Source organism: Bos taurus, chromosome 29 (genome assembly GCF_002263795.3).
Source record: "Bos taurus isolate L1 Dominette 01449 registration number 42190680 breed Hereford chromosome 29, ARS-UCD2.0, whole genome shotgun sequence".
Classification (NCBI taxonomy): domain Eukaryota; kingdom Metazoa; phylum Chordata; class Mammalia; order Artiodactyla; family Bovidae; genus Bos; species Bos taurus.
In genome coordinates this window covers 6,072,585-6,317,752 of record NC_037356.1, presented here as the reverse complement: position 1 = coordinate 6,317,752, position 245,168 = coordinate 6,072,585, and the positions used below count along the sequence as shown (strand labels likewise).

The 245,168-nt window shown below is 38.6% G+C and overlaps 1 protein-coding gene across 2 annotated transcripts; it reads right to left on the bottom strand.

The window, feature by feature from the left end:
• Positions 1-8,884: 8,884 nt before the first annotated feature.
• On the bottom strand, positions 8,885-197,238 carry NOX4 (NADPH oxidase 4). 2 transcript variants are annotated; one of them, NM_001304775.1, is given in 18 exon segments: positions 14,749-16,897; positions 34,554-34,654; positions 36,058-36,126; positions 40,283-40,391; positions 41,909-42,028; positions 69,304-69,385; positions 97,384-97,444; positions 118,603-118,665; positions 118,782-118,946; positions 121,485-121,701; positions 140,413-140,493; positions 142,581-142,653; positions 150,522-150,549; positions 155,508-155,605; positions 160,870-160,954; positions 162,763-162,873; positions 196,281-196,376; positions 197,085-197,238. In NM_001304775.1, coding segments are annotated over 18 exon segments (1,737 nt in total). In that variant the 5' UTR covers positions 197,142-197,238; the 3' UTR covers positions 14,749-16,776.
• Positions 197,239-245,168: the final 47,930 nt, after the last annotated feature.

Below are 245,168 nucleotides of genomic sequence, written 5' to 3'. Positions count from 1 at the left end.
TGATAAAAGGTTTCTTAAAAAATGGCCCACATAACAGAGCTCACATTAGTGGAGGTAAGATTTTAACGTAAGCAGTAAGAATCTAAAATTCAGGGGGTTTGTCTCAAAAGGAATTCTAACTTCATAGTGCATTATATGGCCAATGCTGGGATTCTGTAGGTCCAGAAAGACATCTATCTATGAAGTCAGCTGAAACAAATCATCAGCCTTCCTCTTGACAAGAACCTAAAGGCTCCTTGGTAAGGTATAATACCAAAAATACAACATCTGATAAGCAAGTAAAACAGAATCACTGTGTTGTGTAATGACTAAAACTACTGTCTCAGGTATAGTGAATCTTCTGTGTTGAAATAAATCAAATATTGGTGGGAAAACTGGTAAGTAGTGGTTTTCAGAAGTGCAATAAAGAGTGGCTAATGGGGTAGAGCTTGTTTTTCTTGGGAATGTAACCTCTTCTGTAGGTCACAGTTGGAATTAAGAGATCTGACTTAATCTTAAATCAAAAAGAGATTTGACTTAATCACTTAAAGTGATGGGCTGGAGAATACAGGGAAGATAACAAAGAGAAAAAGGACTATCTTAGAGAACAGCTAATTCTATCAACACAGATTACATTCACCACAATCCACTCAAAGGAAACATGGAAATAAATAGGTTGAAGAAGAGAATGAAAAGAAAAAGGAGGGAAACAGAAAAGGGGTATTAGTGCTTTGGTGAGTATTTTAATAATTTTCAAAGGAGATCAAAAAATGGTTGGAATCCTGCATTGCCTCTGCTTTGCATCCCTTATTTTTGCATGTCAGTTTTTGTTCAGTTCAGTTCAGTTCAATTGCTCAGTCGTGTCCGACTCTTTGGGACCCCATGGACTGCAGCATGCTAGGCCTCCCTGTCCATCACCAACTCCCAGAGTTTACTCAAACTCATGTCCATTCAGTTGGTGATGCCATCCAACATCTCATCCTCTGTTGTCCCCTTCTCCTCCCACCTTCAACCTTTCCCAGCATCAGGGTCTTTTCCAATGAGTCAGCTCTTTGCATAAGGTGGCCAAAATATTGGAGTTTCAGCTTCAACATCAGTCCTTTAGGATTGAACTGGTTGGATCTCCTTGCAGTCCAAGGGACTCTCAAGAGTCTTCTCCAACACCACAGTTCAAAAGCATCAGTTCTTCGGTGCTCAGCTTTCTTTATAGTCCAACTCTCACATCCATACATGACTACTGGAAAAAACATAGCTTTGACTAGATGGACCTTTGTTGGCAAAGTAATGTCTCCGCTTTTTAATATGTGAGGTTGGTCATAGCTTTCCTTCCAAGGTATAAGAGGTCTATACAGTACACAACATTAGAAGAGGAGAGAAAGTGACATTAGTAACTGGGCCAGTGTCTAATTCCAACTGGAGTTTACTGGTAAATCTCAGTTGGTGCATGAGGCTTAAGGAAGTCCCAAATGGAGGCTTCAACTGTTAGTAAAGGATGAGTCCAAATATGGGCACTTACTGCTCTTAATCTGTCAATGGAAAAAAAGAAAGTAAACAGAGAAAAGAGATACAACAAAGAAGACAGCAAGGGGGTCGCTCTATGAATGGAAGGGAGACCTGAGGGTAGGGGAAAGGTCCTAATCCACTTCCCTCTCAGGCACAAGAACAGAGAGAATACAAGGCATAGTGGTCTCAGTGTGCATGGGAGATTGATTCCAAGTCCCCATGGGCACCAAAACCTGCAGATGCTCAAGCTCCTTGTGTACAATGTGGCACAGCAACACAGTCGGCCCTCCAAATCCATGGGATTCACACCCACAATTTCAGCGTAACTTGTGTCAAAGTAATCTGGTTAGTTAACTCCTCAGGTACAAAACCAGTGTACACCCCCTGTACTAAGAGTCATGCAGGTTGTGGCCGAGGAGCCCAGTGAGACTTAGGTTTCATGATTCTTATTTAAAACTCACAAGCCTCGGCATGTAATTGCACTCACAGCTAAAAATCATTACAGCAAAAGGAGGCAGAGCAAAATCAGCCAAGGGAAAAGGTGTGTAAGGTGAAGTCCAGAGGAAACCAGGCAATTGCTACCAAGAGTCGTCTCCCAGCAAGATCATATAAGACACACAGAAGTTGTCCAGCAATAAGTTGTGACAAACTTTGTGAAGTGTTATGAGCCAGTGAAGGTCATTAGAGAGTGTCCAAGGTGTTGTGGGGGGTTGATCACATAAGACCTCTGCCCAGCACTTGCCAAAATTCCAGGCCCTCAGAAGGAAAGCAGATGTTCAGTACAAACCTCATAGTTGGCACAAAAGTTTAGTTACACTGAGTCCCTCTTAGCAGTTAGGGTGGTGGGAATGCTCCTGAAATTTAGGTTTCCAGATGGCCAATCCTGCCAGAAGGACTTCATAAGAAAAACAGCAGCCTCAGGCCTGCCATGTTAACCTTTGCTGAACACAAGTGTTTGCACACTTTTTACACATATTAACATATCTATTGGGGTCACGAAGAGTTGGACATGACTGAGCAACTGCACTGAACTAATAATAAATGAGGCCTAATAAAACCTTCATAATCTATCCATGATGTGCCTTCTGAAGAACATACATGTGTTAGACAACCTTCATTCAGGCATGAGTTATAGTGCTGCTGGCTGTGAATTCAACACTAATGAACTGACGATATATATTAAATAAAGTGTCTTTAACCAGAAACACACAAACATACAGGTCATGTATTGAATGGTTGATAAAAATATTGGGATCAGATGCTCACAAGAACTAAATTGGGAGCAAAAGTTCAGTATTCATGAATTCAGCATGTGTGCTTGTGTGATCTTTATAGAACAGAACTACCAGCAAAAAAAGACTCAACTGTACTTGCAGCATCACTTCCTATGTAAATAAGCTACTGAACAGCCTGCCATAGAGACATCTGATTCTGTAGCACACTGGTATGTGACGGGCACTTACTGCAACCAGGGGCTCAGGGGGGCTGTTGCTGAGCAGAGCCAGTGCACGGATGATTTTCCCAAGCCCAGAGGGAAAGGAAAACTTGGAACCAAGGAAAATAGGCTAACTCAGAAGATGACTGGAGAACATACAGAAGCAGAGCCTGGACCCAGGTGGTGCAGTGGTAAAGAATCTGCCAGCAGTGCAGGAGACATAAGAGATGTGGGTTCAATCCCTGGGTCAGGAAGATCCCCTGGAGTAGGAAATGACAATCCTGTCCAGTATCCTTGCCTGGAGAATCCCATGGAGAGAGGAGCCTGGCGGGCTACAGTCCAAGTGGCCACAAAGAGTCAGACACGACTGGGTGACTGAGACTACACGGCACGTACTGAGTATAGCATAGAATATCAAGGTTCTAAAGTCTATAGCTGAGCTGAGGAACCAACAAGAAAAAATAAATGAAGCATTCTCTTTTTAACTTTTTATAAATTTATGTATTAACTGAAGGATAATTGCTTCACAGAATTTTGTTGTTTTCTGTGAAGACCTCAACATCAATCAGCCATACGTATGCATACACCCCCTCCCTTTTGAACCTCCCTCCCGTCTCCCTCCCCACCCCACCCCTCTAGGTTGATACAAAGCCCCTGTTCGAGTTCCCTGAGACATACAGCAAATTCCCATAGGCTATCTATTTTACATATGGTAATATAAGTTTCCATGTTACTCTCTCCATACATCTCACCCTCTCCTCCTCTCTCCCTGTGTCTGTAAGTCTGTTCTTTATATCTTTTTCTCCGCTGCTGACTTGCAAAAAAATTCATCAGTACCATCTTTCTAGATTCCAAATATATGCATTATATACAATATTTATTTTTCTCTTTCTGACTTGTGGCTCAGCTGGTAAAGAATCAGCCTGCAATATGGGAGACCTAGGTTCGATCCCTGGGTCGGGAGGATCCTCTAGAAAAGGAAATGTCAACTCTCTCCAGTTTTGTGGCCTGGAGAACTCCATGGACTGTATATTCCATGGGGTCACAGAGTTGGACACAACTGAGTGACTTTCACTTTCACTTTTTCACTCTATTTTCATCCACCTCATTAGAACTGACTCAAATGCATTCCTTTTATGGCTGAGTAATATTCCGTTGTGTATAGGTACCACAACTTCTTTATCCATTCAGTTGTTGATGGACAACTTCCATGGATTAATGGAATTTGTTGATGGATTCCTTCCAATAGGTTGCTTCCATGTTCTAGCTATTGTAAATAGTGCTGCAATGAACATTGGGATACATGTGTCTTTTTCAATTTTGGTTTCCTCAGGGTATATGCCTAGGAGTGGGATTGCTGGGTCATATGGTGGTTTTATTCCTAGTTTTTTTAAGGAATCTCCATACGGTCTTCCATAGTGGCTGTATCAATTTACATTCCCACCAACAGTGCAAGAGGGTTCCCTTTCTCCACACCTTCTCCAGCATTTATTTTTTGTAGACTTTTTGATGATGGTCATTCTGATCAGTGTGAGGTGATATCTTTGTAGTTCTGATTTGCATTTCTTTAATAATGAGCGATGCTGAGCATCCTTTCATATGTTTGTTAGCCATCTATATGTCTTCTTTGGAGAAATGTCTGTTTAGATCTTTTTCCCATTTTTTGATTGGATTGTTTGTTTTTCTGATATTGAGTTGTATGAGCTGCTTGTATATTTTGGAAATTAGTCCTTTGTCAGTTGTTTTATTTGCTATTATTTTCTCCCATTCTGAGGGTTGTCTTTCACCTTGCTTACAGTTTCCTTTGCTGTGCAAAAGCTTTGAAATTTAATGTTTCAGGCTAAAGCTGGATTCAATGAAATAGGTGAGGAATGGACTTTATATTAGACAAATGAGAAGAGAAACTGTAGTCACAGTTCAACATCAGAGTGTGGTCATGGCTCCCAGGGCTTGTCTGCAAGCTTATCTAATTTGGGATACACTTCCTGTTACTAGCAGATAAGGGTTAAAGGTACAACAACTACTCCAAAGGCAAAGCTTAACAGAAGCAACACAGTTGTAGAACATTGCTAGAAATGTTATTTCCATCTGCTTTGGAAGACGAAAATGTATTTTTCCCCAAGTATCCTATTACAGATGTAAATAAATAACTAACCATTTCTCCCCACCACCATAAAAGAAACCCAGAAGTGAAAGTGTTAGTCGTTCATTGGTGTCTGACTCTTGGGGACCCCATGGATTATAGCCTGCCAGGCTCCTCTGTCCATGAATTCTCCAAGCAAGAATGCTGGAATGGATTGCCATGCCTTTCTCCAGGGGATTTCCCTGACTCAGAGATTGACTCCACCTGCACTGCAGGCAGATTCTTTACCATCTGAGCCACCAGGGAATCAAAAGAAACCCAAGGCAGAGAACTATTCTAAAAACTTGAAGTCCAAATTTGCCTACTAATCAATACCTCCTACAGAAGTCTTTTGTCAGCACAAACCTGGAATTAAATTTCAAAATCATCTTGTCAAAATGTATATCAGGTGACTTGGGAATCTGTCACAATTAACAGTCATTGTAAGTAAAAAAATATTATTTATACAATACCATGGGGTCTATATCTGAGATGCAAAAACAGGTTTGGATATTGGCTTATATCTCCCAGTAGATGACATATTTACCACCAAGCTGCAAACAGGGTCTCTGCAACACAAGCCACTTCAAAAGATTTGTACATTTCATTGCCTAATAAAACGCCTGATGAGAAACTTTTATTGTCATACATTTTCATATTTTTGAGCTCTGGCAAACACTTTCCTGACAGCAAGGTAATCAATATGAATAAGGAAAGCCATTTTAAAGGAACTTTTAATCTTCCGAATTGAGGTTTGCATCAAAGTCTCCTTGATTTGCACACCCTCCCAAAGCATTTTTTCCCAATTATCTTTTGTGTTCTTTCTGGCCACTGCTGATGAGTAATTTTACAACACGAATGCTATTAAAATATGCACTCATGACCCCATTGTGATACAAAGCAAATAATGCACATGGGGAATGCAAGCACATACCTGCTAATCTTGCTTTTTAAATGCGTCTAAACTTGACCTATTGGAATGCTCATTATAGAATGCTTGACCGCTTAGCAAAACACAGGATGCAAGGTACCATCTCAGGAAGGCAGCTACCCTGAAAATAAAGCCCTTGAAGGATTGTAACATGGTAGGAATTGATTGAGAAAAATGCAGTTACATGTAGTGAAGAGTAATCTGCTTAAACCCTACAAACAAGTCACTACTCCTTTTTTTTTTTAAGTCACTACTCCTAAAAGCTCTATAAATGAGGGCACTGTGGCAGCTGATTTGATCGATGAATGACTTTTAGATGAAAGAAAACAATGAATAACAATGGAACATCAAGAGCGTACATTTAGAGATGCAGACAGCATAATGTCTTTTGTTGTTGTCATTGTTGTTTAGTTGCTAAGTCATGTCCCACTCTTTGGGACCCCATGGACTGTAGCCCACCAGGCTCCTCTGTCCATGGGATTTTCCAGGCAAGAATACTGGAGTGGGTGGCCATTTCCTTCTCCAGGACATCTTCCTGACCCAGGGATTGAACTCTTGTCTCCTGCAAGGACAAGCAGATTCTTTACCACTGAGCCACCAAAAAGTCCTTTACTCTGAAGCAAATATTTTTTATCCTGATGCAAGAAGGTTTTCCAATTTTGCATGCTTTAGAACCTAAACGTGACCGTAATCATGTATACTGAAGCATTTTTACTCATTCTGTCCACTCTAAAATGACAGGTTCACAGCCAGCACAGAAACACAAGATGGAATAAATCTTAGAGAAAATTCTGGTCTGCATTTTTCTGATGGGGAAATCACACAGCTAGTTTTCAAATGATACTGGAACACAGGTGTCTGCAACAAAGCAGACCGCTCATATTCCACCTATTTAAATGTCAGACATACCTGTGAGCCATTATCCTATTATTCTTTATTTCGTGTAATGCATAAATTTCAAAAAACGGAGATGATGACATATTGGGGAAAATAAACCAAATTCTTCAAGCAGGACTTTCTGTACGGGTGTAAATATTTACAGTATAGTCAATGTTTGAGTGAGTGAGTGAAGTCGCTCAGTCATGTCCAACTCTTTGTGACCCCATAGACTGTAGCCTACCAGGCTCCTCTGTCCATGGGATTTTCCAGGCAAGAGTACTGGAGTGGGTTGCCATTTCCTTCACCAGAGGATCTTCCCGACCTGCCGACCTTGTTATAGCCCACCACACCTTTGCGCTGTAGGAATGCAACTTTATCTAATGCTTTTGGAGGGTGGCTCCTGACCAATCACCTTTAGGGAAAAATAAGTTTTCTGAAGAAAAGGTCTTAAAATGTTCACAGGCCTCCGGGCCAGAAGATAATGCAAATCACCTAAGCTTTTGCATATGATAAGTTTGCAGGAAGAAAGCCTGGTTTGCTGCAAGACTCTACCCCTTCCCCCATTATCCTCTGTGCATAACTTAAGGTATAAAAACTACTTTGAAAAATAAAGTGCGGGCCTTGTTCACCGAAACTTGGTCTCACCATGTCGTTCTTTCTCTTACCTTCTGGCTGAATTATTCAGCCTCTTTTCTCCACTGAATTTCCTCACTGAGCTATCCTTATTTCAGCCTCTTTTCTCCACTGAATTTCCTCACTGAGCTATCCTTATTTCAGCCTCTTTTCTTCACTGAATTTTCCTACTGAGCTATCCTCATTCTATTACTCTTTATATCCTTAATTAACGTTTAATTAAGCAATTGTTTCCTGATCTTCGCCGACGCCGTCTCTCCTTCGAATACCCTGGTTCAGCCGGGGCTGGTCCCCGGCACCGACCCAGGGATCGAACCCGGGTCTCCTGCACTGAAGGCAGACGCTTTACTGTCTGAGCCGCCAGGGAAGCCCTACAGAAACTAAAGGTAACAGAAATTCTCAATGAAGCTGAGGTGAGTGGAGGAGGAACAGAACATCTTACAATAAGACTTATCCAGTCAGGCTTCTTTACTAAAAGTGGTTCCTGTGCTTTAGAAAATACGATTTGCCCTGCAGTATGTTTAAATCTTGTTATAACAACCAAACATTTTGTATTACATGCAGACAGGGATATTAGAAAGCCATGGCTCGTTAACACCACCTGAATATTACTCTCGGTAAAATAACCACACATCCTGGTTTTGCTTTTGGCACATTTCTGAAAATATGGAATAAAACTTTGTGCTGCTTGGTACCCTGCTATAATTCAGGTTGGTGTGGAACCCTCCAGGGACCTCAAATCCCAGCACCTGCTCCTCCACCTCAAGTAAATCAGATGTTGCCATTACTGCTATGATTTATTCCAGGCCTGAGTGCCTTATTCTCCTCTTCTTATATAGTGGAAAGTTTCTTGGCTGACAGGACCTGTTTCCTCACCAGAAATTGAACCTAGGCCATGACAGTGAGAGCTCAGAATCCTAACCATTCACTAGGCCACCAGGGAACTCCCGGGCGAGCCTGATCTGAAGGGAAGTGTCGGAAACCTCACTTATTAGTCTCTGTGAGGGAGTTTGCTGTGCTGAATCCCTCCTGTGACTGTGGGCAGCAGAGGACTGTCTATTCCACATGGTGAGGTCATCCATGTATGTATGGTTGTGGCGCAGGAAGGGGTATGCTGATTCTAAGCAATAAACAACATCTTTCAAACTTTCAATATAAATTTCCAAAGACTCACGTGGCCTACGGAAAAGGAAAAAACTGGAGTCTGGAATGGCTTTTTCTTAGGAACGGTTGACCTTTGAGGACATGGCCATTGAATTCCCTCAGGAGTGGGAATGCCTGGACTCTGCTTAGAGGGCCTTGTACAGGGGTGTGATGGCAGAGACCTGTAGGAACCTGATCTCTGTGGAGATCTTCTGATGGCAAATAGAAATTGTCAATAATCAAATATGAAAACTCATCATTAGAATTCATAATGAACATATTATATTTTATTAATTTTTCTGAAGAAGAAATATACATAGTTTCGACATCTTAAAATTATATAAATATTTCAGTGTTTTAATGAGCATAATTATGAGCTTGGAGAATAATGCCAAAACACAAAGAAACCAAAAATAAAATCCAAACCCCAAACCCAGCATAGTAAGTTTAGAGGCTAGAATTCCATAATTCCCAATTATACATCCTGCTGAACTGAAAGTTACAAGAGTGGTGAGAAGCTTGGAATTATACTACATTCAAAATCTTTCAAAGAACATTTCTTAAATATCACTCGTTTCATATCTTCACAAGTAATACTACTAGTGTGATCATTTGGTCTTTCATAGGATGAAAAAAGACTAATATATTCAAAATCCTGGAAAAAAATTCTTGATTATTACTGCCAAAGGCATGAAATTCATTTATAATGAAAGGAATTTTAGGAATATTTACCCAACCTTTATTTGTTTACCAAAACAATGAAGGTTTTCTACAATGTACCATAATTCTACAACAATAAACTTACATATATAAATAAGTGTATTTTTTCCCAATTCTTTAAGTATTGAATCTGACATAGTGCTTCTTCTCCAGCACTGTATAAAATCACACTTCCATTTAGCTCAACAAGAACCAAGTGCCTAGAATTCTGAGCATCTCACATTGTGATAAGTGAACTATGTTTTCTCCAATTGTGAACCTGCCACTACTGAATGCTTATTAATGAAAGTTGAAAAGTATCATTACACATTATTGTAGAATGTCATTTCATATAGGCAATTTTTCCTTAAATCCATCATAAAAATATTCTCTCACATACATATGCATATACATAATTTAAATACAAATATCTACAAAGCTTTGATGAAAATATATAATACGGTGTCTTTGTTAAGAGTAAGAAAAAAGATAATTTTATTTCCATCCAGGAAAAAATAGCTACAATGCAGGTGCTTTGTATAATTATTGCTACAAAGCTTTTTTAGAATTATTTCTAGTTCTAAGATTAAGGCCTTGTTTTAATTCACTAGGATGTCTCAAAAGCACCTGATTTTTCTCCATCAAACCTTAAATAAGCAGGTAACTTGTATCACCCTTCAACAATTCCTAGTTCAACTCTCATAAATACAGCTATCTCCAGCCACATTGTGCCTGATCTAAAATACTCAAGAGGAATTCAGAAGGCAGTTATACAGGACAAAAAGGTGGCTTTTTTTATAGAAATCCCAGGAGAGAGAGATAGTGGTGCCGATTTGCTTGTGGGTACTTCTCTACTTGCCCAGAAAATATAAATTCTTTTAGTTAACAATGGCTGTGACTCAGAAAAGCCTGTGTTTTTACATAGAGAAGTGTTTTGATTGTACTATCAAAACACCTATTAAGGAAGATTTGCCCGGAATGTATCCTTCTTCACCACCCTCTCCTCCTCTCCTCCGCATGCTTGCCATAGTACATCCTTGTGCGTTTAGTAGAGGTAGATATCATTTCTATTTTTATGCACGTGGTCGAATACTTTTCAGGGCTAAAGGCTACAAGTATTCTGATTTCTAACCCAGGATCCTGTTCACTCTACACACTGGAGGTGGCTGAATAAAATGATAAAATTAGCACACTCTCAGGGAAGAACAGAACTGCTGCCAATTATTCCCACTTTTTAAAGTGATGTTTACTTTTCCCAACTCTGAACTTAAATTTTAATGAAAAGAACAAGACCATAAAGACACTTTTCTCCTAATGCCATCAGGTGAGCAAATATCGGCTACCTTTAAATAAGAATATAACTGTACCTAGTGGGTACCCAGGTATGTGAGTCACGATGCCAAGCTGACTCAAGAGCTGCTATTTTCTTGAACTGGATAGTCTCTGGGGGGGTTGCAGCTTAAACTGTGTAGCACATCTAATCACTGAACCTGGCGTTCAACCCAGGTCAGGTTCCAGCCCGCGTGTCATAAGGGATTTTGCATACCTGAAGGCTCAGCTTCCCAGGTGTTGCTAGTGGTAAAGAACCCACCTGCCGATGCCGGAGACTTAAGAAACACAGGTTAGATCCCAGAGTCAGGAAGATCCCCCAGAAGAGGGCATGGCAATCCACTTTAGTATTCTTGACTGGCGAATCCTCATGCACAGAAGGGCCTTGTGGGCTCCTGTCCATGGGGTCACAAAGAGTCAGACACAACTGAAGCAACTTAGCACGCAAGGCTCAGCTGGAGAGCTGAGTATATATAGCAGCCAATCCATTGGCTAAGGAGAAAGTGGTTAAATATTCCAAGGTATCCACTCCAGCTGAGCCCTATATACATACACACACACACACACACACACATATATGGGCTTCCTGGTGGCTCAGATGGTAGACTCCGCCGGCAGTGCCAGAGACCTGGGTTTGATCCCTGGGTTGGGGAGATCCCCTGGAGAAGGGCATGGCAACCCACTCCAGTGTTCCTGCCTGGAGAATCCCCATGGAGAGAGGAGCCTGGCAGGCTACAGTCTATGGGATCACAAAGAGTCGGACACGACTGAGAGAATTGTGCATATATATACATATACACACACACACTGTGCTGTATATATACAGTAGGCAAGCTTGCCTCCCATATTATTCCTTGGGGATATTTCTCACCACTAAAATGAATTTTATAGTTATCCTAAAATGATAACTATCTTTAGATGAATGTGCTGATGTAGGTGAACAGATACACCGTTGATAAAGCAGAACGTCTTTCTCAGCATCTGCCTTTTTAGGAAGATGTCACTCTCTGGGTAGAAGGAGAAGTGCTGGGAAATATGACCTTGCAGTGACAGAATGTCAATGCGCAGCACGGGCAGCTGAAGCAGAGTGTGGCAGCCTCCCTTTATTGCCACATTTACTAAAGCATTTATGTGGTGCTGGTCCTCATCAAAATATCGGGGTTGTCTCCAGGTCAACTGGCAGCTCATCAAAGCTCTAATTCTTATAGAAGTCAAATAGAAATCTGATCAAAAGTAAAGTGTCTACAAAAATTCAAGTAACAATGATAATGAGAAGATTCCTAAAGAGGAACCAAAGACAATATTCTTTACATTTTTCCAAACCAGAGTAATAGCTAGTTTTGTCACACATTTGAGCATCTATGCTATGAAAAAAAAAAAAAAAAGCATTAATGTGTTCTGATCTGTTAAACAGCTTTTCTTTCTTTGATTCCCCTTTTCTCCCTTCCAGTTTTGCTCCTATGAGGCATTTCCTGCCCTTACCAATTCTTAAATTACCGTATTAAGACTCTGCATTAAGACTACTGGGTATTTTGCACCAGTGTAAAATACAATAAAAATCTATTTTTAGATTCTATAAACAAGAACATCAAACTTTTGTATAGGAGAAAATAAAAATTCTGTGTATTAGCTTCAGAAACATTATTGGTGTCTGTTCTAAAACAATGCTGCTTAACTCTGCTAATTTTAAATGATTCACATGACCTTTTTTTCTCTTTTCCCTTATTGGACACTTCTTTGCTAAGTATTGGAAGTCTGCTTTTTTTCTTTGGAAAACCTCATCTAGCTAGCTTTTGCAACTCTGTCCTTTGAGAATACTACGGAATGAAATAAAGAAGTTGGGGTAATGGAGGGGAGATTTAGACAAGGAAAAAGAGTTTTCATTGTTCTGTGGTAGTAGAACTAAATGTCCATCTTACTATGCTTGATTTTCATTTATTTCCTGTCTCAGGAGTTTACAAAAAACTGACTGTCTTCTCCTGAACAAGAAGTGTGTTACGGTCATGTGAATAGAGAACCAAAGTCATTTGTTTTAATATCAACATTTACCTGGGTGGTTAGAAAGCTGTTGAAGTTATGACTTTGGTCTATGACTCTAAATTTAAAATTACAATATTAGCATTTCTTAGAAACTATACTGCTACATATTTCTCCATAAACTCCTGGAAAACATAATCTCTTTACCACCACTGACACATTTTAAAACTGCTATCTGGAAATAGGTTCTAATCAGCAAAACATATAAGACTGAGTAAGAAATTACAAAGACATAGGGGGAAAGACTGATTTTCTTTATCTGAATGTGGAATTAACACTCATACATTATTTTCCACCTAGCACTAGAGTTTACGGGGAGGTTCAAGCCAACAGATGTGACTTATTAGATGTATTTGTCACACGGAGGGGGAAAGCCCCTTTCAGTAGCAGAGATGACTAAAGTTTAGTCTGTGACAAACTCAATGGATGACTTGAAGCAAGTTTTCATCTCCCTGTGGCCTCAGATTCTTCAACTGCACAATCAGAGTAGTTCCAGCTTCAGCACTTTGGTGTTCAGTTGCTCAGTCGTGTCTGACTTTTTGTGACCCCATGAACTGCAGCACGCCAGGCTTTCCTGTCCTTCACTCTCTCCCAGAGTTTGCTCAAACTCATGTCCATTGAGTCAGTGATGCCATCCAACCATCTCATCACTTTATGTTTCTACTATTAAAGTATCCTGTATAACACAAGAAAAGGAATCTGCTTATCGGAGAAGCACTTTAAAATGTGTCTCATGGGGTGTTTAGAAAAATTACTCTTCCACTGAGTTTACCATCCTTAAAGAAAAGAAACACATCTTTTTTACTTAAATTTTTTTCTTATTAGTATAATATTCTTTATCACCAACTTGATCTATTGATGACAATCCTGGCCCATTTGCTTCCAGCAAGCCTCTTTAATGATGACTTATAATTTAAATCCATTACGTGATGTTAATGCTTCAAACAAACTCTGATTTGGGGGTTATGAGTAACATGGATACATTGACTAAATCAATTCAGCCTATGCTTTGTTTACACTGCTTTATTTCTTTGTTTTAAATGTTTATACCATCACAATGCCTGAGTGGTGTTTAAAGTCACTAAATTAAAAAAAAAATAACACTATCAATCATCTAAACTTTAACTTGAATTAAAAAAAACAAAGACAAAATGAAAAAACACCCCAAAAGACAAAAACAGCAAGCTCTAAATGTATGTGAGTGGGGTCTGTGTGTATGTGTGTGACTCTGAGTTTACTATTATAAAATTGATACGTAAAAATCACAAAATCCCTTACACAAAACAGGAGATCCAAAAAAGATTAAAAACTGAATGGTAAATTCCACTGGATTCTTGGTCTTTCCTTTCCTTTGTCTACATAGTTCATTTCTTAGAGCAATCCTATAAAAAAATTGAGTTTCCTCCAAAAAAATCAGAGAACTGAAAGGTATAGGTTAAAAACAATTAACAATTATAAAGATGATCCTCTGTTTGTGTGTGTGCTCAGTAGCTGAGTCACGTCCAACTTATTGCTACCCTGGGGACTGCAGCCCGCCAGGCTGCTCTTTCATGGCCTTCTCCAGCTGGGAATACCGGACTGGGTTGCCGTGATCTCCTCCAGGGGATCTTCCTGACCCAGGGATCAAAGTCGTGTCTTCTGTGTCTCCTGTGTCCCCTGCATTGCAGGTGGATTCTTAACCCACTGAACCCCGTAAAACGCTTATTTTGTTCAGAGGTTCTCAAAAAGGAGCCACTGCTTTTGGAGATTGTGGGCCTGCCAAAATTAAATGTAATATTTTGTAAGTGTGTCACAATATTCATTTTAATCAAGTTCTCAAAAATATACATTACTAAAAAGACTAATAACTACAGGTCTGGTCCAAATGAGACATCTTCATCCCAGAGTGAAGAGCAATTTTCCGTAGTCACACCATTAGCCAGGGACATTAACAGCCCCAGGACTGAAATGCCTATGGTTACACCGCTGCACACTCAACTTTGTGCCATCTCGTGAAAAAACTGCCTGCTTTATCTTTTGCCAACCTGAAGTAAGCTTACAGAGATTTTAAGGATACCATTTCAATTTTAACATTTATTGTCATTAAAATTACTTTTTAAAGATCAGTCTGATAAGAATTAGCCCCAGAAAAAGAATTCCTCAAAACAAAACAAAGCTCTCATACACACAGGACGAAGTCCTAGCTTCATTCCTACTTACAGAAGCAAAAATTACCTATGTCTAACACTCAGCGTTTGAACATCCACTGGAATAAATAAAATAGGCAAAGAGTTTCATCTAGTATAGCAGACCTACTTGGAAAGATCATTCTTCTTCCGCCAGTTTTACTGGAATGAGATTTATTAACATAATCACATAAATAAATTATAATTAGTAAAGAATGTTGCATGTAAGCAACTCTTTGCATGTTGCATGTAAGCCTGTACTAACTCTTTTCTTTTTACCAGTTTTCTCCTGTTATGTGTTTTTATGAAAATTATTTTTATTTGAGAAAGTATTGCCAAGATGTACTGGTTATTAAATATGCCTTCAGAGCTAAATCTGCAGGAACATTGCACATTTCCCATATCTTTTTCTGACTCACTTTCCTTCCAGAGAGAACAAGAAAGAGTTCCAAGGAGAGGAAGAAATAGCTGTAATATGTTTATGGGCATTTAACGCTCGGTGGTTTAGCATGCTTGATCGCTATTGGTGAGTCAGAGCAAAAAGATGACAGTAGAATCTATCATGTTATGTTATCTCACGGAAAATTTTAACAAAGGCAAGACAAGCTATGTTGCTGATTTCAGCAATGTGCTATATTTCATAGCAAGTCTACAAAAGAAAACTACTAAATTGTAAAAATGCCTTAATTCTTAAGGTAGTGAAATATATTTTCTGAGCTGAGAATATAATGGGCAGGGAGCATAAGCTGATAGGATCACACAGCACAGTCCCTACAGTGACTTTAAACTCAGTAATTCTGTATCAAGACCCAGAATGCCAGACAGTGCAACACTAATATTCTTGATTCAGAACTTAAATTTCCATAGCTGATTAAGTATTTCCTCTTGTATAAAGAGTAAAATACAGGTTTCCTATTCAAGGAAGTGACCACACTTTGTCTCCATTATAAACCAATGTGTGAAAAAAAGAGAAAAATTTATATCTCAGTGACCACTGGCAACACAATACCCTTTGGTCTTCAAAATGCAGACTAAGAGACTAAAACCTAAAGATAAACTACACTGGGGAAAAAAGGAAATAATAATGGAGGTCAAAATGCTGAAAAAGGAAAAAAAATTATCAGTCTGTAAGTCCCTTTATAATTTACATTAATGACATTTCCTCATTAAAATGCAATAGTATAGATTAAATAAATTGGGAATGGAAAGGAGTGATTAAATCATCGTGTCTAACACATGCCAAGGGAGGGCAGGAACAAAGATGAAAGAAAAATATTAAAAAAATCAATAGATATTATATCAATAGATACTATATCAGCATCTGCAAAAGGTTCATTGAGCATAAAGCCTACAGATATCAAGTATTAGCATCAGTAGTGAGCAAGCGGCACAGAGTACCCGTATCAACTCAGAATCCTGTGCTGTATTTTCAGACACCTAGTATGTTGGCCTGGAGCTGTTCTAAATCAATGCTTCTCTGTTTATACTCATGTAGAAAATGTAATCTGAGTTTCAATGCATTTTTAATTTTGTTCAATCTTGCATTTGTTCAACCAAAAACAATTTAAAAGAGAACCAAGGCTATCAGCCTCACAATGAGCAAGTGCAACTCCTCACTAGGGAGTTCTTGAATCTGCCATAAAAATCAACAGTGTGCACCTAATAGTTTTCTTTTAATCTGAGCAGTGAAAAGTGAATAATCACATCAGATATCCTTCAGGGCCTCTTTGGTTTCCAGATTAAATGTGTAATGTGACCTGTCATCCTGCCACATTCTCTCTGCATTTCCATTTTAAATAATCATAAATAAGAAAACCTTGCTACTGTTTGGCATGACACAGCTGTTTGATTCAGCTGCATTTCAAAGCTTTAGAAATTGCACTCATTCCTTCTTTAGAGTCCTTGTTCATCTCAGAGGTTTTCAACTGAAAGATTCTTTATTGTACTCAAATCTTGTCCCATAGGAATTGTTTCGATTACTCAGCTTATGAAGAGTCTTAGAAATCGAATTGGGTCCACAGCAAAAAACACCAACTGTTTTCCTGGAAAGACAAAGAGAGAAAATGGAAAATCAGATGGAAAATCAGGCAGAACGTGACAAGTATGTTTCAGTAGTGTGTTTAAAGTGTTAATAAAGTTAATTTCTTGATGTATACATCTTTGTATTCAAATAATTTTCCAACCACTGTATTACCAAATTTAAGAGAAGATATTTTATTTACCTCATGCTTTCTATGCTAGAAATCAAGATAATTCAAAAAATATAACACATATTTGTTAATTATCAGAGAGACTGAGCAGTCTGCATGTCACTGATGAGAGCAGAAATCAAGTCAAGAGCAGCAACTGATAGATGTCAACTGCCTCACATGTGACATATGAACAGATTCCCATCCACCCTGGACCATATCAGTTCTTCTCATACTTGATGCTTTGCAGACAATTTTCTTCTCTAAAGATCTCATGGATTTTTACCAGACGTGGTGAATAAGACAAACGACAAGGAAGCTATTACCCATTTGGAAGAATAATTTTAAGTGACTAATTTATGTCCACATTAAAACAAAAAGAATATTAATCTGGATACATTTTCTTTTATTTATGTTCCACAATAATTGTAACAAATGCCAAGCAGGTTTTATTATTCACCAATATTTCAGTAGACAAATTATACATATTCCTAACAAATAGAATAAATACATTCTATGAAATGACTACTATTTCACATTGATTTTCTTCAAAGTTTGTTGATCTGTATTGAATTCTTCCTAAGATATCAGAATGATTAATGATTCTAATCACAGCTTGGACAAATACAGTATGTATTCATTATCTGAGAATAATTGTTGCTGAACAGAAAAATAATCCATTTAAATGGGTACCTAAATTTATAATAAATACTGAAAATATAGGCTTATTGAAAACTTTTAACCTTGAAAAATGAAACAAAGAACCACAAAATAAATTTCTACCTGAACCCATGATGGAGTAATAGGGACTAGATTTACCCTCTTCCATTTAAAAAATAGGACAAAACAAAGAATATATAAAACTATTATTTCCAGATACGGGCCAACAGGCAGCACAGAACTGTTCATCCCTAAGAAAAATGAAAAAAATAAGGTGAGCACAAAAATTGTCTCTACTTGTTGCCTGAAGGTGATTTAAAAGATGAAGCACAAGAGGGGTGGAAGGCGGGGAGCTCAAGACGGAGAGGATATATACATAATTATGACTGATTTGCACTGATGTACAGCAGATACCACCACAACATTGTAAAGCAATTATCCTCCAATTAAAAAAAATTAAAAATAATGTAACAAATGATTTAAAAAAGAAGCTGAAGCTCATAAGAGGGAAACCCATGCAGAGACTGGTGGTCTTACTGAGTTAAAGAGAAAGGAATGGAGTTCATGAAGACTAAAGCAGCTATATGGAAAGTGAGGTGATATCAAAAGAAAGAAGCTCTGGAGATCTGCAGGGAAGTATCTTGAAGTCTTTGGCTGAGTGCTAAGCTCCTTGTGAAGCTGGGCAAAGAACTACTAGGAAGAAGCCGGCCAAAAAATTCTGAGTTTATATAAGGTTATCAACAATTCATATTACCACAAGCTAAAATGGAAATACCTACATATAATATATTGGCAATGGATAGGAGACTTTAAAAGGTATTACCTTATTTGCAAAGGGTAGGCAGGATTTGCTAAAATTAGCCTTAGACTGGGCTTCCCTGGTGGCTCAGAGGGTAAACTGTCTGCCTGCAATGTGGGAGACCTGGGTTTGATCCCTGGGTTGGGAAGATCCCCTGCAGAAGGAAATGGCAAGCCATTGCAATGTTCTTGCCTGGAGAATCCCATGGACGGAGCAGCCTGGTAGGCTACAGTCCATGACTGAGCGACTTCACCTACTCACCTTACTTTCAGCCTTAGACTGCAGGGCGCTCTGGCCTCATACTGTGTGTGCAAGTGTGCTCAGTTGCATCCAACTCTGCAACCCGGTGGACTGTAGTCCACGATGCTCCTCTGTCCATTGGATTTACCAGGCAAGAGTACTGGAGTGGGTTGCCATTTCCTCCTCCAGGGGATCTTCCTGACATTACTAACATAGCTTAAAAGCCAGCTCTGGAAAGATCAAACTAAACCCAAGTAACAAAACTGTATGCCAGAAACAAGTGCAACAGTATTGAAAAGAATAAATAAATTTTGGCATTAGACATCTAAAAGTACAAAATTGTTGTTGTTGAGTCACTCACTTTTGTCCTGCTCTTTGTGACCCCATTAACTGCAGCATACCAGGCTTCCCTATCCTTCACTATCTCACAGAGTTTGTTCAAACTCATGTCCATTGAGTCAGTGATGACATCAAACCATCTCATCCACTGTTGCCCCCTTCTCTTTGCCTCAATCTTTCCTAGCATCAATGTCTTTTCCAGTGAGCTGGCTCTTCGCATCATGTGGCCAAAGTTTTGGAGCTTCAACTTCAGCAAGTCCTTCCAATGACTATTTAGGGTTGGTTTCCTTTAGGACTGAGTGGTTTGATTCCTTGCTAGTCAAGGGACTCTCAAGAGTCTTCTCCAGCATCACAGTTTGAGCATAAATTCTTCAGTGCTCAGCTATTTTTATTATTCAGATCTCACATCCATACATGACTACTGGAAAAAACATAGCTTTGACTGTACAGACCTTTGTAGGCAAAGTAATGTCTCTGCTTTTTAATACACAGTTTAGGCTTGCCATTGCTTTTCTTCTAAGGAGCAAGTGTCTTTTAATTTCTTGGCTGCAGTCACCAACTGTGGTGATTCTGGAGCCCAAGAAAATAAAATCTGTTATTGTCTAGTTTTCCCCCACCTATTTGCCATTAAGGGATGGGACTGGAGGCCATGATCTTCGTTTTTTGAATGTTGAGTTTTATCCAGCTCTTTCACTCTCCTCTTTCACACTCATCAAGAGGCTGTTTAGCTCCTCTTTGCTGTCTGCCATTAGAGTGATATCATCTGCATATCTGAGGTTGTTGATATTTCTCCCTGCAATCCTGATTCCAGTTTGTGAGTCATTCCGCCCAAATCAAAAAATTACCAGAAATGTATGTAACAAGAAATTATGAATTGTAACTAAGTGTTAGGGGTTGAATCTTGCCCCTCCCCCAAATTCACAGGTTGAAACTCTAACCTTCAGTACCCCAGAATGTGGCTATATTGGGATGTAGGGCCTTTAAAGACATAATTAAGCTAGAATGATGTTATTAGGGTGAACCTTATTGCAATCTGAGTAGGGTCCTTATGAGAGAAGGCATTAAAGATACACTAGAGATGCACATACACAGATAAAAGAATGGCCATGTGAAGAGACAGGAGGAGGGTGGTCCTCTGCAACGCAAGGAGGGTCTCAGAGGAAATCAACCCTTGTTTTTGTTGTTCAGTTGCTTAGTCATGTCTGACTCTTTGGGATTCCATGTACTGCAGCACGCCAGGCCTCCCTGTCCCTCACCATCTCCTGGAGCCTGCCGAAACTCATGTCCATTGAGTCAATGATGCCATCAAACCATCTCATCCTCCATCGTCCCCTTCTCCTTCTGCCTTCAATCTTTCCCAGCATCAGGGTCTTTTCCAACGAGTCAGCTCTTCGCATTGGGAGGCCAAAGTATTGAAGCTTCAGCTTCAGCATCAGTCCTTCCAATGAACATTCAGGCCTGATTTCCTTTACAATTGACTGGTTTGATCTCCTTGCAGTCCAAGGGACTCTCAACAGTCTTCTCCAACACCACAATTCAAAAGCAGCAATTCTTTGGTGTTCAGCCTTCTTTATGGTCCAGCTCTCACATCCATACACGACTACTGGAAAAACCATAGCTTTGACTACACGGACCTTTGTTGGCAAAGCAATGTCTCTGTTTTTTAATATGCTATGTTTCTCACAGCTTTTCTTTCAAGGAGCAAGCGTCTTTTAATTTCTTGTCTGCAGGAACCATCTGCAGTGATTTTGGAGCCCCCCAAAATAAAGTCTGTCACTGTTTCCTGCTATTACCTTAAATTTCAGTTCCCAGAATGGTGAGAACGTAAACTTATTTAATCCATCAACCCTGTGGAATTTTACTATGGAAGGCCTAGCAAACTAATAAAGAAGAAAAGATCAGTCAAAAATGATCAGGACAAAAATGACAGAAATGATGGAATTACCAGATATGGTCATTGAAACAGTGATGAGAAACATGCTTCATATGTTTAAGGTTAAGCATCAGCTTGATGAGAAAGGAAAAAGATTTTTTAAAGGCCTAAATGGAAATTCTAGAGATAAAATGTAAATTTAAAATGATAAATATACTATGGGTTACCTAATGGGTTAACAGAAGAATATGCACTGAAGAAGAAAAGATAAGCAAACCTGAAGATATAGCAGCAGAATCTATCCAAATGGATGCACAGAAAGAACAAAAATGAGCAGAAAAGTACATGGAGCCTCAAGGTCAAAAGGGACAATAGCAGGCAATCTTTCATATGTTATCAGAGTCTCAAGACAAGTAAGACAGAAAGGAAAGGAAAAAATGAAGAAATAATTGCCAACATTTTTGCAAATTTGATAAAACAAACAAATCCAATGATCTAATGAACCCTAAGGAGAGACATTACTTTGCCAACAAAGGTCCGTCTAGTCAAGGCTATGGTTTTTCCAGTAGTCATGTATGGATGTGAGAGTTGGACTGTGAAGAAAGCTGAGCGCCGAAGAATTGGTGCTTTTGAACTGTGGTGTTGGAGAAGACTCTTGAGAGTCCCTTGGACTGCAAGGAGATCCAACCAGTCCATTCTAAAGGTCAGTCCTGGGGGTTCTTTGGAAAGACTGATGCTAAAGCTGAAACTCCAGTACTTTGGCCACGTCATGTGAAGAGCTGACTCATTGGAAAAGACTCTGATGCTGGGAGGGATTGGGGGCAAGAGGAGAAGGGGACGACAGAGGATGAGATGGCTGGATGGCATCACTGACTCAATGGACGTGAGTTTGAATGAACTCCGGGAGTTGGTGATGGACAGGGAGGCCTGGCATGGTGTGATTCATGGGGTCGCAAAGAGTCGGACACAACTGAGCAACTGAACTGAACTGAACTGAAGGAGGATATCCACATACACACAACATTATAGGCAACAAATGAAACTCTGAAAATCAGTTACAAAGAGAACAACATGAAAGCAGCTGGCAGAGGTAGGGGTGGAGACACATTTACAAATAATAAGTAGAAGGTGAAGGAGATGAAGGATAGACTTCTTGTCACAAACTGTGTTAAGTCAGAGGCAATGAAGTGAAATCTTCAAAGTGTTAAAAGACCAAATAAGGTCAACTATTCTATCTCAAGCAAATTCTATACCAAACAAAAATATTGTAATTTTCAAGATTAAAGACATACAAACTTTTCTAACAGAAGGTAAGGGAATTTATCACCAGTGAATTAGCCCTTTAAGGTATATAAATGGAATTCATCAGAAATCATATAGAAATGTAAATCTATAGCAGAAAGAAACACAAGATTGTAAATCAACTACACTCCAATAAAAATAAATTTAAAAACTGAAATGTAATCAAAAACCATTGTAGGTATGACATTTTAGAGTAAATATATTATGAAATAAAATAATTTGTATGCAGCTAGAAAAAAAAGAAATGTAAATCTACCCAAAGCTATGAAGGACACCATAAATGGTGAATCTGTAAATAAGTATACTGAATATTTTGTCTAATTTTTAATCTCTTTAAAATATAATTGATATTTAAAGCAAAAGTAGTAATAAATTGTGGCATTTATAGTACATGTAGAAGAAAGATAAATAAGAACAAAAGCCAAAGAGATGTAGGGGGATGGAAGTGCATGAGGTGGGATAATATTGTTTGAAATACACTATGATAAGCTAATGCTATACAATATAAAGCTATAGAAATGCTTCTCCAATATCAACTTCATTAGCATCACCTAAGATAATTCACAGACCACAGATAGCAAGGCCCTATTCCTAGATGCTCTGATTCAGCAGATCTTGGATACAGCTCTAATAATTTGTTTTCCCAACAAGTTTCCAAGTTATGTTGTTCAAGGATTACAACTTGGGAAAAAATTCCTTAGGAAAGTAACTAAAGTCAAACAGAGAAGTAAGGCTAGTGTGCCACTACAGGAGAAAAAAATGGAATCATAAAAAAGTACTAAATTGAAAAGAAAGTAAAGAAAGGAGGAAAGAACAAATGAGATAAATAGAAAGCAAAGGTAAACTGCTGGAAAGTCAAAGTTGCTCACTCATGTCCCACTCTTTGCAACCCCATACAGTCCATGGAATTCTCCAGGCCAGAATACTGGAATGGGTAGCCATGCCCTTCTCCAGGGGATCTTCCCAACCTAGGAATTGAAGCCGGGTCTCCTGCATTGCAGGTGAATTCTTTACCAGCTGAGCTACCTGGGAAGCCCTGACTATAACTCAATTCATGGAAGCCAGCATACTCAAAGAGGAAAAGACAGTCTCTTCAATACACAGTGTTGGGAAGACTGGATACTCACATGTAAAAGAATGGAATTGCACCCTATTTCATACTACCCCAAAAGTTAACTCTCAAGAAATCAAAGACTTGACTCCAGGACCTTCAGTTCAATCACTCAGTCGTGTCCGACTCTCCAACCCCATGGACTGCAGCACGCCAGGCCTCCCTGTCCATCACCAACTCCCGGAGCCTACACAAACTCAGGTCCATCGTGTCGGTGATGCCATCCAAGCACCTCATCCTCTGTCATTCCCTTGTCCTCCTGCCTTTAATCTTTCCCAGCATCAGGATCTTTACCAATGAGTCAGCTCTTTGGAGCTGACCAGGTGGCCAAAGTATTGGAGTTTCAACCTCAGCATCAGTCCTTCCAATGAATATTCAGGACTGATTTCCTTTAGGATTGACAGGTTGGATCTCCTTGCAGTCCAAGGGACTCTCAAGAGTCTTCTCCAACACCACAGTTCAAAAGTATCAATTCTTTGGTGCTCAGCTTTCTTTATAGTCGAACTTTCACATCCATACATGACTACTGGAAAAAGCATAGCTTTGACTAGATGGACCTTTGTTGGCAAAGTGATGTCTCTGCTTTTTAATATGCTGTTTAGGTTGGTCATAGCTTTTCTTTCAAGGAACATGTGTCTTTTAATTTCATGGCTGCAGTCACCATCTGCAGTGATTCTGGAGCACCCCAAAATAAAGCCTCTCACTGTTTCCATTGTTTCCCCATCTATTTGCCATTAAGTGATGGGACTGGATGCCATGATCTTAGTTTTCTGAATGTTGAGTTTTAAGCCAAGTTTTTCACTCTCTTCTTTCACTTTCATCAAGACCTTAAACTATTAGATGTTTGAAGGAACACAGGGGAAAAACTCATTGACAGGGGTATTGGCAATAATTTCTGATACCAAATAATTTCTGGTGAAACTGACAACAAAAATACAAGCAACAAAGCCAAAAATAAACAAGCAGGATTACATTAAATTAAAAAGCTTCTGCACAGTAAAACAAATGACCAACAAAATAAAAAGGCAAGGTAGGGAATGGGAGAACATATTTACAAACTACATGTCTGAAATATATAAAATATAGAAGAAATTCATATAATTTACTAGCAAAAATAAATAATAATAATCATAATCCAATAAGAGGAAATGCTTTGAGCTTTTCACCACTGAGTAAGATATTAGCTGCAGGCTTATCATATAGGGTTAGTATGTTAAATTATGTTCCCTCTTTATCCACTGAAGAGATTTTATCTTTTGAAGAGTATGTTGAATGCTACTGAATTCACTGAATGATGCTGAATTTTGTCAAAAGGTTTTTCTGCATCTATTGAGATGATATGATTTTTATTCTTCAATTTTTTAATGTAGTTTCATGTTGGTTTATGATATACCAACCATACAAGATATAAAGTTACTAAACCATACTTGTATCTCTCAGATAAATCCCACTTGGTGATGGGGTATACTCCTTTTAATGTATTGCTGAATTTGTTTGTGGTGTTTGGAAAACTGTTCAGTTACATGTAAAAAGAATGAAATTAGAGCCACTTCTCAAACCACACACAAAAATCATCTCAGATGAAAGACCTAAATATAAGACTGGAAACCATAAAACTCCTAGAAAAAATACTCAGTACATTCTTTGATATAAATCACAGTAACATGTTTTTGCACGTGAGTCTGAGTGAACTCTGGGAGTTGGTGATGGACAGGGAGGCCTGGCACGCTGTGATTCATGGGGTCACAAAGAGTCGGACACGCCTGAGTGACTGAACTGAACTGAACATGTTTTTGGATCTGTATCCTAAGGCAAAGGAAACAAGAGTAAAAATAAATGGGGCCATATACTAACAAACACATGAAAAGATCTTCAACGTCACTCATTATCAGAGAAATGCAAATCAAATCCACAATGAGGTACCATCTCACGCCGGTCAGAATGGCTGCTATCAAAAAGTCTACAAAAAATAAATGCTGGAGAGGGTGTGGAGAAAAGGGAACCCTCTTACACTGTTGGTGAGAATGGAAACTAGTACAGCCACTATGGAGAACAGTGTGGAGATTCCTTAAAAAACTGGAAATAGAACTGCCTTATGACCCAGCAATCCCACTGCTGGGCATACACACTGAGGAAACCAGAATAAAAAGAGACACATGTACCCCAATATTCACTGCAGCACTGTTTACAAAAGCTAGGACATGGAAGCAACCTAGATGTCCACTGGCAGACGAATGGATAAGAAAGCTGTGGTACAGATACACAATGGACTATTACTCAGCTATTAAAAAGAATGCATTTGAATCAGTGCTAATGAGGTGGATGAAACTGGAGCCTATTACACAGACTGAAGTAAGTCAGAAAGGAAAACACCAAATACAGTATATTAACGCATATATATGCAATTTAGAAAGACGGTAATGATGACCCTATATGCAAGACAGCAAAAGAGACACAGATGTAAAGAACAGGCTTTTGGACACTGTGGGAGAAGGCGAGGGTGGGATGATTTGAGAGAATACCATTGAAACACGTATGTTACCATAGGTGAAACAGATCGCCAGGTCAGGTTCCATGCAGGAGACAGCAGGGCTGGTACACTGGGACCCTGAGGGGTGGGATGGGGAGGGAGGTGGGTGGAGGGTTCGGGACGGGGGACACTTGTACACCCATGGCTGATTCATGTCAATGTATGGCAAAAACCACTACAATGTTGTAAAGTAATTACTCTACAATCAAAAGAAATTAATTAATTAAAAAAATAAATGGGGCCATATAAAGTTACATGCTCCTGCCCAGCAAAGGATACTGTTGACAAAATGAAAAGACAGCCTACTGAATGGGAGAAAATGACTGCAAATGATGTGACTGATAAAAGGTCAATATTTAAAATATATTAACAGCTCATAAAATGTCAAAAAACAAATAACACAATTAAAAAATAGGTAGAAAAACTGAATAGACATTTTTACAAAAGGCAAATGTTGGCCTGGATGTGGAGAAAAGGAAATCTTTGTACACTTCTGAGAATGTAAATTGATATAACCCATATGGAAAATCATTTGGCGGTTTCTCAAAAAAAATTAAAAATAAAACTGTCATGTGATACAACAATCCCTCTACTGTGCATATATTCATAGAAAAGGAAATCACTTGCATTGAAGTGTTATCTGCATCCCTATGTTTATGGCAGTATTATCTAGAACAGTCAAGACACGGAGACAACCTTAGTATCCACAGATGGATGAATGGGCAAAGAAAACTGTGATGTGAGGCGATACACACACACACTGAAATAAAATTCAGCTATAAAAAATAAGAAAATCTTACTATTTGCAACAGTATGGATGAAACTTGAGGGCATCATGATGAGTAAAATAAATCAGACAAAGAAAGACAAATACTGTATGATCTCACTCATCTGCGGAATCTAAAAACCCCAAACTGATAGAAAGTGAGTTGGAGGTTGCCAGGGGCAGGTAGGGGAGGTCGGGGGTGAGTGAAGACAGACAAAGGGTTACAAACTTATCGCTACAAGAGGAGTAGGTTCTAGATGTAAGGGGCAGCATGGTGACTATAGTTAGTAATACTACACTGTATGTTTGAAAGCTAGGAAGATAGTAGATCTTTACAAGTTCTCGCCACACAAACTTTGTAATTATGTGAGGTGATATGTTAACTAACTTTATTTTGATAGTCATTTTGCAACAGAGAGATATCCAGTTGTTACACTGTACACAACTGTATGTCAATTATTTCTCAATAAAGCTGGACAAATGAACAATATTTTAATCCAGAGCCAGAACTACTGAGCTTACATGTTGAAATGACTGAAGCCTGAGCACGCTAGAGCCCATGCTTATAACAAGAGAAGCCACCGCAAAGAGAAACCCACACACGGCTACTGGAGAAAAGCCCACACACAGCCGAAAATGAACAAACAAATGCAGGTTTTAAAAATAAATAACCAGCGGGATAGAATGAAATCACATGAAAAATTTAGAAAAATTTTGATGTATGTAAAGATAAAAATAAGACACATCAAAATTTGTGGTATGTAGCTACAGTGATGTTTAGAGGGAAATTTATAGTACTAAACATTTTTATTATAAAAAGACAAAGATCTAAATCAGTGAGCTATGGTTCCATCTTAAAGTGACTAGTAAAAGAAGAGCTAATTAAACCCAAAGGAGCAGAAGAAAGAAAATAATAAAAAAAAAAAGTATGAAAATAAATTATTACATTGGTAAAATGTAGGTTACCATTAAAACCAGGGCTAGACACAATGGCTTACTTAAAATGAATAAAACTGTACTACCGAAAAAATATAATCACCAAAAAAACAGTAATAGTATAGTTGTCATTAAGATGAAAAGGGAATAAGACATTTTGTCTCATTTTTGACAGTCTCTGTTTGTATACAATTTGTATATAGTCTCTGTCAACACTGCATTATGACGAGAAGATACCATTTGCTTTCTTGGCTTTCATAGGCAAATGTAGATTTAGATTTTCAAATTTTGCAGATTTCCTAAAGGCGTATCTTAAATACTTCACAACAGAAACATTATTTTTAAAGCACCATATATGATTTTTTAAAAAATTTTGTCATCCAATTGTTAAGTATTTAACTCTAGGAGATCTTTGTGTTATTTGGAGGCTTTTCCCATGTCACTTTCACTAACAGTGACATCCGACACCTTTTCAAGATCTACACCTCATCTGTGTAATTCATTTGCACAAATTTTCAATAGGTTACTGCAATCCAACAACCATCTAGAGATTTGCCTACAAAAACTTTGTAGAGATGAGTAGAGACAAACTTAGCTGCCAGCAGACAATGTTGTTTGGGGACAGATGTTGGCAACTAATTCCATAAGTGTTCAATATATTTGTGAATATTTTCCTATCGTACCGACACTTTAAAGCGTATGATCTCATATAATGAAAGTTTATTTACTCCTAGAGATTATTCACTCCTTGTATTACAGATTCAGAAAGTTTGAGTGACATGACTCAGGGACACAGGAGCAAATGTCAGAGACCAAACCTAGGTACACTTAATTTGTTTTATTTTCAAAATACCATTAAGTAGTAAACTATAGATACATCTCAGACATTTCATCCAATCACAGAAGAGTTTTCTCTACTCCAAAGCTCACATAAAGTTAATTATTTATCTCCCCCTTTGCATGATGTATACATGCAACTAAGTTAAGAAATGACATACATATTTATTATAAACAATAGGAAACTGAATCTCAGGTGTAACAAATTATTTTTAGAAAGACATACAAGGAAGAGACCACTCTCAAACATTTGTGCAAATTTCTATGCCTCTCTTCTCTATTTTTACTTCTTTATATTCTCTCAGGAATTCATGTCAATGAATTAAACCAAAATTTTACATCTAAAATGCAGACTTCTATTTAAATAGTGCCTTTTTCCAGTTAATGAGCCCTTAAGATGTTGATCCATTCTTGTCCTAGTAATGCTACACAAAAATCTTTAAAAAAATAATGCGTTTTAAGTGCCTGTCCCAAGCAAAAACACAAAGTTAAAGGGTTGCATTAATACTGTTGCATCAACAGTACGTGGTACACACTTGCTCTTCTCAAACCAGCTTTGTTTTTTTAAGAAAATGAACAAACAAAGGAACAAACATACAAAATCCCTTGCAATATGAATACCATAACAAAGCAGAACTCTGCAGAACTAACCAAAGAAACCAAAAATCCCAGTGTAATTTCTTGCAAATCACCCTCTACTGTTTTGGGGTTTGGTTTTAGATTTGAGCTGAACGAGCAAAACAAGGAAACAAACTATCCAGGTTTTCAGCACTAGACTATGAAAATAAAGGAATGCTTGTCTGAAGGTGTACATTAAGGCTGTATATTGTCACCCTGCTTATTTAACTTATAGGCAGAGTGCTGCTGCTGCTGCTGCTAAGTCACTTCAGTTGTGTCCGACTCTGTGCAACCCCATAGATGGCAGCCCGCCAGGCTTACCCATCCCTGGGATTCTCTAAGGGAGAATACCGGAGTGGGTTACCATTTCCTTTTTACAATGTGTGAAAGTGAAAAGTGAAAGTGAAGCCATTCAGTCATGTCCAACTCTTTTGCGATCCCATGGACTGCAGACTAGCAGGCTTCTCCATCCATGGGATTTTCTAGGCAAGAGTACTGGAGTGCACAGTACATCTTTTGAAATGCCAGGCTGGATGAAGCATGAGCTGGAATCAAGATTGCTGGGGGAAATATCAATAACCTCAGATATGCAGATGACACCACCTTATGGCAGAAAGTGAAGAGGACCTAAAAAGCATCTGGATTAAAGTGAAAGAGGAGAGTGAAAGACCTGGCTTAAAACTCAACATTCTAAAAAACAAAGATCATGGCATCTAGCCCCATCTCTTCATGGCAAATAGATGGGGAAACAATGGAAACAGTGACAGACTTTCTTTTCTTGGGCTCCAAAATCACTGCAGATGGTGACTGCAGCCATGAAATTAAAAGACATTTGCTCCTTGAAAGCAAAGCTATGACCAACCTAGACAGAATATTAAAAAGCAGAGACAACACTTTGCTGACAAGGCCCGTCTAATCAAAGTTATGGTTTTTCCAGTAGTCATGCATGCATGTGAGTTGGACCATAAAGAAAGCTGAGCACCAAAGAATTGCTGCTTTTCAACTGTGGTGTTGGAGAAGACTCTTGAGAGTCCCTTGGACAGCAAGGAGATCAAAGCAATCAGTTGTAAAGGAAATCAGTCCTGAATATTCATTGGAAGGACTGATGCTGAAGCTGCAACTCCAATACTTTGGCCACCTGATGCGAAGAGCTGACTCATTAGAAAAGACCCTGATGCTGGGAAAGATTGAAGGCAGGAGGAGAAGGGGATGACAGAGAATGAGATGGTTGGATGGCATCACCAACTCAATAGACATGAGTTTAAGCAATCTCTGGGAGTTGGTGATGGACAGGGAAGCTTGGTATGCTGCAGTCCATTGGGCCGCAAAGAGTTGGACACGACTAAGCAATTAAAGTGAACTGAACTGAAATGTCATTAGGGAAGGAGTCTGTGGTACATGGGAAGACTCAGGTGAGTATGAGAAGATTACCTCATCTAAGGTGAGTGATTTTGAGGAAAGAATGGAAAGAATATTACCAAAATGAGTTGACTTTTTTCTTTATCCGATACCTCACCTTTAACTAGAACCCTGTGTATTACAAAGGACCTCTGCTTTCTAAAAAATGCTTTCATCATTCAGTTCAGTTCAGTTCAGTCGCTCAGTGTATCTGTCTCTTTGCGACCCCATGAATCGCAGCACGTCAGGCCTCCCTGTTCATCACCAACACCCAGAGTTCACTCAGACTCATGTCCATCGAGTCAGCGATGCCATCCAGCCATCTCATCTTCTGTCGCCCCCTTCTCCTCCCGCCCCCAATCCCTCCCAGCATCAGAGTCTTTTCCAATGAGTCAACTCTTCAAATGAGGTGGCCAAAGTACTGGAGTTTCAGCTTTAGTATCATTCCTTCCAAAGAAATCCCAGGGCTGATCTCCTTCAGAATGGACTGGTTGGATCTCCTTGCAGTCCAAGGCACTCTCAAGAGTCTTCTCCAACACCACAGTTCAAAAGCATCAATTCTTCAGCACTCAGCCTCCTTCACAGTCCAACTCTCACATCCACACATGATCACTGGAAAAACCATAGCCTTGACTAGATGGACCTTAGTTGGCAAAGTAATGTCTCTGATTTTCAATATGCTATCTAGGTTGGTCATAACTTTTCGTCCACGGAGTAAGCATCTTTTAATTTCATGGCTGCAGTCACCATCTGCAGTGATTTTGGAAACCCCCCAGAAAAAGTCTGACACTGTTTCCAATGTTTCCCCATCTATTTCCCATGAAGTGATGGGACCAGATGCCATAATCTTCATTTTCTGAATGTTGAGCTTTAAGCCAACTTTTTCACTCTCCACTTTCACTTTCATCAAGAGGCTTTTCAGTTCCTCTTCACTTTCTGCCAAAGGGTGGTGTCATCTGCAAATCTGAGGTTATTGATATTTCTCCCGGAAATCTTGATTCCAGCTTGTGCTTCTTCCACTCCAGTGTTTCTCATGATGTACTCTGCATAGAAGTTAAATAAACAGGGTGACAATATACAGCCTTGATGTACTCCTTTGCCTATTTGGAACCATTCTGTATTCCATGTCCAGTTCTAACTGTTGCTTCCTGACCTGCATACAGATTTCTCAAGAGGCAGATCAGGTGGTCTGGTATTCCCATCTCTTTCAGAATTTTCCACAGTTTATTGTGATCCACACAGTCAAAGGCTTTGGCATAGTCAAAAGCAGAAATAGATGTTTTTCTGGAACTCTCTTGCTTTTTCAATGATCCAGCAGATGTTGGCCATTTTTTCTCTGGTTCCTCTGCCTTTTCTAAAACCAGCTTGAACATCTGGAAGTTCACAGTTCACGTGTTGCTGAAGCCTGGCTAGGAGAATTTTGAGCATTACTTTACTAGCGTGTGAGATGAGTGCAATTGTGTGGTAGTTTGAGCATTCTTTGGCATTGCCTTTCTTTGGGATTGGAATGAAAACTGACTTTTTCCAGTCCTGTGGCCACTGCTGAGTTTTCCAATTTTGCTGGCATATTGAGTGCAGCACTTTCACAGCATCATCTGTCAGGATTTGAAATAGCTCAACTGGAATTCCATCACCTCCACTAGCTTTGTTCGTAGTGATGCTTTCTAAGGCCCACTTGACTTCACATCCCAAGATGTCTGGCTCTAGGTCAGTGATCACACCATCGTGATTATCTGGGTCATGAAGATCTTTTTTGTACAGTTCTGTGTATTCTTGACACCTCTTCTTAATATCTTCTGCTTCTCTTAGGCCCATACCATTTCTGTCCTTTATCAAGCCCATCTTTGCTTTCATCTTTAACCCACAGTTATTTCACAAAGGGAAGGAAATGCAGAAGTGCTTTCAAACACGGATGCAGTCTGAATTACATGGGTCACTGTTTTCCTTTTTAGATTTTGCTTAAGGGGTTTCAAACCATGATTCCAAAACAAAGTCTCTGAAGGTGTCACCAAAACACCATGACGAATCAGAGATTATTTCAATACATTATATTCAACCATAAATTTGTAAACTGTAGTTTTAAAAAAAAAACTTGTCATCTAACAGGCTGCCTCATTCAATTAAAATCAAACATCCTTTTATATTTATCAAATACACCTTTAAAATTATGAATTAATCAACTATATATTAATAATTATAAAAAATGATCACTGATTCCTTAGAGTCACAGGAAATTTTAAAAATTAAATCTTCAATTTATATACATTCTTATTGCATAAGTATGTTTAGCTTACCAGTAAAAGTATGATTCGTTAAAGTGCAAAATTATACTGAATTTGGTAAAATTCTGCAGGTTAGACAGGATAGAAGTTTTAGTTCCAGTAGACAAAAGAGTGATATAAAATTTCTAACTGACCATGAAAGTTACAAAAGGCACAAATATATGAGGTTGGTATAGAGAAACTATGATATTTAGATTCCAGCAGATATGTTAAAAGTTTTATTAATTTTAAAATGTCAATATCTGCAATATGTTAGAAACTGCAGCCTTTGGAACTATTTAAAGTTCTGATAAAACTTTTTCAATGCCAACTTTAAAATGTGTGAATGTGTATATGGTTTTCAAAATGCTTTTAGAATTTGTATAGATCATTGCCCTGTACATCATGAGAAACGCTGGACTGGAAGAAACACAAGCTGGAATCAAGATTACCTTGAGAAATATCAATAACCTCAGATATGCAGATGACACCACCCTTATGGCAGAAAGTGAAGATGAACAAAAAAGCCTCTTGATGAAAGTGAAAGTGGAGAATGAAAAAGTTGGCTTAAAGCTCAACATTCAGAAAATGAAGATCATGGCATCCGGTCCCATCACTTCATGAGAAATAGATGGGGAAACAGTGGAAACAGTGTCAGACTTTATTTTTCTGGGCTCCAAAATCACTGCAGATGGTGACTGCAGCCATGAAATTAAAAGACACTTATTCCTTGGAAGGAAAGTTATGACCAACCTAGATAGCATATTCAAAAGCAGAGACATTACTTTGCCAACAAAGGTTCATCTAGTCAAGGCTATGGTTTTTCCTGTGGTCATGTATGGATGTGAGAGTTGGACTGTGAAGAAGGCTGAGCGCTGAAGAATTGATGCTTTTGAACTGTGGTGTTGGAGAAGACTCTTGAGAGTCCCTTGGACTCCAAGGAGATCCAACCAGTCCATTCTGAAGGAGATTTCTTTGGAAGGAACGATGCTAAAGCTGAAACTCCAGTACTTTGGCCACCTCCTTTGAAGAGTTGACTCATTGGAAAAGACTCTGATGCTGGAAGGGATTGGGGGCAGGAGGATAAGGGGACGACAGAGGATGAGATGGCTGGATGGCATCACTGACTCGACGGACGTAAGTCTGAGTGAACTCCGGGAGTTGGTGATGGACAGGGAGGCCTGGCGTGCTGTGATTCATGGGGTCGCAATCAGTCAGACACGACTGAGTGACTGATCTGATCTGATGGTAATTTACAGATTACCAAACAGGGTCCCTAGTCTATACCCCAAAATGAATGCTTTCTTTCAACTGTAATCTCTTCAGATCATAAACAGATAGCCCATAACTCTAAGATTTTTTTATAGAATTATAGCTTACAAGAAAAAATATGTTTGGAAATATTTCTGATTTAGAGAAATATTAAAATCTCTAAGAGTTTTAAAAACTAAGTTTTTAAAAAAAGTATTCATTCTGGTAAAAATATACCAAAAATCTAATTTTTAAATGCATCAAAACTATTTGAAGAGCTCCCTTGTTTGCTAATGTGATTTACAAAAACTTTCCCAGTGATGACCTAAATTGTGCTATGGGATCTATGCAAATTTAAAAGTAGGTATGACAGTTTGGTTCATAAATACTTTATAGACTGTTTTTAAGCCAAATTTTAATTATTTGGCATTACAGATACTTGAGGTGGTTCTTGCTTTGCTTCCATCTTCAGTAGTGATAGTTGAGTATTTAAGTGACTCTGTAATTTTCAAACCGATTAGTAAGTAATCTTTAATATTTTAATTTGATCATTAGCCACATGTCAAATTTTTTGAGGAAGGTCCTTACCCTCTGTTACATTTTGCTATTTCATCAAACAGAAGTTTCCACCGCGGACGTCCAATAAAAAGTCTTGAATTCAGTGCTTGATATTTTTCTCCAATTATCTTCTGCCAAAAAGAAAGCACTATGCTTTATATGACACAGAATTGGGCAAATAATTCATTTCTATAACATCATCTTTCCTGGTTCTGTGGCTTCCTACCAAATTGCTGTGACATAAAGAATATAAGTGTCAAATGGCAACCTATTAAGTATAATCATTTAGAAGCACCATTTCCTCCCTCTTTCCCTTTAAAATCCATTATCTTCTTGAAAACCATTAGTACAAATGACTGACTTTCCTAGACTGACTTTCCTAGACTTCAGTCAGTTGCTTCATTATGAAGCAACTGCAGCATTAAAGAATGCATTCTAATTGCCTCATCTCAAAGAGGGCGCAACACATAAGCTTTGTTGAAGCATTTTTGTACTGCAAAGTTGTCATATTTGGCTCATTATATGAGTAAGATACTGCAAATTATCATCATAAATTTGGGGAAATGATCCTGAACATGACAGTCTAATACAGCAGAGCTGCAAATTTGGGATCTATCAAAACAACTTCTAATGGACTGCTGTTTGCAATTAACAAGAGTATTAGATCTGAATTGATGGTAAAGAGAGTCAAGTGAGAAAGAGAAGTGTCCGAGTCCCAGAGAGACAAACTGAGAACCAGATGTAATTTATGCTTCATATCTTAATCACTGCAAAACCATGAGGCATAATGATTCTGATTTGCTTCATGACAGTATAAAATAAAATGTTTTTACGTACCAAGTAGGGTAGAAATCTGACTAAAAAAATAGGCGTAAATTAGTTTTGAAGTAACAGACAAGCATTCATATTTTGCATTCAAAGAATTACAGAAAATATATGATGGAAAATACAACAATAAAACTTGTGAAAGCATTCACGCCCGGGTTTACATGGCTATCCATCTCTTCAGTGTTGTCTATATAGCGTTTCCTCACCTATGATATGGGGATCACAATATCATTTACCTCTTGAATCTGTTGGAATCACATGAGAAAATATGTATGAGATGCTCAATACAGCGTCTAGCAGTGAAGTAAATAATGCATGATGGATGTTTCGTTTTTTAGTTTCCCTTTAAGAGAAACAAGCTTAATTGTGTATGACCTTATCTTCTCTTGCCACATAAAACCACCCCTCGATGAACACAATCACAAAACTATTCACTTGTGTTCTCATCTCTAGGTGAGGTGACAGTGAAAAGGAGAGAGATGAGCTCCAAGGTCCACTTCAGTCCCAGGTGAGGACAGATGAAAGGCAGAAAACGGTTGACTTCAAGGATGAGCCGTGAGTTTGCTGGATACATTCCAAAAGTGGCTTTCCTCTGGGAATCGTCTCTTCAAACCACCTGCAGAAATTTTCTTCCAGCACAGCCCCTACAGTAAATCATCTGTTCTCAAGAGACTTGTTTAATTTACAATAACATCCAGTCACATACCTGTATCCCATCTGTCTGACTGAGGTACAGCTGAATGTTGACATAATCAGGTCTGTTCTCTTGCCAAAACTGAGAGGACATAAAAGTAAATAGACATTAAACTGTGTTCTGTATTCACAGATTCTCTCCTAACCTAACATATGTGATTCTGCAATCTGTTAAGATGTATCTGGTCTTACCACAGCCAACATCTACGAGCAAATGTGTATAATACACACATATATGTGTACCACATACATGGCATTCTAACATTAATAACCTGTCCCTGACAGATTTAATTAGTTATGATGAAGGAAATGGATGGGATTAGTTCTGCTATCTTCATAGACACAAAATCAAATATGCTAAATACTATAGTAATATTCCTTTAAATCCTCTCACTTATTTATTTTATTTGCTGAGTCTCTAAATTTTACTCACGATTTCACTCAGACAGAACATGATTTTCTTTTCAAAAAAGTCAAAAGTGATACACAAAATGCATGCTAGGCATCACAGAAACCAAAACAAATGAAAACAAATGAGGTAGGAATGGAATGGAATCATTCCTACCTCCTTCCTATGCAGCAGTGATTCCCCTTATATAAAAATGTATGAGGCAGGGAGTGTATGTGCCAAAATAAAAGTGTCTGGGAAAGCTCTCAAACACTTTGATATCTTGAAAAATAAATGGACCAAGAAAAATATCCAAAGAAAAGTGAATTCAACAAAGGGCGTAAAAGGGTTTTGACCCAGATGCTTCTTTCATCCAGAAGGCAAAACGAATCTGCTCACGACCCTGGCCTTGCCCTGGCTGAATCCTGAGTTGTGAAATCTACATTTAAAAAAATGTTATTCTTCTTAGGGCCTCCTTTCACCTCCCTAAAACAAAGAAATGCTAAAGAGAAGGGAAAGAAATCAAAATCAGGAGAAGGAAGGAACACAACAACCATGGTACATTCTGGAGAACAGAGATGAGTATCTGATGTGTCGAATCTGAGGAAAGGCCCAGAAGAGACCAGCACTTCTGCAGCAGCCAAACTATCACTGAGCGTCAGTGTGCACAGTAGGCTTGCTGGAGAGGGTACAGTTTTGCTGGATCTTATTGCAGCAAAGGAACCAACTGATTCCAAGTCCTGTTGCTATTATTCATTGGAAAGACTGTTGCTGAAGCTCCAATACTTTGGCCACCTGTGTGAAGAGGCAACTCATTGGAAAAGACACTGATGCTGGGAAAGATTGAGGGCAAGAGGAGAAGAGGGCAAGAGAGGGTGAGATGGTTGGATGTCATCACTGACTCAACACGAATTTGAGCAAACTCCAGGAAATAGTGGAGGACAGAGGTTGCAAAGAGTTGGACGTGACTTAGTAACTCAACAACAACTGTTTTTATAGAGCGTGAAAATAATGATTTTTAAGGGATATATTGGGACTCAAGCTCAAAGTTTTAGGAATGAAAAAAGTTATTTTGCAAATACAGAGTGACTAAGTGAGGTTATAGAACCCCTCTGGCACCCTTTACAGTAGTAAGGGCACCTGGCAGGTGACCAAGAGACGTGTTTCTATTGCTATCACTGTCTGACCTTGAGACTTCTAGAGAGGCACTCAACTTACACAGGCCCCAGTTTCCTCATTAGGACAATGACCTCATCTCACAGATTTCCTCCAGAACTAAAACTACACATTCTCTGATAGGTGGCAATGCTAAATTATAAAATCCCAATAAAAACCTATTTTATTTTGAAAGTGATAAGTGATGATTCTCAGAACCCATAATATTCTTAAAATATAATAATTATATTCCATGCCACAGATGCCTCAAGTTATATCCAAACAGTAAAGTCATTTTAAAGCCCTTTATGAATTGAATCAGGATGCACGAATCTTAACTGTGAAGGAATGGAGGAATTTCCAAGTGCCAGTAATGGACAGCCCCTCACAAAACACATGACTTGCACTGATTTTTGTCTTAAATGTCTCCCGGGATGCTGCTCTGAGATCACGCCAATAACTGCTGCATCAATAATGTGTTCGGTGCCCACAGGCTCCAGAGAGAAGAATGCAGATTTAAATAACGCATTTTAAACATCAATGTCTCCATTTTAGCTTATCCCTCATTGTAGACAAAAAACAGTATTTACTAAAACACACACACACACACACACACATGCTGAATTTGGTAACTCATTTGCAAATGCAGAAAATAAAAGTCTTTTCCTTTTAACATCACCCTCAGAGGGTCAAAGGACCCATGTCCATCCCCAGCTCTTGATGTGAAAAATCAAAACAGGTGTGCAGAGGTGTGTGTAGAAGATAATCAACACCCCATTGTTTACACTAGTTTTAAGCATTTATATTATTTATTCCATGGATTCCTAAGTATTAAACATATCCACCAAAAAACTTGAGAAGAAATTTTAAGATTCAACTACTTTGAATATCCAGCCATTTATATATTTTTTATTTCCTTTATTCCTTTCCTGCTCTGCTACTTGCCCTATAAAGCATCTATTATTTAAATGTGCTCTTGGATGCAATTATAAGTTCTATATCTTTTCAAGAAAGAAAATTTTAATCTAGAAAAACAGGCAAAGGTAGAAATGGGAACTCCCAAGAAATACAAGTGGTTGATAAGCAGAGGAAGAGAGGTTCAATCTCATTTGTTTCAAGGAAAAATACAGTGAGATCCCCTTGTTTAAGAAATGACTAGAAATGTAAAAGATTGGTAATATAATGTTTGGAATAAATTTCTCTTATATCCTTTGGTGGAAATGTAAATTGTTTTAGCATCTTTGGGGGACATTCTGTCAGTACCTATTACAAATTTAAATTCATTCCTAAAGTCCTCACAGCCTCCAACTCAGGAAGTCCAGTTTTAGACATTAATCTAGAGAAAACACACACTTGAAAGCGGTGATGATGTTCTTCTTGAAGGATTCTCCTCTCTTAACCTTAAGTACAGAACTACTACCTCTTGGTTTCCTACCGCCTCACTGGCCACTCTGATTAATCTCCTTTCCTGACTTATTACCCATTTTCTGCTCCTCTGGAAGCTGCAGTACTCCGAGAATTGTATTTTCACATATACTCTCAAGATGACCTACAATCATATCGGTCTACTCAAATCCTTTCAGTGGCTTCTCATCTGTCTGTTTTTTTCCTCCTGATTTAGCAGGCCCTTGGTGAGTCCCAGGAATTTGCACTTTTTTTTTTATTGTGGTAAAATACACATAGCATAAGATTGATCATTTTAGCTGTTTTTAAGTATACAGTTGATTAGCATTAAATATATTCATATGGTTGTGCAACCATCATCACCAATCCATTTCCAGAATTTTTTCATCTTCCCAAACTGAAACTCTATACCCATTAAACAGTAACGCCCCATTTCCCTCTGGGAAACCTCTGGCAACCACCATTCTATTGTCTGTCTCTATGAATTAGACTACTCCAGGTCCCTTATATGAAAGGAATCACACAATATTTGCCCTTTTGTGTCTGGTTAGATAGAAATACACTTTAAAAAAGCAATTTGCGGAACAATACAAATAGTATGTTAGAATTTTCAGAATGCTCATGAGTAACATCTGGTTATGTGGATTAGATGGTGATGTTACTTCATGTAGATTACAAAAATCTGTAGCAATGATGCATATATGTATTACCTGAATAACTTAAAAATAGATATATTAATAAACAAGTAAAAGTTACAGGTAAGATAGATGAAAATGCCTGCTTTCATCTCTGGAAGGAATACAGCTTAGAATTCGGGATTTTTGAAATTCTGTACACTGGGCCAGAAGTTGGCTGATGATCCACTTGGAATGTTGAAGTTGGAGATACGAACTATGAGAATAAAGGCTGAAAAGTGTTACAGTAATTGTCTGCAGATGTTTTCTTCCATCTGTCCTCAGTCACAATCCCATTTGCATTCATATTTGCATAATATGTTTTCGATATGCATGTATTACCAACCATATGCATTCATTTCCATGTTAAAATATTCTGTTAAAACATGTCCTAGATATACAAATTCACAGATACCAATATCTGAAAAGATGTACACCAAATTATTAAAAGATTCTATCTCTGTTTTTTTTTTTTTAAGCTTAAGGGATATTTTTCCTCCTCACTACTCCTCTGCATATTATTCTATAATGAGCACCTATTACTTTTATAATTTGAAATAAAATGGCTACTTTTAAAATTTAAAAGACTGCAAAAGTAAAAAGAAACCTAATTTTACCTTGTTATACAACACACAGAGTAAGTCTGCAAACCAGCGGAAGGACTGGATATCTCTGCATACCCAAATAAAATACAATCTTCTAAGCTTGTATGGTTTCCAGTCATCCCTTTAAAAATGAAATAACACAGGACTGATTATGATGGCAAAAGAATTAAGAATCCCTATATCCTTGAAATTTTGCTTCTCATTAGTAGGTAATCTACAGAGAAAACAGTCATCTACATTCTAGTATCTGATACACCACTTACTCTAATTCTCAATTTAAAATGCAATATACTGAGTCAGAGATACAATATAATCCATGAATTAAAGTGTTCGTGTTTGTGGATACTATATGCATATTACCCATTCCACTTGGCAATAAACTAAACTCCTGGATCATCTCTGCATCTCAGGAAAAAAGTTTTCTTATTTTTCTGTTAATTCTATCACTCAGAAGGGCGCCAATGGTCATCTTGCCCTGGGTTCCAGGCAAAATGAGCCAAAACCATTCCGGAAAGCTGGTTGTTTATCCCCTTCTTAATAATCATTAAAGAAAGAGATTTCACAACCACCTACTATGTAATGCATTCCAGCAATTCACAATTCCAAGTCTGGATTCCTCCTTATAATTATGAAGTAAGCTTGAGGTTAACAAAATATTACTCCCTTGTTTAAACTTTAGGTGTCCAAATAACTTGCAATATGTTTTCAGAAACAACTAATTTCTGGCTTGGAATATAGTTATTTTTTTAAGAACCTCTCAAAAGGTCCCAAATTTATATCAAGGTTTTAGAATCAAAATATCATTCAAACACATCACTTCAAATTATTATTTCTTTTTTCGTACTTCATAAAACAGACTTTTAATGAAAATTGTGTTTTCTTGAAAAGTGAATGGAATAGATTTTGTTTGTGGTTTCATGAGAATCCCTGTCAATTAATTTTTGCTTGTAAGCCAAAACTAAAATAACTGAATAAGTATATCCTGCTTAAGCAATCTTACTTCTGAAATTTCTATTCTTCAGTCTGTTATAAATCTGCTGAGTAACAGACCCAGGAATGATGTGCTCATTTGTCATCTCCTCAGAGAGGATTTCCTGATGATACCTCTACAATAACCCTGACCCTTTATTTCTATATCCCATTAATCTTTCTTCTCTTCACCACACTTCTAATATTTTCTGAAATGATGTTATTTGTGAATTTTTCACTGGTTTATATTTTGCCTGCCCTATTTGAAAGTAAACTTTTCAAGGGCAGAGACACTACTCAGTCATTGCTATATTACCAGTAACTGTAATGTGAATCGCACATAAATGGTCAAAAATATTTGTTGACTAAATGAATTTGTAATGCCACTTACCCCTGATGAGAAAGCAGAGAAATAGGGGCCAGTGGAATGACTTTAATAGAGGAAAAGGACAGAGTAAGGCATAATTGTGATAAGGATGTTATTTTACAAGAGAACATGCTGAAAACCATAGACCACATGTTGAGAAGCACTCATTTATCCCCCTTATCAATCGGTAAATAAGAGTGTTTTGAACAAGTAGAAGAATTCTGTAAGGAATTACTTCTTACTATAAGAGATGTCTGAAATAGACAGCTCTCTATGTGGACTAATGGATCAAAATGACGTACAGCAGAGTGTTGAGGATTGACGCAAACGGAGTTACTCCAATGCCTCCAGCCACGCAGAGGCTAACCTCATAGTTCAGTGATTCTTCAAATGGACTTCCAAAGGGACCATCAATATATAGCCTGTGGAGGAGGCAGACAAGGGTGGAAAAAAAATGAAAGTGAGTTAAATTAAGTTTCTATAATATGTGGCAAGTATGCTAAATCTAGTGTCTAAGCTTTGTAATAGCCCAGGCCTCATTTCATTGTTTCCCTTAGCAATAAGTCTAAAGGAACAAAAAGTGTTGTTTATGAACTACGAATATAAAAACAAGTACATCGGTTTCAATGCATTCCTATTTTGAGGGAAATATTACTTAACGTGAAGGGAAATGTAGATAGGACCAGGATGGTGAGCCAAGGACTAGTTAAAGCTTTGATTTATTTTATTACTATATACTGGACTAAATTAAAATATCTTGTTTGATTGTGTGTAAATTCAATAATGCTATTCTCCATGGTAAAGTCAGTAGCAAAAATATTTCTTGAAACCTTTACCATGTAAACAGAAAAGAAGCTGACCCTGTTCCTCTTCTTGCTCTGGCCAGGTTTATTAGTATAGAGCCTACAACAATCTCAAAGGAATCTCTCATTACTTTGTATATTCAAATATGTGTGTGTGTGTGTGTGTGTGCGCATGTGTATGTCTCTGTGTATGAAATCCCGCTTAACTACAATGAAACTTGTTAACTGCTCACTCAATATTCATCCTTCCATTCTCTTATTTTTTTAAATTGACATATAGTTGATTTACAATGCTCTGTTAGTTTGTGTGTTTGTGTGTATAGCAGTGATTCAGTTATACATATACACATATCTATACTTTTTTGGATTATTTCCCTTTATAGGTTATTGTACATATTGTACAATACTGATTAGAGTTCCCTGGGCTATATAGTATAGGTTCTTGTTCATTATCTATTTTATATACAGCAGTGTGTATGTATTATTCTAAATTCCTAATCTGTACTTCCTCCCCCGTCTTTGGTAATCATAAGTTTGTTTTTTATGTCTGTGAGTCTGTTTCTGTTTTGTAAATAAGTACATTTGTATCATTTTTTTTAGACTCCACATATAAGCATTATTATATAATATTTGTCTTTCTCATTTTGCTTTAGCGTGATAATCTCTAGGTCCATACACATTGCTGGAAATGGCATGATTTCATTCTTTTATGGCTGAGTAACATTCCATTGTATGTGTATATGCTGCTGCTGCTAAGTCGACTCTGTGCGACCGCATAGACGGCAGCCCAACAGGCTCCTCTGTCCCTGGGATTCTCCAGGCAAGAACACTGGAGTGGGTTGCCATTTCCTTCTCCAATGCATGAAAGTGAAAAGTGAAAAGTGAAAGTGAAGTCGCTCAGTCGTGTCCGACTCTTAGCGACCCCGTGGACTGCAGCCTACCAGGCTCTTCCGTCCATGGGATTCTCCAGGCAAAGTACTGGAGTGGGGTGTCATTGATATTACATATATATATACCACTTCTTCTTTATCCATTTATCTGTTGATGGACATTTAGGTGTTATTATTGCTTAATAACAAAACATACATGTTATTCAGGGAAGCAAAGTGCTCAGCTAAAATATTACACATCCAAGACTGACTTGCATCAATTCTGGCTGCGTGACTATGTTCAGCCTAATGTGATTTAAATGTAAGTGCAATTAGAAAACCCGCAGCACTGTTTACAGTAGCCAAGACATGGAAGCAATCTAAATGTCCACTGACAGAGGAATGGATAAAGAAGACACAGTACATACAGACAATGGGGTATTACTCAGCCATTAAAAATAAGGAAATGCCATTTGCAGCAACACAGACAGACCCAGAGATTGTCATACTGAGTGAAGTAAGTCAGACAGAGAAGGAAAAATATTGTACAGCATCCCTATACCTGGAATCTAAAAAGAAATGATACAAATGAACTTATTTATAAAACAGACTTAAAGAATGAGCTTATGGTTGCCAGGGGGGAAGAACAGCGGGAAGGGATACTTAGGGAGTTTGAAAACAACATGTACACACTGCTACATTTAAAATGGATAACAAACAAGGACCAGTGAACTCCGCTCAGTGTTATGTGGCAGCCTGGATGGGAGCGGGGTTTGGGAGAGAGCGGATACATCTACATGCATGGCTGAGTTCCTTTGCTGTCCACCTTAAACTATCACAAGATTGTTAATCAGCTATACTCCAATAAAAAATAAAAAGTTAAAAAAATACCAATCACTCCATCCCTTCTTTTTTTTTTTTTTCCTATTGAAATGTCCAGGTGGCAATTTCAATTTCAATAAAATAACTGCTGTGTTCCTATAACCTCGTAACTAAGACCTATAAACCAGTTAACCAAAATTTCTATAAATGGATTTTAGTGTAACGATAAAAAGAGGTATTTGCAGATGCAAAACAAAGAAAAATTGGAAGGCTCCTTGAAGGAAGCTGTCTTGCTGGAAAGTTGCATCTCTTTATCTCTGTCCCTTTCTTTCCTCCTTCTTGGTACCTGAATACGTGTTGACTTGATGACCTAAATTTATCTTTGATGACTGTAAAATTGCCATACTATGGACTGCTTAGTTCTAGATACCTTTATGTTTAAAAAACCACATATATATAAAACACTGCCATTTTAAAGCTTCTTTCTTAGTAAAAATAAATTTCTTAAAAAATAATAATTGTCCAAAAAAGCAAATTTGTGTAGTCAGCCTAATGATATAAATATCTTTATTGTTAATACTGTTAATCTCTCTCATTACTGTGGGGGGTTTCAGCCAAGAACCTAGATAGGTAAAGAAAAATTACTTTTCATTCTCAACACTTCTTAAAAGGTATAACAAAGGACATTTTATTTGACTAACAAAGAACAGAGTAAGGAATCATGAAGTTACCTCTTTCCTACTTATCTGCTTTCCAGCCCACACACACACCCTCCCCGCACCCTAAATAACTACTCTCTGATATTCTGAAATAACTTTGGGCAAGAAGACAAGAACGTGGGGTTCTAGTCATTCACTAGCATTGGTATCCCAGGCAAGTTACTTATCCTACCTCTGATTTCCTTCATCCAAAAAAAAAAAAAGAAAAGAAACAAGTACCAATTAGATGTGACATGGAAAAAGCCTACTAAGAATTGTACAGGGCCGCAAATATCAGACATGCTTTAATTTAATGGCATCAGCGAGTGCCTCCAGAATACCATCAAGCCCTTGGAGAGTCCAGCATCAACACAAGAAATGAACTAAGTTCAGTGTGAGATGAGAGATGCATGTAGGAATTTGATCTGAAGGAGATTAAATAAATGGGGGGAAATTAATGTGCTCTTATGTAATTCAACATATAATAAAGGAAGGTTTACTCTGAGTAAGGCACAGGTACTATCTGCTGCAGCAAAAAAAAGAAATTAAAAAAAAGGAGAAAAAACAGAAAGAGATTAGGAACTGAGTAATCACAACTTCAGTCTTTAAAAAGGTTATAAAGAGGGAAGTGGTTAAGACAAAAACATACACAAGAAGGAAATACAACACAATTTTAGAAGCGTGTTATATAGCCATATTGCATACATTCAATGCTTTGTATTTTTCACTATAATGCTATACCTGTAACATTTTGTGATGTGAGTACAGTATTATCATCTCCATTCAATAAATGAGGCACTTGAGACCACAAGGGGCCATGACCAGTCTGAAGTTTCATGCCTCCTAGATGGAATATTTGGATGGGGATGGGGGATAGGGTGTGAGGGAGATGAAAAAGTGAAGAAAGATGGGCCGTATCTAGTTTGTAAAGAGAACCTGTTAGGTTGTGCAACTCAGATCTAAATACAACTTTCCACTTGGAAATAAGAGGTACTTCAGTGACAGTCATGGGTCATACGAGAGCATTTTCTGGAACTAACCCTGCCTGTGTCCAAGGAGAAATGGAGGTGTACCACTGCCACCCAGCTGCTTTGTTTGAGCAGCCTGTGCTCCATCAGGCAGGGGCTAAACGTGAAAAAACAAACAGACACTCTCTCAATGAGTGTGTGAAACAAAGGGTGTCACCCAGCATCCAGTTCTCCAAGAACCAAGCCATTAGCCACTGCAGCTGCTGACGATGGTACACCCTGAAAGGAGCTCGGGGTCAAGAAAAGATGACGTGCACTGCGCTCTGGGAAAACAGGCAAAAAGAAAAAAAAATCTTTCATATATAGGTATAAATATTTCAGGAGAAATTTTTATGAACCTGGATTCTTGCATCTTCTACACTAGAAAAATCACTAAAATCATTCATTGGTATATCTGTTCCTCAGACCTAATGGCAAGCTTCTACTGAGATGTGTGCTCGATTACACCAACCTCTTCATCAAAATCACGTGTATGCTGGTCTCCACCCCTAGCTCTTTGAAATCGTTTCTCAAAGCTACCTTAAAGGCTCTTTGCTGGGCTGCTTTCCTCACTAAGGTACTGAATTAAGTCAATTCCCAGCTCTTATGTTGTACGATTTCTGTTTTTTTCCCCAGTTGACACCAGCCTTTGCAGGGATATGAAAAAGAGTCTGTTTTTCTCAGCAAAAGTGATCTGGGGTCGAATTTTGGAATTGTTCAGGGGTGTTTAAGTTTTATAGCCATGCACTTACAAGTTAAAAAAAAAAAAAAACTATTATTATGGAAATTCCAGCAAGGGATGAGGATGGGGCGGGGAGGCTGAATAGTTTTGTTGTTATGATTCTGAAATGCGCTGTCCCCAGTTTCTCTGTGAACATAAAATTACTGTTTAATTGCACATTTTGAAATGTGCAAGTTTCTTAGTAACTAAAATTTCACATTAGAGAATAGATTGAATATTGGAAATATATTCAATAAAGATATTTTATGTGATGTGCTAGCCTAAAACATAAAAGACCTTGTGACTATTAGCTGTGCCCAAAGAAAGAGAAGGCTGAGAGGACAGTATATAAGGGTAAAAGTAAATATATATTTTTTCTTAATAGGCATTAGGTAGATGATAACACTGAACAACTTTATAGCACCTTGAAGGTTATGAAACACATCTCTATCAAGCTCCGGTTTGATCTCAGATCAATCCTGAGTTTGGCAAAAATGGGCATTCCTCCATATATTCTCTTTCGGTTGTTGTCAAAGGAAATGTTATTTTTTAATGAAATTTCAGAGTATAACAAGGCTCTGGGACAGTGAGGTTTCTATAAGAGAATAGCTATATTTGAAGTCACCCTGAGTATTTAACTTATATGCAGAGTACATTATGAGAAACGCTGGACTGGAAGAAACACAAGCTGGAATCAAGATTGCCGGGAGAAATATCAATAACTTCAGATATGCAGATGACACTACCCTTATGGCAGAAAGTGAAGAGGAACTAAAAAGCCTCTTGATGAAAGTGAAAGAGGAGAGTGTAAAAGTTGGCTTAAAGCTCAGCATTCAGAAAACGAAGATCATGGCATCTGGTCCCATCACTTCATGGGAAATAGATGGGGAAACAGTGGAAACGGTGTCAGACTTTATTTTTTGGGGCTCCAAAATCACTGCAGATGGTGACTGTAGCCATGAAATTAAAAGACACTTATTCCTTGGAAGGAAAGTTATGACCAACCTAGATAGCATATTCAAAAGCAGAGAGATTACTTTACCAACAAAGGTCCATCTAGTCAAGGCTATGGTTTTTCCTGTGGTCATGTATGGATGTGAGAGTTGGACTGTGAAGAAAGCTGAGCACTGAAGAATTGATGCTTTTGAACTGTGGTGTTGGAGAAGACTCTTGAGAGTCCCCTGGACTGCAAGGAGATTCAACCAGTCTATCCTAAAGGAGACCAATTCTGGGTGTTCTTTGGAAGGACTGCAAGGAGATCCAACCAGTCCATCCTAAAGGAGACCAGTCCTTGGTTCTTTGGAAGGACTCCAATACTTTGGCCACCTCATGTGAAGAGTTGACTCACTGGAAAAGACTCTGATGCTGGGAGGGATTGGGGGCAGGAGGAGAAGGGGACGACAGAGGATGAGATGGCTGGATGGCGTCACCGACTCGATGGACAAGAGTTTGGGTGAACTCCAGGAGTTGGTGATGGACAGGGAGGCCTGGTGTGCTGCGATTCATGGGGTCGCAAAGAGTCAGACACAACTGAGTGACTGAACCGAACTGAACTGATCTTTGAAGTAAATTAGACATCCCAAGGCTTATTCTTCTAACCAAAATAAATGTATAGGCCTGATCTTTCTGCTTATGTAAAGATGCTGCAGTGTAAAACCAACACCCTTTTCCTTGACTTTTCTGATATCAGTAAAGCTATGTAACTGGCACAGAGCTGCCTGTGTTAGATGAATTATTTGTCATTATTATATAGGAGTTAAATGGTATTATTCTATTTCACTGAGTAGGAAGCTGAGGTTCTAGAAGTTTAAATATTTCCTCAAGGATACACACTTAATAAGCGGTTTACATCTACCACCAGAATAAACTCCATCTCTGTTTATGAAATCCAACAAACTATACTATCTTCCTAAAAGGGACTTTATTCTAATTCTTTCAACCACAGAAATAATCAACTGAACTTTTTTCTATAGATATTAGCTCTCTTTATGCCTGAAAACATTTTTACCTTAAAGTCTACTATATCTGAAACATCATTTCTTTGGTTAGAATGTCTCTGCTGTATTCTTTACCTTCTTCAGCTTTTCAGCCTGTCTTTATCTTCATGTTCTGAGTGGAGCTCTTGCAAACAGCTTATCAGCCCCTTTCATTTTCTCATTTCAGTCTGACGGTCTCTCCCTTTGAACTGTTGAATTTAATTCAACAATGTTGAATTACCCGCCACACTACTGCCTTGAACTGTTTGTCTAACTTTTGGTTTCTTCTCCTCTCTTTTCTTTCCTTGATTACTTTTATGTTAAGTGTTGGCCTCTGCTTTTACTTTTCTGTAAGTAAATAATGACTTTTCCTAGAGTGAATTTATTTTTATTTTGTTGCTTGGGATTTATTGATAGCCCCAAATTTGAACTAACATTTCTTAAAATATTACATCTCCTTTCACTATCTCTTTTTTTATCTTTTAAACCTCTAATGTAAGGTGAACTTCTCACTCCATCTCCCACATCTCAACCTTTCTTTCATATTCCCCATATATTTGTCTCTGTGTGCTGCATTATGGATAATTATTTCAGTTCTATTTGCCAATTCTCCATGGCTGTAATAAACTGCTCAAGTTTGTGATATTGTTATCTCTCACTTCTAGAAGTTCTATTGGCTCTTTTTCAAAAATGTCTTGAGAAATTTGATTGTCCTTTGTCTCAATCATTAGTTTATTTTTTATGGAGGAGAAAGAAAGAGTGGCTTTATTACTTTCCCAGGCAAAGGCGGAACACAGTAGGTTAGTGCAGGAAGAACTGTGCCCCTCAATTATTCTTTGAATACTCTTTTATTCTTTAGACATATTAAACATTTGCTTCATACTTTTTAAATAGACAACTTTACTAACAACTACTCATGCTGATTCGTTTCCACATCTTCTAAAAATATGAGCTCCTTGGTGCCTCATGTATAGGAATCCTTTGAAGATTAAAACGTATCCCCCCAAAAGAGGATTTTCATTTTCCTCTTCCTGAATCTGGAATCAGTTTAAACTAAATTTTTGTCTGTTTTCATTGGGCTATGCACATATTATGAACTCACTGTTCTAACCCAAGTGAGATGGAGCTCGTGTTTATTAAGTATCAGGGGAGATTTATTTTCCAGTTCCTCTCAGAATCAAGGACAAAATAAGTCAATTGTCTTCACTACCTCTTTCTGCAGAGCCAACTATCTAACCTCTACTTTATTCACTGAACATATTTTACTTGAGGAGTCTGGACCATTTGCAGGAATCTCTGACCTGCCCTCCAACCCGATTCAGAACCCACACATTAGCTCTTGTCTACCACATGCATGGCCTAACCTTTGAGGGATAAGCTATGAGTTACAGCATTCACTTCACTTATTCATCTAGATAGGATATTCTTTGTGGCTTATTACCACAAGCAATTATTTTTATCTCCTACAATATCAAACATGTATTAAAGTTATTAATGTGTTGTGTGCTTAGATTTGTAGGCTTTCTATATACTGGTCAGATTATTATTGAGCATAAAGTATGTTATATAATGTTTATTTTTTACTCTTAAATTCACACATACATATACATAAGGAGCCTCCCAGGTGGCGCTGGTGGTCAAGAACACGCCTGCCAATGCAGGAGACATAAGAGATGTGGGTTGGATCCCTGGGTCACGAAGATCCCCTGGAGAAGGAAATGGCAACCCACTCCAGTACTCTTGCCTGGAGAATGCTATGAACAGAGGAATCTGGGAGGCTACAGTCCATGGGGTTACAAAGAGTCACACAGGCCTGAAGTGACTTAGCATGCATGCATATACATAAACGTATAGCTGGATCCCTGCTGATAGACTTAGTTCTTGTAGAAAGTTAAGGAGAATTTTTTTTTGCTCTTTGTTTTTTGTACTGGCTAATGTAGCCTTGATCTGCTAATATGTGACTTGAAATGCTTATTAATATGAGGAAATTAGTTTCAATAATATAAAATAAAAGCTGCCAAACTCTTCAAACTGTCCACATACTAGGCAGTTACCTGGAAGCATGAATTATGAGCTGACAGTTCCTAGAGAATTTTGAAGTAAAGCACCTAACCAAATTTCACACCCCAGTCCAATGTATCTTTAAACCCAGCTGCAAGCCATATTAAAATAAAATTACTTCTGAAAGCTGTTGGAAAGAATACATTCAGCTAAAATCAACACTTTAAGATTGAATTTAGATCTTTAGACTTGAATACTACATCAGCCTTTCCAACAAAGAGTGCTATTTTAAAATTTATATTTAATATGAACTGTTATTTATTAAGATGATAGTGAATCTTTTTCCTTTTCTGTCCACTTACATGCCTTTAGGCTTAAATATTTTGCAATTTCTTTTTCTCAAACAAATCATCCCATCCTTTTTCTAGCTCTCCTCTTTTTTTCCATATGGCAACTTTATCTTTCTGCTGAAAGCAAGGTGTACAGCAGGTCTTTATCTTAATTGCTGGCTAATTTTAGTTTGAATAAACTTTTAAACCTCAAATTTATTTGTGCTGTATTTTGCTTTGCCACTTCTTTTCTATTAGTGTAGAAAGCTCAATCCAGTTAAGAAGTAGACCATGATTTCGATCATTATTATACATGTTGTCTTCACAGCCAAAAAAAAAAAAAAAAATGAGAGTGGAACAGAAAATATGGGACAGATAATCATTATAAAATAATTGTATAAACTGTAATTCAAAGTAAATTAACTAAAATCTCAAGTTCAGTAAATTACTGTTGGTCTAGAATAAGACAATAAAATAGAGTAAAGGATCTTTCAAGAGATTCACATAAAACATAAGGGTACAAAAAATTGAAAGTTAAAGAAGAAAGACATAAGAGGGAAATGTATTCAAAAGCAAAATATTTGTAGTTAACATTTAGTTCAGATGAAACAGACTTTAAGGAAAAAAACCATTGCAGATATGGTGTTATTAATCACTGATAACTCAGCTGGGTGGAGAGGGCCTTCACATTTTCTTTTGCTATCAAAGACAGGTGACCACGAGGAGAGAGGCTTCCTTATTCTCCTCTCTTCCTTTCTGTTCAGTAAGCAGAGCACTTCTCTCTTCCCTGGTCACAGCTATGATAAAATTCGATCTTGAAAGGAATGAAAAGCCCTTCTTTAGCCTTTGACTAATACGTGGTATGTTTCCATTAAAAGTGTGGGTCTTGGGCCAAAAGTATCAATTCTACATGAGACCTTGGTAGAAATAGACTCAGATCCAACTTTGGACTTGCTGAATCAGAATCTGTGTTTTATTAGGGCTCCCGGGTGGTTTGTAAGCACATTAAGGTCTGAGATGCATTGCTGTTATGCTTCCCTGGCGGCTCAGATGATAAAGAATCTGCCCACAATGCAGAAGACATGGGTTTGATCCCTGGGATGGGAAGGGAATGGATACCAACTCCAGTATTCTGCTTGGAGAATTCCATAGACAGAGGAGCCTGACAGGCTACAGTACGTGGGGTCACAAGAGCCAAACGCGACTGAGTGACTAAGCACACACAGTGCATCTTTCCAGAGAACCCCATTAATGTTGATAATAAAGTGGGATTTTTCCATCTAATTTTCTTTTGTATTCTGTGAATCTTCTTTGAGACTTTGTAGAAAGTGATGAATTCGTTCTTTCAAGACCTGGAGAGTAATGTCTGCTATCTGAATGTGAATCTTCCCCAAAATTGAATGGTTAATAGAGAATACAAATAAAATCCAACATAATTCACATTAGCATTACCAGGAGCAGAGAATAACTGTTCTAGAAAAATAAGCACTAAATACCAACAGAAAAAAATGTGGGTGAAAAGGAAGATAGGCAAATAGCGTTACATATATATCACTGTAGACTCTGAAACGAAACCAAAACAAAACGATGAACATAGAACTATGTTTAAAAATAAAATCCAAGAAAGAAGTCAGAAATACCATCAATAAAGTCTCAGCCTATAAAGTTAGACAGCCTTTGGGAATTAAGTGTAATATCATCATATTTTGTGAGTATATGGATTTTAATGTTTGGCTCATCTTCCTCTGCCATCATTTTTCTCTTCCTTAGATGATCTGGAATACAGAATCCCAAAATGTAAAATTTCAGTGGGGGACCCAATTTACCAGCTGCAACATTTTTCAGACAGAAAAAAAAAATAATCACTGTCCCATAAGTTTCTTTTTTTTTTTTTTCCATGTTTACATACAGATGTAAAGCTGTTTTCTTATTTTGTCATTGATTTTTTTTTTTTGTGGTCTTTTTTTTTTTTTTTTTGAGACATGCTGTATGCTTTTATTTTTCTATCACTCTATTTTCTATGTTTACTCTTTGATTGTAGAAGCTTTCAATAAACAGGAGGAAAATTTTATTGGGTTGGCCAAAATGTTTGGGGTTTTTCATAGGCTGTTACAGAAAAACCTGAACAAAATTTTGGCTAACCCAATATAAGTAGGATAAATAGGTATAACAAAGTACTGTGCACAAAAGTGCTTTGAAAACAACAAAACACCACAAAATAAAACATATTTTTATAAATATAGCTAGCCTTATTGTCTAGGAATCAGCATGCTTCCTCCTTGGGTTTTACTACTAACTCAAAAACCCAGGAAAACCAGGATGCTACAAAATTTTGGCTAACCCAATATAAGTAGGATAAATAGGTATAACAAAGTACTGTGCACAAAAGTGCTTTGAAAACAACAAAACACCACAAAATAAAACATATTTTTATAAATATAGCTAGCCTTATTGTCTAGGAATCAGCATGTTTCCTCCTTGGGTTTTACTACTAACTCAAAAACCCAGGAAAAGCAGGATGCTGTGTTAAAATAGTTTATTTAGCTCAGTTGTTATCTCCAGTTGCTGGCGTACAATAGGCACCAACAATTTTTGGTTGAAAGAAGTACTGAAAGAACAACACATGCTCCACATGGTTACTTGCCTTTAACTTTAGAGCCTTAATACACTTGCGACCCCTTCACTAGAAGGGAGAATGCTTACCGCAGGGTAAAATTCTCTGTTCTCAAAACTTTCACAGCAATTTCTTTCAGTACAGAGATTTCAACAGCAAAAATTAGTCTTTTAAAATCTGAGTAGGAGGGAAAATGCAGCCTAAAAGACTTATTAAAAAAAACTTAAGGAAGTGAATAAAACTTGTTTAATATATAGCATTATAGTAAATTAGAATGTAGGCGCTAAATCAAGTTTAAATCATAGCTACACCAGCTAGTGGCTGCAACCTTCAGCAAGTCACCTATCACTTGGTAACTCAGTTACACTCTTTGTAAACAGAAGGTGATGTGAATAATACATGCCTCACTGATTATTATAAGGCTTAAATGGGGTAATTCAGGTAAGGTAAAGACCATTGCTTGTCTGCCCTTTATCCGTTTTCCTGTCCTCATTCCCAATTTTTGGTGGTGTTACTGTAATGCATCCACTTAAGACAAAAATGACTATATTAATAATTCCCACCTTTTCTTACAAAGACATAGGATCCACTTTAGGCTAATAGGATGTAACATGTTTGAGGCTGGGGTCCTGAAAAGTTCCTTGGAAAGGAGGACACTGACTCAACTTGCCTATATTTTTCATGCTTTTCTTTCTCTGTCTGGAAAGAGAATATGATGGCGGAAGCTGAATGAAGCATCTTACAATCAAGAGAAGGAAAGGGGACAGGAGTTGCAGACACCTGAGATGTAATATGCTGACTCAATCAATATAAGCCACCACTTATCTTTTTTTCTCAGTTTTTTTGTTTCTTTTCTGGCCTCACCGCTCAGCTTGTGGGATTTTAGTTCCCCAACCAGGGACTGAAACTGGGCCCTCAGCAGGGAGAATGTGGAGTCCTAACCACTGGACCATGAGGGATTTCCCTAAGCCACCAGTTATCTTGGTACATGTTGTCACATGAGAAAAATAAGCCCCCATCATTTTAGCTATATTTTTATTTTATGTAGTTGAATGTAAATATACTTGACAAAAGTTTTAACATGGTGCCTGGACATAGTAAGCATGTGATAAATATTACATATTATCATTAATAATAAAAATCTATAATTTATATCCATTTAATGCTGATGCAAATGTACATTTTGGAAAATAATTTTCCTTTTTATCTTCATCTGATTAGCTTTTACTTTAAAAGTTATTCTAATTTAGAAAAAGTCAATAACTATCTGAGACCCTTACTTCTTGAAACCTAAAATAAGGTATCATAATAATAGATACTCCTCATTGAACATTTATTTGGAATTTTGCAGGCCAGAATACCAGAGTGGGTAGCCTTTCCCTTCTGCAGGGGATCTTCCCAACCCAGGGATCGAATCCAGGTCTCCCACATTGCAGGCGGGTTCTTTACCAGCTTAGCCACAAGAGAAGCCCAAGAATACTGGAGTGGGTAGCCTATTCCATCTCTAGCGGATCTTCCTGACCCAGGAATTGAACCAGGGTCTCCTGTATTGCAGGCAGATTCTTTACCAACTGAGCTATGAGGGAAGCCCTTCCTTTAATTCAGGGCCTATCTAAATGTTCTATATATACCTTCACTCCTAATCCACATCACAACTTTCACAGGAAGGTATAATCTCCCTTTTACTAGACAGGGAACCAAAACTCAAAAATCTTGAGCAATTTCCTCAAGCCCACACATCTATTAAAAAGAAAGATTGTCACTCAATCTCACTCCTGAGCATATACGTGGAAAAAGACATAGTCTGAAAGGATACATGCTCCCTAGTGTTCATTCATTCTTCACAATAGCCAAGACATGGAAGCAACCTAAATGTCCATCAACAGAGGAATGGATAAAGAATACGTGGTACATGTATAAATGGAATACTACTCAGCCACTAAAAAGAAACTAATAATGCCACTTGCAGCAACATGAATGGACCTGGAGATTGTCATACTGTGTGAAATAAGTCAGACAGAGAAAGAGAAATATCATATGACATCCCTTATATGTGGAATCTAAGCAAGAAACAATCGAACTTATTTACAAAACAGAAACAGAATCAAGACTTAGAGAATGAATATATGGTTGCTGAGGCTAAGGGATAATTAGGGAGTTTGGGATGGACATGTACACACTGCTATATTTAAAATAAATAACCAACAAGGACATATTGTGTAGCACTGAGAATTCTACTCAATGTTATGTGGCCGCCTGGATGCGAGGGGAGTTTGTAGATGTACAGCTGAGTCCATTTGTTGGCCACCTGAAACTCTCACAGCATTGTTAATCTGCTATACTCTAATATAGAATAATAAGTTTTAATTAGAAACTTAAAAAATTATCTATCAACATTTTTCTTAATAACATTTTTAAACAAAAAAAAGGAAGATTATTATTAAATTTCTGGTAAGACTGCCTCCAAAGCTCATCTTCTTAATGATTGCATATTAATGATTACAATCAATTTTAAATTATTTTGATTAGGGAGAAGACATAAAGTGTTAGTCGCTTGGTCGTGTTTGATTCTTTGAGACCCCCTGGACTGTGGCCCAGGCTCCTCAGTCCATGGAATTCTCCAGGCAAGTATACTGGATTGGGTTACCATTCCCTTCTCCAGGGAATCTTCCTGACCCAGGGAACATAAAAGCAAAATAAAATATGAAAAGGGCACATTGTGTCGAGGAACTCCTGGAAAATCCTGCTTTGCGGGATAGAAGAGTTTGGAGCCATCCCTCCTATGACCATTTTTTTTCTGGGGAAATGATGAATGTGATTAACTACTTCCCTAAAGAGGATAGGTGTCGATTTAGAGCATTCATTCCCAGGAAGTAATCGTATCAATAAAAACAACAAGAAGTGGGAGGGAGGGAGTTAAAAAATTTGAGAAGGTCCTTGGAATCTTTCTATCTTTCTCTAATGGTCCTCAAATGTTAGTTTGCATCAGAAATTTTTGAAGGGCTTGCTAAAATAGAGTGCTGGACTCCACACCCAGATTTCCTGGGTCAATAAGTCTGGGGTGAAATCTGAGAATCTGTATTTCTAACAATAGCCCAGGTTACATTGATGGTGCTAGTAAAGCAGGTAAGGATACAGAGTGAGCTGGTGCAGGTGGGAATTTTAAATATGGTGACCTGGGCAGACCCTTAACATTTAAGTGAAGGCTTGGTAGGAGGTGGTGGGTGGTCACCCACGTTGTTCAGACATTAGGAACAGCTTAAGGAAGAAAATTTCACCAGTAGGTGAAAGAAATCACCAGAGGGCTAAGGAATCTCTGTAACTAATGAGTGATGAATACTAATGCAATCTCATACATAAATAAAAGCAACATTTTTTGAAAAACTGCTTTGATTGATATGTTTCTTGGAGTTCTGAATTATACAAGCAAGGTTTTCCAAACAGAAAAATTAATTAATTTAACGGATCCAAGGAGAAAAATTCTTTGGCAAGGAATTCCCATAAAACAAGCATATTATCAAAATTATATGACTATAAACATTAAGAATTGATTAAATTTTTAACTGCTTTTAAACTATTCATTTACACTGTAGGTTCATAAGGAAAAAAGGAGAAGTGGGCAGCAGAGGATGAGATAGTTAGATAGCATCATTGACTCAACGAACATGAATTTGAGCAAACTCCAGTTTGGGACAGGGAATGCTGGAGTGCTGCAGTCTGTGGAGTTAAAAAGAGTCGGACACAACTCAGAGACTGAACAACAACAAATAGGTCATAAACTGGTCTTAAAATCATGGTTTAACTCTGATAACTCTGCCAATACTGTTGAGGAGTTACATATACATCACCTTATGCAAAAAGGACTTTCCTGTTGGCTCAGATGGTAAAGAATCTGCCTGCACTGCAGGAGACCCAGGTTCGATTCCTAGGTCAGGAAGATCCCCTGGAGAAGGAAATGGCAACCCACTCCAGTATTCTTGCCTGGAGAATCCCATGGACAAAGGAGCCTGGTGGGCTACCATCCTTGGAGTCGCAATGAGTGGGACACGACTGAGCAGCTGATACTTTCACTGCATGCAAAAGGGAGGCTGTTTCTATCCAAGGGTATTAAGATAGGATTCTAAGATTTTTAACAAAGGAAGAACTTCAGGCCACTTTCTCTCTCAACTGATAGACAATTTCTGCGTAAAACAGGAACAGGGCTTCCCAGGTGGCGCAGTGGTAAAGAATCCGCCTGCGAATGCAGGAGATGCAGCAGACAAGGGTTTGCTCCCTGGTCTGGGAAGATCCCACACACTGTGAAGCAACGAGGCCCTGAGCCAGAGCACCGCAACTACGGAGCCCAGGCTCCAGGGCCCCTGCTTGGCAAGAAGACAGCGTCACCAAGAGGAGCCAGCGCACCGCAAGTGGAGCACAACCCCCGCTCCTACAACCGGAGAAAAGCCAGAGCAGCAACGAAGGCCCAGCACAACCACAAACAAACAGATGCACAAACTATTAAAAACAAACAAAAACCTGAAAACAACTGAAGCCTGAGGAGACGTCTGACAGCTGAGAATGCAGAATGAGGCAGAACAAAGAAAGCAAAGAACCCTCACAGGCACGAGAAGGAGACTCCAGGGTACTTCATCTCCCAGAAAGTGTTTACTTCCTCAGCCTGCTCAAGATTTCAGCTGCCTGACGTCCCAGCGACAGCTGATCTTGGCTCTGTCCTTGAACCAGTCTGACTGTAGTCTAGAATGAGTTCCTCTCACTCAACACTGAGGCATCCTTATTCCTGTCCATTTGTCTTGCATGAATAGAGTTCCTTGACTTATCAAATGTCTGAGTGGAGTCTTTACAATTGCAGCAGTGCCTCACTTCCTGTAGAATTTTTTTTTTTTTGAGGTCCACGTGTTTTTGCAGTCTTGATGGCAACGTTTTTACTTGTGAATTCTTGCCCAGGGGCTGGGATCTACTATCTAGGGATAGCTTATGTCCAACAATGTGCTTACCTAGATTTAAAAATATTCAAGAATTAAGAATCCTTATTGCTGCATTCTAGAAATATCAATAACTTCAGATATGCAGATGACACCACCCTTATGGCAGAAAGTGAAGAGGAACTAAAAAGCCTCTTGATGAAAGTGAAAGAGGAGAGTGAAAAAGTTGGCTTAAAGCTCAACATTCAGAAAACGAAGACCATGGCATCTGGTCCCATCACCATGAGAAATAGATGGGGAAACAATGGAAACAGTGTCAGACTTTATTTTGGGGGGCTCCAAAATCACTGCAGATGGTGATTGCAGCCATGAAATTAAAAGACGCTTACTCCTTGGAAGGAAAGTTATGACCAACCTAGATAGCATATTCAAAAGCAGAGACATTGCTTTGCCAACAAAGGTCCGTCTAGTCAAGGCTATGGTTTTTCCAGTGGTCATGTATGGATGTAAGAGTTGGACTGTGAAGAAAGCTAAGCACTGAAGAATTGATGGTTTTGAACTGTGGTGTTGGAGAAGACTCTTGAGAGTCCCTTGGACTGCAAGGAGATCCAACCAGTCCATTCTAAAGGAGATCAGTCCTGGGTGTCCATTGGAAGGACTGATGCTAAAGCTGAAACTCCAATACTTTGGCCACCTGATGCGAAGAGTTGACTCATTGGAAAAGACTCTGATGCTGGGAGGGATTGGGGGCAGGAGGAGAAGGGGACGACAGAGGATGAGATGGCTGGATGGCATCACCGACTCCATGGACATGAGTTTGAGTAAACTCCAGGAGTTGGTGATGGAGAGGGAGGCCTGGCGTGCTGCGATTCATGGGGCTGCTGAGTGGGACATGACTGAGCAACTGAACTGAACTGAATTCTAGCTAGAATATCACTTTTTTGTTTTTTTTTACATCCTCTGCCAGTCAGGTGTTGTAATATCATTTCTATATAAAAGAAAAAAACTAAGTTTAAAGATGAAAAAATGAAAGACAATAATTCTTTAACATTATGGATATTATGAAGAATATTATGAATAGATGTGATATAGTCTTCCTTTTTAATCACTCTATAAACAGTTCTCATCACCCAGAACCAACATTGTTGGGCAAAGCAGGTCAGTTCTGGCAGGATCTAGACTGGAATGAAGACAATAAAGCAGACCATGGGGTAGAACCTCTTCCCTCTGCCCTGAGGTGAGGCATAGATTTGGGAAAAGGTAGAGTAGAGCTGGGAATGAGGATAGTGGGAATTCACATTTGAAAAAGGTCAGGTATTTTATGTCCTTTTATTGAACAAAGTTTTACAAAGTAGGATTACACTAAGTGCTGTGCATTCCTCAAAGCAACATTAGAAGGAAGTACTTAAGTATCTGTATCAATATCTCCATATAAATCTATCTATATATTAATAAACACCTACCCATCTAACCCGAGTTCCTGACACAGAGCTCCTAAAACTCGTGTACTTCTGGATACCAGGAGAATCTTTTATCCTAGAACCTCGTCTTTAACTCTAATTCTTGACACAGGGCTCCTAAGACCTTTGTAATTTCCTCAATGATAGGTGCATCTGACACAGAGTTCCTATGTCCTGGCTCTATTTCCTGCTTCTAGGAATGTCTCTGGTTCTCAGGAGACAACTCTTGGTAGCCTCCAGGATGTGGCTGGTCACCAGAAACACCAGGCCAGGATTAGAAACTTAAAACTTCCAGCTCCACCCCGCTATTCTCTGGAGAGTGGAGAGGAGCTGGGAGTGAACTTACTAGCTGATTGTGCCTCTGTGACAACATCTCCACAAAGAGGGCTTTAGAGAGTGCCCAGCTTGGTGAACACATCTCCATGCCAAGGGGGCATGCATCCCAACTCTATGGGAGCAGAATCTCTATACTCAGGATACTCCCAGACCTCACTCACTTGCTGCTTATATCCATCTGGCTTTTTCACCTGCTTTTTCATATCCTTTATTACACAATAAATCCATACATCTTTCCCTAAGTTCTGTGAGCAAAGGACCCCCAAGGAGGGGGTCATGGGAACCCTGATTTACAGCTAATTTGGGGAGAAGATGCAAGTAACCTGGGGACTTATTACTTGTGACTGGCATTTGAAATGGGGGTGAGCAATCTTACTGGACTGAGCCCTTAATCGGTAGGCTCTGCAACCAACTCTGGTTAGTGTCAGAAATGAATTGAATTGCCAGGCACCAGGCTGATACGGAAGAACTGGTTGGTGTGGGAAAAAGTCGCAGACATCTGGTGTCAGAAGGATTGTGTGTGAGAGTAAAAGAGAAACAGTTTTTCCTACAGTGACAGTATTGTATGAGAAGGAGAGGGGAAAAGTCATGCTCAGAGAGACCTGCCACTTGTCATTAGTCAAAGGGACAGTAAGACAGGACGTGGTGCAAGAGAAAAAGCTTGAATTCCTTCCCTGAAGTCCTTCTTCCCTCACCTCCCTCACTCTTTCCATCTTCTTCCCACCTCTTCTTTGTATCCCAGTCTGCTGACTGTGCCTGCTCAATTCTCAGACATCTATCGGCTTTTCTCCATTACTATACGACACCACTGATCCTTTATCACCTCCCTACTGAATTTGAAATATCATCTCTCAACGAACCACCCACTTTCATGGTTCCATATGCTGTTATGCTCTTTGTTCAAGCCAAAAAGCCTCTTCATCTGGTTTCCATAGCACTTCTTGAGATTTCACTCAAAGGGAAAATTAAACTTTACATGAATTATCTAGACAGGAAAGTACTTTATCTTCTCTCATTGAATTTTGTGTACTTCTCTATCATTTATAGGACTTAATATATTGCTATCATTAATTTCTCCACTAAACTCTGATTCTGCTTTTCCTCCCACTGGACTCCAGGTTCCTCAGAACTATTTACTACATCCTAATCACTTTTGTGTTTTCAGTAATTCTGAGTGCTTCTGATGCACGTAATTTTTCAATAAATATTTGAAGAATGGAGACATGAACTGTTGAATAAATGAGAGGCAGTATAACACAACTAGTTATAATTAGGGGGGCAGGCAGACCTGGGTTTGAGATCCAGCTTTGCTGTGTGACTTTGGGGCAAATCACTTAACCCCTATAAGTTTTAGTCCCTTAAGCTGTAAACTCTGTATAATTGGGGAAATGATCCCACTTACCTCACAGGGGGATGGTAAAGATTAAATGAAATAATGCATATAAAACTCATAACACAATCTTGGCAAGTAGAAAGCATTAAATGTTGTTATTTTTATTATGAATGAGCATAACTTAGTTCAGGTGACAAAAATATTACAGATGTGCAGACTGAACAAAAATTACTCAAGAGGGAGAGAGGGTCTCTGGAAGAAGAGGAAGTCAAAACTTCCTTTGGGAAGAAAAAGGAAGGCAACTTGGAGAATAGATGACATCCAGAAAGGTCATCTGAAGCTCTGCAATTTAGCTATATTACTCAATATCACCATTTTAAGCCATTTATAAGCAGCCCATTGGAAATGACATTCGGTTAGGAGATTGCTTTCATTGTCCAAATAATCAAAGTTGTCCTTTGGTGGCAAACCATGCCAAAAAGAAAGAGCTTTGAATTTTGTCGTAAATAATATTCCCCTCTCTAAGCACTTATGACATTAAGCAATCCAGAGGATTTGATATTTATGAGAACCAAACAGAGATATGCAATATTTAATTCCTATTTTTTCACCATATTTTTATATATATTATGATTAAAGTTTCAGAGCCATTGAAATATGTTTTGCTAGCCTAACTGTCAAAATGGCTGCAGGTCATTTACGAATAAAATTCTGCCTAATGTCCTCAACCATTCTACATGCTCAGCTGCATTTGCAAGGACAAGAATATTTATAGCTATCCTCTATTCTAAATATATTATAAACCTAGATCCGTAAAGTTAATAACAGTGATGCCAGCTAAGAAATGTGCAACCAAACTTAAGCTTCATTATCTTCATTTCTTCCCTCTAAACTATGAATCAACATTTATTTTGAGTATGCATTCATTTCCTTCTTGTCACTCGTCTATGTCTGACACATCTATCCTACTCTGAGAATTTTCATGGTGCAATGTCTTCTCTGACATTCTGAAGAGAATGGATGTGTCTAGCTTTGGCAATGAGTCAAATTCGAGTTCATGAACGTAAGAACGTGATCAATTAGCATTGTTATATTTTAGAACAATGGTCTCCAGCATCATTGTAGGTAATGTGTGTTTTTTTTTTAAGTGACTTTCCCTTAGAAAACACATGTATACAGACATTTCAAGAACTAGTTAGTTCTCTCCATGATTTTTTTTTCTCTTAAATAAAGGACACCCTTTTCCATGTTTTATTATCCATTAGGTGTCTCTTGACAAGATGTTTAAATTACAGGGCCATTATACTCACTAGAGACCCATCCCCCCAATCCAAACTACACAGTCCCTTTATCAGTCTATATTAACCAATGCAAAGTGAGTCTCACTCAAAGTAGTCAGCTACATTATCCTCTGTAAATATCTCTCTGTGACTCCACATAATATAAGGCAAGCAGGTAACTTCTTAACCCATATTTTAGCTCTTAAAACGTATCTCTCACTAATGGAGTCTATATGCAATGAGTCAGTAAAAGAATCAAAAAAATCATACTGTAAATAGGTATACTTCACTGTGAATAAAAGCAAGAAATACTAATGGTTTGATTAAACTTACAGCATTCGAGAAATTTTTCTTTGACACAAAATTACAAACTCCTTGATTTTAGTTATCTTCAATAATGAATAATGAGAGCATATTTGAGAGTGAGCATAAATGAGAGAACAAATGACAGTATTAAAAACCAAGAATAATGCAAAATTAGTTTAAATTAGGCCTAGACATACACAGATTCCCTGCCCACTTGTATTTACTAACTGGCTCTTACCACAACTTTCTCATCTTCTACCCCAACATTCTTCATACTTTTTAAAAAGTCTTTATTACATTTCTTTCAATTTTGCTTCTGCTTTATTTACATTTAGGTTTTTTGGCCACGAAGCACGTAGGATCTTAGTTCCCCAAACAGGGATCAAACCTGCACCCGCCGCGTTGGAAGGTGAATTCTTAACCACTGGACCGCTAGGGAAGTCCACATCCCACCTCCTTTACATGGGTATTGCTCACATGTCCAGAGTTTTCGTTCCTATGCCCTTGTCTGGACCAACTCTAAACACCCTAGGACAGCACAAACTGAATCATATTGTTCCTTCTGTGTCCTCCAGCACTTGCTAGGATTCGGCCAAAGGAGACATTAAATCTGATCACCTATGGGAAGATGAAAATGCTTAATATTCTGTAACTTAAAATAAATGAATTGTATTTAATACAAATTTTTATATGTTTATTATTCAGGTGCAGAAACCTCTTATTAGCAGGTTTTCATTGATAGTTCAGAAAAAAGAAACTCATAAAGACATTAAGTGGTCAGCTAAGCAGTATCTCAACTGGAATTCCATCGCCTCCACTAGCTTTGTTTGTAGAGACGCTTCCTAAAGTCCACTTGACTTTGCATTCCAGGATGTCTGGCTCTAGGTGAATAATCACACTATCGTGGTTATCTGGGTCATGAAGATTTTTTTTTGTATAGTTCTTCTGTGTATTCTCGCCACCTCTTCTTAATATCTTCTGTTTTTATTAGGTCCATACCATTTCTGTCCTTTATTGTGCCCATCTTTGTACGAAATGTTCCCTTGGGATCTCTAATTTTCTTGAAGAGATCTCTAGTCTTTCCCATTACATTGTTTTCCTCTATTTCTTTCCACTGATCACTGAGGAAGGTTTTCTTATCTCTCCTTGTTATTATAATGGAACTCTGCATTCAAATGGATATATCTTTTCTTTTCTCCTTTGCCTTTTGCTTCTCTTCTTTCCTCAGCTATTTGTAAGACCTCCTCAGACAACCATTTTGCCTTTTTGCATTTCATCTTCTTAGGGATGGTCTTGATCCCTGACTCCTGTACAATGTCACAAACCTCCACCCATAGTTCTTCAGGCACTCTGTCTACCAGATCTAATCCCTTAAATCTATTTGTTACTTCCAAGGTTTAATAGAAAGGGATTTGATTTAGGTTATAACTGAACGGTCTACTGGTTTTCCCTACTTTCTTCAATTTAAGTCTGAAATTGGCAATAAGGAATTCATGATCTGAGCCACAGTCAGCTCCTGGTCTTCTTTTTGCTGACTGTATAAAGCTTCTGAATCTTTGACTGCAAATAATATAATCAATCTGATTTCAGTATTGACCATCTGGTGATGTCCATGTGAAGATGTCTCTTGTGTTGTTGGAAAGAGAGTGTTTGCTATGATCAGTGCGTTCTCTTGGCAAAACTCTGTTAGCCTTTGACCTGCTTTGTTTTGTATTCCAAGGACAAATTTGCCTGTTACTCCAGGTATCTCTTGACTTCTTACTTTTGCATTCCAGTCCCCTACAATGAAAAGGACATCTTTTTGGGGTGTTAATTCCAGAAGGTCTTGTAGGTCTTCATAGAACCATTCAACTTCAGCTTCTTCAGCATTACTGTTGGGGCACAGACGTGGATTATGGTGATATTGTTGGGAAGATCCCCTGGAGAAGGGAAAGGCTACCACTCCAGTACTGTGGCCTAGAGAATTTCATGGGCTGTATATAGTCCATGGGGCGCAAAGAGTTGGACACAAGTGAGCGAATTTCACTTTCACTTTCACTGTGATATTGAATGGTTTGCCTTGGAAATGAACAGAGATCATCCTGTCATTTTTGAGATTGCATCCAACTACTGCATTTTGGACTCTTTTGTTGACTATGATGGCTACTTCACAAAGCTAGTGGAGGTGATGGAATTCCAGTGGAGCTATTTCAAATCCTAAAACATGATGCTGTGAAAGTGCTGCACTCAATATGCCAGCAAATCTGGAAGAATCAGCAGTGGCCACAGGACTGGAAAAGGTCAATTTTCATTCCGGTCAATTTTTATTCCAATCCCAAACAAAGGCAATGCCAAAGAATGCTCAAACTACTGCACAATTGCACTCATCTCACACGCGAGTAAAGTAATGCTCAAAATTCTCCAAGTCAGGCTTCAACAGTACGTGAACCATGAACTTCCAGATGTTCTAGTTGGTTTTAGAAAAGGCAGAGAAACCAGAGATCAAATTGCCAACATCCGTTGGATCATAGAAAAAGCAAGAGAGTTCCAGAAAAATATCTATTTCTGCTTTATTGACTATGCCAAAGTCTTTGACTGTGTGGATCACAACAAAGTGTGAAAAATTCTGAAAGAGATGGGAATACCAGACCACTTGACCTGCCTCCTGAGAAATCTGTATGCAGGTCAAGAAGCAACAGTTAAAACTGGACATGGAAGAACAGACTGGTTCCAAATCTGGAAAGGAGTACATCAGAGCTGTATATTGTCACCCTGCTTATTTAACTTATATGCAGAATCCATCATGAGAAGCTCTGGGCTGGATGAAGCACAAGCTGGAATCAAGATTGCTGGGAGAAATATCAATAACCTCAGATATGCAGATGACACCATCCTTATGGAAGAAAGCAAAGAAGAACTAAACAGCCACTTGATGAAAGTGAAAGAGGAGAGTGAAAAAGTTGGCTTAAACTCAACTTTCAGAAAACTAAGATCATGGCATCTGGTCCCATCACTTCATGGCAAATAGATGGGGAAACAATGGAAACAGTGACAGACTTTTTTGGGGGGGGCTCCAAAATCACTGCAGATGGTGACTGCAGCCATGAGACTGAAAGATGCTTGCTCCTTGGAAGAAAAGGTATGACCAAACTAGACAGCATATTAAAAAGCAGAGATATTATTTTGCTGACAAAGGTAGTTTAGTCAAACCTATGGTTTTTCCACTAGTTGGACTATAAAAAAAGCTGAGCACTGAAGAACTGATGCTTTTGAACTTGGTGTTAGAGAAGACTCTTGAGAGTCCCTTGGACTGCAAAGATATCCAACCAGTCCATCCGAAAGGAAATCAGTCCTGAATATTCATTGGAAGGACTGATGTTGAAGCTAAAACACCAATAATTTGGCCACCTGATGCAAAGAAGTGACTCACTGGAAAAGACCCTGACGTTGGGAAAGATTGAAGGCGGGAAGAGAGGGGGGACAACAGAGGAGGAGATGGTTGGTTGCAATCACCGACTCGTTGGACATGAGTTTGTAGGACCCGAGAGTTGGTGATGGGCAGGAAGCCTGGCATGCTGCAGTCCACTGGGTCGCAAAGAGTTGGACATGTCTGAACTACTGAACTGAACTGAAGAAGTACCTCACATCAGCATCTAGCAGTAATTTAGAAATCCTGACCAAATTGTACTTCTCTAAATATTAATGAGGCTGGGTTGATGAAAGCATCTTGACATCAAAGCTATCCTGGAAAACAAATGAACAATCTATTTCCTACAGTATTTGAAAACATATAAATCTAGGTAATTTTATATGCAATTTTAAACAACTGCAGCTAATTTGCAGTATTTACTATGTGTCAAGCTCAGTTCAAAATATTTTTTCATTACTTCATTTGATCTTTGTACCATGCTTGAATGGTAAATATGTTTATGTTCCTCCTTTCACATAGGTGGAACTGAGGCACAGAGATACAGGTCACCCAGGCCACCAAGTTGGCAGGTAAAGCACTCTGAGTCTGCATGCTTAAATGCTGTAATATGGTGTGTGTGGCATCAATGGATGATTTTATTCTTTTAATCTACAGATTTCACAAAGAATATCTACTCCAAGGGTGAGACACTGATAAAGGACTGTCTCATGATATCTGTTAAACAGTAGCCTGGATCACATCACTGTCAGAAAAGTAATCTAAGAACAAGCAAGATGCATGTAAAATGATACAGCTGAGGACACCTACGGAAACAGCTGCAGTCAGATTACCCGCTGAGAACACACTGTGAGCCCCCTCTTTAAACAATGGCATCAGGCAGACAGTAAGCCTAAGAGGCAGCAAAACAAGCATCACTGGTCTTTGCAAATGGTAGCTGTGGGCAAAAATAGGGATGGACGTGCGTGGACCTCCTCGGGTGCCTCCATGCTCCCTGCCAACATGAACATGAAGAGAAGTGTGCCCATGCAAGGTCTGTCCAGGCACATGTATGTCCTGTGGGCACTGGGAGGAGATTGGAAGATTATTCCTAGAGATTAAACCTGACTTAATATCTGAAACAATGAAGCGGTAATTCAGATTCTACATTTATTTTGTGATCAGAATTAAGTAAATATTATCATATCTAAGCAAATGGGGAAAAATTATCCTAAAGGTAAAGTTCAGTAAATTCTTGAATAAACTGCTAAGCTGATCAAAGAATGAATCACTTAGCATCATTATGCTGCTGCTGCTGCTGCTGCTAAGTTGCTTCAGTCGTGTCCAACTCTGTGCGACCCCATAGACGGCAGCCAACCAGGCTCCCGCTTCCCTGGGATTCTCAAGGCAAGAACACTGGAGTGGGTTGCCATTTCCTTCTCCAATGCATGAAAGTGAAAAGTGAAAGTGAAGTTGCTCAGTCGTGTCCAACTTTTGATTAAATATGTGTAAACCAAGCTCTAATTCTTAGCCTATGGCATACTAGCTAGTAAAGACAGTCAGATTATTCAAAAAGTAGAGGGTACTTCAAGCTTCTGCAGGAAGGATCAAGATGCCAGCACACATCAGCTTTTAGGGAGAATACAAAATAAAAACCTGGTACTTCTTTATTCTCTGGGAAGATGAGGCACATTAAGAAAGTCTGGCCCATTTAAGAAAGAATTATGAAGATGGCAAAGAATATATAAAAATTTTTAAAATCATATCTAGCATGTTTCATTTTAAAAACCACTTCAGTTCAGTTCAGTTCAGTCACTCAGTCGTGTCCAACTCTTTGCGATCCCATGAACCACAGCACACCAGGCCTCCCTGTCCATCGCCATCTCCCGGAGTTCACTCAAACTCATGTCCATCGAGTCAGTGATGCCATCCAGCCATCTCATCCTCTGTCGTCCCCTGCTCCTCCTGCCCCCAATCCCTCCCTGCATCAGAGTCTTTACCAATTAGTCAACTCTTCGCATGAGGTGGCCAAAGTATTGGAGTTTCAGCTTTAGCATCATTCCTTCCAAAGAACACCCAGGGCTGATCTCCTTTAGAATGGACTGGTTGGATCTCCTTGCGGACCAAGGGACTCTCAAGAGTCTTCTCCAACACCACAGTTCAGAAGCATTAATTCTTCTGCACTCAGCTTTCTTCACTGCCCAACTCTCACATCCATACATGACCACTGGAAATACCATAGCCTTGACTAGATGGACCTTTATTGGCAAAGTATTGTCTCTGCTTTTCAATATGCTATCTAGGTTGGTCATAATTTTTCTTCCAAGAAGTAAGCGTGTTTTAATTTCATGGCTGCAGTCACCATCTGCAGTGATTTTGGAGCTCCCCAAAATAAAAACCACTTATTAAATATAAATAAATCATTACATTAATGGATAGAAAACAGGAAACTGATGAGGGACTATCCACAAAGGACTTGACTCTGTTGATGCAGAAATCAGATGAGGGATCATTCACAAACTATCTGACTCTGTTGACACAGCATCAAGCAAAAAGAAACACAACCAGACACTGATGCAGATACCTTGTGCCTTGCACTTGGCAACAGCTCCCAACCACAGCTGGGATACATGTGCAGCAAGCTTTTTTCTCTGACCCACCTGTGAAGAACTTGAGCCATTACAGTGCTGGAGAATGCCCTAGTTAGTTAGGTTAGGTTATTCAGGCTTTTTCAGAAATCCTAAAAAACGGAAACATTTTGTTTTTGCCCTCCCAAAGCTTGACCATCATTATACCCATTCCCTTAATGGTATCTAGGGAGCTCTTATTGCTTACTTGGGATAATTTCTAGATTGAATGAAGGGCAGAATCTCGGAGTCTTGACTAGATGGAGGAAGTAGTAAGTCTCGAAATCGTTCTGTCAAAAGAAAAATAAACAAGTTATGAAAAAATCATAAAATAATTTCAAAATAAAATTACTTCCTATTCTTTAAATTTGCCATTCTGATTTCATTTCTTGTACTAGAAATTTACTTACCATTTTATGTATTAAAATAGGTCTTTATTTCACTTTAATGACATAACAACTATGCATATAAATATAGCAAGTATTCACTAGTATAAACTAATACTAAAATTTTATAATTGAAAGGTTAGAGGAAACATATGACCAATAAATACACAAAGATATGTACAAATTCATTAGTAACCTGGGATATGAGAATTAAACCACATACTGTAAGACAGCATTCACATTATGTGGCATTCAACTGATAGGAATTAATCTCATGGACCAAATGTTAGGACTGTATCAACATAAACTCATATATTTTGGGTAGAAATGCAAGTTGATGCAATAGTTTTGGAAAACAAATTGGTATTATCTTTTAAGCTTAAATTTTGCATAACCTATTCGCCTGGCATATATTCTGCAGAAACTTTCAAATATGTCTCAGACAGCAAGAAAAAGAACATTCTTGGTAGCTCTGTTCAGAACACCATAAATGGAAACAACTCAATTGTCTACGAACAGGAAAAAGGATAATTTGTAGCATATTCACACAATGGAATATTCTTTGAAGTAAGACAATGAATTCAGTTACAAATAAAAACACAGTAAATCATATTAGTAGGATCTTGAGTGAAAACTAATATAAGCAGATTACACATCAGTTCAGTTCAGTTCAGTTCAGTTCAGTCGCTTAGTCGTGTCTGACTCTCTGCGACCCCATGAATTGCAGCACGGCAGGCCTCCCTGATCATCACTAACTCCCGGAGTTCATCCAGACTCAGGTCCATCGAGTCGGTGATGCCATCCAGCCATCTCATCCTCTGTCGTCCCCTTCTCCTCCTACCCCCAATCCTTCCCAGCATCAGAGTCTTTTTCCAATGAGTCAACTCTTCACATGAGGTGGCCAAAGTACTGGAGTTTCAGCTTTAGCATCAGTCTTTCAAAGAACACCCAGGACTGATCTCCTTTAGGATGGACTGGTTGGATCTCCTTGCAGTCCAAGGAACTCTCAAGAGTCTTCTCCAACACCACAGTTCAAAAGCATCAATTCTGCGGTGCCCAGCTTTCTTCACAGTCCAACTCTCACATCCATACATGACTACTGGAAAAACCATAGCCTTGACTAGACGTACCTTTGTTGGCAAAGTAATGTCTCTGCTTTTGAACATGCTATCTAGGTTGGTCATAACTTTTCTTCCAAGGAGTAAGCGTCTTTTAATTTCATGGCTGCAGTCACCATCTGCGGTGATTTTGGAGCCCCCAAAAATAAAGTCTGAACACTGTTTCCACTGTTTCCCCATCTATTTCCCATGAAGGGACCGGATGCCATGATCTTCGTTTTCTGAGTGTTGAGCTTTAAGTCAACTTTTTCATCTCCTCTTTCACTGTCATCAAGAGGCTTTTTAATTACACATAGAAGAATATTATTTTTTTGAGTTAAAATAACTAAACAATGTGTTGTTTGGGTATGTTACCCAACACAGCAAACCTGGCAAATCTGGGCAAAAAGGTATATAATATATACAATTTGGGATAATGATTACATTTTAGGAGGAGTAAGGGGAAGAAATAAGAGAAAGCAAAAAGGTAAGTGTATGCAATTGTTAATAATGCCATATGTATTTGTTATAGCATCATAAATCAGTGATTGAATGAATGAGAGCCAGGAATTATCCAATGATGACACTGGGTCCTGAACCAAGAATGTGATTAATATAGTTTTGTGCTCATGAATTCATAATAAAGGAAAGAGGGAGAGAGGGAGGAAAAGAAAGAGGAAGAGAACGAGACAAGTAGAGAAAGTACGACAGGAAACAGAAAAGAAGAGAAGGAAATAAAAGAGTGCAGAGAAAAGAAGATTCTTCAGTTCCATCTTAAACAGTTACAACAAAAAGCTATCTGTATGATAGAGTAACCTATCACTCTAATACTGATCCCAAATTTCTAGGATTAGATGGTCATTATCTCCAGAGTCATCCCTAGGGAAGGCTTCCTTGACCCCTCCTCTTTCTTTCTCTCTTTCTGCCAAATCTGGAATAGATGGCCCTACTGGGTACTCATAGGACACTCTGTGCTTACATGCTCATGAAATCTATCACATTACATTTTTATTAGTATGTATATTTGTCTATCCACCCTTGAAATTAAAAGACACTTCCTCTGGAAGAAAAGCTATGACCAACCTAGACAGCATATTAAAAAGCAGAGACACTTCTTTGCCAACAAATGTTCATCTACTCAAAGCTATGATTTTTCCAATAGTCATGTATGGATGTGAGAGTTGGACCATAAAGAAAGCTGAGTGGCTAAGAATTGATGCTTTTGAACTGTGATGTTGGAGAAGACTCTTGAGAGTCCCTTGGTCTGCAAGAAAATCAAACCAGTCAATTATAAAGGGAATCAGTCCTGAATATTCATTGGAAGGACGCATGCTGAAGCTGAAACTCCAATGCTTTGGCCACCTGATGCGAAGAACTGACTCATTTGAAAAGACCCTGATACTGGGAAAGATTGAAGGCAGGAGGAGAAGGGGATGACAAAGAAAGAGATGGTTGGATTGTGTCACCGACTCGATGGACATGAGTTTGAGCAAGGTCCAGGAGCTGGTGATGGACTGGAAAGCCTGGCATGCTGCAGCCCATGGGGTTGCAAAGAGTTAGACACGAGTGAGCGACTGAGGTGACTGATTGATCACCCCCCTCCTAGTAGATGGGTATTGTACCACCAGGATACAGAACATTACTTAATATATATTAAGTTGCTGGATATATATTAGTTGGAAGGCTATTTCCAATTTCCATTTTTACTGGATACATGAAATTGTTTGTTCATGTTAATCATAATGTTTTTTAGAAGAGCTCCATTGGTCATCATCGATCAACCATAAAAAGCCAGGGGACCTGTCCCCTAGCCTTGACAGAGTCACATCATCAGGCTGAGACAGTACAAAGCTGAAACTCCACACTGTAGTAAATCCACCACTAACTGAAGGTGAGTGATTTCAACAAAGTGCTTAAAATCGACAATTGATGACAGTCAATGTTTCCAGGCTACTGAATAACAAGATGGTAAACATTTGTGAGCAATGAATAAACATTTGTAAACATCATGAGCAGTGGTTACCAAGTATGGCTGAGAAGCAGGATGTGGATTATATCTTCATATTTATTAAAATATATGGACTCAGATATGGCTTCTACTCTGCATTTTGTTTCCATTGCTCTGACAATTCTTATAATACACTTGGGGAGGAGCTAAGAAAATTCAAACAGAGGCGGCTGTAACTCTATAGACTACAGATCCAAGAAAGCATACTTTATTTTTCTCCTGCAGGTACACTTACTCTTTGAGTTTATAGTTTTTAAAATCAAATTCTATCATTAACTGATATATACATCTTTATCAACAAAAGCAGTGTTTATTTCAATGAAATGACTACTAAATTTTTTTGATGACATGACCCTTGCTTTTCAGACTACTACCCAATTTATGTAGCATCCCACTTAATGAATGATTTGCAGTGTTTTTTGCCCTCCAATTATGCCTTTTCTAAAATAGGTCTTGCAAAATAAAACCAAAACCCAATAGCAGACATGAACTTTACACATCAAGTGAAGAATTGTTCAATCAAACAACAATATTAAGTATGACATATTCTTGGGTGCTAAAAATTAATATAAGTTAAAGTTTACTGAGTGATTCCCCAGCTGATTTAAATGCAAAGAAAAAACATAATTAATACAAAACAAGCATAATATAATACAGCTATAGATTATCCTTGTTTACATGAGCACAAAGCCCATTTGATTATAAATCTGGAAGAACATGTCTGGAGATGACATTATATTAATAGAATGAAAAAAACAAAAACCCAACCACCCTAGATATACAACAAAAGTAGCATATAAGAGATCATTTATAAAGCTATCCCAATTATGGAGTCTATAGTTAATATCCTATATCTGAAGCATCGTTTAATCTGAGTATCATAAATGTAAAGGATATCAAATGAACATGCAGACCCTTGAGTACTTAGGTCAAAAAAATTCACATACACACAAATAGAAAATATACACAGTACCTGAAAATTATCCTTTTAAAACTTCTATTTTTATCACTATATGTATAAATTCTAAATGTGAATAAACAACTTTTTCCCATAAAAGTATGGTGACAATTTTTCTTTATGAGAATAAAAATAAATGATAGTTGTCCTCAGAAAAGTCCAAGTATATGAAAAATTGTTTCTAATGCTTACACTGATGCTTCTTTAGTCTCCTAGATTTCAACTGTTCAATTAGTATTCCATCATTTATCTAATGCTAAGGAAAAGGCAAAAATAAACTAATGTTGCCTTGCTTAAATAGCAAAAATTTTAAAATAATACTTCTTCCCTTGGAGCAAAATATCATACCAGCTGAACTACTTTCTCAGTAGGCCCAGAGTCTATTTCTTAAGAAAATGGCAATTATCCAAAAACTAGAGCTTAGTTCCTTCACAGGGCTTCTTAGAACAATTTCATTAAAGCCACTGAAAAGAACTGGAGGATTTTCTGCAAAGTGGTATTTTGATGAGCTGACTAATGATGTGATAATGTCTGACCATGATTTTCTACCAGTGGGGGACATATCTTAATTAACAAAGCTTTCGTAGCCTTTCACCCACTCTTTCTTTCCCTCATTCAATCAACAAAGGAATTCTGAGGAGACCAGGCTTGGAAGACAGGCTGCACACAGCTACAGTAATTTGGGTTCCCTGGACGACCAATCGTGAGACAATGTACATATTTACTCATAAACAAAGACGAGAAAAAATAATCTTTCCAATTCTGATTTCAATTTTTTTGTACACTTACTGTGACTCAAATTCTTCATTTTCCTTTTGGTGGAAAATAAGCAATCTGCAATCCTCCCCAACATGCAAAGAGGAACAAATGTGACAAAATTTTGCACAACAACAAAACAGTATGCAAATATATCCCTGGAATGAGGGGAAAAAAAAGAAAAAGTCTTCTCCCTATCACTGCAAAAAACAAAAAGAAAGGAAAAAAAAAAAAGAAAAAAACAGAGTCAGCTGGTAGTCACCAGCTCTCAGTTACATCCGAGTCAGCTCCAGGTACAAAGGAAATGCTTTTTACAAGACACTCGGAGCCAAGAAGGCTGCGGTGGCTGAGCTGTACACAGGCAACTCTGATGGGTAGTATTCACTGCAGACCTTCCCACCACTCTGGCTGAGAGTTTGTAGAGACTACATGGTGTTCGGTTTCTTTCTCCACCCAATCCCACCCGTCTTCTTTCTTTCACAGGTGTTGATCCCTAATAAGCATGTTACTTCACAAATTGCTTCTCCGAGTCTGTTCCTGGTGAACCCAACCTGCACCAGGTGGGCTTGACAGTCTTCCACGTTGTACACAGTGTTAGTTGCTCAGCTGTGTCTGACTCTTTCCAACTCCAGGGACGGTAGCCCTCCAGGCTGCTCTGTCCATGGAATTCTCCAAGCAAGAGTATGGAGTGGGTTGCCATTCCTTTCTCTGGGGTATCTCCCTGACCCAGGGATGGAACCAGCATCTCCTGCATTTCCCGCATTGCAGGTGGATTGTTTACTTCTGAGCCACCAAGGAAGTCCCTTGTACTTAGAGCCTCTGCCATGCTCTTGGCTACTACTGGGTGAGATGGATGTATGTACAGCTACGTCAAAGTAAGTCATTTCCTTTCCAGAGGTAATGAAACTAATGCAAACTTCATTGCAATACAGGTGCTCATTGTTAAGAAGAAATGCTGTCAGATATGCCCTCAAACACACATATCCTGTGACAAGTGATACCAAGTAATCTGATGGTGGGAGAAATAAACAAGTGGCCTATCAGGTCACATGGTATACTAGCCAGTTGCACCATGCCCCATGCTGTAGTCCCTAAGATGCACATAACCATCAAGCATTCACGTGCCAGTGGGAAATGAAGAAAATTATAATTAGACTGATACGAAAAAGGTATAGGAAATAGAAATTAAACACTCTAATATAGACAGTAGCCGGAACACTTTTTTTTAAAGATTTTTTTCATGTGGACCAGTTTTTAAGGCTTTATTGAAATTGTTACAATATTGCTTCTGTTTTATATTCATCTTTTGGCCGTGAGGCATGTGCTAGGTTAGGTCGGCTCCCTGACCAGGGATTGAACCCACAACCCCTGCACTGGAAGATGAAGTCTTAAGCACTGGATCACCAGGGAAGTCTCTGAACACTCTTACAGAGTGGTTTTGTCCTTTATCATGAAACGTAGCAACTCACGTGGCTTTGTCCTTTATCATGAAACGTAGCAACTCAGAGTGGTTTTGTCCTTTATCATGAAACGTAGCAACTCAGAGTGGTTTTGTCCTTTGTCATGAAACGTAGCAACTCAGAGTGGTTTTGTCCTTTATCATGAAACGTAGCAACTCACGTTTCATGATAAAGGACAAAACCACTCTGTAAGAGTGTTCAGGGACTTCCCTGGTGATCTTCATTTCAACAGTAATAAGCTAAGAAAAGATAATGATTAATTTTAAAGTATATATTAAATTTTTTTTTCAAGAAAGTTGGCGATGAACATGTAACTAGAACAAAACGTTTATATTTTACTATCCATCCTGAAAGCCATAATGATTTCACTGAATACATGAAAACACTCAAGTTTCTGGATGAATCAACATCTAATTCTGAAGTTATTTATTATTTGTGTCCAATGATAATTTAACACAGAAATATGTAGAAAATACAGTAGGTGATCAGTGTCAAGAAAAAAAAGTGACTTTATAATAACTGGGATCCAGGTGGTCTGGTCTTTGTGCTCTGTGTCAAGCTATTCATCAACAGATAATAAGGCTATTCTAGTTTTACAGAATTGCTCAAAAACTAACCATGAATCCATGAGGTGAAGAAGACTGAGAAGGTGCATTCTGAGTGTCCCCAAACATTGTACATCCTTCCACTGTCTATCTCATTCTCTACTGTAAGGCAAAGTTTATCTCCCAAGAGTCCCTAGCTTGCATTCTCCTATTAGGAAGACTAGGTACTTGTTTCACTTCCCCCAGACTCTCCTATCTTTCCTTTTCTACACTCAACTCCCTGTTGCTGCTTCTTCCTTTTGCTCGTGTTTTAAAAATGAAACTCAATCCCTCCCCATGAAAATTCTTATCTCTCACTTGTCTAGTCATTTTTTACTCACCCCCTCTACTACATCACAAAAATCCAGGAATAGTTCCCAAAGACATCCTTCTCTTTAGAAAGGAAATTATACAGAGAGAAGTAAGCTGGTCAAGTCCTTGTTCTGGTTAATGAGGTTAGGACTTGGGGTGAGGTCTTCAAGCACACACACACTTTAACAATTTTTATGCAAATACAAAAATAATGGGGTCTGCCTGTTAAAGAAGAAACAATGGCATGAATGAAGAGGTAAATTTAACACTAAGATACGAGAAATGTCCATTTTTTATGTAAAAGTACAAAACACCAAGAGCAAATTAAGAAAAAATAACACAAAAAGGGGGAAAATATTGTTAATATATGGATAAGAAGATTCTGACAGTGGCTAAGTATATTTATTTAATTCACGCATTCTGAAATTAGCTTGGATTCAAAGACCCACTGGCCTATGGTGACAGAGACTAAAGCCAAAACCCTATTAACTTCCTATAAGACCTTACTGGTTTACTGTACTAAGGTTTTTGGTTCCTCAGAAAATGGGGTCACCTTAGAGTTAACATTTAGTTCCCCCAAAGATGAATATTTCTCTTTCACACACGCACAGTCAACCTGTCAAATGGTTATGGGGTAAGAGGATCATTTTACAGTTTAATTTTTGACATGTAGAAGGCTGTTTTTTTTCCTCAAAGGAACTTGACCATCACTTTATCAAGGGTTTCAGAATCTATGAACAGACTGAGATCTAGGAAATGGACGAAGGGTTGTGAGTCCCTCTGCAGATGACTCAGGTTATACCTTTGTTTGCAAATCCTTGAGTTTTCATTCATACAAACCAAGTACGACTTTCTAGGCTGCCCACTTATTTGAGTCCTATGAGTACCATGGTCAGTTAGTCAGCTCCAAGGGTCTCACCAAGTGAGTCCGTTCTGACCATGGTTCCAGACAAGCTGCCCATAATGGTAACCACACCCATCCTGACTCCATCAGTTAACTGCTGTCTCCTAACCCCTGCCTCTCTGGGACCTCACCATCTCCACCAATCTCAAGAGCACACTTTAATGGCAGCCTCTCTTGCTTGTCATTCTTGGCCTGCAAACTGTCACCGCAGACACTATCAAGGGTTATAGAACGCCTGTCACCAGTGTATTTCTCAAAGCTGTAGTAAAGTAATCCTTCATGGAATGTCATTAAGGAGTTGATAGTCAACATATAATATGTTCTCTCCAGTTTTCCAGTCTCTCCAAGGTGTCAGATAACTTCATTTACAATATACCTAGGAAGTCTAGAAGCATATATACCAAAGAATCAAGGATAAATATGGCTAACGATTGGAGATGGAAGTTGAAAAAGGCATTAACTTTTATTTTATCTATATCTGGTTTGTATTTTAAAGAGAATTTATATATGAATAATGCTTTTTTTAAAAGATAGATGTGTATACTATCACATACACATACCTCCAAGGATATTTGTCATTCACACTCCCTGCGTTACAGCTTTTGTAACACTCTCCACTCCTCTACCTCCTGAGGAAGACGTAACACTGACGCAGAAGCAGCACAGATGCATGCACACACACACACACATACACCTGCTTCTTAAAAGAGAAGATACAAGTTAATTTTCCCACAATATTCAAGAAAAGGCAGAGGAACCAGAGATCAAATAGCCAACATCTGCTGGATCATGGAAAAAGTGAGAGAGTTCCAGAAAAACATCTGTTTCTGCTTTATTGACTATGCCAAAGCCTTTGACTGTGTGGATCACAATAAACTGTGGAAAATTCTGAAAGAAATGGGAATACCAGACCACATGACCTGCCTCTTGAGAAACCTATATGCAGGTCAGGAAGCAACAGTTAGAACTGGACATGGAACAACAGACTGGTTCTAAATAGGAAAAGGAGTCCGTCAAGGCTGTATATTGTCACCCTGCTTATTTAACTTCTATGCAGAGCACATCATGAGAAATGCTGGGCTGGATGAAGCACAAGCTGGAATGAAGACTGCCGGGAGAAATATCAATAACCTCAGATATGCAGATGACACCACCCTTATGGCAGAAAGTGAAGAGGAACTAAAAAGCCTCTTGATGAAAGTGAAAGAGGAGAGTGAAAAAGTTGGCTTAAAGCTCAACATTCAGAAAACGAAGATCATGGCATCCGGTCCCATCACTTCATGGGAAATAGATGGGGAAACAGTGGAAACAGTGTCAGACTTTATTTTGGGGGCTCCAAAATCACTGCAGATGGTGACTGCAACCATGAAATTAAAAGACGCTTACTCCTTGGAAAAAAAGTTATGACCAACCTAGATAGCATATTGAAAAGCAGAGACATTACTTTGCCAATAAAGGTCCATCTGGGGCTATGGTTTTTCCAGTGGTCATGTATGGATGTGAGAGTTGGCCTGTGAAGAAAACTGAGCGCTGAAAGAATTGATGCTTTTGTGTTGGTGAAGACTCTTGAGAGTTCCTTGGACTGCAAGGAGATCCAACCAGTCCATTCTAAAGGAGACCAGCCCTGGGTGTTCTTTGGAAGGAATGATGCTAAAGCTGAAACTCCAATAGTTTGGCCACCTCATGTGAAGAGTTGACTCATTGGCAAAGACTCTGATGCTGGGAGGGATTGGGGGCAGGAGGAGAAGGGGACAGCAAAGGATGAGATGGCTGGATGGCATCACCGACTCAATGGACATGAGTTTGAGTGAACTCCGGGAGTTGGTGATGGACAGGGAGGCCTGGCGTGCTGCAATTCATGGGGTCGCAGAGTCGGACATGACTGACCGACTGAACTGAACTGAATATTTAAGAAGGACTATTTAAATACACAAGCAAAATCTGCATATCTAAAATTATTTTTTCAGCAAACATTTATGATTATGTAGTAAATATCAGGCATCACGTTACATCCTCAATATACTAAAGGTCTAGTAAGGAAGATATATATCTTACCAAAAAGATGTACATTGCAAACAAGTGAGTGACAAATATGTACTCTAATGGTCTAGAAGAACAGAACCACCAACTTTGCCCAGATACACTGGGAATAAAAAGCAAAAGAGGCAGGGAAGTTTTATAAAAAAGTGAAATAAGCCAGAAAGAAGTCCTTCTTATTTATATTAGATGAAGTGAATAATTTTGCTAGCATTTTTTCTGTCTTACATATAATCAGTTAAAGCATCCTTTATTCATTTATTCATTGACTCAATAAACTTCCATTAAGTACCTATTATTTGTCACACACACAGGGGAAAAAAAAAAAAAAAACAAATTCTACTTCTCAAGGGCAGCCTTGTTTTTTCACAAGGAAATGCCAGGACAACAAAAGAACCTCAAGGCAATTACAGCCACAATGGGGCTCAGGGCAGGCCAACCCAGAATGTGCCACTTAGGCATGGGGATTATTTCAAACCAGAAGAATCAAGGATGAACAGACTCAGGAAGCGCTTTTCACCTCCCCCTTAACTACATAAAAGAATTTAGATAAGGGGCCTTACCAGGAAGAGAGGTATTACCAGAGATAACCTCTTATATGTGACAGTCATCTGCATGGCATGGAAATCATTTATTTACCAAACATTTGTTCTTCCCATCTTCCTGTGAATTTTCTTCCTCCCCTTTGAAGATGCTACACTTCTCTTTAGCTCAGCATGGAATATAAAACTCAATTTCTAACTGCCAGGGAGCTTCATCTCTTTAGGAGCTGAGTTTCATTCTTTCTTTCATACATATAAAATAAAAAAATTCTTCCTCATTAATCTGGCTTATGTTAATTTAAATATTCAGCCAGCCAAAGAATCTAGAAGGGGAGTAAGAAAAAGTTTTCCTCTCCCTATCTGCTTGAAAAAGAATTTAGAATATAATTACAAAATTACTTAATGAGGGCAAGAAAAAAGCTGTTCTCCTAGGGATTCAAAGAAATTAATGGTTTGTTAAAATTTGGTGTTTTATTTTCTTAGGAAAAGAAATATGCACACTAATCTTAGAAGAAACAAATTACTTCAAAAAATGAGAATTAAAGGGCAAATTCAGAAGTACATTCAAACTAACTAGAAAGATACAGAGTATACATTTCCTTTTTTGAAAAGTTTAAATCAAGTGAATGTTCTTTATTACCATGGTAACTCAGTATTGAATAACAATAGTTGCTATTTAAAATATTGCTTTCAAAGCAACATCAAAGGCATCAAATTAATACTATTTTAGATAAATTAGAAAATCTACTTGCAGAGCAAGAATATTTTTCTATTAAAGATATGGACGAATTTTCTATTGATAAAAGACTCAAATTAAAATGGACTGCAATTCTAGAAGTAAAAAATAATTAGCTGCATGCTCTGGTTATATAAAACTACCTTCTTCACAAATATTAAGGCCAATGTCAAAGGAACACACAAAAAAACAGAATCTATACTTGTGTTACCCGAGGAGGGAAAAAAGCAAGTCTACACTTGTAACCTCAGAAGATAAGAACACAGGGCTAAGTACATATAACTAGAGCTAATAAATGAATAAATACCCTAATAGGAGCTATAAAGAAAACAAACATAAAACTCCCATACTTGGCATTTATTCTCCACAATACTCCCTGTGAGATTTTTCTCAACTAAATCTCAATGAATCTGTTATCATTTTTACTCTATGTAGAATTTTATCTGCATTTTAGAATATATTTCTCTGCAAAGAATTATACAGCTTTATATCAGCCATGAGCTGGGAAATTAGAAAATTATATCAATGCAACACATTCAAGGTGAGCAACCGGAAAACCAGACTGGTGACTAACTGGCCCAGGGCCAAATGGCTAGCAAAAGACAGAGAGATTTAAAAAACAGAAACAAAAGCAAACCTTAAAAACTCACAGTCAAGTGTTCTTTCTACCGTATCCCTCTGCCTCATTCTCCACAGAGAAAATACTGCACTCCCTTTCTGCCCCCACCTCCCCTGTTTTCTTCTTGCCTGAGGATTACATAAGAGAAAAATGCAGCAGGGTCATACATACAATCTGTGTGTCTACACATCTGGTACTTTCAGCACTGTAAGGTCTGAAGGTAGGCAATGAACACAAAGAAAAACTATTTAATGGACACTTATTTTCAGAGCAAGCCCAGTGATAAAAGTCTAGTCCTTTAACGTTCATTATTCTAGCTCCTACTTGTTAAACATACTATTAAAAGAAAAAATCAAAAGCAGCTTTTGAAAGAACTGCAAACAGACTTGCCGGCCTCTAAATACATCAATGAAGCCATGTCTATTACTGGCTTTCTTACAGAATATATATTCTCTTCTATTGCCACTGAGGCTAAACTACAAAAATTGACAGGGTGGGAAAAAAAAGAACGGAGGTTCAAGGAAAGTGAAAGCAAGTAACAGAGGCATTTTCTGATGCACAGATTATTGCCACTAAGCTTTCCACAATCTTCGTCTCAAGAAAAATGTTTTCTTTTCATTTGTCACAGCAAATGCACTTTTTTGACAATGTTGGCATTCAACAAAAGAAACACCTCAAAGTGATCAAGGCTCAGCTTGATACTAATTCAGTCCTTGCTTTCTGCACAAACTCAATACCCCCTGGGTACATATTCAAAAAGGAATAGGCAATTTTACCCAAGATCCAAAGAAACTGGCGGTTTTTTTTTTTTTTTTTTATGTTTTTTATGAAGTTCTAACCTAAAACCTAGGGCACACAAAATTAATGGTGTGAAATATATGGGCCTTTGAAACCTATTAAAACCAACTGTGCAATGGTAGCTTTCTCTGTTCTTAAACACAGGATCTCCTGGTCAAAGGACAAGCCTATGAAATGATGGGTTAGGGAAGAGCAACAAGCAAATATATAAATTCACTTCCTTCATTAGGCTGTTTCCTTGGACAAATTTGGGATTCCCCCTATCTCCCTGTTTTGTTTTTCTCCTCCTGTATTCCCGATACCAGGACTTCTCCTTCCTTTAACCAAACCCTGATCAAGATTTCAGGGCCAATTTGGATTCCTATCCCTTGAAGAAGCCTTCACAAAATATGCCTACCAGTAAAAAACTTTGTTTTTATTTTTATTTTCAGCATAATAAGGTTAGGTACTGAAGCAGGCAGGCTAGAGCCCAGGGGTTGCAAAGAGTCGGACACGACTGAGTGACTAGGCACACGCGCACTTAACATATCTGGAAGTAATTTTTGGTCATCGGAGAAGAAGATTTAATTTTTTAAAATGCTTTAATTGTTTACAAGCTAACACTTTGCATTGATTTATGTAGCTTCTTTTATCATATGATATGTATTTCCACGGATTAAAGGATCTGTTCTAGATTACTTTCCTTTCTTAATGTATTTCTTGTCTCTTTTGCTCTAGTGCCACAATGCTTAAACTAATTGAACTATATTGGACACAGTGTAGTAAATTATAAAAAGCACATTCTTTAGCATAATATGAGCCTGAGTTAAAATCTCAGCTCATCCACTTCACAGCTTCAAGTTCCTAGACATATGAGGCATCCCTGGTGGCTCAATTGGTAAAGAACCTACCTGCAATGCAGGAGACCGGGGTTTGATCCCTTTGCCAGGAAGATCCCCTGAAGTAGGAAATGGCAACCCACTCCAGTCTTCTCGCCTGGAGAATTATATGGAGAGAGGAGCCTGATGGGGTTCAGTCCACAGGATCATAAAGAGTCAGACACTACTGAGCCACTAACACTTTCACTTTCCTAAGCATATGATTTAGCTTTGTAAATTCCTAACTTGTTTCTAAAATCGATTTCACTTTATAACATGTTTTAATAGAGCCAGTCCTATACTGCTACTCAAATTTTTCTAGACTTTCTTGTTACTCATTTTTAATTGTTTTTGTGGGTTTTCTTCAAATAATTAAATTATTTTTTTATCTTGAGTTCTCATTTTAAATGAAATTATATTAAGGTTGTAAATTATTTGGGGAAGAATTAAGAGTTTTAAATATCTTGCCTTTAAAAAAACTACATGTCCCTTTCAACTATTTTATTCTTCTAAAAGTCTTTAATTTTCTTTACGTCACTTGATTCTCAATTCTCATTGAAGTTATATCAGTTTTTTCCTCTCGATTTCCTTTTAATATGAAAAAACAGTGAACACAAAATGGCTGCCTTCAAGAGACTCAGGAGATTCTTTTGTTGGAAGTTTACATAAAAAAGGCCAACTCCTCTAGCTACATAAACAATTAATACAATATGTAATAAATGCAGTTAAGAATTTCTTTTTAAAGGATAACTGAAAACTGTTGCCTCTGTTTCTGCTCTATGGAAGAAGCAAGGAGTATCTATTCATATAAAGGGATTCCTAGGCCTAAAAAAGGGAAATAGGTACTTTTCATTTCCTTTCAGTTTGCCTCTTAACCCTGGTTGTCTTTTCTACTATGCTCTCTGCCAACTCTGAAAGTGTACACGGTTGGGTACTACATCTTGACACAATATACCGAACCAGCACGGAAAGGTCCATCATTCCAGCAGCAACAAAAGCTTTTCACGGTCATTGTGCAAGCGTAATGTCAGACGAATAGATCGCAAAGGAGGGAAAGGAGCTGGGGGAGAAAGGGTGACAGGTCAGGTGACTATTCCCGAAGGACAATCTAACTCTTAAAACGTATTTCCTTATTTGCTCCAGTCAGCAGCACAACTCTCAGAGAAGGCAGTGGCACCCCACTCCAATGCTCTTGCCTGGAGGATCCCATGGATGGAGGAGCCTGGTGGGCTGCAGTCCATGGGGTTGCTGAGAGTCGGATACGACTGAGCAACTTCGCTTTCACTTTTCACTTCCACGCACTGGAGAAGGAAATGGCAACCCACCCCAATGTTCTTACCTGGAGAATCCCAGGGACGGGGGAGCCTGGTGGGCTGCCGTCTATGGGGTCGCACAGAGTCGGACATGATTGAAGCGACTTAGCAGCAGCAGGTAATGTCTAGGACATACAAACTTTTCTGCATGGACTTTCTAGCCTTTCCCTTCCTTCTAATTATTTGGTAGCTCTATCTCAAGACATTTTATTAGTTTCTTAACACAGTGCCAACAAAAAATAAGCTCGCCTCCTCTTTTTCAGTACTCTGTGACAGATCTTATTTTAACTCTTCTTCCCTAACTCTATTACCTACTCAAACTACATTTCTTGGTATTCCTTAGCATTCCATGTCCATAATTTGTCACCCCCAAATTGTCTCAAAATCTCATTTCATGGAAGTATTTAGTTTTTCCATTCTGTTTATATATTTATGAAATCCCACCTTCCTCCTTTGTTAAAGTTCAAAAATCATAATAAGAGCAATAGTATTTTTACTAGACTCTATTCCCAAAGTTCCCCGACTCGACTGCCTTTGAATCACTGGAAGATAAGTATCTTCCTTTGGCATTAACATACTTGATGTCTTAGGTGTGTTCATTTGGATGACCTTAAAGAACACTGCCTGCATGATTATAATCCATTAAGTTACAGTTTTGCTTTAAAAATTACCATTTTACAAATAGGAAACAGGAACCATATTCATTTAGCATCCTTTATAAAGTGCTTAGCAATTACATCAAACAAACGAGTACTTAAAAATGTTCCTCAAGATAATGAAAATGTAACAAAATGTTTGTCTTTTTGGCTTTGAAATTATTTAGTTCATTACCACCAGACTAGCTTGGCAAAATGACATATTCTCTCTTGACCACCCAGGACATTATTGTCATATTTTTGACATTGCTTAAGAAATTATGTTACCAAGAAAATTTCTCATTACTCTTTTTTTTGGCTGTGCTGTATAGCATGCCGGATCCTAATTCCCCGACCTGGGATCCAACTGTGCCCCCTTAGTGGAGCACAGTCTTAAACATTAGACTCTGGGAAAGCCCATTACTATTCTTATTTTCCTTAATACTATATAGTAAAATCAAGCAGAAAATAGTAGATAAAAGAGAAGCCAAACTTAGGAACAAAACAATTCATAATAAAAACATAACAATCCATGCAAACAAACCACTTTGCTATAATAACTCTATTTCCAGGTCCAGGAATTGAATAATTCACTTATTTTCAAAAATAAAAAGTAATATTTTTATTGGATTAAAAAAGCAAAAATTTTGTATTTTTCCCAACTTTGGAGTTGTAAAGTAACTGAACTAGAATGGAACTTAATGAGTAGTGAATTCCAGTCATTTACTAAGCAATCTCTATATTTTCTGTGGCATTATAAGTGAGCTGTCATCTACTGAAAAATGACAGCATAAATTTCATGTTCATAAACTGAGAAACCAAGGGGAAAACAATTTATCCTCTCTCCTGAGAACAGATGGGCATTTAAATGGTAATACAAATTTCTCATTTCCCTGACAGAAAAATTTCCTTGAATTCTCAGACTATGAAATATGGGATTTAAGTGCAGCTCATATTTACTGAATGATTTCCTATATTGTGATAGCAAATGAGTTATGTTAAATTATATCATATTAACTAATTGTTCTCAATGATTTCCACATAGATTCACATGAGGCTAGAGTTACAATGTGTTTCATTATACAAATAATACATACTTCAGGACACAGTTTGTCAAAACCTTGCTCACATTTACCCAGACAGATAGATATACAAGTAATTGCCTATGGATTTGCTACTCATCACCCACCACTAACAAAAGGCCAGACCAGTATAAATTCAATCCCTCTCAGACTTCTGAGGCAATTTAGAAATAGGCCCATTTGCTTTGTGCTTCTCTTTGAACACGGATTCTCTCTACTTACTGGCCTCCACTTTATTGAGTAGTTCACAGCAATTTCTACCACCCCCAAACTTCTCTGCATTTTCTCCCAAAGATGATTTTTATAAGGTTAACAATAATGCCCTCCTACAGTTACTGTTCAGTCCGACTTCTTTGGTCACAAAACAGCATTCTTATCTCCTCGTTTTGCTTGACGGGCTTCCCAAGTTCTTTACTTCCCAGCAGTAAAGAACCTGCCTGCCATTGCAGGAGACAAAAGAAACATGAGCTTGATCCCTGGATCAGAAAGATGCCCTGAGGGAGGGCATGGCAACCCACTCCAGTATTCTTGCCTGGAGAATCTCATGGACAGAGAAGCCTGGTGGCCTTCAGACCACAGAGTCACAAAGAACAGGCCAAGCTGAGGTGACTTACCATGCACGCACAGCTTGCTTGACACCATGACTGATCTTGGTATCTTTGCTTCTGACCTAGTCTTTCTCCTTTCCAATCTGTATAATACCAGTAGGGTGACACTTATAAGTACAAATCTGATTTCAGTTCCTGTTTTAAACCCTTCCATTTTTCACCAACATCTTTAGAAAAAAAAGCCACACGTTTTAGTAATTCCTACAAGCTCCTCCATCACATGACCTCTGGATACCATTCCAGCCTGCCTTCCAACAGCATGATATATATTGTTCTGGATTTTCATGGTAATTCACCCCTCTGAACTATCATTCAAGCTGTTTCTCCCTCTGGAACAATCTCTCACTCTGGACAAGTCCTGCTTTTTCCATTACACTCATTTTGGTGCCGAAAGCCTCCCAAATCTCCCTCCTAAGGCACCTTATTGTTGTTATTCGGTCACTAAGTTGTGTCCAAGTCTTTGCGATCCCATGAGCCGCAGCACACCAAACTTCCCTGTCCTTCAGTATCTCCATTGCTCACACTCACATCCATGGAGTCAGTGATGCCATCTCATCCTCTGCCACCCCTTCTCCTTTGCCTCCTTCATTTGGGTGCCCACAGTATTACCTTTATATATCTGACTACTGCCCCACCGGTGGTGATTTTTCAGGAAGCAAAGGATACACCTTTCCGCTTGCTTACCTGCTTTCTCACCTCCCTTCCTCCTCCCTCCCTTCCCCTCTTTTTCTTCCTTCCTTCCTCCTTCTCTCTCCCTCCTTTCCTTCCACCTTCCTCCTCCCTTCCTCTCTTCCCTTATCAAATATTCGCATTTATTTAAAACAATCATTTTAATGGGTCCTTGAGTACAACAGTGAACAAAAAGAGACACAGGTCCCTACTATGTACTATGATAATGCTTTTAGTATACTGGAGAAAACTTGTTATACCAACGATCACACTTTGAATATACAGTTACCAGTGGAGATAAGCGCTCTCAAGAAATACAGTTGACAGCAGCATATAAGAAACAAGAAACTGAAACGTCTAGAAGGCTTCGGAGAGGAAGTGCCTCCTGAGCTATGATTTAAAGATACTAGGTGCCTATGTGCGTAGGGGTGGGAGAGGGTGGTGGAGAGTACTGTGGCCATGTGGATCAGGATTACATAAGTGGGGGAGGCGGCAAGGGAAGCAAGAGGGACAGAAAAGCCGAGGGTACTGTTGTGCAGAGGAGAAAAAAACTCAATCAAGAGGAAAGGTAGGTCAGGGACTGTGCAAGGAGTCCTTTCCAGGCCATTGGAAGGATTTTTTTTTTTTTTTTTTGCTTTATCCTAAGAGCAAGGGAAGCTATTACTGTGTTTAAAGCAAAAGCAGGGATTTAATTGGATTCATGCTTTGAAGTTTCTATGGTTACAGTGCAGAGAATGGATTGGAGGTGACAGCTATAGTGAATTTAATCAGGAATGGACCAATGCTGGTGAAATCCAACTCCCCACCTGCTCAATAGCTAATCTGAAGAAGTGGACCATGCCTGGAAAAAACTCACAATTATTCTGACTTGTCTCACTTTAAATTTTGAACCACATATCTCAGTAGGCTGCTCAGAAAGGCCATCATGCTTCACTCACTGATTTACTACTTCAAATGACACATTATACTTTCTTCCTTCTCCGCAAAATTCAAAGTATTCCCTACTTCCTCATTCTCAGAAACAACCTTACTATTTATTTCACCAAGAACACGGAAGGAGTCAGAAGAGAAATCCCATTCCACTCACTTCAATCAGAAGAGATGCTCTAAACCATCTTCTCTGTCTTTCTGTAAAGCATGAGCTTGCCCAGCTGCCTTGTCAGACGTCAGCTCTTCCACTTGTACACTGGAACCCAGTTCTCTTAGAATCCATCAGGAGACCCTTATGGACTTTGCTCCTGTAACTATACCCTCTAACTCTCCAGCACTATCAATATTTACATCTCTCAGTTCAGTTCAGTTCAGTAGCTTAGTTGAGCCCAACTCTGCAACCACAAGGAGCACGCCAGGCTTCCCTGTCCATCACCAACTCCCAGAGCTTGCTCAAACTCATGTTCTTCGAGTTGGTGATGCCATCTAACCATCTCACCCTCTGTCATCCCCTTCTCTTCCTGCCTTCAATCTTTCCCAGCATCAGGGTCTTTTCAGCCCTTCGCATCAGGTAGCCAAAGTATTGCAGCTTCAGCATCAGTACTTCCAATAAATATTCCGGGTTGATTTCCTTTAGGATTGACTGGTTTGATCTCCTTACAGTCCAATGGACTCTCAAGAGTCTTCTCCAATACCGCAGTTCAAAAGCATCAATCAGGAAGCTTCCACAAGTCTCTTATCCTTATATTTCCATCTCTACTTCAATCTTATTTTTCACATTGTCCTCAGGCATATATAAATATAATTGTTCACATTCAATATATGTACATATTATATATATATATATATATATATATATATATATATATAAATTGGGTTTCCCAGGTGGTGCTATTGTAAAAGAAACTGCCTTTCAATGCAGGAGACATAAGAGATGTGGGTTCAATTCCTGGGTCAGGAAGATCCCTTGGAGAAGGAACGGCAACCCATTGCAGTATTCTTGCCTGGAAATTCCCATGAACAGAGGAGACTGGCGGTCTACAACCCATAGGGTCACAAAGAGTTGCACACAACTGAAGCGACTTAGCATGCATATACATAAACAGATAAAAATGCATACATTTATTTTATACTCACTCTAAACTTACATCTGCCTTCTCCCTATGTCTTCCCCCCATTCAACTATTGCCCTATTTCTTTACTTCATTTTTGCATTCAAACTCCTTAGAATTTGTCCAGTGATATGCTAACAAATATTTAATAGCCAGGTCTTAAATTTTTTTCTAACCCCTACTTTATGGGGTTTGTCGATTTCTATGGAGTGAATAGTCACATTGTGGATGACTTAAAGCTATGAAACTTGACTTCACTGAATGCAGAGTTGGAAAAGAAGCACGCAATAACCCAATGAGCTCATACGAGCTGACTCCAACACACCAGATTTGTCTCTACTTATCTCCAATTTTTCTTTCTATTATTATCTTCTCTTTCCAGCACTCCATTAAATCACGATTCCTAAGGGCATTAGATCAGCCCTCATTTTACTCCACTCTTCAGCAGCATTTGTCCCAACTGGTTCTTTTTTCAAACACTGTCCTGTGGTATCCAGGACTCAGACTTGCCTCAGGTTCCTCTTTTTCTTCAGTGATCACTTTTTCTTAATCACCTTTGCTGAGCTCAATATGTTGATATATCTCAAGGCTTAGTTAGATTTCTTCTCCATCTATACACATTTCTTAAACTAGTTGCTCCTGATCAAGAATACCACCTCTTACGGGCAGTTTTGAGAGCTCATGGAGGCAACTTGGCTTTCACAGTTATATATTAGTGACATTTACAGAGTAGAGGTCAGAAACTGCAAACTCCCGCAATTTGTGGAGAATACTGCGCAACAAGAAATGGTCACACTCTCATATGCTTTTCAAATGACTTTCTGGACTTTCATGTAAATGAAAAACTCATTTATAATTATAAAAAATGCAAAGATTTTACATGATTTAAACATACACTGGAATTTCTAGCATTGTAACCACACTAAAAACTAAAGTAATATTGTACTCTATTGTGCTTAGAACTTCACCAAAAGATGTTTACCATTTTGAAAGCATACCACATAAAGAAACTGGGCCTCGACAGTATTTGGCATTGGGAGCCTGCATTTGGAACTTATTCATACTCATTTTGTATGTGGCTATAAGTCACCTATTTCATTTTGACTTCCAGTGCAGTCATGCCTAAAAATTTAAATACTGAATATAAATTATTTACACAGCTCTAACTAAGGTTAGAACATTTTATTGATTTTTTATAAATCATTTGTGTATATAATATCTGTGCATTTAATTTTAAGAATGAAAAGTGGAATATAAAATGTTATAAAACATGATGCTGGATTGTACATAATTGAGAATTACTGCCCTAGGTGATCCTGACCAGCGTCAAGGATTTAAATCCATGAAGGTACTAATGGTTCCCAAGTTTAGATCTCTAGCTTAGAGCTCTCAAATTTAAAATGTATGGAACTGAACTTTCAATGTCCACTCTTATCCTCCTAATATGCCACAGTGTTCTTTATCTTAATAAGCAGCAACACAATCCACTTAACTTAAGGAAAGTGAAAACCTTGGCGTTATATACATTCCATAGCTTTTTTTATAACCCACCTCCAAAGGATCCACAAAACTTGAAAGATACACCTTCAAGATCCATCCACTTCTCAAGCTCCAGTCTCTGTCACCCTGTGTGTAACTAGCACTCCATTTGTCTAGACGTCAGCAAGAGTTTCTGTCTTATCTCCTGACTTCCACTCTTGCCCACCCCATCATATTCTTCTTCACCACTTTAAAATATGAGTCATACCCTAATCAAAATCGTCAAATGAGTCTCCATAACATTTATAATAAAAACTGAATCCTACAAATGCCTATCATATCCAGTCTATGGGCATTTCTCAGACTTTATTCCCTAAAACATTTCCACTTAGTTCCAGCAAACCTGCACTTCTTACTGGTCCTTGGACACGAACGTTTGACTGCTTAAGGACGTTTTCAGTCCCTCTTCTCTCTCCCGTGTATCACTCCTCTCAGTGATTCAGTGCTCTGTTCAGAGAGGATCTGCTGACCTTCTGTGATAGTGCGGGTCCAGCCCAATCCAGAAAGGGTTCTGTATCATTTAAGTGGAAGGAATCTGAGAGAGGGAACTAGTGACTCAGATAAATAAGAACTGGGAAGCCATATTAAAGTTAGGGGAAAAATACAAAGGGTAACAGGAAGCTGCTGCTGCTACTAAGTTGCTTCAGTCGTGTCCGACTCCGCGCGACCCCATAGTCGGCAGCCCACCAGGCTCCCCGTCCCTGGGATTCTCCAGGCAATAACACTGGAGTGGGCTGCCATTTCCTTCTCCAATGCACGAAAGTGAAAAGTGAAAGTGAAGTCACTCAGTCGTGTCCGACTCTTCACGACCCCATGGTCTGCAGTGCACCAGGCTCCTCCGTCCATGGGATTTTCCAGGCAAGAGTACTGGAGTGGGGTGCCATTGCCTTCTCTACTACCATCCATATACGAGCTGGTGGGAAACACAGTGGGCAGGTGAGGCTACTGGAGCCCATAAACCAGGGCCATGTGGCAAGAGATAGAATCTCCACTGAGGCATCTCAAAATGATGTTACACCTCCTCCTCCATCAAAAAAGTTTGACCTGTTTTCTCTTTTTTCAAGCTGTTTTCTATGCTCAGAGGTATCACCATTTGCTTTTTCCTCCCTAAACTCAAGTCTTTTTTTTTTTTTGAAAACAGAAAATTTTTTGGCTTGCCAAACACTAGGTAATGTGACTAGAACAAAATAATCATTCAGATGTAGACTTCAAAATCATGCTTTTAATTCAATCAGATTAAAATCCAAGTCCTTCCGTAGCCCATAGAGTCTGACCACCCCCCACTCTCCTCTCTGATCTCATTTCTCACCGCCATCATTCACTGACTATATTCCAGCCCCACTGGGATCCTTGCCTTCCCTGGATATCCAAAGTTACCCCCACCTCAGGGACTTTGCACTTACTGTTTCCTTTGTCTAAATGTACTTTTCCCTGAAATCCACCTGATGTATTCCCTTATCTACTTGTCTGTCTATTCAGAAAGTCCGTATCTAAAATAGTTCTACCCCTATCTAAAATAGCAATACCACCCTTCACCATTCTTACTCCCTTACCTTTACTTTTCTCATAGCACTTATCACTACCTAACACACTACATATTGATTTGCTTTTTTGTTTCTGGGAGGTCTTTATTGACTAGAACACAGTCTCTATGAGAGCAGGGACCTTGTCTATTTTGGGCAATGTTGTATCTATAGAACCTAGTGCAGCATCTGGCATAAACCAAATGTTTAATAAATATTTATTAGCCAAAACTTACAAATAATTAAATGCTGTCTTCCACAAATGACTAACCATTATAATTTGCTAGTCATAGAAACAACAAAAGTATATTTCTTGTCACTATAGATCACTTCTTTTGGCATGTCCTTCAACAGGAGTACTTTTATTGTTTTGCATTTTGCAACAACCAAAGCTATTCACAGATATATTTAGGGTAGGGTAGATGTCATAATTTTTCCAGAACATGTCATTATAAAATAATAACATTATTATAATTTAGAGTAGTCATAATCTGACAAGAGGCTCCCCTAAATGGAAAAAAAAATACTTAGAATATATTATACATATTCTGTTTTAATCTTTTCAAAAGCAATCATCTAGATGAAGAAGTATAAAACATGCCTGGCTGATATGAGTAGAAGAAACCAGAGACAGACAGTTATCCCCTCTTTCTTGGACCAGTCTCTAACGAGACCACTACCTAAGATCACGGTAGTGTAAGTGTCCGTGTGTTCTGTGAACAAGGCAAATCCAAAACGGTACATGGCCCTGTTTTCCCACTTTCAATTCTCAAGTTAATCATATCTTTAGATCGCAGCAAGATTTACAAATAGGATGGGAACTGATAACCAAGATTCAAGGAAAAACCATTATGTGATACACACAACTGGCCTTTTGTTGGATGTCCATCCAATTATCATGAATCCATTAGTTACTGAGTGGAAAAATGACAAGATTTTCAGATTAATTACATGTGGATATTAGGTATATGATGTTTTATAGTAAAAGTCACATCTCTCTAGAGTAACCTGCTACTTAAACCATTAAAATAACCAATGGTGAGACATTATCCAGTAGTAATGATACCTAACGAAGAAAGTAAAAAAATATTTGGGACTATGAGAATGATAATCAGGCCAATTGGCAATCAAAATGTAACCATACATTTGAAATTGGGAAGCAGGACTGATTCGAGAAAAGCAATAGGTATTAATTCATTTCAAAGAGAAATCTCCTCAGATAATTCACTCCACCCCTCTATCATCATCATTTCAAGAAAAAACCTGAATTGCAGAATTAAAGAGGTTTGAAGAGTCTTCTAAACTTAATGAGTCTTTCACATACTTAGGAGATGCAACTAGCGTGAATGCTTAGTCACTTCAGTCCTGTCTGATTCTTTGCGACTCCATGGACTGTAGCCCACCAGGCTCCTCTGTCCATGGGATTCTCCAAGCAAGAATACTGGAGTGGGTTGCCATGCCATCCTCCACAGGATCTTCCCAACCCAGGGATTGAACCTGCCTCTCTGTGTCTCCTCCACTGCAAGCGGATTCCTTACCACTGAGCCACTGGGGAAGCCCCAAAAGGTTGTTGCCTCCTTGTCCTGTGCTATATAGCTGGTTTATTTACTTCTTGGGTACTCTTACAGCTGGGTGTGGCGGATTAGACTTAGACCCGTGAGGTGGTACTAAACCTGTTCTTTAGAACTGCCTAGGCAGAACATATCGGGCTTTCCTGGTAGTTCAGTTGGTAAAGAATCTATCTGCAATGCAGGAGACCCTGGTTCTATTCCTGGATCAGGAATATCTGCTGGAGAAGGGACAGGATACCCACTCCAGTATTCTTGGGCTTCCCTTGTGGCTCAGCAGGCAGGACTAGTCACAGTAAAACATTTCTCAGTCAGTTTAAAAAGTAAACCTCTGTTATTCAACTTCTTAAGCATCTCTTTGGTATATTTTCTATACCTACTGCTTTTAATATGGAGTAATACATAATGTCAATTCTTTTAGAATAAAAATCAATAATCCTTGATTTCAGCAATGCTATTCCCATTTTTCCTTCCATAATTATTTATATAAGACAGCCAAAACATTTTCTGAACTAAAGTGGCAGTGGCAGAATTATTTCGTGGTTCTCTGGATGAATGCCTGACATTTTCCCCCAAATCAACAAATATTTAAAGTCAACAACCAATAAAGCCTGTTAATTGAAAAGCATCTAACTGGAACTGAACTCTCTGAAGAGAATGGGCTTGTTTCCCCCTCTATGGCACTGTACATTAAAAAGAGGATAAAATTAAAACTATTAAGAACTCCTAATAGAAAACTTTAAAATAAATGATGAGATAATGACAATAGAAAATAACTTTATGAACAAACTCGGTAACAATAGCTAGTAATAAGCCATGATAAACTCTCCTTACCCTGATGAATTAAATTATGACTTCATTGCACTTGTTTCCCTTCAGATATAGAACTCTATCAATTATCATTCATTGCTAAAGTTAATTCTTACTATATTGGGATTCTTACCAGAGAAGAACTTCACTCATTTTTTTGTCAAACAATGCAAAAAAAACTCTTTACTTATATCAACTAGTTCTGGGATTATGGGAATTACTATTTCTATTCATCATTAGTATCCTTCTCACAATGAACTACCATAATCTCTTTCGAAAGCTATCAAATAAATAATATGAACCGAAGCCTGATTTTTTTCACTGATTCCAAATAGGTCATCACTGCTCAAATATCTTTGGATTAGTTTTGTCGTTTGCCCATTAAATCCTATGCTGCATATTTCCCCCATTCTCTTCTTATCTCCAATTCCAAGTTGACTGCTCTTTCTATAGACAAAGAATTTTATATACACTATTATTTTTAAGTGTATCACACAAACTTTTTAAACATATTTTTCTAAAATATCCCTTCTCTGTTACAAAACGTCTTGGCCTTTCCTGATTTTTACAATAAATAGCCTCCCTTTCTAATGCTAACTTCTTAAATGGCGCTTGCAAATACATCCTCAGTTTCCAGCCTCACTCCTGCACTGATTCCTTCTCCTCTGCCTTCCAGGACCAGTCAGTCTTCCCTTGATCCTAACCCTGTCCACTAGCAAGTTATCAGCACCACTTTCATTATGATGCTTCCGATCCTTCAAATGTTCCCTAACATCTCCAGGCTGTCCTAACACCTTGTCAAGGCATTCAAGACCTGCACCAGGTTAACTCAATGCTTTTACCATACTACTTCCCAAAACATTATCTTTACTTCTGATAGCCTTATTTAAGAAACTTACCTTTCTTGAATAAGGGCAAATTTACCTTGCCTGATTTTTGACAGTGCTGTGGGTCACCTTCTTTCTTCACCTGCCTGATTCTCAAGTTGGGCTTACACTCTGTCTTCTCTGTGAAGCTTCTCGTATGGCCCTAGATCACACTGACTCTGCCTTTTTATGATTCCCTATGGTTTTCACAAACCAACTCCTAGTTCAGGACTCAGTTAAAAAATTACTCTTTATTTACATTTGCATTCTTTCCTTTGGGAAACCAAAAGAAACAATCAGCCAACAAGTTAACATTTACTGATCACTCACTTGTCAGTCACTCTGTTGGGCTGAGGGAATATAAGAAGGTATAATATTTCTTTTATTTAGTCACAGCTCTTAATACAATGTACCTTTCAGATAATAATAAAAAAAATCAATAAAAGAGCAAAATATCACCAACAGATTGGCTATTATAAATGACCATCATTCCAAAGATGTTGTAGATTTGTTATATATATATATATACACAGATAATATCATGCAAAAAGTCATGCAGGAACTAGATTTGTGTGATTGCAAATTAAAAGATGCTTGCTCCTTGGAAGAAAAGTTATGACCAACCTAGACAGCATATTAAAAAGCAAAGACATTATTTTGCCAACAAAGGTCTGTCTAGTCAAAGCTATGGTTTTTCCAGTAGTCGTGTGGATATGAGAGTTGGACCATAAAGAAAGCTGAGTGCCGAAGAATTGATGCTTTTGAACTGTGGTGTTGGAGAAGACTCCTGAGAGTCTCTTGGACTGCAAGAAAATCCAACCAGTCCATCCTAAAGGAAATCAGTCCTGAGTGTTCACTGGAAGGCTGATGTTGAAGCTGAAACTCCAATACTTTGGCCACCTGATGCGAAGAACTGACTCATTGGAAAAGACCCTGATGCTGGGAAAGATTGAAGGTGGGAGAAGGGGACAACACAACTCAATGGACATGAGTTTGAGTAAACTCCAGGAGTTGGTGATGGACCCTGATGCTAGGAAAGATTGAAGGTGGGAGAAGGGGACAACAGAGGATGAGATGGTTGGGTGGTATCAACAACTCAATGGACATGAGTTTGAGTAAACTCCAGGAGTTGGTGATGGACGGCGTCCTGCAGTCCATGGGGTCGCAGAGTCGGATACGACTGAGCAACTGAACTGAACTGAATCCTAGGTGTTGAATATTTTGAAAGTAAATACACTAATTTTAAAATCACACTCACTAAAACATACATTTCAATGTTCTCACTGTTGCCAGTACATCTGACAAGCAGGTAGAAATCTATGATTTACAATCACGTGAACAACACACTATTAACGATTACCGATATCCAAGGTATCCCAACTCCAAAAATACATCTTACAAGGAAAAAAGATAACACTTGAATATCAAAAATGTACAAGCGAAGAAGGAAAACAAAACAGCAGCTTGAGAACATCATACATTTCTAAACATGTTGGTCGTTCCATTAGTTAAACATTAAAATTATTGTTCAACCTACTATTTTCAAAGCATATATTTTAAAACTCTATGTTCTACATACCTGTCCAGTCTCCTACTATCTTAAGGTGGACCCCAAATGTTGCTTTGGTTTCAGTAGGACACTAAAAAATAAATAAATACTGGAATCAATTCTGAATAATAATTATGTATTACCAGACTGTGATTCAATTACTACTTTTCTTCTCATAGCATATCTCCAAAATCAATAGAAAATAGAAAGGAATGGACTAAAAATCTATACAGATCCTCATTAGTGGGGGAAAAATAAAGCAATGCCAAGCAGTCAATAAGACCATATCCATTTCTCTAAAAATCCATACATATTTATATAAAACAAACAATACATATAGCCTAAAACTGCTAGGGTATCTAATCACAAATCTTGCTTAAGTATCCTCTGAGTGGAAATATTTATGAGGACACAGCTTTTAACCACAAAGGAAGAAATGGAGACTAATGATTTTAGTGCCTTTTTCTTTACAGATATTATTATACACTTCACATTCTAATAAATTCCAGTGAAATGAAAAAAAAAAAATTATCAGCATGACCTGATTTCATTATGTCCAGTGAAGGAACTCCTACTGAAAGAGTTTTATTTCATTCTCTCCCTTAATTCTCAAAAAAAATCTAGCATAAAATGTAAGCGTACCTGGAAAAGGGAGTGAACTGTGGTACTGGAGGTAAGAAAAAGTATCTGTGGTCCCACGTTTGGGAAATATAGAAAATAGCCACATAGCAAAAATGGGAGAATAATTTTCAGTTCACAATAAGAAAATGCAGAATCTCCTTTTAAGAATCCAAACCTCCTTCCACAATTCTAAAATTCAAAATTTCTCAAAAATGAGTTTTTTTAAATGGCCCATTTGGTGGTACTATCCAACTGAATTGATGGGAAGGTAATGATGTGAGGTTAATGAACTTTTATACAGAAGTACTTTCCTAATGAAATACTCATTTGTTTAAGAATGCTGCCTCATATCCTGTTAAAGATCTTATGTAATATATTAAATATGTATACTTTTTATTTTTTAAAAAGCCTAGAAATTCTGAATTCTGAAAATACATCTAACATAAGAGTTATGGGTAAGGGATCATGTGCATGTGACTGCACAGTGTTCATTGAGTACCATGGGCCAAAGGCACTGCCAAGTTCATTTCTAAAAGCTCATGATAACCCTGGTGAGTTGTCTTGTATAGTTAAGAAAATTGAGTAGAGTAGATCCAGGACAGAGTTTGGATCCAGGTCTGTCTATACACTTCTAAACTGTGGCAGGCCACTGTCTCCACTAAAGCAAAGATATGGAAAATGGGTAAGGACTGCATGAGAAATCAAATGGAGTAGAGGAGAAAAAAGGATTTGTTGAAGATGAGTAGAATCAATGTGTTGTTGTTTAGTCAATAAGTCCTGCCCAACTCTTTGTGACCCCCACGGACTGTAGTCTGCCAAGCTCCTCTATCCATGGGATTCCCAGGCAAGAATACTGGAGTGGGTTGCCATTTCCTTCTCCAGGGCATGTTCCCAACCCAGGGAGTGAACCCTGGTCTCCTGCACTTCTCCTGCATTGCAGGTGAATTCTTCACAGCTGAGCTACTGGAGAAGCCCTTAGAATCAATGTACAACAATATCAATTAAAGAAAAATATGGACTGAAGTTAAAGCACAGATAAAAGAAAATGGCAGTGGCTCTGAGGGCCCTGTAATACAGAATGGGTTACATGAAGCAAGTTGAAGATCCTCGAGCTCACCGTGTTGACCAATTAATATAGGTCACATAAGGATGCTCTAAGGAAAAGAGATAAAGGAAGGTGAAGACACCATGGAGATATGTAAAAACTCATCAAAGAAGAATCATAGACTGGAAGTCAATGAAAACACTAAATAAATAGTTAGGTATTCATCATCTGTTCATGACAAATTGTAAACTAAAAAGCACATGTTCAGGGTTGAGATCTATTGTTAACTTGGAATTTCCAAACCACAATTTGACAGTCAGTGTTTCTAATAGGATTATTACTATGAATAGTAGTTTAAAATATTGAAACACATCAAAATATTACAAAAATTATACTATTTAAATATTATTGATACTATTAAAATTGTATTATTCTACTTACAATTTTTGGTCTAATATTAAATTATTTAAATTACATTTTAATTTTTAATAACTCCAATTAGTTTTGTCATTAGTAAATCTCCAAACAAAATGATGTGATCTGTAAAGACCACCCACTACTCTGGCTTCACACTACTTAATGCCGGCCAGAGCTTCTATGGAGTAAAAGCTGCAGCCGCCAGAAAGCAAGGCTCTCAGCAGAGTTCTAGGCTACTAATCTGATTGTCCACATGTCTCTTGATGTTTCCCTTACTGTGAATTACATCTCAGGTTATGAAAAGAAGACCTAAGCCAAGAAGACAGAACAGGGAGCAACAAAGTTAGTCTTTGCATGTCTGAGTGTGCATCTGGCTTGATTTAACCTTATAATGTATTCTAAAGGAAATGTGCATTTTGCCAAATATTCACATCTCTGTTCTATTCTTTCAGTGCAGATCCTATGAATGATAACTACATATGATTTTAACATTCCCTCATGTCTTGTAGTAGTCTTTAAACCTCCCTCTTCTAAATGCTGGCCAAATGCATCAGGACAGCTTTAAAAGCTGATCTAGTTGTGAGTAGAGGAAACTCAATATTGTTTCTCCCAAACTCTTGGGAATAATGCCGTTATAAATCACTGATACTTCCTCAAACTTGCTAGGAATTAAGAAGATAGATTTTAACAGAGTCTTTTCCCAACCACATCACCCCAAATTTGAAGGAGGCCAGAACAGAATAGCACACAGAATGACTTCTGCATGTGTGTTTTGAAACAATGACTGAAAATCTTAGAATCACATGTTAGTAGCTTTCCACAAATAATGTTCGGATTCATTGATGTTGTCTAAAGCAGTGTAGAGATTCTTTAATGTTGTTTCACCGTCTTTTTAAAGTTGCTTAGAAAACTTCTGAAAGGGAATAAATAATATTCATATCTATGGTTGTCTTCTCTTAGAACATTATAAAGAAATATGGTAATGACAAATTTTTGGTTAAAAACATTGAAGGAAAATACATGTAATAAAGTTCACATTATTAAAATAAAAACAGATATTAGTATTCTTCCTCAATACACAGAAATACACTGACGAGAATATATATTTAAAAAATATTAACTCCTGGGAGGTAAATTGAAGACAGAGAAAATAACTCATTTCATACACATTTATTTAAAAATTATGCTTTTTAATATTTATGATTTTAAATATTTTAAAAGTTTAATTTTAAATATAAACATCAAAGCATTGCTGAGTCTTATTTTAGTCTCACTTAAGTTTCCTAGGGGAAAGGAATGGAGTATGGCTGATGTTGACCTTAATGTAAGTAGCAGAATAGTCATCACCTAGTTTAAGGAGAAGTAGATAAAGTGACAAGGAGAAGGCAACTGCACCCGACTCCAGTACTCTTGCCTGGAAAATCCCATGGACGGAGGAGCCTGGTGGGCTGCAGTCCATGGGGACGCTGAGTCGGACATGCCTGAGCGACTTCACTTTCACTTTTCACTTTCATGCATTGGAGAAGGAAATGGCAACCCGCTCTAGTGTTCTTGCCTGGAGAATCCCAGGGACGGGGGAGCCTGGTGGGCTGCCGTCTATGGGGTCACACGGAGTCGGCCACGACCGAAGTGACTTAGCAGTAGCAGATAAAGTGACAGAATTTGCAACAACAGCCCTGGAGGAAAGTGTGCTTTGATATCCTAGAGAAAAATAAATCTTGTCTTCAAATTATTTGTTCAAAATGATATTGGGTTTCTAATGTGCTCAAATGACTAATGATTTTATAACTTTCTGACAAAAATATAAACAGATATTACATAATCATCTTACATTTGAGAACAAAATGTAAAAATGATGTCACTGCACAAGAATTTATCCAACAGGAAAAGAAATTTGAAAGCCACAAGGGGTTTCTTTTTAAATCAAGAGGTTTGCAATAAAAAATAAAAATAATTCTAAAATGCATGTTATTATAGTAAGCATTAAATTTTTAATGTAACAAATATCTTAAACCAGAGAAAATGATCACAGAATATGATGTTCTTTAATCATTATTATCACATCTTTATTTTTAAATCTCTTTTCCAAAGTGCTAGCTTCACATTTTCTATGCCTGCTAGATAATTTTCACCTGAAATTCACTCTAAATTGTAACACATCCAAAATTACTATTATCTTATTTTCCAAATTATCTTTTTCTAATTCCCATAGATCTGGACATAGAACCTACATCCTACCAGAAAAGAGGTTCAAATCTCAGAGTACTGCCAGGTATTTCTCTTCCTGCTAGAATTCAATCAACTTTCAAGTTCTTTCAAATCATATTACCAAAGAAAATATCTGATCATAGCAGTCTCCTATTGATTAACCTTTCGTGTCCTTTTATAGGAAAATACATTTTATAGGCTTCCCTGGTGGCTCAGGTGATAAAGAATCTGCCTGCAGTGCATGAGACCTGGGTTCAGTCCCTGGGTAGGGGAAGATCCCCTGGAGAAGGGGACGGCAACCCTAGTATTCTTGCCTAGAGAATTCCACGGACCGTGGAGCCTGGTGGGCTACAGTACATGTTGCAAAGAGTAGGACACGACTGAGCAACTAACACTTTCATAGGAAAATCCACGTATTCTTTCTTTCCTACAGTCTATGACCAACCACATTTGTTCCAAACCCTTTCCAGTTTTATATTCCATTGTTTCTCTTTGATTCAGTCTAATCCAGCTAAACCAACATGGATCAACTAGTATATTTTCTTGTTTCTTCATTTCCCCACATACTATTAATAATGACTTCATTCCCATTTCTCATACTGAACATTAGCAATTCTTTAAGACGTATCTCAACGGCCACCACTTTCATGAAGAAATCTCATTTTCCCATGCAACAAAAATTCTTAACTTCCCTGAAATTCCAAATTACTTGACTTTTACATCCTTTATTATGATTCCACTTCTTTAATTTGGTATAATTTTTTTCTGGTATTAACAGACTTAAGTGTCTTGAGATCAAGAATTATTTCTAAATCATTATGTATTCCACATCGTCTTACACTCAGCAGATATGCATTCAAGTATCAGTTAATGTGACACTGGAGAATTAACCTGATAGTGAATAAGGACTTCAACAATGGGCGATTCTTCTAAAATTTATTCATTCAACATTTATGTTTTAAGTATTACAAAGTTACAGGAGCTCCTGTAATTTCACAACTGAGGACTGTTCTAAAAGTAGGACAGGAGATAATGAGCCAGAAGTGAAAAACCCATCACAGTTAGTGTGACATCTTGACGCTAAACATTTTGACAAATATAACATTTCAGTATTTACTGTTTTACTTGAAGGAAAAATTAGTATTTAGTCATATATTTACATGAAAAAATATGCTAAATATTAAACAGAAAGCTCCTAGAAATGTATGTAAATGAGATCTTCGCTGACTTCAGTGGAATGTGTACATTTATCTCAGGATGTCAGGATGAGATGGTGGTTTGGGAACTGACTGAAACAAATTTCAGAGCTGAAATCCCACTATCTTCAAAAAGGGGATCACCTTGAGAACAAAGTCCATCCTTCCTACATAAGTTTGGGAAAACTCAAGTCTTAAAGAGACAGTAGGAGAAAGCTGAGCTTGGCTTTATATAATTTATTAAAAAAGAGAAGTGTCCATGTCTGTGTATGCGATAACTTGATGTCCCCAAATTACGTCACCTCAAGCACAAGGCAGGCAACTCTATTCCCAGAAGACCAAACACAAGTGGGACAAGCAGAGGTGGGCCAAAAAGGGCTCAGGATGCAGGAACAACCTGCACAGGAAAGATTTAATACAAGTAGCCTGAGTGCCGTTTCACATTTACACCTCCCAGACTGAGCTCTACAAATCCTCATCATGACCTGCTCTCTCCACAGCCCTCCCTATCTTAGTTAATGCAGCTCCAGTTGCTCAGACCAAACCAAACCAAACCAAACCTTACCTCTTCTATGTCCTTCACATACCCAGTCTAACAAGAAATCCTGCTAACTCTAACTTTCAAATATATCAGGAACTGCCACCAGCTCCACTCTGAGCATCGTCACACCCCGACTGGATGACCTCAGCAGCCTCCCAACTGGTCCTCTGCTCTGCTCCTTTCTCCCTTCATCTTAACACAGCAGCCAGAGTGACCCTGTTAAAAAGTAAGCCAGATGATGTCCTTCCTCCACCCAGAGACCTCCAATGGCTCCTTCCTCTCTCAAAGTAAAAGCGAAAGCCCTTGCAGTGTTATACAAACCTACCAAATCTGACTCCTCGTGATTTCTCTGACCTTATCTCCTACCATCTTTCCTTCGTCTTAGTGTATTCCAGACACACTGATCTCTGACCTCCCCAACTCACTCAGACACACACACACACACACACACACTACACACACACACACACAGATACAAGTCAACAGATACCAACTATAACTCAAGGTGAGAACTGCCTGGTGTTTGAACAGAAAAATGACATGATCTGGTTTTCACTTCAACATGATCACCCTGGTTGCTTGTTAAGATTAAATGGTAGGTGAGTAAGGCAGATGGATGGAGAGCCACCAGGAGGCTATTAAGAGAGTCGTAGACAGGACCTGGGTGGCACCAACAGAAATGGTGAATATATTTCAGAGGCAGAACCAAGAAAATCTGTGGGTGGATTGTTGACTATGTTTTTAAAAAAAAACGACAAAAGTCAAGAACAATGTCCAGATTTTCAACTTGAGCAACCTGGACAACTGAGCTGGTATTAACTGAAGCAGGAGAAGGTAGGTAAAGATTGTTCAATTTTAGAAATGTTAATTTATGATGTCTGTTAGACACCCAAGTGGAAGTTCCTTGTAGACAACTGAATATAGGTTCTTGAATTTCAGAGGTGGGGCCTGGGCTGGAGACATAAATTTGGAAGATGATAGTATACAGATACATCAAGATTAGATAAGACCATTAGATAAATGAATCTAGCTGGAGAGGAAAAGAAATTCAAGGAATGGACACTGGAGTGTTCTTATATTTACAGGTCATGGGATGATGAGGAACAGCAAAAAAAAAAAAAAAAAACTGAGTAAAAGTACCCGGAAACCAAGGACACAAACCAAGGACACAAATATCCTGGAAGCCAAATGAAAGCAGTATGTCAATAAAGAAGTGATCAGCTAGGCCAAATGGTGCTGAAAGGTCAATCCAATTGCGGACTGGGAAATGACCCTTGGACCTAGAAATAACATGGGCACTGTTGACCTCAGAAATGTTTAAGTAGAGTGGTATGGGCAAAAGTTGGTGGATTTAAGAAGGAATAAGAGGAGAAGAATTAAAGAAGTGAGAAATGGGGCAGTAGCTGAACGGAGATCTGAAGTCAAGAAAGGATCTTATTGATCATTTTCTCTTTGGTACCTAAGTAAAAGGAAGCATTCAAAAATACCAATTGAATAGATCAAGTTTAATATTAAACAACAGGTTTGCTCTGAATACACTGACCTATTTGAGTTCATATATCATGCAGGCTCATATCAGGCACCGAAAGAATATTTTCTCCAGGGAAAAAGTCAAACTAGAACAATTAGATAATATCAACTTTTCAGAGAATTCAGATACCCTGTTAAGTTTCCCAAACACTAGTGACCTTCTGGAGCGATTCCTATCACCGTGCCTGCTCTATGTTTAAGACACACTGTTGCCTTGCTAATCTATCATCTATCTCAGCTGAGTTTCTAATGTACCTAAGCAAAAGATTTGTTAAACCCTAGAGAAAAGCAATTTTTAAGAGTCAAATAGATGAGACCAAGACCCAAGATCAAAACAACTGATGAAGACTTTCTGGTTTTACTTAAATCCATGGAATTAAATAAATAATTTTAAAAAATACTTTGCCAGTCTTAAGAAATCCATGGCCATTCTTGTCTGGTTTTCACTGAAAATGGGAAAGACTAAACCCAAGTGACTGGATGAAAGATGAAAAACAAAAAGCAGAAAAATGATGGGAAATGCAGGCATGCTATGTAAAAAGTACAGACAATAACAGACTAACAACTAGACTTTCCTGTGACTCATGGAAAAATATGTGAAATCAGGTTATCCAAGCTTAAAAATAATGAATCATACAACTTAGAATACAGATGTCAGGAAAGCACATGCCTAATTTTGGATAAAAAACAATAATGAAAGGATATAGAGATATTATGAAAACTTTAATCAATTACTACTATAAAAATCATGTTCTGTATTATTTGAAATTCACATAAAATTAATAATAATTAATATCTATCTCAGTTAAATACTAAGAGATACTACACTCAGTAGTAAGCAATAGGTTTCATGCTTTCTTAAGTTTTGGCTTTTTTAAAACTATCTCTGATTTATGCTTCAAATTAGATGAGAGCATTCCTTAATGCATTTGTTTTGGTAGAAAATCCCAACTTTGGTAATTACAGAGAACAGCTAGAAAACACTTAAGAGATCAACTACTTGGTCAAAAATAAAATGAGAATTCTACCCAAGATTTTAAGCCAATAAAGACTGAAAGATGGAGAACCAGAAAACTTGAATTTTGACTTCAACTTTGTCATCAACTGTGTTACTTTGGTTTCTTCGATCCTTTAAATAATTTATGCTTTAGGTACCTCCTTCCCCCACAGCAGCCAAAGAAACAAGTAAATGTGCTGTTTGGACTACACATTTTTAAAGTTCAAGAACTTTCGATAAACTAGAATTTATATGTGTCTCAAGTTTAACTTTTGAAAACAGAATTATCTCACAAAAGGTATATTTTAATACATCTTTTACATGTTTATAGTTATAAAAACATAAAAACACATATACATACATAAATTTAAATATATCTATCTGCTAGTCACTCAGTTGTGTCTAACTTTTTGTGACCCTATGGACGGTAGCCCGCCAGGCTCCTCTGTCCATGGAATTCTCCAGACAAGAATACTGAAGTGGGTTGCCATTTCCTTCTTCAGAGGATCTTCCCAACCCAGGGATCAAATGTGGGTCTCCTGCATTGCTCCAATACTTATCCAATTCATTGGATAAGACCCTCACACAGGGGAAGACTGAAGGCAGAGGAGAAGAGGGTGACGGAGGATGAGGTGGTTGAATGGCATCACCGACTCAATGGAAATGGGCATGGGCAAACCCTGAGAGATGGTGAGGGATGGGGAGGCCTGACGTGCTGCAGTTCATGGGGTTGCAGAGAGTGGTACAGACTTGGTACTTGAACAACAACAACATCTAACTGTCATGTATAGTGGAAACTGTTCAGGTCCTCCTCCCTCCTCCCTTTGGCCAGTTTTCAGCATTAAAACTCTCATCTCCCCTATCTCCTAGCTGCTAAAAAGTGTTGCCTGCTGAGTTCACTTCTGAGACTCTCCCGAGGAATCACCATTCACAGCAGAAAGCTTCTCCACCCATGTCTAAGCATCAAATCCAAGGACTGTAATTTGGGAGTATAAGGATTTGTCCTCCTGACTTCAAGGAAGGACAGTTCAGGACTATCATTTTCCTCCCAGAGCTCCTGTGTGACCTGCTGAGGCCTCTGTCACATCTACATCACAGTTGAACTTTTATCTTGCCTCATCTGTCCCTCACTCCTTACCACATGTGGACCTGTGCCTGTGTGTACGGGCACACTAAGTCACCCAAGTCATGTCCAAATCTTTGCAACCCAAGGATTGTAGCCCAACAGGCTCCTCTGTTCATGGGATTTTCCAGGCAAGAATACTGGAGTGGCTTGGCATGCCCTCCTTCAGGGAGTCTTCCTGACCCAAGGATAGAACCCATTTGTCTTATGCCTCCTGCATTGCCAGGCAGGATCTTTACTACTAGCGCCACCTAGGAAGCTCTTGATCTAAGCACACTCCCTGACAAATTTCTGGCATGCGAATCTCTACTCTCAATCTGTTTTTCTGGAAGCCCAACCTGAAACATCCAATCCTAAGGGCTAGTAAACCACAAGAGGCACCATCAGTCCTTCAAATGACCGTTTCTAAACCACTCTGTGATCACAGCTCAATCAGTTATTTCATGATGGAGAAAGAAGCAAAAAAAAAAAAAAAATTCAGTTTAATTCCATTTTGATTGGTCAGTCATTATCAGAAAAAAAAAATCATAACAATTTCTAACTGACTTAGCACTTACTGTGTACCAAGCACCACACTTAGCACTTGGTTATATCTTTTAGGAGGCCTGGCGTGCTGCGATTCATGGGGTCGCAAAGAGTCGGACACGACTGAGCGACTGATCTGATCTGATCTGATATCTTTTAAATTCATATTCAGAGCTACATTATTGTTCAGTCACTCAGTCATGTCCAACTCTTTAAGACCCCATGAACTGCAGCAGAACAGGCTTCCCCTGTCATTCACTATCTCCCAGAGTTTGCTCATAGTCATGTCTATTGAGTCGGTGATGTCATCCAACCATCTCATCCTCTTTTGTCCCCTTCTCCTCCCACTTTCAATCTTTCCGAGCATCAGGATCTCTTCAAATGAGTCAGCTCTTCGCATTAGGTGGCCAAAGTCTTGGAGTTTCAGCTTCAGCATCAGTCCTTTCAATGAATACTCAGGACTGATTTCCTTCAGGATGGACTGGTTGGATCTTGGAGCAGTCCAAAGGACTCTCATCTTCTCCAACACCACAGTTCAAAGCATCGATTCTTTGGAGCTCAGCCTTCTTTTTTGGTCCAACTCTCACATCCAAAAATGACTACTGGAAAAACCATAGTTTTGACTAGACAGACCTTTATTGGTAAAGTAATGTCTGTGCTTTTTAATATGCTGTCTAGGTTTGTCATAGCTTTTCTTCCAAGGAGCAAGCGTCTTCTAATTTCTTGGCTGTAGTCACCGTCTGCAGTAATTTTGGAGCCCAAGAAAATAAAGTCTGTCACTATTTCCATTGTTTCCCCATTTATTTGCCAAGAAGTGATGTGACTAGATGCCATGATCTTAGTTTTTGAATGCTGAGTTCCAGTTATTATTATTATCCATGTTTTATAAAGAAGTAAACAGAGGATACGTGTGTTAATTATCTTGTCCAAGATCATAGTACTAGTAAGTGGTGGATCTAATCCAAGTTGTTCAGGATTCCAAAATCTATGGTCTACACAACACCCTCTGATCTCCATCAACTTTAGTCACCAAACATGTGCCTGCTGGTTGTACCCTGAGAGAAGGCAAGTGCTATAGCAAAAAACAATCACAACATTCTGAAAAGACCCATCAAATTAGCATGCCTTCTTTATGTAGCAAAGTCAATGTCAAGTATAAGAAATGATGAAGCACTCTAAGTAATGAAAACTCCAGTCTTTGGGTTTCTATTAAACCAGTGCTCAAAACTTAGCTTTATTTTGACTGAAATTATGAAAAATACTACAGTGCTTCTGTACCTTATCTTTGCACCAACTTTTTCCATTTTCAGATGTAAAAGCATAATCTCCATTTCTATGAAGACCTACAAAACCTTCTAGAATTAACACCCAAAAAAGATGTCCTCTTCATCATAGGGGATTAGAATGCAAAAGTATGAAGCCAAGAGTTACCTAGAGTAACACGAAAATTTGGCCTTGGAGTACAAAACGAAGCAGGTCAAAGGCTAACAGAGTTTTGCCAAGAGAACACGCTGGTAATAGCAAACACTCTCTTCCAACAACACAAGAGAAGACTCTACACATGGATATCACCAGATGGTCAATGCTCAAATCAGAATGATTTTATTCTTTGCAGCCAAAGATGGAGAAGCTCTATACAGTCAGCAAAAACAAGAACGGGAGCTGACTGTGGCTCAGATCATCAACTCCTTATTGCCAAATTCAGACTTAAATTGAAGAAAGTAGGGAAAACTACTAGACCATTCAGGTATGACCTAAATCAAATCCCTTATGATTATATAGCACAAGTGACAAACAGATTCAAGGGATTAGATCTGATAGACAGAGTGCTTGAAGAACTATGGATGGAGGTTGGTGACATTGTACAGGAGGCAGTGATCAAGACCATCCCCAAGAAAAAGAAATGCAAAAAGGTAAAATGGTTCTCTGAGGAGGCCTTACAAATAGCTGAGAAAAGAAGAGAAGCAAAAGGCAAAGGAGAAAAGAAAGATATACCCATTAGAATGCAGAGTTTCAAAGAATAGCAAGGAGAGATAAGAAAGCCTTCCTCAGCAATCAATGCAAAGAAATAGAGGAAAACAATAGAATGGGTAAGACTAGAGATCTCTTCAGGGAAATTAGAGATACCAAGGGAACATTTCATGCAAAGATGAGCACAATAAAGGACAGAAATAGTAGGACCTAACAAAACCAGAAGATGTTAAGAAGAGGTGGCAAGAATACAAAGAAAAACTGTACAAAAAAGATCTTCATGACCCAGATAATCACGATGGTGTGATCACTGACCTAGAGCCAGACATCCTGGAATGTGAAGTCAAGTGGGCCTTAGAAAGCATCACTACAAACAAAGCTAGTGGAGGTGATGGAATTCCAGTTGAGCTATTTCAGATCCTGAAAGATGATGCTGTGAAAGTGCTGCACTCAATATGCCAACAAATTTGGAAAACTCAACAGTGGCCACAGGACTGGAAAAGGTCAGTTTTCCTTCCAATCCCAAAGAAAGGCAATGCCAAAGAATGCTCACACTACCGTACAATTGCACTCATCTCACACACTAGTAAAGTAATGCTCAAAATTCTCCAATCCAGGCTTCAGCAATACGTGAACCATGAACTTCCAGATGTTCAAGCTGGATTTAGAAAACGCAGAGGAACCAGAGATCAAATTTCAACATCTGCTGATCATTGAAAAAGCAAGAGAGTTTCAGGAAAACATATACTTTTGCTTTATTGACTATGCCAAAGCCTTTGACTGTGTGGATCACAACAAACTGTGGAAAATTCTTAAAGAGATGAGAATACCAGACCACCTGACCTGGCTCCTCAGAAATCTGCATGGAGGTAGAGATGCAACAGTTAGAACTGGACATGGAACAACAGACTGTTCCAAATTGGGAAAGGAGTACGTCAAGGCTGTCTACTGTCACCCTGCTTATTTAACTTATATGCAAAGTACATCATGAGAAATTCCAGGCTGAAGAAGCGCAAGCTGGAATCAAGATTGCTGGGGAAAATATCAGTAACCTCAGATAGGCAGATGACACCACCCTTTTAGCAGATGACACCACCCTAATGGCAGAAAGTGAAGAAGAACTAAAGAGTCTCTTAAGGAAAGTGCAAGAGGAGAGTGAAAAACTTGGCTTAAAACTCAACATTCAGAAAACTAAGATCATGGCATCTGGTCCCATCACTTTATGGCAAATAGAAGGAGAAACAATGGAAACAGTGACAGACTTTATTTTGGGGGCTCCAAAATCACTGCAGATTGTGTGACTGCAGACATGAAATTAAAAGACACTTGCTCCTTGCAAGAAAAACTACCACCAACCTAGACAACATATTAAAAAGCAGAGACAGTACTTTGCCAACAAAGATCCATCTAGTCAAAGCTATGGTTTTTCCAGTAGTCATTTATGGATGGGAGAGTTTAACTATAAAGAGAGTGCCAAAGGATTGATGCTTTTAAACTGTGGTGTTGGAGAAGACTCTTGAGAGTTCCTTGGACTGCAAGGAGATCCAACCAGTCCATCCTAAAGGAAATCAGTCCCGAACATTCATTGGAACGACCAATGTTGAAGCTGAAACTCCAACACTTTGGCCGCTTGATATGAAGAACTGACACACTGGAAAAGACCCTGATGCTGGGAAAGATTGAAGGCAGGAGGAGAAGGGGATGACAGAGGATGAGACTGTTTGATGGCATCACTGACACAATGCACATGAGTCTGGGTACGTTCCAGGAGTTGGCGATGGACAGGGAGGCCTGCATGCTGCCGTCCATGGGGTCGCTAAGAGTTGAACATGACTGAGCAACTAAACTGAACTGAACTGAATCTCCATTTTAAAAATTAGATGAAATTCAAGCAACTTGAATTTGTGACCAGTGTATATTTTATATATTTAAATTTTCCTTATATTGGCACACTATATTAAAGTAAGTATTAGACTTTTCTAGCAGGGGAATTTACTTGACTTTCAACTTTCCACAATATTAGAAGAGCTGAGTAGTGTAGACAATATAACACTTTCAATTGCATATTTCTCCTGAAAATACATTTTTATAGTTTCAGTAAATTCCTCTTTAAAACAATAATTATTTTTTGTTGACTCCAACATGTATGTCCTAAAGCAAGAGGATTTTAGAAATAGGAATGCACTGAACATGGTCAGGAGTGAGGCAGGAGCCAGCCAGGGTGGAATAGCTGACAACACCTTTCAGACAGGCAGATCTGTGTTTCTGTCTTGCCTGTGTCACTAATCAATTATGTTATTTGATATCTTTGAGTCACATTATTTTCTGCATCATACAGAGTTAATAATACACATCTTTGGAATTGTAGAAGAATTAAATAATGTAATATTTTCAAAGTTTAAGAAGGAACCTCTTAGGCATTTAATTAGTAGGTACTGTTATCCTTGACAAAGACAAGATGTGTATAAAATTTTAGTGGGGTTTGGCATACGGGAAGTCCCTTTGTTTTGCTTTGTTTTATTTCAAAGGAACCCATAAAGGAACTAGCCAGTGAAAATGCTTGAAAAGCATTCATTTTACATGTAAGTGCCAAACAGAAGTAATTGTACAAAAGAAGGAAATGGCAGGAAAAGACAGTAAATTAACATAATAGCATAATGTAACATTTAGCCCAGAAATGTTTTTGCTTTACTCAAATTCATTTCCAGGAAGCAAGAGGATTCACCACTTTTCTTTTTTATGAAAACAGAAACTCCCTTAGGGGATGGTAGGAGTGAGCCAGCTAGCAAAACCCCAAATCTGGGAGGGCTACAAGTCGTTTCCTAAGCCTACACAAAATGCATCGTACACAGATGGTCTGATGAAAAGAATCTTCCTTTGCCTTGAAAATTCTTTTGGGAAGCCAACTATTGTTGCAATTTAAAATATCTATGAGATATAATCATTTTTAAAACAATCAAACCTTAAATTGATGTTTAATAAGGCATAATCAAAACATATGAAAAAAACCCCATGTTTAAAATAAGGATGGATGTGAATATAAAACATACACTTGCAAAGACAAGATCTATTTTGACCTACAGGTTGCAAGGCAAACCTAAAAATACTGAGAGCATTTGGCAAATGTTGTTCAGTCGCTCAGTCATGTCCAATTCTTTGTGACCCCATGGACTGCAGCACACCAGGCTTCCCTGTCCTTCAGCATCTCCTGGAGTTTGCTCAAAGTGATGTTCACTGAGTTGGTATGCCATCCAACCTTCTCATCCTCTGTCGCCCCCTTCTCCTGCCTTCAGTCTTTCAAAGCATCAGGGTCTTTTCCAACGAGTCAGCTCGTCTCATCATGTGGCCAAAGTATTGGAGCTCTGCCTTTAGCATCAGTCTTTCCAGTGAATATTCAAGTTTGATTTCATTTAGGCTGACCGGTTTGATCTCCTTGCTGTCCAAGGGACTCTCAAAAGTCTTCTCCAGCACCACAGTTCAAAATGTCAAATTACCAACAGAAATTAGGAACAAGTAATTTTCCATTGGTAGCCCTGAGAATGGGGCAGTAGAAGTGAAAAATGACCTGCTGGCTCTGACCAGACATTCTCAGGAAACTGTTTGCACTTGACTTTAGTGGTTCTTCCCCAGCCAACTTTGTCACAAGTACATTTCCTGCTCCTTTTCGTAGCTAAAGATAGTCATCATGACCTTAAAGATTAGACTCAGAATCTGACTGGAAGCTGGCTCTTTGACTGACAGTCATATCAGCCAAAGCATTTCTTGCTTCTCCTTGAGTTCAGTTCAGTTCAGTCGCTCAGTCGTGTCCGACTCTTTGAGACCCCATGAATCGCAGCATGCCAGGCCTCCTGTTCATCACCAACTCCCAGAGTTCACTGAGACTCACGTCCATCGAGTCAGTGATGCCATCCAGCCATCTCATCCTCCGTCGTCCCCTTCTCCTCCTGCCCCCAATCCCTTCCAGCTTCAGAGTCTTTTCCAATGAGTCAACTCTTCGCATGAGGTGGCCAAAGTACTGGAGTTTCAGCTTTAGCATCATTCCTTCCAAAGAAATCCCAGGGCTGATCTCCTTCGGAATGGACTGGTTGGATCTCCTTGCAGTCCAAGGGACTCTCAAGAGTCTTCTCCAACACCACAGTTCAAAAGCATCAATTCTTCAGCGCTCAGCTTTCTTCACAGTCCAACTCTCACATCCATACATGACCACAGGAAAAACCATAGCCTTGACTAGACGGACCTTTGTTGGCAAAGTAATGTCTCTGCTTTTCAATATGTTTCTCCTTAATTCCTCTTTTTCTTTTCTCTGCCTTTATCTTTCAAGTAAGAGATGGAAGGAAAAGATAATCCATCTTTTAAATATTTCTCAAGGTAAGTCCCAAACACTGACTATATATTAAGTGTTTTTCACTCTTTCAACAGATATATATTGTGTTACTCTGTGTACCAGACACTGAACTATGAATGTATCCTTCAAAGGGCTCCTGAATCTTATGGTTTAGGAGGAAATGCTAGTCATTCAGTTGTGTCCAATCCTTTGCTACCCCATGGACAGTAGCTTGCCAGGGTCCTCTGTCTGAGGGATTCTCCAGGCAAGAATATTGTTGTTGGTTCCCACGCCCTTCTCCAGGGGATCTTCCTAACCCAGGGATTGAATTTGGTTCTCCTGCCTTGCAGGCAGATTCTTTACCACCTGAGAAACAGGCATTAAACAAGTAATTTAATGGCACTAATTGCTGAAGAGAATATGCAGTGTCTTATAAGAGGAAAAGGTCAAGAGAATGTGTGGTATTTGGGGTGTGAATAAATGGAAGACACAATAATTGGTTCCCAGGGCAAAGAGATTAGTTTAGACAAAGAACTTAGAGTGAGAAAGTAAAAATGGGTTTAAAAAATGGATGAGTAAAATTTAATGGCACTATTTGTTAAAGAATGTTTGATAAACCATTAATGGGGTAAAAGACATTGTGAATTTTTAAGTGATTTTTGTAAGCACTATTTTCCAAACTATTTTAGGTCCTTTTCCCCTTGTTTTTCTTAGGGAATCTTCAGAGAACCACGTTCCTTTAAGAGAACCAAAGAAATGTCCTAGAAGCAGCAGAAAGAATAAGGAAAAATCTTGTCTTAATTGAAGAAAGTAAGAGAGAAGAAAAACTATGATGGATACAGAATCCCAGGCATCCACCCTTTTTGCCTCATCCAACACACTCTGATGGAGAAGGAAATGGTAACCCACTCCAATATTCTTGTCTGGGAAATCCCATGGATAGAAGAGCCTGGCGAGCTCTAGTCCATGGGGTCAGAAAGAGTCGGACAGGACTGAGCAGCTGAACTATAACAATAAAACTTTGAACCTTTTAGTCATATTTCTACACCTTGGGATTTCAAGGCTTCCTCATCCTTCACTATCTCCCAGAGTTTGCTCAAATTCATATCCATTGAGTTGGTGGTGCTACCTAACATCTCATCCTCTGCCACCGTCTTCTCCTCCCACCTTTAATATTTCCCAGTATTGGGGTCTTTTCCATTGAGTCAGTTCTTTGCAACAAGTGGCCAAAGTATTGAAGTTTCAGCTTCAGCTGAATGAATATTCCAATGAATATTCAGGACTGATTTCCTTTAGGATGGACTGGTTTGATCTCCCTGCTGTCCATGGGACTCTCAAGAGTCTTTTCTAGCACCACAGTTTGAGCGCATCAATTCTTCAGTGCTCAGTCTTCTATATGGTCCAACTCTCACATCCATACATGTCTACTGGAAAAACCAAAGCTTTGACTATGTGGACCTTTGTCAGTAATGTGATGTCTCTGCTTTTTAATATGCTGTCTAGGTTTGTCATAGCTTTGCTTCCAAAGAGAAAGTGTCTTTTCAATTTTATGGGTGCAGTCACAATTGGCAATGATTCTGGAGATCAACAAAAGAAAATCTGTCACTGTTTTTACTTTTCCCCCTTCTACTTGCCATGAAGTGATGGGACCAGATGCCATGATCTTCATTTTTTAAATGCTGAATTTTAAGCCAACTCTCCTGTTTCACCCTCATCAAGGGGCTCTTAATTCCTCTTCATTTTCTACCATTAGAGTGGTATCATATCTGAGGTTGTTGATATTTCTCCCAACTATCTTGATTCCAGCGTGTGATTCATCCAGTCCAGTTTTTTTCATGATGTACTCTGAATATAAGTTAAATAAACAGGATGACAATATACAGTCTTGATGTACTCTTTCCCAACTTGGAACTAGTCTGTTGTTCCATGTTCTGTTCTAACTGCTGCTTCTTGACCTGAATACAGGTTTTTTTAGGAAACAGGTAAGTTGGTCTGGCATTCCCATCTCTTTAAAAATTTTTCAGTTTTAACTGATCCACACAGTCAGAGGCTATTGTCAATGAAGCAGATGTAGATTTTTTCTGGAACTCCTTTCCTTTCTCTGTGATCCAAAAAATGTTTACAATTTGACTCTGGTTCCTCTGCCTTTTCTAAACTCAGCTTGTACACCACCAAGTTCTCAGTTCACATGCTGCTAAGACTAGCTTCAAGGATTTTGAGCTTTACCGTGCTGAAAGAAAGTGAAAGCATCAGTTGCTCAGTCTTGTCCAATTCTTTGTGGACCTATGGACTGTAGCCCTCCAGGCTCTTCTGTCCTTGAACGCAATTTGGTAATTGATAGAGTACAGTATGATAGTTTTAACATTCTTTGGCAGTGCTCTTCTTTAGAACTGGAATGAAAACTGACCTTTTCCAGTCCTGTGGCCACTGGTGAGTTTTCCACATTTGCTGACATATCGAGTGCAGCACTTCAACAGCATCATCTTTTAGGATTTCAAATAGCTCATCTAGAATTCTATTACTTCCACTAGCTTCATGCACAGTAATGCTTCCTAAGGTCCACTTGACTTCACACTCCAGGATGTAAGGTTCTAGGTAAGTGATCACACCATCATGGTTATCCAGGTCATTAAGACCTTTCTGTATAGTTCTCCTGTGTACTCTTGCTACCTCTGCTTAATACCTTTTGCTTCTGTTAGGTCCTTATCATTTCTGTCCTTTATCATGCCCATCCTTGCATGAAATGTTCCCTTGATATCTCTAGTTTTCTAGAAGAGATCTCTAAAAGAGAAAGTCTTTCCCATTCTGTTGTTTTCCTCTATTTCTTTGTTCATGTAAGAAGGCTTTCTTATCTCTCCTTCTATTCTCTGGGACTCTGTTTTCAGTTTGGTATACTTTTCCTTTACTTCCTTGCCTTTCACTTCTCTTCTTTCCTCAGCTATTTGTTAAGCCTCCTCAGACAACCACTTTGTCTTTTTGCATTTCTTTTTCTTTGGGATGGTTTTAGTCACTGGTTCCTGTTCAATAGTATGAACTTCCATGCACAGTTCTTCAGACGCTGTCTACCACATCTAATCCCTTGAGTCTACTCTTCATCTCCACTGCATAATCATAAGGGATTAGATAAATAACTCCTGCTTTTTCTTTAAACATTTGACACTTTCTCTTGGTTTGTGTTATTCCTTAAATACAAATATTTCTGGCCTAGCCATCCTCACAATTACATGCTCTCAAGGGGCAAATTCAAACTGCAAATAAAAATTATAAGACTTGCTAACATAAATTGACATGCTTGATAATTTTCACATTTCAGATTGTGTTCTATGTGCTTTATTTGTAGTAGTTCATCTGAACTCATAAGGTGTGTGTGAATAGCTACTGTTTTTATATAATATTACACTAAGAAATGAATGTACAAAAAAGATGAAGTAACTTGGCCAAGGTTTCCAAGTTTTCAACTTGAATAATACATTACATTTAACAGCGGTTCCAATAGGAGCTTTCCAGATCATGCTAGTGATTAAGAACTGTCTGCCAATGCAGGAGACATAAGAGACACAGGTTCTATCCTGGGTCGGGTAGATCTCCTGGATAGGGCATGGTAACCCACTCCAGTATTCTTGCCTGGAAAATCTCATGGACAGAGGGGCCTGGAGGGCTACAGTCCATGGGGTCACAAAGAGTTGGACACGACTGAAGTGACCTGCAGACAGCACAGCCAATTCCAGCAGAACTCCATCTCTAAACTTTAGCACGTCAACACGCTGTTTTCCTGGACCTCCCCCCATAATTTGTTCAATTCTAACATGTAAACACGTGGTCCCTGTCTCAGTTACTTTTGTTAGAAACTGAATAAAATCCTAACCTCCATCATCAATGGAAAATCTTAAATAAATTACATTGTGTTTCTACCGTGACATACAGTGATTAAAAATAATGAGGCATTTACAAATACATAACATGGAAAGTTGTCCATAATCTATTGGTGAGTGAAAAAAGAAAACTTTAAAACAAAGGATCCAGCAAATGAATGGCAGACACCCATATATGCCAAAGAATGTAAGAAAATATCTGTAAGACTTTGTCAAACTCAAGAACAGGACTTGGGAGAGGGGTAATGAGGAAAAGTTATGATGTGATCGTATATGCTTCTGAATTATTTACTTTTTTCATAATGGGCTCATGCCATTTGTATAAGGCAAAAAATAATATTAGGAAATGGGCTAACAATATTTGATGATACCATGATTTAGCTAGATTTCCCCGCATTATTTGTTCTATTTTATTTTTCTGACTTTATTTTCCTTTTCCTTCTCCATACACAGCCTAGATGCCAATTACACTGAGCTTTTTCTTTTCTAAACATTTTCTTATGCTTCCATCTCAACCCACAGTATTCTAGTTCCTTAAATTTAATTTCTCTAAAGAAAACCATGCACATTTTATAATTTGGTACATATTTTATAAAAAGAAGAGTCTAAATATTCAGGAAATTTTCTGCATTTTGAATCAAAAATATTTTATAAATTAAACATAATATTTCCTGAAGTTTAAATTTTAAGAAAATAATTAATGGTTACGAAGTTTCTGTCTAGCTAATTATATTTCTTGTAAAAAGATGGTTTACTTAAACATTAAGAATATTGTGACAGCCTTGAATGATTTTTAGAATGAGGTGGAGTGCATACACGCACAAAGAGAAAGATGCATTTCATTCGAAACATTAGAAAATCCAAAAACAAGTTTCTTACCATTGTGAGAGTAAATGGATGGTTTTCTAATGCAGACACACTGGGACAATGTAGAATAATATACTAAAAAACAACAAACAACTTTTAAATGACCAAGAAAGAAGTTCAAATATCTTAATAATGCTAATTTTGAAAAAACAGAATAAGGGTATTTTAAAAGTTGCTGGACACTGACTCACCTGGCCAGGTCTTGCTTTAAAATTTTCTTTGACCATTCGGATTTCCACGACATCTGACGGATGACTTGTGACTGAGATGATGGTGACTGGCTTGTTGCTCCGGATACACCTGTAAAGCCTTTCAGCACAATATAGGCACAAAGGTCCAGAAATCCAAAGCCAGGTCTAATGGAGAATTTTTGAAATACACTTTAAGAAATACTTGTGTTATAGGACTCTTTATATCCTGCCTCACTGCTTATTTGACACATTACAGTAATAATACAGCAATGATAATTTAATCTGTATTTGAAATAACAAAGTGTAAAGAAAAATGAGTAAAAAGCAACAGATGCTCACTGCAACTTACTGAAACAAGAGTAAAGTATAAAATAGAAGGGAAAGTAATGTCAGGACCCTACCCTATCCTATAATATTATAAATACTGAGTTGTAAAATCAGTTTATTGAATGCTTGATATTATCTGCTTGGGGCTGTGCTAAAATACATGCATTTTTTAAATATTCACAATAACTCTTTGAAGCAATTATTGTCAGCCTTAATTTTCTGATGAGGAAATTGTGGCTTAAATATGTAAATATACTCTGACCAACCTCTATAAACTAACATGTAGGAGAAAAAGAATACAAATCCAAATTACCTTGCCACTATCAAGGGTATAACTACCATTAACAGGTGGTTTATTGTTTCATATATCCTTCTGGGCCCACAAGAATATATGTTGTATATATACAATATCTTTCTCTAAAGGAAGAAGAAAGAGAAGTAAAAGCTCAAGTAAATCTGGAGTATTTTAGTAAAAAATGTACCAGTCAAATATTTGTTTCAAAAAATGAGAACCCTAGGTATTTTTAATGCACACAATATGCATGCATAATATACATATACAAAATGTATAACCAATGTAAAATATGTATATGCACATATTTTTAAGCATGGGCATACCACATGTGTTGTTCACAATTTACTTTTACATAATATAATATGAACAGAAGATACTATTTAGAATTTGGAAACCATGACAATTTTGCATGTATGCTGGAGGCATAACCCTGATCCCAGGATAAGTGCATAGCCTGTGTGGTCAACCTTTCTCCTACAACTACACACTTTATCTCCCTCAAAACTTGGAGGCCCCCAACCCAAATGTATTTTCATGGTCACCTTTTAAAACCTAATCTATAGAGTTATTCCAGAAGGTCCTTCTTCCTTCCATGCAAATCATGCCTGCTCCTCACATTTATTGGGTTGGCCAAAAAGTTTATTCAGATTTTTGCATTCCCATCTTATAGAAAAACCCAAACGAACTTTTTGGCCAACCCAACAGTTAGGAACTGTGTGCAGAGTAAGCATCACAGGACAACCTCTGCAACTTTGGGACAGTTGCTTAGCCTTTGGGCATCACACAAGTGAAATGGGACTCACAATACCTGCCTTCCCTAACATAAACCATTGTGTGAAGCCAGAAAAGCTCTGAAGATTGTAAAGCTTAAAAGAAATCTAGAGGACTGTTATTAATAAGAAAACAAGACTAACACACTCATTCCAAAGGCATCTACAGATCACTATCTTTCGACTCCCCTTTCTTCTTAAAACAGACATTCAATTTCACTATTTCCCGACTTTCATTTGGTACAGACACAGAATACAGGGTGTAATATCCACGTGGGCAGCTCCCATGGCTACAAGGGAAGATTATGACTCTTACCAAACTACTAGTTGGCTATTTGGGGAAGAGGTTTCGTAAGAGCAAGGTAATTTGGTTTTGTATTCTTCTTCTCCTACATGTTAGTTTATAGAGGTTGGTCAGAGTATATTTACATATTTAAGCCACAATTTCCTCATCAGAAAATTAAGGCTGACAATAATTACTTCAAAGAGTTATTGTGAATATTAAAAAAAAATGCATATAATGTATTTTAGCACAGCCCCAAGCAGATAATGGCAACCCACTCCAGTATTCTTGCCTGGAAAATCCCATGGACGCAGAAGCCTGGTGGGCTATAGTCCATGGGGTCGCAAAGAGTCAGACACGACTGAGCGACTTGACTTGACTTTGAAGCAGATAATATCAAGCATTCAATAAACTGATTTTACAACTCATTATTTATAATATTATACATAATATTGTACCATAATAATATTATACCATAATTTCCTCATCAGAAAATTAAGGATGATGGTAATTGCTTCAAAGAGTTATTGTGAATATTAAAAAAGCATACAGTATATTTTAGCACAGCCCCTAGCAGATGATACTAAGCATTCAATAAATTTATTTTACAGCTTAGTGTTCATAATATTATACATAATATTACACTATACTGTAATAATTATTATTAGTAATACTAGTTTTTTCACTATTATTGTTCTTATTCAACCTACTTTTCTCAATGCATAAGGAACGTATCTTTGCCACCTTTCTTATGGCAAGCATCAGTGCCACAATTTGCAAAGATCATATGATGAGTTAAACAGGAATTTTCTATATTCTGTAATATCATAGGTCTATCTCATTGAACAGTAGGCTGGCTATTATGTAATAACACGTACTAATTTGCTACTGAAACAGCCTGAAACCTTCTCTTCTGGAGGAATAACTGCTGTATTACCTTCAAAAACATGTTTAAATGCAATGTTGATCAATTTTTTATAGGAACATGGACTTTGCAGAGATCAGTAAAGACACAGGACTAATCTGACCTGTGGAAAATTAGCTTGGAACCTGGGCTCTTCCATACAAATCTTCACAAATGTATTCTGGGTAAGTTCATCAGGCTTTGAAAATCCTCCAGGAAAAGATTCGTGAAAATGTTCTGAGAGATGCTCTGGTAAATGAGTATTCTGGTAGTGGGTTCCATTAAGATTAATGCAGCCAGGAGGGTGGGTATCTAAATTAGTTTGATACTTCAGCAGCCCTCTAAATTTCATAAAAAAATAAAAACAAAGAGATAAAAAGGAAATTGAAATCACAGTCACAGTATAATAAAATAACCTTTTTTTCTTGTTGATTTCCACATACCATTTATTCAAGAAGTGCTTCTCATATGTCTTACATAACAGTAATTGAGAAATCTTAAAAATCTTAACAAATTCATTACTGTGGAACTAAATTAAAAAATTTGGCCCTCCCCCAAAATATACCATATGAACAGAAGATACTATATAGAATTTGGAAACCATGACAATTCTGCATGTATGCTGGAGGCATAACCCTGATCCATAAATCCATGGTAGGGAAGAGGCATGCAATCTTTCCAAATATTCTTGAATTTGACAGCTTTTATTTCAAGTCTATTAAGCATTTATACAATCACATAGAAGTTTTCACTTCAATAAACACTATAATATGAGTACTTTCACTATAATTTCAAACACAAATGGAAAAGTACAGGGTTCACATTTGATTTGGCTAAGACGAGACAAAACAAGCCTTGCTGATTCACAGAGAAATGTTAAACAAACACGATAACAGAAACTGGAAACGTGCATCTCCTATGGTCCGAAAAAAATTAATACACTCCATAAGACCCTAAACCTGTGTACTTTTCAATTTCTCCATAAACAAGAACCACAGTAAAGGCCCACAATAATGAATCAGGAAGGAAAACCTAAAACCCTAAAATCCCATTCTGATTATTTCATATTTTGTGAGATTTAAGATAAGTCTTCAACTTTCTCTGTTCTGTATTTTTTATCAAAAGGAGTTAAGTAAGATCTACTTCATAGGGATAGCGCATCAAATCATAGATTTATATGAGTTTTTTTTCTTTTGCATAAGTAAATCTTGAAGAAAAAACTAAGACTTTGAAAAGCATTGAAATGTTTATTTTAATTTTGAAAATATTAAAATTTTAGTTTCCAAAATTCTTTTTCTTGGTTGGCTACGAGTGTTTTAAAATTGCCCTTCATGCTAACCCTAACCCTAAACTTTCATGTTTTAAATTACCCAAATAATTTTAGTATATTTAAAAAGTACATCTTTAAGTTTACCACAGCTACAATAATTATGTAAATGATTTTCACAAAGATAATATTTTAAAACAACAAAGACTATAACAAGAATAATGGTATGAAATAGATCTAACATATGAGAGTTAGGAAAGCAATGACTTAAGTCTTTGGTGGAATGTACCATCTACTCAACTTGGTCATTCTCTCATTTTCTCCTGATGCTTATGCTCAATTCCCTTTCACTTTTCATTTTATTTTACTTTCTTCCCATAACTAATCATCAGAGAACACACAGTACATGTAATGAGCTTCTAGGTAGTGAATTACATTACATAATATCCAGGGTAGGCCACACACACATTTTTTTGAAGTAATGTAAATATGGTCTAAGTATGGAAGAAATTAGGAGAAGGCAATGGCACCCCATTCCAGTACTCTTGCCTGGAAAATCCCAAGGGCAGAGGAGCCTGGTAGGCTCCAGTCCATGGGGTTGCTAGGAGTGGGGCACGACTGAGCGACTTCACTTTGACTTTTCACTTTCATGCATTGGAGAAGGAAATGGCAACCCACTCCAGTGTTCTTGCCTGGAGAATCCCAGGGATGGAGGAGCCTGGTGGGCTGCCATCTGTGGGGTCGCACAGAGTCAGACACAACTGAAGTGACTTAGCAGTAGCAGCATGGAAGAAATGCACAGATATTGTACAAGTATGAGAGAAGTATGTAATTCTTTATAAAATTCTAGTCACATAATACAATTGCTGTGCCATTCTACTTAGAAAATCTGATAATTTGGTACAGCTTTGATTACAAGTAATAAGTTACCCAAACTTGCTGCTCCTACTGACTACCCTGAGGGTAGTGGCTGACAGGTAGACAGGCCAAAAATCTGGAGCAGTTTTTCTATTGGCCATAAATTGAACAAACTGGGATAATGCAACTGGCATGATCCTACATGGTGCTACCAAGTTCAAGAAATACTCAAACCTGGCTCCTAACCCTTCAGAAACTTAAGATCCAGTTTAGAAGGTATCTTTAGAGAAGCTAAACATAACTCAGACCACAGATGATGACTTGATTGGAATGATTTAATGACAGCTTAGTAATGTATAGTAAGTATGAGGTCCAGACCAAAACAATTTATATTCATTTCATATTATCCTCACAACAACTACTGTAAATAGGAATAACTATTTATCAATTAAGAAACTATTTTAACAGATTAAGTAATATCACAGCAAGTAAGTGGCAGAGCTAAGATTTGAACCCAGGTTTGACTCAAATTCTATGGCTCTTCACCTCTTACTATACAGCATGCTAACTCACTGGATCACTAGATCCTCAAAACTTTCATTCGAAAAAGATAAAGGATGGACAGATCAATATTTACTAAGAAAGTATGTCAGAAAATTTGTAAACATCTATTTCCTACTTGAGTTTCTCTGGTGGCTCAGTGGCAAAGAACCCGCCTGCCAATACAGGAGACACGGGTCAGATCTCTGGGTTGGGAGGATCCCTTGAAGGAAATGAAAACTCACTCCAGTATTCTTGCTTGGAGAATCCCATGAACAGAGGAGCCTGGTGGGCTAAAGTTCACAGGGTCGCAAAAGAGTCAGACACGACTTAGTGACTACATAACTAACATAACTAAATAACTAAACAACAATAACAACGAATTTCCCACTTAAACTTCAAAATGACATACAAGGTGTTTTTATTCCCATTTTACAGATGAGAAACCCATATTGTGCAGGTCAGAGATTCAGTCAGTAGTAGTCAAAGCATGGGGCTTCCCTGGTGGCTCAGATGGTAAAGAATCTGCCTGCAATGCAAGAGACCTGGGTTCAATTCCTGGGTTGGGAGGATCCCTTGGAGAAAGGAATGGCATGGTATTCAGAAACTTGATCTCCCTCATTCCAAAAACCTATGTCACACAAAGAAAATAAGTAGGTTAAAGAAGGAGACATCAAAGAAAGGGGTTCAATATGAACAAAAGCCTGGAAATTAGGTCAGATAGAGTGTCGTGTGTCTGTGTGTGTGTGTGTAAGAGACAGAGAAAGTGAGAGAAAAAGAGAGAGAGAAAGAGAGAGAGAAGGGGCTGCTGAACATCAGGCAAAGGAATGTAATTTATTCCTTCTCCTAAATCATAACAGCATTCAGGTTGGACATTACCCCATGTACAAATGGTCCTTATTAGGATAAATGTTGTTGCCGTGCAGTACAAATCTTCAGTTCAGTTCAGTTCAGTCGCTCAGTTGTGTCCAACTCTTTGCTACCCCATGAACCACAGCACGCCAGGCCTCCCTGTCCATCACCTACTCCTGGAGTCCACCCAAACCCATGTCCATCGAGTCGGTGATGCCATCCAACCATCTCATCTTCTGTCTTCCCTTTCTCCTCCTGCCCTCTATCTTTCCCAGCATCACAAATCTTCAGACCAGTCCAATCAAATAAACAATGTTGTTCCTGGTACATAAAGTAGCACAAAATTTTCTAAAATCCCTTTTACTTTGGAGAGCTTTATGTTATTTTAAGCTGTTCTCAAGTTTAATGGCATAGGTTACCTATGTCTATGCCCATTAAAGTGGTATTTTCTTTGTCTCAGAATATGATTATTGTCATTGAAGGAACACATACTAAAGAAAAAAGATCTACAGACAGACAATGATAAACAAACAAAAATTACCATTCATCAGAAAAAAAAATCAAGCACAGAATCTTGGGGTTTTTGTATAAACTGTGTGTATTAGTCACTCAGAGGTGTCTGACTCTATGTGACCCCATGGACTGTAGCCCACCAGGCTCCTCTGTCCATGGAATTCTCCAGGCAAGAATACTGGAGTGGGTACCCATTCCCTTTTCCAGCGGATCTTCCTGATCCAGGGATTGAACCTGGGTCTTCTGCATTGCAGGCAGATTCTTTACCATCTGAGCTACCAAGGAAGCCCTTTGTATAAATTAGGTGGTAAAGATACTGAGGAGTTCAAAAGGTAGGACAGTGGCAGGTTTTGAACTTAGTATCAAAAGGAGAGGTAGTACATGCCAGACAGGTGCTTGCTGCTTTACTATTTAATCTATTTCCACAAACTTCATAATACATGTATGTGGTACAGATGACTGGCCTCAAAGGAAATTTAAAAAAATAGGGGATAGAGGTATACATATAGCTAACTCACTTTGCTGTACAGCAGAAACTAACATAACATTGTAAAGTAACTGTATTCCAATAAAAATAAGAATAAAAAAAGATCAGTCTCCTCATCTTAGAATGAGTGAAAACATTCAGAGCTGTTAGGTAATCTGCCCAAGACCACACTGTCAGTCAGTGGTCAAGTCAGACAAAGGCCATGCTCTTCCCGTGTACCAGGCTTGCTCTCCCTGCAGAATTTGCATTCTGCTTATGAACAATTCTCTGAAATCAAAGGCCTAAGTATGCAAAGAATACAATTTTATGGCTCTACATGACTGTATATATCTAAAAAAAGGAAGTAGTATATTTCTAGCTAGCCAATAATTTTATGTTATTTTTAAAGTTCAATGAAGTGCAATAAACTTACCTTTTCATTGTATTAGTGAAAAACGAGTGTTCATTTCTTTGGTACTGGTGCAGAACTACGGGATGGTGCAGACAGCTAAGGCAGTTGGTGATGGACAGGGACGCCTGGCGTGCTGCAGTCCATGGGGTCACAGAGAGTTGGACACAACTGAGCAACTGAACTGAACTGAAGTGCAGAAATTCTTAGAACATGCAACCTTAAATAAAACATCTCTTTAAAAATATATTTCAAGCTCCTAAAATACTTTCACTCTGAAGAATTTTGAATTTTGTGGTTGTTCAGTCGCCAAATTGTGTCCCACTCTCTACAACCCCATGACTGCAGCACACCAGGCTTCCCTGTCCTTCATCTCCTGGAGTTTGCTCAAATCCACGTCCAGTGAGTCAGAGATACCATCAAACTACTTCATTCTCTGTTGACCCCTTCTCCTCCTGCCCTCAATCTTTCCCAACACCAAGGTCGTTTCCAGAAAGTCAGCTTTTCATATCAGGTGAATATTGAATAGTAATGCACATTAAATATTATAGACATGGGATTGATAGATAAAATCAAATATAATCTTTTAATCTAATTACTTCAGTGTGACAACATTTGTTAAAACTGAGTTCCATATGTGGTCTCGATGATTTATTTGAGTCCCTAGTACCTATACGTATTTCAGCAGACCTAATATACCTGCCTTTCTTTAGAGTTTAATGCAATAACAAAGCTCATTTGAAGTAATGCTTTAAAAAATGCACAGCTCTCCTCTGTACCTGCCAAGTAATCCTGATCTTCCTCATTGCCCTACCTCCCCACTGAGATATACCTATTTCACACTGATTATTATTTAAGTTTTGGGACTGATTAATTTAAATGATATAGCCTCTGCCTTCAAGAAGCTTACAGTTTGGTGCACTGCCACCCGAAAGCACTTTATGTGATGGTGGAAATGATCTAAATCTGTGTTGTCCAGCCATGGGCTACTTGTAGCTGTTGAAATGTGGTAGTACAGGCAAAAATTGAATTTATCATATTATTTCACTCTAATTAATCTAAACTGAATAGCCATTCCACAAATTTAATGGGTATAATTAGATATGAAAGCAAGAACAGCAACAAAAATCCAAAATCAGTAATGCTATATAGATGTGTAATGACCTCTAAAGAATATACAGAGATGATGAACTCTGATTATGACATTCTGGAAAGGGCTTTGTGGGATAAGCAACTGAAGGAAATGGAGATCCCAGTGTAACAGGATAGGGAAATGAATTCCAATATGAGAGACTACAATGAACAAAATATACTGTTTATGCCCAAACTGGTAGAAGGGCTAATATCTTGTGCATTATATATTTCCCTTATAACCATACTCATTGCCAAATCTCTTCAACTCTCCAGCAAGTTTCTTTCATGTTTTGAGTCTTCAATGTATTTCTAGCGAATTAATTTTTCAAAGCAAATAATAACTACACAATTTTTTAAATATGGCAAGTGCATCTCAAAGTTAAAAGGAACACTCTTATATTGTTGTATCTCTTAAAATTAAATGAAAAATCATTTGAAAATGAAAAAGGAAAGAAAAAGATGTTAGTCAATTGGAAGCAGAAAGTCTTGCCAAGTTAAGACAGGGTACAGTAGGGGATGGAGGTACACAGACTATGGGAATAAGAATGCTTATTACTAATTTTTTTGGGGGTATTATGTTCCAAAAGAGAGATTTTTAAGTATATGTGGGAATGTCTAGTGTTCTTCAATCATGAGAAATCAAGGATTTTATGGTTTATCAAAATATGTGGTTGTAGACACAATTGTTTTTGCACTCATAAGGATTTCAAGCTGCACTTTCAACACTCAACAGCGTTTCCACAAAACAGGTTTCCTTCTATTTTTCCATTTTGCCTCAAGAAATACTTCAGTTATACTACTAACTTTTTAATGCCTGGTTGTGACAAAGTCATTGAAAGTAATATGGTACACAGAATAAATCTTTACCAGATTAAAACACAGAACTCACAAGAACATTTTCTAGTAAAAGTTAAATACTACAAAACACCGTGCCTGCCCAAAGGAGTGTCACAAAATCATCTCTACTTTAATTGCAAGTTACAAATTTCTAACAAAGGCAGTGTAGCTTATGAGACCTTTATGTTTTTAATGATTTTAATCCTTTTTTAAAGTAGAGGAAAAAGTCCCACAAGGAATGTATTTTTTACCTAGTATTCTATAACATACAAAATGCTCCTTTTCTTTATAGAAAACAATATAATACCTAATTACTGGCCGTTCTTTTCACTTTGCTTCAAGTACAAAAAACAAAAAGCTTAAGAAAATAACAAAATACACCCAAATTCAATATTTCAAAACCCACTGGAATTCGCTGGATTCTGTGGAATCTACTAGAATGTACACTACTTAAGATCAAAGATTTGTCTTGTGTTTAAAACAGGGCCTGTAATTCATAATGTGTTAATAAATATTCATTGAATGGATTAATAAATACCTGAAGTATATAAACAATTTTTGTTCTGTCTGTTGAAACTTTTGATTAAGGAGTCATCTGGTTTTAACAGAGACATTAGTTTGAACTCGTTCTGACTTCAATAAAGATGTCTAGACTTTCACAAATGGCATTTAGTAAAATAAACCATGTGTGTACACTCACCTTTGCAAGGAACAGCACTAAATTAGTCTACAACTAAGAGTATCCCTCTTCACCCTTGAGTACTGTGAAGTCCAACCTGAGATCTCAGTCCTGCCCTGAACTGAGTCCATCCTAACCTAAGTCATCAAGAAAGTCAAGCCTATCTCAGCATCCTCTGAAGGTAGAGTGCTTTTCTAAGCTAAGTACCCAGTACATCTCAGGTAAACTGTAAATGTCTGGATATTCACCCAACCAAAGCTTCTACTCTCAGCCTCACTTTGTCTGGTCTAGCCAGCTTCTGGCTAGAAACTTGCCTTTGCATTCTTTCCTGGGCTCCTGCTTTGGATGCCTGAATGTATTTGCATCCTTCAGCTTGACTGGAGCAACAAAATGGATGTATGACACCTGTGGTCTCAAGGGCTCCTACTCTGAGAGTGGCTGCTGTTGCTGCTAAGTCGCTTCAGTCGTGTCGGACTCTGTGCGACCCCATAGATGGCAGCCCACCAAGGTTCCCCCGTCCCTGGGATTCTCCAGGCAAGAACACTGGAATGGGTTGCCATTTCCTTCTCCAATGCATGAAAGTGAAATGTGAAAGTGAAGTCGCTCAGTCATGTCCAACTCTTAGGGACCCCATGGACTGCAGCCTACCAGGCTCCTCTGTCCATGAGATTTTCCAGGCAAGAGTACTGGAGTGGGTTGCCATTGCCTTCTCCAACTCTTAGAGACACATTGTAATTGATTAAGTGCTCTGTCGCCATCATCTTCAAATGCTTAGCAATTTATTATCAAAGGGCCCTGCATTTTCATTTTGTAGTAAGCCCTGGAATTAGGTATCCTGCCACAGACTCTGTGTGGCTGGCAAAACAAAGCCTTGGAATCTAAGGACCTAGGACCGAAATTTAAACCTTCCTTAAGTGTGCAAGTAAAATAGGTCATTCTAATAAGCTTCCTCAGCTGAAAGAGAGATAGTACCTGTTATCCTCTACTTAACAGGTTTATAAAGGAAAGGACTTTGATCTCTTGGGAAGGAAAAAATATGTTAGCATCTAATATTTGTTAATATTTCCTCTGCTTTCAGGCTTTATTAAAATGGCAGCATGGGATAAAAGGATTATTCCACATTTCAGAAAAACACTGATGTACTGGAAACATTGCTTATAATAAATTTAGCCCTTGTTCCTTCTCCTTCCTCTCCAAACTTCTTACCCTGTACCTCCAGCCAGAACCATTTGTTATTATAAATAAGGCCCTAGGAGAAAAACCTAGGTTAAAATTACATGAGAAAGTATTCAGTCTGAAGTTCACGATTTCTATCCTCAAAATGGGGAGAAAGTAAACTCACAGTTTAGAAGATTAAAAATTCATTAATAAGTATAGCTTGTAGTATAAATTGAGCTTCCCTGGTGGCTCAGTGGTAAAGAATCCACCTGTCAGTGTTGGAAATGTGGGTTTAACCCCTCGGTCAGGAAAATCCCCTGGGGAAGGGCATGGGAACCCACTCTAGTACTCTCGTCTGGAGAATCCCATGGACAGAGGAGCCTGGCAGGATACAGTTCAGGGGTCGCAAAGAGTCAGAAACAACTGAGCATGCCACACGCACACACACACAGTAAAAATCAATTTATGTACATGAAAATGTCTTGTATATATTACTTACATATATCTATATATCTGGTATCCTTATGACAGAAAATACCCCATAATCTCAATCCCCACACCTACCTGGCTTTCACGATAAAATATCAACAAATAGAAATAAATCATAAGACTTTAGTTAGGAATTATTACATAAAAAATCATTTTTACCTAAGAATGAAAATAAATCCTGTGAATAGGAAATTAGAAATGAGAAAAATACACACATATTTAAAGGTCATAGTTGTATAGAACATTATATTTATTAACATACGGAAAACATAAAAATATTATGGAAGGGGACTTTGGATTGTATATAACAAAGACTTACTTTCTCAGGAATTTTACTCACACTATATATTTAAGTGAAAAATTAAAAACCAAAAAGTGAAGGAAGACAAAGAGATGAAAATTTTTCTCCCATGATCCAAAGAATTTTTAGCCACAGAGGCACACAAAATCTCCAATAAAAATATGCCAGTCTACAATACAACCAAAATAGTCAAGACTTCAAAGTTAATTCCTTTGGCACATGAATTGATATTCTAGTTGCCATAATAACTTATTATCTCAACAACACTAAATGTAAGTGACAGGCCCAGAATGGCAAGCCAAGTGACATTTAAACAAATACACAGATTATTTTTATTGTTGTCTGCAATACTTTGAAGAAACCTGTAAGGGCCTAGAAGTACAACACATTCCTAGATAAAGGCAAATTAACACAATTCCATGTAATCCGGCAAATACTGAGCAAATGAGGATTTGTGAAAGGAGTTTCACAGATAAAGATCAGTAAGAAATAGTCCTATCCTAACCAACAGGGACCTAGTGTCTAGCACATGGAACTCTGCTCAGTGCTATGTGGCAGCCTGGATGGAAGAGGTGTTTGGAGGAGAATGGACACGTGTATATGTATGGCTGAGACTCTTTGCTGTGCCCCTGAAACTACCACAACATTGTGAAGCGGCTACATCCCCACACAAAACAGAAAGCTTTTTAAAAAGGAAATAATCCTATTTTCAAAACCACTGCAATTTACCTAGGATATATCACTCTGTTGAATTTTCTTTTCTCTTTGGTATTCTAACTCACAGATGCATAATGGAGATAGGCTGCAGAGAACACTGGGATTTTCTACTGTTCAACTACAACTTCAGCTATCACCTGACTTTCTCCCTTCTACCTAAGGTTTTATATGCGTGTGTCTGCGTGTGCTCAGTTGTGTCTGGCTCTTTGTGACCCTACGGACTGTAGTCCACCAGGCTCCTCTGTCCATGGGATTTCCCAGGCAGGAATACTGTAGTGGGTTACCATTTCCTACTCCAAAGGATCTTCCCAATCCAGGGATGGAACTGGTGTCTCTTGTATCTCCCACACTGGCAGGTGGATTCTTTAGCACTAGCACCACCTGGAAGCCCATTATTATTCTGTTGTTGCTGTTTTTCAATCGCTAAGTTGTGTCCAACTCTGCGACCCAGTGGACAGCAGCACACCAGGCTCCTCTGGCCTCTATCTCCCAGAGTTTGCTCAAATTCATGTCTGTTGAGTCGGTGATGCTGTACTGCTGCTGCTGCTAAGCCGCTTCAGTCGTGTCCGACTCTGTGCGACCCCATAGACGGCAGCCCACCAGGCTCCCCCGTCCCTGGGATTCTCTAGGCAAGAACACGGGAGTGAGTTGCCATTTCCTTCTCCAATACTTTTGGCTTAACCCACAGCTTCTGGGCCTTCCTTTCACGTGGCTTTGCCAAGTTTCCATCTGACATTCTAAGAAGGGCAGGTGCCTCTCCCCGGGAAGAAAATCCCACAAGCCTCTCCTCCTTCCACACCAGAGTGGGTAAAAGGAGACCTTAGTACAAGCGCTTCTAAAAGAGAAGATTCTTGGGAACCAGCAACTTCTAACATTTCATTATGTTTCATAAATACCTTCAACAGTATATTCTTAATTTCCTTCTCCTGAGGGCATAGTAGAAGAAGGATAAACCAACATAATAAGCCTCATCTCATAAGTATTTTCTGCTCCAGGTTAACTTCGTGACTTTTAATTCCTACGAAGCTGACAATGCCTCTGGTTCACTGTACTTATTGACAAAGGCCACTCACTGTGTTCCTTGGGTTTAAAGAATAAATGTTTTTCGAAACACACTCATAGAAAGCCATTCCTTTTCAAGTTTCTGAAAAAATGATTTAAGCAGAATATAAATCATGCTCTACAATGAACTCATGCCAGTAAGTAGTCCCAAATGGCAGAAATCTCTGTTTAAAAGAATAATTCAGGTATCATTTATGTATAATAATAAAATATGGTCTGAAAAGTCCAGCTGGCTCAGTTATTAATATTTACTATTATTTGGCTCTCACTGTCATCTACACATCTGAGGAGGACCTTTCTCCTTTCTTTTCCAGAATTCTCACACTATATTTCGCCTCTTATGTAAATAAAAAGTAAAATACAATTACCACCCACACAACACTTCCTAGAGCTAAAGCCAGTGGGAGTGCTGTCTTAAAATTGAGAGGCTAAGGTGCCAAATCTCATTTACAATGCGTTCCCTCCTTGTGCCTTTCAAAGGAGTCGGTGAGGCTCTGGGCTGAGACTCTGTGACATTCATAATTGCTTTTCCCTCCAATATCCCTTTTATCAGTAAGTGAGAATGGCAGTATAGCTCTCCTCTTGATGAGTTTTTCAAATGAAAATGAAGAAAGAAATGTCCAGTTACATTTATGTCTGGAAAGAGGAAACATTTTTGGCTTTTTAATATTTTTTCTGTATGTCTTCTGAATTGAAATATCTTTAAATACAGTGTAAAAATAACAATCTCCTATAAAAGTATATTAAAAATGAGGAAAAAAATTCCTTAGGAGAAGGTTTGTCTTAAAGTCCTCAAATAAACCTTTATCATTAAAATCTATTGCCCTTTTGAGATCTAACAACATTATAAAGATTGTTGCCCTTTCAAGGAATATTCTCTGATCTGCTAAGCAATTTTCATTACACATTTACCAGATTACTTTGCTAATAGGAAAATCTGGGCTCTTAAAAAAAAATTATTGTTCAACCAAATAAATGTGGAGTTTCTTCCTTACACAGTTATTTATATTAGTGCAAGTATAATTTTTTTCCTGCTAACATTTATTCAGTATATCTATATTCTACCTACATTGCTGCATTCACTTATTTAAACCTATGAGACAACTCTATCATATGGATATTCCATTATTAATCCCATGTAGTGGATAAACAAGAAAGGACAAATTATCTGGCAAGGTCCTATAGCTAGTAAGTGATGTAAGCTCTTAATTGCCATGCCACACTGATCTCCTAGGGAAAAAATAATATATTTTAAAAATCCATTTAATCACTGAAAAATAATTTGAGTTTGCTGCTGCTGCTGCTAAGTCGCTTCAGTCGTGTCTGACTCTGTGCGACCCCATAGATGGCAGCCCACCAGGCTCCCCCGTCCCTGGGATTCTCCAGGCAAGAACACTGGAGTGGGTTGCCATTGCCTTCTCCAATAATTGTGTTTAGTATATATGAAATATTCTTTTTTTTGGTGCCAGGCAATAGAAATGCTTATAAATACTAATGGAAAAAAATCTAATACATAGGCAAAAAGAATAAAAACTAGGTTAAGCTAAAGGCATACACAATCAAGTTAACTGGGCTTCCCTTGTAGCTCAGTTGGTAAAGAATCTGCCTGCAGTGCAGGAGACCCAGGTTTGATTCCTGGGTCAGGACGATCCCCTGGAGAAGGAAATGGCTACCCACTCCAGTATTCTTGCCTGGAGAATTCCACATACAGAGGAGCCTGGCAGATTACAGTTCACGGGGTCAAAGGAGTCGGACACGACTGAGCGACTAAGCACACAGCAAACAATCAAGGTAATTGGATCCTAAATAATATTGCGTGTAATATTTTGAGCAAAGCTAAGACTTCCACTTAGCCAATATAGATTGCATACCCCAGGAGAACCACATTTAATTTCAATTTCCAGTTTTAAATGGGATACAGGGAAGCCATGCCAATAGCCAGCTTGATTTAGTAGTTAAGAATGTGGGCTCTGGAATCTATTTCAAGCAAGAAACAACTTCATAAAAATTAGAGCTTTCCAAAAACAGAATGGGATTTTCAAAATTAGAAATTTACTTAGATATGTTGTAGGGAGATTGAAAGAATCTTAGTCAAAATCATCTTTTGAACTTTCTTCAAAATGAGATTTTATAAAAATAAAATTGACTTTAGAAAATTATATAAACAATTGCTCCTCCTTATTATAAAAGTCAACAATTTCAAACAGCTTTGCTGTTGAATTAAAAAACTGTCTACAATTTCTAGCCTATGTTGATCCTTCAATTTTCTGCACTACTAGAATTCTGGAAAATAAAGTATGTTTACACTTGGAAAATATGTAGTTTAAAATTGCCTTTAGCACTTTCAATTGATTTTTTTTTTAATTTCAAAATAATAATCAATGCTTGGAAACTAAAGCTTATATATTACATTGTTCTTCTATACCCTATTATTGTACTTAACATATTGATGGAGAAAAAGCAAATGACCAGCAAATAGTGAGTTTCTGTTCAAATCTAAAGCATACTCTACTAGAAACTTCAGTATAAATTCAAGAAGCTTGTTTTGAACAGCTGTACTTTAGTTGTATAACCAAAAGCTAGAGAGTAAAATTAACAAAGCATTTTATAAATAAAAATATATCTAAGTCTTCAACAATAGAACAAATAATAGCTTCAATAGATTTACTTACAGATAGATCTTTTGCAATAAAAAAGAACATTTTGAGAAATGTTCCATTTTGAAAAAACTGTAAGATTTATCAGTAGTAGTTTTTTCCCCATACCAGAAGCATAATCTATGTAGCTTTATTAAAAATTAAACTTCACAGAATTATAAACTTTTAGTTAGAAGATGAGTAAATTCTACAGATTTGAGTTATAGCACAGTGACTACAGTTAATAATACCATATTGTATACTTGAAATTTGCTAAGAGAGTAAATCTCAAGTGTTCATGCCAGAAAAAGAGGTAACTGTGTAATGTGATAGAGGTATTAATTTGCTTGTACACTTTAAATATATTCTATTTGTCAATTATTCTCAATTAAAAATTAAACTTCATAAAATATGTATACTACAGAATGCTTAAAGTATTGTGTATTTGTTGCATGACACATTTCAGTATTAGAATAATTATTTTCTTCATTTTTATCTATAATATGCAAAGAACTATTAATTCAGTTGGTATAATAGATTGAATATATAAGTCATTCTTTAGAAGTGTTTGGTTATTTCTTTATATAAATTAAAGTCACTTTCTGTTTATGACCCCTGTTCCACAAAAGTAAAATCAAGATTTAAATATACATTGCATTTCCCCCCATAATGGAGACATTATGTAACTCATTACTCTCTAAATTTCAGAAGTCTATGTAAACGCTTGAACCTTTGAAAAGTGACTCTATTTGAAATATAAAGAAACAGATCTAAACGTAAGACCAGAAACTATAAAACTCCTAGAGGAGAACATAGGCAAAACACTCTCCGACATACATCACAGCAGGATCCTCTATGACCCACCTCCCAGAATATTGGAAATAAAAGCAAAAATAAACAAATGGGACCTAATTAACCTTAAAAGCTTCTGCACATCAAAGGAAACTATTAGCAAGGTGAAAAGACAGCCTTCAGAATGGGAGAAAATAATAGCAAATGAAGCAACCGACAAACAACTAATCTCAAAAATATACAAGCAACTCCTACAGCTCAACTCCAGAAAAATAAACGACCCAATCAAAAAATGGGCCAAAGAACTAAATAGACATTTCTCCAAAAAAGACATACAGATGGCCAACAAACACATGAAAAGATGCTCAACATCACTCATTATCAGAGAAATGCAAATCAAAACCACTATGAGGTACCATTTCACACCAGTCAGAATGGCTGCGATCCAAAAGTCTACAAGCAATAAATGCTGGAGAGGGTGTGGAGAAAAGGGAACCCTCTTACACTGTTGGTGGGAATGCAAACTAGTACAGCCACTATGGAGAACAGTGTGGAGATTCCTTAAAAAACTGGAAATAGAACTGCCTTATGAGCCAGCAACCCCACTGCTGGGCATACACACTGAGGAAACCAGAAGGGAAAGAGACACGTGTACCCCAATGTTCATCGCAGCACTGTTTATAATAGCCAAGACATGGAAGCAACCTAGATGTCCATCAGCAGATGAATGGATAAGAAAGCTGTGGTACATATACACAATGGAGTATTACTCAGCCATTAAAAAGAATACATTTGAATCAGTTCTAATGAGGTGGATGAAACTGGAGCCTATTATACAGAGTGAAGTAAGCCAGAAGGAAAAACATAAATACAGTATACTAACGCATATATATGGAATTTAGAAAGATGGTAACAATAACCCGGTGTACGAGACAGCAAAAGAGACACTGATGTATAGAACAGTCTTATGGACTCTGTGGGAGAGGGAGAGGGTGGGAAGATTTGGGAGAATGGCAATGAAACATGTAAAATATCATGTAGGAAACGAGTTGCCAGTCCAGGTTCGATGCACGATGCTGGATGCTTGGGGCTGGTGCACTGGGACGGCCCAGAGGGATGGTATGGGGAGGGAGGAGGGAGGAGGGTTCGGGATGGGGAACACATGTATACCTGTGGTGGATTCATTTTGATATTTGGCAAAACTAATACAATTATGTAAAGTTTAAAAATAAAATAAAATTGGAAGAAAAAAAAAAAAAAAAGAAACAGATCTCTTCAGAATTTTAATTTAGTACAGCTTAAAGGCAAAAATATGCATAACTAACTTTACCAGCAAGTTATTGTATTTTTCTCTAATCTGTTATAGCTAGAGATAGCAAGCCCAGGTAAATCAAGATATTAAGCTTTAAAAATAAAAACTTAAGACCCTGTATAATAGGCTCTATGTTCATCCACATCATTAGAACTGACTCAAAGGCGTTCCCCATCATATAGACTGAAGTAAATCAGAAAAACATATATATGGAATCTAGAAAGATGGTACTTATGAACCTATTTGCAGGGCAACAATGGAGATGCAGACACAGAGAACAGGCTTACAGTGGTGCGGGGGTGGAGGTGGGGAGACTAAGGGAGAGTGTAACATGGAAGCATGTACCCTGCCATGTGTAAACTAGGTAACCGATGGGAATGTGCTGTGTGACTCAGGCAACTCAAACCAGGACTCTGTTACAACCTAGATGGGTGGGAAGGGGTGAGAGGCTGGAGGGAGGTTCAAGACGGAGGGGACACATGTATTCCTATGGCTGACTCATGTTGATGAATGGCAGAGGCCAACACAATATTGGGAAGCAATTTTCCTTCAATTAAAAATGAATAAGTTTGGGGAAAAAAACTTGAAACCAAATTTTTAGAAGCATTGAACTCTCTAAAAAAAAACAAACAATAAAACACTATGGGTTTTTGAGTCAGAATGCCTGGATCTGAAAGCAGAATACATCAGTTAAGCAAACTTTAGCAAGTTATGTACTCTCCCTAAACCTATTTTCTTATGTAAAGGGTGTTTAATAGTATTATTTATCCTTATAGAACTATAATCCTTTAATAGTATAAAGCATCTAAATCATTTTGAATTTATGCTTGGCATATAGTAAACATTATGCAAATCTTTTAAATTAGTATTACCATTAGTAGCACATACGTTTAGTCATAGTCCACTTTAATGATAATAGCCCTGGACAACCAAACAAGCCATTTAAAGAACAGAATATAAAGCAGATTTTCTCTACCAAGGGCTTTCTTGGTGCTACAGAATATGCTAGCCCCACAAGGGAAAAGAACAGAACACAGAGGTTCCACTGACTGTGGCCCTCTCCCCGTGTGTCAGCCATGGCCAGCTGGAAGTCGGGATTACGTGTGGCCATATATCTGTGTGTGTGTGTGTGTGTGTGTGTGTTTTAGTTCTCAGTTGTATTCCACTCTTTGTGACCCCATGGACTGTAGCCTGCCAACTCCACTATCCGTGGGATTCTCCAGACAAGCATGCTGGAGTGGGTTGCCATCCCCTTCTACAGGGGATTTTCACAACCCAGTGATAGAACCCGGGTCTCCTGCACTGCAGGCAGATTCTTTACCATCTGAGCCACCAGAGAAGCCCAGCCACATGTCTGCTGCTGCTGTTGCTGCTAAGTCGCTTTAGTCGTGTCTGACTCTGTGCGACCCCATAGATGGCCTCCTACCAGGCTCCCCCATCCCTGGGATTCTCCAGGCAAGAACACTGGAGTGGGTTGCCATTTCCTTCTCCAATGCATGAAAGTGAAAAGTGAAAGTGAACTCGCTCAGTTGTGTCCGACTCTAGCGACCCCATGGACTGCAGCCTACCAGGCTCCACCGTCCATGGGTCTAATGCTCTACAATTATATGTTCTAGAACCATGATACAGAACAAACTAAACCAGGACATGGGAGATAGTAAACCAGGACATGGGAGACAGAGGTCCATAAAATGCTGATATCTAAACCAGTGGCCTCCAAAATTGGAGGAAAAACATTTTGAACATGCAGCTTGAGATAAGTATACCATTTATGGATAAGATTTACTGTACTGAGAAAGTATATTATAAAACATTCTGAAGAAAAAATTAACAGCAGGCCTGAACTTTTCTCCACATACTGTCTCCCTGGAAACATTCCGGGTTAAGACAAACAAGAAGTGACAGCTGTGTTACCAGTCGGCATTGTTTGTTACGCATGGAACACATCTGGACGAGGAGGATGCTGATTCAGCTTCCTGATGCAGTGTGTTCTAGCAACTGAGACCATCCCTTTAGGAAAGCTGGATCGTTATCAAGAGATTGATTCCTGTGGAGCTTAAGCCTTCCCCAAGGCAAAGTAGTCCTTATCTACCCACACGATCTCACCTTAAAACTGAGTTACTACATAGGAGGTAATGCAGAGAAGGTGGAAAATGGTTCCTGAACATCTAGAGGGACTCCCACTGAAGAAGCATCTGACATTAGCCTGCTGACATTCTGTTTCCAGTCCTGTATCCTTCTACTAAACCAAGTGAATCTGGTGCCAAACAATAGCCTACTGTGTCATTTTAGTGTGAGTGTTAAAACCACAGGTCCACTGTGGTAATCATACAGACATGAACATACACAAAAAGTATATTACTTATATCCTCTAACATAATGAATTATTTTAAGCCCCATACATTTGAGTATACTGCTTGGGTCCACATAAGGTTTCACAGAATTTGGGGTATATTTTTTGTAACAACTTGGAAGCTATTGTTTTTCCCTCTGATTTTCTGGTGTTTTTCACAGATGTTTTTTCCTTTGGTCCTTGTAAATCCTTGGCTTTCTCTGCAAATACTAGTGCCCTTAGGACTTCTTAAACTAAAAATTGGTAACTCCATTGTTACAAACTCTGCAGCAGCAAGACATAAGGAATTCCTGAAAATTCAAACATTAAATATATTGAAGTTCTTCACTTCCTGCTCATTTTCTTTTAAAGTTTATCAAGATATAACTATAATAGTATACATATATTCCCTCTAATTAAATTTTTTAAAAAATTAGAGAAAAAGATATAATTATAGAAGGCTTTAAAATCTACAACATTGTGGGAGAAGTAATTTTGTCTTTCCATTTTAATATACTTTTAGGCTAGTTTCATTAAAACATGCTATGTCCAAAATAGAGCAATTCATCCCACTCTTGACACTACCCTCAATTCCAGTAACCAAACAATTTTGCCATTTCCTGTGAAAATTTCTATAGACTCATCTGTCACTACCCCATTTTTAAGCACATGTGATTTTTAAAAGTTATTAAACTTACCCTGATACATGTAACATCAGCAACATGTAGAAGACAAAGAAGAGATTATGAGTATACCAGAAGATGTCATAGTTAGAAACTCTGAAAAAAACAAATAACTTAATTTCAATTTCACTTCCTACTCCATCTCAATAAAACAAGCATGCATCCTTTCAAATACATGTCACTATTGAAAGTTGAAATATGAGTTCGTCTGAGACTTATCTATTAATATCAACATATTAACATACCATTGCAGAAAACTGACAAAAATTATAAGCAACACTTTATCATCTTGAAGATTCTTTGTATTTCAAATAAAGATACATTGAAAAAATTAAAATCAGGTGTTTATTTTTAAATTATTATGATGTAAGGTTAAGGAGCAGGCAACAGTCTGCTAATGTGTACTACTGCTGCCTTTGTTTATCAATGTTCTCAATTTAAAAACAACTAATGTTTCTATCCTACTATGTATTTTGAGGGTAGTTCAAAGGAAATTCAGATGGAGATAAATTAAATAAATGTTCATCAAAATTTTATATGATTTTTCTAGACAGTATATAACTTTAATATCTTGCGTTACTAGCCTGGGGGAGGACCAAGATTCTAAAAAGGGAGGGGTACAATAAACACAACCTATAAAATGTTTGAAAGAAGTAAAAAGACTATCAGTTACTTATTTCATATATCTGAGTGGATGTTCAGGGAAGCTATCTGATAAAAGCTTAGATGATTCTGATAACAACCCCTGAAACCTTTTAGAACCCCTGGGTTAGGCAATAATCAATACAGTCACATTTACTTCAGTCACAGATTGCTACCACAAACAAGATCAGTAACACCCTTATAACATGCACTCTCTTGCATATATCTGATCTTTTTTAATCTACATTTCTAGAAGTAGAATTACGTCAAAGGACACACAGTTTGTAAGGTTTCTTTATATACACCACTCATTGCTCTATAAAACATGGTTATCAATTAAGAACCCAATCACAGTGTAGGAGTGCCTGTCTCCCCAGACCCAGACTCAACTATATACATCTCCAGTATCTTGGAATTGGGTATTATTTCATTTGTGTTACTTGCTTTCAATTCTTCGGTGACTTACCTGTTCGTGGAAATTACCCATTTCTACAGCATATTTCTCAACTGTTGTAAGTAAACTATTCAAATTTAAGAATGTACTGGCTGCAAAGAAGGGCTTCCCAGGAGGCACTCCTGGTAAAGAGCCCGCCTGTCAATGCTGGAGACGCAAGAGACACAGGTTGGATCCCTGGGTGAGCACGATCCCCTGGAGGAGGGCATGGCAACCCACTCCAGTATTCTCACAAGCAGAACGGAAGAGCAGCCTGGGGAGCAACAGTCCACAGGCTCACAGGGTCAGACGCGGCTGAGGCAGCTTAACACGCACGCACAGTTCCATATGAGTGCAATACTGTTCCCAGGAACATGCTACTTTTTAATTTTTATAATGTATACTGGCATTCAGGAGTTTCAGTTTTCATATTTTGAGATAGCTACATACTTCCTATATTTCCCCTTGTCCATTATGAGCACTGATAACTATAAGGTAAAGTTTCCTCCAAATCTTCAGCGGTGCAATTTTTCACAGGTAACTTTGTCATGGAGCTAGAATTTCATTCACTTCAGCCTTCCTTTCCTCACAAGCTTGCAGTGGCAGCTTTATTACTTAGCAGGTTCTCACATATGGCAAAGTCCTCTTCAGGTCTTTCTACCAACTATCACTTAGTTCAAGGCCTTGGTCATTTTTGCAAGTAAGTCCTATTCTGTTTTTATTAATTAAGGTATAATTTTCTTATAATATTATATTAGTTTCAGGTGTACATCATAGTAATGCCCTATTCTAAGTTACTGAGGCATATTTTTTTTAATGTTTAGTTAAGCCACATCTTCCTTTTATTCCACTTGGGAATATTTACTTGAAACATCCCCATACACAATTCCTTATCACTCAGAATATTTGACTGAAAAATTTTTCCAAAACAGGAAATTATATATAGAAACGTCTCTAGTTCCCTCTTAGTTACACAGGAAACAGAATACCGCATTGACTAAGCATTTGGGTTAATCAAGACATTTTCTACATATGAAAATGAAGATAATCTGAAGGAAATCTAAATAGTCTGACCAAGAAACATCAAAATAATGGCTCTGACACTCACCGTATCGCATATGTTGAAGCTGTAAACATCAAGAATAGTACCAGTACCATGCAGACCCCTGTCAGGCCAGGAACTATAAAAATATACATAAGTACATTTTAACTTAAGTCATACTGAGAAAAAAAGTACAAAAAATTATTACCTTAAAATTCAAAGTACTAGGCTGCTCTGTGGGAAGCCTAATTGAAATCATCTATCTCCTTACATGTTCTCTGTCAAAAAAACCTGGTTTTTTTTTTTTTTAATTAGCATTAGTTTCAAGGTACTTAAGGCAAAGTAGAATCTTTTCCACCTTTCACAGAAAAGTCCCTTTTGGTATTTTCAAATATTCCGATCAGAATGGTGACTACATGCACACTTTGACAGGAACATAACTACAGCAAACAGCAATGAGTAATGCAACAGGACACAGCTGACATCCAACATCCTAACTGCTTTGGTTTTCTCCATCAGAGTCAATGTCAAATAATTTCTTTTGGACTTCACTATCTAGAAAAAATTTCCAGAAAAAATAAGCAAAACCTGAATAGTTCTAAAAACCACAACTTCAAGTGTAGAACAAAACATGGTGAATGTGAATAAAAAAGTTACAGTGCTGATTTTTTAAGAATACTCTCAGACATAATTCCCCTTAGAATGGAAAATATTTTAAAATCAGTGTTTCTGTAATTACATAACATTTGTTCTTAAAAAGAAAGCGTGCAAACATGTCATTTTACAAAATTAATACTGGCGTAATAGATTGCTACAAGCCTAGTGTTAGCTCATTAGAGGACATCCAAAAAGAATAGGTGATATGCTATATCAAAGAGCGAAAAATCACAATAGTCTCATTTCTTATTATCTTATTGCTATCAAATAAAATAGTCTATGTTACGTTTATCTACTCTTACAATCACATGAGCAACAGTAAGTACTAAATGACCTAGCTAAGAAAAGTCCATCTCAAATCTTTCTAGAAAAGGTACTAAAACACTTCTGTCTCCAAAAGTACAGACACCTCCCTACTCTTCTTCTTGACAAGGAAGCACCTGTGCAACAGAAGGCCCATCAGGGAGTGAGAGCCATCAACAGAAGCAAACAAGCTGAGGATGACACCAGGGCAATACTGATAGGCATCATTAGGGTCACAGAGGGTATAGAATGGTTGGAAAATAATATTGGAAATTCCAATGCAGTAGAAACAAGTTTCCACTTGAAAAGGGCCACATGAGAAATAAGGGAGTCGGTCTATGGAACTTAATACTTGAGTACACCCTCCTTTTCACTCTTCCCAGTACACAGATTTGGAAGCCTAACAAAACTTGCCTTTCCCTAATGCCCCAATCCAAATCATCTCCCCTCTAAATTCTTTCATTGGGCACTCCCTTTGCTATTGTCTCTCCCATTGCTTTACTTCCTAGGGGTAACAGAAGACCAAGATAAGTACACTAGTTCACACAGGAGGATTTGGCACCCCACTCCAGTACTCTTGCCTGGAAAATTCCGTGGACTGAGGAGCCTGGTAGTCTACAGTCCACGGGGTCGCAGAGTCAGACACAACTGAGCGACTTCACTTTCACTTTTCACTTTAAAAAGAACAGCAGGCCTACAAAATGACAAGGCCTTTCCTCTTCCAAATACTTATCCCCCGAAAACACACACACAGCCACCCCAAACTTGTTCAAAAATATTCATTAACCACTTTAATACTCAAGGCCTATAAACAATTTAAGTCTCCATCAACAGATGGATGGATAATTATTTATTGTGCCTGAAAAATTAATCAGCAGTTAAAAAAAATGACATATACCTATGAACCACAAAATTATTAGTCTGAGTGAAAAAACCAGACTCCCCACCCCCCAAGAAAAACCCTGAAAGAATATAAGCGCTATGATTTCTTTTATACAACATTATAGAAAATTCAAAGCATTCTTTAGTGGTAGAAGGAAGATCCATAACCAGGAGGGGTAGAGAGCAGGATGCATTACAAAAGAGCACAAAACATTTTTAGAATGATGGACATATTTGTTATCTTGATTTTGATTATGGTTTCTTATGTATATACATATGTCAAAAGTGATCAAATAACATACTTTACATATGTATAATTTAGAGTACTTCAGTTATAACTCAAATTTAAAGAAGAAAAAAGAGAGAAGGTCCCTTTCTCTGGCTCCAAGTAATTTAAAAAACCCGAAAAAAAAAAAAGAAAAAATCCGTATCTGCCCAAATGAACAAATAAATGACAGAATCCCAGAGGGCTCTGTAATGTGAAATTTGTGGTTGGAGAGGCCTTTCAAGTAATTTCATTGAGGCTTCATGAACGTCTACCGTGTCTACATACACGGTTTCCTTTATATGGTCCTGAACGTGCCGAAATTAGTTCTAGAATGTCTGCAAATCACTTCATCAGAACACCTGAAAAAATGGAGCATGTTTAGAATAGAGGTATAAGTTCTAAAGGGTATTATTTGAACATCAATTCTTTTAGGAATTAATTTCCAGTAAAAATGCTCTCACTATTCCTTGAAGAATCACAGGGCACATTAATGTAAATTTTCTGAGAGGTACTAAAGTCGAGAAACCAGTTTAAATTTGAACAGATATTCCCCAAACACTGAACTCGAGCATTCCTTTTAGAGCAGATCATGGAAAACATATTAGAAAGACTTTGGGTGAAATAGTTGACCTCAGCCATTTGAAATCAAGATGAAATAGAAGCCTCAAATAACCTAGGGCATATGTGTATATCCTGGAATTATAGCCCTGTTATTGTCCCTTAACCCAAATCCCAATCTCACTGAATCTCATCTGTAAACTAAGCAGAATCAATTCAATGCTTTTTAATATTCTTTCAGATTTATGAAGTTATCTTTCTTTTCAAAAGAATTCATTTTTCCTTTCTCTCTCCCAGAAGTACAAAAATTCCAGAGTTTGCAATTTATAAAGTAATAGACTTCATAGCAATGAAGAAGAAAAACTGACTTATAATTAGCAACGAGAAGAAAAAAAATTACAGACACAGTGGTCCAAAAAAAATGGTGGGATGAGTAACTCAAAAACCAAAGAGGAGAGAGTGGGAGAGATAAATTAGGATTTAGGGATTAATATATGTACATTACTATATATAAAATTGGTAAACAGCAATGCCATACTGCATAGCACAGGGAACTATACTCAATATCTTGTAATAACCTATAGGAAAAGAATCTGAAAAAATACATATATCCATATACACACACACATATATATGCATGTATAACTGAATCACTTTGCTACATGCTTGAAACTAACAACAACATTGAAAATTGACTATACTTCAGTTTAAAAAAAGCTAAGATTTTCTGTCACTGCAATTAAACAGAGACTGGACAACCAATTATCTGGAATGTTGCAGAGAATATCTCTGTAACAGGTAGAAGAGTTTAAAAACAGATGATTTTTCTACAAATGACCCAATTTCATTCATTTTTAAGGCTGAGTAATATTCCATTGTATATATTATATACTGCTGCTGCTGCTAAGCCGCTTCAGTCGTGTCCGACTCTGTGTGACCCCAGAGACGGCAGCCCACCAGGCTCCCCTGTCCCTGGGATTCTCCAGGCAAGAACACTGAGGGGGTTGCCATTTCCCTCTCCAATGCATGAAAGTGAAAAGTCAAAGTGAAGTCGCTCAGTCGTGTCTGACTCTTAGCGACCCCGTGGACTGCAGCCTACCAGGCTCCTCCGTCCATGTGATTTTCCAGGCAGGAGTACTGGAGTGGGGTGCCATTGCCTTCTCCGATATTATATACTACATCTTCTTTATCCATTCATATGTAACATTTAGGTTACTTCCATGTGCTGGCTATTATAAATGGTGCTGCAATGAACACTGGGGTACATGTGTCTTTTTTTAATATTTATTTACTTATTTAATTGATTGTTTGGTTTACAAAATTGGTTTGATTTCTGTCATACATCAACATGAATTAACCATAGGTGTACATTTTTCCTGAGAAGGCAATAGCACCCCACTCCAGTACTCTTGCCTGGAAAATCCCATGGACTGAGGAGCCTGGTGGGCTACAGTCCATGAGGTCGCTAAGAGTCGGGCACGACTGAGCGACTTCACTTTCACTTTTCACTTTCATGCATTGGAGAAGGAAATGGAAACCTACTCCAGTGTTTTTGCCTGGAGAATCCCAGGGACAGCGGAGCCTGGTGGGCTGCCGTCTATGGGGTCGCACAGAGTCCGACATGACTGAAAGAACGCAGCAGCAGCAGTACATTCTTCCCCTCATGCATCTTTTTGAATTATGGTTTACTCACAGTCTATAGCTAGTAGTGGGCTTCCCTCATAGCTCAGTTGGTAAAGGATCTGGCCTGCAATGCAGGAGACCTGGGTTTGATTCCTGGATCGGGAAGATCCCCTGGAGAAGGAACTGGCAACCCACTCCAGTATTCTTGCCTAAAGAATCCCCATGGACAGAGGAGCCTGGCAGGCTACAGTCCATGGGGTCGCAAGAGTTGGACATGATTTAGCAACTAAACCACCACCACCACCATGACCAGTAGTGGGATTGCCGGGTCATATGATAGTTCTAGTTTTAGTTTTTAAGGAACCTCCACACTGTTCTTCATGAAAGTGTTAGTCTCTCAGTTGTTTCTGACTCTTTGAAGACTCCATGGACTGCAGTCCACCAGGCTCCTCTGTCCATGGAATTCTCCAGGCAAGAATACTGGAGTGGGTAGCCACGCCCTCCTCCAGGGGATCTTCCCAACCCAGGGATCGAACCCAGGTCTCCCGCACTGCAGGCAGATTCTTTACCATCTGAGCCACCACTGTGGCTGATTTACATTCCACCAGCAGTGCAAGAGGGTTCCCTTTCTCCATACCCTTTCCAGAAACTAACACAGCATTATCAAGCAATTATGCTCCCTTTAAAAAAGGCCAAGAAGATGACTTTTATCCATTCAGGGACTACTTTCTGGGCATCTGTATTGTACTGTCAAGTGCTAGAGTAAAAATGAATCATGCCCTAAAATAAATCTCAGTCCAGTGTGGGAGAAAGGATAAGCCGGCAATTGCAACACAGGGTATTAAGTGTTGAAAGAGAGCCAAACTGAGTATTTTCGAGGTACATCAAAGGACATCCTAACCTAGCCTTGGATAACAGCTCAGCCAAGTCCCAATAAATTAGCCTCTATTAGCACACATATCCCAAGAGTGAGGAAGCACAGGTTAGAAAGTATTGGGCTAGTCTGAGTTCACTGGGCAAAGTCACTTAACAAAATGAAGTACATTGTGAACTCTCTCAGTCTTCAAGTTATAAAGGAAAATCTGTACTTGTTTTCTTAGGGAAAAAATGCTTATTACGTTTACTCTTATTGTTTTTGATCTATGCATATTAGGTTAATTAGTAGCCCATAAAATGAATGATTGCACTACACTGCCATTTATAGATGAAATGAAAGATCATTTTCATCCCTACCCAGATGTAGTCAGAAATATACCATCTTGTATTCATCATCCTGTTTTTACCAAGATAATTGGAGACATGACTGTGTTTGTTTATGAGGGTTTTTCTAATTGAAATTGGATACTTGGTGTTTTATCCTCATCATACAAAGTACTACCAAATTTGGAGATACATGCACTTTTAAGTGTTTGAATAATTCAATCTATTAAATTTATTCTATAAGTTCTTAATTGGAATGTTTTAACATTTATTTAGTGAGTCAAAATACTATGGAGGAGCTTTAGCATAATATTTAGGGGGACTGGGTCTGTATTCCTGGGAAATAAATGGCTCCTGATGAAAAGTATAGTCTTTCTTTCATCAAACTTTATGGAACTGGGCCACCAAAGTGATACTGACATGCTGATCTGGGGCAATTCAAGCTGCTTGTATTGAGAGAAACTCCACAAAATGTTTTCTCTCCATCCTCTGCGAGTGGCCCTGTTCCACTGTGAAGAAACTGATTTCCGGTGGAAAACACCATATATGTAGGTAATAAATTATTCTACAGTATATGGAAGGAAACCAACTATTCATAGTATTTACCATGTACCGTTAGCGTCCCAGGCCAAGAACGGATCAGCTCTGCTTAGTGGAGTTAGGGAGAAATCTGTGCATAATGGGGTGTGTCAACTGACACATAAAGGATGAGTGCGAGTTGAACAGGTGAAGAAAAGAGAGTAAGAGAGGAGGCAACAAGTAGGTAGTGGTGAGAAGTTATGCTCAGGAGTATAATCAGATGCTCAGTAAAGGTAAAACAGCACTGAGAAGGTTAATAAAACACATTGCCAGGTCCCAGTTTGGTCTCTCTCTACGCTGAAACCAGGAATTTGTGTTTTTAAGTATAATATTACTCTACTTGGCCCAACACACTCATAGGAACTTCTGGGAAAGAACACAGGATGACGGTGTTTCATGCAGAGGGAGTGATCACCTACTTATGAGCATTAACTTTACTAAGTTTCTTAATGTAATATCTTTGTCATATGAGATCTTTTTATACTTTTATAAACTAAACTTTTTAAAGCATTTCTAAGGCTTCAACTATATTCTATCCAGTAAAAGAATATTAAAACAAAGTTCTTATTTATTTCTCTTAAATTAACCCATATGAACCAAAAAATACATTCATTCATACATAAGGTTTTATTTTTCTGCTTTTCCTCCCTTCTGTTCTCATCCAATTCTTAAGGCTTTAATAAAAACATGTTTTCAATGAGCAAAGTTGTAAACAAAACTAAATTGTGTTCCTAAGGAAAAAACTGTGAAATATGTACTTTGCAAATGGCAAATATCATAATCTATAGGCAGAAAAAATATATTATAAATATGTAGCTGTGACATGAGGGGGGGAAACACCTGAAATATTATTATTTTTCATCATAAGACTGATTCAAAATAGAAACAATGCATTTGACAGAGCCATGTCTCAGTCCTGTATGAAATTCTGATCCTTAATAAGTTAGTACAGACAAGACTTTATGACAGACCATCTCCCATCCACAATCATTGTGTCTCTGAAACAGGTGCCCAAAGTCCCCCAAATACAGTCTCCTTTTCATTATTATAAATGTAAGATTGAGAAAGAGAAAAAATAGTTGGAACTGTACTAACATCAGGGCCAAATTTTGAGATGTTCAAATGCACTTTAACAGATTAATAGTCTAGACTGAGATTTTATGGACAACATGTTTAAGAAGGGAAAATAAATTAAAAATGAGAACAGAGACACATTTCAAGAAAAATAACTTATTTTAGTGACTGTTTCTCCTCTGCCTTATAGGTTTTAGGATCAGAAAATATCCTACTAAATTACTAAATATTAAGAACTACACTGATACTCAGAGTGCTTGGTGTTTTTTCTCCAAAACTTCAAAAACAGAAACCTGTTCCCTCTGTATTCTCCAATAGTACTTGTCCTAACAGCGGGCACATGGCAGGTGCTCCTAAGCTGCTGCTGCTGCTGCTGCTGCTGCTGCTAAGCCGCTTCAGTCGTGTCCGACTCTGTGCGACCCCACTGAGGGCAGCCCACTAGGCTCCCCTGTCCCTGGGATTCTCCAGGCAAGAACACTGGAGTGGGTTGCCATTTCCTTCTCCAATGCAGGAAAGTGAAAAGTGAAAGTGAAGTTGCTCAGTCATGTCCAACTCTTAGCAACCCAATGGACTGCAGCCCACCAGGCTCCTCTGTCCATGCGATTTTCCAGGCACGAGTACTGGAGTGGGGTGCCATTGCCTTCTCCACTAGTATTACGTAATTTCCATAGAAAGACTACATGAAAAGCAAATACACTGTGCTTAATTTTACTCTTCATCCCTTTGAACCCTGATGGTTTGCCCTTACCCTTTGGTTTCACTGAAACCTTATGCTTGACCAGTTGTTTGACATGAACATTTCCCAGGCTGTATTTTGGCATATATATAAACACGGTATAGAAGCTGCAGTGATAACAACTTACCAGTTGTGAAGAGCAGTTTTCTAGGATCCTAAAGAAAAAGAAAAAAAAAATGTCTGAAATATACAACACTGATCAACGCAAAATTCTGCAAGGAGTCTGTGAGCGATAAGAGCCATGTGTTAGGCATGTAGGATACTGTACTCCCAACGGAAATAACAGAGATTCAATTAAGTTCCATAATGTTTTTACAATGCTAGGGGAGATTATGGTGGTGGTGCGGTTAGTTGCTCAGTCATTTCCTACTCTTTGCCACCCCATGGACTTTAGCCTGCCAGGCTCCTCTATCCATAGAATTCTGCAGGCAAGAATACTAGAGTGGGTTGCTATTCCCTTCTCCAGGGGATCTTCCCAACCCAGGGATCGAATTCATTTATCCTAATTTACAGGCAGATTCTTTACTGTCTGAGCCACCAGAGAAGCCCAGAGGAGATAATCATACACACAAAATCCAATTCCAAGAAATTTATCCATTTGAAAAGGGAAGAATATTGGATGAGAAGTCAGAAGGTCCAAGCTTTCATCTTAATGGCCAATTACAGGCTAGTGGGTGTGGCCTGAAGCCCACCCTTTGATTATTTTGGGATTCAATACTTTTAGCTATAAGGTGGAAACATTAATATATGCTCTGTCTACCACAACTGCTAACTGCACCTAGCAAGTGTCAAAACAGTGAGAATCAAAAGTAATAAAATATATAGAGGGGGTTATGCTGTGCAAATTCAATGCAAAGAACACTGAGAACTAAAATGTTTCAAATGCTACTATGAAAAGTATTGATAATATTCAAATCAGGAAGACAGCTTCCTTCTAATTAGAAATACATTAACATTGTTCCTGTAATATTTCCTTTAACTACATCCCCATGATATAATGGACTGAAATAAACTCCCTTCTGTCTTCTGGAAATCTTATATCAATGCCCAGTAGAATGTGGATTAATTTTTTATCCAAAGGGGCCTAATATTATACAACTTATGAATTACTTTTCTCATGCCTCCATTGAATCCGTGGTCAGACCAAGCTATATACAAAGTGGGAAGCCATTTAAATAATTTCAGGGACCCTGAATAAGGACCATTTGCCCAAGAATAGCTCTTCATCCAGCTTAGGTCCAATGGCTTCTAGTTAGAAACATGGCGTTAAAAACATAACTAAAGGCTAATCTAGAGTATCAAAGTGTTAGTCGCTCAGTTGTGTCTGACTCCTTGTGACCCCATGGACTGTAGCCCACCAGGCTCCTCTGTCCATGGAATTTTCCAGGCAAGAATACTAGAGTGCATAGTCATTCCCTTCTCCAGGGGATCTTCCCAACCCAGGGATCAAATCCAGGTCTCCTGCATTACAGGCAGATTCCTGACCATCTGAACCACTAGGAAGGCCCATAATCTTGAGGAACCTAATACATAAACAACTAGGAAAAATACAAGATGGACTGAACAAAGTGGTAATACCAGAAATATGAATAATTAGCTAGGAAACGTCAGAAGATGAATAAAACTGCTAGGGAATGAAGACAGGGTATAAGAGTAAGAGACTGTTTCACAGATGACAAGATGAGGCCAACTGAGCTATTCCATCAGGACTGTACCACCCGTCACAAACTGGACAATGCAGGGGTCACTGGGGACGTGGAGAAAACAAGAGTGTGAGCACACAGCAGGAACAGTAAGGTGCATGACACAAACCCATCCTTTCCAAGACAAATCACAGAAGAATACAACTGTTTATATATGCATTATTTCTCCGTGTGAATGTGTGTGTATTTTTTCATCTGAATCTAGTACATGGCCTGATACCTACTAAGCACTCCAAAATATTTATTAAAAGAAAGAACAAGGGGAAAAAGATATGATTGAAGAAGTGAAGGAAGGGAGGAAAGAAGCGGAAAAAAAGGGAAAATGTAAATTAAAATGAATTACTATTTTTTATCCATCTTATCAGCAGTATTTTTTTTAAAAAAATGAGTGAGGTATAGAAATAAGCATTGCAATAAAATTGGTAGAGTGTATCAACTGGAAGTGTTTTTTGGAAAGTAATTTGTCCAACAAAACTAAAAATATGTGTACCTTTGAAACCAAAATTACTTCTATAAATCTGCCTAGCAGAACTGTACCAAAAAAAATAAATTTATTAGCATGCAGTTTATGACAAAAACCTGGAATCAGCTCAACATTCGTGAATAAGAAAAAGACTAAAAATAAATTATGGTATATTCATATGAAGAAGATGAGGTAGATGTATATTTTCTGATACAGTAAGTCACAATACATATATTGACAAATTGCTATAGCTAAAGAATATTTATCATAAAACACCACTCAAAATAAGAAAACATAAAATCATTACCTGTGGCTACTTTTGGAAGAGAAGCTTTCAATTTTCACTTACTTGGGAGTTCTAAAATATTTTACATTAAGGCTCTATCTCTCTTAAAGTGAAATAAACTTAATACCTATAAATCCTAAAATGACTAGAATACTGGCATCTTAAGAAAAAGTATATTAAAATAAAATTATTAAATCATTACAGTTATTGAAGACATATTAATTATAAAGCAGAAGAGAGAAGCAAAGAAGTAAAAGATTAAAAAAGAATTTTCATGGCAGTAGTAAGATACAAGTAACCCCATAAGATCAGGGCAAGTGATGGGAGATAGGGAGAGATGGGAGGCTCTCTCTGGGATGAAATCATTACATGCAGAGCTTCCACTGGCATCTCCATGGTTCTTAATGCCAGATATACTCCTGCAAGGTGGGAGACCTGTGTTCGACCCCTGGGGTTGGGAAGATCCCCTGAAGGAGGGCATGGCAATCCACTCCACTATACTTCCTGGAGTATCCCCAAGGACAGAGGAGTTTGGTGGGCTACAGTCCATGGAGTCACAAAGAGTTGGACATGACTGAGCAACTAAGTATAGCATATACTCTACAATCCCCTGGTGAACTTTTTAAAAATATTTCAGTCACTTAGTCGTGTCTGACTCTGTGACCCCATGGTCTGCAGCACACCAGGCTTCTCTGTCCATCACTAACTCCCAGAGCTTGCTCAAACTCATGTCCATTGAGTCAGTGGTGCCATCCAACCATCTCATCCTCTGTCATCCTCTCTCCTCCCTCCTTCAATCTTTCCCAGCATCAGGATCTTTTCCAAGGAGTCAGTTCTTCACACCAGGTGGCCAAGTTATTGGAGCTTTAGCTTCAGCGTTAGTCCTTCCAATGAATATTCAGGACTGATTTCCTTTACGATGGACTGGTTGGATCTCCCTGCAGTCCAAGGAACTCTCAAGAGTATTCTCTAACACCACAGTTCAAAAGCATCAGTTCTTCAGCGCTCAGCTTTCTTCATGGTCCAACTCCCACATCCATACATGACTACTGGAAAAACCACAGCTTTGACTATATAGACCTTTGCCGGTAAAGTGATGTCTACTTTTGAATATGCTGTCTAGATTTGTCATAACTTTTCTTCCAAGGAGGAAGCGTCTTTTAATTTCATGGCTGCAGTCACCATCTGCAGTGATTTTGGAGCCCAAGAAAATAAAGTCTGTCACTGTTTCCATTGCTTCCCCATCTATTTGCCATGAAGTGATGGGACCAGATGCCATGATCTTCATTTTTTGAATGCTGAAGAGTTTTTTCACACTCCTCTTTCACTTTCATCCAGATGGTCTTTAGTTCCTCTTCGCTTTCTGCCACAAGGGTGGTGTCATCTGCATATCTGAAGTTATTGATGTTTCTCCTGATAGTCTTGATTCCAGCTTGTGCTTCAATCAGTCTGGCATTTTGCATGAGGTACTCTGCATATAAGTTAAATAAGCAAGGTGACAATATACAGCCTTGACGCACTCCTTTCCCAATTTGGAACCAGTCTGTTGTTCCATGCCCGGTTCTAACTATTGCTTCTTGATCTGCATACAGATTTCTCAGGAGTGAAACTTATCTGCATACAGATTGCTCAGCAGTGAAAAATATTAGGGGCTGCCTCTAACCCAGGTCAACAAAATCACACTGGTATATTAAAAGATACTAGCATAGTTAAGGGATTAATCTAGGGCTACTTGTTATTTTGGTTTAATGATTTACGTTCGTGTTTGTTTGTCATTACTTTGGCCTTTGACTTGTCTTGGGAGGGAGGTCGAGCGCATGATCACAGTGGTACAAATCTAGAGAGCTCTGGGGATATATAAGGGGAAGATGGAGTGGGGAGAACAAGCTATTAAGTCACTACCAAACTGAGCAGAACAGGGCGGGCTTCTGATCACAGGGGACCCTGAACATTTTGGTGTTGATGCGGTCTTGGCTTTGGGAACCAAAGGCAGCCTGAGGACACCATGAGAGTGTCAAGCAACAGAGATCTACTTAGGGCTGTGCAAGTTCTGTTTCTTGGTCCAGCTCGGCTCCCTGCACATACAATTCCACTTTATGGGCAGCTCCACATGGAGAAGAGCACCTCTAAGTTAGATATTGCCCCCTACAGAATTCAGCCCAAGGTCACCTATTATAAGGATTACAAAACAAAATAAAACAAAGGAAAGCATTAAAATTCAATAATATTTTTAAGTAAAATCAACTGATGGTCTAGGATCATCAAACAGTCAACTTTCTTTTCTGCCCTTTTCCTCCTCAAGCACAGTATGAGTTCCTGAAAGATTTTTACCCTGTTGTGTTTTTCCCCAACAGTCTCCACTGAGTGATGGGAATTAGACAAAACGCTTGGGAGGCAGAAGGCAGGCCTGAGCGGCAACCATGTGAACACTGCAGAGCGCAGTAAGTAGACACTCTTCGAACTTTCAGGTTCAGCAGGAGAGACTGTGAAATAGTAATTACATATATTTTCTATTGAAAAGGAATAAAACTCAACTTGACAAGTGCATTTTAAAAGCACTCAAAAGGAGCAGCAAGGCACAAATTTTCTGCGAAAATCACAGACCCTCATTAGTCATTTCACGATAAGTGAAAGGAAAATGAGAAGACAGAGGCCACCCACCTCCTCTCGGTATCTTGCTGCATTCAGTTCGACAAAATCCTCGCGGTAGTTCACTGAGAAGTTGAGGGCATTAACCAGGTGGGCGGCCACGTGCACACCTACGGAGTCACACCAGTCAGTGGGGTTTTCAGAGACACTCAACAAAGGGGAGTTGGTTCCTCTCCTTACATAAAGACAGGGTCACACTTTGACAACCATATAGGCAATAAAATGTTCGATTAAAAGGGAAGTCTTAAAAGCACAAAGAATCTTAATTACACACAGTTTTAGCATGAGAAATAACATAAAGAAACAGAATTTTCAAAAGCCAAAATAAAATAACCCTAATAAGTCAAGAGTTAGAAATACACCAACACACACTGACACACATACACACACATGTGTGTATAATAATACAGGAATTTATTTATTCATTGAAGCATCTCCTGAACACAGTAACCCCTCCTTACTCATTGTTTCACTATCTGCAGCTTTAGTTACCTGTGGTCTGAAAACATTCAGTGGAAAATTCCAGAAATAAACAGTTTATAAGTTTTAAATTGCATGCTGTTCTGAGTGTGATGAAATCTCTGGCTGTCCCACTCCACCCCACCTGGGACGTGAATCATCCCTCAGTCCAACACATCCCACCCGTTGGCCACTTAGTAACTGGCTTGGTTATCAGATCCACAGTTTGGGATACTGCAGAATTTGTGATCAAGTCGCCCTTGTTTTATTTAATAATGGCCCCAAACTACAAGAGATGCTAACAATTCAGATATGCCAAAGGAAGCTGTGAAGTGTCTCCTTTAAGTGAAGGGGTAAAAGTTCTTGACTTAATAAGGAAAATAAATTTCCTATGTTGAGGTTGCTAAGACCCACAGTAAGAGTGAATTTTCTATCCCAGAAATGGGAAAGGAAAAAGAATTTTGTGCTCACTTTGCTGTCACACCTTAAAATGCAGAAGTGACCAGCCATAGCGCATGTTTACTTAAGATGAAAGAGGCATTAAAGTGGTACAATAAGATACTTTGAGAGAGAAGAGGATCACATTCATTTAGTTTTTTTTACAGCATATTGTTACAATTGTAACATTAGTAATTATTGCTAATCTTTAACTGTGCCTAATTTACAAACTACACTTTATCACAGGTGTGTTTGTATAGCAAAAAACAGTATATACAGGATATATCATCATTGACTTCAAGCATTCACTGGAAGTCTTGGAAAGCATCCCATGGATAAGGGGGACTGCTGTATTACATCTTTTCTGATCTTTCGCCTCTCCTACAGCTCCAAACCTGTTATATATTTTGAATACTTCACTGACACTCAACCTAAGATAAAAGCCCATGAAAAGGCTTTTAACCACTTAACAGTTTTCACAGTCCACAGATTCAAGACATAGTGTTTCAATCCAGGAGTAAACGTGTTGGTAACAACTTCACGGGCCAAAAACTCAGGAAGATAATAATCACCATGTAATAATCTGCCTACAATGGTGCGCTAATGAGTAGTCAACTGACTCAGAGCTTATACCAAAGAGTTAGGAAATTACTAGAGAGTTGAAGAGAAATTCCTTCTGGCATGATCAGAAAAAAGAAAATTATCATGAGGTTAGAGAAGAAAGAAGCAAATGACATTTTGCACAGCACTATAATAGCCTCCCCCCTTCTCAAGCTTTCCTTATAGATGAAATAAGGTTAAAATTAATGGCACATTACAATGTACTGGAAAGAGCAACATTTAATTAGTTAGAAAACCTGTTTTCTTGCCCACATCACTTGCCTACTAATGCCTCAGTTTACTCTTCTGTAAAATGGTGATGACAGAAATAAGAGACTTAATAAGATAAATGAACCAAAATTGCTGAGTAAAACATTACAATTTATACTTTATGGAGTGTTGTGATTCAAAAAAAGACATGGCCTGGAAAGTGAAAATTCTACAACCAATCCGACCTAGCATATGAGATATATGTAGATGGCCAAGTGTTCTGAATTACTCCCAAAGACAAATGAAAGTGAGAGAGAAGGGATAGAATGCTAGATAATCTAGGGGTTATTTAAAGGATTCATAAACTAGTGCCAGTGCCCAGATTAAAGGAAGGAAAAGGGTCCTACAAGTAAATAGACAGGAAACTGAAGGTGGTTAACTAGCACGCAAAGACAGGGTTCCAAAGAAAAAAGGCTGTCTAGGTGATACTTGACTATGGCACAGATGCGAAACATTATTGAAGCAAAACTGTGTCCTACAGCTTCAGCATTTCTAAAATCTATAGGAAAAAAATCCCTCTATTATAAACAGAAGGCTTACTTGTTCACTACATATTTTATGTCTCCAAAGTTCAAAGGCATCCCAAGAGGAAATCCCATTCTTTTTAATTCTCCCGAAAAAGTTGCCCTAGGTAACAGCTGTATGAAATATATCCTTAAGAGATACATTCACCTTCCTTAAAAGGTTTCGTGTGTGTGTGTGCTCAGTCGTTCAGTCGTATCTGACTCTTTGCGACACCATGGACTGTAGCCCTGACCTGCCTCTTGAGAAACCTGTATGCAGGTCAGGAAGCAACAGTTAGAACTGAACATGGAACAACAGACTGGTTCCAAATAGGAAAAGGAGTCTGTCAAGGCTGTATATTGTCACCCTGCTTATTTAACTTCTATGCAGAGTACATCATGAGAAACGCTGGGCTGGAAGAAGCACAAGCTGGAATCAAGATTGCCAGGAGAAATATCAATAACCTCAGATATGCAGATGGCACCACCCTTACAGCAGAAAGTGAAGAGGAACTAAAAAGCCTCTTGATGATAGTAAAAGGGGAGAGTGAAAATGTTGGCTTAAAGCTCAACATTCAGAAAACAAAGATCATGGCATCTGGTCCCATCACTTCATGGGAAATAGATGGGGAAACAGTGGAAACAGTGTCAGACTTTATTTTTGGGGGCTCCAAAATCACTGCAGATGGTGACTGCAGCCATGAAATTAAAAGACGCTTACTCCTTGGAAGCAGAGTTATGACCAACCTAGATAGCATATCCAAAAGCAGAGACATTACTTTGCCAACAAAGGTCCATCTAGTCAAGGCTATGTTTTTTCCAGTGGTCATGTATGGATGTGAGAGTTGGACTGTGAAGAAAGCTGAGCGCTGAAGAACTGATGCTTTTGAACTGTGGTGTTGGAGAAGCCTCTTGAGAGTCCCTTGGATTGCAAGGAGATCCAACCGTTCCATTCTAAAGGAGATCAGTCCTGGGTGTTCTCTGGAAGGAATGATGCTAAAGCTGAAACTCCAAATCTTTGGCCACCTCACACAAAGAGTTGACTCATTGGACGCTAGGAGGGATTGGGGGCAGGAGGAGAAGGGGACGACAGAGGATGAGATGGCTGGATGGCATCACTGACTCGATGGACATGAGTTTGAGTGAACTCCAGGAGTTGGTGATGGACAGGGAGGCCTGGCGTGCTGTGATTCATGGGCTCGCAAAGAGTGGGACACGACTAAGCGACTGAACTGAACTGAACTGGACTGTGGCCCACCAGGATCCTCTGTCCATGGGATTCTCCATGCAAGAATACTGGAGTGGCTTGCCGTTTCCTCCTCCAGGGGATCTTCCCAACCCAGGGGTCGAATTTGTGTCTCCTGCATTGGCAGGCATATTTTTATCACTGAGCCACCTGGGAAGACCCTAAAATGTTTTTTAGTTTGAAAGAATTCACAGCTTTTGATTTTAGGCAGCAGAGCAAAAGTGATGTGCTTTGTGTGGATTTTCTCATTTAATCCTGTTTTATAGACAATACATCCCTATTTTACAGATAAGAAAACCAAGGGTAAGCTAAGGGGCTTTGCTGGTGGTCCAGTGGCTAAGAATCCACCTGCCAACGGAGGGGACATAGGTTCAATCCCTAGTCCTGGAAGATCCCACATATGCCACAGCTACTGAAGCCTGCTATAAACAGAGAAAGCCCACAGCAGTGAAGACCCAGCAAAGTCAAAAATAAATAAATCTTTAAATCAAGAAGAAAAGAATGGTGACTTAGCTATGGTCAGACCCCTAGTGAGCGGCAGAATGCAAACCCTCTGAATCACAAGCTCAGTCATGGCAACACTTTACACTATCTCAGTCTTGGGGTTGTTCTCCAACTGATGGAATATTTGGACAAAACTACCATCTAGAAAAAAATCAAGTTAAGAATGTACCAATGTTTCCTGATCATCCTCCATTTTTGACCTATCACTCTCTAGCTTTAATCCAACCCTAATCCTTAGCACAAATGGCGACCCACTCCAGTATCCTTACCTGGGAAACCCCATGGACAGAGGAGCCTGGAGGTCTCTATAATTCAGGGGTCATAAAGAGCTGGACACGACTGAATGACTAAGCAAACAAACACAGTAGCACTGAGATAATTTACTCACGAGGTTGTAAATTATAATAATTAATTCTATCCTAAGAACGTCACATGCATGTTTTCATTTTCCTCTTAAAACCATGAGGTAGGTGCTGCTGTCAATCCATTTTACGGTTAACAACAAAATGAAGATCAGAGAGATTATGTCTCCCAGTAAGGCAGATGAGCAGCTGGGAACAGACTATACAATCCATTGACAGAGTCCATGTGCTTCCCAGGTGGCACTAGGGTGAAAAGCCTGCCTGCTAATGCAGGAGACAGGTTTGATCTTTGGAGCTGGAAGATCCCCTGGAGAAGGAAATGGCAACCCACTCTTGTATTCTTGCCTGGAGAATCCCATGGATTCTCTCCAGTGGAGCCTGGCGAGCTACAGTCTATATATAGGTTCACAAAGAGCCAGACATGACTGAAGTGACAGCATGCACACACCTAATAAAAATGTTTATAACTTTCTGTTTCAAAACTTTACTCAGGATAAACATTTATTTTAAAATGATTCTTAAAAATCAAATATTCTCACTTTACATTTAATCTTGGAATTGAGCAGAATAAACTTCCACAATTTTGACGTTTGCTCTTCTGCCCAAGTAGTAATATCAAAGAAACATTTAACAAATATAATTTTGAAGGAATCATATTCTATGAATGCACATTTCACATTTTAATTTTCAAGAATTTAAACTTCTATCATGTCATTACTTTTAGAGGTTGAAAACTTTTAATCACCTTCTTTCAATCTTTCTAAATGAAACTATTTCCTTTAAGAAGAACAATCATTACCAGCTTAAGGACCAAACTTTGAATACATATAGAAATATACTTGACCTACCCATTTTCTGTAATGCCACTAGATACATTTCTTTACACACATGGAAGAGAAAATTAAGCTACATAATAAGAAAAGCATAAATAATAAAAATGCCATCCATAAAATGTCCTAACATAATACTTAACATCTTGCGGTTTTCCTCACCTGAGAAAATACAGATAGTCACACCACAGGTTATGTGGAATGTTCTGCTTTTATCCAACAATCTTCTGGTTCTCCGGCTTGGAACCTAAATTTAAAAAAATTTAATATGATAAAAGTGATGCAGCAAATCAGTGACATGCACAAAGCTTTGGAAATACAGCAGAGGTCTATCAATTAAAACCTGATGAGATGAAGTATGATGAGATGAAGTGTTCTCTAGTCAGTGCAACACTCAAATCATTAGAGAGAATGTGAAGAGGCTTAGTATTGATATGGAAAGACACACAAGATATATTGTTAGGTAAAAATGTTACAACACATAAACTACACAATGATCCTATACTGTTTAAAATTAATGTCACTCTACATGTTAACATACTCACAGGCATTTTTCTCAAACTGTGGTTGTGCTGGCAGAGCAACATTAGGGGGACCCTTCACTGATAACTTTGCATATTTCTGCAGTGTCTTCATTTTACAATATGTGTGATTTCCTTTTGTGGTCAAAAACTAAGATTATTTTAAAATAAAACAATTTCATCTACAGGTTTAAATGCCTGCTTGATCTTGTACAAAAATAAAACGTCAAGCATCTTTAAATACTATGTTTCACACTGGGGGACAATTCTCTAAGTCTTATTAAACGCTGAGACTTAGGTGGGCACTTTCCATTTCCTGCCATTTATTTTCTCTTTCTTCATACCACGCCAATGGCCAGCCACAGGGATATAAACCTAGCATTTCACAATAGCTGGCAACCTACAGAAAGAGTTATTTCCACAAATTACTGCATTAAGAGTAAAGAGTTTCTAAATATAATTTCATGAAAAGATTGAGAACTTTAACTGCAGTAAATCCACTTACACGAACTTGACAGAACATCAAAATGACCTCATGTTAACAACTCCTTTGGAAATATCAGTATCGATCCAGTAGTGACTGACTATCTTAGTGAAGAAAGCAGTGAACACACACATACCTAAACACTCACACACGCACAAGAGAAGGCAGAAAATGATTTCAATTGGATTTTTAACTTTCAAAGAGCTTTTCTCTTTTCTCAAATCCTTTCTTTCACACTTAAATATCATACACGACGTCACATCATATCCAAGAACTCTATTTCAAGTCACTGACAGAGCTCAAAACAGGAATGTGTTTTAAGAAACTGCCACCAACGCCAGCAGCCATCCTGTGCATTAATGAAAGTCTGTGGGGCTCTTGGGCCTCCCTGGTGGCTCAGATGGTAAAGAATCCGTCTACAATGCAGGGGACCTGGGTTTGATCCCTGAGTTGGGAAGATCCCCTGGAGGAGGAAATGGCAACCAGAAACAGTACTCTTGCCTGGAGAATCCCATAGACAAAGGAGCTTGGCCGACTACAGTCCATGGGGTCGCAAAGAGTCAGACACGACTGAGCGACTAAGCACAGCACGGGGCTCTAGTGTGTGCATCTGCATTTAATTAAATGAAACTACAAGACTTCAATGAGGAATAGTTTAGTGGAAAGAGTTCAGCACTGGGGCTGATCTCAGCTCTACCATTCACTAGTCCTAAGGTCTTGGTCAAGTTAATTAAACTCTCTGTGCTTCAGGTTCTTTGTTTGCAATACCCCCAAAATCATGCGAGGATTGACAAGTATATATGTGAATTCTATATATGTTAGCACAGTATCTGATACTCTTTCTATTACCCACTGCCCTAACTTACTGTTGTAGAATAGTTCAGTGATCACCTTAACAGATGATGGGTATTTATTACATCAGGATCATCTTTGAAGAAATCACTCCAGCAGAAATTCAGACCATGAAAATTAAGTAGGACTAACGCGATACTTTTACACTTAATTGCTATGCTGGAATCAGTGACTAGAACTTTTTTTTTTTTTTCTTACCTTCTGCGATCCTCGAAGGAAAGCCAGGAGGGTGCGGCACATGGGTAAGAGGATAAGGCTGCAGTTGAGGTTAAGAACAGATGCAGAGGCTCTGCTTAGACACAATCCTAGCTGAACAAATAAGGCAAGAGTCAAAACACAGTTAAGGACACAAGTAAACTAAAAACACGCTGCTGACCTCACCCTGCAGAACCATGGCAAACGCCAGCTCCTGAATAACCCTCTACCTTCTCTCTTACCAAAAGAGAGCTGGACTCTTTCTCTTCTGCACTGCCATAAAACTTAGCCTCCTTTCATTTCTACTAGTGCTCTCATCACCTGATTACATGATTTGAGGGCAAGGTCAATTTCTTATTCCACTCCTCCTATAATGTTCTGGGTGGTAAGAGCCCTAAAGTTTCAGAATATTCTGTGCATCCACACAAGTGCAGAGTTGACTCCTTTGTTCACTGATAAGTTAACAAGAATTTCAAACAAAGGCCTTTTCAATTGTGTACCCTCTAGAGCACTCTTAGCTTCCACATAACTCCTTTCCACACTAGGATCTGCCTTTAAGCTCTCCACCTAACTGACACCACCCATCTTTCAGGCTTCCTCCTAAGTACTCCTCCTCTAAAGTTCTTCCCTGATGCTTCCCTGATACCACACAAAAAAGATGTGGTACATATATACAGTGGAATACTACTCAGCCAAACAAAGGAATAATGCCATCTGTATCAACCTGGACTGAACGGACCTAGAGATGATCACACTAAGTGAAGTGAGTCAGAAAGAGAAAGACAAATACCATATGACATCACTTATATGTGGAGTCTAAAATATGATACAAATGAACTTATCTATGAAACAGAAACAGATTGCAGATAGAGAAAAGACTTGTGGTTGCCAAGGCAGAGGGGAGCTCAGGAGGGACGGATTGGGGGTTTGGGGTTAGTGATGCAAAGTATTACATACAGAATGGATAAACAACAAGGTCCTACTATATAGCACAGTGAACTATATTCGATATCCTGTGATAATCACTAATGGAAAGGAATATGAAAAAGAATACACATATATGTATAGCATATATGCATAACTGAATCACTTTGCTGTACAGAAAAAATTAACATAACATTGCAACTCAACTAACAAAATAAGCAAATACAATATTTAAAAAAAAAAAAGGTCTTCCCTAACCCAGAACCAAGAGAGATCCCAGATCATCTGTGCTTCATACAAAGCTGATCATAACTACACTATACAACGTATTTTTCAAAGAAGCACACCCCTCTGGTATGATCCAGTACTTTTTGGCAACTAATTTTAAATCAAATTCCTGCTAGATTGACATCCGCTGTTGTCTGATACTATCTACATTCTTCATACAAACAGTGTGTCACATGAAAACAAGACATGGCGTCATATTTGTGCACTTGTCTTGGAATAAACACAAAGCTACTTTATGTTAAGGGTATCAACTAAGAAATAGGTGTACATTGGGGTACACGTGTCTCTTTTGATTCTGGTTTCCTCAGTGTGTATGCCCAGCAGTGGGATTGCTGGGTCATATGGCAGTTCTATTTCCAGTTTTTTAAGGAATCTCCACACTGTTCTCCATAGTGGCTGTACTGGTTTGCATTTCCACCAACAGTGTAAGAGGGTTCCCTTTTCTCCACACCCTCTCCAGCACTTATTGCTTGTAGACTTCTGGATCGCAGCCATTCTGACTGGTGTGAAATGGTACTTCATTGTGATTTTGATTTGCATTTCTCTTATAATGAGTGACACTGAGAATCTTTTCATGTGTTTCATTGAAACATGTAAAATATCTTATGTGAAACGAATCGCCAGTCCAGGTTCGATGCATGATACAGGGTGCTCGGGGCTGGTGCACTGGGATGACCCAGAGGGAAGGGATGGGGAGGGATATGGGAGGGGGGTTCAGGATGTGGAACACATGTACACTCATGGCGGATTCAAGTCAATGTATGGCAAAACGAATACAATATTGTAAAGTAAAATTAATTAATTAATTAAAAAAGAAATAGGTGTAAGTCAACTGCTTTACTTATCTTAAAATTGCTCATGATCCTGAAATTCCCAACTTAACTCCTGGCAAAATAGCAACTCTGTTACATAGTGTTTACTGTCAGCACATGAAATATTATTCCTGAAGGGGAGACAGGGTAAGAAGCCAGGTCAGGAAAGCCATAATTTTCATTGAGTTATATGAAAAGTAATTAATCTTTCCAATTAGGCTATTTCTCCACCATGAGTTTGAACACCTCAGGGATACAGTTCAATGAGTATACCAGTAAATGGACAAAGAGAAACAATCCTCTATGGACTATCTAAAAAAAAAAGTGTTAAATATAATTTTCTCACATCTGCGAGCAAAATGATCATTTCAGAGGGATAAGTTTTTGTTGTTTAGGCCTCCAGAGAAATAGAAGAATTGTTATCTCTTTTTATTCTGGATGTTTATATAAAAAAATTTTAGCTTGAGGGCTTTTAATGATAATTTTATCTGCAGTTCTAATGTACTAGGACAAAAACTCGCTTAAATACATCAGCTAAAATCTATCATGTATGTTCAAGTCTTAAGAAATACACATAAATTATTCAAATTTTCTTTGGGGTTTAGTGCTTTAAAGAAAATTCTTATATATTTTGTATTTTATAACCATTTATTGAATATCTGGAAGTGTTTTATTGCTGTGTTTACATTAAATCACAGTAATTTAATTCAAAGTGCCTTTAAGTGTCTACTTGGGATAAATGAAGCTTATTTTAGCATTCCACTTCTTCCTTATGATGCTGCAAAATCTAACTGGAAATTTTACCAAGAACTCATTTCCTCATATATGTTTGTTCCTGAACATGGTTAGCTCTTTAAACCAAGATGAAAATTCCTTTTTATTAGGTTATCAGAGTACAAAATTCTCTCATTCAGAAGCAGTCAAGACAGTAAGGAAACGGAGACAGATATCAGTTAAGTGGCACAATCATAGGAAACCATCTAATCCACTTACTACATGGGTAATATTCTACAGCTAAGATTTGTTTTATTTAGTCATTATTAATTCATGATCTTCGTAAGAATCAGCTACTTCAAATGTTCAATAAAAAGAAATGTATGTCTGCCTAAGTTATGTGTCCAGCCCATTCTATGTGGATGACATGTTCTACCATTCCTGGAGAGCTTAACATGCTATGCTAGTTTTCGAATTTCATTCAGGTTAGTTATCACTAGATGGCAGCATAACTTTCATGGTTCAAATCTTACCTGTGAAGATCTCAAAAAGTGTGAAAGTGTTAGTTGCTCAGTTGTATCTGACTCTTTGCAACCCCATTGACTATAGTCCGCCAGGCTCCTCTGTCCATGGAATGCTCCAGGCAAAAATACTGGAATAGGTAGCCATTCCCTTCTCCAGGGGAAATTCCTAACCCAGGGATCGAACCCCTGCATTGCAGGCAAGTCTCAAATGTAACTGAAAATTCCATGTTTAAAATTCTAAAACTAGAAATATATTTTAGAATATTTTAGAGTATGTATAAATAATACATAGTTTGGTCCTTCCTATGGACTAAATGTTTGTGTTCCCCAAACATACACATTGAAACCCTATCATGATGGTATTTGAAGGTGGAGCCTTTGATAAGTAATTAGGTTTAGATAAGATCATGAGAATAGAGCCCTGAGATGAGATGGGGTTGCTGCTGCTGCTGCTAAATCGCTTCAGTCGTGTCCGATCTGTGCGACCCCATAGACAGCAGGCTCCTCTCTCCCTGGGATTCTCCAGGCAAGAATACTGGAGTGAGTTGCCATTGAGGGAAGAGACCAGCGCTCCCTCTCTCCTCCTTGAGGATACAGCAAGAAGGAAGCCATCTGCAAACCAGGAAAAGGGCTCTCAACAGACACCAAAGCTGCAGGCATCTTGTTCTTAGACTTCCCAGCCTTCAAAACTGAAAGAAATAAATGTTTAAGTCACCCAGTATTTTGTTGTAGCAGCCTGAACTAAGACAGTCCTATAAGAAAAGATACCATATAAAGCAAATTATAAAAGAACGTGGTGGGGCTTCCCTGGTGGCTCAGATGATAAAGAATCTGCCTGCAGTGCAGGAGACCAGATTTGATCCCTGAGTTAGAAAGATCCCCTGGAGAAGCAAATGGCTACCCATGCCAGTATTCTTGCTTGGAGAATTCCATGGACAGAGAAGCCTAGTGAGCTACAGTCCATGGGGTCACAAAGAGTAGGACACAACTGAATGACTAACACACACACATACATAAAAGAATGTAGTATCTAAGTATAACTACAAGTACACGGTCATTTTCCTAAAATCTCAAGCACACATTCATTTTTCTTTTTTTAATCTTAGATCTGTTACTTAATAACTATTCTTCTTGCTAGTTAACTGGCCTTATTTGAAAAGTTAAGAAAAATAAGATTTTCTTATCCATAGAATTAAAATAATATGATGTGCCATAATAATCCTAGCTTTCACGACTTTTGTGAAAAGTAAAACTGGTCTAAAAAATGTGAGCACTATATAAAATTACCTTATTGATTAGGGTAGTATATCCCATCCTTTCTCTAAATAGTCTCTCCTGTACTTCCATAGTAGGTGTTACCTATTCCACTTATATTATTCACTCAACATACATTTACTATGATACATACATATCACAAGGTACAGGGAGTTCAATAATTAAGTAAAACAAAACATGCTTTCTTCCTTAGGATGTTATATTTTAGTAAGGAAAACAGATGATAATCAAACAGCTACACAATCAAATGTAAATTATAAACAATACACTGAGATCAATGCAGTGAATGAGAACTACAGAATATGAGCATATATATATAACAGGGAATGTGATCTAAATAGGAAGATCAGGCAGGCTTTCTGGACTAAATGAAAAGTGAATTGAGATCTGAACGGTGAGCAGAAGTCATTTAGGAACAAGAAGAACATTTATGAAAAAAAAAAAACCCAGCATGAAAACTGATGTGCGGAAAACAGGAGCACATTGTATAGGTGAGAAATCAATAGCAGCCCAATACAGTTGGATTGGAAATGGAGAATGGTATAACATAAGACTGGAGAAGCAGGTAGGGCTAGACCTTGCCGAACTTTGTAGGTCATATTAAGAATGTGTGTGTTTATCCTAAAATCAGTTGCAGAACATTATGTCATGAGCAGGGAGGTGGTAAGAAGACATTAGAATCTGGCAATGATAACTCTGAATGAAATGTGCATAACTAATTGGAAAAACATAATTTGGGCAACGGCAGTACTTTGTGCAGTTAACCATCACAATAGTGAAATTTTGTTTGAGACAAGAAATACATTTTATGGAATTATATATGAACTGTACATATAGAAAGGATTCAGTTTCAACTAAATAGTTTATTTATCAGTAAGTTTATTTTGCTAAATAATTTCCTAAAACATATACATCTAAAATCGGAGAACTAAAATGGTCTAACCCACATGCCACCATCAACCCAGTGTCTACTCTCTTGAGAGTCCTAACCAAAGGCAATCCACACCCTTTGTTGAATATGTCCAGAGAGAGCAAACAGTTCTACCATCAAAAACGTCTATTTTGTTTTCTTACACTTACATGAAATATGTGTCTGTATAACTTCTACCCACAAGGCCACTCTGGATAAAAATATTCTAAAATAGACATTAAAAAACTGAAGCTAAAACTAGGATGGCTTCAAGACCTCCCTGGCGGTCCAGTGGTTGAGACTCTGTGCTTCCAATGCAGAGGTGTGGGCTCGACTCCTAATGGGAACTAAGATCTTACATCCCACGTGGCACTGCCAAAAAATGGAAAAGAAAAATAGGATGATTTTCTAGCTCACTCTTGTTTTCTCTGGGTTAACACAATTGTTTAGGCCTCTAAAATTCTTGCGATAATTTTAAGACTCCTCCCATGAAGAAAGTAGTGAAAAACACTAGACCATTCAGGTATGGTCCAAATCAAATCCTTTATGATTACATAGTAAAAGTGACAAACAGATTTAATGGGGAAGACCTGGTAGACAGAATTCCTGAAGAACTATGGATAGAAGTTTGTAATATTGTACAGGAGGCAATGACCAAAACGATCCCCAAGGAAAAGGAAACACAGTTGTCTGACGAGTTGTCTCAGAGGAGTTGTCTGAGGAGGCCTTACGAACGAGGATCTGAGAAAAGAAGAGAAGAGAAAGGCAAAGGAGAAAGGGAAAGATATACCCAGCTTAATGCAGAGTTCCAGAGAATGGCAAGGAGAGATAAGAAAGGCTTCTTAAGAGAACAGTGCAAACAAATAAAGGAAAACAATAGATGGGAAAGACCACAGATCTCTTCAAGAAAACTGGAGATATCAAGGGAAAATTTTAAGCAAATATGGACACAATAAAGGACAGAAACAGCAAGGACTAAACAGAAGCAGCTGAGATTAAAAAGAGATGGCAAGAATACACAGAAGAGCTATACAAAAAGGTATTAATGACCCAGAAAAACATGATGCTGTGGTTAGTCACCTAGTGCCAGACATCCTGAAGTATGAAGTCAAGTGGGCTTAGGAAGCATTACTACGAACAAAGTTAGTGGAGGTGAAAGAATTTTAACTGAGCTATTTCAAATCCTAAAAGATGATGCTGTGAAAATGCTGCACTCAATATGCCAGCAAATTTGGAAAACTCAGTAGTGGCCATAAGACTGGAAAAGTTTAGTTTTCATTCCAATTCCAAAGAAAGGGATGCCAAAAAATGTTCAAACTATAAGACAATTGTGCTCATTTCATATGCTATGTAATGTTCAAGTTAATGTTCAAAATCTTTCAAGCTAGGCTTCAGCAATATGTGAACTGAGAACTTCCAGATGTACAAGCTGGATTTAGAAAAGGCAGAAGAACCAGAGACCAAATTGCCAAAATCTGTTGGATCATAGAGAAAGCAATGGAATTCCCCCCCAAAAAATCTACTTTCTGCTACATTGATTATGCTAAAGCCTTTGACTGTGTGGATCACAACAAACCGTGGAAAATTCTTAAAGAGATGGGAATACCAGACTACCTTACCCATCTCCTGAGAAACCTGTATTCAGGTTAAGAAGCAAGAGTTAAAATCAGACATGGGATGATTTGGGAGAATGGCATTGAAATATGTATAATATCATATACGAAACGAATCGCCAGTCCAGGTTTGATGCACGATACTGGATGCTTGGGGCTGGTGCACTGGGATGACCCAGAGGGACGGTATGGGGAGGTAGGAGGGAGGAGGGTTCAGGATGGGGAACACATGTATACCTGTGGCAGATTCATTTTGATATATGGCAAAACCAAAACAATATTGTAAAGTTAAATAAAATAAAATTTAAAAAAAATCAGACATGGAACAACAGACTGTTCAACATTTGGAAAGGAGTACGTTAAGCTGTATATTCTTACCCTGCTTATTCAACTTATATGCAGAGTACATCATGCAAAATGCTGGGCTGGATGAATCACAAGCTGGAATCAAGATTGCTGGGAGAAATATCAATAACCTCAGATATGCAGATGACACGACCCTTATGGCAGAAACGATAAAGGAACTAAACTCTTGATAAAGGTGAAAGAGGAGAATGAAAAAAGTGGGTTAAAACTCAACATTCAAAAACCTAAGACCATGGGATCTGGTCCCACCACTTCATGGCAAATAGATGGAAACAGCGGCAGATTTTATTTTCTAGGGCTCCAAAAATCACTGTAGATGGTGACTGCTGCTGCTACTGCTGCTGCTGCTGCTGCTAAGTCGCTTCAGTCGTGTCCGACCAACTCTGTGCAATCCCATAGATGGCAGCCCACCAGGCTCCCCATCCCTGGGATTCTCCAGGCAAGAACACTGGAGTGGGTTGCCATTTCCTTCTCCAATGCATAAAAGTGGAAGTGAAGTCGCTCAGTCGTGTCCAACTCTGTGCAACCCCATAGACGGCAGCCCACCAGGCTCCTCCATCCATGGGATTTTCCAGGCAAGAGTACTGAAGTGGGGCGCCAATGCCTTCTCTGGGACAGTGATTGCAACCGCAAAATTAAGACGCTTGCTCCTTTTAAGAAAAGTTATGACTAACCTAGACAGTGTATTATTAAAAAGCAGAAACATCACTTTGCCATCAAAAGTCCATCTAGTCAAAGCTATGGTTTTTCCAGTAGTTATGTATGGATATGAGAATTGGACCATGAAGAAGGCTGAGCACTGAAGAATTGATATTTTCAAACTGTGGTGTTGGTCTTGAAAATCCCTTGGACAGCAAGGAAATCAAACCAGTCAGTTCTAAAGGAAATTGACCCTGAATATTCATTGGAAGGACTGATGCTGAAGCTGAAGCTCCAATACTTTGGCCACCTGATGCAAAGAGCTGACTGATTGGAAAAGACCTTGAAGCTGGGAAAGAGTGAAGGCAGGAAGAGAAGGGGATGACAGAGAATGAGATGGTTGGATGGCATCACCAACTCAATGGAGCAAATTTGCTCAAATTTGAGCAAACTCTGAAGACAGTCAGGGACAGGGATGCCTGGCGTGCTGCAGTCCATGGGGTTGCAAAGAGTCGGACATCACTTTGCGACTGAACAACAACGATCATCTCAGTGACCTTTTCCAATTTACCAGAATTCAGTAGTTAAGATTATGCTCTCTCTCACTAAGGGCAAGTTCTGCTGATTCCAAGACTGTTATATTGTGAGGAACTATGTTGCATAATGACTCATCTTGTGTTTACAATTTTCTCACATGAATTGCTATCAAGAAACAACCCCTCTATCCTGCAATGAAAAAAAAATGGGGGGGCGGAGAGAAGTGTGAGAGAGCAGGTACATAAATGTAAGATTGTATTAGTGTTAGCCCATTGTATTATATTAGAAGTGAACGCTCTAGTTTTACTTTTCCTTCCAAATTTGCCTTAGCTGAAAATTTTACATTCACGTTTTCCTCATCTTCAACCAAGCTTTTGACAGAGCTATTAAACTGTAAAAAAATTCTGCTGAAATAGTTGACTTTAGAGAGGGCTTGCAAACTACCTTTTCTGGTAAATTAACAAAATGAACATTTTTCTCTCAGCTGGGAATTTTCTCAGCAATTTTAGGGAAATATAAATGACATTCCACATGTAAATATCTAGGTATAACTGGTGTCCAAAAGGATCTGAAAAGGCCAGAGTAGTATTATTAGTAATCTTTAATAATTAGTCATTTTCTTAGTTACCTCTTGGTGAGTCAACAATTAGTCATTTCAAGGAAAAAATAAAAAAAAAAAATTAGCATAGAGGTTTATAAAAGATTTTTTTATATTCTGACCTGGTATTTTATATTTGTCAAAAATGATGTAAATTTGTACTCGTTGAGGTCAATTTTATTAACTCTTTTTCTCCAAGGAAATATTTTTAATCAAACCAAATAAAGCTTGCTGCTGCTGCTGCTGCTAAGTTGCTTCAGTCGTGTCTGACTCTGTGCGACCCCAGAGACAGCAGCCCACCGGAATAAAGCTTACACAACACCTAATTCTTAATTATTTGTATAATCATAGAACTTAGCTCTTTCATGAGGCCTTACATGTCATACAGGTCAACCTTTTTGCCTCTGTCCGCATTGCTAGTTAGTTCATAAAGACACAGTTCTGGAACCCAGGCCTCCCTTCATGCTCTCGGTTACTTCCTTAAGAACAGAACATGCTGCTCATCAGAACAGGGATGTGAATTCAAATGCTCTTTCTAAACCAGAAAACATCCTTATTCTTTCAGTTGGTTAGCCTTTTATTCAACCACTGGATTTTCCTGTCATTTTATATAAATCTTTATCTAATATTTCTCTAATCACACATTAAAATTACTTGATGGATTATTTAAAAACAAATGTTATCTCTGTTGTACCTTCTGAAATTCTGATTCTTTAGATCTGTAGGTGTTCCTGCAGTAGGCACAATCAGGTTTGGTGGTCATTGTTTCAGAATCACTTTGAAGACAGACAGACCTGAGTTTAAACACTTTTACTATTACGTTGATGAAAATACAATTTCAGTTTTCGCACTGTTGAAATTTGCCATTTGATAGTGGAATACATTCTTAAATAAATGTGGTTATGTTATAATCATGTTAATGCACATTTCTTGTTTCATGCTTTTTTGCTAGTTACTTGTTTCTTGCTGTTTATTTTCTATTTAGACTACGGAAATGATGGTAGACAAAAAGCAAATTCAACCAATTTTCTTTATTGAGTTCAAAACGGGTCTAAAGCGAAGAGACAACTCTCATCATCAACCATGCATTTGTCCCAAGAACTGCTAATAAATTTATAGTGCAGTGGTGATTCAAGAAGTTTTGCAACGGAGACAAGAGTCTAGAAGATAAGGAGCATAGTAGCTGCCCATCAGAAGTTGACAACAACCAGTTGAGAGCAATCATTGAAGCTGATCCTCTTACAACTACATGAGAAGTTGCTAAAGAACTCAATGCCGACCATTCTATGGTCATTCAGCATTTGAATGAAATTGGAAAGGTGAAAAAGCTCAGTAAGTGGGTGCCTCATGAGCTGGCCGGAAATTAAAAAAAAAAATCGTCGTTTTGAAATGTCATCTTCTCTTATTCTGTGCAAAAACAATGAGCCATTTCTGGATCGGATTGTGACGTATAACAAAAAGTGGATTTTATGTAACAACTAGCAATGACCAGTTCAGTGGCTGGACCAAGAAGAAGCTCCAGAACACTTCCCAAAGCCAAACTTGCACCAAAAAAAGGTCACAGTCACTGTTCAGTGATTCGCTGCCCATCTGATCCACTTTCTGAATACGGCAAAACCGTCATATCTAAGAAGTATGCTCAGCAAATCAGTGATATGCACCAACAGTCCCAACGCCTGCAGCTGGTATTGGTCAACAGAAAGGGCCCAGTGCTTCTCCATGATAATGCCCGATTGCACTTCTCATAACCAATGCTTCAAAAATTGAACGAATCGGGGTATGAAGTTCTGCCTCATCCACCATAATCACCTGACCTTTCACCAACAGACTACCACTTCTTCAAGCATCTCGACAACTTTTTTCAGGGAAAATGCTTCCACAGCCAGCAGGAGGCAGAAAATATTTTCCAAGAGTTCCTGAAGCATGGATTTTTATGCTACAGGAATAAACAAACTTATTTCTCGTTGGCAAAAATGTGTTGATTGTAATGATTCCAATTTTGAATAAAGATGTGTTTGAACCTTGTCATAATGATTTAAAATTCAAGGTCTAAAACTGCAATTACTTTTGCATCAAACTAATAGTGGTGTGGCCTTAGGTAATATTCTTACCCTTTCTGTCTTATGTTCCTCATCTAGAAAATGAAAAATGAAATAATCTCCCCAAAGGGTAATTATATCTATATTACACATATATTAATTATATATTAATATATATTAAATGTGTATATATATTAAGTACAGTACCTGGCACATAAGAAGTTAACAGAAGCTATTATTATGGTCCCATCTCTGGCCATCTACAAACTAGGTCTAGTTACAAAATTTAAATGCTCTTAGGGCTGCTGCTGCTGCTAAGTCGCTTCAGTCGTGTCTGACTCTGTGCGACCCCATAGACGGCAGCCCACCAGGCTCCCCCGTCCCTAGGATTCTCCGGGCAAGAACACTGGAGTGGGTTGCCATTTCCTTCTCCAATGCAGGAAAGTGAAAAGTGAAAGTGAAGTCGCTCAGTCGTGTCCCACTCTTAGCGACCCCATGGACTACAGCCCACCACGTTCCTCCATCCATGGGATTTTCCAGGCAAGAGTAGGGCAGAGTTTCTTAAAAATCACTCTTTCCAAGACTGTCTTTTCATCCTCAGCTCTGCTTATAGTTGGAGCTATAGGAGATGAGCTTTACATCTCCACTTTAGATACCACTCAGGTATCTAAAGAAATAAAGAGCGTTCCAGGTAACTAGTAGGAATGCAATTAATGTATGGTGGATCCCGAATGAGTGAGCCTCTGAGATGATCCTTTCATGCCCTCATTTTGGAAATAAAGAAAAAAGAATCGAAACCAAAAGTGATTACCCAAGAGATCTATCTAGTTCACAGCTAGGATGAGAACCCAGGACCTGGTCTTTCCATCAAACCAAGTTTCCGAGATACCAATCCTGTCTCCACTTCCCCAGCACCCACCACTCTAGGCACTGGGATCTTCTGTATCGAACTGAGCAACACCCAATGTGAAGAAAACGCTAAGGACTGTCTGATGGACTGTCATCAAGTCCAACCTTCTTGTTGATCCAACTTATACTAGAAGCCTGTAAATAAGCCAAATTGCTGAAACCATAAGGGCACTCAGTTATAATGCACTTTTGCATTATATAACTCAGTTCAGCTCCTGGATGCATTATCCTGACCAGCGATTGCACACTTTATTGCATATCTCAGTTCCCTACCTGCAGCTTAGCTGTTGCCTTTCTTCTATCATGATGCCATTACACCTCGTCTAACTACCTCTATGCTATCAGATGAACTCCCATTATTCCTCAAGTCTCAGCCCAAGGCTCATTTTCTCACGGAGGCCTTCCTAAAGCCAACATCCCCAACAGTATCCTCATTTACATCTCCAAAGTTTTCTCCTTTTCCCATATCCTGAAAAATTGGAGGCATCTTTCTCAAAGTTTCCCTTTTGCCTTTCGCTATCTATACCTGTTTTGAAACACTTGACCCAATACATTGTAATGGTTTACCTATTTATCACATGCTTATCTTCCCCCACAAAGCTAGAAAGGGGCAGTATAGTAAGTGGAAAAGCCCAAACTGACCCCTATTCTTAGGAACCTCAAAAATGCATGGTCAAAACTAAAGAAAATTATTTCAAAAAAATATTCCTTGGGGAAAACGTTCCTTTAGCAGTGAAAGCCAAAGAAAGTAGTCATGAGACAAACACATGAGCAAGAAGAGACAACCTCATAAAGTATGAGGTTGTCTATATGATTTGCAAGGCAATGGTAGGCATTTTTTATTGCCTTTATAGTAAATAAAAGGGCTCATGGCAGAAAATCAGAACAATTTATTTTTGCTGTACCTATAAATGAAAACTGTGGCTCTAATTTAAATGTTTAGTTTAAACCAATAATAATTTATGATAAGGATATTAATTTAGAATATGATGAACATTCCATGTGAGCAAGAATGCACTTATAGACAAAAATATATTTCAAAGAAGAGCTACTTCAAACGTGGATTACCTATTTTCATAAGGTTCACATGGAAACAATAATGAATAATGTGTCATGAGCAACCAGAAAGTAGTTAATAATAATTGGAGTAATCATTTCTCAATAAATCCCAATAAAAGCTACCAATTCAGGGCCCTTGGGGTATATCCAAAAGCTCATGAATGCCCCTTCATGCCATAATAAAAAAACTTTCATTCATTCCAAATGACCCTAGCTGGTTTCTGTCAACTTACTGCCTGGAGACTTTCAACTATGATGTAATTTTTGACTCAGGTTGGCCTTTCTTCCTATCTATAAACTGCCTTTTTTTAAAACACTGTCTGTAAAAGAAGTTTGAAAGAAGGATGCTTGGAGAAAATGTTTTCCCATATAACTTAAGGGGCCACCAAAAGTGTAATGTTGATTCTGATACTTTATCCAGAAATTTTATGTTTAACTCAAATCTTTCCTTTTTATATGTCATCATACTTTATTCTAGAGCTTCCCAGGTGACTCAGTGATCAGGAATCTGCCTTCCAATGCAGGAGAAGTGGGTTGGATCCTTGGGTCAGGAAGATCCCTCTGGAGAAGGAAATGGCAACCCACTCCAGTACTCTTGCCTGGGAAATGCCATGGACAGGGACGCCTGGCCAACTCTAGTCCATGGGGTCGCAAAGAGTGGGACACGACTTAGCGACTAAAACAACAACATACTTCATTCTGCACTTTCTAGAAATGAACTTCCTTCCATTTCCAGTGAGAATGTGGTCTTTCCTTAGAAATCGACTATGAATCAGAAAGAAATTTAGCTACTACAGAGAGAAGAAAGCAAGACTGACATAGGACAGTTCCGTCCTGATTTTCTCTGCTGTCTTTCCTGTGCCAAAAGCCTGGAGAGCAGAAGAGATTCACTTCTAGACTTTGCGTCTGTCTGGGAAAACTTAATTCAATGTAAATGGTAGTCAGAACTGCACACAAACACATTCATGGGTTTTTAAAGGCAATGCTGTCTGGTGAACGGTCACCAATTAAAAGGTATGAAATTTTTACCACACCTACCACCTGTGACCTCTGCCAAGGTCACTAGTCTCCAAAACTGAGCACTGAAGAATTTAACAGAACAGCAATAAAAATGCCCTCCACTTTCCTTCATGGAACTGTTCTAAAAGGTGAACACATATCAAGTAAAAATCAGTTGACCTCTTTAGCTGACAAACATTATTAAAATGGAATTTTTACAATTCATCTATGACATGACTGTGGATACTCACACCTGTCTCTTTGCCTCCACTCCTTTCTAAGGCCCAACAACAAGGGCCTCAGGAGTTACAGACCATTGGATTCTATGTCATTGTTACATCTTCCTCCTCCGACACAAAAACACTGGGGAATGAAATGTATTTTGCAGAGACTGGTTGGCTAAAAAGCAGAGGAAGACTTGTTGTTCCATTATCACAGATTCAGAACATCTGATCACAATTGCTAATTATATAGTTACCTCTAAGCTACTCTTCCTTCTTGTATGGTTCTTCCACATCTTTACACCATTTTCAATTTATCAAAATTCCTCCTAAAATTTATAAGCCAAAACAGATAACCAATAACCTGAGCATATGGAGTAACTTTTGGAAGAAAACAATACTCATATCAATGGTACCTACTCACTTGGTTAGAATTTTAATCAGACTATGCATAACAATATATATTAAAACTCATATATTGAATATAGGATATTCAACATTAAGATTTTTTTCACATGTCTGTCAAGCATAACCTACTTAAACATATCTATCTTACAACTGCTGAATTAAATCCTATTTGTTAATAACATTTTCAACTGAATCTATAAAAGTGTCTTTCAGTTCCATCTCTGTCTTCAAAATACTAGCAATTTTGGCTAATTCAGCATCATTTAACCATAACTTCCAACTTAGAATCAGGCTTTCTCCTAGTGTTTCTTTAAAAAAATATATATATATATATATACACATACATATATATATATTTTATGCATATAGCTTCAAGAAGTTATCAATTCTAAGAGTAAGAACTCGGGATACATTGCATGTGTGCTAGGTCACTTCAGTCATGTCCAACTTTGCGCAACGCTATGGACTGTAGTCCACCAGGCTCCTTTGTCCGTGGGATTCTCAAGACAAGAATGCTGGAGTGGGTTGCCATTCCCTTCTTCGGGGACCTCCCTGACCCAGGGATCGAGCCCACATCTCTTACGTCTCCTGCACTGGTGGGCAGGCTCTTCACCACTAGCACCACCTGGGGAGCCAAAGGCGCACACACCTAACAGAGCAGGTAAGATGAAGACGGACTGAATGAATGGGTCATTTGTTATGGATCATTCACCTAACTTCCTGTTGCACACGTATTTAAGTATTAGAGTCTTCTACCAAACTCTTCATTGTTTAATTGGTCAACATACAGTGGCCATATTAGTCCATCTGCTGGTAGAATAGAGTAAATCAAATATAATGTGATATATTGGTAAAGAAAAATGTAAATAAAGTTTAATTTTTTTCTCCTAACAGTAAGTAAGATTAAAATATCACAGCCTGAACTTTCTTAAGAAAGAAAATAGCAAACAAATGAACCAAGGATACATATAAATTTCTAAAATATTCACTGCAGTACAGTCTGTGATACAATGAATAAAATTAAAAAGGTCAACAGCAGAGAAATATAAAACAAATTATCATACACATTATGTGCTACTATGTAGCCATTAAAAATAAAGTAACATATAATAGAATAAAATAATAAAAATAATAAAAAATGTGATATTATTGAATTAAGAATATGCATGTATACAAATGTTAATCTACATATACAAGCATAAACATAGGTATAGAAATTGACATAGATTTTATACATACAGTTGGTTATCTCTTAGAAGTTAAAAGAAGTTTCTAATTTTGTGTTATTGGCATTCATAGGGAGGTGGGTATTTTGAAATGTAATACAGTTAATAATTGAGCACCAAGAATCAAATGGATAAATAAAAATTCACAATAAATGAAATGGGTTAGCATACTTTGAAATTCTAATAATATACCCAAAGGACATACCCAAAGGGGTATTCTACACAATGATGTTTTTCACAGCGTTTTCTAGGTAAGTGAAGTAACAAAAGCCAGTTGAATGTCCAAAAATATAAGAATGTTTAAGTGAGGTGTGTTTTTATTCCTTCAGTAAAATATTAAAAATAAATAATGCATGTGTAACAGCTTGTGATTACAGGGATAAATCTGATGTGATATTTAATGTTATATTTTTAAAAGAGAGTACAAAACTGTTTCTTTGAAATGATCACATTGTTATTTTTAAAAATTTGAATTTAAAAAACACATTAAAATGTTAACCATGGGTATGTATGGATGCTGAGATATAAATTACTTTTCTGCATTTTCGCTTATATTCAAAGGGATAAATATGAAAAATATATATGAAAAAATATTTAATTCATATGGAAGTCAAAAGAAAATTATTTTCTAAAGAAAAGAAAGGCGGAATGTCTTAAAAGTATAACTTGAGGAGGAGGAATATTACCTTTAAATGAAAATAAGGGGCAATTTTCATTTTTATTTTTGTGTATTTTCTATTCTTTTCCTTAATTTTATGCATTAGCTTCATATTTTCATGGCTTAAAGAGGAAGCTTTCAGAAGGACATTAACTTGCTGACCTCTTTTATTCTAACCTTCAGATAAATGGAAAGATGTTCATTTAAAGCACAGGATCAATAGGACAAGACAGGACAGGACAGGAACAGGGAAGAAGGTAAATCATCAATGACACAGAGCTACCAAGGGAAAAAAGGGCTCCAGGTATTGTAAAGAAGAACTACTGAGGGCATGGGAGGGCTAAGAGATAAAATTACTGATTCTTTAACGCTTAAGAGGCCCAAACATTAAAGATTATTCAAGCTGCATATTATTCAAGTGCCATATTATATTTCTTACAGTGTGATTAGTTTATGTGCTGTTAAGACACTTAATTAACAGTTTCTGAAAAAAAAAAGAAAAGGATTTCAACATGTATTAAAATATTAGTAAATAAAATGCTGATATGCTGCCATGTACAAAACAAAACAACAAAAAACAAACCAAACAATCCTCCACTGACACTCCACGCTCCTAACCTTTCTAACCTTGGTTAGTCTTTTGGGTTGGTGGTGGTGTTTAGTCACTTAACCATATCTGACTCTTTGCAACCGCATGGATCATAGCCACCAGCCACCATAGCCTCCTCTGTCCATGGAATTTCCTAGACAAGAACACTGGAAAGGCTGGCCATTTCCTTCTCCTTTAGGCAGGTGCAAGTTCTCTGTTAATACTTTACAGCTCAGAAAGTTAGTGAATTGCTGTAACACAACTTTGTTTAACCTGTCTTTTCTGTAACTCATTTCACTGTATTCACCTACTGTTTTAATGTTCTCTCCTTGGTTTGTTCAGTTTCCCAGTATTTCAAAATCCGATGTTCTTTTGCTGTTGATCCTTTTACTGTAACTGTTAATATGGCTATCTTTTGTTTAGAGGGTTAACAGTATGGGTAATACCTAAGAAAGAAGCCATGTAAATACAGAAATTAAATAATAATTAAAACACTCACCGCATTAATCCCTTCAGTCACCCACTATCCCTAAGATTTCTCATTGAAAACAAGCTATTATAATCAAATGTCTTATTTTTTTAGAACTGTACCCTGTGTGATATCACCTCCGCTATCGTCATCTAACTAAAACCATTATAATAAAGTAAATTCCAAAATTTTATATTTGTTACAATATGAACAAATTTGTAGTCTTCCATCTCAAGAAAACCCAGTAGGCAGTTTTTAATTATAAAACTAGTAAACTACCTTAAAATATTCACACTGTAATAGCATGCTCTGTGTTCATCATGATGTCTCTTGAAGTAGTGGGGAATACGTTGTCTATTTCTAGGAGGACAAGCAAGTAAAATGTGGCAGGCTGCTGCTGCTAAGTCGCTTCAGTCGGGTCTGACTCTGTGCGACCCCATAGACGGCCGACCGCCAGGCTCCCCCGTCCCTGGGATTCTCCAGGCAAGAACACTGGGGTGGGTTGCCATTTCCTCCTCCGATGCATGAAAGTGAAAAGTGAAAGTGAAGGCACTCAGTCGTGTCCGACTCTTCTCGACCCCATGGACTGCAGCCTACCAGGCTCCTCCATCCATGGGATTTTCCAGGCAAGAGTACTGGAGTGGGGTGCCATCGCAGCTAGAGGCAAAGGACCGAAGAAATGCACAGTCGCATAGAGAGACTCTGAAACATAATTTGTTGTTGCTGTTTAGTCACTAAGTCATGTCTGAATTTTGTGACCCCATGGACTGTAGCCCACCAGGCTCCTCTGTCCATGGGATTTTATAGGCAAGAATATTGGAGTGGGTTGCCATTTCTTAATTCTAGGGGATCTGTTCAGCCCAGGAATTGAATCCACATCTCCTGCATTGGCAGGTGGATTCTTTACCACTGAGCCACCAAGGAAGCCCTTGAAACACAATGGGCTTGAAGAAAATGAAGAAAAGCAAGAAAGAGAGTAAGTCCTTAGCACAAAGCCATTCTCGTGGATTAAAAAAGCAAGCAAAAACTACATGCATATAAAACACCAATAGAAGGATACATGTCCACACACTATTAGAAAAGTTGCCAATGTTGGGAGGAAAACAGGATTGCAGATCAAGGAGTGATTAAGGAATTAGTAGACAAATAAACAGTAAGAAAGAAAGCAGGGGCCTTGCACAGACCTATGAAGACTGGGTGCTGCAAGCTAAGGTATATATTTAAACGCTCTCTACCCAATAGCAGAAACATAGGTTTTTTAAATCCTTTGTTTTTCCAGAGAGGATCTATTGCTAGTGTCCTATGAAATTGGTCTTCTTCATATGAACCTCAATCTTTGATTTGCTCAATGGAAAGTTTTAAAAAGATAAACAAATTTGGAGCTAAAATTTGAAAACTACTGCCAATTGAAAAGCAATTAATTGTGACAGTCCCCAACGGCTCAGAGGTAAAGAATCTGCCTATAACGAGCGAGACGCAGGAGACTCGGGTTCAGTCCCTGGGTCGGGAAGATCCTCTGCAGGAGGAAATGGCAACCCATTCCAGTATTCTTGCCTGGACAATCCCATGGACAGAGGAACCTGGCAAGCTACAGTCCAAAGGTCATGAAGAGTCGAACACAACCGAGCAGTCAAATCATTTTGAAATCATAAAGAAGAAAAAAAAACATATACTATAATTTGCAAACTATCATCTTAAATATTGAGTTGACCAAAAAGTTCGTTTGGGTTTTTCCATACCATCCTATGGAAAAACTTGAACTTTTTGGCCAACCCAATTCTTCAGAATTTATACATTTCCACAAAATTGGACAATAACTTCTCTTAGTTTACTTAGGAAACTTTCAGTTATTAGGAAACGGTTACAAATATATTTCAATATAAAAACATTCTGAACTTCAACAGTTTTTCCTGAAAGAAATGAGTCTAGCATTTTCATGAATTTGTCTACTATCACTTGGCATCAGAAGGAAGGTAAGAAACATAATTCATTTCTTCCTCATCTTACTTTATGCTTATCTCAAATCAGTAATAATAATAATCCTATAAAAGAGAAAATAAGGTTAACCTATGCAAAATTGCCATTTTTTAAGTCAAAATGTTTCAACATTGGAATTTTTATGTAGTTCAATTCAATAACATAATTCTCAGTTTAAAACTGAGGAAAGTAAGACTATGAAGATTTCAATTAATTACTTAAAGATACAGTTATTAAGACGTAAAGTCAAGATTTCAACTTAGGTCAATTTGTCCCCAAAATTCATGTTCTCTTCACTGTATTATGTTGCTGCCATTGATAATCTGAAATTTTCACAGATATTACTATACTTGAAATTTAAGCTAATAGTTTCTCTGTGCTAAGGAAAAGGCAATAGCAGACTCTTGGCTTTAACAAGAATTAGAATAAATACCATACAAGACAAATTAAATTTCATGTATCTAAAATCTGTGGATTGAACAAAGTATATTTTCTCCTTTACGCATAACACACTCAAGCTTTGAAACCAGTACAAATCTAAGACCAGTTTTCTTCAGGCAAATCAAAATTAAGGAAACCCTGTAGATGCATTATCATCCAAGAAACTAAACTTTTCAGATTTTCATTTGACTCATTTTTCACTCTCTTGTGTTTTAAAAAATGCACAAGATCAAAACAGCTGAGTAGTTCAATGGTGGGTTTTACATAATCCAAGCCAAGGCCCAAATCCCAGAAAAATTTTGCTGTAGGTAATGAATGTAATATAGAGAATGTGAAAGTCGCTCAGTCATGCCTAACTCTTTGCAACCCCATGGACTATACAGTCCAGGGAATTCTCCAGGCCAGAATACTGGAGTAGGTAGCCTTTCCCTTCTCCAGGGGATCTTTCCAACCCAGGAATGGAACCCAGGTCTCCTGCATTAGCAGGCGGATTCTTTACCAGCTGAGCCACAAGGGAAGCCTAAGAATACTGGAGTGGGTAGCCTATCCCTTCTCCAGCAGATATTCCTGACCCAGGAACCAAACCGGGGTCTCCTGCATTGCAGGCAGATTCTTTACCAGTTGAGCTACCAGGGAAACCCAATATAAAGAATGCCATTTCCCAAGTGGAAGAGGAACTTTCACATGGAAGCTCTGCATTCTTGTGGTTTATATGAGTGATTTTTTTTTTTCCAATTTGGAATCCATTATTATATACTGCTGATATTTGCTTGGTTTTCCCTTTAGATACTCTGAGCTATGGGAAAAAAAGAAAAATGTATCTTCACCTTTGTTTGAATAACTCTAAGCACTTTACTAATGTGCTTTGGGGCCCATGCTTTTCAAACCAAGAAAATTAACACAGCTTAAAAGCCCAAAGTAACTTATCAAAAGTAACTTGGCCAAGGAAAGTCAGTGAGAGATAAAAAATACTCTAATCACCCTATCTCATCAGTATTGTATTTTCAACAAACAGTTCTTATTTTCTTGTTCCACAACTATCTCTTTTTAGGGCATCCTTAAAATCCAAATTCCTGCAAGGGGTGGGGTGACAGAGAGTTCACTCAGGATAAAATGCCAATTGGAAGGCACATAAGAGAGGGTATATTGTGGGGAAAGGAAGTCAACAAAGAGCCAAAATATAAGGAGTGGGGAAAAAGAAACTTGTTTGGACCATTACTACTTCAGATCCTTCCAATGAACCTGAGCTTTCTAAGATTATATTCAAAAAAATTACTTGAAATTTAAAATCAGCTATGTGAAAATACTATCATATGAAAAATGACTGTAGTCAGAAAGGCATTCACCGTAGATCATTTCTTAAATGTATCTTGGTGTTCACATACCCATTTTTTAAAAATCTCAGATATATAAGATGCTTTCACTGTGTACATTATTCATCTCTTCTTGCCTTAAACTATATTAGACCTCTGGTATTCTTGATATGTGTCTGGAGACCTTTAACAATGTCCAAATCAATGAAAACCATCAAAGCATGAAACTTTTGCCTATAAAATACGTGTTGAAATCATTTATCCATAGATAGAAGTCACTGTCAAACTCAACTTCTAAAACTGTAAACAAATTTGATTGGTCATGGAAATACCATCTTCTTCTCTATGTACTTTTTCTTTAACCCCATTTCCAGAACCAAAAAGAAACTACATTTGGCAAGGCTGTTTATTACATCAACTTTTATCACATCAAAAAGCTGCATTAAGACATAGATACCAGGTAATTTATTCTAAAGTCTCACTTTTAGTTCATGTCTTGGCAATTATTAGTTACAAGTCACAGCCCTTTAATCTCCCACTTCAATAATCAACACTATAAATGTAAAGTATATTAGATGTTAAGGGTACCCTGCTGCTTCTCTGTCACGAAAATGAAATCTTCTCATTTCTTTGTCCAAACCATCCTTTACAACTCCCAAAGGAGCTCTGTTAAGGTACCAATGGCTGGAGCCTTAAAAGCTGCGAAGAATGAACAGCAGACAGAAACAATATGTAATAATAACCATTATTTTTTACTTCTGTGACGCTTTCAATTCTTCAAAGTAGTTTGCTATTGGTTAAGTCATACCTAATGCTCAGTACAACACTCTTGAGATAAATAGGATCATTTCATCATGTTTTAATGGGAATCCAGAACAGATAAGTGGATTTCGGTATATGAATATGAAGGATGAGAGAAGAGGGAAGGAAAGCTGCATTCTGGAACTCTTATTACATAATAGGCTTTGCTCAATGTACTTTAATCCTTGAGCACATTATTTATAATTTCCATGCTTCAGCTTCCTCTTTTGCTTAAAGAAATTATCACATCTGGCCCAGAAGAACAACTCAGTGAATGTCGGCCCTAGCTATTATTGTTATTATTTCTTTTAATTTCCTTTAAGGTTCATAGTAATCTTGTGAAACACTCATTCAGTTTAGTTCAGTTCAGTCGCTCAGTTGTGTCCAACTCTTTGCGACCCCATGGACTGTAGCACACCAGCCCTCCCTGTCCATCACCAACTCCCAGAGTTTACTCAAACTCATGTCCATCAAGTCAGTGATACCATCCAACCGTCTCATCCTCTGTCGTCCCCTTCTCCTCCCACCTTCAATCTCTCCCAGCATCAGGGTCTTTTCCAATGAGTTGGTTCTTTGCATCAGGTGGCCAAAGTATTGGAGCTTCAGCTTCAGCATCAGTCCTTTCGATGAATATTCAGCGCTGATTTCCTTTAGGATAGACTGGTTGGATCTCTTTGCAGTCCAACAGACTCTCTAGAGTCTTCTCCAACACCACAGTTCAAAAGCATCAATTCTTCAGCACTCAGCTTTCTTTATAGTCCAACTCTCACAACATATGACTACTGGAAATAGGCATTACTTCCCTTGTTTTTCTGTTGAAGACTCCAAAGTTCAGTAAAGATTAATAAAAGCTTTTCTGAATAAAATGTGCTCTATCTCAAGATGAAATTTCACTCAGCAATCATAACCAAGCTGGTGCAAATTTTGTGCCAATTACAAATAGCAATGTGCAGCCTTCCTTTGTCCAGAAGGATCAGGGGGGGCAGCCAGAGGTCAAAGAAAAGGAAAAGTCACTCTCTCCTAATGTCATCTGCCATATGTTCAGCAAATTCCTCCTATCTCATCTCTCTCTGAATTATTTTAATATTTTTATTAACAAGCATAAATAATTTATATTACCATTTACTGCTATTAATAGTATTAATACCATTAACATCAAATAATATTACTTGATATTCACAATAATGCTATCTTTTGCTATGCACATATGCACCAAGGGCCAAAGACTGCACTAACATTTTCTCATGGAATCCTAACAAACAACCTAATAGGAAGGTTAAACTTAACCTTATAGATGAGTTAAACTTAGATTTAGAGAAGTAATTCGCCAAAATCATAAAGGGACATAAACGCCTGAGCCAGGATTCAAACTCATATCCATATAGCTCCAAAGCTTACAATCTTGTGAATAAGGAATAAAGGATCATTGATTTTTCCTCCCCAGAATTACCTATGCACTTTTGAAACCAATTTTGTGTTCAACACAATGCTTAGCATGATAAACTAGAAACACTGACTAGAGTTCAAAGACCTACTGTCCATATTCAACTTAGCACTGAATACATAAGGAAGGCCTTTCCCTGTATTAAATCTATCAAATGAGACAAATGAACTAGAACAATACCCAAGGTACTACAACATTTTGCAGTTCCAAAAGCTTCATTCTCTCAGGCTGGGTCCTCTGTAGGAGAAAGTATACAGCCTTCAGAACTGTGAGGAGATGAATTTCTACTGTTAAAGCCACCCAGTCTGTGGTCCTTTGTTATGGAAGCCTAAGCAAATTAATGCAGTCAGCTAGGATTTCCAGGGGGCTCAGTGGTAAAGAAATCGCCTGCCAAAGCAGGAGACATAGGAGAAGTGGTTTCAATCCCTGGGTTGCAAAAATCTCCTGGAGGAAGAAATGGCAACCCACTCCAGTATTCTTGCCTGAAATATCCCACAGAGGAGCCTGGCGGAGTATAGTCCATAAGGTCGCAAAGAGTCGGACCTAACAGTGACCGAGATAAAAAACCCAGAACAAGGCGTTCAAGTCTGCCGCAGGTTTAAGAGTAATCCATAAGCTGTAGTCTTACCTTTACTTATTAAGACAAAACACACAACCATACATACAAACGGTTTACCTAGAAAGATTAGAAAATTCCAGGCTCTAACCCTCTTTGTCTCAGACCCTCCCTGAAGGAGCAGCATGACTGAGTGTGGTCTTTAATATGAGACAAACGTGGGCTCGAATTGGGCTTCTCTAGTTGTTAGCTGGGTGACCATGGGGAAGTTACCTAACCACTCAGAATCTGTTTCTCAATTCTGTAAAAAGTGATCATTCCTATCCTCCAGGATTACTATAATGATTAAATTTAATATGGAAAGATTAAATGAGATTACAAAAGACCAAGGAACTAACCGTGCCTGGTGCATGAAAGTGAAAGTCGCTCAGTCGTGTCTGACTCTTTGCAACCCTATGGACTCTACAGTCCAGGGAATTCTCCAGGCCAGAATGCTGGAGTGGGTAGCCTTCCCCTTCTCCAGGGGATCTTCCCAACCCAGGGTTCGAACCCAGGTCTCCCACATTTGCAGGTGGATTCTTTACCATCTGAGCCACAAGGGAAGGCCAAGAATACTGGAGTGGGTAGCCTATCCCTTCTCCAGGGGATCTTCCTCATCCAGGAACCAAACCGGGGTCTCCTGCATTGCAGGCAGATTCCTTACCAACTGAGCTATCCCGGGCATAAAATGTGATTAATAAATGTTTATAGTTTGTATGAGGTTGAATCACATGAAATGGCTGATTGTTGTTGTTCAGTTGCTAAGTCTCCGGCACCCCATGGATGAAGTACACCAGGTTTCCTTGTCCTTCACTATCACCTGGAGCTTGCTCAAACTCATGTCCAGCGAGTCGATGATGCCATGTAACCATCATCCTCTGTCACTCCCTTCTCCTCCCGCTTTCAATCTTTCCCGGCATCAGGGTCTTTTCCAGTGAGTCCACTCTTCACATCAGGTGGCCAAAGTATTAGAGTTTCAGCTTCAGCATCAGTCCTTCCAATGAATATTCAGGACTGATTTCCTTTAGGATGGACTGGTTGGATCTTCTTGCAGTCCAAGGGACTCTCAAGTCTTCTCCAACACCACAGTTCAAAAGCATCAATTCTTCAACACTCAGCCTTCTTCATGGTCCAACTCTCACATCCGTACATGACTACTGGAAAAACAATAGCTTTGACTACACAGACCTTTGTCAGCAAAGCGATGTCTCTGCTTTTCAATATGCTGTCTAGGTTTGTCATAGTTTTTCTTCCAAGGAACAAGCATCTTTTAATTTCGTGACTGCAGTCACTGTCCACAGTGATTTTGGAGAATAAGGAAATAAAATCTGCCACTGTTTCCACTTTTTCCCCATCTATTTGCCATGAAGCGATGGGACCAGATGCTATGATCTTAGCTTTTTGAATGGTGAGTTTTAACCCAGCTTTTTCACTCTCCTTTTTTACCCTCATCAAGAGGCTCTTTAGTTCCTCTTTGCTTTCTGCCATCAGAGTGGTATCATCTGCATATCTGAGGTTGCTGATATTTTTGTTCCATCAAAATGGCAATCCCATATGGTTCAGTCTAACACTAACATTGACTAAAGGCAAAAGAGCCCAGTGGTTAACAGTACAAGTTATAGAATCAGTATGTCTGAGCTAGAGATCTGGCTCTGTCATTCATCAGCAAGTTACAGAACTTCTCTAATTCAATGTCTTAGCTTCAAAATTAAGAATTAAAAATATCTGCTCCATAGGATGGATGAAAAGATTAAATAAATTAATCTAAGCAATTAATACCTGGTGCTTGTCCTCAATGAATTGATATTATTAATAATCAAATGAGGGAAATAAAATTGAAAATCTTGGAAATTAATTTCAAATTTCAATTCCACGCTGTTTTTGGATGGTACTGATAAAAGAGAGGCTTACTCCTTGGAAGGAAAGTTATGACCAACCTAGATAGCATATTCAAAAGCAGAGACATTAATTTGCCAACAAAGGTCCACCTAGTCAAGGCTATGGTTTTTCCAGCAGTCATATATGGATGTGAGAGTTGGACTGTGAAGAAAGCTGAGTGCCGAAGAAGTGATGCTTTTGAACTGCGGTGTTGGAGAAGCTTCTTGAGAGTCCCTTGGCCTGCAAGGAGATCCAACCAGTCCATTCTAAAGGAGATCAGTCCTGGGTGTTCTTTGGAAGGACTGATGCTAAAGCCGAAACTCTTAATACTTTGGCCACCTCATGCGAAGAGTTGACTCATTGGAAAAGACTCTGATGCTGGGAGGGATTGGGGTCAGGAGGAGAAGGGGACGACAGAGGATGAGATGGCTGGATGGCATCACCGACTCGATGGACATGAGTTTGAGTGAACTCCGGGAGATGGCGATGGACAGGGAGGCCTGGTGTGCTGCAATTCATGGGGTCGCAAAGAGTTGGACACGACTGAGTGACTGAACTGAACTGAACTGATAAAAGAGAATTATACAATGCACATTTAGCTAAGTATAACAAAGAAGTTAAACCTTGTGCTAAAATTCTAGCAAACATCATGTAATCAGAAAAAAAAATACAAATACATATCATAATCCTTACGGATATGTCTTAAACAAGTATAAAACAACTGTAAAGCTGGAAATATACATTATCCTGGGTGTAAGTCAATAATTTTCCATAACTTCTTGAACAGTTCAACACCTTTAAACAGGAAAAGCTAGTGGCCTACAGAGTATGGAGTTTAATGTATCTTACATACGTCTGTCTATCAAGTCGTTCATTATAACAGGCTGAACATTGGAGTGAGGAACAATGAACCAGGAGAGTGACCAAGCCACCAGTTGAGCTGGTGATAATGAGCTCATTATCAGCCTCATTTTTCTATTTGGGAAAATCTAAGTAAAGGCATCAAAGTTCTCTTTCAAGTCTAAAATTACATGAGTCTCTATCTCTTATAAATGAATTAAGTACATCATGACTGCCTCAGTGTAATGGAACTAATTTCACCTGTCAATAAACAAGAAGCTTAACACTTTAGCAGAATGTTAAGAATAAACACAAACAAACAAAAAACAACTTATTGCAAAGTATCCTTTGAATTGAAACCACAATATTCTGAGCAGTAAAAAGAAAGAGTTAATGATCAAGCCCTTTCTGAAATTGACAGGAGGCACATACTCCTTCTCAGCAGAATTACAGATGCCTAGGCCAGATGTAGAAGGACATGGCAACCCACTGCAGTATTCTTGCCTGGAGAATCCCAGGGATGGAGGAGCCTGGTGGGCTGCCGTCTATGGGGTTGCACAGAGTCGGACACGACTGAAGCGACTTAGCAGCAGCAGCAGCAGGCCAGATGTGGGCTTCCCTGGTGACTCAGACGTTAAAGAAGCTGCCTACAACATGAGAGACCTGGGTTCGATCCCTGGGTCAGGAAGATCCCCGAAAAAGGGAATGGATACCCACTCGAGCATTCTTGCCTGGAGAATTCCGTGGACAGAGGAGCCTGGCGGGCCACAGTCAATGGGATCACAAAGAGTCAGGCATGACTGAGTGACTAACACACACACACACACACACACACAAGTCAGCTATAAAACCAATGCTGACTTAAAATCCTAGGTTCTTCACACAGAGACGCCGATCTCCAACCTTAAGAAATTCACATGACATCAGATTTCTGTCTCTGAGAAATGTTAATTCTGATACAATTCCTAGGACACTTGAGAGGGTGAATTGTTAATGCTTCTAAATCACTTGAAGGATAATGACTGACCAAAGAAAGATCATCACTGTACAATTCGAAAAACCTCAATGCTTACAACTGTCTTCTACATGACACAGGTATCTCAATAAGAATTTAAAAATAAGAAAAAAAAATCTTCATGTCCATTCAGCAGATCTAAAACAAAAATTGTGAGATTAAGCAAAAAAATTAAATTCTCATTATGGTACTCTGAGAAAAACTAGTTTGAAACTGAAAGATCCATACACAAATGTTAGCTTTGGGGAAAAAAATAATAAAATAAAGACACACTGAATCTGGTACCACAAAATGCATTTTCTTCTCAAATTAAAATGCTTATACCAATTAAATTACATCCTGTAATCATTAAAATATCAGAAATAGAACTCAGAAATAGGTGCCTATGATATGAAGGCTCCTGATATGAAAATATCCTGAGTTAAATTTGCCTCAACATTTCAAAAAATTTAGGAAACTCTCAGAGTCTGTCACAACACATTAGCACTTGCTATTAAAGTACTACATACATTTTCCATTCCTTGAAAAGAAATAAATCAAAAACAAATTTCATCTTAAATAATCAATGGAGTCCTTTATTTAAAGCACCGTAGATGAAAAACGTTGTTGTTTGGTTTGTTTATTTGAGTGTTTGCTTTGGTTTTCTTCAAAAGACTTTTTTCCCCCTCTTAGCTAATTTTAAGATTCCAATATTCACAGCATGTCATAATTAAACATCTCCTAGGAAGTGCACAGTCTGATAAGCACATTAACTCAGGCATAAACCAGCCGTGACCATGTAGCCTCCAGGCCTGGGTCAAACCAGTCTGGGAAAAAACAGGTCTGATGAAAATCCCTACTAAGACATATTAAGTCCCAAGATTATTTTATCTTCCATCATTTACGATCTTCTTTTCCCTAGCAGTTCTTATGTAATTTTTTAACCCTTAAACTGTGGTCTGAGAACAGTCACTTAGCCTATTAGGAATAAAAATAACTCTAGTTCTGAGGATTAAATAATTTTTCTCAAAGGCTCCCACCTCCCAGGAAGCAGAGAAGATTAAGTCAAAAATATTTTTACAGTTACACACCAATTACTACAGCCCACAAGTTCCCATTCAAAATTAACTCCTGTTCAGGAAAGGGGGAGTCAGAGGACTACCCATACCCTGATTTCTTTTTACATGGCTGACTGGTGGCTAGCTGCTTGCCTTAAAGCAAAATGATGAATGCATTTGGCCATGAAGGTAATAAAATCTCCCCACGGCCAGCGTGTGTACTGTCCAAAATGGTAGCCACTAATCACGTGTGGCTACTGAGCGTGTGAGATGTGTCCAAGGCCACCAAGGAACTGGATTTTTAGGTTCATTAATCTTACTAATTTAAATTGAAAAAACTGATATTCACTTGTGTCAGTGGAAAATCTTTATATTTGGAACAACTTGGATATCTTACAGATGAAAGAGTGAATCCACTTTTTCATCTATAAAAATCTTATGAAACTTAAAGACACAACAAGTAATTCTAGTAGCTGAGCTGTGATGTATATAAGTGGAAAATATATACTATATTTCAAAGAACAGACAAAAATAATGTAAAATATCTCATCAATAATTTTTAGAAGTATTGACCACATGTTGAATGCTTCAATCTATTACAATACCTACGATACATTATTTTAAATAAAATATATTAAAGTTAATGTCATCGGCTTCTTACTCTTTTGAAGTACTACTGGGAAATTTTAAGTTTTGTATGAGTCACATTATATCAGGCACAGCACTGATAAAGAGCAATACTAACCAGTGACGTGACTATCTGAGATGGGCCAGTGAAGTGGTTTAGAAAATCTGTGCAGTATGAAAAAAAAAGCAAAAATCCAGACAGCACTGCATTTAAATCCTAACTTCGACAGTGACCATCCAAAGGGATTTGAGCAGCCATTCATTCAGATTCCTCAGCCTATACTTCCCCAGGTACAATGGGGAAGGATAGTTTCCTAGTTAAACACAGTATTTCTAAAGTGACTAGTATACCATCAGTTTAAATAAACAGTCAAATAAATTGTTTTTCAATAGAAAGCAGAGATTTTTAGACTACTGCGAAGAATTTACTGCTTCTCAATGTCTGTGTCTTCCTGCAAATGAGCTATATCCTATGGACACTTTCTTCCTGTAATATTAGCCCAACTTTATTATTACCTTACATTTTACAGATGAATAATGACAACCTTAGACTAAATGCTATTATCAAAATGTTCAACAAATGGAAGCTTTGTTTCCATAGTGTTTTAAAGTGGTAGCAATCAAGCTCATTTCCAGAAATATCATCATGATTTTTATGAACTTAAAATTTACCTAAAAGAGACTTATCAGAATACCTGTGTCCTTTTCAGGATTTCTATCATGGTGGGACCATGTTCTTGTGACTGTTTGGTAGGCTCTAAGAAAAACTGCTCTAAGGCATAAAGTTCATACTATACAGTTATTAAATATATAAAATGTGGGCGCCTACAATATTTATTTTAAAAATTAATTATATCTCATTGTTCTGCTGTAATTCTTTAAATACAAAAAAATGCTTGCAAGTTCTTTTACTATGAAACAGTACCACAATCATCAAAAGATTAGGAAGGATAAGCCTAAGACAAATAAAATTAAATACTCCTTCATTAAGCAAATAGTCAAACTATAGACAGAACTGCTTTTTCACTAAAATGACAGATATCTATTCCAAATGGTGTAGATAAACTAATGACTAAAAAATTCATATAGGTGATTAATGAAAAGTAAGACATGTGAAAGTCATCTTTCTTCTTTAGTCATGATGTCAAAAAGAAAAGCTGTCCTTTTCCAGTGACTCTTCATAAAATATGGACTCCTAACTACATGGTTAAGGAGGAGATCCAACCAGTCCATTCTGAAGGAGATCAGCCCTGGGATTTCTTTGGAGGGAATGATGCTGAAGCTGAAACTCCAGTATTTTGGCCACCTCATGTGAAGAGTTGACACACTGGAAAAGACTCTGATGCTGGGAGGGATTGGGGGCAGGAGGAGAAGGGGACGACAGAGGATGAGATGGCTGGATGGCATCACTGACTCGATGGACATGAGTCTGAGTGAACTCCGGGAGTTGGTGAGGGACAGGGAGGCCTGGCGTGCTGCGATTCATGGGGTCGCAAAGAGTCGGATACGACTGAGCGACTGAACTGAACTGAACTATGATGATTCTTATGTTTCTATGAAAACTAATTTACAATGACCCTGCTCTTCTTCAATCTGCCTCTTGCACATACTACTCACAGTCTTCCGTTTAGTCCTTTTATTATTTTTTTGTCTTCATTCATCTGATCAATATCTATTGAGCCCCTGCTTAGTACCAGGCCTATATTCTGCGGGCCTCACCACTGAACCTCACTAGCCTATCATCTTATTCAAATAAAACCACTAAAGTGGGATGATGTAGAGAGAGGTGAAACATATAATTCAATTAGTTGGGTTGTATATGTGTGTGTGTGTGTGTGTGTGTATTCTTCATATGAGTTGTAACCAAAATATATTTGAAGTTGTTACACAGCATCCAAACTAATAAAAAACTAACTTGTTGGTTTCCAACATAATTATTTTTTAAGTAAATTATCATTTTAGTTTATACTATGTCATAAAGCTGAAATTCCAAGTTCAATTATGTCTTTCCAAGTTGTCGAGGCTTAGATTTTATATTATTACATCTATGTCCTGATCAAGATTCACCATTTTCCAAAGCAAAGTTTGCCACTGTAACTCTCAAGAGTTTTCTCCAAGTTGTTCATCAAGTAATATATAATGAATAGGTCAGATCTATGTTGCACTGCAAAACCTCCTGTTTGCTAATTTACACCCCAGGGGGATTTCTAGGAAACAAAGTAACATGATAGACCAGTAAACTTTCATGCATTTCTTAGAGAAAAAAATTTTAACTTGTTTATTGAATTACATGTATTTACTTGTTGGAGCTTCCATTAGATTGTAAGCAACTTGAAGACAAAGGGGAGAAGTTACTCTTTATGTGCCCATTTGAAAAGTGAAGGTTTCATGACAGTTTTCTATATGGCTGAATGGAGGAGGGTTGGTAGGAAGAAAGAAAGAAATGTTCAGATTTAGGAATTTAATCTTTGTGACTATTTTTATCAATCCTTTTAAAATACAGAGTTGGGTGATTATGATGTGTCAATGTAGGCTCATCAAATTGTAGCAAATGTACCACTCTGGTGGGTGATGTTGATCATGGGAGAGGCTACACATGTGTGGGGATAGGAGAACATACAGGAAATCTGTGCCTTCCCCTCCATTTTACTGTGAACTCTAAATAGCTCTAAAAGAAGTCTTTAAAAGTTATTAAACTTTAAAAATACCAATTTTTAAACTTTGAAAATACCATTATCTGTGTGAACAACAGATAATGAAAACAGTGCTTTACTCTATAAAATAAAATATAAATCAATTAGTTCACCCTCAATTTATCACAATCTTAATATGTGCCAAGCACTACTATAAAACCTGAGCTTTAAAGAGAGATAGGATTTGTAACTATAAAAACAGGAAATGGAAGACTGGTTCCACTAAATTCATCTGAACTAATAATAATTGTAAACAGTCATTAAACCATGAAAAAGAAAATTATGCACCTCCTGTTCAGAATGCATTTTCTTCTCCAATGAAAAGGAATGCCAAATCTGCTTTTTCATATGCCCTAAGATTTTTTAATGTCTTATAGTTGTTGTTTGTTTCTTAGAAAAAGCTGTCTCCTTATACAAAGTAAGATGTGCACAGTGATACCATTTTTGTTCAGGAGACAAGTAGGAAGGGGAAGGAGAGGAAGAATGAAAACAGAAGCATCATGGAATATATAAAAAAAGAAAAATATTGACACATGAGACAAATCAGAGCAAAATTTTGCACAATATCGTTCTCCTATTAGACCAGAACACCGGAATAATAATCAGCCACTAACCCAGGGCAAGCATTTGAGAAATGCCCAAGAATGAATAACTGCCTTAGACACATACTGTGTGAGAACTGACAGTAAAAGGAAGCAGTGCAGAAATTCTCTGGATAAGCTGATGGGCAAGCTGAAGACTTGATTAGTGAGAATGAAAAGCCTGTCATCGGTTGGTCCCTTAAGTGAAGGAGACCCTTCAGGGCACTTTGCAGCTGGCAAGAAGTGACAACTTTTCTCAGGTATTACTAGCCTAGCAGTTCTCTTTATAAGATTATCTTTGGCTCTTAAGAGTCAATCATTGTAACTTCCACGAGTGTAAATGATAAATCATGAAAACGTGACCACTTTAGAAACTAACAAACGCTCCTGAAGTGAACAACCCACCGAACGTTTCTTCAATAAATAGAAAAACTGCTCAAGAATTGTAGCATCGTCTGCCCACCTTATACCCACTCCACCAGGTCACCCAAGACCCACTTACCCCCAGCATCTCGTGGAGGTAGTGATACTCTGGCCCTTGGTTATACAGCAGAAAGGTTTTCCAGAAAAGCAGGACATTCAGGGAGAGCCAGATAAGCTAAATCATATGGAGAAAGAGATAAAAGAATTAAAAATAAGTACTACCCGATGAATGGAGTACATTCAAGTACATTCGTCGGACACAATACGCTCAATGGAACCTCAATTAGTCGTTGCCAAAAGCTTTCTCAATTGACCAGCAAGCTGCAAACCACTAAGAGGAAAACGTATCTGAACTCACTCAGCCCCTGTACACCTGAGATTAAGTATTTGGGCTGCAACAGTTATCCTAAAGATCACAGATAACCCCTGGAGGTAAAACAAGACTAAGTGATGAGTGACATCACCAAGTCCCAAGCATTGTATGTTTAAGCTTTAAAAATATCCATTGAATGAAGAATAGATAATAAAGAAGAGGGCTTTGCTGTATAAAATAAAATCCGACAAACAATCTGGGAAAAGAGAAAAAGGGGTGGGGGTGGTGAAGATGTTTAAGGGGTTAAAGGGAAAGCTGTGTTAACTAACAGGGATCTCCCTTCCTCCGCATCCGCTCTCGCATCAAAGTGTAGGCAAGTTCAGAGGGCTTGGAGGAAGGGAGGGAGGAGATGGTTATGTCCAGGTATTCCCGGCAGAAAGTTTGTGTTAGTGGAGGATGTTTTGCACTAGAGGCAAAACTTCCAGCTTCCCACCCGCGCTCGCTCAGAGAATGAATCAAGATCGCTGCCCCAGAAACAAGACGCCGGGAGACCCTCGCCCGCCATCCTACCAGGCAGAGGTGTTTAACCCCTTCGTTGGCCAGCCAGCTCCTCCAGGACACAGCCATGCCGCCGGCCCGCGCGCCGCGCTCTCAGCCAGCCGGCCGACAAGCAGCGGCGGCCGCGGGCGCAGCGGCTCCAGCGGTGCGGCCGGGGGGGCCGGGGGGCCGGGAGGGGACGGAGGGTCAAAGACCGAGTGGGAGTCCGGGGCCGGCGCTGCGCCAGCCCGGGCGGGGTCTGCGCCCCGAGCCGGCTCTTCCGGGCTTCGCGGCTGCGGCCGGCGCGGGGTCTGCTCGGCGCCCCTGGCGGCCGGGACCCGCGCTCCGAGCGCGCGCTCCCCGCCGCGCCCGCCCTTTGTCTGCGGAGAGCTTGTTGTGGCCGCCGCCGCCGGGGATATCCCGGTCTGGGATCCGGGAGGCGGCCCAGCAGCCTCCAGAGGCCGGCCCCGCTTGGAAAGACAGCAAGATGCGGAGGAGGGTGCTGAGACAGAGTGGGGACCTGCGCCGCCCTTGAACACATACACACACACACACACACACACACACACACACCTGCGCCGCCCTTGAACACACACACACACACACACACACACACACACACACACACACACACACACACACACACACACACACACCGGCCGGCCCCACTTGGAAAGACACACAGCAAGATGTGGAGGATGGTGCTCAGAGTGGGGACCTTCGCTGCCCTTGGACACACGCAGACACACACACAAAGACACACAGACACACAAAGACAGACACAGATACACGCACAATGACACACACACACACCAGCTGGCCCGCTTGGAAAGACAGCAAGATGTGGAGGATGGTGCTCATACAGAGTGGGGAACTTCGCCGCCCTTGGACACACGCAGACACACACACAAAGACACACAGACACACAAAGACAGACACAGATACACGCACAATGACACACACACACACACCAGCTGGCCCGCTTGGAAAGACAGCAAGATGTGGGGGATGGTGCTCAGCCGAGTGGGGACCTTCGCCGCCCCTTGGACACACACACACACACATACACCGGCCTGCCCCACTTGGAAAGACACAGAAAGATGTGGAGAATGTTGCTCAGACAGAGTGAGGACCTGCGCCGCCCTTGGACTCACACACAGACACACACACACACCTACTCCTTTTGACTGATCAGACCTTTGCCACCCCTTGGACTCACACACACACACACCCCTACTCTTTTTGACTGGCTGGACCTTTGCCGCCCCTTGGACTCACTCAGGCACACACACACACCCCTACTCCTTTTGACTGATCAGACCTTTGCCACCCCTTGGACTCACACACACACACACCCCTACTCTTTTTGAGTGGCTGGACCTTTGCCGCCCCTTGGACTCACTCAGGCACACACACACACCCCTACTCCTTTTGACTGATCAGACCTTTGCCACCCCTTGGACTCACACACACACACACCCCTACTCTTTTTGACTGGCTGGACCTTTGCCGCCCCTTGGACTCACTCACACACACACACCCCTACTGCTCGCCTCCCCCCGCCCCTTCAAAGGTCCCTCTCCGAGGCCCCCGGCGGAAACCCGAGCCGGAAGAAGCACCGGTGTGACCGCGTCCCGTGCCCAGCCCGCCCTCGGCCACCACAACCCTGACCTCAAACTCTCTCACTCGCCCTTCCACCCCCATCCGTAAGCACCGACGCAGAGCTTTAGAGAAACTTCTGAGTCAAGAGTCCAGGGAGTTAATGGTTAAAACTGACGGAATTTTCAGGGGCTTTTAGGGAAGCTCTGATTCACTCTATTCAGTGCTTTTTACTACCTGCTATCAGAGTCTGTTAAGGAATAAGAATCCCCTCAGACTTGTACCAGAGGCCGGGGGAAGGGAGATGAAAGTGTTTTCCCAGGCTACCTATCCTACACTGCAGCTTATCAGTATTAGGGAAGAAACAAAAAGTCATGCACGTGAAAGAATGTCCGATGAAAATAAGTGTTGGAGAAAGTTTTGTTAAATTAGGAACTTTCTCACCTCTAGCCACTAGTGGCAGAAAAAGTAAACCACTAGCAGCCTAATCTCATGGCCCTCAAGCTATCTTTCATTTTATAAACATGCAATAATATATAATTGAAACTAAAAATTCCACAAAAATCATAATTTGTGTACCTCATGGAGTGTACTTATCTCAATTAATTTTGTGAACTAATTAATGACTGTAACCCTCAGTTCAAAAAACAAATCTGTATCAAATCCCAGTTACAATTCACAAAGAGCTCTAATAGTCTTGTCATCTCTTTTAACATATAACTTTACTGTTTGATGCATGATCTGATCCTGAAAACTGCCTCAAATCTTTCTGGAGCTAGGGAGCCCGTTATTCATAAGTAACAGCCAGTTTTTATCCGCCATGTGATACCTGAAGGACCAGAAGAAGAGCACAGGGAGAAGCCAAGGAGTGTCACCACTGGAGGCAGGTCTAATTCTGAGACACATGGGTATTCCTCATAGTTCACCCTGAAGAAGCCATCTTCCAGCCTTAATTTCAATAGATGGGAAGTGAGGAGATTCTGGCAAAATGAGCTAGTTCTTGTCATGAGTTGAGAGGAGTGAAGCAGTTGAAGAACAGTAGAATAAAACACAATTTTTATAAAAGTTTAACTACTTTCAGGAAAAAAAAAATGACAAAAATAATGGAGCCAGCTCTCACCATGTACTTACTGTGTCAGCCACTGTCCTGGGTATTTCATGTACAAAATCTCACTTCATTCTCATAGCTCTCCATGTGGATAAGAGCCACCTCACTTCCGAGTTGACGAAACTGAAGCTAAAAGATATTAAGAAATTTGCCTGAGGGAGAGGGGGAAATGAGCAGACATTAGTTAAAAGGCACAAACTTCCAGTTATAAGATGGATAGTTTTTTGAGATCTAATACACAGCCATGGTGATGATAATTAACCACACAATGTTACGTACTTGAAAGTTGCTTAAAGAATAGATCTTGAATGTTCTCTTAATACACACAAAAAGGGTGGTTATGTGAGGTGATGGAGCTGTTAGGTAAGGCTTGAATGATAATCATTTCCCTATATATAAGTGCATCAAATCAACCTGATGTATGCTTTAGACTTCAACAAAGTTACATGTCAATTATATCTCAACAAAGCATTATGTTAACTGAAAGTAAGAACATCACAATAAAGATGAAGAAAGGAGAGAGAGACACAAGAAACCTGTATGAGATGAAAAAACAGGGTTTTACTTACAGTTCCAAAAAACCCATAATCAGATACTTTTGTGAAACTCTTTGGTACCATAATAGGATGCTATACAAACATTGATTATTATATTTATCACTATTGTTTTGTAGGAGCTCTGTAAAAGGGGATTAGGTCCTAACTGCTTCTATTGACTTACAAGGAAATGATACTGCAAGCTATCCCCAAGGAACAGAACTAAAGCCATGTGCAGGAAGGTACTCTCATGAATGAGGTTCTTTTCAATATAATTTTCTCTAGGCCATATTGTTCAGTGCAAGTAGATACTGTCTTTCTCAAGAAAGGAAGACTGTCCTTGAAAATAATGAAGAGACAATCTTATAGCTGTATCAATAGTCTAAAAATCATAATTTTAAAAAATCACACTTTTACCTGGAAAAAACTTCACAGAAAAAAATATCAAATGACAAATACCTTTGCTCGTGGCTGAAATAATAGTAAAATACTAGTGATCATCCTTCACTGATTATAAACTCTGTCAATTAGAGATGTTCTTGGTCTATTATTTATTACTTATACAGAAGCTTTCTTTTTTGGTAGACAGTGTCCCTCAAAATATGAAATCCACTGAAAAAAATTGAGAAAAGTTTTCCGTTTTGATCTGCTTTACTAGTCAACTCCCTCTGTCGGCTCAAAGGCACACCTTTGCCATAAAGCTTTCCCTGGCCCACCCTCCCTCTGTGCTCACACAGATGCATCCTGCAGTCTATGCATTCTTCAGTGTGTTTATAATATTCCAGACATGTGATCATTACTCCATTTTCCACATATTATTTTAGTTGTGTGTGTGTGTCTATTTCCCTTCATCAACAGACCTCTTCAAGGGCAGAGATCTTGTTTATTTCAGGACTTTGGACAAACACTGTCATATAGCCAGAACTTCAGAATGCTTGATTAATGAATAGCATTAATAGTTAAGCATATTATCCTTATTTTTGTGGCTCCCTCAAACTCCAGTTTCTCAAGTGTAACTTTCCAGTAATGAAAGAAAAGTTTCTGCTTATGTGCTCAGTCGTTCAGTCGTGTTTGACTCTTTGTTACCTCATGGACATTAGCCCAGCAGGCTCCTGTGTCCGTGGAATTTTTCAGGCAAGAATACTGGAGCAGATTGTCATATCCTCCCCCAAGGGATCTTCCCAACCCAGGGATAGAACCTGCGTCTCCTGTGTCTCCTGTATTGGCAGGTGGATTATTTACCGCTGTGCCACCTGGGAAGCCCCCATACCAATATTTGATCTTAGCTCAAAGGCCATTTCTGATTAGCTTGATAATTAACATCAGAAAATAACCAGCAGGGCAAGGACTCTTCCTTACGGGTGTCACCTCTAACACAAACATAGGATATGCGGTTCGGACCAGTGGGCACCTATCTTAGCTTCCTGGGGTTGTGGTAACAAACTGTCACAAGTTTAGTGGATTTGGACAATAGAAATTTATTCTCTCACAGTTCTGGTGGTCAGAAGTCTGCAGTCAGAGGATTGGGTGAAAATCAAGGTGTCGACAGGGCCACAGTCCCTTCAGAGAGTCTTGGGGAGAATCTGCTCTTTGCCCCTTTCTGATTCTGTTGGCATATCTTGATTTAGGGCTGCATCACTCCACTCTCTGCCTCAACGATCACACGGCTTCTCCTCTTCCAGTGTGTATATGTCATTGTAAGGGGAACCACTGACCGTAACGGCCCACCCTGGCCAGGCAAGACGATAGTCACTTGCATGAATTGTCTTGCACAGGAGGTCCCGGTAAGGACTGCAGAACTAACAAGTTACCAACAACCAGAAGAATTCAGGAAAGGTCAAAAGAAGAGAGGGGATGCCAATCCAAATGTCCTACCAACCTCCCAGAATCCTTCTTGCTGGAATCTATCTTGACTAAGCAATGCATACAACACAAGGAAGGACCCTGAGTCACAATGATTGCCCAGAGACAACCTGGAAACTAATTCCATTATCATAAAACCTGAGACTGTGAGCAGCGTGACAGACCAGTTCTCCGGGGTTCCCTCACCTGCTTCTCTCTGCCCTGGCAGCCCTTCCTAATAAAGTCTCTTACATTGTCAGCATTGTCTCCTCAGACAATTCATTCCCGAGTATTAGATGAGACTCTTGGGCCCTGGGAGAGGTCCCTTTCCTACAACAGAATCACCCCCTGCCTGTATAAAGACTCTTTCGATTGTATTTAGGGCCCCCAGCTAATTCTGGTTTTTCCAGTAGTTATGTATGGATGAGAGTTGGACTATAAAGAAAGCTGACAGCCTAAAAATTGATGCTTTTGTGTTATGGTTTTGGAGAAGACTCTTGAGAGTCCCGTGGACAGCAAGGAGATCCAACCATTCCATCCTAAAGGAAATCAACCCTGAATATTCATTGGAAGGACTGATGCTGAAGAAGCTGAAACTCCAATACTTTGGTCACCTGATGTGAAGAACTGACTCATTGGAAAAGACCCTGGTGCTGGGAAAGATTGAGGGCAGGAGGAGAAGGGGATGACAGAGGATGAGATGGTTGGATGGCATCACCGACTCCATGGACATGAGTTTGAGCAAGCTCTGGGTGTTGGTGATGGAGAGAGAGGCCTGGGGTACTGCAGTCCATGGGATTGCAGAGTCAGACATGACTGAGTGAATTGAACTGAGATAATTCAAGAGGATCTCCTCACTTAAAGATCCTTAATTATATCTGCAAAACCTTCTTTGTCTTATATAAAAAATAATATTTACAGGATCCTGGGATTAGGATGTGATATATCTGCGTGGTCACTATTCAGCTTACTGTAGCCCTAAAGTAACTTGCGTACATGTGCTAAGTCACTTCAGTGGTATCCAACTCTTTGTAACCCTATGAACTAGCCCGTAAGCACTGTAGCCAGCCAGGCTCCTCTGTCTGTGGGATTCCCCAGGCAAGAATACCGGAGTAGGTTGCCATGCCCTCCTCCAGGGGATCTTCCAGACCCAGGGACTGAACCTATGTCCCTTACCTCTCCTGCATTGGCAAGTGAATTCTTTACCACTTGCCCGACTTGGGAAGCCCCTGAAGTAGCTTAATTGATGCTAATTTTCTTTCCCCGGTTAGATATGCCAGCCTGAGAGAAGGAATTTTGAGGAAATTCACATTAAGATATAAAAGTTGGAACTTTTACTTTTCTGTCAAGTAGTCAAAAATTATAGACGAGGAATCATGCCAGATAGAACTCAATAAACTTTCTTAACCTTTGTGACTCGACTGAGTTTACTGTTTTGGGTATCCCTATCTGATTTACGAGGAGTCATGAGTGTTAAACTCAAAAATGGAAAAGAGCCTGTGTATTTTTCTTACAAATAGAAAAGAAGAAGGTAGGAAAACTCTGTCCCAGCAGGCAGTGTAACTGGTAGAGTGGGCAAAAGAATCCTCAAGGTGTGAATAACTGCCAGCCAAGTTAAAAAGAAAGGGCAGCTACACCTTGTCCCTGGGACCCTTGTCAAGGAAGAAGGACCCCTCAGGGAACTAGCAAGAAATGGCCCAAAGGCTTAACATTAGCAAATCTGGCGACAAGTTCCAGACAGTGACTCATTGTCATTTTAACACAAAAACAAGTGTAAACCATCTTCTGATTCAGGCCTTTAGGAATGTCTACCGTGCACTCACACAGCTGGGTCAATTCCCTGAGAAATAACTGAAGAAGCTGGAGAGCTTCTTACACCCTCAAGGATAAGATACTTTGCTGGAAAATAAAGCTTGCTAATGTAAAAACAATTTAAGAATGCCAGACTGAAGAGGCTCAATAAAAGTTTGTTGAATAAAAACAAATAATAATAAAGTCTTGTTCAGAACTGCTCTACATAGAATACTTTCCCAAACTTCTGAATGTCATAGATGAATAAAATTTCAAAAAGCAAAAATAAATGGAAATCAACACAGACTAAACAATTTTTTACTGCAAGCAAAGACAATTTTTAAAATGAAAAACAAACAAATAAATAAAAGTACCATTGCCATGCTTATTAAAGAAAATTTATGTTTAACACAAAAATAATTGTAAGAAATACTGATTGCCTCTAACTTCTATAGAAACTCATTACATTTCTTCCCCCCCAACCCCTCTAGTTATTTTTTATTTCACCCTCAAATCTCTTCTGTAAGATGGGTAGGCCCATGCTTAACTTCATCCTAATTTTATACATAAGGGAATTGAATCACAGGGACAGAAACAAGGTCACTGAGGCATTTCCTTCCTCTACACCCTTTAGTCATTGCTGAATTAGAATTTCCATGTGTTCTGAGCCGTAAAACTTTTGACCCCCAGATTGAGCCATGGTTGGCATGACTCTCCAACAATCTGAGGTCTGTAGAAAATTACTAGTGTGCTAAGACAGTGCACATTCTCAAAACACTGTCTTGTCTATTCGTTATCATTATTTCTTTTTATCGTGTGGCATTTCCTGAATGCAGCCATTAATGAAATAATTCCTGGATGTGTGAGTTATTTTATTGTTCTTTAAGTTTTAAATAGAAGTGTCCCAGGAGCCCCCCACCTCCCAAAAAAATGGTCTTAGCACCTGCTTCCACGTTTCTGATTGCATTCTCAAACATCTTTGCAATGTCGAGGAAATAAGATGGGACTTCTTTCCCAGTCTTCCTTCACTTTCTAAACATACCATAAAAATCTTAAGCTACAACTATTACAATCCATGTTGAATAGTATGTTTTAAAGTCTTAAAAAACATCTGAATAGGAAAGACTTTGGAGACCATTCTAACTTCTACTTAATTTGTTAGGGAGGAGACTAAAATCCTTTTCTCAGCCCTTTGAGCTCACCAACCCCTGCCCCGTACACACACATACATACACACACACACACACACACACACACACACACAGAGCACTGGGTCATTGCACAGCCTGATAGTGTATATTTATATATGTTTATGAGTTTATTTGATTAATGCCTATCTCTTTCATAAAATGTGAACTCCCCAAAGGTAAGTACATTTCTGTGTTTGCTCATTATTATTATGCTGAGGCCGAGTATAAGACTTGAAACATGAGTAGATGCTCAGTAATTATTTTGAGTGAAAGAAATTAAAGCCCAGAGAAGAATAAATTTCCCAAATTCTCTTCCAGTAATCTTTACACAGTATTTCCTTTTCTACACCCACATGGAATTTCTGATGTCGTTACTTCTTTCTCTCCCCCAAATATACTCTTTTTTTCTCAGAGTCTCATCCATGTATGCATGGTGTTCTTGCTTCCTGGCACACCAGACCTACTGATGCTCACTCAGTCTCCAAGCTCAAGATGAGTATCCTTTCTTCTTAAAGTTTCACATGGATTCTTCCCAGTGGGATCAGGAACCTTTTGTGAGCCTGTAGTCCTCTGCGTGTAGCCCTCTCTTAGGATAGATAGATTACCTGGACAAGGGAGTCTTTCCCACCCAGGGACCAAACCCAAGTTTCCTGCATTGCAGGTGGATTCTCTATCATCTGAGCCACCAGGGAAGCCCCTTCAGAATAGTTATCAGGCCGAATTTGATGATTTGTTTTCTAGGTTCTTTCTCCAACTAAATTCTGAGCACACTGAAGACAGGACATTTTTCTTCATTACCTAAAGCCTGGCATATAGTAAGAGCTCAAAATATTTTTAGTGAATGAGTGAATGAAACTCTAGCATGCAATAACAATTAAGGTTATTTTCCAAGTGGAAAATCAGCACTTGCAGAATTTTATTCTAATTGCCCAGAGTGTAGTGTGGATGAAAAATGTAGGCTATCTTGTCGGTACACAAAGGAGGTTGCAGCCATCAAGCTCGTAGCCTCTGTGCACCCTGAGGGGATTCAGGGTGTAAAAAAAGCAGGATACTGTCCCTAGATAGTTAGTGGTTGCTGTGTTAGTTGCTTAATGTGTCTGACTCTTTGCAACCCCATGGATTGTAGCCCGCCAGGCTCCTCTGTCCATGGAATTCTCCAGGAAGGAATACTGGAGTGGGTGGCCATTTCCTCCTCCAGGGGATCTTCCCAACCTAGGGATCAAACCCAGACCTTCTGCACTGCAGACAAATGCTTTACCATCTGAGCCACCAGAGGGTGCTTATCAAAGCAATGATTTCAATGAACCCAGAATCTGTGTCTTCCCATGCATAGCAAAAGCACCATGTCATTAACTAGAGTTGTCTGATTTTCTTTAATTGACAGTAGTCTTTTCATTTTTGACTACCTGTTTTCTGTTGTTGTTGTTTGAACTCTTATGATCCTGGCTCTTTTGAGCTGTCCCTCAGAGAGAGCTCTGAAAGGCTGTCTTCTGGGCTTCAGTCCTTAGAAAATGCACTGAAAAAACATAATTTCCAACATTTAGGTTGTATGTTTTTTCAGTCTAGAGTAGGAAAGGTTTTATGCTAGACTGGATGGAAAACAAGTTCAGGAACATGAAAGAAAATAAAAATTGACTTTTGTCTTTCCTTCCTCCTCAACAGCTTTATGTGGAATTTAACCTTCAGACTCTCTGCCTGCTCTCCAAGAATCTGAGACTGGAAATTTCAAAAACATGACTCACTCTTGCTTCTACTGACAAAGAAACTTAAATGTCTCTATGTCCTTATACAACTATGTATAGCCTAGCAAATTTCATACCCACTAAGTCACTTCAGTCCTGTCTGACTCTGTGCGACCCTATGGACTGCAGCCTGCCAGTCTCTTGTGTCCATGGGGATTCTCCAGGCAAAATACTGGAGTGGGTTGCTGTGCCCTCCTCCAGGGGATCTTCCCAACCCAGGGATTGAACCTGCATCTCCTGATTGACAAGCGGGTTCTTTACCACTAGCGCCACCTGGGAATCAATTCTTTACTGGAACCACTTTTGAATCAGTTTCTCCCTGAAGGCAGCACTGTGCCTCCACTGATCTTTCATAGTCCTTAATTCAAGTTTATACATGCTCATTTATTTACATATGTTCAGTTCTGAACTGCTGTTCATGGGGTTCTCAAGGCAAGAATACTGAAATGGTTTGCCATTCCCTGAATCAAGATTGCTGGGGAAAATATCAATAACCTCAGATATGCAGATGACACCGCCTTTATGGCAGAAAGTGAAGAAGATCTAAAGAGCCTCCTGATGAAAATTAAAGAGGTGAGTGAAAAAGTTGGCTTAAAACTCACCATTCAGAAAACTAAGATCATGGCATCCAGTCCCATCACTTAATGGCAAATAGATGGGGAAGCAATGGAAATAGTGAGAGACTTTTTTCTTGGCCCCCAAAATCACCACAGATGGTGACTGCAGACATGAAATTAAAAGACGCTTGCTCCTTGGAAGAAAAGCTATGACCAACCTAGACAACATATTAGAAAGCAGAGACATTAGTTTGCCAAAAAAGGTCCATCTAGTCAAGGCTATGGTTTTTCCAGTAGTCATGTATGGATGTGAGAGTTGGACTATAAAGAAAGCTGAGTGCTGAAGAATTGATGCTTTTGAACTATGGTGTTGGAGAAGACTCTTGAGAGTCCCTGGGACTTCAAGGAGATCCAACCAGTCCATCCTAAAGGAGATCAGACCAGGGTGTTCATTGGAAGGACTGATGCTGAAGCTGAAACTGCAATACTTTGGCCACCTGATGTGAAGAACTGACTCATTTGTAAAGACCCTGGGGAAGATGCTGGGGAAGATTGAGACTGGGAGGAGAAGGGGACAACAGAGGATGAGATGGTTGGATGGCATCACTGACTCGATGAACATGAGTTTGAGTAGGCTCCGGGAGTTGGTATGCTGTAGTCCATGGGGTGGAAAGAGTCAGATATGACTGAGCGACTGAACTGAACTGAATTCTGAACTATGATGCAATAATTTATCACCCAATTACTTCTGTATCAGTGGGATTTCATTGGAGTGGCTGAGTCCGCAAATCTTTCTCTATTCTCCTCTTCTTCATTTTTGCAATGAATCACCTGAGTTTCAGCGAAATCAAACATGCCCACCTAGCAATGACATGGCTTAGCCTCCCTTGCAGTCAGTAGTAGGCACTGGCTGTTTCTGCAAATGTAATGTGAACAACGGGATATGTACCTCCCCATCACAAAGGAAGCTGCTTTCACTCCATTTTCCTTTTTCCCTTTCCCCACAGGCTGGAAATACACTTCAAACATCAAGGTAGGGATAATACTTTGAATGATAACAAAGAAATAAGATACGAGGAATTTGGATTACGTGAGTCACAGTTGCCTGCCTGGATAGCTTTCTTCTTGATTGTTGTAAGAGAAAGAAATGAAATCCTGACACACTATATTTAAGGTTACATTTACTCAGCCTGTACACTATTATTATAGAAATTGGAAGTGGGTTACCATCATCATAAAAATCAAAATATGTGACATCAGGTTAGCAAGTTGTGTAGCAGGCTGAGAGATGTTCAGGCTAGAAAGAGGTGTCTTTGTTATACCGCTCAAAAATACATGCTGACTTGGAAACAGACCACAAGCTTGTAGCTCTAGAGGAATAGGCTTTAAAAATGCAGATTTTTGTGCAAGTTGGCTGTTACTTGGAATTTTTAGCAAAGTGCTTCAAAAGGCATGCACCAAAGTTAGACAAGAAATGGTCCATTTGCAAATAGAGATGAAAGAGACTATAGTTCTGCTAATGGAAAGTCTTTCTACCCTTGACCTGCTTTTTAATGGATTAAAATGCCATTAGTCTGGGACCTTACAAGGTTGGAAAAGTCAACTGCTTCTATTCCACAAACAGCACGATATAACATTTTCATCAGATTCAGCCAGAGGGAAAATATGCATTTAAGACTATTAGCTTCCCAACCATCTTGCCAAGACTTTAGTTTCATATGGCATTAGGATGGCTGACATTAAGTTAAGGGAAAGAAAGCTGAGCAGAGCAAACAACACAATAAAATTCTAGAAAACTTTCTGTAATCTCTATGGAAATTTGTCCAAAAGATGTCTTTTAGTGTGGCTATTCTGCATGGAACTGTATAGAAACAAAAAGTATACTAACGTTTTTATTGTGATTTTTCAGTTTTATTGAGATATAATTGGCATATATCACTTTATACATTTAAAATGTACAGCATAATGGTTTATCTACCATATACTGGGAAACAATTACTGCAGCAAATCTAGTTAGCATCCGTCATCTCATATGGATACAGAAAAAGAAAAAGCAAAAAAATTCTGTGTGTGATTAAAACTCTTGGGCTTTACTCTCAACTTTCATTTATAACGTACAGCAGTATTAATAATATTTATCATGTCCTATTTATATTCCTGGTACTTCTTTATCTTATACCTGGAACTTCGTGCTTTTGGACCACCTTCATCCAATGCCCAATCTTTCTTCCCATTGCCTCCCAGCTTCCCCACCTCTAGAACCACAAAACCAATCTTTTTCTGAGTTTATTTGTGTGTGTGTGTGTGCTTTGTTTAGATTTTATGTATAAATAAGATTATTCTATATTTGTTTTTCTCTCTCTGATTTGCTTCTCTTAGCATAAGACCCCCAAGGTCCATCCATGTTGTGTCAAATGGCAAGATTTCTTTTTTTTTTAAAGGCTGAATAATATTTCATTGTATTTATATACTGCAATTTCTTTATCCATCCTTCAGTGGGCACTTACGTTGCTCCCATATCTTGGCTGTTGTAAATAATGCTGCTGTGAACATGGGGATTCAGATATCTTTTTAAGTTAGTGTTCTCATTTTTCTACTAAGGTTTTGAAGGCATGTCTTTACCAAAGAAACCACATGCTTGGTATACAAGAGTCTATGATTGTTAAATTTCTAACACAATACTCAGTCTCCTAAAGTTGCCCTAAGTAAAGCACACTCTTGCTGCTTTCTGATACGGATAGTGGATAGGGAAAAAATCCAACCCCCACCCCACACACACACAAAATCAAAATTACAGGGGCCAATAAACAGGGGAGATATTTCAAGTCTGGCAGACTCATTAACCAAGGAACCTACTTCCCCAGCAGGAAGCTTTCACAGTTCCTGCCCAGGATAATTTAACATCTGCTCTGGATGAAAACTACTATGAGCTTTTCATTTTTTTTTTACATTTCTGAAAGGATGATTTTCTTTATTTTTTAATTATAAAATTATTTGTGGTAAAATATATACATCATAGATGTAGCATTTTAACCATTCTTAAGTGTAGAATTCAGTGGCATTAAGTACATTCACATTGCTATGCAAATATCACCACCATCTGTCTCCAGAACTTTTTCATTTTCCCAAACTGAAATCCTGTATCTATTAAACGATAACTCGCCATTCTCCTCTCCCCAGAATCTGCTAACAACAATTGTTTTTCCTTTCTCTATGAATTTGACTCTTCTAAGTACCTCAGATAAGTGAATTCATTTAGTAATTGTCCTTTCACGTCTGGTTTATGTCACTTAGCATGTCAGGTTTGATGCTTGGTTGGGAAGATCCCCTGGAGAAGGGAATGGCTGCCTACTCCAATATTCTGACCTGAAGAATTCCATGAACTGTAGGTATAGCCCTTGGAATCACAGAGTCAGACGTGACTGAGTAACTTTCACTTCACTAGCATAAGTCAACCTTAGCAATGTTCATCCACATTTATAGTATATGTCAGAATTTCCTTCCTTTTTATGGCTGAATAATATTTCTATGTGTGTGTTCTTGACTGCAATTTCCATAGGTGATGTTGTCCTTCTCAGGGTACTTTAACTGGGGAGCTTTTAACTCTACCATTGTATATTGGACTTACAGAAGATATACAAGATGTGTTCAGTGTTAGTTTATCATAATTAAAAGGAGCCACTTTCAGAACCTGATAAAAAAAAGACTTTGAACCTGGGTTCCTGCATTGCAGGCAGAGTCTTTACCATCTGAGCCATTAGGCAAGCCAATAATAATAATAAATAATAATAATTAGTTTCATTTGTGGGAAGTTCTACTGAGATAGGTAGACAACACTGTTAAGATATAAAATAAACAAACTTTCTCTATTCAAGAGTCCTAGGGAATCTTTTCTCATTAAGCAGTATTTAAACTGGTATTAGAAGGGCAATAGCCAGGCCTTGGGAAGATCCCCTGGAGAAGGGAAAGGCTACCCACTCCAGTATTCTGGGCTGGAGTATTCCATGGACTGTATAGTCCACAAAGAGTTGGAGACGACTGAATGACTTTTACTCACTCACTCACTCACTCACTCGCTGTGGATACAAGACCAGGTCAGAGGCTATTGTAGCAGATGTGTGAGATATGACGGTGAATTTAACAGGGGTTTTATAGTTTAAATAGAAATAAATGGATAGAGTTTTGGTATATTTAGAATCTAGGAACTACCAAAATTGTGATTAATTTGGACATTGATGATGAAGAAGTATGAGATTTCAAAAGTCATACTATATTCTCAGCCTTCAGCAGCCAGCTGGTATAGATGACATTTACTAAACTAGATTGCACCATAGACATGATCACTGTGGAGAAGGGAGGAATTAGGATTTCAATTTGGAATAATGAGTCTGTGCTGCTGCCTATAAGAAACGTACCAAAAATTCTGAATAGCATTTGGATACAGAGGTCTAAATTTTAATATATGTATTTGGGATATAAAATATATACTGCTTTATGTATTACAAAGTTAGCAGTTCACATCCATATTGTATTTAAAATGATGAGAGTGAATTAAGTCATTAAGGTAGAAAGCATAACAAGAAAAGAGAGGAAAAGAGAGAAAGAGGGAAAGGGAATGGGATCAAGCTCAGGACAGAGCACTGAGGCTATTTAACATACAACACCCATAGAAAAAAGGAAGGAAAAGAGAGAAGTGACGAAGAGAGCAGAGGTTGGGGCGGGGCGGGGCGGGGCGGGGGTGGGGGTGGGGAGGTAGGGGTGGAACAGAAGCACTCAGCGCCAAAAAGCCAAAACGAAATGGTACTTCTAGAAATAATGTACGTTCAACTATATGAAGAGCTGCAGAAAAGTCAAATATGGTGAAGACTAAAAGTATCTACTAACATAATCAACCCAGAGGTCATTGGAGAGCTTAGTGTACTAGTTTTGGTTGAATAATAGAAACCAAAGTGAGTGGACTGAGAAATTAATAGAAGCTAAGAAACGGAAGGGCTTCCCAGGAGATGCTAGTTGTTATGAACCCACCTGCCAATACAGGAGACCCAAGAGGTGCAGGTTTGATCCCTGGGTTGGGAAGGACCCCCTAGGAGGAAGGCATGGCAACCCACTCCAGTATTCTTGCCTGGAGAATCCTGTGGACAGAGGAGCCTGAAGGGCAACAGTTCATGGGGTCGCAAAGAGTCAGACATGACTGAAGCTACTTAGCATGCCAGAAATGGAAATGGATATTTTTTCAGATATTTGGCTATAAAGGGCTGAATAGAGACTGGAGAGTAGTTAAAAGGGGTGAAAAAATTCAGGGTTTTTTTTTTTTTTTTTTTCTCTAGTGGTGGGAGAGGGTGTTTAATGGCAATGTAAAGTATCCAGTAGAAAGCAGATAGTACAAAAATAGTAGAAGAAATTAAGAAGTTAGTCAATAGGAAAAGTTCCTAAAAAGAAGAATATGAAATTCATAACCCAGGAAGAGTTTAATTGGAAGAAGAATACATCTTTTAACAGAAGGGAAGAAGGAAAAGGTGGTGAAGACACAGGAAGATTTATGAAGTTGGAAATGGGAAGTTGAAGTGGTCTCCCTGTGATGGCTTCCATTTTTTTCTGCAAAATAGAAAAAGTTTTACCTGCTGAAATTGCCAGAAGTGAGACAAGAGATCAAAAGTTTAGAGAGAATAGAGAAGGTTTAAAATAGTAGTTGTAGAAAGTAGGAAAGACAGCTAATCAGAGAAACACAGGAATACTGCCAGTTAAAACTGACATGAATTATAGTCACGAATTATAGTAGTAGTCATGAATTATAGAGCAATCTCTCAGCTTCATTGTGCCATTGTGGTTAAATGAATTTCAAGAACATGGAGCCATTGACCCAGGGAGAGAATTGTACTAACTAAAGCGTGATATTTTTTAGGCAAAGGGGCAAGGAAATATAGAGATGGCCAAAGTGCCTGAGACAGGGGACCGTAAGAAATGAAGAAGAGGCTAGTGGATAAGGAAAAAATAGGACAATTAACTGGACACTGTAGAATTCTGGATAGTTGAAGAGGTGTAATAAAAATATTAAAAAATGAATCCCCAAAACAATGGAGGTTGCGGTCAGAAGATTACAGAATTAGAGTTTTTCTACTTAAAGCAGTTTTGAGTAGTGTATATGCCCAGTTGGTAAACACAGTATGGGTGGTAACGAAACGGAAAAGAATGGTACTGAGTAAGAGAAGGGCCTTCTGTCTCTACTCCTTTTTTTTTTCCTTTTAAAATGGCTGTTTTACTTTGTGTTTTACTGAAAGTAAGAAAAAAAAAAAAGAAAGAAATGTTACAAACTGAAACTGCCTAAAGTCAGATAATTGGTGATGCAACTACTTTTTTCCTTACCACTGTTATTGACTGAAGGCAAACTTTGAGATGCTTTAATGAAACATTTAAGATATGGATCACCTTGGCGACAGTGCTCTGAAAGGGGTTTTACATCATCAGCCCTCCCAAATCTAGTGGTAGAAATAGCTTCTGATCTGTTCTTTGGAAAACTGACAGGTAAGGGGTGAAAGTGAGAAGTCTGGGACACCAGATAATCTATTTGGGTATTTTTTTTAACTTAAAAAAAACACATAATATTTTATATTGGAGTGTAGAAGATTAACAGTGCTGTGATACTTTCAGGTGGACAGCACAGGGGCTGAGCCGTACATACACATGTATCCATTCTCCCCCAAACTCTTCTTCCATCCAGGCTGCCACATAACACTGAGCAGAATTCCCTGTGCCCTTCTTGGTTATCCCTTTTGAATATAGCTGTGTGTACTTGTCCATTCCAAAGTCTCTAACTCTCCCTTTCCTCTGTCTTTCTCCCCTAGCAACCATACTTTCATTCTCTATGTTATTTATGGGGTGTTGTGTGTGTGTGTGCTCAGTCACGTTTGACTCTTTTTGCAACCCTCTGGACTGTAGCCCCCTAGGCTCCTCTCTCCATGGAATTTTCCAGGCAAGAATGCTGGAGGGGTTTGCCATGCCCTCCTCCAGGGGAGACTTCTGACCCAGAGATCGAATCCATGTCTCTAATATCTCGCGCATTGACAGGCGGGTCCTTCACCACTAGTGGGTTCTTTACCACTGAGCCACCTGGGAATACTGTCTGTGAGTCTGTTTCTGTTCTGTAAACAAGTTCATTTGTATCGTTTCTTTTTAGATTCTGCATGTAAGGGATGTCCTATGATACTTCTCCTTCTCTGATTTATTTCACTCAGTATGACAGCCTCTAGGTCCATTTCTGGCTTTTTCCCTGGTGGCTCAGAGGTTAAAGCGTTAAAGGAGACCTGGGTTCCATCCCTGGGTTGGGAAGATCCTCTGGAGAAGGAAATAGCAACCCACTCCAGTATTCTTGCCTGGAGAATCCCATGGACAGAGAAGCCTGGTGGGCCACAGTCCACGGGGTCACAAAGAGTCGGACACTTTACCCTTGTCTCACAACATGCTCATTAGCTCCTATCCATAAGCAAAAGTTATTACAGCTTATGTTGAGATAATGCCAAATCATCCTGCCCAGGATGACCATTTGTCATGGAACAGCGCTGACCCAGGAGGAGAAAACACTAAAGTATCTGCTAGGAGTATTGACAGTTGTTCAAGGATTGCTTTCTGAAGGTGGTGAAGTATGAGCTGAGTCTTTCAGGGTAAGTGCTAGTTAACAAGGTAGAGGAGTTGTAAGGAAAAGTTCCAGAGGAAGCTCAGACGTGTGGGAGAGATAGTTAAATTTAGTATCCACTGATGAGCTCTTCTTCCATTCAAGGAAAGCTTTATACTAGCCACCCTGAGCAACACAAAGATGTTTCAGAACAGTGCTCAGTTGTGGAATATTTAATGTGAAACCTTGCTAGTATATCTGGACCTGACACTTCCTAGATTACAAGTTTTAAGGACTGGAATCAGGCTTATTTTAGGCTCTTCTGTTCACTTTGTACCTAGAATGATACTTGGCATCTAGGAGGTATTTGTCATATAATTGTCAAACAAATGAATGAATAAATTCAACTGCTAGTCTAAGTCCCAGCATAAATTATATTTCAGGGTACTGGTGACTAGAATATTACATTTGGAACTACTGAAAAATAGGCTTATTTATACCTTCAAATATTGATCATACAATCTTTGAGCATCTCTAATTTCAGAGAACTTGTTATATTTTAAAAGCAATTGGTTTGGACATTTCCAGGTGTCCAAGATCTTCCTGATATTGTGTCAAAATCCCATGACTTTAATTATCTTCTTAATTCCCTTGTCTTATCTCTAGAAGGTGGCTATGTTCACCATTATACCAACAATGTTGGTTCTTGTCTTATCTCTGAACTTTAAAGCAGTAGAGACTACAGTTAATTCTTCTTTAACATGGTAACAGTTCAAACTTGCATGCATACATGCTAAGTCATTTCAGTAATGTCTGACTCTTTGTGACCCTATGGACTGTAGCCTGCCAGGCTCCTCTGTCCATGGGATTCTCCATGCAAGAATATTGGAGTGGGTTGCCATGCTCTCCTCCAGGGAAGATTCCCAACCCAGGGATCAAACCTGCATCTCTTCTGTCTCCTGCATTGGCAGGCAGGTTCTTTACCAGTATTATCACCTGGGAATTCCAGTTCAAATTTAAGGTAGGAATATTACCTATCACCTTTCCTTCTATGCCCACCTAGCTTCCGCAACAAGCGTCTTTCTCCAGACTAAGTATAACAATTCCTTCTTCCTTTCCTCAGTCACTCTTTACTAGCTGTTATTCATCTTTAAGGTCTTTGAGATTAACTACTACTCTCTCAGAAAAACCTAACAGAGAAGTTAGGTCCCCTCATTAAAAACTTCAGTATCACCTTAATTTTCTCCTACATGGTGCTTTTTAGGTTAGAAACTGCTAATGTCTGTCTTCCCTGCTAGACGTAAAGTACCTTAAGAAAATTGGGCCCACTAGAGGGGAAGACAAAAATCACTGGGAAGAGAAAGATTAAACTCAAATAAGTAATTAGTAAATGAGTAAACAAAAATAAAATTAGAAATAGCATAGATCATAATAAAAATGAAAATGCTTGATCAAGAATAATATGGGAAAAATGGGAAGCAAGGGTCAGGAAAGACCTTTCTAAAAACCTAATGTTTAAGCTGAGAGACCTCAGGGTTAGCATGCTAATATGACTAGGGAAAAGACAACTGAATAGGGATGTTCAGTGAAGAGAGAATGTTGTGTTATTTGATGCAAGGGTAATGTTAGGGAAGCACAGGGATCTTGAAACAATAATTTAATTTACTAGTGCAATGAAAACTGATACCAGTTCTCCAAAGTAGAGTCACAACGTATAATTAACATAAAAATATTGAAATACAAGTAATTGGACTTTTGCTTCCAGTCAAAACAGTGAAACAAGGAATAGATTTAGTTTTTCTTTTTAAAAATATATGTATTTTTAATTGAAGGATAGTTGCTTTACAGTATTGTGTTCTTTCTGCCCGACATCAACATGACCTTACCATGGGTATACAGATGTCCCCTCCCTCTCAGACCTTCCTCCCACCTCCCATCTGAATCAACTGAAAAACCAGACAAAATATATGAGACAATGCTTTCAAGATATTGAACATGAGGTGAGGAAGGGTAATGAATTCTAAAAATGGGAAAAAATGCAAGGTCAATCCCATGATTGCCCCAGTCTTTCCCTTTAAAAAGTTTCTAGGTTGAGATGTGGGGAGTGAGGACACTGCTGGAACCCAAGAGACTCCTGAATTGATAGGATGAAGCTGAGAGTCTGGGAGAGTAAAGGGTTTCACATAGAAGAGCAGATGCATTAATAGAGAATTCCAGAAATCTTCAGTGGCTGCCCCTCAGTATTGATCAGTGTGAAAAAACCTGCCTGAGCACAGAAAAAGAACTACAGAAAGATAAAAGGGGGCAGTGGTCACTGGTCAAGCAGAGCCAGGAACAGTGCCTCTTCCCACCATTCTGCCTGGAGAATATGTAATTCACCAGATTTTGAGTAGAGTACTCGAAAAGATCCTCTGTGGATTAGCCTTAGATTAAATGTCATTTTGATCTACAAAACAAGACAAAATCAGTCAAAAAGGATCACTCTTCCCATGTAACTTAACTGTGACCTTGGAAAAATCTCAAGAATATATTTAGAAATATAAGAATGTCCAACATCAATAAGGTAAAATACAAAGTCTAGCATCTAATATAAAATACCCAGGTCACTCTGCACAGCAAGCATACATCCTTTGTAATAATAGGTTCAAGGTTAGCCAAAATTCACAGACATAGATACCATACCATCACCTGTGGGGTCACTCAGGAATACTCAACATGGCAAATTTAAATTTAAATACCAAATACATAGTGTTCCCTCAGGCAAATCTTTGGAAAAAGAATATTTTTCAATGTAAAATATAATTTTGCTATCAGAAATAAAGAAATAAATATCCAGGCATATGAGTCTATTCCTAGCAAATATACTTTTCACAAATGAAAGTTAAATAGATATTTTCTCAGATACACAAAACCTGAAAAAGTTTATCATTACCAGATCCACACTACAGTAAGTGTTAATGGAGGCGGTGAGGCAGAAGGAAAGCAATACCAGATGGAAGCATAAATGTATACAAAAGAACGATAATCACTGCAAGGAGACTCTGTGGGTAAGTATATAAACTTTTACATATTATTTACATCTTCTTAGTATATAAATTCGGAGAAGGCAATGGCACTCCACTAGAGTATGCTTGCCTGGAAAATCCCACGGACGGAGGAGCCTGGTAGGCTGCAGTCCATGGGGTCGCAAAGAGTCGGACACGACTGAGCGACTTCACTTTCACTTTTCACTTTCATGCATTGGAGGAGGAAATGGCAACCCACTCCAGTGTTCTTGCCTGGAGAATCCCAGGGACGGGGGAGCCTGGTGGGCTGCCATCTATGGGGTCGCACAGAGTCGGACACGACTGAAGCGACTTAGCAGCAGCAGCAGTATATAAATTGATACTTTGAACAAAAATATGAATAATGTAGTGTGGAGTTTACAGCATATGTCAAACACCACTGAAATACTATGACACATCAAACTTTTTTCATTATTATTATTCTTGTTATGGTGACCTGTGATACTACTATTGTAGTTGTTTTAGGCACATGAACCGTGCCCATATAACATGGCAAATTTTATCAATAAAAACTGTGTATGTTCTGAGTGCTCCACTGACGGACCATTCCTGCAACTTTTCCTCTCTTCTTGGGCCTGCCTATGCTCGAGAAAAAACAATATTGAAGTTAGGCCAGTTGTCATTCTGCAATGACCACTACGTGTTCAAGTGAAAGGAGGAGTTACACATCACTCATTTAAACCAAAACCTGTACATAATTGAGGTTAGGGAGGAAGGTACATCAAAAAACCAAGATAGGCCTGGAGCTGGGCCTCTTGTACCGGTTCGCCAAGTTGTAATTGCAAAGGAAATGCTCTTTTTCTTTTTAAAAAATTTTTTAATGTACTTGGTTGTATCGGTTCTTAGTTGTGGCACACGGGCTTGGTTGCCCCATGGCATGGGTGATCTTAGTTTCCTGACCAGGGACTGAACCGGCATCCTCTGCATTGGATGGCAGATTCTTTACCACTGGACTCCCTGGGAAGTCCCAGGAAATGTTCTTGAAGGAAATTAAAGTTTTGAGAAAACAAAGTAGCCTAACTGCTGATTCGCAGGAAGTTTTAATGGTCTGAATAGAGGATCAAACCAGTCAAAGTGTTCCCTCAAGCCTAACTCTTCAATTCTATTGAGGCTGAGAAAGGTAAGGAAGCTGCAGAAGAAACATTTGAAGCTAGCAGGGGTCCCAGGTGGCACTAGTGAAGAATGTCTTGCCAGTGCAGGGATGGAAGAGAGGCAGCATGGATCCCTGGGTCAGGAAAGTTCCCTGGAGAAGGAAATGGCAACCCACTCCAGGATTCTTGCCTGGAGAATCCCACGGAGAGGAGAGTGGTGGGCTACAGTCCATGGGGTCGCGTAGAGCCAAACACAACTGAGTGTCTGAGCACACACACAGCAGAAGTTATCAGTCCATAAGATTTAAGAAAAGAAGCCATCTCTATAACATCAGAGTCATAAGTGAAGTAGCAAGTGCTAAGGGAAAAAAAACTAAAGCAAATTGTCCAGAAATTGTAGCTAGAATAATTGATGAAGTTAGTTACACTAAACAATGGATTTTCAATGTAGATGAAGCAACCTTCAATTGGAAGAAGATTCCATGTAGGACTTTCATAGGTAGAGAGGAAAAGTCAATGGCTGTCTTTAAAGCTCCAAAAGACAGACTGACTCTCTTGGTCAGATGACTTTAAGTTGAAGTCAGTATTCATTTACTACACTGAAAATCCCAGGCCCCTTAAGAATTATGTAAATCCATTCTGCTTGTGCTCTCTAAATGAAACTACAAAGCTGGGATGACAGCACATCTGTTGACAACATGGTTTACTGCATATTTTAAGACCCTGCTGAGACCTACTGCTCAGGAGAAAAAAAAAAATCCTTTCAAAATATTACTGCTCATTGACAATGCAGCTGGCCACCCAAGAGCTCTGGTGGAGGTGGGATTAATGTTTTCATGTCTGCTGACACAGCATCTGTTCTGCAGCCCATGGATCAAAGTGATGTCTCTGCTTTTTAATACGTTGTCTAGGTTTGCCGTAGCTTTCCTTCCAAAGAGCAAGCATCTTTTAATTTCATGGCTGCAGTCACCGTCCACAGTAATTTTGGACCTGCAAACAGGTTTCTCAGGAGACAGATAAGGTGCTCTGTAATCCCACCTCTTTCAGAATTTTCCACAGTTTGCTGTGATCCACACAGTCAAAGGCTTTAGCGTAGTCAATGAAGCACAAGTATGGAATTTCCTTGCTTTCTCCATGATCCAGTGAATGTTGGCAATTTGGTCTCTGGTTTCTTTGCCTTTTCTAAATGCAGCTTGTACATCTGAAAGTTCTTGGTTCACGTAATGTTGAAGACTAGCTTGAAGGATTTGGAACATAACCTTGCTAGTATGTGAAATGAGCACAATTGTTTGAACATTCTTTGACATTGCCCTTATTTGGGACTGGAAATTGATCTTTTCCAGTCCTGTGGCCACTGCTGAGTTTTCCAGATTTGCTGGTATAATGAGCCCAGCACTTTAACAGCATCATCTTTTAGGATAATGTTTTGTCAGAACACTTCACTATGACCCAACTGTCCTGGGAGGCTGAGAATGGTATGGCTCGTAGCTTCATTGAGTTATGCAAGTCCCTTTGCATGACAAAGCTGTGATCCATGAAGGGGCACAAACTGTAGTATATTGTAAACATAACTGGAACATGCACTGGGAAACCAAAAAATTCACGTGACTCGCTTTATTGAGATATTCACTTTATTGAAGTGGTCTGGAACAAAACCCACAACATCTTTGAGGTATGCCTGTTTAAGTATTAAAAGGAGATTAAAGATGTGTGTATATGTATGTAGGTGACTTTGTGTTAAAAGTCATCCTTAAATCTATCCCTCACTGCAATCCAGTATCTAAATGATGGGCTTCTCTAACTTTGAACGACCTTATGTAATATTTTCCTTTGCTCTAATTGCTTTCACTTAGCCTTCTCCCATTTTCTGCAGTGCCCAATTTAGTATTTTGCATATGGTAAGTATTAGAGAGTTCATAGTTAAGTTCAGTAGAAGTAAGCTTCTAGAGGGAGTTATTTTCCCCCACGAATAGCAATGATGGGACTTTAAAAACAAAAATGATTTGTTAGAAAAATCAAGTTAATTCAAAGGTCAAGGAATCTAAATAACTTGGAGATAAAATCTAAATAGTTAGACATCCACTCTCACATAAACCAATTCAGACCTTGTATCTGCCTTTATAGTTTATATAGAGGGAGATTTATTTTTATACTAAGCAGCCGTTCATTTAGAATGTGTACAATTAGGGAGATCAAACAAACATGCTTTTCAAATGGTACAAGGCAATAGCTATTGATATACAAATTAACTTTCCCCTAACCCTGAAGACACTGTTAGATGTAAGATCTTAATAGCATGCAGATTTACAGACAGGAGTCCAAACCCTTATTCCACAGTTGGTATGTCTGTACTACAGATGAGACGTGCCCTGCGGATGAGCCCTGGCTCTCTGGAAAAAATGCTGCTTTGGCCGACCTGGGGGCAGAGAGCCCAGAGCTTCCAAATACACCTGATGGTAACTTTAATCATCAACATCTCTGAGCCATTTTTTTCTTTTGCTTTCCTAAGATTATTTACACTGAGAAAATAGAGGTAGTTATGCATATTTTAAAAATCTACTTATGATTGTTATATACTCAGGATGGTGCCAGATTGCAGCTACTGAAACAAGACATGACCATTTGCCCAATGACATGTCATAGATTCCCATTCTCTCAGACTTGACCAGAGGCTGCCAAAGTAGGGACATTTCTTAGGAAAGATTTATGAGGGTGAAGTCAGAGAGTGAAGACAGGAAACTAAAATCAGCAATCTACTGGGCACTGTGCCAGGCTTGTTATGGATGCTCTATTATATAGGGCTTACAACATGCTGTAAGATAGCTATTATTAACCCCATTTTATGGGCAGAAAAACTGGGGCTATGAAACATTAAACCACTTGCCAAATTCACAAAGCAGCAAAGTATTATTATTTAAACTCAGAGTTGTATAACTGAATAAGGTTTCCATTATACTATACAAACTTTCAGACAGAAAGCTCCAGCACAGAGGAAGAATTAATGTTTTCATATTATTCAAGAAGCATAATTCAGATCCAAATTGAGATCATGATGTCACTGAGGACTTCATAGAAATATGTCTCTTATGCTGCTCTTGTTTTTTTTTTTTTTAATGGTAAATGCCATGATTCTGCTTCTCAAGAAAAGAAACAATAGAATCAGAAACAATAAGCAGAATATATTTGTAAATAATAAATCACTCTGAGCAAACCTAATTACTTTCTTTCTTCCAACAGAATTACATGGCCCAAAGATAACGAAGTGCAAAAGACACAATCTATCTTGATTACTAATATAACAAATAGTGTCTCTTAGACATTAACCAGCACAATTAATTGAAAATAGTCTCAATCTCGAATAAAAATTGACTTCAAAGGAATGAAAGGTCAGTGTCCTATAATGTCAGGGGCCAATGTGGGCCGCCTGCCTCACCCAGCCCCAACTGCCATTTGTAATGGTTCTTGTAGAAGCAGCAATTGTCTGGAATGATAAAGCAAGATGAAACCGTCTGCCTAGTGCTGGTTCTGCCTTTCTAGGAGACCCAAATTGCATTAGATGAGGATAAAAGTGGAGTGGAGGCATGGAGAATTTACACACTAGCAACTGTAAAACAAATATATGGTGGTGGTGGTGGTGGTTTAGTTGCTAAGTTGTGTCCAACTCTTGTAAACCCATGGACTGTGGCCTGCCAGGCTCCTCTGTCCAATGGGATTCTCTAGGCAAGGATACTAGAGTGGGTTGCTGTTTCCTTGTCCATGGGATCTTCCCAACCCAGGGATGGAACCCTCATCTGCTGTGTTGCAGGCAGATTCCTTACTGACTGATCCACCAGCAAATTTAAAACAAATATACAGTGATTCAGGAAAGAAGCATATAAAACCACCTGGGAGAGCCATTGTAACCTCATTACTGAATTAAACTGAATTTTGCAACATAATCTGAAGAAATAATTAATCGGTCAGAATCAACCTTGAAAGCATAGGAAAAGGAACTGCTGGGATAGAAAGTGACAAATTTTAGACTTAGCAAGGCTCAGTAACTTGTCTAAGGGCATACAGTCATTCAGGGGTTGAGAGAGAACTAAAGCATGGATATGTCAGTGTCTCCTGATTTTTAACCAGCTGCCATCCATCCACTGATGTCACTCTGTGTAAAGATGACCAAGGTTCACTCAAAATTCTCTACCTTCTTTATGCCAGACTCTGCTAGGCCTCATAAATCAAAAAGGTGACCTGGGGTGGTTGGTAGTACAAATGTGCACAACCTCCTGTAATGAGGATAATCAGAATCTACAGAGTAGTGAATAAACAGCTTCCTGCTTTCTTTCTAGGAACCTGTGGTCTCTTTTGAAGAAGTAGATCTTGGTTTAATCTGAAGGCATGAAGAGTCATCTGCAAAGCACTTGTTGGGCCTCTAGCCAGAACAGAGAGTATCAGGCTTGCCAAAGTGGTCACACTCTCAGACTTATTCTAGGATGCACCCTCATCATTGAGATTCTATACAGAAGAACCATTTAAGCTACTTAGGAGATGACAGCAGGAGCATTCCTCATAAATCAGGCAGAGCAAAGAAGCCTATATTTGCTGTTGAGAGATGAAAAAACACATATATATATCCCAGGATGTAGCTTCTATTCGCCTGGGTCGATCATAGGCCAACTCACCAGGCAAAATGTGAAGTCTACAAAATGTTCTTCCATATACCTGAGATAGGATTCTGTCAATGAGTGTGATAGACTGAGACTACTACAGCTCCTGGCAGAGGAAATGGCAACCCGCTCCAATATTCTTGCCTGGGAAATCCTGTGGATAGAGTAGCCGGGGCCTATATAGTCCATGGGGTTGCAAAGAGTCAGACACAACTCAGCAACTAAACACAACTATAGCCCCAGATCAACGCCTTTCAAAATTGTGCAGATTGAGAGTGCCCCAAAGTGATATTATTAATATTTATTATAAAAGAACATGAAAGATTATACTTTCAGTTCAGTTCAGTTCAGTCACTCAGTCGTGTCCGACTCTTTGCGACCCATGAATCGCAGCACGCCAGGACTCCCTGTCCATCACCAACTCCCTGAGTTCACTCAGACTCACGTCCATCGAGTCAGTGATGCCATCCAGCCATCTCATCCTCTGTTGTCCCCTTCTCCTCCTGCCCCCAATCCCTCCCAGCATCAGAGTCTTTTCCAATGAGTCAACTCTTCGCATGAGGTGGCCAAAGTACTGGAGTTTCAGCTTTAGCATCATTCCTTCCAAAGAAATCCCGGGGCTGATCTCCTTCAGAATGGACTGGTTGGATCTCCTTGCAGTCCAAGGGACTCTCAAGAGTCTTCTCCAACACCACAGTTCAAAAGCATCAATTCTTTGGCGCTCAGCTTTCTTCACAGTCCAACTCTCACATCCATACATGACCACAGGAAAAACCATAGCCTTGACTAGACGGACCTTTGTTGGCAAAGTAATGTCTCTGCTTTTGAATATGCTATCTAGGTTGGTCATAACTTTCCTTCCAAGGAGTAAGCATCTTTTAATTTTATGGCTGCAGTCACCATCTGCAGTGATTTTGGAGCCCAGAAAAATAAAGTCTGACACTGTTTCCACTGTTTCCCCATCTATTTCCCATGAAGTGATGGGACCAGATGCCATGATCTTCATTTTATTAATGTTGAGTTTTAAGCCAACTTTTTCACTCTCCTCTTTCACCTTCATCAAGAGGCTTTTTAGTTCCTCTTCACTTTCTGCCAGAAGGGTGGTGTCATCTGCATATCTGAGGTTATTGATATTTCTCCCGGCAATCTCGATTCCAGCTTGTGTTTCTTCCAGTCCAGTGTTTCTCATGATATACTCTGCATATAAGTTAAATAAGCAGGGTGACAATATACAGCCTTGATGTACACCTTTTCCTATTTGTAACCAGTCTGTTTGTTATCAAACCATGTAATTTTCTACCAAAGCAGATATTGTTTTATACTTGAGTTTAGTGTTAATATATAATGGCAGATGGCAATGGTTTAAGAAAAATGAATAGAAAATGAAAAGATAAGAATGTCCCACAAACCTCGAATGTTTGATACATTTTTCTGAAAAAAAAAAAAAAAAGTCATTTTTCCATCTTAGCAGAAAGATGCATCACTTTACATTCTGTGTATGCATATTATTTGAGTAACACTCCTTGGACCTAGGAAGTGCTTAACTTGTAAAAATCCTACTCCAGGATTTAAACTTTGTTCACTCCTAAAAGAAATCTGTTAATTAAAGCCTCTCTGAGTTTGCAGTCCACTCACTCTCTTCAGTATCTCAGGGTAGATAAAGTCTCTTCTAATTTTTTTCCAATTTATTTATTTATTTATTTCAGCTGTCCTGCTTCTTCGTGGTTGTTCAGGCTTTTTTTCTAGTTGTGGCGAGTGAGGGTTACTTTCTATCTGCAGTGCTTGGGCTTCTCAATGTGGTGGCTTCTCCTGTTGCAGAGCACAGGCTCTAGAGCACACGGGCTTCACTAGTTGTGGCATTTGGGCTCACTAGTTGTGGCTCCTGGGTTCTAGAGTGCAAGCTCAATATTCGTAGTACATCAGCTTAGTAGCTCCGCGGCATGTGGGATCCTCCCGGATCAAGGATCTAACCTGTGTCTCCTGCATTGGCAGGTGGATTCTTTACCACTGAACCACCAGGGAAGCCCATTCTTAATTTTAATACAGTTCTGCTGCTGCTTCATTGATCCTAGATAAACATTTCTGGATTGTTTGACATCGCAACATTTTTTTTCTAGAAATAACTACTTGTGTTATGTTAGTATGCAGCAATGTGACATGTCTCTTTCGGAGTCCATGTCACCTTTTAGTGGAGAGTTTGGAGAAGGATTTTCTGGTAGAAACTTCATAAGTAAGGGTTAATGTTTAAGACTAGTCCTTTTCTAGCTAACTGCAAACATGATGACAAAGACAGAATCCTGTTTACAAATAACTATGTATCAGAAGACAGTTTAAGTCCTCTCTCAAAGAACACTGAATCTCACCAACTTTGAAGCTTGGAGCACATTTAAGGATTCAGAAACATTGGCAGTATTCTCTAGGATTCATGTTCTCTGAGGCTTCCATTTATTTGGGCAAAGTAAAGTTTTCCAAAGAGGAGAACCGCTCTCCAGATTTTCCGTGGGCTCCACACATACCTCAGACCTGTTTCCAAATAGACCCTACTTCCCTTATCATCATCACAGTTTAGTGAACTCATAAACATATGAAAGGAGCACCTTCTCACTAGGACCACCAATCTTCTTACAAGCAGATTATAAATATCATTAGTAGGTGTTGGTATTGCTGAGCTTGACTCTGAGCTCTACCAAGCACTTTTCTAAAAAAACATTTTACTGGATATGTTGTAGGATTTCATGACATATTGCATTATTTCCTAGTTATTAAACCAATCAATGTGTGCTAAGTTGCTTTAGTCATGTCCGACTCTTTGTGACGCTATGGACTATAGCCCATCAGGCTCCTCTGTCCATGAAATTTTCCAGGCAAGAATACTGGCATGGGTTGCGATGCCCTCCTCCAGGGGATCTTCCCAACCCAGGGATAGAATTTGTGACTCTTATTACCACCAGTGCCATCTGAGAGGCCCTGATTAAACCGGTATGTTCATTTTAATCCCAAATCAAACACCTCTTGGCCATTGAATCCTTACCTAACCTACCATGTGCTTCTAAATCTATTCTGTGACTCTCTCCCACTAATCACACTTGCAGCTGCTGTTCTGTATATAAACATATACAAGTACCATCAGATTACTTTCTCTTACAGGTTATTGTCAAATATCAAATATAGTTCCCTGTGCTATACAGCAGGTCTCAAGTATTGTTAGAATAGGACTCTGTACTGAGCTACACACCACTGCATGACCAGGATCTAGCAGAGTGCCCAGAACATATTTGGCATTGAAAACATGTTGAATAAATGATTTTACTGAAAACTTTGCAGAAGTATTTGTCAAACTCTTTGTTACCATATTTCCACATTCATGAAAGGAATTCCAGAAGAGCTTTGTCTTAACTCATTGTGTCCCCTAGAAAGTGACAGTGAAAGTGAAGTCCCTCAGTCCTGTCTGACTCTTTGCAACCCCAAGGACTGTAGCCCACCAGGCTCCTCCATCCATGGGATTTTCCAGGCAAGAGTACTGGAGTGGGTTGCCATTTCCTTCTCCAGCAGATCTTTCCAACCCAGGGATCAAACCCGGGTCTCCCGCACTGTAAAATTTGGTTTTAAATCTCATTTGAAAACAAACACAAAACAGATGAATTGGATAAAGAATATGTGGTATGTATATACAATGAAATGTTAGTCATAAAAAAGAAGGAAATAATGCCATGTACAGCAACACAGTTGAACCTAGAGATTGTCATACTAAGTGGAATAAGTCAGAGAGAAAAAGACAAATATCTCATGATATCACTTATATCTGGAATCTAAAAAAATGATACAAATGAACTTATGTACAAAACAGACTCATAGACTTAGAAAAAAACTTCTGGTTCAGTTCAGTTCAGTTCAGTCGCTCAGTTGTGTCAGACTCTTTGTGACCCCATGAACTGTAGCATGCCAGGCCTCCCTGTCCATCACCAACTCCCAGAGTTTACCCAAACTCATGTCTATCGAGTCAGTGATGCCATCCAGCCATCTCATCCTCTGTCATTCCCTTCTCCTCCTGCCCCCAATCCCTCCCAGCATCAGGGTCTTTTCCAATGAGTCAACTCTTCACATGAGGTGGCCAAAGTATTGGAGTTTCAGCCTTAGCATCAGTCCTTCCAATGAACACCCAGGACTGGTCTCCTTTAGGATACTAAAGGGGAAAGGAGGGAAGGATAAATTAGGAGGTTGATATTAACATATACACACTCATATATAAAAAATAGATAGCCAACAAGGACCTACTGTAGAGCACAGGAAACTATATTCAATACTCTGTAACAACCTATATGGGAAAAAAAAAATCTGAGAAGGAATAGATATATGTGTTAAAGTGTGTTAGTCACTTAGTCATGTCCTACTCTTTGGAATCAAGATTGTGGGGAGAAATATAAATAAACTCAGATATGCAGATGACATCACCCTTATGGCAGAAAGTGAAGAAGAACTAAAGAGCCTCTTGATGAAAGTGAAAGAGGAGAGTGAAAAAGTTGGCTTAAAACTCAACATTCAGAAAACTAAGATCATGGCAACTGGTCCCATCACTTCATGGCAAATAGGTGGGAAAACAATGGAAACAGTGACAGATTTTATTTCTGTGGCTCCAAAATCTCTGCAGATGGTGACTGCAGTCATAAAATCAAAAGACACTTGCTCCTTTGAAGAAAAGCTATGACCAACCTAGACAGCATATTAAAAAGCAGAGATATTACTTTGCCAACAAAAGTCTATCTAGTCAAAGGTATGATTCTTCCAGTAGTCATGTATGGATGTGAGAGTTGGACTATAACGAAAGCTGAGCACCGAAGAATTGATGCTTTTGAACTGTGGTGTTGTAGAAGACCCTTGAGAGTCCCTTGGATTGCAAGGAGATCCAACAAGTCAATCCTAAAGGAAACTAGTCCTGAATATTCATTGGAAAAACTGATAATGAAGCTGAAGCTCCAATACTTTGGCCACCTGATGTGAAGAACTGACTCATTGGAAAAGGTCCTGATGATGGGAAAGATTGAGGTGGAAGGAGAAGAGGACAGCAGAGGATGAGATGGCTGGATGGCACCACTGACTTGATGGGCATGAGACTGAATAAACTCCAGGAGTTGGTGATGGACAGGGAAGCCTGGCTTGCTTGCAGTCCATGGGGTCGTAAAGAGTCGGACATGACTGAGCGAACTGAACTGAACTTGCATTGCTATAAAATTCTTATGATCAGCTTGTTAATTTCTGCAAAAAAAGCCAGCTGAGATTATGATTCAGATCACATTAATTCTATAAATCAATTTGGAGAATATTGTCATCTGAAAAATATTGTCTTCTGATTCAAGAGCATGGAATATATTTTCATTTATTTAGGTTTTCTTTAATTTCTTTCAACAACATTTTATAATTTTTAATATACAAGTGTCCTTTGTAAAATTTATTTATAAATATTTTCATGATACTATTTTAAATGAAATTGATTTCCTCATTTCATTGTTCAGATTATTTATTGCTAGTGTATGGAATTTTAATTGATATACTGTAAACATTTGGAACTCATTTCTTAGCTGTAATAGTTTTTATGCCAATTCCTCAGGATTTTTTATAAGCATGATCATGTCATCTGCAAAAGGAGATAGTTTTCCTTCTTCCATCACAATTTGTATGCCTTCTATTTTATGTCTTTTCTCCTTGGTTAGAAACTGTAGTATCAGTTCAGTTCAGTTGCTCAGTCGTGTCCGACCCTTTGTGACTCCATGGACTGCAGCATGTCAGGCTTCCCTGTCCATCACCAACTCATGGAGCTTGCTCAGACTCACGTCCAGTGAGTGGGTGATGCCATCCAACCATCTCATCCTCTGTCGTCCCCTTCTCCTCCTGCCTTGACCATATTCCTTTCCCAATTTTCATTTCTTTTTATTGTTTTTATTCCATGATATGGGGATAACATAACATTTTTTATCCATTACCTGTTAATGGACATTTGGATTGCTTCTAAATTTTGGTTAGAATGAAAAAACTCTTAGGAATATTTGTGTACAAGTTGGGGCGTGCTCTATGCCAGAAAGCTTGCATTTCTTGCCCTTTTCAGCTCCAACTTTTCTATAGTAAGCTCTACTGGCTTTTGTTTTCTGGAGTGTCTTCTGAGATTTTAAATTATTTTTAATATTTGACCCAGTTTATAAAATTTATATATTTGCTAACTTCAGCTCCAGTTGTTCATCAAGTTTTCAAGTTATCTGGTTGACTACATCAATATATGATATCTGGATAAACATTACTTGACCAGGTAAACCTTCTATTACTTCTTTTATGTGATTTGAAAACACTTATATGCTTTTTGGTGCTTATCTCCCTTATTACTTCACATATATATAGTTTTCATGAGGCTACATGCACGAAAGAATTAGCATTATGTTTGTTTTGTCCACCACTGTATGACCAGCACCCAGCACAGTGCCTACAACATAGTAGGTGCTGAATACATTTTGATTCAGTGAATAAAATTAAATCACTGGCAGACTATTTGTAAAACTCAAAGTTAAAATTATCTGGAGTCTCAAATGAAGTAATTCCAGCAAATGTCAGAAACTTTTGACTTTACATCACGTTGGATTTTAAATCCCAAATAACAAAGATTAAATGAACTGGCTGAATAGACCTAAGATTATTTTTAACATTAAAAGAAAATCAAAATAGAAGTAGAGACAGACTTAAAAAAAAATTTAAGTGAAGAATAAAGAATGGAAATGAGAAGAAAAAATAAAATAAGCTTTTTTGGAAAGAGACAAACATCTCATAAGAGGAAACTATTTGTGTTTTTAATAGGAACAGATCATAATTCTTACCAGTAAAATTCAGATGTTTTCTGCACAGGTAAAGAAAATAATCATAAGAATTCAATTATCAAATTTCTTAAACTGATTATAAAAAATCAGTGGGATGAGAGTTGGAGGCAAAAATGTTACTTGTTGATAAGGAAAGCAGTAAAATCAGAGGAAAACAAAATTAGAACTAGTAGTTACCCTAACAAAAAAAGTATGATTATTTTGGAATTCTATCTTAGTGATCTTCATATATAAAAATACACACACACACACACACACATATATTTAGAGATACACAGTAGCAATTTTGGTGTTCCTTGCAAGAGTATATCAAAAGCATTTTGGTCTGGGTTTGCTCTATCTCTTTGACACTCTAGTAACTGAGGAGTGAGTCCACAGCAGCATTCACTCCACTAAGAAACAAAAATCTGAAATCCCTTCCCAGAATTTTTGCCAAATTGTATAATCCAATACTAAATGAAAAGCTGTATGGTTTGACAAAAGTAAAAATGGAAGAGGCGATGAGAAAATCTACCCTTCATGAACTGGGTGACACGAGTATTTCCACTAAACTGCAGGGCTGCCGTACTCCAACTGGCTAGGCAAGGAGGCTCAACGAGATGGTACCTAATATATATTTTGTTTTTTACAATTTCCTAATTTGTCATTCAAGTAGTTTTTCACTTAAAAGTCTACCTGTGACTATGATCTGAAATTTTACCAAAAAGATGTGGATTGGAATAAATTTTTTAAACTGTAATTTGTAAAGAATATCTTGTAGTCATTACATTGGATTACAATGCCTTGCATTTATTCATTAATTCAATAAATACTAAGTGTCTGTTACATTCCTAGTTACTGAGTGAGGCTGTTCACATAAAATGGTAATCAGCACATTTCAAGTCTTTAACTAAATTACAGAAAAATAAGGGAGACAGGCCAACATAAAAATTTTGAACCCTATGAGAGGTGCTGTGATTTGAATAAGTGCAAGGTATGGTGGAGGCATAAAAATTAACCACTCCATTTGGTTTGCAGGATGCTAGGGGAAGGTTTTCAAGATAGATGATATCTTCTATATGAAATTGTACTATGTTCTAGGGAGAGATTTGCAGATGCAACAACAACAGATTTCAAGGTGATTATGGTTTTGAACAGAAGATAAATGAAGCATTGGATAAAAAGTAAGAAGTGCCATAAATTGTGACCTATACAAGTTTTTATCGTTTTAAAGGTGAAAATTTCTGCCAATGAAAGAAACCAAGGACATCTTTAAAGAAGCTCTGAGATATCAAGGTAAGGGGAAACATTCCAGAAAGAAGAGATTTATTAAGCCAAAATTTCAGGAGCTAAGCAGTGGCAAACAATGGGTTTAGTTCCTCTGTCGTGTCAGGCTCTTTTTGACCCTTTGGACTGTAGCCTGACGGACTCTTCTGTCCATGGGATTTTTCAAAAAAAGAATCCTGGAGTATGTAGCCATTTTCCTCCTCCAGGGGATCTTTCCAACCTAGGGAGTGAACCCTGAACCCACATCTCCTGTGTCCTCTGAATTGCAAGCAGATTCTTTACCTGATGCTGCTGCTGCTAAGTCACTTCAGTTGTGTCTGACTCTGCACGACCCCATAGACGGAAGCCCACCAGGCTCCCCCGTCCCTGGGATTCTCCAGGCAAGAATACTGGAGTACTTTACCTGCTGAGCTATGACCAAATACTAAAGTAAGGAATAGGACTACTACAGATGGTGCATTATGACAGATGGTCTCTTTAGAACTGGGAAGTGTTGAAGGAAGGGTAGCTTTCTAGTGGTAGAATGATTCTGAGTAGACAAAAGGGCTTAGACAGTACAGTTGTTGCCTGGAGGATTTGAGAAAAAAATTATTTGGCAAAAAGCCTTATTTTCCCCCTTGCTACATGTCAAAGTACATACTGTCATGTCAGTGCTTGATAAATATTTACTGATTTAAAAAGAAACATACTAATTATTCCCCCAAATGTCTAGCATTCAATAACATTCCATTACATAACCCCACCAAAAGAAAATATTTAGGAATTATATTGCAAAATGTATCTCTCTTATCCATCAGCAAACACAAACACACATTCCAGATGCAAGAGAAGTTTGAATTCTCTAAATAAAGTGGGGGGCAAATGTTTGAAAAATACTGAAAAATGACATGAAAATTATTAGAGGTTTTGAATGAGAACTACTATTGATTGTAGAATTTTTAAAAGTAAACTCCTAATTTTCTTGAATGTAACAGTAATGTCTACTGAGGAAAGTAGAGTCAATCCATACTAGTTTATCCACAATTTATTGTAGGGTCCTTCTCGAAACCCAGTTATCCAGAGAGTAGGAAAAAGCAGCCTTTCAAGCAATTAAACTAGGTATCCCTGGAACTTGTGCTCTCGGGTAACAAGAGTGAGCTCAGAGTTTCATGTCTTTATACCAGCATCTCTTATAATGAGTTTAACTAATTATGTGTATAGATTACCTGGAAATAAAAGATTAGACCCAATATGAGAAACGAAAATACTCTCAAGTGGCAAGAATATTGATAACCCCAAAGAAGGACAAAAGACAACCCCTGATAAGAGAAAAGACATAAGTGAGAATATAAAAAAGTAAAGTATGGATGCAAATAGCGATTAACATATTAAGTGAGGTAAATCAGAAATGGAAAGAAAAATACTGTATATCAATTATATATACAACCTAAAATATGACGCAAATGAACCTACCTATGAAACAGAAACCAAACCGCGGACACAGAGAATAGATTTATGGTTGTCAAGGAGAACAGTGCAAGAAATGGATTGGGAATTTGGGATTAGCAGAGGCAAACTTATATAGATATTCATACATAGGATGGATAAACAATAAGGTCCTATTTTATAGCACAGGGGACTGTAGTCAATATCCAGTGATAAACAATAATGGAAGGCACGTGTACCCCAATGTTCATCGCAGCACTGTTTATAATAGCCAGGACATGGAAGCAACCTACATGTCCAACAGCAGATGAATGGGTAAGAAAGCTGTGGCACATATACACAATGGAGTATTACTCAGCCATTAAAAAGAATACATTTGAATCAGTTCTAATGAGGTGGATGAAACTGGAGCCTATTATACAGAGTGAAGTAAGCCAGAAAGAAAAACACCAATACAGCATACTAACGCATATATATGGAATTTAGAAAGATGGTAATGATAACCCTGTATACGAGACAGCAAAATAGACACTGATGTATAGAACAGTCTTTTGGACTCTGTGGGAGAGGGAGAGGATGGGATGATTTGGGAGAATGGCATTGAAATATGCATAATATCATATATGAAACGAGTCACCAGTCCAGATTCGATGCATGATACTGGATGCTTGGGGCTGGTACACTGGGATGACCCAGGGGGATGGTATGGGGAGGGAGGAGAGAGGAGGGTTCAGGATGGGGAACACATGTATGCCTGTGGCAGATTCACTTTGATATATGGCAGAACTAATACAATATTGTAAAGTTTAAAAATAAAATAAAATTTAAAAATAAATAAATAAATTCTACCCCCCAAACCAAAAAAATAAATAAATAAATAAATAAATAAAGAGATGGATGAATCTAGAGCCTACTATACAGAGTGAAGTAAGTCAGAAAGAGAAAAACAAATATCATATACACGGAGTCTGCAAAGTTGTTACTGATGAACCTATTTTCAGCAATAATGGAGATGAAATAGAGACTAGACTTGGGGACATAGAGCAAGGAAGAAGAGGGTGGGACCAATAGAGAGAGCAGCATTGAAACACACACAGCACCATATGTAAACTAGACAGCCTGAGGGCATTTGCTGTATGACTCAGGGAGCTCAAACTGGTGCTTGGTGACAACCTAGAGGGGTGGGATGGGATGGGAGGTGGGAGGGGACATATGCATATATATGGCTGATTCATGTTGATGTATGGAAGAAACCAGTACCATATTGTAAAACAATTATCCCTCAATTAAAAACAAATAAAAAGTTTAAAAAAAATAATGGAAAAGAATGTAAAAAAGAATGTATATACATATGTATATGTATAACTGAATCACTTTGCTGTAGAGCAGAAATTAGTATTGTAAATCAACTATACTCCAAAAATATTAATTTAAAAATATATGACATTTTTATGATTAGATTTTCATTAGTGAATATTGTTCAATTTGATGGAAACTATACTTCAATTTAAAAAAAGAGAAAAAGTGGAAAAAAAATCCAAAAATTATACCTGAAAATTGGTTAACCTTAAACACAGAGCAGAGCACTACTTAATACCTAGTTACTACAAAGGTCAAGTAGATCCAAGTTCTTAGTGTTTTTTCCCAAACGATATTTGAGGGAATACTTACTAAAGGAAAGAAACATAATTACTTAAAAGAAACTAAGGGGAAAGAAAGGACTGATTAGCTATTAAGTATAAACATTTTACTTATGCTGTACCATTTATTTCAATATAATATGTAGAATTTAATCTATATTGTAAGTGAAAAAACCCCAAGACTCAGAAAGTTTATCTAATATTCTCTGGCATTTTGACCATTGCAGAATATGGCCTCATATTCCCATATGATTTACTTACTTTACATATTGAAGTGTACATTGTAGTGTATGTGTGTGTGTGTGTGTGTGTGTGTGTGTGATGTGTCAGTCACTCATTCATGACTGACTCCTCACAATCCCATGGACTGTAGCCCACCAGGCTCCTCTATCTAGGAATTCTCCAGGCAAGAATACTGGAGTGGGTGCCATGCCCTCCACTAGGGGATCTTCCCAATCTAGGGATCAAACCCAGGTATCCCACGTTGCAGGCAGTTTCTTTACAATCTGATCCACCACAGAACCCCAAGAATACTGAAGTAGTGGTGGAGTGGGTAGCCTATCCCTTCTCCAGGGAATCTTCCTGACCCAGGAATCGATCAGGGGTCTCTTGCATTGCAGGTGGATTCTTTACCAGCTGAGCTACAAGGGAAGCCCAATAAACACTTAAAAATACTCAATTCAGAGAAATGCAAATTAGGACCAAAATGAAATACCTTGGATATAGCTGCTAAAATAGCTTAAAAAGATTTTTTTAATAATAATACTAAATATTAGCAGGATATCGAGTAACTAAAGCTTTTATTCATTGCTGGTGCAAATGTAAAATGGTATAACTACATTGCAAAGCCATTTGGTTTATGACGTTTCTTATAAAGTTAAATATACATCTATAATATTACTCAGCTATTCCACAGGTAGACATTTATCCAAGAAAATAAAAGATATGCCCACATAGAGATTTGTACATAGATGTTCATAAAGTTTGTAATAGTTCCAAACTGGAAGCTAAGACTAATTTAAACATCAATCAATAGGTGCTCATAGTAAAAATGCAGTATATCCACATGATAGAATGCTATTCAGTAATCAAAAGGGACACAATTTTTATACAGGTAGCAATATGTATTAATCATGAAATGATTATGCTGAATGAAAGAGCCAAATGCAAAAGAATGTGAATCAATTTGGAGAAAACTGACATTTTAAATAATGCTATAGAAATTTTATTTTCAGCTTCAAAATTTTCTGTTTAAAAAAAATTAAATATACTTTAAATAAATTAGCATACAATATTATGCTAATTTCAGGTATGACGCATAATTATTTACCATTTACATATATCATGAAATAATCACCACAATGAATCTAGCAACCATATGTCCCCATACAATGTAATTATGATACTCTTGGTTATATTCCTTATTCTATAAATTACATACCCATGGATTTTTTATTTTATAACTGACATTTGTACCTGTTACTCCTCTCCACCTCCTTTGTCAGTCAGTCAGTTCAGTCGCTCAGTCGTGTCCGACTCTTTGCGACCCCATGAATCTCAGTACGCCAGGCCTCCCTGTCCATCACCAACTCCCTGAGTTCACTCAGACTGACATCCGTCGAGTCAGTGATGCCATCCAGCCATCTCATCCTCTGTCGTCCCCTTCTCCTCCTGCCCCCAATCCCTCCCAGCATCAGAGTCTTTTCCAATGGGTCAACACTTCGCATGAGGTGGCCAAAGTACTGGAGTTTCAGCTTCAGCATCATTCCCTCCAAAGAAATCCCAGGGCTGATCTCCTTCAGAATGGACTGGTTGGATCTCCTTGCAGTCCAAGGGACTCTCAAGAGTCTTCTCCAACACCACAGTTCAAAAGCATCAATTCTTCGGCGCTCAGCCTTCTTCACAGTCCAACTCTCACATCCATACACGACCACAGGAAAAACCATAGCCTTGACTAGACGGACCTTTGTTGGCAAAGTAATGTCTCTGCTTTTGAATACGCTGTCTAGGTTGGTCATAACTTTCCTTCCAAGGAGTAAGCGTCTTTTAATTTCATGGCTGCAGTCACCATCCCTCTGCAAATTCTCTTCCCTCTGGCAGCCACCCATTTGTTCTCTATATCTGTGAGTCTGTTTTCATTTTGTTTATTTCTTTTATTATTTAGATTCCGCATAAAAATGAGACCATGCATATTTGTCTTTCTCTGGCTGACAAATGTCACTTAGCATAATACCCTCTAGATCCATCCATGTTGTCACAAATATAAAGATTTGATTTTTCTTCTTACAACTGAGTACTATTCCATTATGTGTATATGTACCTTAATATATATGTAAGTATATCACATCTTTATCAATTCACTTATATGTCAATTTAGATTGCTTTCATGTCTTTGCTATTGTAAATAATACTTCAGTGATCATAGGTGTACATATATCTTCTCAATTAGTAGGTTTTGGAAGGAGGGTATTAGATATCCAGAAGTGACATTTCTGGATCATATGGGAGTTCTATTTTTAATTTTTTGAGGAATAGACATACTATCTTCCATAGTGACTTCAACTATTTACAGTCCCACCATGAGCACACAAAAGTGGGATTGTATATTTTTATCTGTATCCTCACCAATGCTTGTTGTTTGTTGTATTTTTGATGATACTCATTCTGACAGGTGTGAGGGCCTATCTCATTGTGGATGTGATTTGTGTCTCCCTGACGATTACTGATGTTGAACATCTTTTCATTTGTCTGCAGTCTATCCTCATATGTTCTTTTAAAAATATCTATTCAGGTCTTCTTGGAGAAGGAAATGGCAACCCACTCCAGTACTCTTGCCTGGAAAATTCCATAGACAGAGGAGCCTTGTAGGCTACAGTCCATGGGGTCGCAAAGAGTCGGACACGACTGAGCGACTTCACTCAGTACTCAGTACTCATTCAGGCCTTCTAACCAGTTTTTTGATTGGTTGTTGGTTTTTTGGCATTGAGTTGTATGTGTTCTTTGCATTTTAACCACTTATTGGATATATCACTTGCGAATATCTTATCCCATTCAGTAGGCTGCTGCTTTTTGTTTGTTAATAGTTTTCTTCACTGTACAAAGGCTTTTGAGTTTGATGTAGTTCCATTGGCTTATTTTTCTTTCCCCGACCCTGACCCTGAGGGGACAGACCCAAAAAACATTCTTGCTAAGAGTGGTGTTAAAGAGTGTGCTGCCTAATTTTTTTTAGAAGTTTTATGGTTTTTAAGTCCTACACCCAAGTCTTAAGAAATCCATTTAGATCTTTTGCATGTAGCTGTCTAGTTTTCCCAATACCACATAATAAAAAGACTGCCTTTTCCCTGTTGTATATTTTTGCTTACTTGGTTGCAGATTAATTGAACATACAAGCATGAGTTTCTTTCTGGACTCCCTATTCCGTTCCATTGATCTATGTATCTGTATTTGTGACAGTATCATAGAGTTTTCTTGACTGTAGCTTTGTAGAATAATTTGAAATTGAGGAGTGTGTTACCTCTAGCTTTGTTCTTTTTCTCAAGATTATTTTGGCTATTCAGGGTCTTTTGCTTTTTCATGCAAAGTTTAGAATTATTTGTCCTGGTTCTGTGAAAAATGTCATTGGTATTTTGACAGCAATTGCATTATATCTCTAGATTGCTTTGGGTAGTATGGTCATTCTAAGAATATTAATCCTTCCAATCCATGAGTACAGTGGATCCTTCCATTTATTTATGTCATCTTCAATTTCTTTCATCAATGTCTTCTAGGTAAGTAAGGCAACACTGAGTTGAGAATTCATATGGTTTGAACTTAGTGATAAATACCTTTATAATTCACTTTCATTTATATTTATTATAAGCTCTTCTGTTGTAGGAATATTTCTCTGTCCATTTGACAATATACTTAACTTTGTGGTCTGAAGCTACAGGGCCAAAGGGACAAAGACATGAACTTACTCTAACTTTGGTAGACATGTGCATAATAGAGAAAAAAATATTTGAAATGCCTGGAGTCAGAAACCGGTGTGTGAAAAATTCTTCCAAATAGGAATATTCAGCACACAATGTTTCTTTCTCTCTGAAGCCTCGGTTGCAGTCAACTGAGTATTTAGGCCCCTTTGTGCCTCCAGAGCTTATCAAGGTGTTTGGGGAAAAGAGCTTTCCTTTGTAAGAGAATTCCTAGAGTAAAATTTAAAGGCAGTGAATATTTTCTATACCTTTTCATATTTGATGTGAGTATGAGCTACATATAGTGATTAAGAGCATGGAGTTTTGAACCATACAGGCCTGAGTTGGAATCCTATTTTGCTATTTCCTAATCATGTGACACTGAGCATGTTTTCATTAATTCTGATCTCTTTCTCTAAATTTCATATATGTTGATATTTGTATCTCCATGCACTGAAAAATAAACATGCGGCATTTATTACTATGCTTTTAGAAGTTTGGTGTTCGATGTACCATCTAATCCCTTTCTCATCAATCCCTTGAGACCCTCAATAAAGATTTGCATTCTTTTCAAGAGTTTTCAAAAGAATTTTTTTTAAAGTGACTTTGTGATGAGGCTGACTTTAAGGTAGGAAGAAGAAAGTACAATGTGTTCAATTTACAACCATCATCAAGTTAACTAAAACCAATGTCCGTGCAAGAGATGAAAAAATGCATTGGGGATATCAAGAAAAGCAACCTGAATATATGAACCTTCAATATACCAAATAATAATATTAGAAGACATTCAAGCAGGTAAAATACCTGGGAACAGATCCCAGACAGTCCTGAAGCCAAAGGTTATTCATTAAAAACCACAAATATGATGTATATTTTTATTTCATGCTAATCCCAGAATATCTCCCGAGCTGTTTAGAAATGCAAGATTCTTGAAGATGCCATCAAAAGAGCAGAGCACAAAATATCAACCACCAATCACTTTATGAAAGATAAACTGTGACCAGATGTACAGTGCCAAAGGGACAGGGATGTGACCTTACTCTAACTTCAGTTTACAAAGTCTAAAACCCTGTCTCCAGATGGTTTAATGCTTTCATTTTTTCAATGGCAATCTAGAAATCTTTCAGTGGTAAATTTATCCAAGACTGGAAAATAACTGAGAGGTATTTACCAAATTAGACACAGTGTACAAATAACGCATATGATACAATCTGTGCAGGTAATATTTATAGCACAGTGGCTTCTGTTTCTTGGGATTTTGGATATTATAAAACCTATATATTTGGTGCACTAAGCACGGTGGCGGCTGCAATGGGCGCACTAAGCTCGGGGATGAGGAGCTACCCCACATCCGAAGTCAGGGGCAGAAGCCGGGAGGACCCCATGCCCGAAGGGCAGCGGCCAAGAGGAGTTACCCCACGTCCGAGGTCAGGGGCAGCAGCCAAGAGTGCCAGGCTGCAACGGCGCAGGAATGGCCGAGAAGAGCTACCCCATGTCCGAGGTCAAGGGCGGTAGCCAGGAGGACCAACCCCACGTCCAAGGAGTGGTGGCTGCGCGGGCGCAGGAGGGCCTAGAGGAGCTATCCCACGTTGAAGGTCAGGAACGGCGGTGGTGAGGAGATACCCATCGTCCAAGGTAAAGAGCAGAGGCTGCGCTTTGCTGGAGCAGCCGTGAAGAGATACCCCACACCCAAGGTAAGAGAAACCCAAGAAAGATGGTAGGTGTTGCAAGAGGGCATCAGAGGGCAGACACACTGAAACCATACTCACAGAAAACTAGTCAATCTAATCACACTAGGATCACAGCCTTGTCTAACTCAATGAAACTAAGCCATGCCTGTGGGGCCACCCAAGATGGGCGGGTCATGGTGGAGAAGCCTGACAGAATGTGGTCCACTGGAGAAGGGAATGGAAAACCACTTCAGTATTCTTGCCATGAGAACCCCATCAACAGCATGAAAAGGCAAAATGATAAGATACTGAAAGAGGAACTCTGCAGGTCAGTAGGTGCCCAATATGCTACTGGAGATCAGTGGAGAAACAACTCCAGAAAGAATGAAGGGATGAAGCCAAAGCAAAAACAATACCCAGCTGTGGATGTGACTGGTGATAGAAGCAAGGTCCGATGCTGTAAAAAGCAATATTGCATAGGAACCAGGAATGTCAGGTCCATGAATCAAGGCAAATTGGAAGTGGTCAAACAAGAGATGGCAAGAGTGAATGCTGACATTCTAGGAATCAGTGAACTAAAATGGACTGAAATGGGTGAATTTAACTCAGATGACCATTATATTTACTACTGCGGGCAGGAATCTCTCAGAAGAAATGGAGTAGCCATCATGGCCAACAAAAGAGTCCAAAATGCAGTACTTGGATGCAATCTCAAAAATGACAGAACGATCTCTGTTCATTTCCAAGGCAAACCATTCAGTATCACAGTAATCCAAGTCTATGCCCCAACCAGTAAGAAGAAGCTTAAGAAGAAGAAGAAGCTGAAGTTGAACAGTTGAACGGTTCTATGAAGACCTAAAAGACCTTTTAGAACTAACACCCAAAGAAGATGTCCTTTTCATTATGGGGGACTGGAATGCAAAAGTAGGAAGTCAAGAAACACCTGGAGTAACAGGCAAATTGGCCTTAGAATACAGAATGAAGCAGGGCAAAGACTAATAGAGTTTTGCCAAGAAAATGCACTGGTCATAGCAAACACCCTCTTCCAACAACACAAGAGAAGACTCTACACATGGACATCACCAGATGGTCAACACCGAAATCAGATTGATTATGTTCTTTGCAGCCAAAGATGGAGAAGCTCTATACAGTCAGCAAAAACAAGACCAGGAGCTGACTGTGGCTTAGATCATGAACTCCTTATTGCCAAATTCAGACTTAAATTGAAGAAAGTAGGGAAAACCACTAGACCATTCAGGTATGACCTAAATCAAATCCCTTATGATTATACAGTGGAAGTGAGAAATAGATTTAAGGGCCTAGATCTGATAGACAGAGTGCCTGATGAACTATGGACTGAGGTTTGTGACATTGTACAGGAGACAGGGATCAAGACCATCCCCATGGAAAAGAAATGCAAAAAAGCAAAATGGCTGTCTGGGGAGGCCTTACAAATAGCTGTGAAAAGAAGAGAAGTGAAAAGCAAAGGAGAAAAGGAAAGATATAAGCATCTGAATGCAGAGTTCCAAAGAATAGCAAGAAGAGATAAGAAACCTTCCTCAGCGATCAATGCAAAGAAATAGAGGAAAACAAGAGAGTGAGAAAGACAAGAGATCTCTTCAAGAAAATTAGAGATACCAAGGGAATATTTCATGCAAAGATGTGCTCGATAAAGGACAGAAATGGTATGGACCTAACAGAAGCAGAAGACGTTAACAAGAGGTGGCAAGAATACACAGAAGAACTGTACAAAAAAGATCTTCACGATCCAGATAATCACGATGGTGTGATCACTCATCTAGAGCCAGACATCCTGGAATGTGAAGTCAAGTGGGCCTTAGAAAGCATCACTACGAGCAAAGCTAGTGGAGGTGATGGAATTCCAGTTGAGCTATTTCAAATCCTGAAAAGTGATGCTGTGAAAGTGCTGCACTCAATATGCCAGCAAATTTGGAAAACTCAGCAGTGGCCACAGGACTGGAAAAGGTCAGTTTTCATTCCAATCCCAAAGAAAGGCAATGCCAAAGAATGCTCAAACTACCGCACAGTTGCACTCATCTCACACGCTAGTAAAGTAATGCTCAAAATTCTCCAAGCCAGGCTTCAGCAACACGTGAACCATGAACTTCTTGATGTTCAAGCTGGTTTTAGAAAAGGCAGAGGAACCAGAGATCAAGTTGCCAACATCCGCTGGATCATGGAAAAAGCAAGAGAGTTCCAGAAAAACATCTATTTCTGCTTTAGTGACTATGCCAAAGCCTTTGACGGTGTGGATCACAATAAACTGTGGAAAATTCTGAAAGAGATGGGAATACCAGACCACCTGACCTGCCTCTTGAGAAATCTGGATGCAGGTCAGGAAGCAACAGTTAGAACTGGACATGGAACAACAGACTGGTTCCAAATAGGAAAAGGAGTACGTCAAGGCTGTATATTGTCACCCTGCTTATTTAACTTATATGCAGAGTGCATCATGAGAAACGGTGGACTGGAAGAAGCACAAGCTGGAATCAAGATTGCCGGGAGAAATATCAATGACCTCAGATATGCAGATGATACCACCCTTATGGCAGAAAGTGAAGAGGAACTAAAAAGCCTCTTGATGAAAGTGAAAATGGAGAGTGAAAAAGTTGGCTTAAAACTCAACATTCAGAAAGCGAAGATCATGGCATCCGGTCCCATCACTTCGTGGGAAATAGATGGGGAAACAGTGGAAACAGTGTCAGACTTTATTTTTCTGGGCTCCAAAATCACTGCAGATGGTGACTGCAGCCATGAAATTAAGAGACGCTACTCCTTGGAAGGAAAGTTATGACCAACCTAGATAGCATATTCAAAAGCAGAGACATTACTTTGCCAACAAAGGTCCATCTAGTCAAGGCTATGGTTTTTCCTGTGGTCATGTATGGATGTGAGAGTTGGACTGTGAAGAAGCACCAAAGAATTGATGCTTTTGAACTGTGGTGTTGGAGAAGACTCCTGACAGTCCCTTGGACTGCAAAGAGATCCAACCAGTCCATTCTGAAGGAGATCAGCCCTGGGATTACTTTGGAGGGAATGATGCTAAAGCTGAAACTCCAGTACTTTGGCCACCTCATGCGAAGTGTTGACCCATTGGAAAAGACTCTGATGCTGGGAGGGATTGGGGGCAGGAGGAGAAGGGGACGACAGAGGATGAGATGGCTGGATGGCATCACTGACTCGATGGACGTCAGTCTGAGTGAACTCCGGGAGTTGGTGATGAACAGGGAGGTCTGGAGTGCTGCAATTCATGGGGTCGCAAAGAGTTGGACATGACTGAGCGACTGATCTGATACTGATATAATTGGGGGAGGAGGAAGCTCACTTTAGTATAGATGAAAGACACAAAAGAAATAAATGAAAATATAAAAGAACTTTAATAACAATGGCAAATATCAGTTTTTAGCACCCATTGTCTGCTGGTTATTTCACATACTCTATTGTCAAGCATTATAGTAATTATGAAAAACATGAGTTATAAACCCAATAGTATACATAAAAAAATAGCTAAAATGATCTATACAAGGTTATATAAGTTGCCAAACAGTATTCAAATTTAGATCTGCTTGGCCTCAGATGCCATATTCTTTTCAGCCACAAGCTATAAGCAGGGTCATTGTAGTAGAACCTTCATAATATCTGTCTAGCATGCTGCTGCTGCTAAGTCGCTTCAGTCGTGTCTGACCCCGTGCAACCCCATAGATGGCAGCTCACCAGGCTCTCCCATCCCTGGGATTCTCCAGGCAAGAACACTGGAGTGGGTTGCCATTTCCTTCTCCAAGGCATGAAAGTGAAAAGTGAAAGTGAAGTCTCTCATTCGTGTCTGACTCTTTGTGACCCCATGGACTGCAGCTTACCAGGCTCCTCCATCCATAGGATTGTCCAGGCAAGAGTACTGGAGTGGGGTGCCATTGCCTTCTCCTCTGCCTAGCATAAAGACCCCTTAAGTACCTGCCCCTCACTTCTGCTACTACACATACACACATAATTAATCTATACTCGTTCTTCAAGAAGACTGTTTCTTTTAGATTACCAATCACTTCATTACTTCACTTCTCTCCTTCTTGGTCAGCATTTATTGGTTCATGAATAGACATCTGATACAAGTTGAACTAATTGGGATCCCTTATTTGGCTTTTTGAAATTAATAACACAGAAGTAAAATTAATGACCAAGAAGTAAAATTAAAAGAAATGTGTGTGGCTTTGTAGACTGGGAAGCAGAGGATGACAACCTGTACAGAAAAAGGATAAACATATAGAGAGAGAAGTTGAAGTGAGAAAGAGAGACTTCTGCCTGGGCTGTCAATAGTTTCTATTTCCAGAACCCAATCCCAGTCCCTCTGAGGCAGGAGATAGATGGGTTGCAGGTTAGACCTTTGCAGCTGACCTCCTGTTTGCACTTCACGGGGCGCAAAGAAGTGGGTTTAAGACGAGGCACCTGCAATCAGTCTCCCGTTAGCATTTTCTGAGACAAGAGATTGGTGGGCTCCAGTTCAGGCATTTATGATCA

What these genes read in the sequence shown, in the direction of transcription:
- NOX4 (XM_024986994.2), bottom strand. Translation starts at nt 162,804, where the DNA reads ATGTGCCGCACCCTCCTGGCTTTCCTTCGAGGATCGCAGAAG. An exon ending in CTGATGTTACATGTATCAGG is followed by an intron (nt 121,702 to 140,412) that starts GTAAGTTTAATA and finishes TATGAAATTTAG; the next exon opens with AGGGCTGCTGAAGTATCAAA. An exon ending in TCAATCCTCAACACTCTGCT is followed by an intron (nt 40,392 to 41,908) that starts GTACGTCATTTT and finishes TCATTTTTAAAG; the next exon opens with GGATGACTGGAAACCATACA.